The 288,358-nt window shown below is 39.5% G+C and overlaps 2 protein-coding genes and 3 long non-coding RNA genes across 37 annotated transcripts; 3 read left to right on the forward strand and 2 right to left on the reverse strand.

Annotated features, from left to right (window-relative positions):
* Window positions 1–4,183: 4,183 nt before the first annotated feature.
* Window positions 4,184–196,413, reverse strand: LOC104146108 (uncharacterized). 4 transcript variants are annotated; one of them, XR_011139090.1, is made up of 9 exons: window positions 196,276–196,413; window positions 192,824–193,027; window positions 106,187–106,458; window positions 103,354–103,536; window positions 102,880–102,999; window positions 66,885–67,084; window positions 64,710–64,744; window positions 59,315–59,380; window positions 57,657–58,707 (listed from the first exon to the last, which is right to left on the reverse strand). It is a non-coding gene; the product is annotated as an uncharacterized lncRNA (long non-coding RNA). The 4 variants fall into 4 exon arrangements; XR_694552.2 differs by lacking the exons at window positions 57,657–58,707; window positions 59,315–59,380; window positions 102,880–102,999; window positions 103,354–103,536; window positions 106,187–106,458 and adding an exon at window positions 20,030–20,458; XR_011139091.1 differs by lacking the exons at window positions 57,657–58,707; window positions 59,315–59,380; window positions 64,710–64,744; ... (2 more) ...; window positions 103,354–103,536; window positions 106,187–106,458 and adding exons at window positions 4,184–11,997; window positions 13,225–13,273.
* On the forward strand, window positions 106,343–123,623 carry LOC138065990 (uncharacterized). The gene is made up of 3 exons (XR_011139093.1): window positions 106,343–106,467; window positions 115,336–115,494; window positions 120,441–123,623. It is a non-coding gene; the product is annotated as an uncharacterized lncRNA (long non-coding RNA).
* On the forward strand, window positions 196,035–232,988 carry ECI2 (enoyl-CoA delta isomerase 2). Of its 24 annotated transcripts, none has more exons than XM_068931947.1 (12): window positions 197,017–197,149; window positions 212,652–212,774; window positions 213,470–213,524; window positions 217,570–217,738; window positions 219,013–219,111; window positions 221,062–221,253; window positions 222,101–222,170; window positions 224,073–224,175; window positions 225,820–225,940; window positions 230,168–230,257; window positions 231,408–231,551; window positions 232,382–232,988. In XM_068931947.1, the coding sequence occupies exons 3-12, from the start codon at window positions 213,514–213,516 to the stop codon at window positions 232,535–232,537; spliced, it is 1,155 nt and encodes a 384-aa protein (XP_068788048.1). In that variant the 5' UTR covers window positions 197,017–197,149; window positions 212,652–212,774; window positions 213,470–213,513; the 3' UTR covers window positions 232,538–232,988. The 24 variants fall into 24 exon arrangements, with proteins under 24 accessions (XP_009676318.2, XP_068788060.1, XP_009676321.2 ...); XM_068931957.1 differs by lacking the exon at window positions 197,017–197,149 and adding an exon at window positions 210,520–210,601 and having other exon boundaries at window positions 217,602–217,738; XM_009678026.2 differs by lacking the exons at window positions 197,017–197,149; window positions 212,652–212,774 and adding an exon at window positions 196,349–196,414.
* Window positions 232,989–238,501: 5,513 nt separating this feature from the next.
* On the forward strand, window positions 238,502–247,628 carry LOC138065991 (uncharacterized). Its single transcript, XR_011139097.1, has 3 exons — window positions 238,502–238,573; window positions 241,878–241,970; window positions 246,137–247,628. It is a non-coding gene; the product is annotated as an uncharacterized lncRNA (long non-coding RNA).
* Window positions 247,629–255,577: 7,949 nt separating this feature from the next.
* Window positions 255,578–279,364, reverse strand: PRP4K (pre-mRNA processing factor kinase PRP4K). Of its 7 annotated transcripts, none has more exons than XR_011139096.1 (17): window positions 279,218–279,363; window positions 274,039–275,232; window positions 270,816–270,989; window positions 270,422–270,577; window positions 269,578–269,659; window positions 269,128–269,338; window positions 266,763–266,836; window positions 265,241–265,331; window positions 264,443–264,590; window positions 263,063–263,200; window positions 261,717–261,870; window positions 258,989–259,103; window positions 258,329–258,480; window positions 257,776–257,862; window positions 256,815–257,092; window positions 256,342–256,476; window positions 255,784–255,829 (listed from the first exon to the last, which is right to left on the reverse strand). XR_011139096.1 is itself a non-coding variant. In XM_068931965.1 (15 exons), exons 1-15 carry the CDS (start codon window positions 279,253–279,255, stop codon window positions 256,889–256,891), a joined length of 3,018 nt encoding a protein of 1,005 aa, XP_068788066.1. In that variant the 5' UTR covers window positions 279,256–279,364; the 3' UTR covers window positions 255,578–256,888. The 7 variants fall into 7 exon arrangements, 2 of the variants coding, with proteins under 2 accessions (XP_068788066.1, XP_009676324.1); XR_011139094.1 differs by lacking the exon at window positions 279,218–279,363 and adding an exon at window positions 278,190–278,296; XR_694556.2 differs by lacking the exon at window positions 279,218–279,363 and adding an exon at window positions 278,190–278,296 and having other exon boundaries at window positions 255,578–256,476.
* Between the last annotated feature and the right edge of the window lie 8,994 nt (window positions 279,365–288,358).

The raw sequence follows: 288,358 nt of genomic DNA on the forward strand, positions 1-288,358 counted from the left end.
AATTTCATATAGATACGAAATATAAAATAAATTTGCCTCATATTTTCATTCCTCTTTTGCTCCTACCCTCATCTGTCTTCTTCTTAACTCCTATGATTTGGCTCATCCTTGTACTCCGAAATTTCCCCACCTCCTCCTTTCCCCACCTCTTCTTCCTCTCCCTCTCTTGTCTGCTAAATAGCCTGAGCTGCTTCAGTTAAAAGGAACAAACAAAAAAGGCTAGAAAAAAGCTCTTCTTGCAAGCTGTATCTGTACTTTCAATGCAGAATTGAGAATTATGTTTCTCAGTTTGTAGTGGGGGCAGTTTAAACAGAGGTCATTTCAGGGAGAAAGAGGGTTTTGGTCCTGTGACACATTGAGGAGAAAGGGATCACCTGAAGGAATGACCATTAAACATGACTCTTAAAATGAAAGTCTAGAAGAAAGAGCCTCCTTATTCTCTAAACAAAGACATGAATGACTTTTGCTGGTCTCCAAAACATTGACTTCTGGAGACCAGCTTGACTGACTGATCAAGACAGTAACATAATCAGATTTAAATAACTGAAGAAAAGAATGATAATCACACTTACATGTTCTTGGTAATTTTTGTTCACTGACACCACTATATCTTGCTCTTTATAAATAAGAACATAACTTCTTTCCCCAAAATTCTTACTTCCAAAGAATGCTAATGTTGCATACTCTATAACAACATTATATATTTCTTTTTTTCCCTTCCAGGACCACTGTTTCTAATTGATAGTGCTTACTGAACTTTTTTTTAATCTTCCTCCTCATGTAGAAGGAACCCTAATTGCACACCAAGCAAATACTCCACTTTCTGTTTCCTTGTTTCACTTTCAACTATGATGTTAATGTAATTAAATGGGGGGGGGGTGGTTTACATGCATTTTGCTTCACAATCTCTCCATGAAATGAATTTGTATCTATTGTTTGTACACACATGGAGCTAAGACATGAGATTAAAGTCAAAACTATCCACTGATTTCTGGTGGATCACCTTGTGATCGTCTTGTGGAATCACATTACTTTCCCTCACAGCTCACCTACTGATAACCAGCAGAGTCTAGATGCTTGCATCCACATCAGAGATAAATAGCTTTAGCTACTTCCTGATCTCCTTTGATCTATTCAAACTATTGGTGCTCTCTTACCACCGGCATGTAGCTTCCCTTGTGTTGGTGAGGATGAGATCTGGTTTATAAAACATCTAAGAACACAAAATACTAGCTTAAGAGTTGGGTTGGGATGGGAGCATGGAGTGAAACTGAAGGATAATTTTATTCTTGCAAAGCACTTTAAATGACTGATCAACCATAAGTTTGTTCATTCTCATAGTCACTGTCATGATCATTATGAAGAATGCCTTACCTGAAAATTAAATTAAGGAACGTCCTCTTAAATATTTTAAAGGAGATATCATGAGCTAAGAAAGTAGTAGACTGAGAACTGATGTTTGCAGGTTCTGTGTCTGAAAGATCACCATTCTTTGCTTTCCTGTGGAATCTGTAATTTACCTTCTCATGACTAACTACAGCTTAAGAGTTAGTACCTATGTGGAGAACAGAGACAGCTAAAACTGTATGCTGTCATAGAGAACAGTGAGAGGCCTATAGATTTTTCATGAAGCAGGTATTCCAATCTAACTCACGTAGAACATACTGATATTTGTTCATAGAGAACATTCTTTCTAGTTATGAGTATGATACTTACAGGTTGACTTTTCTGGAGTTTAAAAATCTCCAGGAATTTTTCTCAGCATGACATATCAAGCATTTTCAAAATCCTATTACCAGTGCTGTCAAGTGAAGAGAGTAGTAATCTGGGTGGTAAAACCTTGAGAAAGAACGGGGATAATTGTAGAAAGCCTAAGAACAATTGTTTTTTCCATTCAGGTGGGAACCTGAATTAAAAAGTTTGACTGTCTTTTTTTTAAAATAACCGAATAAGAGAAAACCAAAAAATGCAGAGAAATGCTATCTTCTAGAGAATAGAAATGCATCATTAAGAAAAAAGAATTTAAACTTTTTGATCTAACAGTTGAGTTTCTGCAGATCTGAAATGGGTCAAAGACCTATGTCGTTCTTTCGGTTTCAAGATTTAACCCTGTATTTTCCTGTGACTGGACAGTAATTTTAGTCTAACAGAATATCAAATACTGTTGCGATGTCTCGTCCACAGTTGCTGACAGCATGTTACAGATTAAGATCCTTTCTTTCCTCCAATTCAGATCCATGGGATCGTCTGCTTAGGTTTAATCACCTGGTTCAGCGCCTGACTCTTGAAATTCAACAGGTCCTTCAGCTTCCCTTTAGTACTGGGGATATAGATCTAGATATGTGAGACCAGTGCTTGATTTCCCTTGAGTATCTAGAGGAAGATTTTTTACATAGTGGATGAAATTCAGACTTTCTGCTGTCATCCTAAAGTATGATTATCTTGTCCATTGTCATGTAAGACTAGTTCTACCAGTGCGTCCTGTCAAAAGTTACACTCTTACTTCTAAGAATATTAAGATAATCAGTTAGGCTTGGTGCTTGAAACACTGTTTTTGTGAAAACTGTGCAAACTGTTCACAGTTCCCCTTCTATGTTTCAGCATAGGAAGGGGAAAGTAAAGTGTCAAGTTAATCCTGACTTGATTCAGCATTAGACTGCAAATTTGACTGTACATTCAATATAGTCTGAATGAAGACAGTGTTAACTTCTGTAAAGGCAGGGGTGCAGAGGGTAAAGAACCTTTCATGGGGGAATTAATGTATTTTCTTGGAGGTGGTTCCTAAACCTTTTCTGGGAGAAGTGTGTTCCTGTCAGTATATAGCTTACTAAAAGTGTGACAAAACGGAAGAGGAAGTGGTCTGAATGCCTTTCATTTCATTTCCTTATCTTTCTCTGAAGTTGTCCATAGGGTATACTGATCTGACTGCTGGTCCATAGATGAATTAAAGCTGTGAACAAGAGTTTTTGAAATAATTGTGGCTATAGTAGAGATCAAAGTTATGTTATGGCTTCTTAAGATTTATTCAGCATTACCATTGGAAATAAAACTTACTTCCTGAGGACAGACCATGAAAATATGACCTCTTAGTAGGAAAGCTTAATTCAACATGACCATTCCTGTTAGGTGAGGTTACAGATGGATGTTTTGCAGGTTTTAATCGACCTAAAATTGCAGATTCATCCAATTTTCATCTTTTCAGGTAGCTCCCTCTAACAAAAGCTGGCACATGCAGTCAATAGCCTTGTTGTCTAGCCTGGCAGCACTGGAACAAAAGGCCTTGTTCCAGAAGTTTGTATTAGGATAGGCTGAATTCTAATGGATTTGCTCTGTTAATTTGTATCAGCTGGTAGCTGGAGATCTTTTGGTATCATTATTCAAGCTTTGCCGTCAGTAGACAAGGGAAATTCACTAGTAAACACTTTACTAGGTTTTTCCAACTAGCCTCTATGTCATCTTGGACTGTATTCATTGGGTTGACGTAAGAAGATTGTGTATTAGTAGGACATGGATATATTTCTGTCAGTCTTTCTACAGCAATGCAATGGAGAATGACTTTTCCTCTAGAAGGTCAAGCATTAATATAGACACAATGCATATCTTTTATCTTGGTATTAGTAATCTTATGTTGCAGCATAATATTCATTATTCTTGAAAGCAAAATAAAAATTTAATAAAACAAAATGGCCTAAAATCATGTCTAATCAAACTGACAAAATAAGCACCAACCACATTGATGAATTTATATCAGTCTGGCTCACTGAAATTCTAAAACTGATCACTACCGTAGTTTGGAAGCAACTCCTGGAATTAAGTTCCCTACATCTACCTTTTCTAGTCTTACCTTTAGATCACTGTGAAGGAAAATAAGTGAGTATGAGAATACATATGAGAATGCTCCAGTGAGTAATTCCTCAAGGAGTCAAGCTGTTGTCAAGCTGTACTGTTGACACATCCCAAGAATAAGAAGCTACCAAAGCTATTCAAAGACGAACATATTTCCCCATATGTTCGGGGGGGGGCGGGGGGAGAAGAATCTTTTTAGGTGAAATATTCATTCAAAGAATTAATCCAGAGGCATATATCAAGCCTGAAAAATTGTAGTCCAAATGATTTAAGCTTAGTAAAGATAACAATATAAAAGTGTCTTATTCCAGAAAGTGTCAAGGAACATTAACTGTAAGCATTAACTACTATTACAGTTAATTATATTAACTATTATTATAGTTAATAACTAATGCTTATTAACTATAAGCATTACTATCTGTATTGCCTATAATAAAAATACTACAACATAGCATGTAAATGCACTCCTCAGAGATACAATCTCAGATCAGCACAGGCATGCATGAACACTACATTGTATAAAGATTTTTATAACATGAATATGGGATGATTCCATTACTCACAAATAGCAAATTTACAAGTCAGTTATACAGGTTATCCTGAATGAGTACAGAAGACATCTTTATAAATCACATCACGGCATTACGTGTTTTCAGTATAATATATGTACCAGAGAGGAACTATTTAAGAATATTTTTGAAAATTTGAAAAACATTATTTCAATTGTGTATCTCCTTTGCACTTATAAAGACTTGCCTAATTAACTAAAGTACAACAGTTCAAGGTTCAGCAGAGATGCAGATTTAAGAGTAATATATGTAAAAGACCTCAGAACTATGGAAAATTATTCCTGTGTATGGTAGCAGTATTAAAGTGCAGTAAAGGATTCTCTACAGCTACAAAGGCTGTAACATTGACAGTTTGCAAGAGAATAAACTTCTCACTCAAAGCTCTGCAGAATGGCAAGGAAAAAAAAACTGTCAGCCATCAAAAATATAACACAAAATATATCACAAATCAGTTACATTTGTATTAAAAATATCTAAGTTCAGAGTAGAGAATGGTGATTCTGCATCTTCTTGGCTCTATGCAGAAAATCTGTCATGTGGAACATGTCAAGGAAACTGCAGATGACGTCACAGAAGAAACTTTGCTGCTTCTGAATGAAACAGGAGAATGCTGAAAGCTTAGGGCCTGCTCCAAAACACAGTCTTTACATTGATTGTTCTTAAGTACATTTGAAGCATACCAAAGGAAATCATTAACAACTTTTATATAATAACACTAAACACATGTTTTGGTTTCAGAGCAGAAACAATGTACTGTATTTATGGATGAAATCTTCACGCCTCCGAAGTCAAGTGATAAAAATCTCATTGACTTAAAAGTGTCAAAGTTTTATGAAGCAGCTTATAAAAGTCAGCAGATAATTTTACTAAAGAAAAGTATTAATTCTTGGGCAGAGAATGTACATGTACTGAAGGGGTAATAAACTCAAAAGAATTATTTTTTTCAGAGAGTTTAACAGTGGACACTGGAATCAGTATCATCTTTTACCAGAATTCTGACATGCTTTTTTCAGTGTTACAGGACTGACTTCACCTCTGGCCCCTCTCTGACTTGTTTGATCCTGGGCTTGTGCTTGTGCGGAATCTTGCTCTTCTTTTATTTTTAGTTAGGAGGCAAGCGCTATCTTGTATATACTAACGCTTATCATCTTGCAGAACTGACTGGTTTCAGGCACCTGTTTCTCTTTCGATTATTGATAAACAGCCTTCTTAAAAGGAGGCATCTTTATTTAGCAGTTGGAATAAAGCATGAGAGAAAAGGGGATTTTAAAAACACCAAAGAGGCTACATACATATTTAGTTTATTTTTGGTTAAGGTCCAGCTGGAACCAGTCCACTTCATAGGGATATGCAGGAATAACAGTCGTGCTGATAGTCATCAAATGGCTTCTCACAATTCCCCCCACCCCTTCTCCAAGGGCAGGCAACCTCTAATAACTGACACAATCAACTCAAAGAGTATCTATCTCAGCTCGGAGACCCTGACTTACATGAGTGAGTTTAAAAAACAGTGGAGATATTAATGAAAGTAGAGTTCTGTTGTGGGAATACTCTTATCTACAGAAGGTTAATCCAGGTGTTCAGATGTATGTGTCAGTCACCAGGCTGAACGGGGCAGTGAAGATGTACTTCAAGACTTGAAGTCAAATGTGTCCACTTCGTTGTATGTAGTACAGAAACATCATATTAATGACAGATCTAAGTACAGCATGAACAATTATTCAAAGGCACACCCACATTTGTCACAGTCACATTCCTATTACATTGTGTAAGAAGAAAACAATATCTGGCAAAAATAAAATAAACAGAGGCACATGAATGAAACAGAAAATCGGTTACAATACTTTCAGATTTATCTGATATTCCAAGGCCTGTTAAAATATGTATTCAGTGTTATCAAGAAATGTCACATCAGGAAATACAATACTAATTTACTTACAGATAGTTGAAGAGGAAAATGGCTGCAAGTATATGTCCTCAACAGAGATGAAACAATGTAATAGTTTCTGAAGATAAATACATATATTTCCAAAGTCCTCTTTCTACCACCTTGTTTATTTTGTTACACAGAAGTCTTTGCTAGCTTTCATCATGGATACTTTTTCAGTAACATGAAAGACAATTACATTCCTGATGATGAAAATGTAGCAAGGGATAAGGCAGTTAAGGTTTATTTTCTCTCCAACTGGTTGCGGAGAGTTTTCAAACATGTCAGCTAATTTGGAATCTCAGGGGATGTAGGGAATTTATGCAGGTGAAGGTTAATGACCATCCTCTATGCTGCTCCTGACACACTGAAAAATATTTAAAACAGTGGTTGCATATCTGTAAGGATTCTTGGGTTTTGAAGAGCTGCCCAGTGAAGTAAGAATTTCATTTCCAATTTTTAGGGTATTAAGAAAAGAGTTTTTATTTTCAGCAGCAGAACATAAACTTTCAGTTAGAACAAGACACCTCTGCACAAACACAGATTTTTCCTACTTTTCCCCTCCACTATAAATAGTCTTCAACTTGTAAACTAATGCCTTGCTGATTCAGTCTTGCTCAAAAAAAATGCAATTTATATTTAAATATTGATAGGTAATTAGAAATGTTTTTTGAGAAATAAAAACAAAAATAAAAAGTCACTACATGGATATTATTCCAGAAAACAAACCCATTCCTGAAGAGAAGGATAACAATTCTATTCCTTTGGGGAATTTTTAGTTCTGGCTGTTAAATGTCCACTGAGGTAAAGATTGGTAATGTATTAAAATCTTTGGTTTACCATTAATTGGTAATCAAGTAACAACAAGATTTATCTCCGAGAATTCAAGTTATGCAAAATCTGAAAGATCAGCAACTTTGCTTGATGATAATTCTTGTCACTTCCTGGGGTGTTCATTTTTGCTTTTCTTTCTCACTTTGTCTTCCTTAGTACTAATCCTGAGTTCCTGCCATTTGCAAAACAAATCCCATAAACTAGATTTATCATCTTTGTTCAAATTTGTTCTTGTCTCTTTCTCCTACATGTTACAGGATCAAGTGAATGGATCCCTACAGTTTTTCAGGTATTGCTTCCTTGCCTGTTGTCAGAAGTAATTAGAGGATATTTTAAAAGACTGAGATTGGTCAGCTTTGACAGTGACTTCTGTTTAGGGACAGGCAGTCCCAGTCAAATTTCATTGTGAATAGAGTTTTCAGGAGCTTCTGAATTTTGAGGACCTAGCCGATCCCTTAAGACTTCGTTCTTGTTAGCTAGCTTTTGCAACTGGCTTTTAGTTTCCTTTAAATGGCATGAAATTCACTTTATCTTTTCAGTACAAAGTGAAATTCCTATTTTTTGATTCTACACATAACAAAGCCTATCTTCTTCCAACTTGGATTTGATAGATAATAATTCTAGATAGTTTCTTCCTATTCACTCCAGACAGTGATATCTTAGATAAGAGGTGACAACGGTTTTGGTCTCAGGAACATAATCCATTAAATTCCAGAGCAACTCAGTTACTCTTCAGGATTCACTATCTATGCCTTGGAAGCACACACTGCTAGTGCATTAGATGATTTTGCTCAGAAAGCTTATTTTAATTTAATTTATTTTATAACTGCGTAGGTCAGGGGACACATCTGCTGTTCTTTTCACAGACCTGAAGAATTCATTGTTAAAAATCTCATTCAAGTGCAGTCCGGCAGTCTAGGATAGACCAACTGTTACTAAGATTCCTTTCGCATTGGCTCTTATATATTTCTGCTATCTATACATTGAGAAATATATAGTAGAGATTTCTATCACTGTCCATACTACCAAGATGCTATATATTTAGGCCAAATAGCCCTGGCATTTCTGATTCTCAAAGCATGAATAATGTCAAATTTTCTCTTCAGAAACTTTCTGTTGATCTTTCTTTTCCCTTTAGACACCACCTACAAGTGAAGGTGACTGGGTGACACATTTCTTGACATGTTCAAGCTATTTCACCACGTAATACAAAGCATTCACAGAAAATAATGTCACTAGGCAAAAACATCTGTATAATTTTCTCTGATACTTTCCCTGAAACCTTTGCTAACACATTCCGTGATACCAGAGATATAAGAGTAACCACAGAATGTGCTCTTGAATTAGAGTTCAAAAAGCTTTTCAAGTGTGTCAGTCAAGTTTTTTTTTCTTCTAATTACATGAACACACTGTCTTGGAGTGACTGCTCTAGAGGTAGAAACCATCTTCTAAAACTTACTAACATTCACAGTTATTTTCACTATCATTTCAGTGGACCTCAGTGGACCTGTCAGTGTGTGTGTGCATCCTCTTCCTTTTACAGATAAGCCTACCTCTTGCCCAAGCACTTCACAACTTCTGCAAAATTATTGCAGTTGTGTTCTTATTATAAGCTTCTGTAATGACAATCTAGAGGATGTTCTTGTGATCAATATATATTCAGTTGTTGTGATCCTCTAATGTGTACTCTCCCACAAAATAAACATACTAAGCTTATATCATATATGTTTTCCAAACAACAAGAAAATGAGTATCCTTGCCAATTAATGCACTAGCTAGCACTGGCATCTAGCAGAAGAGGTATATCTCAGGACTTGGCCAGTATTTTGGGTTAGCATCCATTTCAATCGGAGCTAGATGCCAGCGCTAGCAACAAGGGCTAATCTAGGTCAATCCCATTGTTCTATCTTTAAACTGAAATAGAACTAAGGGCTAAAGCTTCCCAGTTCCAGTTCATCCCCTTAATTTTTGTGTCTGGAAATTGAAATTGAAATTAAACATTCTTAGCAATCACTACCAATTACTTTTCACTAAGATCCTCTGAGAACATGAATACAAGTATCTTTTATTTGGAGTAAAGTGGGAAAAGAAAAAAAGGAAATCATATGCATACGTAAATGAATAGCTAAAAACATTCCATCAGCATATCATAAACCTCGCAACTTGAAAGAGAAATGATCCTACTCATCAATCTGCTTAGCGTTGGTGGTATCACGAGCAGCAATGGAAAAGTCTCCTGTGACCTGTTCCTGTCCACAGAAAATCACTTATATTGGGACCCACTTATTTATGCAACTAGTTGGTCCAGTTTTCTCATATAAGCCAGCCTGTGACCAACCTGACAGTCCTGCCATCATCTATCAAGACTCCTGGTGAAAGCAAATCCTCTCTACCATGCTACCAGTTTAACGAGGTAATTCTCAGAAGTCAGCGCTACAAGTGCTACTGCTAGTTTGCTCCAGCCACTTGCTGAAAATTCACTTTATGCAGGTGAACAAAATCTCCAGGTAGATATGCCTGAACAAAGGAAATTTTTCCTCTTTGAATTTGTTGATTTTCAACGTAATTTCCAAACCAAAGTTCACTTCCCACAAAGCCAGAGTGATTTGCTGACTCAGGCTCATCTTTTGCCTGAGTCTTTCTCATTTTACCCAGTCAAGCATTGAAAATTTATTAACTTTAATACCATTGGAACAAATTCCAAGCAAAGCTACACAACCTGTGTACGTGGAAAATCAGGTAATTAATATTATAGTTATTTAAAGAAGGTGGTTAGTACCAACTTTTCCCCTTAGACCTCATAGTGAGAAAGAAAGTACTATCACATTATGCATAGTGGGACACAGACATTATAACTAATACAATACAAAGAGTTCTTTTTGCTTTGCAGGTGCCAATAAGCAACCTCAAGGGAATATTAAAGAATCCTTGGCATCTTTAGAGTTTTACTGCAGAAAACTGCATAATATAAGTGCTTTTATTTCACTCTATTTCAGCTATGGTGCTTTCAGTTGGCCTGCTTCTACATATAAAACACACGTCTCCTCTTTTCTCAGCTTTTCCTAAAATATTTAATGCAGAGGTTCAAAAAAGCCTATATACTACTACACATGCACAGAAAACATTAAAAGAACATTAAAAAAGTTGTGAGGTCAAGCACTCAAAGTTGCCTTAACTGAACTCTGCTTTCATAGGCATTATGATACTGCCTTTAATTATACAACGACATACAGTTTTTTTTCCAAAGACCAATTTTAATTCTAGTATTTCTTCATCTCAGAATGCTTATTTTACAGGTTTAACAATCTTTTAACATAAATTTTTTCATTTTCAGTTTTTTAGAGAATTAAACAGGCAAACAAAACTCAAAGATCTTTTTGTGTGCCATCATATAGATCACAGCATTATAGCTCATTAGCACAGTTAGAACTTCTAGTTGCAGAATGGAGGTTTCTGCCATATTAGTTAGTGAGTAATAGATAGTATTAGTAAGCTATTCACCTCCGTATGATCGACCAGTAGAAGGGAAAGAGGGCACTATTTCAGGGTTGGTGTAAGTGGATTTAAGACCAAAGAGACAAAAAAAAACTGGGGGGGGGGGGGGAGGGGAGAGAAGGTCATGTGTCCCCTGCATTCCGATTTGTCTCTACTCCAAATTCCACCCCTTTAAATTTTCTTGGCTTGAGTAATCTGTAGCAACACAACAAATTAGACTAGCTTGCTAATCTTACTGAAAACTAACTCTGCAAAACAGTGTTTCGTCATATCTGTGAACTGCATCAATTCTTACTGTGGGCACATAATCCTTAGTGCTGAAGCAAGCAAAAGGATAGGAACAGGCAGCCACAGGCAAGAGAGAATGTGCGTTCCTCCTTTTCAATGGCAGTATCTGCTTAAACCAAATGTAAAACAACATACTGATATCCACACGACTGACCTTCACAAGTACTTGCTGACAGCAGAAGAACATTAACAGTGGAAAAACTTGGGTTCAGATCCAAGTTCTGCCAGGGCATGCTCTACTGCATCTTCTGTTCACCACAGCTGGATATTTTCTGTGCCCACCCACTCAAATCTGCCTTTCTTGCAGGTCTTCTTTCTTTTCTTTATAATCTTAGTATATGTCTCTCTATCACTGACTTCGTGCCTAACCATTACTTATCTTCAGTTTCAGGATTCTTCTCACAGCTCCATCCCCCCATCTCCCATACTCTACTTCCATTCTAAGTTTTCTGCTGTGGTCCCTAACCAGTTTCTTGCTCCAGTCAGCACGTTAGCCATCCCAGGCTCCCCTCACTCCTCATTCCCTGTTCTGTTTCACTCTCCTCATACATATGCCGGATCATAGCCTCTTTTCACAGACCCACCATCAGTTTCCACAAGCTTTTGGTCCATTTCCTTGTCATGTCACTTCCCATCTCAAGGTCTTTCATTGCTCCAACCCAGACTTCTTGCTTTAGTTTCTTCATTTAGTCAGTCCTAGGATCCCCTTCAACTTTCTCTTCAGTTTCAGCCTTCCTGTTCCCTAGCTAGCTTAGTCCCTAATCTCCCCTTTCTGAAGCTGAGTTTGTCAATAACAATAACCAGTTCCCTCCACCCTCAAGTCCAAGCTTTTGCTATATTTTGCACTTCAGATAGATTGTTTTCCCTTTTTTTTCTGATTTTCAGACAGATTCTTTTTCCAAGGCTCACTTGGCAGAATAAGAAGAACACTGAGACCATAGAGGAGGGTCTTCCCGTTTTCAGCTTTGATGTTTGTTCTTACAGTGGTACACAGCAACCTGGAGCAGCAGCTGCAGGGCATTGTCCAGCTTAGCACCTCTGTGTAGAAAGACTCTTTAAGAGACTGTAGCTGTCAAATTATAACCAGGCATTGCTGAGCATGTGCAAAAAGTAGTTTTCATGAAAGACTTATCATGATGGCAGTTCATCGGAGAGATTACGAAAGGCTCATCCCTGATACAGAGGCTATTTTGCTGCCTAATTTCAAGTCTCTCATCCACATCATAAATGCATATTAGCTTCTCAAGAACATAATTTTAGTATTTTAAGCAGACTCACAACAATTTAAAATAAATGCATTGAAAAGAAGGCATCACTTAACAAATTGTAATCTACTTATAAGGTACCTCTGAGCAAAGTTAAAAAAGGAATACACAATATTATTTTTCCAGTGAGCTTAAGAAAAAGCTTCATTTCATCTAACATTTGTCACTGTAACGGTGAAAGGGAGACTTTCCGTTAGTCCCTAATAAACAGTTATTTTACTTTTCAAATATTCTGTAACCATTTGTCACAACAGTTTCAGTTCTATTTTAAAACAGTTAAATGATAACTTATTTTATTTATATTTGCATAGCTAGTAATATAAAGATTTTCAGTTACTGCATTTTACCTGAGACAGGGCTTCTTCAGAAGCATGCTGGCTCCTTAAGAGCTTGTTGACTTGAGATTACCTGATTGTATCTTAAGAGTTTGTCTACTTGTGAAAAAATTACCATTTAAAACAATTTAGTTGTGTTCTTATTAGTTGTATAGGTATATAATATGAGTTACCCTTATAAGGAGATTCCTTATTTTGGAAATAAAAGAGTGATTATTTTTGGTAGCCTGGTAACTTACAGCTTATGTGATATCTTCTATTAGAGTCTCTCTTATGATCTTACATACCTGTTAACTAATTTCAGAAAAGATTTGACAGAAGGACAGAGGTCCCAAAGGTTCTTAAAACGTAGTGGAAATCAGCAGCAAGGTATCTAATCCCACGCTTTTAACACTGAAGGAAAAGCATGTTACTGTGGTGTGGATTTCTAGGGATGCAGGACTGAAACTCACAGAGAACCTGGCTTCCTTAGCACCCCTTGTTCATGAAAGAATTCATTTCCATACAGCTTAACCTCCATCTCAAGCTACGCAAACTAAATTAAAAAGTCATTTTTGTTACAGGCAGCCTTGATATTGGCATGTCATATTCCATTATCAGTTTGTTTTTATTTGCTTGTTACTTTGAAAAACTTAAAAACCATCTGCACTCAAATTTAGACTTACCCTTTTCCAGAAGGTCTGTTTCAGTTCAAGCTTCTGCAGGAAGTTTCATCTGAAACAAAATTAAAAGCCTTTTTTTTTTTTTTTTCCTATGTTAGAATAAAACTGACTGACTAGCTCTAACACTTGGGTGTAAAGACTTAAAACTTAACAAGGGTGTTACTCTTCTTTGGAAAATTCACCCGGTAATTATTAGGCCAAAAGGCACTCTTTGGAAAAGCCCAGAGACAATTGTTAGCTAAATATGATAAAGACTCTGTCTGTGCTGAACAATCTTCCTGTGTTTCGCAGCTCCTTTGCGTGACTGTACATTCAAAGTAGTTTTGCATAGTCCTGCCCAAAGTTATAGGAAACTCTAAATACAATTTCTGCTGAAAGTCCTGCTCCTTGTCGTGGTACTACCTTATATTATCTCTACATACAAAAATATTGATAGCAGGAAAATAATCTCTCTTTTGCTATCAATGTTCCCCTAGCATTAACTAAAGTCTGTATTTTTTCTCCCTCCAAATTTAAGTTTTTTTTTTTTAACTCTTGTTTTGCAGAGGTTTTAAGTGCGTGTGCATCTTGCATTCAGGAAGAATATGCAGCACCACTGTTTAAGCTGAACTTTACATAACTAAGTTTTGTGGCAAATACTTTCTCTTCTTTTTAATTAAGTGTTGTTAGTGAGGATGTACAACAGGGAGTTAATCGTGGGATGTCAGAAGGAAGCTTTCTTGTAGGTAGTGTATGGGTGAGGCTGGTTTCTAAGACCATCCAAAACATTAACATCTGAGTCAGACAGCTTTGTCTGTGTGATTAGTAGACTTTTTTATATGTGATAACTTTTCCATCTCAGCAGTTGTTCCAAGACAGTTGCCCCAATGAAAATTGGATATCATAACATTAGTTTTACTTATACATCTGCTATACTGCTGGTATTTACATGATGCCAATCAATTTTCACGCAGTTTAAAATACATACCTATTTTATTGCAGTTAAAAAAAAAATTTTAACTATGGAGCTGAGGAATGAAGAGGAAAAGAATAAGATGCCTATAAATATACATCTAATTAAGAAAAGGGTAATGTATAACTCTAGAAACTTCGGAAGACTTAATGAGCCAGCACAATATCACTTCAGGACATCAGTTCAGGTTCTGCTGCTCAGATCTCCAATAATTTTTCAGCTCTACTTGCTGCCAGAAGCTTGAATTAAGGTAAAATACCATAGATTCTTTTTTAACCTTTGATCATTTTGCTGGTCCTGGTTATAACACAGTCTGATAGAGAGTCATCTTAGCACAACTGAACAGGGCAGGAAGCTCCTACACAGAGGCAGGAACAACGGCTCAGGGCAGAGGAGAATAAAAACATTTTAAGCTGGTTTTGCCACCAGGAGAAAGGATTATATACGAATGCCTAAAGGGGACTATTGGAAGGAGCAGAGTAACTGATGGGTCATGAGATGAACATCCCCTAATCAATGTAGTAAGAGAACTGTATGGGAGAGACCTAGATGCTTTACTTGATTTTCAAGGATAGTAACTGAGAAAGGGACCTTAGGCCCTTTGCAATAAGTATGAAATAGCTCATACATACCAATAGGAGATGCACTGAGAAAAGTCAGCAGAAAAGAATACAGATTTTTACATTTGTTCTCAAGGGTTGAACTGACCTGTCCAACTTGTGTGTTCCCCTGCCGTCCCTCAAAATCTAGCAGTTTTCCAAGTAACTTCACTATCAACATGGTATTTAAAGCACTCTGAATATTAAAACCAGCTATTTTCTGAGGAGAGCTACACCTGGGGAATGCCTTGATCCTATGTCTCTTAATTTGTCAAGGCACACTGCTATCCAGGATGTACATACACTTCAGAGCACATTTAAAGTTGAAAGGTGTTGTATTGTGGGCACTGAATATTGGAAATGCTTTAATCAAATGATCTGAAATTTTTACCACTAATTCTGCTTCAGACCCTTCTATTGTGTACTGTTTTCAGGACAATGTATTTAGGTATGTAGGTCAAGCATCTTCATTATGAAAATAAGTCCCACTGAGCAGAAAGGCAACTGAAGCAAATTATCTTAAACTTGCACTTTAAATTCTTCCCTTCCACAGGCATGTCAATTTTAAGAATAATCTGGATATGCACACTGATTATAAAGCATTTTGAAATATAGGCTCTTAAACCTGAATCATTTGCTTTCAGGGCAAATATTCTTGAAGGAGTTCCTATATGTAGAATGCAAACAACATGCATAAAAAATTCTTTAATATGGCAGAACTCAGATTCACATTGTCCAGGTGCTATTTTTGTTTGATGGCTTCAGCATGTTACCATAACCCACATATTTATTCTGGTGCAAGCCTGTCTGCAAACAGTTTGCCTTGTTACTGAACTCCAGTCCCATTGCACAGGTACAAATTATTTCGTCTGGGTCATCACCTGGACTCACTTCACTTTTATTTCTCATTCTCAGTATCTTTTAACACACTGCTTCTCTTATGGAATTTGGAGTGCTGTGGCCAGATTTGAAACATATGAATCACAGAATCACAAAATGGTTGAGGTTGGAAGGGACCTCTGGAGATCATCTAGTCCAACCTCCCTGCTCAAGCAGGGTCCTCTAGAGCACGATGCCCAGGATCACATCCAGATAGGTTTTGACTATCTCCAGCGAAGGAGACTCCACTACCTCTCTGGGCAACCTGTGCCAGTGCTCGGTCACCCTCACAGTCAAGAAGTTTTGCCTCAGGTTCAGATGGAACTGCCTGTGGTTCAGTTTGTGCCCGTTGCCTCTTGTCCTGTCACTGGGCACCATGGAGAAGAGAATGGCCCCATCCTCTCGACATCCCCCCTTCAGATACTTGTACACATTGAGGAGATCACCTCTCAGTCTTCTCTTCTCCAGGCTAAACAGGCCCAGCCCTCTCAGCCTTTCCTCACAGGAGAGATGCTCCAGTCCCCTCATCATCTCTGCAGCCCTCCCCTGGACTCTCTCCAGTACTGCCAGCTCTCTCTTGTGCTGGGGAGCCCAGAAGTGGACACAGGACTCCAGGTGAGGCCTCCCCAGGGCTGAGGAGAGGGGAAGCATCACCTCCCTCCACCTGCTGGCAACACTCTGCCTCATGCACCCCAGGAGACCACTGGCCTTCTTGGCCACAAGGGCACACTGCTGCCTCATGCTTAACTCGTTGTCCACCAGCACTCCCAGGTCCTTCTCGGCAGAGCTGCTTTCCAGCAGGTCAACCCCCAGCCTGTCCTGGTGCAGGGGGCTATTCCTCCCGCGGTGCAGGACCCTGGCACTTGCCTTTGTTGAACTTCAGGAGGTTCCTCTCCGCCCAGCTCTCCAGCCTGTCCACGTCCCTCTGAAGGGCAGCACAGCCCCCTGGTGTGTCAGCCACTCCCCCCAGTTTAGTCTCATCAGCACACTTGCTGAGGGTGCACTCTGTGCCTTCCTCCAGGTCACTGATGAATACGTTGAACAAGACTGGACCCAGGACTGACCCCTGGGGGACACCACTAGCTAGCTACAGGCCTCCAACTAGACTCCGCACCACTGACCACAACCCTCGGAGCTCTGCTATCCAGCCAGTTCTCAATCCACCTCACCGTCCTCTCATCCAACACACACTTCCTGAGTTTCCCTAGGAGGATGTGATGGGAGACAGCATCCAAAGCCTTGCTGAAGTCCAGGGAGACAACATCCCCACTGCTCTACCCTCATCGACCCAGCCAGTCATTCCATCAGAGAAGGCTATCAGATGGGTCAAGCATGATTTCCCTTTGGTGAATCCATGCTGGCTACTCCGGATCACCTTCTTGTCCTCCACATGCTTAGTGAGGACCTCCAGGATGAGCCGTTCCATCACCTTTCCAGGGGTGGAGGGGAGGCTGACAGCCCTGTACTTTCCTGGCTCCTCCTTCTTGCCCTTTTGGAAGACTGGGGTGACATTGCCTTTCTTCTAGTCCTCAGGCACCTCTCCTGATCTCCAGGACCTTTCCAAGATGACGGAGAGTGGCCTAGCAATAAGATTCGCCAGCTCCCTCACCACTCGTGCGTGCACCCCATCAGGGCCCATGCATTTGTGGGTGTCAGGTTTGCCTACATGATCTCTAACCCGATCCTCCTCAACCAAGGGAGAGTCTTCCTTTCTCCAGACTTCCTCTCTTGTCCCCAGGGTCTGGAATTCCCAAGGACTGGCCTTAGCAGTGAAGACTGAAGCAAAGAAGGCATTCAGCAACTCTGCCTTCTCTGTATCCTTCGTTACCAGGGCACCCGCCCCATTCAGTAGGGGGCCCACGTTTTCCCTAGTCTTCCTTTTGCTACTGATGTATCTGAAGAAGCCCTTCTTGTTGTCCTTGACATCCCTTGACAGATTTAATTCCAACTGGGCCTTAGCCTTTCTTGTCGCATCCCTGCAGACTCTGACAATGTCCCTCTATTCCTCCCAAGTGGCCTGTCCCCTTGTCCACATTCTGTGTACTTCCTTCTTCTGCTGGAGTTTTGCCAGGAGTTCCTTGCTCATCCATGCAGGTCTCCTGCCCGCTTTGCTGGATTTCTTCCTCAGAGGGATGCACCCATCTTGAGCCTGGAGGAGGTGATGCTTGAATATTAACCAGCTTTCTTGGGCCCCCTCTTCCTTCTAGGGCCCTGTCCCATGAGATTCCCCTAAGTAGGTCCCTGAAGAGGCCAAAGTTAGCTCTCCTGAAGTCCAGGGTTGAAATCCTACTTATTGCCCTGCTCCCTCCTCGTAGGATCCTGAACTCCACCATCTCATGGTCACTGCAGCCAAGGCAGCCCCCAACCTTCACATCTCCAACTAGACTTTCTTTCTTTGTTAGTACAAGGTCTAGCGTTGCACCTCTCCTCGTTGGCGTCTCCACCACCCGGGCCAAGAAATTATCAGCAATGCTTTGCAGGAACCTCTTATGTCTGTTTGTGCCTAGCTGTGCTGTCTTCCCAGCAGATGTCAGGGTGGTTGAAGTCTCCCATGAGAACCAGGGCCCGTGATCGTGAGGCTACTTCCAGCTGTCTGTAGAAGGCCTCATCGATGACTTCCTCCTGTAGTAAACCCCCACAACAGTGTCACCCATGTTACCCTGCTCTTTAATCCTTACCCATAGGCTCTCAACTTGCTCTTCATCCACCCCGAGGCAGAGCTGCACGCGTTCTAGTTGCTCCCTCACATAAAGGGCAACTCCACCACCTCGCCTTCCTGGCCTGTCTTTCCTAAAAAGAACATAGCCATCCAGGACAGCATCCCAGTCATGTGAGCTATCCCACCATGTCTCTGTCACCGCAATGAGATCATGGTCCTGTGACTGCACACAGACCTCTGACTTCCTGTTTATTCCCCATGCTGCATGCATTGGTATACAGGCATTTCAGAGAGCCAGTCAAGCATGTTGAGCTTCCCAGGAGAGGTGCAAGAGGATCCTCCATAGCCGTGTCCCATGCTGTCTCCCCTGGCTGCGTGCACCCGCTGGAGGCATCCTGACCTGAGCGGTGTTTTACTGACTCCCCTGCCACTATACCACTCCCCTTCCCCCATCTTGCCTAGTTTAAAGCCCTCCTTACCAGGCTGGCCAACCTGTTGACAAAGACGCGTGTGCCCCGCTTGGTAAGGTGGATGCCATCTCTCCCCATCAGCTGTTGGTCTTCAAACAGGGTCCCATGGTCATAGAAACCAAAGCCCTGCTGCCAACACCAGTGGCGCAGCCAGTTGTTAATTTGGAAAACTCGTCTACTCCTCCTCCCGTCCTTTCCCCTCACAGGCAAGATTGAGGAGAAAATGACCTGGGCTCCCAGACCCTTAACCACCATTCCCAGAGCTCTGAAGTCCCGTTTGATGGTTTCCAATTTGCCTTTCGTGCCTTTAGTGCCCACATGGAAGAGCAGCAGAGGGTAGTAGTCTGATGCATGGACAAGTCTCAGCTTCTATAGCCTTTGATGTAGGTCTGCGTATCTTAGGTTGTTATGTAAGTCATCCACAGAGCCCAGGACTATGGGTAGCATGCAATTAAATGGAAAACTCCCTTATTCCCATGCTAAAAAATATGTACTATTAGGACGTTGACCAGTTCATTACATATCATAGGGAGATCTCTAGAAACAAACAGATAACGTAAGAAGTTGGAGTGTATTGACTTACCTCCGTAGCTTAATTATAACCTTCTGAGGCAATCCAGAGGCCATGATTTGAAGTGCAGCCATGACCCTGGAAGCACTGAGGAAGCATGGCTCCTTTACATCATGGTCATGATGTCATCACTTAGCAAAACAACAGGTTTGCAATCAAGCCAGGACTGAGTGAGTGTATATCCATGTGTTCAAATTTGTTCTGACATGCTGCAGAAGCTACCTCTGTAATCTCTTTTTCTTCCCATCTCCTCCTATTCTCCAGGCTCCTCTATCTTTCTCACTTTTTAAATCACAGAATCTACACATCTTCTTCTCCACAGTCTCTTTACTCCCTTTGCTGCCAATAAATATCCTCTCCCATGCCCTGTCCTATCTTACATCCTTTGCCCCACTTACTTACTACCCACGCATTCCTAATATTCAAGTTTTAGAAGAATAATTGTTTCAGTAACACAGTCACTTTTCCTTGACACGTTAACCTAATGACTTATTTATATAATAAATACAATATATATAATAAATGTATATTTTAGATAATTTACATACAATATATTATGTATATTATATATGTGCATTATATATATTATATATTTTTAATATATAAAATTTATATAATGAATAAGTCATTTGTCCTTACATGCAAGTTACTTTAGTAAATGGTTTGGTGAAGTTTCTGGTCAAATAAAATACAACCTATTTTTTCTGAAAGTAAATGAGGAAATTACAGTAATCTTTAATTCATTGCAATAGCGATTTCCTGATTTCATTTAGCAATAATACATGAAGTTTAAGGAGGGAGTAGAAGTCTTCCGACCCGTCAAACGAGTGACACAACTGTTTAGCTCCTTTGGCACCTGGTTCAACTAAGGGAATAATACCATTTATTCCTCCCTCTTTCCCTTCTTCAGAGAAAAAATCAGAGGAGGGAGGGAAGGTAGAGAACCATGCAGAAGCAATGTATTAAGTCCTGGATAGATCCTGCCTCCTTCATAAGTCCACATGGCTCTTGGATACATATCAGTTTAGGGGTCCCTAACCTATTTGGTAGGGAGTGAGTCCAGAAATAAATTCAGGTTATTCTCAGTAGTGGTCAGTATTCTGTTCACTATATGGGGGAAAAGAGAGAAACAGGGTGAGAACTTGGCAGTAAGTAGTCTTCATTGACTAAATAGAGCTTTGTTTCTTATGATCTACTTGCTAGGCAGCTTGCTCTTAGTCATAGAGTTTTAAAGATTACTGCTCTAAAGCTCTAATTTTGTAAACTCATCTGAGTAGGTCGACTCTTGATAACTCATGAAGCCATCAAGGGGATATTGTGAAGGTGTAAGATTTCCCCTCAGAGAATCAGCCCAGTAGTCATCAGCAAAGCTGATCGTTGAAACAAATTATTTTTCAGTAACCAAGTATGTAATTATCTTACACACAATAAAAATGTCTGTACATTCTTTGGAGAATTCTGATCCATTCCCTGGAACATGTTGATTTCTGAAGCCAGTTGTAAAATCTAAAACACTGATATCACAAGCAATTATAGAGATGAACTGAAATACAGATGTAAAAAAAGCTAATGGGTCATGAGTGTGCCATTTCAATAGTGCTGGTAGGTAGAATGTGTTTGTACTGTTTCAATCTTTAATTCTGGGGAATACAATTTTCTGAGAGTTAGATTCATTGTGGGTATTGAATTCTATTCACAGTCTTTTCACTTTCCAAAGGGCGTGGAGACTGCTTTTGAAAATGGATAGGCGCCTCCACCCCTCCCCCCGGCTTACTCATTTTCTCTGACTTTGCAGAACTGTGACTTATGCAAAGTCATAGGGAGCCAACGTCAGATCTGCAAATAGTTCTTCCATTCCCCTGTTCTGACTATTAGATCAGTGTTCTAATAGTGCACTGGATCAAATGTAGGTGTATTTTGAGGAGCTTTTCCTTATCAGGCATTTAATCCCTTTTAATATTGCGTTGCAACTGAGTTGGCATGCTCATAGATTAAGATTCCTTTGAGAAAGCTCTAACTAACAAGCCAAGAGGGAGTTACTTATTGTAATTACACTAAAAGTATCACAAGCAATTCTCTTATCATTCTCTAATAATTTAGATAAAGGATGCTTTAGTTAAAGATCAGATCAAATGTTTTAAAAATTCCCAAAGTTGTTTATTCTGAAAATAGGATTTAAGTTTCATGCAAAATGATTGTACTCTCCATTTTCTGTCTCATCTAAACTGACTCAAGATACTTGTCAGATAGGTAGCTCAGTTAAATTTTAGTTACATTTCCTAAAATAAATGCAATGAATTGATAAGTCTATGCAGATTTCCCTAACATCCAGATGGCCATTGTAATTTGATCTCTCACATACTAACAAAATGGTTTTATCATAACTGCCATAGCCCAGTAGTGATTACAACCAACAAATACTACATTAGCAAGACAAAATTTGATCTGGCTTCCTTTCATCTCACTTTGGTCATCTGAAAGTTAGTTATTGAATTCAATGTAGTCATATAGGTCTGTCTCCCTTATAGACAGAGTTAGGAACTTCAGTGAAAGACTGATCTGACATCTGCAAAATATTTTTTTGTACATTTGGATTAATCATTCTTGGGAAGTGCCAGTCTCTCTCTGTTGGCTATAGAGGGAACCTTGACAACCAACTTAGACAGGCAGAGTCTGGCTTTTAGAAGATTAATATTAGTGAGATGAATCCCACCCTTACAGAGATCAGAAAGACAGCAAACTATTGCTTCTTAATGCTATATTTTCTAATCCTTTTATGGGTGTCACATCAGCATATTATTCCAGCTGTGTTCATGTCTGTAATTTTTCAAAACAAAAATAGCATAAAAGTATCCATAACTAGAAACCTTGCTGCTTTCACAGGTGTGTTTTGTAAGACAAATAACCAAAATCCTTATCCTGTTTGTTTTAGTCCTTAATATTCTCAGTCCTCTCCAGTTAATTCTGAACTTTTTAAAAGAGCTTTCATAAGGATATCAAATGATGGAGATGATTCCAATTTCCCTTTCAACAGCTATTATTACAGAATATTAACTGTGCATGTGGACAATATATAGAACAGCCTATGTCAAATCTCTGCGAATATTGGCTGTGACTCTATGCTGCTTAGCTGTTGTGTACATGTGAAAACTATCAAACACAGCTCACCTACTCATCTCAAAAAACAGTGGCACAGTGATGCCTAAACTTTGGTCTGCCAAGGGGCACATTATTCTTAAATGTGTTTATATATCAAAAAATGTTTGGAATACTAATATATTAAGTGTCCACTGTACTACTACATTGTGCTTGAACCTAGGCAGTTAGAGCAAGAGATCTGAGTTGTGTCAGTAATGTCTCTATAAAAAAACAAATGGAAGCAGGAGTAGATTTGTCTGACCAGAAGTAGGTGTCAACAATGTCTATATTTGAGGGTTTTTTTCTAGACTTCCTTTATAATCAGTGGGAGAGAAAATGGCATTCATAGGCATGATTTACTTAAGCATAAGGTAGATATCTAAAATAGGTCAGATGAATCATTCCCTATAAATCCCCTTTCTCTTTTTGGTGACAGTGAACCCAGAATGACTAGTTCGTGTATAAAAGCTTATATTGTAGAATTAGGTGAGATTGATCAGAAGCTTTGCTCAAGCATTAGAGTTTCGTCATCAAAGGTGGGATTTTCAGAGAAGCTGGTGCAAGTTAAGGCAATAGAATAAACATTAAGTCTTGTTAACCAAAAAAGCTAAACTGATCATTCAGAGATGGAGGATGGACTTCCTGGAACATAGAACAAGTGTTTGAATATTCTGATGGGATGCTGACATGTAGGAGGGCAAGATATATGAATGGCAAAACATCTGCCAATGTGTTTGCTCTGTTCATTTACTGTGTATATGCTTGTATATTATCTATCTTTCATATTCTCTATTTGCTTCTCTATATACTTTAAAAGGACTATCAGTTACTGATATGCTAATGAAGAAGCAGCCTATCAAACACTGGACGATAACAGTGATTTATGAAGCAGAGAAAAGTCAAAGTCAGGCATGGAAGCACTGGTCAATCAAGACTGACAGCTTCAAAATAATTCACATCTTCTATAGCTAATACACTAACTGAGAGAACTTTCTTGAAGTATCACTACAATTAAAAGTACTTAATAATAGCAAAAGAGTAACTTGAAGTGTATTTAGTCCATCTTTGACCGGCAATTAGAACTTTTTTTTACATTGTGTTAAAATCTGGACATGTATGAAATCATCAGGACTAATTCCTGTGTTATTAAAATTATTTTGATAAAACACTGAACACAATACAAGCTAATGAAGATCTGTCTTCATCTTCTTTGTCTGATTTTGCCTTCTTAACTAAGCATCCCTATTAGTATAAATGTTCCTTCAAAAATTAAGGAGTAGAACCAGTGTGTTCTAGAGCTGATAAACATATGATTTACATAAAGTTATATTTTATTTACGACATTAACTGAAGGGTTTCACTATTGTAAAAACAGATGCCTAGAGGCTCTCTAGATTCTGGAATAGGAAGAGTGGGGAATCATCAGTTGCATTGTACATTTCTGAAAATCTTTTGGCTTGAAAGTCTCTACCTCCTTTCTTCCAAATTTTGTAAGACAAGAAATGACCATTCCAATGATCTAATCTTTAATTTTGCGTAACACAAACTAAAAAATCTTATCTTCTAATCTCTTCACCAAGACCTTAACTTCTCTTTGAAACTTATCAAATTTAAAGACATCCAATTTTAATTTAGGCTGCAAGTGACAAAGAATCCAACACATCCTGTAAGAAGTTATTCTGGTGAACAACTTACTGTCAATTTCCAGTCAGTGAAAAAACTAAAAAGAATGTCTCATTTCCTGCCTGAATTTATCTAGCTTCAACTTCGAACATTAAATTTCATTATAGCTGTTTCTGCAAACTTTGATATTCACTTCCTTATACATCCAAGAACTGTATTTGCCTGCCTAGCTGAAGCATCACATGGTAAGCACTTATTTATTTAGTTATTTGTCATGACTCCTAAATCCTCTTCCTGGTCATTTGTTCCAGAATATAGTCCTCCATTTTAGCCATTCAGCTTACAGTTTTGTTTCTAAGAAGAGAAGATTTAACATATTATTGCTGTTTACAATTACGTGATGGGAGGTTGTAGAGAAGACGAAGCTATACACTTCTTGGAGGTACACAGTGGAAGGACAAGAGACAACAGACACAACCTGAAGCACAGGAAATTCTGACTCCATATAAGGAAATGCGTTTGTACTGTGAAGGTAATCAGACAGAGGAGCAGGTACTCAGAGAAGCTGTAGAATCTCCACCTTGGAGATATTCAAAACCTGCCTGGACAAGGCCCTGGGCAACGTGCTCTGCCTGGATCTGCTTTGCACAGGGGGTTCGCTACAGACAGCTGGAGGTCCCTTCCAGCCTCTGTGATCTATGATTTTATGATGCTAGATATGTGATCTTGATTTGGCAGGTTAAAATTCACGTTGTGCAAATTAATCATTGCTATTTACATTCCTGTAGCACCAAGGACTCCTATACCTGGCATATCCACTAGGGCAGGTGTGGTGGTCATTTGTACAGAGATCCTTTCAAGCTTGTGAAGCACTATGAAGAAATATCATGTAGGTCATTATATTTAACAGTTATTTAAAAAAAAGTTTGTAATAATTGACCAATTGCAGGTAGGAGCTGACATACTGAGAGTGAATGGAAATGGCTTGAAAAGTGGAAATATGCCTGCAAGGTCCTTTTCTCTAAAAAACAATTTTATTCTTCAAGTGATAGCAAAGAAGGATCAAGTGGAGATAGTCGAAAAGAAAAATGATCTTTGCAGCTGTATTATGAATATTGTTTCAGTTAAGAGCAAAAAAGAGTTGTAATATTTGATAGGTTAAGATTAATTTGGACAAGAGCATTAACTTTGTGAATACCTACAGACTTGAAGAAATAATATGCAAGATGGAAACATAATCTGATTTTCAGTACCTAAAAAGCTATCTGCATCACCTGACTGCCAGACAAGCCTGGTGATCACATCATCCACAGAAATTCTGAAAGAAGGCAATTTTAAGGACTGGACAAGGGAAGAGAGAAGGGGGTGAGATGCTTTAGTCATGTTGCATTTTAGCTGATAAACTATCGGAAGATATTGAAGTTGAGAGACAAGCCAAGATGAAGTAGAGGCATAAATCTGTATGTCAGCACAGAGATGGTAGCTAAACTTTTGCTTGTGGATAAGATTACCAAGACAAGGTAGACAAGAAGAAGAGAAAGAGGCCAAAGTCAGAACTCCATCCAGTTATCTGTGAAAGTAGAGGATCCATGAAAGGACATACTAGCTGAGCGACTGGTAAAAGAACCCAGAAAGGATAAAGTCACTGAAGTCACTGAAACTAAGGAAGGAAAAGAATTTAGAAAGGGAGTGTGGCTATTGTGTCAAGGGCAACAAACAAGAGATGACGATGATGAAAGGGTACGGATTTTGAGCCTTAAGCAGATGTAGGTCAGTGGAGTCATAATGACTGTAACTTCAATAAAATGAAAAGGTTGGCAACTAAACTGAAAGGAGGATGGAATGAGGGACAAGGCTCCTGGGAGCAATTGCAGACAGTATGACCTTAGAGAGTGCAAAGAGTGGATTTTTCTTTTTTAATGGGAGAAAATAAAACAGTTACAATGTGAAAGGAAAGATCAAGGAGATGGAGAAATTAAGAGAAGAGTAGGGAGGTAATAAAGCAGCTAATCATGTTTACAACACTTCTTCAACTATAAGCACTGACTGTCAGCCAACAGCAAATCAAGGAAGGGCATCTAACCCATTAATTGACAACCATGAACAGTTTGTTATAGTTCTTATTTGTTATAATTTGTTATAGCTGGAGAAACCACAGTGGCTGATTCTGCTCATTCAAATACCTATTTTAAGATTTGCTTCTTCCATGAAAACCAAAGAATTGAGACAATAATTAAAAAAAAAAAAGCTTTTAATTGAGTTATCAAGTTCTTTCCGTACCTGAACAGAATAACTAGGTGGCATTATTGCTATAAACCTTGATCCACATCTTTGCTGTTCTATTTATCACACTTCCTTGATGTAGCTGGAACGTAAGGTATTGGTTCAGCAGACTACCTGAATGATCAATTGCAAGGATGGACTCTTACATTAGAAACATCAGGACATTGGTATAGGATCTGGTCACCAGAAAATGTAAACAAGTGTAATTTCACTGACTGCTATTTATTTGTTATCTTCCTCTCACCACAATATATGCTGTGTCATCAGCTGGATTCTGAATCCTTCCTGCAAAATCAGGAATTATTAAAGGTTCATAAAGCCACTGTCAAATATTCTGAACTGATCTTCATACATTCTAGTCATTGTTTAGTCCCATAAATTTTCCCTCACTGAGTAATGTTTGGAGAAATTTTTCATTTAGCCTCTTTTGTGTGTTCCTCCAGCTGCTCAGTGACAAGTATGCTAAGGCACATGCTTTGGCTTCATTCTTAACACATCCCCCAAATATTTCTATTTTCCTTTCTAGATAACTTTGGAAAGATGGGTCTGCTAAACTTTCTGACAAATGTTGGCATGTAATACCTATTACTTTATTCAGGCATTTGGGTTTGAAGAGATGTAGACATTTGTTTTCTCCCCTGTTAGCTTTCTAGCTGTCACATACAGATATTGCAGTGGAATAAGTTTTGAACTGGAAACTGAACAATAGCCCTAGCTACTGGTTTGTAATAACCAGATCTTATTTAAGCTTGTAAATACAGGTGATATATTTTTAGAATTTATGACTTCAAGTCCTTTTGGACATTTTCTTGGCTTTCATGGGGATGTTAGCTCAATGCTTAATAAGAACCAAAAAAGCAAATCAAATGTTATGAATTGTTAGGGAAGTAACAGAGAACCAAACAGAGAACATCATTAAGTAAGTTGTTGCAGACCTCCATGGTGAACCTGTATCTAAAATACTGTGTGCGGACCTGACCACCCCTCTCTCCAGTATCACATGCCAGAAAGGGAAGAGTAAAACTGGAAAAGGTTTAGAGAAGGGCAAAAAGAATTTTCTAAGGCGTGGGAACAGCTTCTATACAAGCGGCAAATAGGTAGGCTAGTACTTTTCATCCTGGAAAAGAGGTGTTTGAGAGGCGAAAAGACAGAAGTTGATACAACCCTGAGGGGAATGGAGAAGGTGGGAAATGATCAATTATTTAGTGTCTCTTCTGATATACGAATTAGAAGGCACCCAATGAAGGTGGCAGATTCAAACCAAGGAGGAGGAAGTGGTTCTTCACACATTATGTAGGCAAGCTACAGAGCTGTGTAGCAGTAAGGATTACTATCTGCACGGAAACCACCTCTGACTCAAAGCTGCAAATTAGAAACACAGAATCATGTAGGTTGGAAGAGACCTCCAGCAGTCTCTAGCCAACCCCTTGATCAAAGCAGGTCCACGTAGAGCAGGTTGGTCAGGACCTTGTCCAGTCAGGTTTTGAATATCTCCAAAGTATCTCTGTTCCACAGCCTCTCTGGTCACCTGCTCCATTGTCTGACCACCGTCAGAGTAAGAATTCTTTTCCCACACAGTACTGAATCAGAATACGTGAAACCTTTTTTCAGGCTGGGTCTATTGCCTCTTGTTTTTCCACTGTGCACCTCCAAGAACAGTGTAGCTTCATCTTCTCCACCACCTCCCATCAAGTAATTGTAAGCAGCAATAAGATGTTCAGCCTTCTCTTCTTGGGTCAAACAAATCCAGTTTTCTCAGCCTCTCCTCACAGGTCATTTGCTCCAGCCTCCATGACTATCTTGGTAGAATTCCCCTGGACTCATTATATATGCCAATGTCTGTCTTGTGGGGAGCCTAAAACTGGACACAGTACTCAAGATGCAGTCTCACAAGTGTAGAGAAGAATGAAAGAATAACTTCCTTCAGCCTGGTGGCTGCACTCTTGCAGGCACAGCCCAGTATGCCATTGGCCTTCTTTGCTACAAAGGCATGCAGCTGTACTCATGTTCAATTTGTTGCCCACCAGGACCCACAGGTCACTTCCGACAAAGCTACTGTCAGGTTCCTCAGGGCACTAATAGGGTGTAATAGCCCTGACCAGCCTTACCTGGGGCCTCCACTCACACTCCTCCCCAGGAGCTTGGGGCTCCATTTATGCTTAGGCCTGGGCCTTCAGTCTCTGCCTGAACTATGTTGTAGGTGTGCTCCAGCTGTGTCACAGGCATGCCTGTGCATGGCCATGGGCCCTGTTGATCCAGACCGTGACGTGTGGACTGACTTCCCAGCTTGTCATTGGAACTGGCTCATCGCCACAAACTTATCTAGCGATTTGGACTCAGCTGACCCTGTTGTCTCAGCTGCCATTACTGGGCCTGCCTGGCTTGCTTCACTCAGGGACTGTGGGACAAAGCTCTGGCTGGTAAGGGCCTGGCCCAGCCAGCTGTGTTACTCCCATTGGCTCCTCGCTGCCCATCTTTTAAGGAGTAGCTGGCCCTTGCTGCCTACTGACAACTGCTTTCTAGCCAGTCAGACCCCGGCCTGTACTGCTGCATGGAGTTAGTCCATCCTAGGTGCAGGACTTGGAATTTGCCTTTGTTGAACTTCACGAGATTCCGCTCAGACCATTTTTCTAGCTTGGCTAGCAAAAAGAATACACAGGAGGGTGGGGCTTTTACTCACATGTATCAACTGCTCCCAGTTTGGTATCATCTGCAAACTTACTGAGAGCATGCTCTATCCCATCGTCCACGTTCTTAATAAAGCAGTTGAACAGTATTGCTCCCACTGCTGACCCCTGAGAAAGAACCATTAGTAACTGACTGCCTGTCAGACTTTATACTGCTTTGTACTGCACCCTTTGAGGCCAACAGTCCAGCCAATTTTCTACTCACTTTATAATGCACTTACCCAGTCCATATCTTACTAACTTGCTATAAGGATACTACAGGAGACCATGTCAAAGGCCTGCTATAAAGTCAAGGCTTACAACATCCACTGCTCTCCTACTATCCACACAGCCAATCATCGCATCATAAAAGGCAATAAGTTAATCAGGTACGATTTGCCTTTGGTAAACACATTCTGGCTTTTCCCAGTCACCATGTTCTCATTCATGTCCCTCTCATGAAAGAGCTCTCAGGAGGATTTGCTCCATGACCTTCCCAGGGACTGAGGTAAGGCTGACCAGTCTGTAGTTCCCATATCCTTCCTCTTGCCCTTCTTGAAGATGGGTGTGACATTTGCCTTTTCTCAGTACCCTTGAACGCATCTGATATAGTGCCAGAGACTTGGATACGCCCATCTGGCTTACGTGTTTCCTAGTGTACCTTCCTTTACATGCCCATTGACTCAGCTAGTGAGCTCTGGGAACTGGGAAGTCAGAGGGCAGACCTAAACAGTGAAAACCAAGGCAAAAAAAGCACTGAGTATCAGTATCTTCTACATTCTCTGTCATTAGGTTCCCTCTATTTATCACTAGGCTCATGTTTTCTTTAGCCTTCCTTTTGCTGCCAGTACAGTGATGGAAGCACTTTTTTTTTGTCCTTCACATTCCTCACTAGTTTCAACACCAGCTGAGCTTTCCTAATTCCTTCCTTTATACTCAAGCAATGTTTCTACAGTCCTCCTGGGTAAGCTTCCTTCTGTATACTTTCTTTTTGCATTTGAGCTCAATTAGAGTTCTCCGATCACCCATGCTGCCTTCTGCCACCCTTCCTCAATTTTCTGCTTATTGGAATGGATTTCTTGTGCTTTGAGGAAGTTGTCCTCAAAATCAACTAGCCTCCTTCATGGCCTTCCTTTTCTTGCTAGGGCAGTCTCCCGTGGGATCCTATGAAGATCTCTGAATAACTCCTTGTTCTTGTGAAGTCGAGGGTTTTGATTCCACTATTTGTCTTACTTCGCTCGGGGCTTTTAACTCCATGATCTCCTGGTCACTGCACCCAACACTGCCCTTGACTGTTACATCTCTAATTTGTTTGTGAGTATGAGATCCAGCAGAGCATCTCCCCTAAACAGCTTACTGATCACCTGTGTCAAGAAGTTGTCCTGGACAGGTTCCAAAAACCTCCGGTGTTGCTCGCCCTCAACCCTATTGTCCTCCCAGCAGATATTAGGATGGCTGAATGCCCAGGTGGCTATGCAATCATGAGGGGCTTGTGGCTCTCTAAAGAAGGCTTCATCTATTTCCTCTCCTTGATCAGGTGGTCTGTAGTAGGTACTTACCACAACATCACCTCTTTTGGTCTGTCTTCTGGCTTTTACTCATAAGCTCTCAGCTGGCTCTTCACCTACTCCAAGGCAAAGCTCCACGCACTCCAGCCACTCCTTTGCATAGAGTGCAACCCCTCCTCCTTGCCTTCTCAGCCTGTGTTTCCTGAAAAGCCTGTATCTATTCACTGTAGCACTTCAGTCATGCAAGCTATCCCATCATGTGTCTGTAATCCCAGTGAGGTCACAGCTCTCCAACTGCATGGACTTCTAATTCCTCTCGTTTGCTCCCAGGCTGTGTGCATTTAAGATGGGCCCCTAGTTGTGCTGTTTCCGCAACAGGAGTGTGAGACCCTCCATGATCATGTTGTCTCCCAGATGCTGCCTCAAAATGTCAGCTGCTGGGAGAGTATTTGGAAAGTATCATTATATGTTTGTCTCATTTTCATACTCTTCTCCAGACATCTGATTTTGGTCACTGCCCTTGATGTTTACCTGAAGAGCTGCTGCAAGTGGGAAGAGTCATCTGTTAAGTTCTGATGTTAGCAATATGACATGAACCCAAGTCTCCACAAGAAAGTCAGAAGATATGCCACAGAGAAACTTCTAGCTTTGAGCCTAGTATCTCCACCCCCACTTGGCAACCACCAGAAACAGGATAGTGGGTTACACAGACCCAGTACAACCATGCTCATATTCTTGGGCTGCTGCCCAGAGCAGATATGCAAACTGAATTACTTCTTTTGTTCCTTTTCCTTTTTAGGTAATACTTGATTTGCAACTGCTGCATCTTTTGCTCGGCTTTTTTCGTAATTGTTTTTTAGCTCCATCTTTTTGATGCAGAGTAGTCCTTCAATCTTTGCTTGCATGCTAATTTAGCTATCCCCTAGAAAAAGTATGTTGTCAGCAAAATCCAAATCTTCTAAGTGCTGTTATTGAAGTAGGCGATGCATGTGTTACAGCAATCCGTATCTTTTTTCGTAAGGAATGAGTGACTATACCAACAGAAAACGTGAAAGAATACTGACTTATTTGATAGAGTCTGTATTAAACCTTCAACGTATATGTTTACCTGGATTACTTGGATTCTACCTTAAGCTGAACCTTATATGAAGACTTATTGATACTAATTTTTTTTGACATACATAAGACTTAGATATGTTCCAGAATGATTCATAGTGATGCTGTCAAATAGTTTCTGGAAATTTATGATGTTTATAACTTTTTTTTCCCCATGCTCTATGCTCAATTTAATGACTGCTTTTAGGCTGTAAAATCTGGTTAACACATGATTTTGTGAATCAAGTCTTGACTGATCATTCTTTAGCTTCTGTCCTTCCATCCAAGATGAGATTGCAGAAGATACTGTATCACTGACAAAAGCATAATACTGCATCAAATGTTGCAAAAGCATAGATTACCTTTTGTATTACCTTGATTATCATGCTATTTTCTTATTGTTCTGCAAAAACAGTAAGGTTGCTGAAGCAAAGCAAAAGCAAGTGTCAGAAGCTCTCCAAATAGGTGCTGATTAAAAAAACTCTCGGATGAAATTGCTAACAGCCTGTCATAATGCACAGGTTTGTAATTGCTTACTAGTGCTAGTAAAAAACAACAGAAAAGATTGGATGTATTTTTAAATGTTTATGGTTAAGATGTATGGATTCTGGTTGTCAAAGCGATGTTTTCTGGAGATGGTCCAAAGGTCTATGTTATTAATAGAAAATATCCACAGGTCCATCTCATTAGATCTTACCCTTTCTAGCATTCTTGTAGGCATGGAATCTGAACTGCAGATCCATCCAGTTTATCAGCTGACAAATGGGTCCTCCTGAAGCTTCTGCTCACAGCAACAAAATAAAGAATCTTTTTATTCCTAAACTTCAAATTGTTGAACTATAAGCGCAGGACTCTGCAGAAAGGATGGCAGAAACACCCCATCTGATAATGAAGAAGCTGCCCTCAGCACAGCATGCCTAGGCAGGCCTCTCTAGCAGTTATAGACAATCAATGGAATGAAGAAGTCTGCAGAAATGGGTACACAAATATCACAGCTATACCATCCTGTTCACATCATGAACTATAAACCCTGAAAGGGGTACAATGTAGATACTGGGTTCTCAGCTCTAACTCTTTCACTCTACATGTCTGCTCCTCTTGGTCCACGTTATTTGCTGATGTAGACATAGTCTCAGTATCCTCCTTTTCACATATCCTGGCCCATCTCCCATCTCTTTAAATTGGCAGCTCCATGTAATCTGCTTCTTCCTCTATGTGACTGAGAAAGCTATACTTGAAAACATCTGCTGTACTTGAAAACATTTTTTCTCATCTCCCAGATCATGAGTTTGAGAGCATCTTAAAATTCAAACTTTGTATTTAAGGATCATTTTAAAACAGTTAAATGGAATAAAGTCTGAGTCCTATATAAATAGGAGAAATCTGGAGAGGAGAAAAAAGCCAGTGCATTAAAAGCTAGAAAAATATTAAAGCAAAATAGTTTTAATTAATAATAAAAATTTAAGATAACACTGTGAAAATCAGAAGTCACTTGTTTCTGAAAGATATACAAGTCAAGATAAACTAATAAAACAAATAAAAAACATATATCCAGTGGGTAAGTCATGAACTAAGTAGAGGAGGAATACTTTGACCTAAGTATTTTGCAGCTCACTAGCTGATTGAGACTCCTCCAGTGAGTATTCCTCTGCTGCAGATTTTGTTTGTACAGTGAGGACAATGCCTGAATAGAAATATTTCAGTTTCAGTCCTTTCTTCCAGTTTCCAGTCTCTTGACAAACACAAATTCCACAGTTTTTCTGTGCAGGGAGAATACTGCACGAAGAATTGTGACCTGATTATTTATCTACTGTTTATTTAACTTTTAATTCTTTCACCTATGAGAATCAAACAGGTTGATATTCCTCAGAGTCTAGGAAATTGATTTTTAATTAGCTACCCAGAGAATGGCTCTACATGATGGATGTGAAGGTGATTTTAGTATTCTGTGTGACTCTCAGCCAATGGGGTTTGCACTGTCTTTTAAACTAGGGCTTGAGCTCAGGCTTTTGATACAGACAGCCTACCGGACACTTGCTGCTGTGTCTACAGTCTGGCACTGGTCTCTGCAGGGCAGAAGACAAGGACAGGTGAGGAAAGTGGAGACACTAGCATCCATTAATCCAGTTAGGTGACATGGGAGCTCTTTCGAGGACTTCTCCTCTTTTTTCTTTTTGGGTGGCAAACAACTGGATCCAGTGCCCCTACCCAGTTAGCACTGGGAAATTTCTTCCGCAACAGAGAGGGATGGAGAACACCGGAACTATACAAAGTTCTCCTTTATTCAGTTGCTACTCTTCCTGGCAGATAAGCAGCACTAACTGCAAACATTGCTAGGGTGATACTGGAAAGAAGTATAGGGAGAGGGAGAAGAACTGCATGTGGCTCTCAAGAGCTCTTCCTCCCCACCTTTCCTGGAGAGGCAAAACCCTGGAATCAGCAGACAGCACTGTCACTCAGCTGATACAGAAAGCTGGTAGGAAGAAAAGAGAAGTCCATTTGGTTCTAGAAATCTTTTGCTTCCATCCCTTTCCAAAAGATATGTATTTATTACAAATAAGCCTGAATCCTAACTCATCTCACTGAATGGCCTTATAAGGGCTGGCAGGTTTTGAGCTGAGCTAAAGGACAGTCAAGCTTGGATTTAGATTCAAAAAATGTGAATGCAAATTTGGTTAGATTTTGAACCTAGAGAACAGATCCAAAAAGTAAAATGTAATGAAAGCATGCTCAGTGAACTGATGCTCACCTAAACTAAAGGAAGAGACTCCTCTTAATCGCATTGGGATAAGTCTGCACAAGTCTTGCTTACAGCCTGAGCTAACCAGCTATGAGTTTGAGGTTGTGTAGCCATGGTTAAAGGCTTGATTTAAAATGTTCTGCTGAAAAGTAGGATATACCACATTAGGTTTAGCACTAGGCTTACAGAGGTAAATAGTATCTCCAGCCTAAAGGATAAGTATATGAGGTATATGTATCTGAAAAATACCATGAGGGTATATCATTAGTCCAACAACCTTAAGCAGGTCAGGAGAAGAAACACTGAGGAATAATGGCTAGAAAAAGAATAAGAACAACAGAAACCAAGACTGCTCAATTCTACCTTTATAAGAACAAAGCCAAGGACTATTAGATCTCTTAGGCCATTTAACATCGACAGCGATGTTTTGGAGAAAAAATATGTAGTATTAACATTTGTAAATAATGACGTGGAAGATGGTGCAAATGTAGGCAAGAACAAAGAAATATTACAAATGGACCATGAGAGAAGGAGAAAGGAAGAGGAAAGGATTTAGAAACACTGATTCCTTCATATGCTTATCTGAGAGGAAACTTTGCCTAAGAACGGACAGCAAATCAGTGAAGAGTTTGTACTGAGAAGTACAGTCCCAGGAAGAAGTTATTAGTGCAGAAACAGTAGTATAAAATGTTTCTTTTATGGTGTGTTAATTTCCAGAGTACATTCTTCTGCTGTGTAGTAAACATGAGGTAGTCTGTGGTACAGTGAAGTGAGGCAAGCTACACTGCTTAATGATATATAATGTATATATACAGCAATGATATGCAAGTGGGCAATTTTCACCCTATCTTACCTTGTGGTAACTTGTTCACGTAACAAAACTGAAAAACACTAAAGTACACTATTGGAATTTGGGTTATATGTGTTGAGACATTTCCAAAATGCGAAGGAAGTATTTTTTCTTGAAAATATTGGCAATTCTAGACTATTTAGGTTATTACATTGTGCCAATCACACTCAGAGCACTTCATTCTGGGTTTTTCATTGCCAAATAGATGAAGAGAAACTGAACCCTTGACTGTTGCTTGATATTTTAACGCTTATACATTATTCTTCACTTTTAATCCTTTTGCCTGTAAAGCTAAGGGCCTCATTGCCATGTGTCAGGCTGTACACACAGCAAAAAGAAAGAAACATTTCTGTGACTGGCTAAAATGTTTTAATTTTAAAGGTGGAGCAGCCTTATTGATTTCAATTTTATTATTTCTGTATTACACCAGCAAAAGTGAGATCAAATTTTGTGACAGCACATCTTTAAACCACTAAAAATGACCCAAAATAACTTTTTTTGATAGAACCTGTATGTATTACTCTTAAAGGGATACCTCTCTTTAGAGTTAACATTAGTATGTCCTTTCTTCTCAGTCTAAATCATCTATTCCTCAGCAAGCTAGCTGGAAATATTTTTCCAGAGAAGCATACAGTCTGGCTTTGTGAATGATAAACCTCATGGGGTAGCTACTTACTGGTTAAAAGGTTTATGAAGTATTAAATCTGAGTATCTGAACATAAGGGAGAGATATAGGAACTATAAAATCAATTTTCATTTGAAGCTTCTATCTTCTGTCTGCTTGAAGGGGGCATGTTTTCAGAAAGCAGGAGGCATTGGCTCTTTGAAAACTGAAGCTGTTTTAAGATATCACAGTTAGGATAGTGAAGATCAATGGTCATGAAAAAAACCTAAACACACTGTTGACAGGTATATTTAAAAATATTTCTGGACCTCAGACACATTCTCTTTAAAAATTGAATTTAATATTGCACATCTTACTTCAGTACATTAAACTAAAAACAAATAGCTTTCAAATAATAACATATTATGGAGCAGTCAGTTTATCTGTTTTTAGAGGAAGGAAAGACAGAGGAGATGATAAATAAATAATTTTGTGGAACTTGACCTACTTATTAGATCTTTCTATACAGGCATTATGAATGTTTGCTCCAAGAAATTGCAGCTCTCTCTAGCAACTCAAGTTTTTTGTTTTTTGTTTTTTTTTTAATTATGTGTCACATCCTGCATGCAAAATATAATACGGAGAACTCATTAGCACACAACTATGTTAAAATATCTGTCCTCAGTACTCTGACGAGAAAATAGTTGAGGGCAGAACATTGTGGGTGTGGATTTTTGGCTTGTAATTTAGCACGTCTCCCCGTTTGATTCAAAATGTCCCTCATGGCCAACAGCACTAGAGTGAGTGCTACTCCTACTCCTGTTCAGATTAATCAATATTAAGACTCATTAAATTGTATAAACATACACTTTTAGGCAAGCATATTTTGATTCTGAGAGTTAACTCATTCAGAATGGTACAGAATAATTTCTGTTCATTTAATAAACCTGAACATTAAAAATATTCTGAAAATCATCTGTGGATCATGCATTTAAAGGACAGTTAACGTTGACTAGACAGCATAAGCAGACATATCCATATCTTTGAGCTTATTGAAAGAATTCAGGCATAGGACCTATGCAGTAAAACAGGATTTTCAAAACTGGCAAAGAAATAGAGATTCCACGTGTGACTGGCTACTGTGTTGCTTACTTCACTTTCTATCTGACACATTGATACACTTGCTTTGTTTGCCTTTATTCATAAGTCTACCTCTTGAGGCTTGCTTAGTTTTTGCCCCACAGCCTGGAATGCCAGAAATTCTCCTGCAAGGCTATACCTTTGACTCTGTGTCCCTCAGCGGGCACAAGAACAGAATCTCCTCCTTTGTGCAGAAGCAACTATGTTAGCAGTTCATCAGTCTATCTAAGGCCAATGCCTGCCATGAAAAAAAATATACTGGGATTTTTAATAATAAAACATAATTAGGAATTCTTTCTTTTTCGGCATCACCTGCAGCTCAGTGCCATTGCTGTCAGACTAATCCATAAAGTCATTGCTGCCATAAGGGAGAAACTGCCACTCATGCAAGAGAGAAGCATCGTTCCTTATTTTGCTTAGACTAGTACCGTCCTAGATGGACTCTGCTAACTCTGAAAGAGCTGATGAGATCCCAGACCTAAGTGGCGTGGCCACAGGCCATAGAGTAAAAAATAAAAGAAAAATAATAAAAAAGAAAACACAAATTGGGGTTTTGTGTTTGCAACTATAATGCTTTAAGCAGAAGCACTAAGCTGCACTTACCCTATTTGAATTATGCTTTTCCAGTCTCTCCTAATAAGAATCACCCGTATGAGCTAAGTATTTCCCTCAGTAGCCATCTCTGTATTATTAATAACCAACTCAATTTTGCTTGCTAGAATAAGAGCTCTCCTTTAATATGTAAGACTAGGTTCAAGTAACAGCTTTCATGAATGCATATATTATCAGTCTTTTCCACTAATTGGTCTCAAAGTATGTCATCAATCTTATCACTAAGTCCACATGGTTTGGAAGTTGTTCTCCAACTCATATGCTAACATTCAGCTAAGGACCTGAACAGTCAAGCTGCAGGAAAAGCTGAGGCAAATGAATTGTATGCTAGCCAAGGTCCACAGCAAAAAAGCTCATAGAAGAATGAGCATATACTACATGTAAGAGAATACTGGAAATGAAAGTTAATGATGGAAACCCATGACTCTGGACCTTATTCTTTCAATTCTTAACCTAGCTTGATGCAAAGGTCTACCACTGGAGCTAATCTCTGAAGGACATGTGTTTACTTTAAACAGTCCTGCTAAATTGTTAGATTATCCAAAAAATAGGTAAGTAGGGCACAGAATTAAGTATTTCTGATTATAAGAGGAACAATTTGGTAGATAGGACTGTAGCAAGCCTACATTTTTTTTTCTTTCAATAGAACTTAGTTCGATACTTGGCATCTCTAAAGAAAAACCGCTTATAGTCAATGATAGAATAGAATGCAAAAAGTTTCTAATTACCTTTGGCTGAAGTAAGAGTTATTCATCTTGATTCTTACTCACTCCCTGCGTTGTGACCCATGTTGAAGCTGCAACTCTAAATAAAAGTATTGGCGCTGATAGATTTTTTTCTGCTTGACAAATTTTTTTTTATGATGTCAAAATTAGTCTCAATTCTGACGGACACCATTATGGAAGTCATTCTACTATTAAGCTTTGGTTAGCCAGTTGTGTCAAAGAAATCTCCTTTTCATAAAACTCATTATCCTCACTGGATAAATGAAACATCTACTCTGCCAGGGGGAGAAAATGGATCGGCACTCTCTTGGAACAGAGTTTACATTCAGTAGCACAAATGTTCTACTAAAGGCTTTAGCATATATTATCTGTTTTCTACAAGTGACTGACGTTACCAGTTAACACTTCCTCATTGACGAGAAAATGGTTGTCTATTGCTCTTATTCGAGATGAAACAACGGTTAACACCTATATTGAATGCCTTTTCTTGCACCAAGAACTGCATTTGCTCTGCACACATTTGCTCTGGTTTTACCAAAAGCAGAAGCACCTGGTAGGTGCATTGGGCTGGTACAAAGTTGCTCTGCTCAGAGATGGGTATTTCTTGCATTTAAAGTGTCAGCCAGATCTCCTGCTGCTGAGTTGAGTCGGACTATTGAATTGTGAGCGTTACATCTCCACATCCTGCAGGAACCAGATCCTTCTGTGAAAACACACACTGCTGGACCTCACAGGCAGATCCAGGGACCCAGTTCCTTAGGCACACTGAGATTTCCAGGCAGCCAGATTTAATTCATTAGCCTTGAAGACTCACACCAGCAGCTGAAGTGTACAAGGCAGTGGCCTAAAACCCCGTGCCAGCCTCACGTCGCCTAGCTTTGAGGAAGACTAATTGCCCCCCTAATCACCTGTAAGCCCTGTTTGCCATGGCGGGGCAGAAGACAGGAAAGCTGGTGCGGGAGGCGCGGAGGACACCATGTCAGCTCCCGGTGGCTGTGGGAGGGAGCCGGGTGGGGGGGCTGCACCTGGGAAATGGCGGGGGCAGGGGTGGGGCGGGGCGGGGCGGCCAACTGCCGCTTCCCTCCGGAAGGTTCTGGGGGCTGCGCACACAGGTGTCTCGGCGGCACAAGCAGCGACATGTGAGGGCGCAGCTTGAGGAATTTCGTTTTCAGCTGACTAACCTTCTTCCTTGGCAAGAGGCAACATTTCCTTGTATTAAAAAAAAAAAAAAAGAGAGAGAGAGAGCGAGAAAGAGAGAGCGAGCGCAGGCACACACATGAGAGAGTTATTTCTTCTCAGCCTCTCTTCTGGAGCCTGGGAGAATGTTTTAAAAACTATACGTATGCATAATGGTCTGTTCAGATGAGAGTATTTTCTCTTCTGATGGAATCAAGGCACTTCAGCCTTTTTATCGGGCACTTAAGCAGTGAGGGTTTCACCGCGTATTAACTGCTTTTCTGTAGGAAATGCATGACTAGGATGTCCATCCTACCCCTTCCTCCCTGCTTCTCATAGTTCATCTTCAATTTCCGAGAAACATTTAGACTAACGGTCTCAAAGAGTGTTCCCTTTCATTTACCTATCTAGGATGATCAGTCTCAGCTTAGTTTAAAACCTCAGGATTTAAGATCCTTTTTCAGCAAGTCAGAGGCATTTTGCAAATTGTGTCCTCCCACATCCTCAGTCCTCTGAGTCTTCTCTTTCACCTAATGTGAGAAGGATTTTACTGGTTTTCCACTCTCTCTTAACAAAACATATAGAACAAGTTTAATGCTGCCTCTCAGAGAGTTAAATTAGATTTGTCCAGATGGACACTGTTACAGGCCTCCTTTATGGGTGGGATTAATTTTATTAAAATATAATCTTCCCATGCTTACATTATCCCCTTCAGACATTCTCTTTTAATCTTTTGCAAAGTAGCATTAAAACAGTTTCTGGCATTCATTAAGAATTACATTAAAATGCGGACACACCTTTTTAGGCTACAACTGCTGAGAAAAAGCAAACCTGGGATTTCCTTTTCTTGGAGTCACGCTCTAAGCCAATCAGATACGAACGAGCAAGACTAGTTACTTCGACGCTATTGCTATAGGGGCATGAAGCAGTCTCGTGACCGCTGAACTGCTTTCCGCCTCTTCTAGAGACATCATTGCCTCCCGGTCTTGGAAATAATCATGTGTTGTTCAATAGCCTTGCTTTGAAGGAAGGCCTAGAGAGGCTTCTGTGATTTTCCATTTCACCCCCATGCAGTGCAAGGCCTATCCAACACTTAAATCCCAATCAAAATAGGGCTTAGGTAATACCCTTGGCAGAAGGGTGAGTTCCACCCACATTCCTTTGTGCTCATCTGGGCTAAAGAAACTGGAAGGGAGAGGGTTTTTTTTTTTTTTTTAATGACTTCAAATAAATACGTAGCGTGCACCTATTTCAGGTTTGTTTCTGACCAGGCTTTCTGTGAAGCCAAAAACTACCAGAGTAAAAACCGTTTGTGTTATAAATTTAGAATTCTGTGATAGAGCTGGGGAAAAAAAAAAAGAAAAAGAATAAAAATGAGAAATCTTAGTCATTCATTAATCTCGTACTGGGAATAAGTAGAGAGAGACTTCTCAATTACATTATTAGTCTCAGAAGAGATTCTCAAGTTTCCAAAATTCTGTCAGCCAGTTATGAAACATACGCGTGTTGCAAAAAAGTAAATAAATCTCTTCTGATTTGTCTCCTGATTTCTCGCAGAGCCTTACACAATACATACTTCACTATTAATGATAGCATGTAAAAGTCCACATATAAGTGAGAAATCAAGGAAAGCTAAATATATGCAGTATGAAAAAAAAGGGAAAAAGCCTGCTGAAAAGGCAAATAGAGCAAAGAGAAAAGCAGTGTGTTTGGAATGATTTCATTTTTATCTGAAACACAAACCTTGGTAATTTTATTATACATTTCAACAGACAGTGTACCCTGCAGAAAATAACATCATTGATCTTTTTTTAAAAAAACCTTATTGCCTAATGCCATAGCAACACTGATACTGAGGCACCTCAAATAATTTGTGGGAAACAGAAGCACATATCTGAAATAAGTTGTCAGGTAGCCATGAAATGAAACCCCACCCAGCCTCAGCTAAAAGGATAGCAACAAGTGACAAGGAGATCTGAGGAAGAGCTGGAAAAATAGACATTGGAAAGAGGACTTGTAAGAAAGGAGACGGTGCAGCAGATACGCTTGAACACAGTGACAGAACAACAGGCACTGGTTTTTTGTCCTGTCACTGATACAACCTAGTTTTTAAACTTGTGTAATGTAGTATTATGTGTGCAATGAACCCATAGTAGTTATCACCTAGTTTTTAAAACATTACTTTATACTTTGTGATAGTTGCTTAACAGATCAGTTCTGAAACTGGAAATTTCTTCAACTAATTCACTTTCTTAAATCTTTCTTTTTTTTGGGGGGGGGGGGAATTGATAAGGGTATCCCATCCACCAATATTTGCTCTCCTGCTTTTAGCTGTCCTATGTCAGCTCAGTCTCAGGTCTTGATATGCTATAGGCAACGCATTAGCAGTTTTGGTCTTGAATGGGCTAACGTTGGAGATAAATATCTGCTCTACCTTCCCTCCATAGTAAACACTACCTGTGTAAAATAAGCGGGAAGTGGGCCACGCTTCTTGATTGAGGCATAAACGTATTCCTTCTCTTTACTATCAGCTATAGATCTGAAAGGATCTGTCTAGCCACCTGCTCATTCTTCACCAAAGATCATCAAGATGAAACCTACTACTGCATTGGATCAACGTGCCCACGTTTCACTTACACCATATAACATGGCTGCAGCCATATGGCTATGGAGCCGCATTCTGAGGAGCACTACACAAATCCGATAGGGACATTACATGATATCGTAGTGTCCTGACAGGAGGGACCTCAGCTTCCCCAGTATGCCCAGCACCTGTAGTCATCTGTATCTTAGATTGCCACAGCTACACTGTCACCAGAAACCCATTTAAAGCCAGCCGTAGAATTTCCCAACTCTTTTGCTCTATGCTTCACATTCTAGAAATAATAGCATATCAGTAATATGGCAAAAAGGATATTCAAGCTGCCTATATAATTTCCTCTGTACTGGTCGGGGTGCATCTACAGTCGTTCACGGAGTTCCCTGTGCACTGCTATTCTCATTTGCTACCATATGAGTAGACCTGTATATCTCTGCAAGGACTAAGTTGTGCCTTGTTCCGAGCTATAGGGTTAACAACTGGAGGGCAAGTATTTCCAGGTCAGATGGTGCGTCTAAGCTTTTGCAGATGGGCTATCTCAAATCTCTGTCTGCCTACTTCCATCTCTCTCCTGGAAGTTGCTCTACCTATGGAAGCAGCAGCAGCATGGGATAAGGGAGGGCCACTGCATTTCAGCATTTTAGCACCAAATTTAAGTTGGTGGTCCTTTGTTACTTATCAACTCTCTTGTTTTTGTTGTTGATTCAAGAATACTGAACAAATTTCTCATAATGCACACTAATCCATATCATCACAGTGTAGAAAGAGATCACCTTTAGTTCCAGCAAATGCAAATGCTAAAAATCTGGGTTACCCTGATGGCAAAATCAGCTTTATCTTATTGCCTTATGAAAAGATATACCAGTTTGCTTTATAATGTCACCTGTTTTTATTGCGAGATCACCATCATTATATGAAACATATATTTCAATTGTGATATATAGGTATACACACACACACACACACATACACATATACGTTCCTTTCAAACCATGTATCTAAATATAGTGAGCTGAAAACACTATACAAAAAAGCCGAATAGACATAGACCAAAGGAAAATTCTGTCTTATGTTACTTTACGATCGCACTGCTAAAACTCCACAGCCCATAAACCCCCAGCAATACCTTCCATTTGTCCTACACAGTTCCCTTCCATATAGCACTTATATGAGTACTAATCTACCAGCTTGGCAAGGTGCAGAATATGGTGTGGTGAATTCTAAGCTGTGCACATGGTGACTGTCAAATATTATTGACTTTGGCCAACAAGTTCTAAAGTTACTGGGGGGAGAAAGGGATGAAAAAATGAGGACTGACAGATGACTCAATTACACATGTTTCACCTCCCAGAAAACAAGGCTAAAAGCAATGCTAGGGAAATGAAATATATACTATTTGAGGAAAGATGTTGGGGAGCAGTAATAGAATACATTTAAGATACGGAAGGCCAATCACCAAAGATATCAGGACAAACAATAAGAAGTTAAACATTATCAGAAATGGAGAGCTTTTACTGCAGGTTAATCTGAAGGTGTTTAACTCTTGGCTGGCTCTTTCTCTCCATCTTTTCCTCTTCTTCTGTACGATGGTGAGTTGTACTGAGATTGAGGAGATTGTACCGGCATCTAGGGAAGGGGATATATTTCCTGTGGGAACGGAGCCTTGCTGGCTAAAGGCAGCTAAAGGGCTGCACTGTTAGAAGTTGGGCTGAAAGATAGAAATATGATTTTCTCAGAGCATCTCTACAGAGGTGGAGCACTAAGGAGGAGTATGGATGGGATGCATCAGGAAATAATTGGAAAGCAAACATTTTCAGTGGGCTCAGCTAAGAGGATAGAGAACTGGCTAAGCAGCAGGGGAATGAAAGGGTCTTTTGCTGGAAGCTGAGATGCAGGATTTGAGGGAAGAGATTGCACTGGGTAGTTTGTTTTACTGGAGGCTGAGATGCAAGTGCTTTTTTTAAGAAAGGGAAGTAGGTAGCATAGATTTTAGGCTGCAAAACAGCTTCAAGAGTGGCCTGAAAGACAGTGCTGATCTAAAAAGTTCCACAGCTGATTGTTTGAACAGCCATTTCCTCAGTGAAGACAAAAGGTGGTTTGATTGATTCATTCTTAATATCAGAGTCCAAATGCAGGCAAGAAAAGAGGCAGAGTTTGAACTATGGGACTAGCCTACAATGTGAGTGATTTGGCTTCAACTCACTTTCATTAACCAGTTTCAATCTTTCATATAGGTCTGCCACAACCTGCACATGATCTAGGATAAATTTGTTTAATTTCTCTTAATTCCTAATGCAACAGAACAATAAGATTTCCTAACTTATAAGGCTACTGTGAAAATAACTGGTTTATTCATGGTGTGGGGTGTTGAGATAAACCAATAAAACAAGCCATGTAAATATCAAAGAAGTTGATTGATTGACATGAAATCATATAAACTTCTACATAGCCAGGAAAGGTTATGTTACAGCAAGTAATGGGAAAAGAACAGAAAGGGAAAGAAAACAAAATAGCTTCATTTATTCATTTATGATTGGCCTGGTGCTGAATATTCACTGGCTCACAAAAATAAATTTATAAAAAATTAATGCACTAGTCACATCACAATTGCTATATTCAGTTATTACTGCATTATAATACGACTTGAAAGATATCTTTGTTAGAGAATGCAATTGTAATATTATTTCACTGCCATCAGATTAAGACGTAGTTGAACTATCTTGGGTTAACAATTATCGCTTGGATTCCTGCCGAAATATAAAGAAACGTGCTTCCAGCTTGAACTTGTTAGATTCTCTCCCCGCTTTTTTTTTTTTTTTTAATATTTCCAGGGCATTTTAAAATAATCTCCAACAGTCAAAGATTATCTGTAAAATCTTAAAAGTATTATTGGGTAATAAAAAAGGCTATAAAAACAGAAAGAGCCAGGAATTTTAAAAACAGAAACAGGCTTAGAAAAAACACAATTAGGAAAATGAGAGGTATCACTACTAAAATAATATCCCCCCCAGCTAACACACAGACTGAGCCATAACAATTTGTTTCTTCAGCATTGGTATCGCTTTGGTATCCCATCTCTTCTTTAAAGATTGCAAAATACCTCCTTAGTTACTTCATCACCATCTCATTTTTCAAGAGGGACAAATTCGGGCACAGTACTTTGTCCTTCTAGTTTACACGCTAGAAAATTCTAAATATCTGTGTGCATTAGAAATCTCCACTGTTTAGCTCAAGTCAGTTTAAAACCAACTTCACTGAGTGCAAACTCTTCTAGGGACACTTTATTTCATCTGCTATACGCCAATTACATATGATTTAAGATAAATTGAAATAAAAGGAGATTAAACTAGTATTTACACAAATGTTGCATCACCTTAATTTAAATTGGAGTCACTTTCTTGGCAAGTTATCCCTAAAACTTTGTTTTTTTCTCAGGGTAAGCCAGACTATATTAAGGAATAGAAAGAGTATACTAAGTAATAGAACTACGTGACTTAATGAATTACCACTCTTCAATTAGAGGTTACTGCCTCTTTAGTTGAAATATGGTAACTGGAGTGAACGCTCTACTGCAAACATGAAATAAAAAAATTAGATGAAAACACCTTCTTGAAGGGGGCATAACTTCTACCTGAAGGCTTTCATTCAATCCCACTATATAAGAACAAAGGGACATAAAGAAATTGATTTCGAATTTAAAGCTCTTGGTAGATCATGACCAATTAATAGCAATAAGCTACTCCATAAGCAGAGAAACCTATGAAGCCTGTTCTTTTTTTATGGGACGGCATCCTATGTCCCTGTTAAGAAGGACGGACAAATATTCCAGCTCCCTTGTGTGGATCTTCTAATTTTTCCCCCTGCATCCAACAGTGCCCACAGCTTTCTCTTGTATCCCTTTACAAGCTGAGAAGAAACAGCATATGCAGTGGTTGAGTTGTAGCTCCATGTGTATAGATGGATTAGGTGTGATGCACCTAATGACTGCCAGTCAGAAGGACAAACAGAACAGGTAACTGTTGGGCTTATGCTACAGTGTTTCCCCAAAGCGGCAGTGAGGAGAAAATGGGAGTGCCAGTTTGGATCTCCTTCTGCTCCCTCTGCTTATTTGACAATTTTCAGGAAATTTTAGTAACTTAATAAATACTCATGCCCTTATTCTCTGTCAAATTTAAAGTTGCTGACTGAGCAAAAAAGAAGAAGAGTGAAATAACAGACATCTCAGCCATGCAACCTTTATTTCCTTAGGTGCAGAAATGGTTTGCATTGATACGTCCATCGGTTTCAAATATAATGTGAAACATTAAGCTTCTTGCCAACTACTGCTCACTTAGCTAATGGCAGGCCTGTGAGGAGAAAACGTGTACTTTCACTCCCAGTCTTGTACTCTAACCACTGGATAATGCTGTTTGGCACTCAATTCCATAGAGAAATCAATGAGCTCACTTTCACTGGGGAGATGGAAAAACTGGCTATAGTAGCTTCCTTGTATTTTTATTCTGGTAAGCAACTTAACATGACGAATGGGTTTCCAATTTCCAGTTGTCTAAGCTGCAGCAACAATGGATGTACTGACCCAAGGATAAAATGTCAACAAAATGCCCAGTCACAGAACAAGGCCCTTCTGGGAGACCAAACTTTACATCAATATTAGACTTTATCAGAAGCTGAAAACCTGCTTTTACCAGAAATTTCAAAACGTTTATGTTGTCAGTTTGGAAATATTTGAAATATTTTGCATTGTGCAGTTGTTCAAGCACTTTCAATTAGAAATAATGGAAAGACATATGAAAAGCTTTCAAGTCTTGTAAACTCCAATGAACTATTATGTTTCAAAAATGATTTTGGAGCTAAATTAAAAATGCCTCTGTGAGAAACTGATTTGTTTTGCCAGTATCGATAAGTGGAGCTTGAAAGGCAAATTTTCACAAATCTTTTCATTATTTTGTTAGATGGTCTAACAAGCATCTTTATGTAAAGAGAACCACGCAAAGACTTTTCTACTATTGTCATTTACTCAGAATTGTCAGGCTAATAAAACTCAACAAGTTTGCTGCTCTCCATACCATGGATGAGGAGGAGGCTTCACGGACCTGGCTCTGAGACAGCACAGGGAGGAATGATTATGCCTTAGGATGGCTCAGATCTTTCCTGGCAGATCTGCAACTACTCCTTTTACTCCTGACCTTTCACCATCCCTATTCAAGGGCACTTCAACCAGACCTCTGGGAAAGAATGTGCTGAATGAGCTACAACGCCAGCAATATGCCGACAGCACCCAGCTCTGCGCCTCCAGGCTGGCTTGTTCCCAGCTGTTCTACTGTCTGTAGGAAATTGGAAGCTTGCTGAATGAAAGGCAGATGGTGTGATGGACAACCTCTGATCCCTATCGGCAAGTTACACAAGGTAGATTGGTAGATCTTTTCAGTACACGACAAAATTAATTGTGTTTTCAGTGTCACCAAATTAATTTTTGTTTTCAGCACTTACAGACCATCGGAACTGAAGGTGGTTTGCTAGTTCTGTCTGAAATACTGGAAAAGAGTCTTGCTGTCAGTCTAATTTTACACCTCTTCCTTCATTTTTGCATAACATAACATTAGCTCAAGGAAAATAGGCTCTAGAAAGTAAAATACAGCATATACAGCGATTTATTTTCAGACTCTAACATTAGGTTAGAGATATATATATAAATAGGAAAGGAAAACTGAAATGAACTTTAAAAATAAAACCAAAATAAAATTTCTAAAAATACGAACACAAAAATATATTAAACTGTAAACAGAATAAAAATAAATAATTTATGAAATAAAACAAACCCAGAATCATTGCCTGTGAAATTAATAGAATTACAGGCAAAGATTCTAGTTATTCTGAATGGTATGACCAAAACCTGTCCCTGTATTCATAAAGTAGTTTATCTTCTACCCCAAATAATAGTCTTGGTGACGTGAAGAAGCCTTAGCATCAAATCTATTGACTGTTCTTCAATTCACTCTACGGAAAGAAGAGTTGCATCTTTAATCTGTACTTTAGTACGCTCTCTAGATGAGCCTAAGACTTTGCTTTATTACATGAAAATTTCATTACATGAAGATTTCTTTACTTTATATTTCCTGTGTGAGAATTTCTAGAACCTCCATCCTCTGTGTTTGCACATGCAGAAAATAAATAAAGTGCCTAGTGATTAGAACTTGTGCTTGATGATACATGTGAGTAGGACTGAGGTGTTTTTAATAGGGAGATGGAGGGAATACACGTCTCCTCTCCCACGAAAACTGCCTAATGAGATGCCTGTTGCCTGGTCTTCAATTACCAATGTCAAAGTTGCATACAACCTAGATTTTAGACACACCACAAACAGGGTGCATTTTTACAGACACGTGCTTGAAGTGAGACAAGGTTGTAGTTAATAGGCTCAGTTCATACTGTAATGGGAAGCACGAGCTGCCCTGTGGACACGAAGGCAGACTGTTTCTCATCAGCATGGAGAGCTTACGTCATTTTTCAGAGTTACAGAGGCTGTGATGGCATTTGTTTACCTAACTGATTCCTGTGCCAGGTATAGTGCTGCTGGCAGGAAACGGGAGCTGAATGGGATTGCTTCTTTCAGGCTTTTACTCAGGGTCCAGTGCTGGGTGTTTCTAGTTTCCGGATGGGGTGTGCCTTCAACTGCTGTTTCTCTGGTTGCCAGGAGGGACACGGAAGATAAATGACATGGCAGAGCATTTCAAGCTCTCATTCAGGCTATGGTTGCTAGGTGGTTTTGGTTCCCAGTCTGGGTGTGTCCTCTGCTTCTGTGGCTTCCAGCAGGCACAGTGAAGATAGATAGACAGATGATATAGCAAGCGCTTTATAGCTTTTGTTCAGGCTCAAGTGTCTTCCTCATTCTTGTACAAGATCACCAGTATCTGTGAAAGGGAGGAAGGTGCCTGCGTGTGTCAAACATCTGTGTATTTAAGAAGATGCTACGGTAAGATGTCTGTCCAATATTCTTCTTTGCATATGAAGAGACAAGCTTGCATGTCATCAGCCACCTAGAGATGGTCTCAGAATACTAATTGTTATTTAGATACGGGGTGCAAGTACCTGTCATCACTGTCTTTCCCCAGAGTAAAGCAGAGGAGAATTAACCTAGAAAGGAGTGGTTTAGTGGCTAAGAACATTTCAGCTCTGCTATGCCAAGCTGAGGAGGGATGTGAGGGCAGCAAGCCAGGTGGTGCAGAGGAAACCTACTGAGAGGCAGCAGTGGGAGCAGCAAGCCTAAGATGGGGAGGGAGAGCTGTTGCTACCGGAAGACATCACCACGCTAACTACTCCCAGGACATCCTGATCTTCTTGCAACAACTACAGACAACTTGACTTTCCACAGGAGCCTGACCATAGGCAGAGCAGGCATGGCCACGGCTGCAGCCTTCGGGAACAGGCTGTTTTGCTTATGCCTAGAGTCGGCTGCAGGCCAGACAAAGAAGCAATGCTTTAAATTTCTCCATGCTCCTTTTTTCCTATTTCTGGTATAAGACGCCCAAGGGCACTAGGAAACTGTAGAGCGTGGCTGTTGAAGCCTTCCTTGCATTTTAGCCTTTTAAAGTGATCAGCAGAGAGCAGCTAACAGCTAAGAATTAGATTGCTCCTGGTTACAGAGAGAAGTATTTCTTGGTGTATGCACATATATGTGTGTATACAGACATACGCATGTGCTGCGGCAGTAATACTAACTCATTTCATCATGTTCTAACCCTCTTTTACACTTGTAAGAAATTCTTACATCTAATTATCAGTTTTTAACTAAAGATACAGTGAGATAAAGTCTGAGATGTTCTGTTCTAAATTGCAAGTAGGTACTATTAGCGGATGGTTTGACAATAATTTTTTACAGTCACAGCAGTAGCCTATGCAGTGCCTGCTCCCGCCTGCTCCCTTGCACTGCTCCCTCAGCTTGTGCTGGTACCACTCTTAGTGGGGCCACACGATGGACCAGAGCAGAGAACTAGTCTGAACGAAATGCCACCTGGCAAAAAAATGTAGGGGAGGAGAGAAGGTTATACTTAATTGGGGTAAATTCGCAGTCTTGATCACCTTGTAGGTCCAGAAACAGTTACACCTGCACAACTGAGAAGGAGATAGGGGCTGCTTAAGATGGCTCAGTGGCCCCAAAAAACACAGTGCACAGCATAGCATAGCCTTTGCTGTGCTGAAGTGGGAGAGGATGTTCACACTGTTTAACTTTTAGGTCTTAGTTTTACAAGCACTTTTATCAGTGACGGTTCTGAAGAAGAGGAATGAGTGGCCAGGAGGGAGGCTTCCCCATTTTGGCAGTGGTAGTCACTGCATTGACTCAAGAAGTATTGTGAAACTTGCCCTTGAATGTTAGAGATTGGGTAAAGGGAATTCTTTCTGTCAGGGCAGGGATTATCTTTTTTATGTGTTTGTAAAATACCTGACAGAGGAAGGGTGGGGTCTTCCTCTGATAGAAATAGCAAGAAGAATAGAGCACTTCAGGAAATCTCACACTCAGCAAGAAGAGCTTAATCTCATTAAAGGGACATGAGGATGATACAATGTATAAGCTGATTAACATTTGCGTAGAGAACACTACCACTTTTGAGAGATTTTGAAAAAGGATGCCTATTTATAGTGTGAGGAAACTGAAAAAATACCAAATAACATTTATAAAAAGAACAAAACAATCATAGGTGTAACAAAAACTTTGTTCATGCTACTGCAAAACAGTTCTCCAATAATTCAAAATAGAATTCCCTGTTTGTCTTCGCATGCTGAATTTTTCTTTCCACGCGGTTCTCATAGGTGGAGTAATAGAGTAGTAAACAAAAAAATAAGCAGTGAAATGACTTCAGACACATACTTAATTGATACTTAATTTAATGCTTCTGAAAGGCACTGGATTAGCAACATCGGAAACTGAATTATTCATCCACAGAACAAGAACTTTCTGTGCGGTAGCAATGATGCCTTTTCATTTGGTCCCATGAACAGGCCTCCACAAGGCACAACAGAAAAATATGGCTTTTTGCTTCTCTGATATAATATCAACTGGTACTAATAGGATAATGGATTTTTTGTTTATTTATTTGGGGCGGAAGGGAAGCAGCTCATGCTGGTGGTAATACCTACCTACTAGGAACCAAACTGAAATGACTATTTTATTTCACATTGGGTTACAGAAAATCATCAGATCAACTGAAGTTTCTAAGAGCTGCTGTTACTGACTTAGGATGGGCTTCTGTCACTGACCCATAATTCAAAGGTCCTAGTTCCCATTACCAGTTCTCTTAGCAGTTTGCAGGCCGTTTTTTTGCCTAACTAGCATTTGTTTCTGATTTATAAAACTATTCACCACTGAGATACCCCTGTAATTTTAGAGATGAAATCAGCTATTTTCTCACACAAATGTGTAATATAATCAACCCAACTCAGTTTTTAGAAGTATCTTCAAAGACTTTTTTAGTGGGCAGCCCTGGCTCTTCTTAGGTTACCTGTGCACTTCAAAAAGGGGGAGGTAGGGCTTGGTCAGACAAGCTCTGGCAAATCTCACTTTTGCAGTTTAAGAAATTACTGCCCTCAGCTCTCTGTTCAGCCTCTCTCCTGGAAGTTACCAACCCCACACCAGATTTTGTAGGGAACTGCCTGAGACACGCAAGCCCACGCACTTTTGCTGACTTCATTCGGCGCGCACCTACCTCCAACAGAGGACTGGTACAACTTAAACCAATGCTACCATTTCTGTTGTGAACACAGAGGAAGGTTAAGTTTGGCCGCTGTAAACTATTGGGCATCCAGGGAAAGGCAAAGCAATTAGGCCACAACGGGAACAGGGGAAACTTTTGTCAGCATGGGCAAAGGTCATGTCTCCACCGATTTCTGCATTTGCCCTCCTTTTGCCATAATGACCTATGCCGGTAGGACATTTCATTTATTTCATTTATTGTTGATGGTAGATTCTCTGGTTAGAGAAGACAGCCTGCAGTTCACATCCTTTAGCTATTTCTGTCAGCAGGGTGTCCTTGTAGCTGGCACTTGCAGCCCTTCTAACTCTAGGCCATACACACAGATCACCTCGGACAGTGTCCTGCTATGGCAAAACCCAAAGGCTGGAGTTGATGCCACCTTCATAAACTTGGGTGTGGGGGTGGGTGGGTGGGTGCGTGTGTGTGTGTGTGTATATGAGAATAATTGGACATACATTCACAGAGCATGCACATATATATTAACATCTGTGCTCAGATGATTGTATTGGCTTCTTATTCACCTCAAGTGGCAGTTAGTTCACGATAATTTAAGGAGGAATGAATGGTTGAGAACCAAACAGCTGAGATGGTAACACTTACCTTACTGTGACTTTATATCACAATGTGATTATTTCTGTCCGTAACAATTTTGCTTAGAGGTCCTAGGAAAAACATCCAAGCAATAAGGATCTCTAAATAAAAAACAAACCACAGCAATCTAAATTGAGAAATTAGAGACAAACTCAGAGCTTATTTCCTAATTTATGGTCAGAGATAATTTGTATCTAAATGACTAGGCTTTTGTTTATAAAGAATTTGATGCATAGCACATGATCTAAGCCAGGTGGACAGGTAAAAAAAAGTCTGCAAGTATGAGATCTGTCACTCAGCCTACTGAAGCACACTAACAATTTAGATAGGTAATTAAATTGTTTACCTTAATCAGGAAAAGGCTTGTGAAGCATTGAGAATCTCCTTCTATTTTGTAGTCAAGATATAAAATGTTCTCTAATGGGAGGGAAGTTTATGAGGGGGAAAAATATTTCCTCTGTGTAAGGATATTTGTGAGAGGAATTTCAATTGAAGGTAATTCATTAACAACAGAATCTCTAAGCATCCTTTCCTATTGTGTTTTATCATGTATGAAGCTACTCTTAAATGAAAACAACTTAAAATATTAATAGGTACGTATGATAAATTTGCTGAAATACACAGGTGAAACCTCAGATATGCTTTACACTCATGCTGCAAGCTTGCCTGCTTTCAAATGTTCCATAGAGTCAAATTAACTACTGTGGTTTGCTGTCAATGGCTGGCAGCAGGCATATTGCTCAGTACATCCAAATCTGACATTTCAAATTGTTATTTAATCCATAAGGAAAGGAGTGATTGTCACATCTTGATATATTTAGTATTGGGAGATTGATATAGGTTCACTCTGCAGCTCTTAGAAATAACAGAATGTTATTGAATCAAGTGAGGCTCATGCAGGGTGTGCTACTGCAGCTGTAAATTAGAATTACAACTCATACGGTGACAGGTCCTTGGTGGAATTGTATCTCTAATCTCAGGTTGCCTTTACTAAACTGCTTGCCTGAAAATGTATGCATTTTATGAAATATTTTTGTTCCTTACACTTAATATATGGGTGAATTATATGCTAGTGCTCTCCGGGAGGCTCTGAGATCCATAATGGTGTAAAATATATTTTGAATTGTAGTTTTACTAGATTGGTCAACATAGTTTGAATAACAATTTTAAAAACTGTAATCATCTTTACTTTTCCAATTTGGGCATTTTAGTGTAATTTCAAATTTCCCATTCTTTCAGCAAAACTGGAGAATTAACAGTGTGAGACTTTTTCTTCTTTTTCTACAAAAATATGTCCCATGCTATTACAGTTTCTCTCTCAGTACGTATGTGTGGACAAGTGCTCCTTTGTCTATTAGTGTCCTATAATAACTTAGATCCTCTGGCCAATTTCAACAAAATTTGGCAGGGAAGGAGGTTTCAAGGATATTAAGTTCCTACAGATTTTAGAAGAAGATTCAGCCAAGTAGAAAAGAGAGACCCTTGTGATAGGGACCCTTATAAAGCCCTCCCTTGAAGTAAGGGTGCAGTGTGAGCTCAAACCTTATTAGACTTGAGAGAAGTCACATGCAAGATCAGTCTTGAGATATAAATCCAGAGAAAGCCTCATTGGTCTCTGCTGTTTGTAGCTACCTGTTAGTTTATTAGCTTTTACTCTCCCTCTTCCCACTAAATCTCTCCCACTTTCATAGTACCTCAAATTAAACAGTCCAGTAATGTGGCTTAGCAGACCCAGTGGTTCACTGTCACTACAAGGGGCTGCCCCATGCCCTGCTCCTCCCTTCCCCTGCCCCTGCTTCTGGCCATCCTGACAGGTCCCTTTCCTTGTGCTGAGCTCACTAGCCTCAGAGAAAATTGCTTGTGTTTTTGATGTTTTTTTTCTGACGGGTTAATGAGTGGAATTAGTTCAATGTGGGTCTTGTGAGTGCCAGAGTTCACACAAGGGAGGTGGCAGGAGTGCATTAACAGGACCAGGGCAGCAACAGTGAGCTGTTAGATTGACTCAGACCGAAGCTGAATTTTATTTTAAGGCCATTTACGTCTGCCAGAGATTACCCACACAAGAATCTTGTAAGGTTTAACTTGTGTGCATTAATGTTGTACCTTTAGTTAATTTTAATTAAGAATCCCTGTTTGGATAAGAGATTTCTGTGGTTAACATAACAGCAGGCCTAGAAAACACAGGCTCAGTCTATATAGAAGAGGGAACACTGGAAATTTGAGAGGCAAGGTGAAATATTGTATCACAGCCACTTGCTAAAGGCTTTCGCAGAGAAGGGATCTGGCGCATTTAGCCACGCCAGAGGGGTAACCAATGTCATCTCTCCTACCTACCCACTCCACGCCCCACTGCCAGAAATTACTGTGATGGTGCTGCTTCAGAAAGGGACATGCGTCTGTCCCTTCGCTAACCCCACTGACAGTTAGTATCTTAATGCAAGCCAAACCTCAACCCTGATTAAGCCAAGTGAACTGGCATGACCAGACATCCTGCCTTGCCCCTCTCTTTGAGGGCAGCAGCCTCTGGAATAAGCTGGGGATGATAGCGTGAGTGTTGCAGTCATATGTGCCAGAGCTGTAAGGCAGAACCTCTGCCAATTGTTACTAAGGTTCATGACTTAGGCAGATGATTAGATCCAAGACTTCTATGAGAAAGTTATTATCCAATAGATGAGACAATTTCAGTTCTGGAAAGGATTCTATTATGAATGGGAAGCTTGGAATACTATTAATGGAAAGAAATTTCTTAGAAATTGAAAGAAAAGGATAAATGAGAATGAAAGACCCTCCCACAGTTATACATACAGTAATCACAATTGCAAAGGCATAATTAAAAAGCCATGGAGTTCTAGTTAATATTTAAACTGATGACAACAGCTGAAAACGATAAAATTGCTTCTACAGGAAAATTAAATTAATATTTTCAGTACTGGTATGAAACACTTCAGGCATTGACATATTAGACATACCGACTTTATGCTGGATATTTAGTTAATGCTTAGTTTTGATTTGAATAAAATACTGACAGCAGTCATTTGCTATCTTGAATAAACTGGACCTACAGTAGTTCTGGGGTTCATTAGTATTGTTAGCCTCGTTTCTCAAGGAAAGAGGTTCACTGACCATGCAGTCATGGTATGTGTGTATTAGGCATGCCTGTGTGTGTGCTTCTTTTCCTTTCCATGTACGTTTTGAGTCTGTTGACTAATTTCAACCAAAGTTGTCAGAAGGATGATGATCTCACAGAAATGAAGACCTTATTTTCATGAAAACAGGCAAATAGAAGAAAACACTTGCTGGGCAAAAGGAGACAACATGAGCTCAGTCATTATTAGATCCCTATCCAGAATCCACATATGGACAGAAACAGGATTACTTCACCCTTAGGTAATTAGAGGTCAAACCTTCTTAGACTCCAGCGAATCCAACCATGAGACACAAATCTATACAAAATAAGGCCTCTGCTGCTCACAGAATTACTTGCTATATTGTTACATAAACAGTAAATAATCTAGATTTTATGTTTTCATGCAATGGCTTCTGCTATATTTGGGTATAACTGTACCAATAATATTTTGTTTTGAATTTAGTAGTGAAAAAGGCCATTCTTATTCATTCTTTCTTCACTGACTGTCTAAGTGAAGAAGCATCCAGACAGCCACACTGTACTGCAGAAGAGCATATGAATGTAAGTAAGTGCCCCATAAAAACATAACTCATACAGAACAAAGGAACCTCTCCAGGCTACAAAGCGTGATGTGCAAGTCAGGACTGCATTAGCTTCCTTAGGATTTCAGGAACTGCAGACTGTCTAATCTGCACATTGCAATAAAACACCGAGATACCAAGCTAGTGTTAAAGAAGATACCTTGAAAGCCAGAAGCAAGCAAACTGTAGCAGCACAGAGCCCATGAAGGCTATATTTCTCTGCTAAGAAGCAGTGTAAATTGACCTGGCTGTGTCTTCTGCTCCTAAGACCTTATTCAAACTTGCTAATTTAACTCTAGTTTGGGTAGTCTGAGCTCTAATAAACAAAGTTAATATGGGAATAAGATCTATTTCAGATATCACCCCAGTATATATAACTGTGCTTTATATATATGTGCAGTATACACACCTATGTGCAGTGCTTTGCATAGGCTGGCTCAGAAGAGAAATCTAGGTAAAGACCTCTGATATCTGGCAAATCATGAATTGTCAATGTGTCATGAAACACTGGGAAAAGGATACGATTATGTTGATTTCAAAATGTAAGACTCCTCTTTTCACTGAAATTTTCCTGCAAGAAATCATTTCAAAGCAAAACAAAATTTTAGCTCATCAAAATGTCCCATTGTGTATGCTTTGAAAAATGTAGATCCTCTGATTGTTTTTTGGGTTTAGAAAACTTAGAGGTATCTAAAAATGATCTTTTTTTTTCTTTACTGCTCATGACTAACCCTTAATATATGCAAAACTTCCAAACTGCAGACTTATGCACATACATATATTGATGATGTCTACTATAAAGAGCATGTATTGAATTTAATATTGCCTCAATTAAGTATTTGCATTTCCTACATAACTTTTCATTTACACTAACGCATTTGTCAATGAAAGTATTTTGCTGTGGATATACAAAGCAATTTAAAGCATTTTCCTGTAATGAACGCAACATAAAATGTATTTAGCAGCATTTAGGATTTACAGGACACAGGACAGTATAGCAAACCCAGGTTTATAAACTTACCAAATTCCCTGTTGGGAACCAACATTGTCCAACACTCCCTAATACCTAAATCTTGCTTGAAGCCCAGCCCTTCCACACAGCTGACAGAGGGTTCACATCTCATTTCTGCCTCATCAGGAAAAGCGTCTAGTCCTGCTGGGAACTTGCATCAGTTTAGTTCATTCTAACGAATCATTACTGGCACAGAAGAAAAAATATCCCAGAGGTTAGCATGGCAGCCACAGGCTACTTTTGTGATCTCGAGCCGTCGCTTAGAGGCAAAATTGTTAAAGAATACAGGAAGTACTCAGAAAGTACTCAGCTGGATTTCCAGGGACACTTAGGGGCTATTTGCCATACAGAACAATATGAATTAGGCACCTGATGTTTTCAAAAATCCCTTCTAGGAGCCTTGGCCATACCTAGACTGCAGAGCAGTTGCACTCCAGGGCGCTCTGTCTTGCCTTCACAGACTTCCTTCCCATGGAAACTCAGGGGCGGGGTGCAGAAAGGGGGATGCTCCACTCAAGAGAGCACACTTTGACACAGCTGAAGCCCTAGGAAGCACGTCTGGGTCCTGCAGCCTTCCTCTATCTTTAAGAATCTAAACAGTTTTAAGATTCTAAACAAAGTGTCAAAGAAGTAGCTTAAAAATCAAGCCCTTTATTGCTTTGGGACTTGTTTACCCATCAGTAAGATAGAGATAATAATTCTCTTCTCACTTGGCCATTATAAAGAAAAATACATCATCAAGTGTGCAGAGCTCAAAAGCTATATAAACATCAACCACGAAGCACAGGAGAAACAGGACACTTAGTCTATGCAGGGGCCATATTACCAGGAGGGGAGGAAAGGTTAAGGTAGTACCAGTCTTCCCATTAACACAGCTTTGTGCAGCGTGTACCTCTCCATTCACGCTGCAGTAATATTGCTCCCTGAGATGTCAGCAGAAGACACAATCCTCGCAGAGTGAAATGGAGTCACTAACAGGCTGCCTTTGCAAGTCTTTTCCCTCTCTAATGACTATATAAATTCTCACTGACAACTGCTAATAACCATCTGATCTACCTTGGATCTCCATTTCACCAAAATACTGTCCAACTTACGCACAGTAAGTTCTATGGCTAAGCTCCACTTTTGCACTGAACTGTGGGAGTTATTTATAGCTATAAATGAGGATGATTTTTCAGAATACTGTCTCTATAGAAACTGGTGGTGGACTAGACCAAAGAGGTTTCTTAGAGGAAATTCCCCTGCTCTTTTTCCTTCTGTAGATGATGCCAGAAAGAACTTGAACTCCTTGTTGGCTGGTAGAGAGGATGCATTTGGCATATAAATCTTTTATTCATTTCATGAGTAAAAATGTAAACACTTACAATTGACAGTATTTACTTAAATAAAAGTCTTTCTTCAACTGCACTTCGGCTGGGTCCATGTGTTCACTTCACTTAGCATTCCAAAAAGCCAAGGGAAATTCCAGCACACACACACAAAATTGCATTAAGATGGTGTTAAGGTTGCTGACTCTTGTTCCTAAATAACACAAAAACTAAAAGTACAGGAAATCCTGATTTAAGGCTCTTTCACAAACTTTAGACATAATTTCCTTTTTCATACATAATACTTCCTCCAGTGCTGGTGGAATCAATTTGTGGCTGGCTGTTCTGGCACTGGGACAGTGATGTGGCAGTGGAATACAGCAAATCTGCACGGACCCATTTCATTTCCACTTATACACGCGGCACTACCAGAAGGCCAAAGCTTTTAAAAGCAAGTAGTGATTTTGAGAGCTTCAAGCTGAGATGTCTTAAGTGCTCAAATTTTTGGAGATTGCTGCCAGGAGGTATACTGAAAATCATTTAAAAAATTCTGAAAATCCTAACAGCCGGCAGGAATCTGGATAAGAGGTGCACATTCAGGTAATTGCCAGCCATGGTCAAGCTGCTGACTGTATAGTTCACATATTTTAACGTCTTTCTGATCCCTAATAATTCACTTTTCTCAAGGCATCTCATGAAATCCAACTATTACAACAAACATCAGTCTTCCCCTGAGGGGAACTTCTGCTGTGAAAGATTATAGTAAGTTGCATTAGCACGTTTCCTGCACCAAAGTGTCTGCATTGTGGGTGCAATCATTAAAAGCCCTTCACCTACCGAGGCGCTATCAGTCTCAGGGGTGAGTTCCACACTTCGAGGCCTGCCAGTGAATTGCACTTGCTGCTGGGAAAGGAAGCAATTAATGTTTAGATGCTGATAGCAACATTCACCTCTATTTTGGAATAGGAAGTTAAAAAGCAATATGCAGCTGAAACAGCAAGGGATGTTGCACTAGTCAGACTGAACCTGGTTAATGCTTGGAACCTGCCCAGTGCTGCAAGGGCAATGCTGCAACTCACTGAGAACCACCATCCTTACTCTGAACTGTGTTTTTTTATTCTCATTTGACCAAAAGAGCATATCCACTACTCTAGCACCGCATAACCCAATAGCAAAGCTATAAATCAGAGCTATCACTTTGGCATCTGAAGATGTTTTATAACATAAACATCTGAATCTTCCATCCTTAAATGGTATCAGGTAAATTACTTTTTAAGACCTTCCCTGACAATACAAATTCATTTATAGAATGGCAAAACCAAACCTGATTAATTAGACACTAACAGACAACCAAATACATTAAAAGCCTTCTGTTCACACAGAGCAGTAACTGCCTTGATGAACAGTCCATACCACAGTCATTTCCATTTGACATTGCTGCTAAGATGATGCAGCTGAAGGGGTGAAGGAAGTCTTGTACCCGTGTCAGTCTGTAGCCACTTGCTCCCTCTGCTTCCTGTTTATCATACCTAATGACAGTGTAGTTGCAATGTGAGTCAGTTCAACTGGTTGATCCAGTGGAAAACTAACCCTGAGGAAAAAAAAAAAGTACAGCTTCCCATTGGTCAGCCTGGTGCATCAAGTCACATTGAGGCATGACTCAGATTTGGTAACTGCTCGAGGAGAGGAGAAAAGCAGAGCAAGATCATGCTTTCTGGCAGTAGCTGTCAATAGCTGCTGTACCATTAGCTATAGCATGAAAATTCACTGGCAGACTAACTGCAAAAGATGGTGCAATTTAGTGTAAGAACAGCTGACATCTGCCTCCACGTGTACCAATGAAAGCAGTGGACCAGTAGGCAATGAGAATAAAGGGCTGCACACCCTTACCTGGCACACTAAAAAAGAGCCAAAATAGACTGCTGAGAAGTGCTAGTCTTGGGGTGGGGGTGGGGGGGGGGAAAGGTGGGCTAATTAAGTCAGCAGTAGGACATAACTACAGTAAGGTCCTAAACAGTTGAAGGATTTAAAAATAGACATTGGCACTTTGCACTGGCACAAGAAGTACGCTTCAAATCATGATGGAATTCAGAAAAGCAGCGTCACGAGCTTGCAGTATCCATCCCACTCAGAAGCTGAGTAACTGCATTTTGCAGAAGCTCCCAAATGCCCATCTAATGTAGTTCTAAATGTCAGAAAACATCTCAGCAGTTTGGCTTATATGTGACAAAGAGACCTCCAATACTACCCACCCTAGAAGAGAAAGAGGAAGCCATTTCACCTAACTATGTCATCTCAGATTAGCTACTTATCCTAGACAGCCATTATAGGCAATAGCAAGAAATATTCACCTCCAGAGTGTGATTCTTCTGCCTGATTTCAGACATCTACATTAGATGAAATGCATTGTGCTCCACAAGGTTCTTTCTTCATTCCCTTGACAGTAAAGGGAACTTAAGAGTGATTAGCTCAGATGCAGCTGTCTATGTTTCACTCATCTAAAAATAAGTGAGACGCATCTCACCTGAGAAGCTGTCACCTTCTGTCCAGCAATAGATGATGAAATACATTGTGCTATGATCCAAATATTCAGGAATAAATGTGGTGACATTCAGAATTACTTGGTTTTACAACCTCTGTCACCCCACTCCCTCAGAGGCTTTCCCTAAGTAGCTAACCTCATACGAATCTTAATGTGTCAGGATAAAACCACGGGCACTTCATGTCTACCTTAATTAAACACCGTAAAAAAAAAAAAAAAGAGTGCAAATTCTGGATTTCAATAACAGAATGTTTGGAATTAGAGATTAAAGCAGCTCAGTTCAGTCACCTCTCTGTAACTGCTCTGTATATTACTTTGTTCAATTTAGTTCCAGAAATACCAAGAAATCAAATCTCTACTGGTTTCCTAGGCATCTTTGGGAATCTCATCATCAGGAAAATTTTGTTCCAACACTTACATTTAATATTCTCTCATTTCATTTAAATCAGGAAATTCTAGTTATAGTTTCCTTTACAGCAGTAAACCTCTCCCCCTTCTCGATACTCAGATGCTCAAACACTTTATGCCATCACTATACAATGCTTTCTACTTGATGATTCAGGCATATCTGTTTGAATCTTTTAACCTTTGCTTGTAAGCCAAGCTAACCTTCCCCAAGATCACTATTTTGAAAAAGGTCTGCTAAAAAACAGCTGAAATTAATCTAGTTCAAAACAACCACCTTTTGCTCAGTTATGATCACAGATCTCCTCTTCGACCTGTATGAAGTTCATTAGCTACTTTTGCAGCTTTTACAGTCTGTCTGGGTTTAGAATCCTTTCTTGATACCAGCCACTGATATAGAGTTTCTGCCAAAGAAGAGATGCTCAGACGTTGTTTCCGATTTGTTTCAGTTACAGACATATTTCAAGTACTTCTTTCAGCCCCTGTGCTGAGCCTTCAAGGTGCTGCTTTCATTCTCAGGTGGTATACAATATCCACTGACAATTCTTTTAAAGCAATATGAAAAATGCAGGATTCAAACCTAAATGTTAAGTCAACAGAAAAACAGGGCTGAAATACACCAGGGACTTGCCACGTCTTAACAAGCAGGGGCAGGCTGTGCATCAGCTGAGCACTCGGTATCCAGGCTCTTAGTCCATAGTAAATGCAAAGAAAAATGTACTAGCAATTACATAGGCCTCTGAGTCCACAGTCTTGAAAACTGCTGGTATATTTGGTATTTGTCTTAACGTTTTTGCTCCTAGTATAACTTCATTACATGGATAATATGTAAATGAAGGTTTCTTGCCTTCCCAGTTACGGAAAAGTACTTGATTACAAAACCTCCAGAGCACAGAACCTGGAAGAGAAATCAGCACCTTCCCCCGACCCTCTTCTAATCTCATAAATTTTGAATCAGTCTTGATTGTGTACGACCTGATTCAGGATTTCTGTATGGCTGCAGTGGCAATAATTGCAGATGAGGCATCATAAATATGAAAATGAGAACAAAGCTTTCTAAGTAACTTCCTTGCACCCTCCTACAGTAGCTGTGGTATGAAACTTGCAATGTGGTGACAACAAAGCCATGAGATGAGTTTTTCTCTGATGACTGTGAGAAGACTTGTTGCTCCAAATTTTAATGGACATTACATTATAGACAGGCCTGGATGCGCAAATGCCTAGCAAGGTTGTCCAACATTTCCCATGATGAGACTCTGTTTTCAGTTATTTGTAACTTGGCCAAAGTTTAATTATTTGCACTGAAATTTTCCACACTGAGCATCTGCCTCAGGCTGAATTTGGGTTTTTTTTTTTTTTTTGGAAACAAAAGCTCAGCCACTTCTGAGATCAAGGCTAAGGGAAAACACATCATTTTATTCATATAAAAACAGAGTTCTGGTGAATTTTGGCAGGGGGAGAGGAATAATAAGACTACCATGATTTGTAGAATGGGCTTAACATTTGGCAGAGGATTGCCTTTATTCCAGGGACGTGTCTCTCTCAATCTTTTAAGAAAATCTGTCATACTTGGCAATGTTCTAATCCTTTGAAAAAACGCAGTTCACACATGCTCAGTACAGAAATCTCAGGTGTCAGTAGTTGCATTTCTCAAAGACTCTGTAATTATAGAACATGTTCCAGAGCGAGGCTGAGCAGGATTTTCCTTGCAACTAGAGCTCTACGTCATACTGGGCTACCATCCAAGACTGAGTGCAGAAACTCTATTTCTCCTGCCTTCTCCAAACAGGAAGTGAGAAGGAGGAAGCTACATAATTTAAAAGCAGACTGTGCAAAAAAGCTAATCTGCCTCGAGATGAGGAGCAGACAAGAACCAGGATGTTAGGACACTGAGATAGAGTGAGAGAAGAGGGAACTGGGACAATTATGATGGTAGAGACAGTGAACTGCACACAGAAAAGGAGGTGAAGAGACTGGGAGCCAGCAGGAAACAAAAAAATTAAGAGTAGATAATGAAATGTTGGCAACTGTGAGAAAGACTGAAGGAACCACTCAGACTGGGCGAGGGATTGGTGCTGGAAGCCAGTCTACACAGAGATCTATGGTGGAGAAGGAAAAGGGGCCAGGAGAAGAAACAGAACAGACTAAAAGCTAGAAAGAAAAGGAACTAGTGGAAGGAATCAAGACTTGTAGAGCAATGAAAATTGAGCTGGAAAGAGGAGCAAGGTCAAGTGGAAAATAAGCCTGAGGCAGTGACTGTTGGAGCCAGAAGTGGCTAGGCTTTGCAGGAAGAATACAAGCATCTATGTCCTCTGGATGTGTCCATCTGGAGCTTGCAGCAGAGCCTAAGAACCTTGACTCCAACAATCCAACTGTCTTCATAAAATACATTGGAAACTGTCCATTAAAATGTTCTATTACCTTGCGTTTGTCCATATAGGGGATGGCAAATATTAGTCCTAGTTATTCTGCTAGCTTGAATGTCAGGAAACCATGTCATGCGTCTACATTTTCCATTTTGCTTTTTTGATAAAAGATGAACGTAATGCTAAGGCATAACTTTTTTTTTTAGTTTGGATCAAGAAAAGGGAAACTTAACCTACTCGTAAAAAAATTATGTTGGAACATTTTTAAGACTGCAAACCAAGTACTCAGAAATCAGGAAATGGAAAAACCAAAGCTATCTATACAATCATAGAGACTGTATATTGGCTCCTTTGTGTTGAAATGGACACAATTATTAATTGCATGATTATATACATGCCTCGTTTATTTTACAGTGAAACTGTATCCCTACACCTGTCTCAAAATCCTGTGTAATTCTTAGCAAGTCATCTACATTAAAAATTTTTTATATGTAGTACCACTTTTTCTGGGTGCCTCACCTAAGATTCTGTTAACTGGCTTACAGAAACATTGCACACTCAGAGATATCACAGAAGTCAACGGGAATTACAACTTGAGTAAATAAATTGCCACACTAAGGCTCAAGATCTTCACCTTGAACTGAGCACCCCAAATTACAGGATAGGTTTAATCATATCTCTGCATAAAGCAGGGGCAGCAATAGCACTTTAACTGATAGAGGTATATCATAAAATTAAGCGCATTTTTACTTGTGAAGCACTCAGATAGTACAGTGATGAGCAGCATTGAGAAAATCAAGAGGAAATTAAACATTCTGTTGTCAGAGCAGGTTTTGAATACTACGCAACAAACAAGGCTGAGGGACTCACATTGAACAAGGAAAAGAAAACAAAACATCAAATATAATTTTAAAAGTACCTGTCACCCTTGAGTGCTGACTGAGGCTGGAACTTCTAGAAAAAAAAAACATACGTGGATATGTAACGAAAGGCATTTGTGCAGGGAAGATGAGTAAAGCTGCAGACAAACTGACTTCTGGCATTTCCTACCTTTTGATTGCTTTACTTTGCATCTCTAATGACATTCTTAAAGCTTACATTTTAATATGTTTTATATACACATACAGAGCCTTAGCAATCCTGCATATTATGTATATGTAATTGCCAATATCACCAAAACCCCAAGATGGCATTATAGTTTTGTTTTACAAAGCTATTTGAAAACAAACACGCTTTTGTTTTTAATGCTATATGTAGTTCAAGGGTTTTTAAAACTCTTCTTTCTCTCTTTTCTCTTTCTGTTCTCATTTCTCTCCTTCATTCTTCACAAATGCCCTCTTTCTTCAAAAACTGCAGGACTAGCTCTGGCTCAAACAGCTGCAGAAACAGCTTGGCTTCAGACATTTACCACAGCAGATTTGCTTAATCAAACAACCATCAGAGCAGCTTTGTTCCAAGCAGTTGCCAAAAGCTTGTCATGCTACAACTTCAAAAAGCTGCTCCAGCAGCTTTGCTGCGCACCAGAGATGTTCATCATGTGTGCAGGTGACATCATACATTTCTAAGTGGGAAATCTGATGATATTAATGTTCTGCATATTTCTGTGGTACAGTTTTAGCTATCTAATTAAAGTGTTTGTAGTAATGAATGCTATACTTCAGCGTCCATGGCTACTTTATCTGGTTTGTATCTTTTACAAGAAAAGATTGTCCTAGATTCTTTCCACAGTTGGCTCCTGTCCAGACAGGATTTATTTTAGAAAGTTTGAAGAAAACTCTTTCAACAATTTTGAATATGTAACTTAAACCCAAAACCAACATAGAGCCATAAGAACAAAACACTAGAAAGCACACCGTGAGGTCATCAACTTCCAGTCATTAACTACTACCGCATTTTTGATAGATGTTTGTTTAACCTCTACTTAAAGCCTTCAGTGACAGGGATTCTATCATCTCCTGAGGCAAACCTGTTGCAGAGTTGCATTGCTTCCTCATCCCTACCTTTAGCAAGTTTTTCCCAACATCTAACCTCATTCTTTCTTCCTACAGTTTAAGCCCATTATTTCTTGTTGCACACTGCTACCATCATGGGAAACAAAGCACTCCCTTTTCTCCAAAAGTCTATTACCAACGTGAAGGCTGTTACCATGTCTTCTCTCCTTTAGGCTACACAACAACAGTTCTTTCATTCTTGCCTCACTGGACATGTTTCCTTGACTTGCACTCATTTTCAGCGCTATCCTTTGGATTATTTTCAGTAGTCCATTTCTTCCTTGATGAGCAGTGCCCAGAACTGGACATAGCAATCCAGCTAAGGCCTTGCTAACTGTGAGTAGAGCGGAAAGATTACTTAGCATGATTTGTAGGCTGTGCTCTTCTTAAGAGAACTCTACACACAGATAATGCCAAAGAGTATTTTAAGTATTGTGTCCTAAACGTCACCATGTTTACATCTCACTTGGGAATACTCAACAGGTATGAAGGAAATAGATTAATTAATAAGATTAGATGTTGAATGTACAAAAAATTTTGGTAAGATTAAATATTTGTATCTGTAAAAAATCCACACCAATTTTGCATAGTGACATAAGTAGTTTAAAAGTGAAAAAGTAATCTGCTCCTGTGAATCTACATTATAAGGAAGTTTGGAAACAATGGCTGCACTAATAGCAGTTAAATGTTCATGTCTAATTCAAACAGATCTGTGCTAACTTTGCCAAATCTCTCGTGATTTCTCAGCACTTTCTTTGCTGCGCTTTCCGCACATTTCATACATTAGATGCCTTATCTTTCATGGCAGGCTTCATGCTCGGGCATATCCAAGCGTGCTAGGCTTTTTCTCTCACAAGTCTCTCCTCTAGGCAGTCTTTACTGCGTGTACCTAGCTGTTTCAACACATGCTTTGAAATATAGGATACAATATCACTATCCAGTTATTATATCCAGTGTAAGAAGCAATTTCGTATTTATAGCATCAGTAATTTTTCCCTTGAAAGCCATGGAGCTTTTTCTACTGGTCATCCAACTAGAACAACTCTCCAAAGCTCTTTTGGTATTACCGCATCATGAGTATCGAGTACAAAATACTTACTTACCTTCAGAAATGGAGAGCACTTCTCTTCTGTTTATTTCAAACTTTTCTTCTAACTGCTCCTTCCTTTCACTATTCAGCATATGTTCTCCGCAGAAAAATCTCTCTTCATGTATCTGGTTTTCACTTACGGTATGGATGGTCACATTCCTGTGTCTATTTTGTGTTTTCCTTGGAACTCGAACCACTTTGGGATGACAGATGCTACATAAATGTAAAGGATTGATACAGTATTGTTCTAATCAGAGTTGCACATTAATAACTGTAATGCAAATCTATTCCTTACTTGTTGCTGTATATTTGTAGCCTTATCTATTAAGTGGTGTTAAGTATTTTTCTGATCTCTAGTTACAATGCTCTTTATCCAAGCAGGATAGAACAAACAGTAAGATTTCACAGTGAATCATGCTGACAGTGGAAAACACAAAATCCACACCTTATCATTATTACTTATGTATTACAGTAGCAATCAGGGTCCCACTGTGTTAAGAACTGTACAAGCACACAGTAAAAGGCAAACCTTATTCTGAAGAATAATAGTGTAGTTGGACAGTCTTTCTTTCTTTCTAGCTGTCATTATTTCCATTTTACCGAAAAAGGAAGTCACAACACAGAAGTGAATTACTTGCGGATCAGAGAATATGTGAAAGGAGCAGAGACTGAACCCTGAACCACTGAGTCAAGTCCAGTTCTTTAACTGGGATTCACTAGTGCCAGTACAGCATCAGTAAAACAAAATTAGAAAACCTCAGATCCTCAGTTTTGACAATTGTATAAATACCCTATCAAAGATCATCCTTAAACTAAGGTAATAAGTAAAGAGTAAAGATAGAGTAAGAGTAGGGTAAAATATGTTCCAATTATAATAAAGCCCTACCAGTCCACCCAGAACTGGGAAACTTCTTTTCTCAAAACAATGACTTATGAGCAAGGCACCGAATCCATGGATAAATAAACCTTCCTAAAGGGACTGAACCAACAGAAACCGTGTTTAGTGTCTGTGCCTGGTAACCTTCATATTGGGAGCTCTGAGTAATTTGAACAGAAATAGACAAGTCAACATCTTTTCAAACATAGCCTAACGGTGAAATAACTGCAGAAAATAAATTGTACAGCAGTAGGCTATAATATGAAACTTAATGAAAAACACCAGGTATTGATACATAAGTACAACTACTACAGAGTAGTCAAGCAGCTAGGAGTCTGCCCTGTCTGCAGTTCATGGTTCATTGGCCTGAGCCCACACTGTCAGCCTAAGTCACTGTTTTGATCTTCTGCAGTTTTTCCACAGTGATTTAATTCTCAGAAGACATCTTCCTTGCCAAAATATCACACTTGGCATTCAGTCAGTTATGAAAGAGCTACTTCAAGTTGACATCTGAGAATACTTATGGTGGATTTCCTTGGGGAAAAGTGCCTCCTTTTAACAAGATGCCTTTTAGCTGCCTCTTGGTCCCTATGAATTTGAAGATTAGTCTTTAGATGGTTTTGGTTCTCCTGAGAAAAAACTCAAGCCTGCTGCCTTTTTTCTCAGTGGGGTTCATCTCTTTGTGGAGATAGCATCTGCTTTCAAAATCCTAGTGATCCATCTGCCCCAGAAGAGAGATGATCCCAAGATCTGCCTCTTTCTGTAAGTCCACTCATGCTGCCTCCAGCTCCCTGACCTAGCCAGTATCATTGTGGTTCCTGGGGATCAGCTGCTGGATCACTGATTTCTTTGCTAGCTGTATGACAGACTGCACTAGTTTAGAGCAGTTCAGGATGTCTGTAAGCTGCTTGCAGGTCTCAGAGTGCCATCAGTTGGGGACTACATGAGAATGGTAAGCACTGGACACATCAGATGGGAAAGCAACGGAGGTTTGTGCGCATGTGCCAGAGCTGCCTTGCCAGTCAGCTCCTCTCTCTCAGTAAAATAACTGTCAACTGAGACAATCCTGTGGATTTTCAGGCACTAAGGGACAGAAGCAAGAGAATTATCCTGAACAATTGGTTCCATGGTTCTGTTTCCTCCCGGTTTTATTTGCCCATTTAATACTGCCTGTCCTGAACACACACGGCCCTTATGTTTCCTTTCTGGTTTTTTTTGAGGGAGAGTGGAGATTATGGGCTGGATCTCTGATAGACAGAGGCAGTCACATATTGTTATGTTGCAGTATCTGACTTTAAGGTGTCACATCCCAGCCCTGAGTCAGGGGCCCACAATTCAGGGATTAAAGACCCAGAGCATTCTGAACAGGAAAAAAACTATGCTAACAAAAAATAGCAAGAGTATGGAGACAAGCTCTCTTAAGGACTTAACTGCTTAATCTCAGGCTATACCAAGAAACTCCTTTTCTCTGGGCATTTCCTGCCTTGAACACATGGTTGGGCTCATATACTCCAGTGAGGGTAATAGGCAGAAGCTCAGTTTTCTTCAAGAGCTCAGTGGTTAGCTTCAGGACAGAAAAAAGAGTCACAGTTCCTCTTGTTGAAGCTGCTTTACTTCACTGGGAATAATTAAATATTCATTAAGTGAGAGACAGAGAGCAATACTTTATTGCCTAGCATTCCAGGCACTCAGGTACAAGAGGAGAGGCCTCAGTGCCTGCGCAGATGAAATTTTAAGTATCCTGTATTAAGTAATCATGAGAGCAGGGGTTGGGATTAAGGGCTCTCTTTCCTTAGGTGAGAGTGCTAACCACTGGGCTATATTATCACACTAGTTTTCATACACCTTCTCCTCTTTCCCTGCTCTTGCTCAGCTACAACAAATATTTTGCTACTCTATGCAAACTAGAACAACCTAGAAGGAATGGATGTTGAACACCTCCAGTCTGGAAAGTAGACTATGCCTAAGGTTATCACGTGATAATGGAGGGTGGGAAACACCTGTTCAAAAGACTGAGGAATGAACAAAAGGAACTGGGTCTCCCATGTCTCAGCTGACTTCTTTAGCTGAGGAATAACAGAACAGGCAAGAGCAATGAGAACTCCCCAGCCACATTTCCTATATGGCCCCACCCAACACGTCCGAACTCAGAGTGTCTTCTGGCTGGATTTTAGATGTCCCCCTAAGGGAGGGGACATGTTCCTTGAGAAAGCCAAGGCTCAGGCATCAACTCTCCCAAGATCATTCGTTTAGCCACTTAGTAAATATCACTGATGAAAATCTAGGCACCTAGAGATTTATAGGCCTCCAGGTAAAGAGCCTCCTAAGTGGCTTTGAATATCTGTGTTTGGGTCTCCACACCTAAATATTCTCGGAGATCAACTATATACCCAATATTTGACTATAAACGCCTACCAGATACCCATGAGAGTTTTTTTTTTCATTGGATTTCAATATAGTTTATGTTTTAAAGCTATTCATTTTCTGTCAGACTGTTTCTGGGAGCTGAAGACTAGGTAGCTGTTTTTTAATTCAGTGATTAGCAAGAAAATAGCTTGTGGAAAATGACACCTTGTCCCGCTTAGCACTTGGAAAGTTGACTTCAATAACAATCATGTTATTTGATATATTGTTCTTCTTTTGACATTCTCTCCCAAGCCTTAGGAATATATCTATATTGTCTTCTATAACGGTTTCCCATCCTCTGAATTTTGAGTTGTCGCAGTACTGTATTCTGTAAAAAAGGAGGTGTTTTTAACCTGTACGGGGGAGACTGTAAAAGGTTGGAAGCACTACAAGGCTGGAAAATCAGTCTACTTCTAGTTTCATCAGCCTCTTTGCACTTTGAAAAAATTGATGTTTTATTTTAAGAATGAGTTAGCACACTTCTAGTGCGTCTGCACCCTGGCTCTATTTTGATTAGAAATAGATTTGGACAGTGTATAGGACTATCATTGGACTGTCCTCGGTTTTGCACCAGTCAGCTCAGTTCTCATACAAAGGATCCATCATTTCAGAGAGAAAATAGGTCAGCAGGGAAATTTACAGATACAAAATAAGCCGAAATAACCAGTTTTACACTAATATAAAGATCTGCCTACATGGTAAGTGCAACCAAAATAACAAAATGGCTCACATATTACACTTACAGTTATGGTAGCTGAGCTCTTCATGAATGCTATAATTTTAGAACAACAGTCCTCAATTGTGAAATAACATAGATTTTAAAAGTACATTATTTAGAAATAGGGCAACCTTATTCTAAATAAAAGCATCCGCAGACAGTCAAAAGCCTGCATTTACACAAGGCCAAATTCCTCTCTTGGATATTTGGCATTAGTTGTTTATAGGACGTTTAACAGCCATATTGAGTACAGTAATCAAAAAAGGCTGCTCCTGAAAGCCTGAAGGCAGTCCTTTTGCCATGGAACTGTCATTTTCTATACTCTGAGGTCTAAACTGTTTTTCAGCTGCAGTATCTGGGAATTGAAATGGACCTAAGAAGAAAGTTCAGGTAACAGTAAAAAATATCACTCACCAAAAAGTGGGAAAATCTAAGCAGGTCTTTAATAACTGCATACGATTCGTTGATAGGTAACTTGGAAGAGAGAAAACCTATTTGTGCCATTTTTCATCTCTTTATGAAATAAAAGCTTTACAAGTATCTGTATTTTAAAAACTATTTATCTCTGCTTGATGTGTACTTAGAGATCTAAAATAAATCCTTTCGGTTTTTGAAAGACTTCTTGGATGGCTTAGATGAATGGGTGTGGATAGGAAGATTCTAGCTATTAATCACAGGGCTCAAATTTTCACCAGAACATCTTTTCATACAAATATTTGAGCCGAGTAAGCATTTGAAGCAAACAGAATTTGAAGCAGACTAAAATCATTTCCTCTTTCAATGGAGTACATTTCACTTGCCTGGTTGCTTCTAATACAAATGAATCACAATTTTTTTTAGGGCAATCAAAATAAGACTTTCTCCTTTAAAAAAAGTAACCAATAAATACCCAAAACATTCCTCTTACAAAATGTCTCCTTTTTGTAAGAAAACCTGCATCCTGTATATGCCACAAAGCAGCAACAGAGATACACGACCTCTTTTCCAGCCTCAGAGAACACCTTCTTGCCTAAGCTTGCACCTGCAGCCATATCAAATTACACTTTGAGATTTTCAGGAAAGTGCATGCCTAACTTTAAGAGTGTGCATATTTTTCACTGCCTTCTGCAGAGCTTCAGCATATGTTAATGAGTTTTCTTGCACAGGGATGATTTCCTGAAATGGGACCAAAGTCTGTTATCAGATATTACAAGTTCCACAGGTTCTAACATTCCACAACCTCCAATATGAAAATGTTGCAAGGGACACCTGTGGCAATCCATAGGCAGCACTTTCCCTTCTGAATCAGATACACCCCACAGTGCAGAAAAGTGAGAAAACTCTGCAGCCAGAAGAAATACCTTCTGAAGGGGGGAAGGGGGCTGGTTACTTCAGATAATTCAAGGTATGACAGCAGTTTTCATAAAAATAGCATGGTTAATTCAATACGAATTGTCTAATTCCAGTGCAGTTGATTAGAAGTATTATGGACTATTTAAGACTCAATCGATAATTCGTTTTGTGCTTGTTTTTAGATGTATTTGTCTGATCTTCTGTATTAAGCTGGGACAGTCTTACTTAGAGCAATGAGTGCTTTTAATCATTCAGGACCAAATTCTGATTTTATTTGTAGTAAACTTAGTAAGGAATATCTCCAAGGAAACAATGGCTTTGCTCCCTATTTACACAGTATAGCTTAGAGCTGGACCTGTCTGGCAGCTGATAAAGGATATTGCAAGCATCAGCTGTAGAGAGGGATGAGGACATCTGTTCTGCTAAATGTAACAGCTCAAGAGAATCTTGATGTTTTTGGGCTGCACTTCCAGGTGTGGATGAGACCAGGAACAACCCATTTGGTACTTTTTAAGTAACTCTAATTACATACTTGACAAAAGTCCTATGTGCTGAAAAGTCAGAGTGATCGTTTGACTTTTAGTGTAATGAACAAAAAAACTCTCTCTGCAGTAAGCTGTAAGGATTTGCCTGTAGATTTGGAGAGGATGAAGCACTTGAACCCCTTCTCACCTTTCTAATACATGGTGCAAGAACCTGACTGAGGCATTTGTATGGGCTCTGTGGGCAGAGATACTGTTCAGCCTGCTGATCTGATAGGGAGCTTTAGTCCTAAATTAAAACCTAAAATATTTTATCACAGACAAAATCCCTACACAGAGCCTAGTATCGGAAAGGAGTATGCAGAAATATCACTGAACTTACTTATGTGGTTGCTTCCATTGCAAGTATTGAATAATCTTTTTTTAACTGTGTTTCTTTTTACTAATGAATATCTTCCCTTTTGCTTTGCAGTTTACATTTTAAAACTGTAAATAAACTCTACGCTAAGTTTTGAGTTCAGGTGACTTCTTGCAAACTACTGTTATTCGTTAGCTTGGAATTTTCTTTTTTTTAATCATATATTGATATAAGTCTTCATTCTTAATCTTTATAATGTCATTCTAATTTTCATTTCGGAGAGTTGAAAGTTGTGGTTCATAGTAACTTTCTGGCACTTCCAATTACATTTTCAGATACAACCAGGCCTGGGGGGCATCTCAGGAAGAGGCATGTTTAAAAGCCCTCTCCTTTTCACCCCATCACATTGTGATAATTTTGATTAAAAAAAAAAAAAGACCTAAATATATCTAATATACTGGAGAACTAAGTAACATTAAGTGCTGGCAGCTGAGATACTCGAGTATAAAAGTGATTTGGGACTCTAGGCCCTAAGCCAGTGGATGCTAAAAAGGTTTGCAGATGTGATGTGGTCATTCTCTGGTGACGTTGGTGGTCATGCTGTTATCACAGCACTGCTCTCACAGCTGTCATTGGAGTGATGTTGGCAGAGTCTCTGTTGGGAGACATCTGCCTTGCTCTTCTAACTGGAGTTGAAATGTTATGATGACAGCTGCACAGAAAGTGAAGAAAAAGGGAAGACAATAGAAATCTGAAAGAAATATTGAAGATATAAATGGAAGCAACTATGCTAACCACTGTCAAGATTCAGATCAGAATTTCACAGAAGTTAGAAAACCCAGCTACAAGGGGCCTCAGTTTATTTCAGTTACAGTGCTGTTCATCTGGGACTAGGTTAAGTGATTCTATCTTTACCCCAATATTGATGAAATCGGAATCTGCTTTAGATCACTAAAGTAACTTTAATTCACCTCCCTTGTTTATTTATGCAGCAGTGGCTGCTTCACAGCAGCACATTATGATCACACAACATACATAAGACATTTTATAGCAATGCTGTAAGAGAAGTTGAGCTCTCAGTGTAACAGCTTGCAGTCATGTTACTTCTCTGGAAGTTGAGAGAAGAGAGGTTGTTTTCAGTGTACTCTGGTGTATTGTTTTTCACTAGAAGGATAGCAGTCATGTATCAACTTTTATCTCTAAGCAACATTCACTGTTCTGGCAGTTAAAAAACTATTACAACACACAGAAAACGGTATTTTTGTTGCAAACACTATGTATATTTTTTTCCGTTGTTCTGTATATTAAGCCTTGCCCCCCACTTATGTATTACATAGTCCCAGTGGAAAAGCTACTGTAACTGGTATGAATTTATTTATAGGGACTTAGAACATAACAAATACTTAAAAAACACATACATAAACTAGATAACAGAGAAACGTAGATCATTCCCCTATGCTGCGTAAATCCATTGGGTTAAAAACCAACATGAACGAGCTAAAGTATTGTTCAAATATGAAAATCAAACACCTCATATATTAAATTGAAAAAAAGCACACTACTTTTCAGGTGCAAGAGATTAAACTGTGCTCAAAACCTGGCTCTCTCCTGTAAGCGAATTAGTCTCAGTGCAAAAATCCCCACCTGACTCCACTGCACTTATAGCCCAAGCATTGCAAGTATTGTACTTAGAGCCCAAGAACCCACACACTGGGGCAGCCTTGCTTTGTGTTTGCTGCAGGCTGTTGGAAAAGTGGACTTTTGAGGGACATACAACTTGAATCTGCATGACTTAGAACAGATGGAAGAGAAGAACAGCCTGCTGTGCATGTGACACTACCTTACCCAACTGTATGTGGCAACATGCCAAATGTGTGGGTGTCCTGGCTCTCAAGTACATGTGGAGAATGAATCTTAACTTTTATAGGCATAATACCTTGCTGCACTTTTATGTAACTAAAGCCTTTAGATAGGGTTTCCCTCCTTTTTCAGGATTGAGCCTTGGAAACATACACAATGGCATATGTGCCATAGCAGCAGCATTTCTCCACAAGTTGCAATTCTTCTCTAGGATGCCAAAGTACCTGTGGCTGAATACTTGCACATAATAAGCCTATTTAGTCACAAAATGGACAAATGTGACAATATGCAAAAGCACAGAGGAGACAATGAAAGAGACTTCCCTCTGCTAAAAAAGTATTGAGAGAGATTTCCTTCAACAAACATAACTAATAAATAAATAAAATAGTGAAAGAAAATAATAAAACTGTCTATAATCATATACACATTACCAAATTACGCAATAGTCAGTACTTATGGTTATCCCATTTTGAGGTAAACATCTGTTAATGGATCTTTTTTCTCTTTCTGAGCATCCATGTCTTCCCACTGAGATATGGCTTAGATTATTTCCAAAAGTTCCTTTATAGTTTCTGTTCCCTAAATGTAGTAGCTTTGTTGTGGTGGTGTTCTCTGTTTTGTGAGGGTTAAGAGGACCATGTCTGTGTTTTCTGTCCCAATTTCTCTCCTCAGAGCCAAGAGTTCCCTCCAAAGAGCTGGGATAACCAAAGTCAGGTCTAGGTTTCCTAGCTACGAAAGTTCTTGCTGTTCTCTGGCTTCTTTCAACAAACAGATCTAGTCTTCTGTGTCAGGAAATGCAAGAATGAAGATACCATAATTTTCTCATCCTCAGGATAATTTAACTTGCTTTGGTGCCTTAAATGCAGATTATGCTCCTTTCAGAGCACAGTTGTGCACAGGATTTGTGCACAACTTCCTGCAATAACTGCTTCACATTCCCCTACACGTTCCCCAGGGACAGAGCCCCTAGACTGCAGAACAGGCCTTCCATCAGCTCATGTCCACCTTCAGCTCATTTATCACCATGGAATGACGATGACAACATCAGACAAGAAAAAAAACGTCCACGGTAAAGGTGAGACGTCTCGGCAGTATGAACTGAAACAGGAAAATGAAACAATAACTTCTGTAGAACCTTGATTATAGCAATGACTCATTCAATACCCTTGAATGCAATGACAGAGGTGTTATGGGACTCCACAAGTGCAGGGTCAGGCTGCATACAGAAGACAGGGAACTGGGGTGTTAACTTGAGAGCAAAATGCTCGCAAGCAATGAGACCCTTCCTGTTGCAAAGGAAAATGCCATGTCTTCCTGTCTGGTTGGCCTGCTGTAGCAGATAGATACACTCTTTGAGTACAGCATGTACAGTGCATAAGTAATTATTGGCATGCGTGGTTGCCTTCCAAATCAGCAGTGCTTAAAAATACAAAGTGCAAATTTGGCTCTCTCTTCTATTTTGGGTTTCATTATTGTTGCTATTGCTGTTCTTGTTGTTGCTTTGAAACAGTATTTGCTCACTTTTTAAAAGAAGGGCCTCATTTTAACTCTGTGGATGTATTTCTCCTTTGTTCGACCAGAATGATCTTCCTTTCCTTCTGATGTCCGTGGCAGACAGCTGTTAGTTTCCTGTAAAGAAATAATGCTATAGTAGACATCAGGGGCCAGCACTTCTCCTAAAGACTGCAAATCTCAGACCACCTCCAGAGCGTATCCCGAAGGATACATCTCCCCTAGTACAAATGCAGCAACTGTTCTGCCCAGATACTGGAGGTTCTGCATGAAACTTGCTCTAGAAAATATAATTAAACTGGGTGACAACCAAGGATGAGCCTGAGAATTTCAGATTATCATGGGCAATCATCTCTCGTAATTAGTAAAATATCTACTGTTGTTCATGCTCCCTTCCCAAATCAACGTATCTTACTGGAATTAAAAGACATGTCACTGGTTTTGGCTTTTATTATCTCAAAATATGCACATGCTGGTGATGGAATCAGATACTCAAGACAGAAAGCACTGAAAACCTTCACTATCAATGAAGATGATCACTAATCAGAGCCAAGCAGCAGCTCAGTATGTCCTCAGTAATGGAAAACGCTAACAATATGGAAACTTTCTAGAATGAATTGGTCAGAGCAGCTGTGCATGAGTGAGGAAATTACTCTCCCCAGGGCTGTGGAGGGAAAAATACACAGGGATAGGACGATAGTAGGGAGTAAAGCTCCAGGGAGTGACTTTTTCACAGGAGAATGAAAAGAGACAACTTAGATTTTCTTCTTTCTCTCTTAGGAAATGTACATGCTGTAATCACTTTTCTGACTGGAATTAGTAAAGAAATTGGGCTGCTCGAAACTAGCCACCATGACTACTATGGCTGGTACAGTTTTGTAAAGTGCTCTAAGTTCCTTGATGCCATGATGAAAATACTAGCAGGATAACTAATTCAAAACTAGCTTCTCCACGTAGCTGTAATTTCCTACGCCAAGATATTCACATATACCGAGGCTGTGGTTTAGGTATGCTGTTAAGATATATATAACCAAACGAGGAGGGAGACCATGCTTTTTCAACCCTTATTCCTATGTATATGTATAAATATGTCTCCATATAGTAACATTTCAGTACTCAGATTGCTTTAATTATTCAAGTATTCAGAAAGAGCTGCAGGAGAAATGAAACAAGTGTAAGAAAACAAAGCAATATATCAGGAGAAGATGTGTGTGCCAACTATCCAGGTTTTGCCTCATGGGCGCATCAAAAAAAGTTTGCTGCTATGGTCTCCTATAAGCAACAAAGACAAAAAAATCGACAGCCTGAGTTATTTCTTTAGGCCTGCCTCCATTTCATTTCACAGCACCCCTCCAACAACACTGTCTCTCAACCACTCATTCTTGCAGAGTTGACCTCTTGATAGTAAAACTGACCAAACCGTGGAAACTAAACCATGCTATTATCTTTCCGTAGGCAATTAAGTGTAGAGAATGATCTCATAGAACTCCTCTGCTTTGTCATAAAGCTTTAGAAGAACAAAAATTGTAGGACTCATTGGTACAGACCATTGACAATGAGCTAGCTCATACCAGCCTCGTCCTCGCTTCAGTGAGACCAGTGAAGACTTGCCACTGAAATACCGACCAAGCCCTCTTTGGTTTGGGAAAATGCATTACATTAGGAAATGTGTCAAACAGTTTTGCTTTTACTTTGGAAAGAACAGTCATGTTTAATACTGCGCCTGCTGAGTAGACTTAATTCAGGGATTTTCTGAAAAAAACCCACCAACAAAAGTACTGTTCCCCTTTCTGTTCCTCCTTGAAACTTCACTGCAACATGGTTAAAAACACATATGGTGGAAGAGCATAAAATACCTCATGCCTAAAACGTTCAGACAAGAGTCTATTGTCTATTCCCTACCTATTAGTTGTTTGACTCTAATAAGGTTGTTATTAAAATAACCACCTTCATGTCTATTACGTTGTATTGAATCCATGTAAAAGACTGCTCGTATAAATAATCTTTGAGCCATGGGAAACTTGTAGGATATTTTGTCAAAGTCCTCAAAGTGTTTGTCTCAGGTATTGTAAAGACATTTGAAGAACATAAGAAGTGCAAAATAGAATGTAAATTCATGAAAACACACATTGCAATAATTTTTTTCAGGTTTTTTTTTGCACTTCTGACTGTATTTAAACACACTTCACCCGTTCCCAGCTTTCACCAGAGATCTTTTGTTCTTGGATCACCTATAATTTCTTCAGTTTTCCAGTCTTCACAGCTCTACCCACCAGAGATTTCCAATTTTCTTCAGAATTGCTCTTTCCTGTCCAAAGTCCTTGCTGAAAGCCCCCAACAAATCAAATCTTGACAGCACCTTCTTTTATCTTCAGTTTAAAAACCTGTCATCTATGTTTCTGTAGAACAATCTTTTAAACTAGTCTACCAGAGTGATTTATAAGCTGAGAGACTGCTTTATTTGACCTCTTCACCTTGAAAGGACACGTAAAAGGAAACAGAGATTCATCTTCTCCCACTCCATGAGTTCCGAAGCTCCTTTTCTTTGAGAATGGGACATGATCATTTATCTTGAGTAAAATATTACAGGTTACGCACTCTCTACTATCTCTATAATATACTGTGTTTTAACTTACATTTTTCTCACAATGTATTAATGCTAAATGCAGTAACAACACGTAAAAATCTCCAGTGTCTTCATTTCTTCCTTCATCAGTGGCTTGCGAAAGCATTAATACTTGCTTCTGCCTTCATGACATTTTATTTTACCACTCACATGGGCAAATAAACTAGAAATAGGAGAATCTGGATTTTCCTTTCTACTTGATAACCTGGATGGAAATTATGCTGTGATGCAGAGGAGGTTCAGAAGCTTTGACAACTGTATCTTTAATAAAGTGTGGCTTTAATAGCAACAGTGGTCAGACATAAGCAGTCATGTTGTGTTAGTTTCAATGGAATAAGTGAGAATGCAGTCATAGGTGTTAATATGATCTTACCAATGTGAAGTGTTAAACTGTTTAACATAGTTTGTGGTTTTAAGTGCTGAGAGCTTGGCCTACTCAGTCACATGGCAGCTGCACTAGAAATTCATGCCAGAGCTGGGAAGTTTACTAATTAGCATGTACAAAAAAAAAAAGCATAAAGCATTTGGAAATTGAAATCAAGCGGTTAAGCAGACTAACTTGATCAAAATCTGTCAGAGTGCCTTCGCTAGACACAGGTTATTCATTTAGAATTCAGTCTTCTATCCAGAAGTTCTTCTTAGCAACAAGAAAGTTTTAATTCTCTTACTCATCTTTGGGTTGATGTCTGTAGGAGTAAAGATTGATTTCCTGCTTTTGACAATAAAGATAGATAGGGAAAGGAGAAAGGATAGGAGAGCAGAACGCCGGGGAGGTACAGCTGCTGCTGAGCTTTCCAGGATACAAGACAACTGAGTAGTCCTGGATAATACTTTGGATTAGCCAGTCACCCATGATAACTGCTAGCTTGGAACCCAATTCCCTTACCTGATATGGGATATCACCGGCCTGGCCTAGCCCAGTCTCCTTCCTTCCACTCATCATTCTGAGTACGGTAGACTCAGAGTACAGCTAAAAGCAGAGTGACAAAAAGAGAGAGACCAAAGAAGATAACAAGGGGAAAGAAAGAGACTCAGAAAACATAGAAATGCAAGGCAAGATCTCATTTTTGGCAGGCTGTTGATTTGGTGGGAACAGCCAGGTACTCTCTCATGTTTGATGGCCTGGGTTTGGTAGAAGCTCTCCCGTGGAGGAAAGAATCAACGAGTGGACCTTCCTCAGGAGAATTCCCTTTTATCATATTGATCTCCACTTTTTTTCTTTTTAAAGGTCCAAGTGGTGATGTTAGATCAAACACACCATTCCCTCTTTATTTCATGCACAAATTTTGGTTCGTTCATTTCTCATTGCATCCTTTCCTTGTCTGTTACGTGTCATCCTCATACCACTCTTGATCATATCAGGAAGACCTCTTTGAATGAAAGATTGTTGTCTCCATTTCTTAACACTTCTGTCATCATTAACTGTTACAGCAAATTGCAGCACTTTATGAACTCTTACCTATTTTTCAGTGTTGATTTCACAATTAGAATAAACACACAGTCTCCAATTATCAGAAAGGTAAAGAGAAGTCAACAAGTAAGTAACAAATTACACTTCACTGCAGCCAAGGATGCTTAAACTCGAATGTGAGGTTCCATTAGAGCACTTAAATCCCCTAATAAGGCAGGGAGGAAAGTGAAGATCCTGATCTAGCTGCCATGGCCAAATCTGTTTTATGTTCCAGGAACAGACTTCAAGATTTCCACCAACCACTATAAAGTTCAAAACAATCCCTCCAGCCTTTTAGGCTGGTGAGTCTTCCTCCATGGTAAATGTGCCCAATGTTTCACAACATATTCTCTCAGAGATGGCAGTTAGCCACCTGGCAGTCAGTTTTATGAAAGGTTTTCTTCCTTTTAATTATAAAAATATCCACACAAATACCTCCCTTGTCTGTCATGCTGTTTCCACGATACAGTTCAAAGTGATCTATGAAGATGTGTAAATTAACACATTTTTTTTTACTATGGTCGTTATAGCTATAGTTGATTGGGCAGTATCAAGTGCCATATTTTTGCAGTTTCGATACCAGAATCATTCAATTTTTGATCTGATTGACACTGACAACGTTCAGTACTGTCACTCTCATAACATAGCAACTTGTTAATATCAAATATTTCATTCTGTGAAGGCATTCTCCAAAATTTTATTTGTGATGGGTTGAAATGGCAGTTCAGACCCAAACAGTCATATTCTGGGGACACTGAACATCCTTGAAACAGGCTAACATGAATGTCTTGTATCTTGCAATTGGGCAAACTAGGACCAGTCATACAGAGAGTAATAGCTGTTCAGCTGAGCTTTGCAGATGCTCCCTTCTGCTACAACCAGCAGAATGAAATACTTGGATCCACATAACATCAAAAAATGGAAAGGATGGATCTAGAACGAAGGTTGAGTTTACCTCTTGCTTCTGTGCAGTTATACATAAACCCAGAGCAGTGTCTATTGTAGCCTATGTGAATTTTACTATTGACTTCAGCTGCTGCATGACTGGTCCTCTGTACATTAGGGGATGATTGACTAGTTATTTAATTAACTTGTTTAAGCAGCATTAACAATAATCTCAGCAGTACCCAATGGATTTTCTGCTTTAAATATACTGTGCACTTTCCTATTTATAGTAAACACCAGCAGTGGGATTCATCTGTCCAAATATAGAATCTACGTTGTAGGTGTCTGTATTTGAGTTAACTGTCTAGGCTCCCTTTATAGTCTAGGGAAGAGGCCTGCTGAGGGCATGGCTCCTCTCATGCCATTGCAGAGGTCTAAAATAGGTTAAATGAATCATCTTCATCTAGGAAATAGAATAGAAAGGCCTATTTCTATCCACTCACTAGGGAGTGAGTCTGGACAACTTGCAAGGGTATAGATGTCTACATCGTAGAGGCTACAGTGCAGACAGATATACCACACCCTAAAATACTACCTTGAAGCCTGCGGCCATCAGGAACCCCTGTGTTTCTTCAGATTAACAATTTACCACTTTGGTGCCTTTCAACAATGTTAACTTCCATCTCCTACTAGTTTCATCTGGAAGCAGGGCATGTTCCAGAAAGGTATTGCAGACCCACCCTTCTGCCTGGCTTTCACTTTTCTCCCCATAACCCCATGGAGTTTCATCTCCATGGTCTCATTTTACTCATCAAGGAGGTAACCAGCTATTGAAATGAAAGGGTGCTGCTGTGTAGCTGGTTGAGGAGATCATTGTTGAGCAATGTAACATGCTCTTATCCTTTGTCCCCAGAGGACTGAACAAACGTTTTGTGAGGCAATCCCATTTAGTGCTGATGCCAATGCCAGGAAATGAACAATCTGTGTTAGCTTTTGACTTTTAAAAACAATGGGCTGGATGCAATGCCCTCTGAAGTTACCAGAAGTTTTGTTCTTCCTTTGTTTTCAAAGGGCATGGGGTCAAGCTAAACACGAGGAGTTTATTTTGCTTTGTTTATATACTTAATGAGAAATAAAAATTAAAAGCAGGTGTAGCTATAATTATAAGCAGTTGATCTATATGGTAAAAGATGAAAGTGATTTAAAAAGTATCAACTCTCCAATTTAATATTTTTTTACTAATTACAGATGTAATTTTTTATCACACATGCCCTAGTTTAAGGATTATATAGGAGGTTGTTTGTTTTTGTGTTATAAAATTTGGACACAGGATAATTTTGTTATAAAGTTCTTATGTTTCTTAAGAGGACTTTCCTGAAGAACATGTGTATTGTTGATTATTTGTCTGCGTAGCTGTTCTTCCCTAGTATGACAGTCTTTTATATAAATATTGATATGGCTTTTATCACCAATATACCCCTTGCCTCCATTTTCCATCTTTCCCCTTGTAAGACCCTAAGGACCACGGAAGATCCAAAGTGTATATATTTTTGTATGGGGCATAACACACAGGCTTCTGATCTCACTTAGATTCCACAGAAACTACCACAGTCCAAAAATGGTTATCAATATTTCTGAAACATTAGTTACCTTCAAAATTGCTTATGTGGTACAGCAACATTATTATCCTTACTTTAGAGGTGAGAAGCTAAATCACAGAAGAAAATAACTGACACATTCATGATCACATGGACTTAGGAACATAGTATTTCCTGAGGCCATGTCCCATTTCCTTAGGCAGAGAACTACATACTACATATCCACATCATATGCACATATGTATCGATTTATGGTTATGTTCACTGATGATTTGCAGGAAGTATTGGTTTGCAGGGACTCTAATCCATAGGGACAGAATCTCTTCAGCTATTTAGATGCTCATCGCACTCTGCGGAGGGTGAGGACAATGTTGCAACTGTGCACTTTTTATGACAATGGCACAACTGCCTACTAGCACTCGGACTGTGTCTGCCACACAACTCAGTATCGCCCAACATCTTCTCCGTAGGTTATGAGCGAGTGAGTGGAAGGATATAACTGACAGTAAGTTTTTCTTCGAGAGGCTTTCTTACATATGGAAATACACATAGCATCTTTACAGTCTTATGACATCTTTATTAACACCTTTATCAATGACCTGGAGGGTGAAAAAGTATACTCTCATCAAGTCTGCAGATGACCAAATTGAGGTGACCAGTCGATGCATTTGAGGACAGGGCTGCCATCCAGGGGGACCTAGACAAGCTGGAGAAATGGCCAAATACAGCCCTATGAAATTCAACAAGGACAAACAGCCCCTGGAGAGGAATCACCCCTGACTACAGTACAGGGTGGGGGCTGCTTGGCAGGGGAGCACAGCTGCTTGGAAGGTGCTGGGGTAGTGCAAGCTGGGCATAAGCCATATGCAAGCTGGGCATAAGCCAGCAGTGCGTTCTGGCAGCCAGGAAGGGCAACAGCATCCTGGGCTGTAGTGACAGCAGCACAGCTAGCATGTTGAGGGGAGTAATTATTTCCTGTTATTTGGCCCTCATTAGGCTGCATCTGGAACACCACATTAGTTTTGGGCCATCCAATAAAAAAAGGCATTAATAAATTGGAGCAAGCTCGGCAGAGGGCCACCAAGATGGTCAGAGGGCTGGAGCACTTGCCCAGGGAGGAGAGACTGAGGGACTGGGGCTTGTTCAGCCTGGAGCAGAGATGGCTTTGGGGGGGGACCTAAAAAGCAGCCTGCCAGTGCCTACGGGAGGTTACTGAGAAGATGAAGCCAGGGTCTTCACAGTTGTGCACAGTAGGAGGATGAGCGATAGTGGGCATAAGTTGAAACAGGAGACCTTCAGATTGGTTATAAAGAAAAACATTTTCCCACAAGGAGAGACAAGCCGTGTAGCCAATTATCAGGCAGGCTCTGCAGTCTCCATCCTTGGAGTTTTTCAAGACCTGACTGGACAAATTTCTGAGTAACTTGGTCTAATCTCATCTCTAACCCTACTTTGGGCAGGAGATTGGGTAGAGACCTCCTGAGGTTCCTTCCAATCTGAATTATCCTATGATCCTATGAAAGAGAATTGCTATAATTGCTAGCAAAGGATTTTGTCTTGGAAGCAGCAAATAATACTGTCAGGTCACAAACTTCAAGAAGTGCAAACGCACACTAAAATCTTACAGTAAACACATTATACGTTCAGTGTACAGCACCTATTTGTACTGTAGCTTTTGCATTGTTCCTATTTTTAATCCCTTTATCATCAGCAATCACTACTACTACATTGAGTGACACAGAGGAAGTGTAGACTGCCATACTGCTTATGAAGGCTTTTGGATTCACTGCACAATGTGCATAAAAATTATATATATTTATAGAGAGACATTTTGACCCCAGCCTCACTACAATACCATGTCCTTTCCATGAGAAATCCTCACAGTTCTAAAGTACTTAAAGCTGCTATATTTCTATCTAATGTTTCATGATCAGAAGTGTGTGAGTGTGCACTGTGTGACACACTCACAATGAGAATGATACATTGGAGAAGGATCTGAACTACAACTGAGTTATTGTGTAAGCACATACCATCTGTGCAATAAAATGGACAGCCCAGATATGGACATTCATCCACGCTCTGCTATCTAGGCCAAAGGCCTGGAAGCCAAATGGCCATATTTCTCTTCTTCCACTTGGACAAAAAATTAGATGAATTGGCAGAAGAAAGGGGACCAGGTACATGCATCTGTAGGTTAACCCTAGAACAAATATGTACAGTTATCTCTTGACAGTCCTTGAAGTGTTAAGATGCACCTCTTTCATTTCCCATGCCAAAGAAGTGTCACTCCTTTCTTTTTCGTGGATAAATGTAAGTCACACAAATACAGCTTCCATTTTCCTCTCCTCTTCACTCCTAGCACTGTATGATGGCGAGAAGAAATAAAGTCACATTGGCAGGATGTGCCAACTTAAAATACAATTTCAGTACTTTTTCCTGCACTGGATTTATTCCCAGGTATCTTTTCCTATGTAAGAGCAGCTGTTCCTCAGGGCTGGCAGGAATGACCACTGAATGAACAATTTCCAGATCCAAAACAGATACAATATCTTATGCGTACAATGCACCCAGACCCCTCTTGACTTTCTGCACAGCTTTTCCCCACAGGCGCAATACTCTGAAAAGGGTAATGATAAAGCTGATGAGTGGTTTCCGACTTGTTTTCTTTACTCTGGCTTCTCAGGTCTTGTTTACAGTCTGTTTCCTAGAAGCCTCTGACCACTGGCAAAAGCAGTAGCCTTGTGCCATCAGAACAACCAAGGAAATAAAACTGGAGTAAAATGTCAGAGCAAGAAAAAGTTCTCAAAAATGCTTTGGGCTTGTCTACGCACAGGTTTTTGTGCTGATCTAACAAAATTGAATTGAGGTTGCACCAGTTTAATTAAATCACTGCAAAAGCTGTGCAATCCAGTCCTTTAATTTGGTTAACACCTATGCAACTCAAGCATCTGAACAATAGCTACATACAAAGCTCAAAGGCATAACAAAGACTCAAGCTCCAGCCACCACTCTCATTTTCAATTAAGGCCAAAAAAGCATGCACTTCATGCCCATATCCTTCGCTGTAAAGCAGAGAGAAACAGAGAAAGTAGGAGATGTTCCTAAATTAAAAAACCCACCCCTGGCAGGGACAGGCTAATGCAAGCCAAATATCTTTCAGATCTTCCTCCATCATAAAACTAGCTGTAAAGGCCAAAAGCATTGTATTTTCATGGCAAGTCACCTTTAAGAACAGAGGGAAAGAGTCTTCTTGACAATATCGTAAGAGTCCCTGGAGGCTTTTCTGACACTTCATTTTAGGCATCTGGAACAACTTATCAATACACAGTCATCCCTTTCAGAAATTTCCAGAGAAATTAACCCAGTATTACTCACACTGTAAATCCCTAGGGAGCAGTCCGGTTGATGCTTCTGTGTATAGTGACTCTTGCCACTCATGACAGTGCCAGACTCATGGAGACCATGAAAGCTTTCTGAATAATCAGCAAAAATGGATCACTTTCTGACTTTGCCAGTTGGCAGCTGGCAACGTCTCTAAGGCTAAGTTGACCACTCCTCCCCATGCCATTTAACTGAGTGGATGCTGAAAGGGAAACCTGTGGGAACGCAGAAGGCATTCAATTAACTGAGGCAGGGGGTTATCTGCTGATTTTTGACGGCAGCAGAAGCAGACTGCAAATTAGCATGGCTAACTCATTAGAAGTCAGCAAATGATGGCTTCTACTGCACTGCTGGGTAAACGAGGAGGGGGCTTGGGAATCTTTTCCTCTTACACTCTTAAATACCGATTAACTGGAAATCTTCTTGGTGCTCCCCTGAGAATAAAAGCAGGACTGGGAATTACAGAATCTGGGACTAGCTCCAGGAAGAATATATTCTGCGCTTCTTTAAAGTTGTGTAGCAGTTGCCTTTTCTATGCAGGCCCTGCAGGGCTTTCTGGAGGCACTCTGACTGCCTCTCCTCATTGAAAGCTGACTACTGCTGGTTGCAGACATCTTTCCTTAGCCTGTTACTGCACTCTACACCTACAAGCTAGGTTCAACACAGCCAGCAGGCTGATGAGAGAGCTTGGTACTACACTGACTAAACCCACAGTTGCTTAGCTGGCTGGGCTGTGTTTGAATATCCTCTTCTAGGCCAGCTGTGGCAGTCAGAGAGAATATTTCTCCCAGCTGCTTGTCATAGCCTCCCTGCCAAACGCCACCAACTTCTCAAGTCTGCCAGAGGGATTCAGGACAGACCTCGGGGACTTCCAAGTCCTCCTGGTGTTCTGCTAACTAAAAATGATGACACCAACCGCAATACAAATGAACTTCACAACATGCAGCATCCACTCTGATGATAACCTGGCAATCAGAGGAAATCAACATGGAATTCTTCTAAGCTTTTTTTTTTGAATCTTTATCACCATCAGATTCATTGTTCCCAAGTTTATGAAATGATTATTTTTTTCTTCTATTGTGTCCAAATTATTTGCTTGGTGAAATCTGCGATATCCTCTTAGGTATGACGGAGTTCTTACGGGGTAAGCATACTCAGAACTGGCCTCTGTTCTCAGTATTTGCTTCTGATATACATCACTTAAGAGACAGAATTTTGTATGGTTTTTCTGACCCAGGTCTCTTTTTATGGTCTTGTTTGTTATTGTTGAGACATGTATATATGCATTAAAGTATCCTTGTTTCCATCAGAATCTTTACATTTTATTCTTTTGCCAAATAAACATATCTTCAGTATATAATGCCCATAATGCTTCAGCAGCATTAATTACTTGTGCATTACAAGCACAAGCACATTTTGTTCTCTGGTGAACACATACACCCTCCCTTAGAGCCTTCTGCACATACGTGCAAGACAGCACACATACAGGCATACACTGCCTGTCCAGCGGAAAGAAATAATCTCTGTTCATAGAATTTTTCTGTGTTTACAGAACAGGCATCTTCTTTAGGCTCAGTTATTACAACGCTCCATTATTTCTTTTGTTGCAGAATGGTAGGGTTGGCAGAGACTTAGGTAAGCCTCATTAGGCAACTCTTGCAGTACGCATAATCATTGTGATGGAAGTTATAGGAGTGTTTATGAAATTCTTACATGAATTAATTAAATATGGGACTTAAAATGACTCATCACGATTTTGCAGCACTCACTTCCCACCTCTCTGACCTCGGTTCCCTGAATATAGGCATGCTGGACCTTCTTCCCACAAAAATCTGAACGTGGTATGTAACTGACAAGAGTTTAGTATGACTTCTGTTCATCACAGAATGTGAGCATGCCTTAGGGTTCAAGGTTTGTTACTTTTCTTTCAAAAACGTTCTCACAAATCTTCTCTCCAAAAGGTAGAGACTGTCTGCTCCGGAGATATTAGCGTGAGTTATTCATTGACACAGCCACTGAAAGGTTAAGTGTCTTCACAATTCATTAGCTTTATCTACTCACAGAGGAATATCTCATACAAAGCTTTATCGCTATCCTGCCCATCAGTACTTGTCTCACACACTAACCTGCACTAACTATATGCAGTTGTTACATTTGTTTGCCCCTGGATGAGCCTTGTTATGTTCTCAGCAGCTATTGTAGAAATAGTAGGATGGGCAAATGGGCAGTGCTGCCAGCTCATTATGAAAAATCAAAATCCCTCCCCCAGAGCAGGTCACTGGCCAGCAAAGAAAATGTCCCCCGGCAGCCCATGCAAATAGTATGGAGAACATTGTTTTTATTGCAGTCAATTGCAGGACCATCAATTTATTTCCTTTCACTTCACTCTCTGGAATGTGAACAGTGGTAATCCACTTGAAAGATGAATAAAGTCAGATTCAGCTGAGCAAGGACAAATTAGAACACTTTGGGCTATAACTGAGGGCTTGAAGAACTGGCAGAAATAGGTAGTTGACTGCACTTGCACAGTACAGCAGGTTCATGATGGGAAGGTCTAAAGAGACTCTGTGCTCTGCCAATGCAACACCTCTTAAACTCCTGCACTGTAATTCAAAGAGGGTTGGGAAAACATCTTAATACTCCTTATTGAAAGGGGGACAAATCTACCAAGAAATTCCATGAGAAATTTTCCATTTCTAGCAGTTCTAAGGTAGCAAAAAAAAAAAAAAAAAAAAAAAGTGTACCACACTACCGAAATGTGAATCACAGGAACAACAAAACACATCAGAAAATTTACACCACCATAGTACTGGTAGTAATTACTATCTCATTGATAATGCACAATCCTACATCCAGTAAACCACTTGCCTTATAAACCAGGTAAGAATTCAGAAAGAATAATCTACCCCTAATATAGCAAAAACAATTTATAAACAAAAGGGTTGTTTAACTTAAGTGATATTTATAGACCCCCTTCAATTCTCTATCATCATTCTGAGAGTGCATGAGTACAGCATCTTTGATGTTGCCTCCTCATATCCTGATGTTCACACTGTCCCTCTGTTCCTGCATAGTAGCAGCAGTATGGACATTACAGACCTAACTTATACTTCAGGAGAAGCAGAGAATATGCAGACTCCATGTTATTAAGAGTGAAGCCCCACATTTGACAAAAGTGCTGGCTGAAAGAACTGATCCAGCTGAAAAAATTGTGCAGAGTTTTCCAGTTGCATAAGTTCCCTTATCTGTTTTAGAGTATAGACCCCACATGCAATTGTTCCAGCATAGATGAAGGATTAGCAAGGAGGGGGTGGAAAAGAGGCCAGTGATAGAGATATGAGCGCTGTTTATACAAGCACTGCTGCTGGGAAAATTTATGTGCAACCGCAGATAAGATCAGTTTGTTTTATTTGTATATGAACTTGAGTTCTGGAACTGAAGCGGCTGCAAACTGCACATTGGACCTCTCTTCTCCCAGGAACATTAGTATAACACTAATACTTATTTCACAGATAGCAACTGCACTTTAGGACAGACAGCAACTTGGACCTTGCTCAAAAACTGAAAGGGAAAACAAGGTGACTTGAAGGTCTTATACTTCCTACACTGATTCTTACGTAAGAAAGTTAATAACAAAATGATGTATCTCAAGTCTGAATACTTACTTGCTCCCTAAGACAAAAGCGCTCTGAAAAAACATTCTCAGTGGTACCTGTTGTAGCCATCAACCAAGCAAGAAGCTGACTGCATGCTGTTATCAACATGTTGTCTGTATGGCTGCGCAGCAAATTGTTACTGCTTCCTTACTGCTGTTACTGCAGACTTCAACACTGCTTTCACGTGTATGATTAAAAATGCATTACATAGGGTCTGCAATATTAATCACCAAATTTGAATTGCAGTCAGATAACCTCTCCTAGTTTACTGTCACCCAAAGGTGCATTCTACCAGGTATTTATTTCATATATAGTTGAAGATGTCTTTCAATGTCATCTCGGAATGGTTTAGAAAAAAAATGATGAGTATGCAGGGCCACTTGGAACTGCAGTTGAGTGAAGACATTATGAATGACAGCATTTAGGCAGACATGATGCCAAGACCACTTTTCCCAAAGGAAGCAAACGTTGAAAGCATGCACTTTGCCTGGCTTCCCTATGTATAAGTCAACAACTTCCTATGATGATTCACTAAGACATCATCATCAGTGCTGTTACTTACACAGAGAGCTCTTCAGAGAAAGAATTATCTCTTACTGCACATGTGCACAGCACCTCTCATGGCTACCACATCAGAACATGCAATTGCATCAACTCTTAGTTAATATTCTTTTCCTATAAAGTATTTCTGTGCTTACATGGAAGAAACAAGGGGTAAGAGAACAGAATTCTGTTCTCTTATTCTTCTGTTATTCTTCTGTTCTCAAACAGGCTATGCAAACACATGAATTCTATCAACAGCTCTTGAGAAACCCATGAAAATTCCTCAAATGCTTCTTCAGCACACTATAATTTCTATGCACAGTTGTGCATCAGTAGGTCAGGAACCGCCCAGTCCTGAACTAGTGCCCAGCTGACTACCACTTCTGGGACCAGCCAAAGTCCATTGGGTACCTCCGTCACATCTGACAGTGATTAGTACTCTCAGTTTGGAAGTATGGTTCGATAACACAAACATCTTCTTCCTCTTCCCAAGGAAAACTTTCACTGTGCATCTCACAACTTGAAAACAATCCTGTACTTTGGACCAGGCTGGAAAGCCACAGATGTCACCATCCTACAGAATCATACAGATCAGAATATTTCTGGGCTGAGCTTATACAACCAGTATGAAGGGCTGGTCTCATCATCTGGTCCTAAGTGAGTATCTCCCAAACGCCCTACCACAGTCTGATGTTCCAGCTGCTGTTACAGAAATTCCAGCAGACACCTCTTTCCTTACCAAGCAAAGAGTAAAACCAGGGCATTCTCCCCAGTCTCCGTTAGGAGCAGAGAAGTTGGAAATGTTTGATAAAAATTTTCCTAGCAACTCAGCAGGATCTAATCTTTCCTCTCATAATTCCACAGGGCTCTGAAGGGCCCTTCAAAATCTGCTATAGCTTCAGAAATAAGTGCCCAGGGAGCAAAACGCTGCATTTCTGTGTAGCAGAATGGGAGACTCAGAACAGCAGTGAAGTGAAACAGTAAGTGTGGACATACTGCATCATTAGCACTTACACGCAAATTCCCTTGATCAGTCAATTCCACATACTAGAGAGATCAAGAGGATCATTAATTCTTCACAGCAGAATTAGAGGTCACCTGTTTCAGTGAGAGCATTTTAGTTCGTTTAGCATTTTAGTGAGAGAGGCCTAACAGCAGAAGAGCAAAATAAATAGCATATTATTAGCAGGTGCACTCCATGTTAGATTCATCAATTTAGTCATCTGCTGAAGTATTCTCCCATCCTTTGGTACTATATGTAGGCAGTAGGCACTGAGAGTTCAAATATAGATACTGAGATAGGGAGATATTGTATATAAAATACAACTTACTGGCACTGTACTTAGAGAATAATATCATACAATAAATATAGTCTAATGTACGTTAGCACTGGCAACAGAAATTTGCAACTGTGAAAAATATTCTGATTTCCCAAGTTTATGACATCTGTATACCACAGAGTAGACTACAGTACACTCTCCCATTTTATATGTTCTCGTTTTTCCTATTAAGATAGTATTATCTTTACGTAGCTTTCCTTCTACAGCAAGCTGCATAAATCTAGGTTCTAATGTCTTGCTGAGTTCACAACAGAGACACTTACATGATACCAAAGGGAATCAGAATTGCCCTATTCATCTTAATGGAGTGTTAACTTGCCTGCCTACGTCCATTATAATGTTTAATTTGCTGAAGCATTTGTCTATAGCAAGACAAAGCAGCATGTATGAACAAAGAAAACAGATATAAAATATAGTATTTCACCAGCTGCTAGATAATGTAAAATACGTATGAAAATAAAGTTGCAAATAAGAAAAGGAAACAAGCCATATTCGTGGGATACTACTGTCTCCCTTTCATTTAGGACAGTCTTTTATACGCTTAAATGTCAACACATTTTGTACCAGAGAGCCTGAGTCTGTTAAAGATGCAATGATTTTTAATGATTCATTTCTTAATACAAAGACAAATAAGTTTTCTTCTGCCATTAATAAGCATTTTAGGCATTCCCATTAGTCAATGAACAAGGTTCTGCAAGGTGATTAGAGCTTAACTATCAAGCTGGACCTAAGTTACATCAAATCAAGCCATCTGTTAATTTTTAGATTACATTTTCCTGTAATTTTTGAAAAACAGAATGCACAATTTGGAAAGAAGACAGAGAGATCTTGAGAGCTAATGGAAGATATCAGGGATAATGTAGTAACTCCAATATGAAAAACACTTCGGTGAGCAACGGAGTATATGAATAAGAACTTTACAGTCCTGGAAGATACAAGGTAAACAGCTTTAAAGAAATGTGGGAAACATAACATAAGTATGTCCAACTCAGTATTGAACAATGAAAATACATCTTTCATTCTGTCCCTATCATGAGGAGCTTGTCTCTTCCATACCATTCTTGTCATTATCCTGTACATTACAATTTCATGACTAGAACATCCATCACGCATTTCCAAGTGCTAGCTTCTGCCAACTTTACTTATTCTGGGTATTCCTGACCAGTGATCATAAAGGTGGCAGAATCTGGCCTTGTTCCAAAACACATTATTTCCAGGGGTTGGCCATTGAGCTTATTAGTAAACAAATATTTTCCAGGAAAGCTTCTCCTATGAAATGTAGAAAAGACAACCTACTGCATGGCAGAACAACATTTGCAATTGTACTATAGAATACTCTGTACCGAGAATGCAGATCTGGACTTTTTTTAAGTATCATGTTATTAGATCTTGGTTGAGGAGCCAGCCTGCAGACTTCCAAAATTATGTGCAGAACATGCAGAATGAAGTTGAAGAAAATGAATACAAGTAAAATTTTTATATATGGCAAAACTATATATGCTTATTATGATAGAAGATAGAAGATGGCATGGATAATTCATGCCAAATATCAACTTTTGGCACAGTTGGCACAGACTACTTTTTGAGTAGATTTAGTCAAAGGCTTCAGATTAATATTCATTTTTACCCATAATGTTTCAAGGATTATCCAGAAATCACAGATCATTGTTAAAAAGCACAAGTAAATTTAAATTTGATGTATTTAAGCTATTCTCATGATCTTTATTTTCTGCATACTTTCATGCAGTGGAATTTTACTGGCATAAATGTTAACAGGAAACTAGTTTCAAAGTGTTGAATATAATGTAATCTCAGGAGTGGAATTTTAAATTCATGCACAAGTATTACTGCTGAAATACTTCCATATTTAGGAAATTGAAGAATGGAAACAATGGCACGGGACTTATTTACTCAATCTGTACTCAGATATGAAAAAAATCCCTGGAGGACTGTTGGCACTCCAGTCACAGAGTCAAAGAAAGACATCTGCACAAATATTCATCAAATACTCTAGAATAATGGGAACAGCCAGTGAAATCACAAACCATTCACTGACAGCCATCAAGCAGAAAGAAAGGCTAAATTTCTTGTCATTGCTGGTGAGTGCCATGAAAACATGCTTGGGTAGCAGGGAAAAAATGCCCCATGATGCAATTGACCATGAAGAATTCAACACAAAAAGACATAGTTAAGGGTTAGAGAAGTAAAAGCAGCTGTCAGAACCTCAACTTTAGCCATAGCTTGCACCATGTTGGTATGACATTTATAGTAATGACTGAGAATAAGTGTAGCATGACCTTTATTCATCAGCCAAGAGTAGCATAATAAACGCTGCTGAGGACAGCAGAGTTATAACTCAGTTATATCTGTACTGAAAATAGGATATTCATCAGATAAAAGGTCATTTGTTTCAAAGAAAGAGCTTTGAATTACCGTATTTATTTTCTGTCCTTAATTTTTATCTTGCAATTGGAACATTGTTATTACATAATAAAAGCATGAAACTTCCATTGGATGAAGCAGTAAGGTAATTCAGCCAGAAATCTTTTTCTGTTTAATGCAGTGGCCCTTTTTATTAATTGTCCGTGGCTAATTATATTATCAATGCAAGGATTATCAAAATACTTATGAAATGTAACTGAATGTTAAAAATTCTTGTTCCATCTTAAGGCATCTGTTGCCTTTATTGCTATAACCTCTTTCTCTGCAACTTCCTTCTTCAAGAACTTGTTTATACCAATGGCTCTGCGAATACTGGAAATTGGTATCACAGAAAAATAGAACATTCTACAATGCTGTGATTTCAGTAGAGCCGCAGCAGTGTAAAACCAGAAGAGAATGAAGTATGAGCATTTGCATTTTATTTAGGTGAATTTTAAACAACTAATGCCCTTTCCTGCTGGGATCACTATGGCAGAGTTCAGAGGATGTGTGAGACAAGCACACAAATTATGCTAGAGAGTCACTGTTCTTGCACTAATATTATAGCAATGATGGATACTTTCCTCCCATGCTCACATACACTTGCAGCCTACAGGTCTGAATCTTCATTCCTTATCCCCAAAAAATGCCTGTAGAGTTTCCCTCAACAGTATGACTGTAGTGCCAAACAAACCTTTCGCTGTTCACGGTTTCTGATTTATTCTTTCACTTCTAACATTTGTTCAATGGATACTTAGGTTAATAAGAGAACAATGTAACTGACTAAAAGATTCAAAAAGAAATAGCAGGAGACAACTGTAACCATGGTATCAAACTGTTCCTTCTCTTTCTTGAAGAGAAACATTAATAAGATTGCACAGAAGAGGTGGGAGGGATAGAGTTACCAAATGTAACAATGCATTGTCTAACATCTTGAACTCAAAAGAAAGAAATTTTTTGAGAACCCAAGACAAAAAAAAATGTAACAACCTATTCCCACTTTTACTCACAAATTGCCCACAAAGCGTTAAACACATCTACTGAAAAACAAACAAACAAACAAACAAACAATTGAACAGCTAGTATAGAGTTATTCAGATTTGACCTGCAATAAAAAGTAAGGAACAAATATATTTGATTCATGAAGTCATCTATTTCCCTACCCTATTCTCAGTCTCCATGATTTCTTGCAGTACTTCAATGAGTTTATCCTGCTGTGTGTTAGCCTTAAAAAGGTATGCTCTTCTTTCAAAGACACTCATTTCATCAGAGAATCTAACTCCTGCCCTCAATCTCTTATTGGAAAAAGGGCTCTGAATAAGTCAACTTCTTAGCCTAACGTGGAAACACTTGATCACTTTCTCAGAACAAATAACAAAATTGCGAGGGAAGCGTCTAATATTGTATTCTATATTAACAGCTATTGGCTAATAGCAAGCCTTTAACAGCAAGGCTTCCGTAGCTGTAAGATATTTTAAATCTGAAAGTGCATACTTTCATATACTCCAATTTTTCCTTCTTTAGCATATACTGAATATCATCATGTATCAGAGTGCTGAATAGCATACAAATGCAGAAGTAGCTTCTTCACGTTTTACCAGTGATGTCTATCACTGTGGTATGTCAGGCAATGATCCTGCAGAAGAGTCATGTAGAGACTCCTGTAGAATCAAGTCCATAAAGAAATTGGGAAAATGACAAAAATAGAGAAAAGTGGATAATTCTGTAATGATTATCTACTCAGCATATTCAGTCTTATCCTACTTACTTGTTAGTTTTTTTCTAGTGTTTTTTATTCTACGAACTCATGAATTGTGAACATTTTGATATCTGATACTTGGAACTGATTTTGTTCTGTCCATGGCATTTTTCATGTGGCTTGACATGATAAGCACAGGCTTTATATTTAGTCAGATAGAAAACTAAGGCTTTCAAAAGTTAACATGGGAAAGTGATGAAAAAAATGGAGAGAGGAACCTCTCCCAGAATGAGGCAACAAAAAGTGTTCTCTCTTGAAAGTATTTATGGTAGCAACTGACTTCATCACCTTGGAAATTGCTTCTGGAGATGTAAATATTTGCAGGGAAAACTGATCGCAGAAAGGAAAAATTCAGATATTAAAAATGTCTAATTTCCATTTTCAATGAAGATTAGAAAAGATTTATCAGAAAAGGCTAAAGGAAATTCCAGACTAGTTCTAACTAGAGATGACCTAGCACCTCGCTTTAGTGCTCTATACATTAGAAGCTAAATCTAATTGCCCAGGCCCACCTACGGTCAGTAGCAGGTGCTAGGTCCCAATCTATCTCTACCTTGAATGTTAGGGTGGGTCAGGTTGATCTTTGAAGATACCTATCCATGGAGGGAGCTTAAATTAGTAGGTCAGACAAGATGCCTAGCTCTTAAACTGCTACAACTGGGGGAGATGGAGCTCATGTTAAGAACGCTTCAGTGGTTCTGCTGGTGGAGATCATCACTTGTTCAGCCACTGTGAGAGCCACTGTCTTGCTTGCTAAGAGACAATCCTTCCACTTAATATGGAAAATGAAAAATAATGTAGCTCTGATGATCTTTTAAAAGCGATTTAAAAATGTCATGTGTTATATGACGATTGCCTTTCAGGTTTTTCTCTCCTCATTCACTTATTTTTAAACAAACTGGCTTACTGACTGAAAATATAAACAAACAATAGCTAAAATGAAGCTAAATGTACTTAAATGGCAATTTCCCCCCATGGCAACTCAATCTGCCTAAAACTATTCATATCTTTAATTTTTAGATCAGAGCTATGTATGTCACAGGACTGTACTTTACATCAATTTACTTTTGATTTTTTCCAGAGTACTTTCTTTCGCTTCAACAATTGGAAGAGTTGTTTGTCCTGTTGGAAGATCTGTGTATACCTGATTTCCACAAATGTTTTTTGTGGTATTTTAATCATGACTCTGTTGATTTAATAATAAAAAAATAGTTTTCATTTCAATCGTTTTCAGTGCTCAAAAGGACAATTTTGAAAATGCCCTCCGTTCTCACCAGCTTCAGTGATGTAATATTTAGCATTTGTAGCTAACTGATCCTCAGTTCGCCTTAATTGTTGTCTTCACAGGCCTCTTATTTCAATGGTTCTTGGCATCATGGAAAGGTGCTGAAGTTCTCACATTCTGCCAAGTGGTTTTTCAAGTGAACTGCATACCATTTCAAAGCAAATTACTGGATCTTCTGCAGAGGAGCCATTTGTTTTCAGTGCAATGAACTGTGGTCTTTCCCTTCAAACTTACAGCAAATAAGGCCCGTATTGTCGAACTCCTACAGGTCTCCATACTTCAGGAAACAACAGAGCTGTCTTGTAGCTTCAAGATCGTGCACAACCACTGGGAATACAGCCCTGCAAAGAAGCAAAGGCTCCCTCTGACTCTCCTCAGGTTCCTGATCAGATCATTCAGACAAGCACAGAAGAGTAAAGGAACCAGCTTCTATTCTAAAAGTTTTATCAAACAATCTGTAAAAAGGCTTGACAATAGGACCACCCAAATTATGGACACTGATTCAGATCCAGACGACAAGCTAATTTTGCCTAACCTTAGTAAGGTCTTAAGGTCTCAGCCATTTGATGTCTCCAGTACTTCTGTATTTCTCAGTGTTCCTCTGATTGCTAGTGAGGCGGCTGTAGAGCGCTGCTGCAGCTTCCAACCATGAGGGAAGCACAGGGGCTTCCTGACTAGTTGCCTGGACCTCAGTAAAACTATGCAGTGGATCTTGCATGGGGGCATGGAACTGAGCAACCTTATTCTAAATGAACAGCAATCTGGTGGTCTTCGGAGAGAGAGTCTTTTAGGAAGAAGGTCTTTGTGATCAGCTGCCAAATGGCTGGATTGCCAGATGACAAATGATTGTCAGAGGACAGATGTCCATTGTCTCCCAAATTCAGACTTCTGCGTTAGGTAGTGCAGCTCTCTCCACACATCCTATTTTTATCCTATGTGGAATTCTGTCAATCTCCGTGCAGCACTTTTGGCTAAAGCACTTGCTCATTTAACGTCATCCTGCATAATCAATGCTGGTCAAGGCTCCAGGTGTGTATATAAGATTCTGTTTTATAAGATCACCCCCACTCCACTTTAAAACTTACTGTATTCTCCCTTTTCCTAGGTACAATCCCTTTATCCTCTGGGCATTTATTGTGAGTCAGAGGCAACCGCACCAATTTTCTAAGATAGCCAAGAATCTCTCATCAATCAAAGTGTGTCTGCCAATTATATAACATCAGTTGCACAAGCTAGAAAGCTTAACTCTATATCATAGAGCCTCAGACTACAGTTTACGGGCTGGATCCAGCCCATCAGAACAATTTTAATCCAACATTCATTGCCTGCTACCCACATATCTCAGGTCCCTTCAGACACAGTTCAGGAGCAAGATACAATCTAGGTGTGCTGTTTTTGCAAACTGTTACTCTCTAACCTCTTTCCTCAGGTCATGACAGTTCTTCAGAGACTGGTGTGACTGGAGTACACTTGTCACTTAGCAAAAATGCAAGCTTTTCACATCACAAAATTTGTGTGACAAGTGACAAGAGTGCACATGAATGGTGAAAATGATAGGGACTACTTTTATTACCAGTCTTGCAGCAGAAGGTATGACACACTTCAGGTGTATGGCAGAGGAGGCCTTGAGATGGTCCTCATAAGATGGCATTTTCCAGCTGAATGTTTAAACAACACTGCTCATCCAATGTTACACGCCAGATTTCATCACGGCTAGTTTTAAGAGTGATGAAAAGGAACAGCGGTTTTACGGCTTGTTCCGTTCTACCAGCCTTTGAAATGAATCAATTGCTCAACTGTCCTCCAGTTCTTATGAGACTGCAAGATTCTTTATATGTATGCTTATCGATAGTCCTATCCGATTTAGCCGCTTCCCATAATGCCTTCTCTCAAGTTGAACCTAATATCATTATAAAATCAATGGAAAAAAACTTATAAAAAAAATTTTATAAAGCAGTAAACATCATTATTACTTTTTTCCAGTCCCCTGATAAAAAATGAGTATTCAGTTAACATTTGGCTAGACCTGATGGTGCACTATTTCTCAGTTCCTATTTCCTTTAAGAGTGGCCTTAATCTGTTCACAAGTACTTTTAAAATTCTTTTTCCTGGTACTGACAATAAGTTTTACGTATATAGTTATTTGGATTAGCAAGACATTCTTTCTTCATGAAGATACTTCAAATGCAACGCATTCCAGATGCCTCTTCCACTGGCTTCTGCTACCTTAGCTTTAACATTATGTGTTTCTGCAGCTTTTGCATTTTTATTTGTCTCAGTGTCCCTTCTCTTTCTTAAGCTAATGAAGACTCAGTGCTGAGATGCATTCTTGCCCTGAGATCCATATCATCTTTCCTTTCAAGCTGTCCTGTCCCTACAACACGCCCAGAACCTATGCATCTTCTTGGCTACAAAGGCATATACGCTTTCAAAACATTCTTCTCTACGTGCAGCATCTCTTTAGGAACTGCCATGTTACTGTCAGTCATCCTAACACGAATGGTATTGACTCAGTTACTATTTAACTTCCAGGTAAATTGCTTTGCAGCTTATTGGAGGTCTTCCCTAGTTGCTGAGCTTCCTTCTCCCAAATCTTTGCTTGTGCTGTCTTTGCAATCTCTTCACTGCTTTGATCATGCTCTTGTTTTGCCAGCAGACTTGACCTGTTTATGCTTTTCTTGTAACATTCTGTTTTGTTACTTGCCCAGCTTTTCTCTGTTTGTTTACGACTTCCAATAACTTCCTCTGAAGTATTTGGTATCACTTCCTCAAATATTTCCCATATAAGCTTTCCCATATAAGATTCCTTCATCCTCTCAAAGTACTGGCCTGAAATGCACTCTCATCTTCACCGTGCACGTTTCCTTTGCCTAGCTGCCTTTGCACTTACAAAGCATCAGGGAGAAAGCGATGTCTAATCATCCTCCTTTGTTATATCTTACTCCTTCCCATAAGATAACAGTTTATGCTCACTACCACACTCTGTACCTCTACAGATATAGATAGTATCCCACAATTACTCTCTATATCTTTGACTAAAATAATGTGTTTAATGTGGTTTTTGGTCTCCCCTTTTAGTGACCATCATATAACTTTATGCATATATATGTGAGAGAGCCAAACAGACATCATGCATGACTTTCCCTTTTAATAACTGCTGTTCAGTGTTATTCATTGACTTTTCAGTTTTGATTCCAGTCTTCACATTCATACTACCAATTATCAGATTCTGGAAGCTTGTATAGAATGCTATCTCATCCATCCTTCCTTCCCTGCCTCTTCTGCTGCTTTGGCTGGTGTCTGCAACAACACATCATATCTATGCACTGTTCAGGCTACTACTGTAGGGCACCCTATGTTGATATCCTATGCCAGTCTGCATAAGTACCAGTTTCCAGTGGCTCACTGAGGAAATTGTAGCTATAGCAAGGCTGTTGACATGCTTTGATTACCCACTTGTATATCTGAAGTTGAAAAAAGTATAATTTCTTACTGTTATCTCTGCTATGTTCTGTTCTGAGAATTCCTGAATTCTCTACATTCTTTTATATACTAACATATTATTATAGTATAAAATAATATGAAACAATTGGATGCAAACATTTGCAGCTTTCCTTAAGCTTTTGACCCTCTGAAATTATTCATTTTCTCCTAAATTTCATTTTGAAAAGAATGTTCTGTTTCCACTCTGATTCACAACCAGAGCAAATTAGGAAATGTCAGAATCTCCCAAGAGAAAAGAAACTCAGGATTTTGACCAGATCTAGTAGACCAAAGTATGTCCCTGCAGTTCATAAATTTATATACAAAAAACATGCTGATGGATGAAAGCTGGGATGCTGTTGCTTACTCACTGTGATTCTGTTCTTTATGCTCAAGAAACTGAATATGTATCTAACTTTCTGCAGGGCCAGTCTGGTCCCAGCAGTCCCAGTTCTGCTAGATTAACTACCTAAAAAGTTCCATGAACTTCCAGGGGCTCACTCTCCAGTGAATGTCTGAGGAAGAATGAAAAAACCTCCTTTCGAGGGGCTACCACAAGGTCTCCGTGACAAGATAATAATTCAGATATTTAATATAATGATTTTTCTTCCTGTCTTGAAAGAAACAAAGTATATCATACTGCTACATCCAATAAAGTGCAAGCTGAACCTCACAAAAGAGTTTTTCAGCAGAAGCGCTGCTTCTCTGTCCTGGCGGAATAAGCAGATATGCTGCCTGAGTCTAGACTAAGCAGCAGAAATGCGTCAGAGACTGTGCTGGAATCCTGATCCCTTAGTTTTCCACAATGGAGACTTGGCTGAAGTATAGCACGGCTCCATTCTGGCCTGTTACAGTCAGATTTCCTTCCCATTGCCATTGGGAAGTCAGTCGTTGGAGGGGTTGGTGTTTGCTCAGACTACACTCCAGAGTGCAGCTGGGATGCAGCCAAGGCACGTACCTGGATTTTGGACCTTGGATTTGCTCCAGTTGGGACTTTTCCAAAAAAGGAAAGTGGCTGGACCATACTCCTCAATCTCAAAATGTGGAAAGACTCCCACTTACCCCAGTTCAGTTTATATCTCCCAGCACTCCTTGGAGCGCAATGTCAACACCAAGCTCTGTGTGCAAGGTACCATCAACCAAATGGGGCTCTTTGGCAAGTAAGATGTTGGGCAGTCTAAGGCAGAATCAGGCTGACAGCACGCAGTACTTGAAGAGTTATCATTTACTTAAATAACAGAGAGTCAGGAGTTATATATGAACCAGTAGAAGTTTGTATTCAGTCTTATGATTTGATTCTCCTTTTACCCCAGTGTAAGTGTAGGGAAACCACTAAGAAGACAAAGGTGTATAAACAGTGTAAGATGAAAAACAGAGCAGGAGGTATTCTCTAGTCTGTGGGCCCTGATAATCAAATTCACAGTGTTATAGCATGGCAACTCCATTCATTTTAGCAGATCAGCATGAATAACGCAGCAGAGAGCCAGACGCAGTAACAAGCAGACAGTGACCCTAGAAACATTCAGAATCAAACTGTGTTCTCATTCACGGTAGTGTAAATCAAGCAGAACTGCATGGATTTCAGAACAGAACTTGGCCATAAATCACAAACACAAGAACTAAGAGGTAGTGAGTCATTCTTGCACTCCAGATGCCATTCCCCATGTGGAGAAACAGCACATGTGCTGGAGCTGTTCTTGCTGAAAAAAGGACACAGTAGCTCTAGGTACCGAGATGTAACAATAGTTTCTCTGGCTCTGACATGTTCAGCAGTACTAATATGATGAGAAAATGGAGCTGCTTTCTTCCGGGAAAGGCCAAAATCTTTTTATTTAAATCCAGACAAAATGAATGAGAAGTGATGAAAAAAAGTGACAGATGAAAAGCGTATTTTTTCAAAAATTAGAATGAGCTCAGCCACTTGCACTCCTCAAAACTACAGCTATTTCATGTCCTCTGTATCACACATTTGCATACTACAGGTTTGTTATACTGGGCCAAAGAAACTGGATGAAAATCACTTTAAATAAACTTACCAAAGAATCCAAAATGATGTATCTGGGCCAGGGCTAGAAGGGCTTTAGTGCTGCTCTTTTTGCTGCTATACTGTTGATGGGCAGAAATGCTGCCTAGAAAAATGCTCCCACTGAATATATCTGAAAGGAAGTGCAAGAAGTAAAATAATCAGGCCTCAAATGCTGCTGCTGGAGAGTTTGGCAACAAGCAGGTTTGCCCTAGACAATACCCCACTTTTCAAGTCTGTAAATAACAGGTCAGTTCTTTGCACTGTTTATCTTCAAGATAGACCTGAAAGAACTTCTTTGGAGGATAGGCCTGGAAATCCACATCATTCAGTATTATTTATTTAGATTGGAAAATAATACCATTTGAGAACTTACTCATGGTCATTGATGCCTTTGTATTGTCTGGTTTTGTAGCTGCATATTAAAACTAGAAGGCGCTTTGATAGACGACATTATAAAATGCAAGTTAGTCTACTGACCACTTACAATGGAAAAGCCTTTTATAAACAAGCATTCAGATGGCATCTTTATAGAAGAGCTTTATAGATGGGGTAATGGTATCTCGGTGATGGGGAAAAAGCAGTATAAATATGGTCCACTGCACTGGAGAGCAGCATCTGCTGTGCTTCTGTGCTTCGTTGGTATTTGTTCCATCATGAACATTTCCACCTAGGAACAGTGAGATGAAATAGTGAGTTTTGTTCGTAAGGTATAGTTGGGATGACCACGGCAGCAAGCAAATTCACCATTGTGCAAGACCACCACAATGGGGTAACAGTCAAGAAGTTCTTCTTGCTCATTGAGAGTAGCCTGGAAAGCAAGAAGCTGTGATGAGGGAGAAAGCATAGGATCTGCTCTGCTCCATCCTCAAAGAGGATTTCCAGTAACCGGTTTTTCTGAAGAGAAAATCCTGAGTTGTTGTTTTTCTTGTTTTCTTTTGAACTGTAAGTGAGCCTTGAACCAAATCACTTCATTATTTACTTATTTTACCACACGACCTACACCTTCGTTAGTATATGTTGGGAAAGGATCTTCCATACCCTATTTTACAATTGCCACTTGAAGTCTCCCTCAGCCTACTTTTCCACAGCGATAAACAACAGTTTGTCTTCAGATTCAGGACAGAGGTATTATATAATATAGCTACAGAAGGGAAAAAAATAGCTTTCGTCCTTTTTCAGGCATCCCTCCTGTGATATCTGCATGAACCACAGATTGAAAGCAGGCTCTGAATTCAGGCTGTTCTCTGTAAGTACCACATGTAGGTGAACTTATTACAATTTAATCCATTTTTCATGACATTTAAGGGACCAGAAAAGAAATAATAATTTTTTGTGGCCCTGCTACCTAAAAAAGCACTGGGGGACATTCTGTTTTATACAGAAGCATTGCCTAGTGTAGTCTCAGATAACATACCTAGAATGGACCTTTCCCTTGCCAGAATGATACATTTGTGCAAGCAAAATGGATTTTGAAAAAAAAAAAAATCACCTCAATGATAGTGTTCATCAAGTGAAGTTAATTTCACAAGAAAACGAAATTTCATCCACTGAAAGAATATCCTCTGAGATTGTTTCATCGTAAATAATCGTCCTTCCATGACCTTAGCAAATGAATGCATGACAGTGAGAATTCCTCCCCAACATTTTTATGTTTTAGGGTTCATAGGGCAGATTTTTGCAGCTAATCACATGTAATGAAATGGATGGCAAAGGCTGCACATCCAAACTATCTGATAAAAGTCAGAACAAGGAGTATAGTTTATTTATGCATTGGCCAACAACCAAAACAACTTGATTTGCAGCAGGAACAAGTAAGAAGAAACGCAGATCTCTATTTTCCGTAATTTCAGTACCTTTCTCTAATTTGATATGAAGATCTCTGCAATTCTCACAGCAAAATCAGCGACCTTTGCACCTAGAGATAACTGCTGCTTTAAGGCAAGGTAGCATTCTTGATAACTGAGAGGACTCCCAGTTGGATCCAGATTCAAGCTTTCCCTTTTTCAAAGTATTAAGATATTTATTGCTTACACTAAGCATTTACTAAATACTTACCAAAAAAAACTTGCTTCTTATATTGACTGGCCTACCTAACAGATCTGCTAGTTTCTATAGCAGGGAAAATGAATACTTGTACTGGGATATGACAGTGAAATGAATAAATTCAGAAAGGATGCATCATTCTTAAATGGATCAGTAACAGCAATTGACCTTGTAATGTATTTATATTGCCAAAAGCTTAAAAATTAAGTAATGGGGACATTTTAGCGTCAAGTGCCTTATAAATTAGTAGTAAAGCTGATCTGTATTTTCCAAGTATGTGCAAATTTAATCTTTAATAATACCATGACGTATATATTAATTATCTATGCTCTTAGTGGAGTTTTGTCTGTGGGAGGAGATGTTCCTCTGCTAGACTTCTCCACTCCTAAGCAAAAACTACTCAGCTGGAAGCTGGGAACTTGGATTTGACCCTTGGTTAACATAGCCATTTTTGACATCTTGTCTGCTCTTCTAGGCGTTTGAATTAGGACTAATCTGCATCACTTGTTAACATTTATATACAATACTGACAAAGAATTGGAATTCTTAAGCATAATATTTCTGATATATGGGGCGCTTAAGGCCTTACAGTATATGTTAATTCTTCATTTACCTATTGAAGAAGGCCACCTTATTGAAACAAATTCGTACTGAATTTTTTGTCTGTGAGTATACTGCATCTAATTGTTATTCCTTATCACAGTTATCCTTAACCTGCAGTGTTTAGAACAATATTTAAAAGACACTAGAAATGAATTGCTAAGGCGTTAACCGAGATTTTAGAGGGCTCCCTATGTGGCTTAAGGCCCAGTCACAGTTCAAGTTTTTACACTGTCCATTCCTTTTAATGCCAGTTATAATACGTTTTAATTCTGTGCAGTACTTCTTAAAAATTCCGGTGAGAAAACCGGTTTTCTTGGACTGAATTATTTCCTCGTCATATCTGCAACTCGTCCATCACAGCGACAGGCCTGCAAATCAGAAAGAAACGCGTAGTGAACCCGGGAGGAGGACGGATCCCAGCCAGCCGGCAGCCGGCGGAGGGCGGCTGGGGCTGCGGGGGGGCACCCGCCCCGCCGGCCCGCAGGTCGCCCCCAAGCTCCTCCCCCTGAGGGCACTGAGCCAGCCAATAGGAGGCAAAGCAAGGGCGGGGGCCCCACCCCTCCCCCCCCAGGGCAGGCTGCTATTGGTTGGCGGGGAATGGGGGGAGCGGGTCATCAGTCGCCTGGCAGAGGCCGGGGCTGGGCGGCTCGCCCGCCCCGGGGGGACCGCACCTTTTCATGCCGGGGTTTCGGGTCCCCCCCTTTTTTTTTCTCCCCCCGCCTCTTCTCCAAGGCACAGGGAATGCTCTGTTTCCTCGCTTCGCCACCCTCCTGATCGCTGACGTTTGCAGTGCATGCTGTCCCCTGCGCAGTTCTGTTAGCTGAGGTCACTGCCGCGTGGGAGCAGGTGATCACCGCCTTGCTCGCCGCTCTCTCCCGCCTTCGCCAGGTAGCTGCTTGCCTGCAGCTTGGAGACAAACGCTCAGCTTGCAGGAGGGAAGAGTCTGCAGTAGGTACAAGACCTCATATTATTTAAGTTTGCTAAAATAGCTGTTAAAGCAGTAGGGGCAGCTGCAGGTGAGACCTTTTTGTAAAATAGCTTTATAATCAGAAAGCAATTTCATCTTACTGCTCCGTACACGATGCCTGAGAGAAGCTGGCAACAGTCACTCTAGGATGAATCACATGAAAGAAACTACGTCCAAAGAGACAAACTATCCCGTTTAACCTAATGTATGCTTTGGAAATGGTGGAATTTCAGACATCAGTAGAAGCAAAAACTGAGTCTGTAGATATTGCTAACAGCAGGGAAAAACAATGTGTTTCTTCTGTCTCCCTGGGGAAAACGAATGCGAAGAGTATGAAGCCTGGTTGGACAGCTTCCCAGCACGATGGAGATGCTGGAAAACATGTTTGCTGAGTGTTGTAGAAGGATACGTACTTCTTACCCCCAAATCATTCAATTTCGGGGTTAAGAGGCCTTACTCACATTTTACTTCTAAAGTTTTAAAAGATTTCATTATTAAAGGAGAAAAATATATGGGATACAGGTACAATTCATTTGAGGAAACTGCTGCAAGAAACAAATCAACAACAGCCACCAGCTCAGAACAAATACTCCAGCCAAAAGAACCCAGGTAGCAGAAAGAAAATGGCTAGGACGGGAGACAATAATGCAATAGACCCATTATGGAAAGCAACACAGAAAGAAGACAGAAAGATGCCCAGGGGCAAGGATGCCATGGATGTTGAAAGCAGGATAAATTTCTCATCCCAGTGCTGCAGCTGACAAAAAAAAGAATACAAGAAGCAGCTCACACACCAAGTAAGACTGTATAGACTTTCTATAAAAAAGAGAATATCTGTAGCACAGGCTTAAGGCACCAATATTTCTTTACTGCAAACTCTGGGCATTCAGCTGCTTGGTTTGCAAGTATGTGGTGAGATCAGTGACCTGTTTGACTGTGGCAGAAACAACTTTAAAGTGGCTCTAGCAGCATTGATAAGCTGTGTCCTCAACATGTAAGAATGTGACTAGTTGTAGGTGAGGTGAGCTGACACAACGAAAGGAGAGACTTTGCAGAAATACTCAAAACAAAGGATGTAAAGCGACCAACCCAGATGATGAGTGGTGTTTCCAAAAGGAAACAATAACCTACCAGAAGGCAAAGAAGCTTCATGCCATTTATCAAGCGATGCTGAGGAATGTGAAAGTGCAGTAAAACATAGCAAAAAAAAAAAAAAAGAACTGTTGAAAGTATAAAGCAAATACCAAGAGACTCACTGCTTCTGAAGACTAACAACCCTGCAAAGCTCCTAGGTCTCCAAGGAGATCTATCATCACATTATGCAAAGACAATGCCCAAATCCCTTGCTAGTTTAACAGAGGTCTGCACGGAAAGGAGACCAGGGCCTGGCAGCCAGTATTAGCTACTTGGGGAAGACTCTACAAGAGGATGAGCTTGTACAGAGTGATCTTTCCCCTATGACATTCCCCCTACTTCGGACTGTCAGCCATTTAGGAGCTTTCTGAGCCACAGGCTGCATTCAGACCACAGTGCTGAGCGTGTTCCCTGCCCCATGATTTTATCTGATCCTTTCTGAATCCAGATCCCATGTGCTCTTTGGAATAAGACAGTTTCATCAGTTTACCTTTGTGTGTGAAGCTGATGTGCAATGCAATCTTAAGCGATTAGAAAGTATCAGGAGGAATCCATTGCTGAATGCAGCTATATAGCTCAAGATACTTAAAGTACAGGATGCTGATGTGAGGCTAAGGTAGCACTTGTCTACTGATGGTGATGGTTACAGCCAGCAATTTACTCTTCACAGTAGAGTCACATGAGAACTCATAATCAAAACTGGAGTTCAGTTTTTGTCACGAAGTCTTTTTTTCCCGGACGTGACAACAGATGAAGATAAAGTCATATCTAGGAAAAATCATTGTGTGTGTCAGATTATTTGTGTAGGGCATACTTTTCAGATTATGATAATGACAGTTGTGCATAATCAATGGTAGATTCCTCCAGTGTATCACAGTATCTTTGGATTTGTACTGCAAAGCTCCAGCCAATTCAGTGAAGTACTGACAAAGATGGGATGTCATAAGGCAGAAAAACACTTCATAATCTTTAGCAAGGAACACTGACGGAGGAGGCTGCCTTGCACTAACAGTGTGTGGTGCAATGTATTTGCAAGTTGTGATTTTATTTAAAGGAAACCAAGCATTCATCTTGGATAGTTAAGGGAGTACATCCAGTGCAGACTGGACAACTCTTAAGGACAGATTTACAAGGGTATTTAGTTGTTTAATAGTGCAAACAGACATCTAGAGTACTCTGTAGAGGAGCTTAACTACCTAAAGCCCATTGGCTTTAAGCATTTTGGGGAGGATAAATGCCTTTGTAAGTCTGGGCCAAAAAAATTGTTCACATCGCTCAGAGGGCAAACAGGAAGCCTCTACAGCAAATATCAGTAAGTTAGCTGCTCAGGCACGGTAAGTATCTGGCCACAATACTAAATGTATTTAGTAAGTATGTAAAATGTATTTGCACTAAATGTACAAAGAGGAAGCAAAACTTTAGGTGACCACAGGTAACAAAGAGGTCTTGCTCCTGAATGTGTCCTTGCAACTGCAGTATATTCTGAATGTCTAACTTTGAAATCATGACTCTTCACAAGCAGCTTTTATTTTACCTTTGGCTTCTAGTGCAGTCCCATTTTTAACCTTGGCTGTTGTTTTGAGTAGGGCTTTCTGGATGGTACCATCTGTCTGTCACCAGTTACTGCACAGTCATATGCAGTTGTGAGAATATGTCCTAGAACAGCAGAATATTCTATTCCACCTAGTTTCTAAGCTCATGCTTCATAATATTGTAATATCTGATAATCTCTTCCAGTTTTCTCTCTTTGGTAGTTAACCGTCATTTTGGCAAACTTTTGATTTAAAACTAAGATTGTAATTCTTTACCTTTAAATCATGTCTTTTTGCCCATTTTTATCTCTTCAGCTGCTACAAACAATAATGCTATTTTATCAGCATTATTTATAGTCAGTCATTTTATGTGACTGACTATATTATGAATTTTGGATCACATGGGTGGTACAATCTCAATATATACTGAGTAATAGTATACATAAATCCCCTTAATATGCCAACAGTCTTTTTCTAGTATTACCCATGGATGAACATCAGTACTTCATAAATCCTGTGTAGTCCTTTCTCCTTGCAGAAGCAAATGTGTAGTGTAATACAAATATAATAATTTTATGAAAACTACATGGTTTTAACTGCATATTGTTTTCTGTCTAGATGAACCCCAGTTAGTGCAAACTTCTTAGAGCTGTAATTTGTGAAAATTCTAGAGTCAGATTTGTTAGCCTGGTCTCCCTGCAACATATAGCATCCCATTAAGTTCAGAGGCATGGCTACGTATGCATTTCACATGTGTACTCCCTGCACAATTTTACAACATTTGTTTATAACTGCTGTTGCCCATAGATTGGATCTCAGTTGAATCACATTTTTCACTAGAGGAGTTTGCAAAAGTGTTTAGCAGAGTGAATTACTTCATGCTGTTCTACAGAAACATATAGGCCTGGACCAGTATTTCAGTATTTTACTGAGGCTTGGACCTAGATCTACATTTGGCAGCTCAGGCTGATCAATAAATGAGAGCTTTTCCATACATAAATGTTGCACTAACCAAACTGCAATCAATGTTTTAATTTAGTGCCAGTGGTTCAAAATGCTTTGGGCACATTTCTTAAGACCTAAAAGGCTGCAAGGAACTGACTTAATATTAATGAATTTAAGCCAGATTAAAATCTAATCAAGAATGTCCGCATGAGATTTTGTAAGAATTTAACTAAATTTTATATATTTGGATAAACAGATGCGACTTTGTGCATCAGTGGGCCTAATACGAAGAAATCACACTGAAGTCATTCTTAAAGTCTTTCAACTTATTTTCAAGAACTGCAGTTTTATCCTTAAACTCAGTGTAATTCAAATGAAATCCTTTTTGTTGCATGCTGATCAGCTGTTGTATCAGACACAGTAGAGGAAGGAGCACGAATAAGATTTATAACAATTTAGAATGTATCAGCCATTATGCTTTCAGTTTCTTGTAAGTTTTAATAATTAATGTCCTGCGAATAGCAGATGGCCCCAATTCTTTTTAAATTACTGCAGTTAAAAATATGTATTTTTTTAGTCTTCCAATATGGCACCAAATGTTACTGCTTCTGGCTCCAGTGCTTCCTTCTTTCTGACTTACCCTGTCTGATTTATTTCCACTCCTTTGCTTCAACTGAGAGACGGCCTGAAAGTAATTGTCACTCTAGACAGAAACACAGACATGCAATTTCTGTTTTCATCTGAAACATCTAGGAGAAGGACTTCATTTTGGATCCATATATAATCCAAGGTTTGGAAATCACACTCTTTCAAACTCCACTGAGATCTTGCCTACCCAGGAAGACTTGCCAATCTATCACTTATTTCCTGCGTATCTGTTCCTCTAGTTTGACTGTCCGTTTAAACATTCTTGTTCCCAAATCAGAGTATCTCTCAGGGACAAGAATTTAAGGGTCATCAGTTACAGTTAGCTATAACTGCAGGTAACTGTACAGTATACGTCTATTTTATGAAGTTCCTCAGTAGCAGAGCTCTTAACTACAATACATCAGGAACACTTTCCCACATCCTGTAACAGAATGTAAGATTTAGAGTAATCCACTGCTACAATGTAGTGCAGGAAAAAATCAGCACTATGCTATGCTGTTCTGCACTATGCTGATCAACACTGTGCTATGACCCTGCAATAACAGAGTAGTTCTTAAACAAAACTCCTAGATTATCTTAGAAGGCAGACCAGGGCCCTCACAATGGAGAATGGAGAGAAACCCAAAGCTAATGGTCCCTGCCTACCTGACCTAAGTCAAATGTTTTGCTTTCACCATAAATCAGACTACTGGTTTCTCTCTGAGCAACTGAGTAGAACACACCAACTTTCTGACCTCTACAGGCAACTGAGAAAGCCACAAGATGTGGAATTTTTATTGAGCCAGTATAGTGTAAACAAATTGTGATTCAGCCTCTTTCAAATCCTTCTGAAGATACCAATACTTTGGATACCCAGTGGGTCTTAATTTCCCCTCCCCAGAAATTCTCTTATTCTGTCATTCAGTCCTGCACTTAAATATTTAAAGTTTCATTTTAAAAATAGCATTAGCTTCTTGCCTTCACTATTACTCTTTGGAAGATCATTCCAACTCTCATCCTAGAAATCAGCTAGGACTTTATTTCTCATTTCTGATACAAAGTTCTGCACAGTCATCTTATAACCCTTTGATTTTTGGGATGATGTTATTCCTCAGTTTTTCTCCATTCTTGGTACCTACTTCAATCTCTTTTAATTATCTTTTGGCCATCCTTCCTCTGCAGCGATTCCACTTTAAACTTCTCTTCTTGAACACGACTGAACAGACCTGCATGCAATATTTCAAATAAGGTCTTACCAGTGCTCTGCTGAACGCTACTCCTGCATCCTCATCCCTACTAAAAACACCTCAGCTAATGCATCCCAAAATTGCATTTCACATCTGCTTCATAATGGTAGTTCACGACCATCCTCCAATAACCAAAACACTGAGATCTTTTTCTTCCTCTTGGTCCCCTGTGACAGACAGTACCTTTTATCTGTGTTTGTGCTCGTATGTTATATTCCTTTAAGAAAGAAAGGACTGAGTCTGAGTCCTTTTGGAGAAGGCTGCTCCTGCCCTAGAGCAACTTTGTCTGCCTGGAGGAGAGAAAATTTGGGACAGCAGGGTGGTGCAGGCAGAGGAAGCAGCAAAAATCCCTCAGGGCAGCTGAGGGACTGAGAGACTGGTCTAAGAGGAGCAGGGAGCAGAGCCAAGGCTAGAGCTCTACAGTGAGAGAAAAATAAGCCTCTTATGGTCCAAAAGAGGACAACTCAGACTATTCTGCAACCCGGAAAGCCATTTAGTGGATTGAAATCACCACTGCATGCAAGGATCCAGACAGAAAAGATACTGTAGGCTGGAGGAGAGTTGTTATAAATTCATTTTTATTTCTGTTCCATTTCACCTAGACACTTTTGAGTTGTCTTTGTTTAAAACATATGAACCATTCTAATTTACATGATAGTAAGACCCGGCTTTTTGAGTTTCAAAGCCTTTTTTATCTCCTTTGGGGAGCTCACAGTAAGGAAAATGTCTAGGTGGATCCACTGCAAAGTTCTGGCTGAGTTAATATTGCATGAGTGCATGACTTTGTGCTACTGAACTTGGTATCATTTCTTTCACTTGTCCTTAAGCTGAAAATAATTAAACTGAGTAGTGTCAGTCTCAAGACCATTCAGTGAGGAAGTGCCAATGAAACCCCTTCTTCATCCTGAGAACTTCTCTTTTAATACATTGCAGTCACACACTAGTCAGCACCTTATCAACCTAATCAGTTCTTGTGGTAATCCTCATCACTTCCACTTCACTAATGATTTGCCATCACGCTAAAACAAGTGCTGTTCTCACATGTCTGAAAATAGTCTACTGCATTGTCCCTGTCTAAAAGATGAATTATCTTATCCAAAAAGATTTTAGTCTGACGCTATCTACTTTTGATAAAATTGGGATTATCCCATTTTGCTTATGCCTTCAAGGCTTTAATTATTCTTTTTTTCAAATATTTTCCAAGACTTTATAAAGTGTTGCATTCAAACTAAAAGACTCAGAGTTATCTGGGTTATTTCTCTGTTCCCCTTTTCTAGAACATAAAAGTGAAAGGAGATAGAGAGTTTACTGACATGAGGACATTTATTCTGTAGATAGGGTCTGAATTTGTATTCAGTTGAAGAGAGCCATCTTTTATCAAATTTTTGGCTTCTTTCATAGGTATAATACGCTGTGATCAAGGTTTCCAAGGCTGCCAAATCTTCAGCTTTGCAAGAGCTGTCTGCCTACATGCCAGTTCGTAACAAATATAAAAGATTTCAAAAAAAGCTCATTTCAACAAAGCCGCATTTTTCAGCAAAACACTATGTGAAAAATATGAATCAGCTCTATCCATAGATTTCTTTTACTGTATAGTCTTTTCCGTCATCTCTGTGGTCTTTATGACAAGCTTAACTGGTTGAATTTATGTTCTGTTTGGGTTCTTACGCTGTGACTACAACCTTGCTGCTGGAGCTATTGCTTAACCATTTAAGTTTTGGGTGAACATTGGTTAATGTCACTGGTGCATTATATAAGTACATTTATGAGGTAGTATTTCACTAGAAGACATATATTTAGGAGTCTTTTATTGGATAAATTATCTTCATTTCAATAATATTCACAATGATTGAGGAACTGTTATATTGCCGTAATTTTTAAACTTGTTTTCAAAGCACTTTTCAAAATACTTAAGCTCACAGAGAATTAATGATAAATACTGAAAAAACAGTTACAGACCTTTTACTTTTTTAATTTCAAAGAGTAGTGGTGATGTGTTTTATCAGGAAACTCAAAATGTTTACGACATTGTGAGTAGATCTATCTACAAACAACATAGCTTCACGGATTTTAAGCCCAGAAGGGAATACTGTACTGCACAATATTGTACTAACGGCTCCCCGGACCACATAAGACCATACACCTTATAATTTATAATTCCTACTTCAAATTCGAGAGCAATCTTGCTTTAAAAATTTCCAGCAGTACATCTCTTACAATTGCTGCTTAGATGTTCCAGTGGAGATTTTTCTTATCTCAAGATATTTTAATTTTATTTCTAGCTGTGACTTTCAGCATTAGATCTTCTTATATTTTGCTTACTAGGTGTAAAAGCCTTCTTCTAGTGTATGTTGACAATATTCAAAGCAATCAAATCACCCCTCTACCTCTGCATCAGGGAGCTCTGAATGTCTGACTATAAATCAGACTTCTCTGTCTTTAATCATTCTGCTTCTCTCTCAGAGCAACAATTTAACATCTTTCTTAAGGGACTATTTTGGACAGATAGCATTTTGGTAGACAACAGCATACCAATGGTTACATCACTGCTAACTTCAGTGGTAACATAACCTCCTATCTCACTTGCTATTCCTCAAGAATCACGTTAACCACTACATCATGCTGTGGAGATTTGTTGAGTTGATTATTCCTCATAACACTTAATTCTTTCAGAGTCATTACTTTCACACTATTGTCTCACCTTCTGTAAGTATGACTTACATTCTTCAAGATGTCTGTGCTGAATTATATTTTGTTTGTTTGCAGCTGGCTTGCCAAATAATTCATGTCACTGTCTTGATGTTCTGTCTTCTTCATTACAATTCAGCACTCCCCCACGATTTGTGAAACCTGCAGATTTTATCAGTAACTGCTTGATGATGATTTGCCTTTTACAGTAAATATTTTTAAATCAGTTTGTGACCTATCCTGTTGAATTTGACTTGGGATACTTTTGCAGTTGATGATAAGCCTTGACAGTCCATGCAATGAATCAACAAGACTGATCAGGAGAGCAGCCTGTATGAAAATGTGTTTTGAGTGAACTTGTATTTCATGTAACAAAATTTGGCAGGCTGTGACCAAATCCTTCAGCAGTGCACTGCTTCTGTGTTTGAGTCAAGACTGAGTTTTTAAATTAGAGAATGAACACTATACTTTTAAAACGTATCTGCATTTTCAGAGAAATAATCACTACATTTAAAAAGTTGAGGCCATTTTCAGAACGTGAACATTTTTGCAGACACAGTAGTTACCTAAATAATACTGATTCTCCCAATAATAGAGACCAATGAATTGAAAGACCAAAACTCCGTGTTTTTGAAAATGTGTCAGCAGATAAAATCTCACCTACTGTGTTTGTGTTTCAGAGGTGCACTGAGCCTGGAATGGGTGCGGTGGAGGCATAGGAGCTGAGAGCACCAGCCCCAGGAACCAGCAGAACCGGTTCTGCTCTGTACAGCCTGGGAAATCTTGCCTTCAAAGACATGACTCGATTGCTTTTACTAGAATATCCAGCTCAAATTCAGGTAAAATTCAGACTATAAATCACTGTCTACTGGGGCCTACCTGGATGTAAGCCATTTTCGTAAGAGCACACATTTCCCTGCCATATGACAACAGAATTTGACTGGCATGTTTTGGATATTTCTCCAAGTGTGAAACCAAAGAGAGCCATGGCAATTTCTTTCCCCAAAAAACGTAGGATTCTTTTTTCCAGGGAATCAGCTCCTGCCAACATATACCTCACCCCAGTCACAATCCCATTTAAAATCTACTGTAAATGCACTGCTTACTCCAGGCCCTCCGCTAACTGCAGATGCTGGAACCTCTGGCATTTATCCCATTATTTAGGTTCTCTCCATCTGTCCTTCAGGAGAGTGATTTCACAATGTGTATGCTTTTTATAGACAATAGAAAAAATGTTCTTTTTAAAAAATCAAATCTAGTCAAATGATGCTTGGAAACAATAGCAAGCAGTACTTCATATTAAATCTGTAGCATTTAAGCATGTGGAATGCTGAATAAATCCAACTATGTGTTTTTCTTGTTTGACTGGACTACACAAACCACAGTTAGGCTCCTGTATTCATTGTTGATCAAGAAAATAGGAAAAATTGTGTCCAGCTTTGCATTTTGAGTTTTACTGACAGATCTTTTCTTTCTGCAAATCTGCATTTACAGATCAGGCTGATATTGATAACATTGCAGTCACAGCACAATTTTATTTCTGTTACATTGTGATTACTGTCTTTCCTATGTGTAATTCATAATGACAGGTCCTATTTTTAAAAAAGGTTGTGGAAAGGTGAAAAAATGGAGCATTAAGATTGAGTCCATTGGCCAAGTATAAAAGGAAGAGAAGGGAAGAGTCAGTAAGTCATTATATGTGATACATAGGCCAGGACAGACTGACCTGGACAGCTAACAACTCATTAATAATGTATTCATTCTCAAGCAGTCTTCTGATTGTTCATGGATTCTCTCCTCACGCATATATTTTTATGTTTACATATTGTTTTCATCCACAGTGGTGACAATCCTTCAAGAATCTTTTCAATTTGAAAGAGTAAACGTTTCCAGAGGAGTGAATCTACCCTAGGCAAATATCCTCAAGGGACTTCTTTAGATTGCTATGATCTTTAGAAAGGGACATTGTGTTTTAAACGATGGAGACAGTTTGTCATGGGAATTCCTAAATACTGAATGTTAAGGTAATTCACAAAAGCAATTGAATTAACCAATCTGATGTTGTATTATAAGATGGAACAATTTACTAAAAGGTTACAGCTCAGACTGTAGGAAAACTTGGCTATATTATTTAGGAACAAATAGAAAAAGAAATAATTTACTGAAGGAAAATATTCTCTACCTGAGATTAAAAAGGAGAAATAGGTCAGCTATAGACTGTTGGTTTGAAACTGATGAATACAAAAGAAATTTAGGACAAGAGGCTGTTACATCAGACAGTCAGAGGAAGGAAAGGGCAGTTGATAAGCTGAGACTCTAATTGCTCAGCAGAAGAACTAAAGACCATAAAAATTTTTCTGCTCTTTTTTCACTCATTTGCTCCATATTTATGTCTACTTTTACTTGGTGGCTGGGAGTGCAGGGATGTGAGCTTACTCTGTTCTAAATTGCCATCAGGCAAGAGATTTAAGGGATGAATGTGAGCCCTCCTTTAAGATACATGAAAAACAGACCCATTATAGCTTGATTCATATGGAACAAGTCACGAGGCTGACACCCACTCATTTCCTTTCAATCACAGTGCAGGGGAGTTTCCTGTTTAATCACTGCTCAGATGGTCATAATTTTGTTAGGTTCATCCTTTTATCTTCACGATCACCATGAATTCAGCATTAGAAAACATATGATATGCTAATTAGGAGTTGCTGTACATTGTATACAGTAAATAACTTGGCTGAATCGACAAGAAGCTGGAAAGGATAAACATACAGAAGGTGGGGTAATTAAAAAAAACCCCACCTTTATTCAGCTCATGAGCACAGAGGTTACATACATACTATAAGAAGCAGAAGACTGAGAGTAAAGAAACGCAAAAAAGTCATCAGCTGCTGTTGCTGATGAAAGAAGATATGCAGCCAATTGGGTAAACTAAAAAAATGTGTTGAAAATATCCAAAATTAGGCAATGGAGTAACAGTTTGCCCTACTGTTCCCCATAATTCAGTAGCTGTTCTGGTTCCACTTAAGGATGTAGCATTTATTTATAAACAAAAGAGATAGAAAAGAAATGTACATTTCTAGGCATGTGTAAAATGATTGATGTAAATTATCACTAAATCACGGATATGTCTAACACAGGTGGTAACATGTAGGATGACAGTTTTATCCATAATAAGGCACATCCTGTACAGGGCTCCTTACAGCACAAAATTGTTTTTCCAGACAGTTTTCTACTCCACATAGAAAATATTTTCCATGAGTCATTTTGTTCAAATGTAGAAGAAAATTAACTTTGATTGTTCTCATGTCCTTTTATGTTTGCTGTCTAAGAACATTTAGGTGATACAATGTCTGCAGAAAGTGAATTTTAAAGGTAGCCTCCTCATGTTCTATTGGATGCTGTATGTTAAACGCTCCAGTATCCTCCACGCTCACCTAGTTAGTGTGTGAACAATTAATATGATGCTTAGGAATTATGTAGAGAATGGTAATTGCAGAGCTTCAGAGCTCCCTTTTCTGCCCCCTAAAATCCAAACTCGTCAACAGTTGAATCATATATTCTTCATCCTTCACCCATCAAATACTTCTCAACAGCTCTTTCCTTTTGTATTAAGAATATTAAGGGAGTTTCTTCCTTGCCACATTCACCACAAAAAATGAGGCTGTCATTCAGTCCCTCTGTAATCAAGACAGCTGAACAAGGACCATCTGACCCTCTCTTGTTACTTCATGACAACAAATATTTTGAGGAAATATCTGAGGATGTTGCTGAGGTAAAAAGTGTTACATTAGGTGGGCATGCATGGTTGGTCATCGAGAACAACGGAAGCTGAAAATAGAACCTCCTTGTGAAAATCACCATCACAGACCTTAAATACAGCACCAGAAAGAGGACTATTAACACAAAACAAGAGATTGAGGGACGATCAGGGAGAAACAACTTAAGAATTGAGATATTCCAGAGTGGACGCAAAAAAAGGAGTACAGTGTTGTTAGCTGGTGATTAGGGAGCATTCAATAAGAACAATGATGAATCCTTAACATCACATATAATCTGACAGACAGTAGTAAAAGGAGCTAGGGAGGGAGGGCAAGAGATCTTTACTCTTCTTTCAGTCAGGCTGCTCATCAACTAATGCCACCAGCAACTAGCTTCAATCAAAATCCAAGACTGTTAGATTTCATCCTAAGCCTATTCAAGGACCAATTACTTATACTGATAGGCTTGAATGATTTGCATCTACCAGTAGTGTTTACTGACTCTTTCAGCCAGAACTTAGCATGGAAGTTGCACAATCCTGCTTGAGCACACCTAATGATTTGTTGCATGCCACTGCCCCATTTCTTGAGCTATCTCTGGCAGTCTTCTGGTCTTGTGATCAGCTGATCGAGCTAAATAAAACGAGGTAAAATGAAACCAGCAAAAGCAAAATGCAAATTCTGCTGGTTTAGGAAGTTGAATTGGTGCATGCTGCAGATAGAGGAATGTCAGAGCCAGCGCAAAGGAAGGAATAGGACATGCAACTCAGAGTGGGTCAGAAGGAAAGGCGCAAGCGGGACTGACTTGTTTTGTGACAGCCGTACTGTGAAAATTCACCTTTAGATACTGCAGGACAGCTACTCCTCCTTTGCACCACACCACTGGGTTTGGTTATAAGATTTTAAAAAACAGTACAAGAATTTAGTTCTTAAAAAAAAAAACAAAAAAAGGAGAGATTCAAATATGACATAGAAATGACAAATGGTGATTTTCCCCAATGCGCTTAAGGACTTGATGGAAAAAAGGACCAAATTCAACACATGAAAAGCCATTACTGAAGTCAGGAATTGAATTATTCTATTCTCTTTCTTTCCTGCGACTTTTAAGCTTGTAAAGAACAGAATGTTTTGTTTTATGAAAAGAAAGTTTGAAAGAAGTCCAATATTACTACAACAGAAGACCCTCCACCCACTGAAGACAGATAATGAAGACAAGATGACATGAAGTGTTTTAAAAGATGGATGACTTTTGTGTTAAATTTCAGTTTTCAGTTTATTCTTAAACTGTGATGGGTAAACCCACCATTCTATCTTCCTTTTTAACTCTTGTTTTCCTTTCTTTACGTCTCCTTGATTTTACCAGCAGAGGGAGCAGGCTGAAGAGCAAATGGGTAGGGGGAAGGAACCGACTCTGACTAAACTTTGATCTTTGCCCTTTCTCCAGACAGAGAAAACAAGGACCGGTTTCAGCAGCTGCTGTTAGTGGGTCAGAGTATCCACAACATCAATGTACTTGCTTTGCTTGAATTCTTCCTTCCTCCTCTCAGAGTTACAGTTTCTGGCAGCAGAGCTGTCTTTAAGAGCTTGACTATTCCACCAGTCCTGACTTATTTTCACTCCTGTGAACTGGCAAAATTTAGCAGAAAATTGTGGATGAATTCTCTAGTTGACATTTTTAACTTGGGCACACACTACTTCCAACCCTTCCTTTAGCCTCTTTCACGTGACTTCACTGTGTCTCAACTATTTTCATAGTATCAGGCTTTACTGTAAATCTGGAAACATCTAGCCTATTTGTGTAAAATGAATACTCATAAGGGAATTTATGTCTGAATAATGCAATGCTAGTTTTGATCTAATGGAGAAGCCTTTCAGTTCACCCACCTCTCTCATAAGTGGATTTGATATGCTAAAATCTTGTTCAAGACTAATGATTTATAAGCCATTAAATGTTTTATCTGAGATTGTTAGTGCTCTCTTAAAAACACCTGTTTTTCTTCCCCTCTCTCATTTCTGTCTATTCACAGATAGCTTCCTCTGCATCGCTCCTGAAAATGAAATGGACTCAATACCTAATAATGGAATTAAGCCAGTTACAGTCTCTGATTGTGCACCAAAGACACTGCAATTTTCTCTTTTTCAGAAAAACTCAGCACGCAGAAAGATGGAGACTAGCACTCTTTCTCTTTGAGAGAAAAGCATTTTGGCAATTTGGGATTATTTTCCTTAAAACAAATGTCACTTTATGGGACATGCAAAAACAGTTTACAAGGATTAGGCATTGTTCTGTCCTTAGTAGGGAGGCAGAGGGCCAGCAGGATCAGGTCACAGATTTAGTGAAATGCTTGATACTAGACTTCTCAGACAGACGCTCCCAGTAAAATCTTTAAAACATAATTAAACAAACATTAACATGAAGAATAGGCTTCTCAGTCCAAACTCAAGTTGCCCTTTTTTTAAGCTCAAAAAAAAGTGTAGGGTTTTCAGCAAGATAAACTTCTTCTATACGGAGCAAAGGTGAGAACCCAATAATCTGAAACTAGTGTCATTTGAACCAGAAGAAAGGCGAGTAATTACTTATCAAAAAGCGATCAGTGACCAGTTTCTGAAATTCTATCTAGCACGTTACAAAAATGATTCACCACCCAGCACAAGGGAAATGAGTGGCTTTGTAACAACTGTAGGCTCCCACAGCAGAGCTAGAGGTGTGGCTAGTCTCTCCTCAACCCAAGGAGATAAGCAAGGTTTTGAAAGAAAAGAGCAGAGCCGAAGCCCTTAGCTCTGTTGCTCAACCTGGAGAAATACACCAAATCTTCAAGAAAATGCTCAGCTTTGAGCTGGTAAGCAGTTATTTAGACAATCGAGAGAAAGATTACTGCCAACTGGAAGAAAAGTTTTAAAATTGGTCCTTCTTAAAGCAGACAAGGCTGTGCAGAACCACAATGGTTATTCACTCATCTTCCTTATAAATGCTCATATAAAACTATCTGAGGCTATATTTTGTAGGAAGCTTGATGAGGTCACGAGTGACTTTGTCCAGGCTAATCAGATTAGATTTATTTTCTAACAAGTTCAGACAACAACCAGTTGATTAGTATTATGGCATCCCATCCACATTCTAGGGTCCCTATGCAGCCATTTTGCTATAAACAGAGAAAGTGTTTGATTGACTGAACTAGCAGCTCGCTGAATGTTAGATAAATCAGTAGTCAGCAACTTTTTTCCGTTTGTGGACTCATATTTTCCAGTGGAGGTACAGATCCCTAAAGAGTGATTTATCTGACTGAAAATAGCCTTGCTTTTCTCAGTTGCCTTTCTTGGACCCCTCAGAAGTACCCTGATCATGGGCTGAAAATCACTGATATATGTGTTCACCTGTGACTCTGTGTGTGAAATAGTCTCAAGTCTAACTCCCGGATAAACACATCTTTCCCCTTGTCTCTTTATTCACCTCTTTCAAGCAACTAGTCAGGAACGTCTCTTCACCCCACTCTGATGGGAGTATACTCCTAAGGAATTCAATAGTACACATGCATGCGCTCAAGACAAAAGTTTAGAAGATAAAAATACCTTTACCTGCAGACAATATCCTCTTACTTGGTACAATCCCAGATCAATCTAGTCTGCACTGTATTCTCTTTATAAAATAAATTAGAATAAACTGAAAGGACTTACCATCTCATTAAATGGGTTTGAAGCATTCCTTTTACAAGGCCACTCAGATTGAAACAGAGGAACTTCAAACACTTTGGCATCTAGTTTCCAAAGGAAATTCACAGCCAAGGTTAACCTATGCAGTCAGTAAGTGACTTAAATAAAGGGCAAGTACTACCTCTCTCCCTATGGAGAAAAGTTAACATTTAAAATGAATACTGTCCCTGGCATCTTGTTTATTTTCAGCTCTCTCCCTATCCATATTTCTGACATTTATTTTAACAAAACTTAACATGTTGAGATCCTCCTTGTGGGTCCCTGGTAGCCAGCACAGAACTGCTCTACAAAGCCTTATAGCATGCAATAACCTCCGTTTGAACGGGTGGTCACCAAGATGGCAATGACAAAGCTGAGAATAATCGTGCCTCCTCTAAGTCATAGCCCAAGATCCTAGGTATTAGTCCATTAATATTGCATACATTAATATTCAAGAATGCACCTCAATGAGTAGATTAGAGAAAGTATACAAGGATTTGAAAGCTGCTACCTCTGCAAGGCAAGACAACTGCTGCAATGTATTGGTCTTTGCACTCCTGTCCATACTGCTAAATACGAGATGACCAGTTTGTAAGAACCAGGTAACATATATGCCACACAGGTAATTACCATGCTGTATTGCTGCTTATTGTTTGCTACAAAGAAGAATGAGAATAGCTCATTCTTCAATGGATCTTGTCAACAATATGCATCTTTCTAATTGCAGAGCTAGATGATTTTCACTGTCATTGCAGTATGTACGATTAAGTTCTTCCACTGACAGCCCACACTGAAAACTAACGAAAAAGTTAAAAAGCAACGTTGTGTTCCTTCCTCTGACTTCCACCTACAAACATGGCACGGCTCACTGATTCTCTGGTGAAACTGCCTAAAATAGTCCCTAACTATCTTACTTAAATTTAGGGCTTATTTTTTTCAACCACTGCTCAGTCTTCATGAATGGTAGTCTGAAAATCTTAACTCAAAAGACTATCTCTAAGCTCTGTACTAGTGCCAGCTCTTTCAAACATGTATGCCAATGATCTGCCTAAAATTCGAGCTTGTAAATAATCTAACTTGATGACATCTGTTTGGGCTTCAGTCTTAGGACTTTTTTGACCTTGAGAACCTCTCAATAACCAGTAATATTGTCATAATTGGCATTTGCAACTGAATGCTTCAAAACCAGTTTTGAGCTCTTCCCATCATCATAATTTCTTCTGTTGTTCAAGAATTCAGTTTCTCAATGAAATACAGTTCATATCTCGTCTAGCTCACAGTTTCTCTTGATAGATCTCTGACTAACTTACCTTGTCCATCTGATGACACTAGCGGCTCATGTCAAGACCTGCAACAACCTATTGACAAAGTTGTTGGACCTGCTGCTCACACTCTTCAAACATCTGCTATCACTTCGCTACTCAGGAGGTAATCACAGAATCACAGAATCGTTTAGGTTGGATGGGACCTCTGGAGATCTAGTCCAACCTCCATGCTCAAGCAGGGACCTCTGGAGCATATTTCCCAGGATCACATCCAGACGGGTTTTGAATATCTCCAGCGAAGGAGACTCCACTGCCTCTCTGGGCAACCTGTGCCAGTGCTCTGTCACCCTCACAGTCAAGAAGTTTTGCCTCAGGTTTCGGTGGAACTTCCTGTGGTTCAGTTTCTGCCCATTGCCTCTTGTCCTGTTGCTGGGCACCACGGAGAAGAGGCTGGCCTCATCCTCTTGACACTCCCCCTTCAGATACTTATACACGTTTATGAGATCGCCTCTCCATCTTCTCTTCTCCAGGCTGAACAGGCCCAGCTCTTGCAGTCTTTCTTCATAGGAGAGGTGCTCCAGCCCTCTAATCATCTTGGTAGCCCTCCGCTGGACTCTCTCCAGGAGTGCCATGTCTCTCTTGTCCTGGGGAGCCCAGAACTGGACACAGGACTCCAGGTGAGGCCTCCCCAGGGCTGAGTAGAGGGGCAGGATCACCTCCCTCCACCTGCTGGCAACACTCTGCCTCATGCACCCCAGGATACCATTGGCCTTCTTGGCCACAAGGGCACACTGCAGCCTCATGCTTAACTTCTTGTCCACCAGCACTCCCAGGTCCTTCTCGGCAGAGCTGCTTTCCAGCAGGTCAACCCCCAGCCTGTCTTGGTGCAGGGGGTTCTTCCTCCCCAGGGGCAGGACCCTGCACTTGCCTTTGTTGATCTTCAGGAGGTTCCTCTCCACCCAGCTCTCCAGCCTGTCCACGTCCCCCTGAAGGGCAGCACAGCCCCCTGGTGTGTCAGCCACTCCCCCCAGTTTAGTCTCATCAGCACACTTGCTGAGGGTGCACTCTGTCCCTTCCTCCAGGTCACTGATGAATACGTTGAACAAGACTGGACCCAGGACTGACCCCTGGGGGACACCGCTAGCGACAGGCCTCCAACTTGACTCTGCGCCATTCACCACAACCCTCTGAGCTCGGCCTTCCAGCCAGTTCTCAATCCACCTCACTGTCCATTCATTCAGCCCACACTTCCTGAGCTTGCCTAGGAGGATGTGATGGGAGACAGTGTCCAAAGCCTTGCTGAAGTCCAGGGAGACAACATCCCCACTGCTCTGCCCTCATCGACCCAGCCAGTCATTCCATCAGAGAAGGCTATCAGATGGGTCAAGCATGATTTCCCTTTGGTGAATCCATGCTGACTACTCCGGATCACCTTCTTGTCCTCCAGATGCTTAGTGATGACCTTCAGGATGAGCTGTTCCATCACCTTTCCCGGGGTGGAGGGGAGGCTGACAGCCCTGTACTTTCCTGGCTCCTCCTTCTTGCCCTTTTGGAAGACTGGCGTGACATTGCCTTTCTTCCAGTCCTCAGGCACCTCTCCTGATCTCCAGGACCTTTCCAAGGTGATGGAGAGTGGCTTAGCGATACCATCCGCCAGCTCCCTCAGCACTCGTGGGTGCACCCCATCAGGGCCCATGGATTTATGGATGTCAAGTTTGGACAAAAGATCTCTAACCTGATACTCCTCCACCAAGGGAGAGTCTTCCTTTCTCCAGACTTCCTCTCTTGCCTCCAAGGTCTGGCGTTCCTGAGGACTGGCCTTAGCAGTGAAGATGGAAGCAAAGAAGGCATTCAATAACTCTGCCTTCTCTGTATCCTTTGTCACCAGGGCACCCGCCCCATTCAGCAGCGGGCCCACGTTTTCCCTAGTCTTCCTTTTGCTATTGATGTATTTGAAGAAGGCCTTCTTGTTGTCCTTCACATCCCTTGCCAGATTTAATTCCAACTGGGCCTTAGCCTTCCTTGTCGCATCCCTGCATGCTCTGACAACGTCTCTGTATTCCTCCCAAGTGGCCTGTCCCCTTGTCCACATTCTGTGTACTTCCTTCTTCTGTTGGAGTTTTGCCAGGAGTTCCTTGCTCATCCATGCAGGTCTCCTGCCCGCTTTGCTGGACTTCTTCCTCAGAGGGATGCACTGATCCTGAGCCTGGAGGAAGTGACGCTTGAATATTAACCAGCTTTCTTGGACCCCTCTTCCTTCTAGGGCCCTGTCCCATGAGATTCCCCTAAGTAGGTCCCTGAAGAGGCCAAAGTTAGCTCTCCTGAAGTCCAGGGTTGCAATCCTACTCATTGCCCTGCTCCCTCCTCGTAGGATCCTGAACTCCACCATCTCATGGTCACTGCAGCCAAGGCGGCCCCCAACCTTCACCTCTCCAACTAGACCTTCTTTGTTCATTAGTACAAGGTCTAGCAGCACACCTCTCCTCGTTGGCGTCTCCACCACCTGAGTCAAGAAATTATCATCAATGCTTTGCAGGAACCTCTTTGACTGTTTGTGCCTAGCTGTGCTGTCTTCCCAACAGATGTCAGGGTTGTTGAAGTCTCCCATGAGAACCAGGGCCCGTGATCGTGAGGCTACTTCCAGCTGTCGGTAGAAGGCCTCATCGATGACTTCCTCCTGGTCAGGTGGCCTGTAGTAGACCCCCACAACAGTGTCATTGTAATGTGGTATTACAATGTTGATCTCCTCACCTCATGCTACATCGGCCAAGATACAGCTCCATATCGTCACATCTATTATTTTGGGCTACCCAGGCTGAACAACAATGCCCTACCACACACTGATTCTGAAGATACTGCAGCTGAAAGGGTCGTGAATATCAAAACCTTGCTTGACTTTGTTTAGTCCCTGTCCAACTTATCTAATGTCCAGACATTGTATATGGTCAGCTCTGTTATACTGTGCCAGTTTGACAGCAGAAAACACAGACCTTGCTGGCAGTGACCTGCTGAAAATCCTACCATTTGACAGCCATGTTTAATGAAGGGATCTTCCTAAATTACTTCCACATTGCTCAAAGCTAGAATGCTGCAACCAGACCCTGTTTGGGCATGAGGAGAATCTGAATTGCAGGTGCACGTTATGATTCACAGCGTACAATGTAACTCTCCTAACCAGTGCTAGGTGCTAAGTGCACCAAATTCTGTCTCTGAAAATGCTGTTGTTTGTGATGTGACCAGACCTGCATATACTAGTACTGCTAGTAGTATTATTTACATGAGCACTCTATCACTGATCATGAGAAACAACTGAAAGAAGCCAGGCTAAACAGATGCTTTCAAAGAGATCTAGCACATAAATAAGCCATTATGGTTTAAAAATGAAACTTACTGTCCGGTTGGTCAACATCTTGGTCTCCTTTGTCAATAGCATCCAGATTATGCATCCTGATGTCTAACTAACAGGCTGGGTATCCTGTTAGGTGGTTGCATTCTCTTACTTCATGCTTTTAGTATGTTGTCAGGTCCATAGGCATTGAGCATACCTACTTCTACAAGGAGCCTCAGAAGTCCTGTCTATTCAGGGATGTTGCTATGCAGTAAAGCTGGCATTTCAATTTACAGTGTGCTAACTACTTTATACTGTCTGTCCCATCAATGCTCATTTAAAATCAGAGGCATTAATTGCAGAGGTAGAAGGTGGCAGAAGGAGGCATCTGTACTGATACTTAATAGTATGGTGAGCTAAAACAAGAAATACACAAACCTTTTGTATGAATCATTTTGTTTTCATGTTACTGCGATACTGTTTACCATATGTATGGAAAAATAACTATAAGTTGTAATTTACCCTCAAAGGACTACAGTGGAACTGAAGATGTGCTCAAAATTACACAGATCTTTAACCTTTGCTGGACTGAGGCCAGCAGTGCCAAGAGGAAATAAGATAATGAATAAAGGCTTATTTGGTAGACTTGTCTGATCACATTAGGTATTCATATCGATGCACATGTGCATTTGCAATATTGTAGAGGGAGTGTTCACCATAGAACCAGAAACTCTAAATGTCTTCATATTTCTGCTCTTCATTACCTCCAATTATGTCATTTATATTTAGGAAGAATTTCTCTGGCGTCAGTGTTCAGCTGATAACTTCTTCCACATGAATCATGATAATGTCTGTTGCTATTTACATAGCAATAAAGATTATCAGGATGAACAGAGAATAGGAATGATCCTTTTTACTCATTAGAATGTAGTTTGTTCTGTTATTTTTTATGCCTCATCAGTAATTATTGAAGCAGATATCCATACCAAAGGAAGTAGAACGCTAAGGAATAGAGACATTTCTTGAAGTAGGGGGATTTGACTGGTCCTTCACATTATTAAAAAAGACACTAAATTATCCAAAATGATGCGCAAAAGAATCCCAGCAGCACCTATCAAAACTTCAATCAGTATGTGCTGATTAACTTTATTAACTAACTAGTTTATTTCAGAGAGGGTTTTCCAAAGTAGTTTTATTGAAGCATTTGTAATTTGGTCTGAAAATAAAGATTTGGATTTCAAAGAGGGACTTTTTTCTCTTCACATCTGCCAGAACACAATTTATTTAGGCGTAAGTTTGGCTTTTACTGAGCACATCTCTTTTACTTGAGATTTTCTACAGACTGGCAACTGTAAATACAAATTTTAAACACTTAGAACCAGATTCTTAAACTCTTATTCCATTTAAATAGCACCTTGTTCCTTAACTGACTTCACTGGAGTGAGATACAGTGTAGTCTATCAGAACTTGGCACGGAGTGGTTTGCTCATCAGTATCATTCAATTCTGCCATCAGATGCTAAACAGTTACAGGAGGTTGTTTTAAAACTGATTACAACAAAATCAAAGCAGAATCCACTGATATGATTTTGTTCACAAAGGCTGAAGTCTGATATCGTTATTCATGTGACAATTGGCTCACATTCTAGTCACAAGCCTTTCTCACAAGCCCCGAAACAGACCTGAAGACATACGAACAGTGCTCGCTTTTACTCCATTATCTGAATATTCAATTAATAAAAGGCTATACATGGCTTATTATGTGACGCTAATGGCTAAGCTGGGAATGGCGTGTGCAATTTCTGTAAGCCCACAATGAATGATTTGTGACAGGCCAGATCTATGTGTGAGGACATGGAAGAGGGGCAAAACAAATATGCTTGACTGTAATTGACTATTAAAATAATTGAAAGTCAATGGGCTTCCAGCCTGTAGGCAGAGATTGTTTTATTTCATTTTTCCCTTTTCTAAAGACAGCAAGAAACAGAAAATATGATAACAGTGAGGAGTCGACAATTCTTTGCAGGGTTCAGGAATGCTTTATCTGTGGAATGAGTTCAGTGAGCTGAGGATGTCAGCTCCTATGCAAAAGCAGATTAAATAAGGATGGCTGAAGTGGTTACCGTTCTCAGCTGTAGCTGCTCGCCCTTTGCTGGAGGCTGTTGCTCCAACAGCAAGGACAGCTTCCGTGGCTGTCTAACATCTCCCCCACCCTCATATCTTATAATGGTTTATGGGTGAAAGTCAGGATAAACTGAAATCAGAGCCACTTTCTGGCAGTGGACAGACTGTTACTTGCAGAGGTTCTTTTGCTACCTATTATTCTCTTCACCTGGCTTTGCTGTATCTGCCTCAACAGGTCCCTCTGAAGAAGGGCTGTTATAGACAAAGGGAAGTGTAACAGCTTCTGCTCTTTCAACTTAATTTGTCACCATGGGTGAATCAACATCAGTAGTGCACAAACATCCCCATAAACGATTCACCACTGCTGGCATTAGTGAACACCCTTGCTCAGAGTTTAATTTGGCTAACTCCTAAATGACCTGAGGTTTGTTAAACGCCATGTCCCAGTGAAAAAAAAAAGAAAAAGACAACCTAGAAAGAACTCCTATCTAGTATTCACTGTCTTATATCCTGGAACAGAGATGGCTTACATTCCATCCGTATGGCAGGTATGAACCACGATTTCATTTTACGTGGCCCACCACTGTATTATACATATATATGTGTGTGTATATGTGTGTGTGCGTGTGTGTGTGTGTATACATCCACATATATACATATGTGCATATATATATGCACATATATTTGCATTATTTCTGGGTAACACTAAGGTCTGTGTTAGTGGGAGGCTTGTTAAATGTGTTTGAAAGGATCTATTCAACTCTCAGCAACTAAAAATTTCCTTTCCTCTGTCCTAGAAGATTGCTTTTTTTTTTCCTTTTCCATTTAAATATTTATTCTGGATTTTGGAAGGGATAAAATCAGCTGAAAGAAGGAAAATACTGTCTGAGAAATGAAGAGTATGAGAGAGTGGTAATGGGAACAAGGTTAAGGATAGAAAGGTAGAACAGGGAATTTTTCACAAAGAACTTCTAAGTGAAAGGGTTTGTACTTCAAGACCACAATGAATCAAAACCACTGATCATACAGTACAAAGAACAAAGACCACAGGTTTCCAAATTGTCTGACTCAGAACAACATGACTGGTGGGTCAAAAGGCCACTTAGCTCAAGAGCTGTGACAGTAGCCAGTAGCAGATATTTGAGAAAGAATAAAAGAAATAGCAAACAAAGAATGATATTTCTGCTGAAATTTTCCTCCAGCTTCCACAAACCAGTAACTCGATATTGCAAATTCCTTCTGAAAGGGTCTTTTCCCACTATTTACCTCCTTTCCCAGATAATTCCAGAACCTCAGTGGTCTCAAAACGGAGGCCTGAGAGACTATTGAAAACTTCTGCCCACTCCAAACATTTACTTTTGTTTCCTATTAGTCAGTTATTAATCCACAAAAAGGCCTTCCCTTCTATCCAGTGGGAGCTTAATTTCCATAGGAGTCTTTTGGGAGAGTGACTTCTGAAAACACAATACACTTCACTGATAACCAAAGAATCTTTAAATGTGACCTCACTGACTCCTTCAGAATGTTTTGACAGATTTAGGAGACGTGACACCCCCCTAGAAAAACCCTAGTATGCATCTTTGTATCCTCTGCATAAATTCCACCAATTTGCGTGGTATGGAGGTCAGACAAACAGGTTCCTGAATCACAGTGGGAACCTTTCCCTCTCAGTGAAGGTAGGTTTCAGCAAAAGAAATATGGAAAAGCCAGAAACCATGATATCTAAATATCTTTAAATCATGTTAAGTACTTTGGGACAAGTCAGGCAATAGCATCAACAGTGAGAACACTTTTGCATCGGCAAGCAGATTGAGAGTGTGTCAAGTCAGGAATTATTGGCAGCTTGATGAAGACTCATTTTTTTTCAGCAGAAAGCTGAAAAAAGCCCAAGGAAAAATTTTGAGCAACACAAATTACAACCCTGCCAGGAATCCCTGTGGTACTGCGGCTCAGGGACAGTACCTCTTTTCCCCACCCCATCCCTCTCTGGCAGTTGCCCTGCTCTGGCCTTTCCAGGCCTCCTCCCTCAGCCAGAGGGGTAGGGACTTTCAAACCTTCAGTCAGAGCAAAGAGGAAGAGGACAGAGGAAGAGTGATGAGCTCACCCTTTCCTTGTTTCAGAAAATCAGATATCCAAGGCCAGCATTCATTCTCACTGGGGATTATTTTAAAGCTCCAAAATCATCGCTGACAAAAAGCTTTCCTAACACAGCCTAAATTTTCTTTTTTTAGCATGAGTCAGTTGCTCCTGGTTATACAATCACCTGCTCTGCAACTATGTGGAATTTCTTTCCTTTTGTATCCCCAAAATGTAAGTAGATATCGATGCTCTTCCTTTAATACCTTTGATGATGATTTAGGAAATGTAAAATTATCTACATAGAGGATATTTCAAGTCATGCCACGGTTTGATTTTGTTGTGCAAGTGCTTTAAGAGTACAAGATGGCAGAAAGAAAGGCAGATGACTGGTCTTTGTATTGGTAAGATTCAGGGGTAGTTGTTTGGTTTCAGATGTTAGTGCAGGTTTCCCTTCATATTATTATTTTATATATTTGTGGTAGCACCTAATAGATGCCTTACAGCTTGGGAATTTAGTGTGTGAGACTCAGCACACACCTTACATCGGTAGTCTTTCTCTAAGGATCTCAGTCAAGGATTTAGAGAATATTCCTTAGGTGATTAGGTAGATAAACAGTGCCATGAGAGGGCAAGGGAACAAACTAAGTCTGGCCAAAAGTGACTGCTTTAACAGTCCTTGTGACCACAATCACAAATACCCATGCTGATGTTTGCATCCTGAATTCCAAAGTCTGGATGGATACACCTGCAGAACAACCCTGCAGGGGCACACATATGCACACGCACTTGCGCACAAACACGTTTCTGACTCTCTTCATAAAACAATCCTTCCAACACCCATACGCTAATAGCTATCTTTTAAACTTTCTCCTGCTTTTCAATGAGCTATAATGTTGTTTGTGATATAAAACTTACTAGCTAGATCCAGTGAGGTGTACAAATGTAAGTCCAAAAACTCTTATGGCTTTTTATTATCACTGTACAAAGTAAGACTTTTATATTTCTTCCCCATGATTTTGAAGAGTTTATATACAGACCCTATATAACTTTGACTTGCACTCCTGTTGTACTTTGCTCAAAATTCTTATATAGGTTTTTGTCCATTATCACTATCTGTCCTTTTCTTCTATTTTGGTGCCACTGCTTATTCTTCCTTTTTCTTTCTCTCACACACACTGGATTTCATTTCATCCACATTTGCTGGTTTCTTTGTCCCAATAAATATTCAGCTCTGCAAGCAAGTCCTTTCTTTGCTAGCTTTCTTCCTATATTCTCTCCTTTCTTCCCTCTTTTTTCCCCCCAAAACTGATTAAAGGCTTTTCCTCTTTTCAAATACAATTGCTGTGGAGGGCAAAGACAACCATTCTTAGTCTATATGCATTCAGGCCAAAGGCATGTTATTTCATTAAGATGACTGCTACCGATGATGGGATGTTTTGATGGTGTTCCCCCCCATCCTTGCTTGCTGGAGTTTACAGTCAAATTGCGTGGTTTGAGGGAGGGGTGAAGGGTATTGGGAAGAGGAAGTAAGTGTCACTTATGAATTTGAGGGAGGCTGGCAATGGTAAAGAGAGCTACAACCTATTCATCCTGAGACAGAAGTACCCTGATTTACAGATTAACGTAATTTTACTATTTTTGTGACTGTCAAGAGTGTGTGACCTTAACCATAAACAAAGAGAATGGAAATAAGGTTTAAAATGGAAAGCTATGTACATGGTTCCTGTTATGTCACTCCCTCTGGCAGAAAAAGCAGGAAGACTGCTACTCAGATTTCTCCAGATATTAAACATGTGGCAGTTGTCTCAACTGTTGTTAATACAACTCTGAATATGCCTTCTGAAGAGTAACTATGCTGCCCTTTCTTTTTTGTGTTTGGAAAGTATAACTTCTCCCTTTTGCATCTTTCTCACCCAAAATGTATATAATTTGAAGACATTTTCCAGTCTCATCTTTAAAAAAAAATTATTCAAAGGAGACTGAGTATCAGCAGCGTTAAATGTATGGGGGAGCTAGACACAGTTACATATGTCAAGTTGCTTGTATGAGTAAATATTTGCTGGATCAGGTCCTGTATTTGCTAAGTTTAATATGATGGCATGAATAAAGAACATCAGAGTTTATCATAAAAATTGCAAAACTTTTCACTCTACCAAAGAACATTTTAACCTTCAACCATACTGTGCAAAGCAGTATGTCATTAAAAATTCAGAACATGGTCTACAGTATAAAAGAAGATTGTTAAAAGGTCCCACTGACTGCAACTATAAAACATGAAAATACTACTACTGTTCTAATTTCCCTTCAGTAACTATTCTTTTCCTACTTGCTGTTCAACTTCAGAGATGCTTACGTTTTCAGAACTACAATTTCTAAAACCAGTCTCCCACATCTGTTCACTGTGGTTAAATCCTGTCTTAGATAACCTGATATTATACCTTCTGTCTTTGTTTAATCAAGCAAGAGGTAAGGGCTGTTTTGAAACTGAGTTGATTTAGCAAGAGTAGCAAAAAAAAAAAGCAGGAAAAAAAGCAAGAAAGGGTTTAAATACATGTACTTCTCTGGCTTACAAGTGGCTGTCTTTCTCCCATAGAGTCCCATACATCTGTTCTAGCTCTCTTTTCTCATATCCCCGGATTATCTGTTCTGTCTCAGAGTTGTGACTCTTGGATCTGTAATGCAGTGTTTGACATCAGTTTGGCTCATGGGATATTATCTTTCCCATTATAAATTAATTCATCTTTTGAAAAAGTAGTGTCCTACTTTCAAATGAATTTTTTTTTTAAAAAAACTACACTTGTGCACTATCAGGCACATATCCTTTTGTCTGGTTTCACACAGAATAAAATCTCTGTTATCCTGAAATAATTTTAGGCAGGCATCATTTCACATTAAATCATCTGCCTCAAGAGCTGTATTAAGGACCAGCAAACTCATTTAAATAATGCAACTGTCCTAAACCTTAACATTAACATCAAAATACCACCAGACTGAAGTTTAAAGAAGTTCAACTAGCCCTTGCCTGCTTGCCTCACCCACAAATATTTTCACCTACCTCAACACATCTTGGTTTTAGAGACAACTAGAAAACTCTGAAGAAATATAAGAAATCATTGCTATTTTGTTTTGACTGAATTCAACAGGGACAAGAATTCCCTAAGGCAGCCCCATTACCATATTTTTCATCCCAGTCTCTGAAAGAGGTGAAGGTACAACTTCTAAGAAATGTCAGAAACTACAGATAATTTTCAAAAAAACAAACAGCAAAGTTCAAACTTTACCAGGTTTACCATCACTGCGTGATGGATAAGAAGACATTATCTTTCCTTTTTTTTAATTTCAGAGCCATAAGAACAAAAGAAAACAATTCAGCCAGTAGAATGAAAATGAAAAATTTGTGACTTTTTCTAGCCATATTAGAGACTATTATGTGAAAGTCCTTATGTAAAATACTTAGTGGAAATTTATGTATAATGTTATCCTCTGGCAGAATTCTTTTTTTGCCTTTCTGTGTGTAGCAGTCAGTCACAGATTATTTTACATGCTCATCTATGAACAGAAAGGGCAAATAAAGGGAGTTTCCCTGCGTGATTCTTTTTACAACTGGAAATAGATTTGCTTCTCTTCAGTTTTTGTAAGTGCTAGCATTGAGGACAGTGGGAATCTTGCCTGTATTCTCTGTCAGGACTGGGCATATCGAAATTTCTGACTGGCAAATAAAGAGCCCAACACAAAAGACTGCAAAACAGAGAAATTATATTCAGCCATAAAACCACAAAACTGACTTTGCATTTTGTCTACAAATACTAGGAAAGTATAAGATGAAAGCTTAGCAGGTTGCTTGACAGGAGACTCCTGACAACTGTAAGCATCTGTCATTAAAATGGGGGTCAAATTCCATAGTCCTTACTCAGGCAAGATGGCTACTGATGCTTATAGGACATCTGCTAAGAGCAAAGATGCAGTGCAACGTCTATTATCCCTAATCTGGCCATGTAAATCTATCTTTCATCCAAAGCTTGAGGCCTTGGATGAAAAACAGATTTACATGGTCCAGTTAGGAGTTAATAGGAGCTCTTCTATTCACTTTAAGTGCTTTGGGTATTTTGCATATGTGTTGGATATGCAGTAGTTATACAAGGAGTGCAGATAAACAGTGTACCAGGAAAAAGGGTTTAAGTGATTTGCACTAGTTGTTCTCTTGGTTTTGCCTTTTGCTTTCCAGATGATTGCTTCTAGTGACCAAGACACACATAACAGTAGCTGTCCTCCAGTATGCTTAACTGCTGGATCAGTTTTTCCTGAATCCTTCACTTCCTTCACAATATTTGACACTCCAAATGGGTCAATATTGGTCAGCCACATTGGTGCTTTCTAGAACTCACATTTCGTGAAACACGCTGGAGATTTAAACAAGGCAGAAATGATTACCCCCAAAAGTGAACAACCCCATTTACACGGAAGGCTGCTCCTGATGCTCACCTTCTGAGACTGCTTGTTTGCAAGGTGATTGATGCATCAGTTGCAATGCTCCATGTGTGTAAATGAATAACCCTGAAGAAAGGCCTTAACTCTTGATAGCCTGGCTGGATCTCTGAGAACACAGGCACCTTGCCCCATCTTGTATTCACTCATATTGTGGGAAAATGTTAGCATTATCTTCAGTCCTGAAGAGGTGCATACCTGGCTGCAGGAGCCAATAGAGCTAATAGATGCATCTTGACACGTGGACAGACTGGGATGTGGCAGGTTTCAGTATGTCTGGTTGAAAACACAAGAATTTCTTATTTGCTGAACTTCTGCAGCTGCTACTACACCTCACCTGCCAGCGCGACTGTTTTGGAGACTCTGGTTTTGATTTTTCTCTGCATCTCAGTATAGTACGCAAGCCGGCAATGCTGCAGCTCTTAAGATCGCTTTACAGCACAATGGCATATTTTAAAGATGACAGCATTATGAACTGTTCCAAAGGAGCTATTTGCCTTTTAAGATGACTGCTCTAGAAAGAATTCTGTGGCTTAACAGCACTAGGAAAAGGGCAAGGGAAATACAGATGCTGCAGTCTGGTTAAGGAAATGACAAGCTCCTGTGCTGCAGTACTTAAGCATAGTCTCCAGCCGACACCATTTATGAGCTGTTATATACAGCTGCAATCACACACAGGCTCAGTGAGGCTTTCCATAGGGCTCACATTTGTTTTCACATTCACTTTGTAAATGAGTTTGTAATGTGGTGCAAATGGTAGCAAATGGACATTAAATGAGTCTTGTATGTGGACTGATCCTTTGTAAATATATAGGCTATTATAAAAGCAAATAATAAGAAGTCAAACCAAACAACAGCAGCCCCAACAACAGAAACCAGTGAAAACCATGTTGTTTTACATATACAGCATTTTGAAATGTGGGTTTTCTGTTTAAACTGTCTTCACGCCAGCCTCAACTTCTCTCTCCATACTAAGCCTACAACATATTTTATATTGCCATGGATACTTTGGACAGAAGACAGTGTGCACTAGCAATCAATTTTTCCATAGGAAACTATTCCAAGAACCTGTCCCACACTGCAGTGCTCATGTATAGTTTTTGCTCAATAGTATACAATCTTTTTCAAAAGGGTATGACTAGCCAGTACTTCAGCTGCCCGTTTGCAAGCTTGGAATAGGCCCAAGGCTTTACCACTCTCCAGGATAATTACTGCTTACTGCATTTTGCTATCACTTACCACTGCTAGCTGTTTACACCCTCCTAAGCAGGATGAGATGGATTGCAACACGAAACCGTTTTTAGGGTATAAAGAAGAAACGTGAGTTGACAATCATTTTGAAACATCTTTAGAGGACTAAAATCTAATCCAATCACAACGACAGCCAAGCAGAACTCAGCATAGAGGAATTACACAGAGTTTAAGGTATTACAGGTTCAGGAGGGGAATAATAAGCAGCATTCCTTATGAGGTAAGCATCTCATCTAATAAAAAGCCTTAAGTTCTCAAAATAGTAAATAATTAAACAAAATGATCAGGAGCTTAGGCATACTTGATGGTGAACTTTCATTTGCCACAGAGGTCAAGAATGTGATCCGTTATTTCACAGTATCTGTTCCTCTTCTGCTTCTCCTCTAGCAATTTGATCTAATGTCTTTTGTCCCACGCAGTGCTGGACTTCCTTCAGGGCAATATACAATCATGGACTGTAATTTGAATGCTTCATAATACTGTACTCTCCCTCAAAACAATATCATAGTATTATCAAGCTTTTTGAATAAGATGTCAGTGGGGCTCCAGAGCTGGTGAGCAGTGGTCTTCTTCTCTTCTCAGTTACCCTCAGCCCCCAGGTTATCTGCTCTCAGTGAGCATAGGCTGAACTTCTGCTCAAGCTACAGAAGGGTGCAGCAACTTCCTCCTCTCTTTTCCTCCATATAGGGCACAAAATAATCCTTTCCCTGGAACAAACCCTTCCCTCATCCGCTCCCCTTCTGTTTTATACAATGTTATATAGCTGTTTGAGACCTTCCTGTTACTGTGTGCAATTCATCTATCTATGTCATTCATCTATCTATTCATCTATCATTCATCTATCTATGTCAAGTTTTAACAAATAAGGCTACAAATACTTAGTACTGTATACATACTTTTAGTACTCTAATTTCTCAGTCTGCCAAGGTCTGCACAAATTTTCATGTTACCTTTTATTAAAGATATAGATCTATATGAAGAGCAGTTATTCTGTTCTCTTCTCCTTTTACATGTTACAATTCTCCCTGCTTCCTTTCTCTTCCTTGCTTCATCACATTAAACGTCTATCAATGCTAGAGTGAAGACTCCTTTTAAAGGTCCTTTTAAAACCTTTGTGAAACTCCAACTTTAAACCATCATGACCTGCTACCTTATGTAGCTTCAGATTTTTAAAGGCATATCCACTCCTTTCTTTATAACTAAGCTCGCCAAAATGAGCCTTTATTAAGTATTGCTCATCTTGGATTCTTGACTTCTGAAGAAAGGAAGCTTTATTAACAGGGATGCCTCTTCTTTTGATCTTGCCAGCAACGTATTTTATTTTTTTAAGTGGCTTTTATTATTGTCTCCTAAATACTTCTGAAAATTCCTCCCTAGTTCTTGTATTTTCAGTTGGTCACATAATGGAACTCCCTTCAGCCTCTATGGTTATCAGCTGGTTGAATCCAAACTGCTTCTCACCAGACCTATCAGGGCGTGTTCAGACCATCTATCACTGCTATAGTAATACAGGGAAGTTGATTTAGCAGGAGCCTGGCGTCATATAGCATATATTCTCCCATTCTACCAATATTAGTTTATTCTTTTTTATTTTCAAGGTATACCTCTACTCCTCTCAGCTTCAGTGCTGCAAATAGTTATAAATCACTGAATATACAACAATAAGTATCTCATTTAAAAACTAATCTCAGTCTTTATAAAAGACATTGAAAATCTAGCTTTTTGCTATGTTTTATTAACATGTTGTGATTTCATCGTTTTGGCCCCAAAGAATTTCCTAATTTGCTAATGTCTACATCAGACTCAGACTGTATTTCTAGACTGTTTTCCAACTGCATTCAGTTCTTCAGGGATGTAATCTCTTCCTTTTTCTTTTTATGATGTGTTGCTGTCCTTAATATATAATAAGAAATTTGAAAGGAAAACTTTATATTTTATTTTTGCTGTTCTAAAGCAGGCTGTAGTATCGTTTACTTCTTCTTTTTCTCTTTGAGTAGTCAGTGGCGGATCCTGAAACATTTCTATTGTATATCCTCCATCCATAAAGTCTATAGCCTTCTTCAGAAGTTTACCCTTTTGTTTAGAAAAGTGCAATCTTCATATTCTGGTTCTATTGGCAGGGGTGCAGAGAGCTTTCTGATATTATCCAGGATGACTGCTATATTTGTTTCCAGCTGCACAAAGGAGTGAAGATATTGACTTAAGTATTTAAAAGGAACTTCCTTCTCTACACCTGCAGTTAACTTCCTTTCCTCATTCTTCTATTATTTCTTCTTTCATGTTTTTTATCTACAAACTCCTTTGGTTCTCATTCTTCATTAAATCTTAATTTATTTTGCAACTTCGTTCCTCACTGCAAGATTTCCCACCCTTTTTACTTTTTTAGGCCAACAACCCTGCCACTTAATCCTCCCGTATCAGATTTAACCCTACATAGCCTCACCTCTATGGAAGATCTTAGAGATAAGCTTTTTTTGAGATCTGGCAGGTGTTAACGCACCAAAGCTTCCTCTGGTATCTGGGCTGTTTTTTGCCATTATCCTTTTCTAGTCTCTGTGTTTTCTTTCTCCCTGCAGAGACCATCTCTGATAGTTCTCGCACTGTCTGCTGTTCTCCATTAAGATCTCCCAGTAATTTTTTGGTTTGGGGAGCAGGAGCATACCTAGGCTATCCATTCCACAAAGAGACAGGGAGCAATGATATTTGCAAATCATGTCATCTCCTCCTTAAAGCTCCTGTTTGAGCAGCCATCTGCTCCCGCATCCCCTGGTGGTCCCCTAACAAACCATTTCTAATGCATTCATGAGGTCAAAACTACTCCAGTTGAATTCAGTAGCACGCTTTAGCTATCTAGAGAATGTAAAAATGCATAATTTAGGCATTTTGTTGTGGGACTATGCAAATGGCAGTTCCAGAAGCACATGCAGAGGCAGTGACAAGCTAAATTTGAATTCTGCATAGAACAATTTGTATCACATTCGTTTCTTGTTCACAACTATTGCCCTAAAACAGCCAGAATTCCTCTGAAGTGAAGGAGCACTTAAGTGGCAACTTCCTGTTTGAAGGGCACACAGCAGGGACAAGGTGTAATTTTTTGCTCTCTGCCTATTCCAGACTTGAATATGGATTCTGCACAACTCTAACCAACTCTGGAGAACTAGGTTGCTCTCTGACTGTCTCTAATTGCCCTACATCCAGTATCAGTATCAGTATCTTTTATTAAAAGCAAAGCAATGCTTATTAATAGAGCTTGTTGGACATCTTCTGACTTCAGTTTTTCTTTTTAAAACAGTATATCTGAACATTTCCTCTGAAATCAGTTCTACTGTCCCTACTATGGCAATTGAAACCATGCTCCTGGTTTCGACAAGGATGACATTTTTGATTAACAGGAGAGACAGATTCACTTACCTTAGAGCAGCATATGGTCTAATGATTGGATTACTGGCATGGGATGGGAGATATGGAAGTTCCAAGTCTGTTACAGCTAATTTACATCAGGACCACACTCATCAAGAATATACTATTAAAGATCTCTGCCATATGACCATGGCATCTCAGTTATCGCTCTCAGTACTGAGAGATGACAAGCAGAGCAGGGAGAGACCATAAAAGGCCCAGAAGGTTATAGCAAGAACTATATATACAACTCAACAAAAAGAGGAAACCAGAGGTCAGGCTTTCCCAGGGAAACAATTTCACTTTGTTTAAGTAACTGAATATCCAGTACACCAAAAGAGAATCTTCATGTTCCTACTGGCTTTTTCATGAAAAATATCAAAAGCTCTTGTGCTTGTATGGAATGAGAAACATTTTGAAAACTCAGAAACTTAAATGAAACTGAAGATTTTTTTCTCATTCATTTTTTTTCTCTAATAAGAAGCAAAGATGAACCACTGGGCTGGCATTCAGAATGCCTGGGCTCAATTCCTGCTTCTCCTGGAGGCTTCTTAAGTAAATTCCTATTCTCCTGCATTCTTCCATTTTTAAAAATGGAAATTTTTATTTTTATTGGTTTCTATGACCATGGGACCCTGTTTGAAGATCAACAGCTGATGGGGAGAGATGGCATCCACCTTACCAAGCGGGGCACACGCGTCTTTGCCAACAGGTTGGCCAGCCTGGTAAGGAGGGCTTTAAACTAGGCAAGACGGGGGAAGGGGAGTGGTATAGTGGCAGGGGAGTCAGTAAAACACCGCTCAGGTCAGGATGCCTCCAGTGGGTGCATACAGCCAGGGGAGACAGCATGGGACACGGCTATGGAGGATCCTCTTGCACCTCTCCTGGGAAGCTCAACATGCTTGACTGGCCCTCTGAAATGCCTGTATACCAATGCATGCAGCATGGGGAATAAGCAGGAAGAGTCAGAGGTCTGTGTGCAGTCACAGGACCATGATCTCATTGCGGTGACAGAGACATGGTGGGATAGCTCACATGACCGGAATGCTGTCCTGGATGGCTACGTGCTTTTCAGGAAAGACAGGCCAGGAAGGCGAAGTGGTGGAGTTGCCCTTTATGTGAGGGAGCAACTAGAACGCGTGGAGCTCTGCCTCGGGGTGGATGAAGAGCAAGTTGAGAGCCTACGGGTAAGGATTAAAGGGCAGGGTAACATGGGTGACACTGTTGTGGGGGTTTACTACAGGCCACCTGACCAGGAGGAAGTCATCGATGAGGCCTTCTACCGACAGCTGGAAGTAGCCTCACGATCACGGGCCCTGGTTCTCATGGGAGACTTCAACCACCCTGACATCTGTTGGCAAGACAGCACAGCTAGGCACAAACAGACATAAGAGGTTCCTGCAAAGCACTGATGATAATTTCTTGGCCCGGGTGGTGGAGACACCAACGAGGAGAGGTGCAATGCTAGACCTTGTACTAACGAACAAAGAAAGTCTAGTTGGAGATGTGAAGGTTGGGGGCCGCCTTGGCTGCAGTGACCATGAGATGGTGGAGTTCAGGATCCTACGAGGAGGGAGCAGGGCAATGAGTAGGATTGCAACCCTGGACTTCAGGAGAGCTAACTTTGGCCTCTTCAGGGACCTACTTAGGGGAATCTCATGGGACAGGGCCCTAGAAGGAAGAGGGGGCCCAAGAAAGCTGGTTAATATTCAAGCATCACCTCCTCCAGGCTCAAGATGGGTGCATCCCTCTGAGGAAGAAATCCAGCAAAGCGGGCAGGAGAGCTGCCTGGATGAGCAAGGAACTCCTGGCCAAACTCCAGCAGAAGAAGGAAGTACACAGAATGTGGAAAAGGGGACAGGCCACTTGGGAGGAATAGAGGGACGTTGTCAGAGTGTGCAGGGATGCGACAAGGAAGGCTAAGGCCCATTTGGAATTGAATCTGGCAAGGGATGTCAAGGACAAGAAGGGCTTCTTCAAATACATCAGTAGCAAAAGGAAGACTAGGGAAAACGTGGGTCCGCTGCTGAATGGGGCGGGTGCCCTGGTAACGAAGGATACAGAGAAGGCAGAGTTGCTGAATGCCTTCTTTGCTTCAGTCTTCACTGCTAAGGCCAGTCCTCAGGAATTCCACACACTGGGGACAAGAGAGGAAGTCTGGAGAAAGGAAGACTCTCCCTTGGTGGAGGAGGATCGGGTTAGAGATCATGTAGGCAAACCTGACACCCACAAATGCATGGGCCCTGATGGGATGCACGCACGAGTGCTGAGGGAGCTGGCGGATGTTATCGCTAAGCCACTCTCCATCACCTTGCAAAGGTCCTGGAGATCAGGAGAGGTGCCTGAGGGCTGGAAGAAAGGCAATGTCACCCCAGTCTTCCAAAAGGGCAAGAAGGAGGAGCCAGGAAAGTACAGGCCTGTCAGCCTCCCCTCCACCCCGGGAAAGGTGATGGAACAGCTCATCCTGGAGATCATCACTAAGCATCTGGAGGACAAGAAGGTGATCAGGAGTAGTCAACACAGCTTCACCAAAGGGAAATCATGCTTGACCCATCTGATAGCCTTCTCTGATGGAATGACTGGCTGGGTCGATGAGAGCAGAGCAGTGGGGATGTTGTCTCCCTGGACTTCAGCAAGGCTTTGGACACTGTCTCCCATCACATCCTCCTAGGCAAGCTCAGGAAGTGTGGGTTGGATGAGAGGACGGTGAGGTGGATTGAGAACTGGCAGGATGGCCGAGCTCAGAGGGTTGTGGTGAATGGCGCAGAGTCAAGTTGGAGGCCTGTGGCTAGTGGTGTCCCCCAGGGGTCAGTCCTGGGTCCAGTCTTGTTCAATGTATTCGTCAATGACCTGGAGGAAGGGACAGAGTGCACCCTCAGCAAGTGTGCTGATGAGACTAAACTGGGGGGAGTGGCTGACACACCAGAAGACTGTGCTGCCCTTCAGAGGGACGTGGACAGGCTGGAGAGCTGGGTGGAGAGGAACCTCTTGAAGTTCAACAAAGGCAAGTGCAAGGTCCTGCCCCTGGGGAGGAAGAACCCCCTGCACCAGGACAGGCTGGGGGTTGACCTGCTGGAAAGCAGCTCTGCAGAGAAGGACCTGGGAGTGCTGGTGGATAACAAGTTAAACATGAGGCAGCAATGTGCCCTTGTGGTCAAGAAGGCCAATGGTCTCCTGGGGTGCATGAGGCAGAGTGTTGCCAGCAGCTCGAGGGAGGTGATGCTTCCCCTCTACTCAGCCCTGGGGAGGCCTCACCTGGAGTACTGTGTCCAGTTCTGGGCTCCCCAGTACAAGAGGGACATGGCACTCCTGGAGAGAGTCCAGCGGAGGGCTACCAAGATGATTAGAGGGCTGGAGTACCTCTCCTATGAAGAAAGACTGCAAGAGCTGGGCCTGTTCAGCCTGGAGAAGAGAAGATGGAGAGGCGATCTCATAAACGTGTATAAGTATCTGAAGGGGGAGTGTCAAGAGGATGAGGCCAATCTCTTCTCTGTGGTGCCCAGCAACAGGACAAGAGGCAATGGGCAGAAACTGAACCACAGGAAGTTCCACCGAAACCTGAGGCAAAACTTCTTGACTGTGAGGGTGACAGAGCACTGGCACAGGTTGCTCAAAGAGGCAGTGGAGTCTCCTTCGCTGGAGATATTCAAAACCCGTCTGGATGTGATCCTGGGAAATATGCTCCAGAGGTCCCTGCTTGAGCAGGGAGGTTGGACTAGATCTCCAGAGGTCCCTTCCAACCTAAACGATTCTGTGAAATGAGATTTCCTTTATCCTTCCAGGTGTCCAACTCATCTCTTAGCCTACGCAGTTCTGTCTGTGTGTTCTGGTGCCTTTTACATCGGGTCTTGAATTTGGACAAAACTTTTATCCTTTCTTAGAAGTACAGTGAGACTTTAATTAATTTTAACTAGAACTAAGAAGTAATCTGTTATGCTCAGGCTATATTTCAAACTTCATATTGGAACAGAATTATCATACAAGATCATAAATCTAGCAGATCTGCTAAACCACCTATATTTAGAAGGATACAGATCTTTTCAACTGTCTCAATTATTTTACTTTTTAAAAACTAGGAAACTTGGATCACTTAAGAAACATGCACTCCTCTCAGCTGTTCTGACTCACTGGTCACAGATGTATCAGAGAAGCCAGGGAAACCATCTTTCTGGAATAGTAAGTAATCCTGCTACAGCAAGACTTGATTCTAAACCCTGATGCAAGAAAACACTTAAGTCTGTGCTTCAGACCCCTTTTTGGAATACAGAATATGATAATAACCCATCTCATGTGAGAATGTGCTCTGAAATCAAAGCAGCACGTAGTAGTCTGATCTGCAAATGAGCTAAAAAGTATATAATATTGACTGTAAACCTAAGTATATTACAGCTTCATTTGATGTCATCTAATGATAGCTATTGATTATGGTATAGCTGCAAGCTGGGTTTCAGTTTGATTCCATCCTAACCAGCAGATCTGATATGTTACCTGGGACCACTTCATACAGTCCTCCTGGCCCAGCTGTGGGTTCCCACCCCTACGTTTACACTGTGTTCTGTAGTCACACGACTGTGAGGGGAGTTGGTTCAGCTTGTTGATCTGACAAATATCCATCAACCAAAAAACAAGAAAAGGAAGAAAAAAAAGATAAAGGTTAGTTTTTTCCTCAGACCAGAAAGCTGAATCATCTCACCCTGTGGCCACAAAGTTGCTAGATCCAGAGGAAGGAAGAGCATGGGAAGTTACAGCTATAGGTAATGGATGGGAACCGCTCCTGTTCTTAGCAGCCTGCAGTCACACTGTATTAGGCGTAAAGTGAAACTACACCCTTGGTTGCTAACAGAGATCATTGCTAGCTTTCTTTTAAATAGCACATTAGCTAAACTACTCAACAATACTAATGTACATCACACATGGGTGTTATTACAGGGGAACTCTGCCATTCAGACTTCACTAAGCTGAGCAACTGGGTTAGCTGAATGTTAACTGCTGCTTCTGCTACTTCTTTTCACTTCGCCACCACAATATTTTTGGGTTTAGTACATACCATTATAAGCAATCTTTCTTTACCTTAGGGAAAAATACTATTCTTTCAGCTAACCACCTTGAGAATATATCTGAAGGAAATCTACTTAAACGAGCAATGACCACAGTAGTATCATGGATTTTCAAAAAAATCTGAACATTGACAAGGTCCCCAAATGCAACAATTGGTGAGGTCTTGCTATTCCTATTATAGAAGTGGTAAAAAACGTTGGAATTAAGCTGAGAAAGCACATTATAACTATAAATGCTGCTTAATGTTTTTAGGTAATTTTTTTCCCGCAATCAATTATGACATGCATGGTCTCGGAGTGTGGGTACTTGTTTATAGCCAAATGACAGGGGGGGTTATCTGGTTAATCTATTTCAAGGTCAATATTTATATATTTCCTTCTTTCCAGATGCGCATTTGTTCTTGTATGTTCTTCAAATCCAATTTGGCAAGTGATTAGTCTTTAATAAAGGATATGACTTTGCAGACGCAAAATGTGGAATTTAAAACACGCTGCAATGCATTGGTTTTGTAATACTGAGATCATCATGAAAACAGAATGGAAAGTTATTTTGCTTCTTTAATTTGATGCTTAAGTCAGTTTTTGTGAAAAGTGTCCAAATGAAGAAACATTTCAGCTCACTTTGCTAAGTTAATTATAGCAGGTAACATCAGTGACCGCAGTGGTTCAGACTGCAAGGTAGTTGCCATGTTATGACACTACCTTAATATGTTCACAACTTTCTAAAAACACTCACTTCTTGAAGGGAAACTTCTCATTCTTAATTTCTGCCTGATGGTGATCTATTTTTGTAGAGCAGACCTATGAGGGCGTGTTTAAATGTGTGGAAGAATAAAGATGCAGTAAAACACAGCAGTATTTTTTGAGTTAGTCAAAAAATGTATCTAAATTTTTTTAAAAAATAATACTTGGCTTTGACCCAGAGATATGATAGCCTAAAAATCTCCTCTTGCAAAGGTAACATAGAAAACTACGGTGGATTCTCAGATAGCTTACTTACTGTTTACTACATCTGCATACGTGGTTTGCTAAAGACCTGCCTACACACAGAGGCTGTATTAATGTTAGTACACAATACTGTTATTTACATCAGTAGGGTTTATTTCTACCAAGGAAGATAATACAGTAGGATAATTTTTTCATATTAGAGGTTGGATCAATCTATTTACATTAGAGAAAGCAAACAAACCAAAATGTCTTTCCCAAACCCCACACCATTCTAAATTGATAGTCATATTGGTAAAAAAATTACATGCACAAACCAGATAGAAGCATGGAACATCTGAAAGTCCGCACTGACAATGAAGGAACATTTCTCCCACAGAAGTTACTGAGTTCTCTTCTTTAGCAGGCATAGAGCAAGGCTAATACCTAGTGCTTTGGAAAAAAATCCTTTCCTTAGCCTTCACCTGGGCCAGAAATATAAAACCTAGTAGCTGAACAGGTACCATTTTGAATCTGGAAAAAATGTCAAATGTTCATCAGTGTTTGCTGGTTTCCATGGAATCTCCTTCTCTAAGAAGCAAACTATTGATGTCATGAATAGAGTAGCACCATTTCACTTATCAACAAAATTGATTTATATTCTCTGGAAAAGTGAAAGTAACAGGACAGCTAGTTCTTCAACTTTCGGATAAAGTCCTTCTCTTTGTAAGAACATCTAATATTAAGAAGGAAAACAAAATCTGCATGCCCCACCTCCCCCACCCCATGTGGCTAGTCTATTATTAAATCCTCAATTAAATTTGCATAGTTGCAACTACAGGCAGTCTCAGGAAATGCTAAATGTCAGTGACAGGAACATCACTTAAGGTGACCACCATGAAGAGTGTCCAAATGGGAGAATATAAGCTTCTAGGAGACAAGATTCTGCACCACAGATTTTTTCTACAACCTTGGATCAGTCACTTTAGAAGGATCCTTCTCACCTAATTTAAACACATTTAAAATTTCAGTATCTAGTCTACATAAATCATCTAGGTGCTCCTTTAAAGTCAGTGAAGAGAGACCAGCACCTCCAGAAAGTTCATCCTGCCTGTCACAGGATGAGATATCTGCCTAAGCATGGTACAAGCCTAGATGACCAGCCAACAGAGACAGCCAGTTTTCAGACGGCAAGATGTTGGCAAGATGAAGTCTCCTTCTTACCCTCCTAAAGTCTCTCTGCTTCTTAGTTTTTCAACTATAAGATTATTCCTGAATACAAGGATAATAGCATCTCCCTACGTGATAGGACTGACTTAAAGATTAATGCATGTAAAAGATAGAAATAAGAAATATGTAACGATCTAGAGTAGATAGACAAATGCCAGTGCTGTATCTCAACAGAGAAAGGCCTTTCTGTATATCACTACATAGCTCCATTTAAGCAAGCAGGAAAAGCAGCTTAGGCAGTCAAGCATAAGTATTTGACTGCAGGATTAGGTCATGTCACCAGCTATTCTCTCTCTCTCCTTTGTCTTGCTTATCACTGTTGTTAAACCTGTTCCATAAGACGTATGGCCGCTGTATCATGAATTTTGTACAGGCTGCCGTTATGGGAAACTAATCTTTGCAAGTACTGACTGAATTATTTCAGCCTGAATGTTGTATTAACATAGGTCTCCCAATTTAATATAATTATGTATCTAAAGTGCACCATTCAAATTAAAGAGGTCTTAAAATACATCTTTACCACTTGGCAAATGAACCCTCTCAAACACATGGAGACTGGCCTTTTAACGTAAATCATTCCATTATTTCTAGAAGCAGATATTCAAGACAATGTACTTTGTCCAGCATTTCTACTCTTGGGAATGTTTGCCTTGACTCTTCAACGTTTAAGAAGCTGGTACATATATTATGAAAAGTCTGCACGTAAAATACAGTGAAGAAGATCATCTCAGGACACTAAAAAGCCTCCAAGACAGTGGCTGCATTGTACAAACCCCTTCTCTTTTTAGCGTATATTCAAATATGGTGATACTTTCAAACTTCCACGCAGTATTTTGTGCCTTGGAAAATATTCCTCATATTTTTGTCATATTTTGTATAAGCCAGTGCAGATGTACCTGTTTAACACATTGCAGGACAATGAACAATAGTGATCTACTAGAAACATTTGGGATATGTAGTGAAATAATCCACTACATCAAAGTTTCTCCATTGAAACTCCAGATTTACAAAAAGCATTGTTATTCAAGAGTTAACGCCAAATTTCAAAATATGGATCTTTAAGTTAGTGGCTTAAGTTCAGTTAGCAGCTAAATAAAAAAGGCCTGATTTTTAGACATGAAATCAATAGAAACTCCAGATACTTTACATCATAGGTCTGTAAATCAGTCCCAAGTGTTTAGATAGCTAAAGACAGTCACCAATTCCCAGAAGAGCTAACTGGTCTCAATTAGAAATAAACATAGTTACTATCTCTGGAAAGTAGGCCCTGTTGTTCTAAAATATTGATCTATCCCTTTATATTTGCTGTCTTTTAATTATTTAGGGTAAAAAGATACAAAAAAATTTCTTTCTTCAGCAGAACAGACCTAGCCAGCACAGACCGGGTTTATCTAAACAGAGCTGAAACACATCCTTTTGTGTATTGCTATGATGCTGGACTAGCTTTGCTGAAGTTAATAAAATAACTTACATTTTTTTGCAGAAAAGCACTTCCACGTTGATAGGTAAATACACTGTATTTAATTTTCAATTCAAATGTAAATATATAGTTCTGGAAACAGGACTGTGGCAACTTTTACAAAACTCAAAATGAAGAGAAGAGATTGCAACAGGGAATGAATGCATCAGCTGGAGTGTGAGAAGTTAAGAACTTCCGCTGCAACATTTCTAAAAATAGTTCTCATAATAAGGGGGCCAACTTGATTTTTACAGGCACCAAGTCCTTTCATACCATTACCAAGAAGTTCATACAGGAAATAAGGCTAATGAAATTTCACTCTCCATTAAAAAGAATAGCAGCGGAAGAGGAAGTTCCACCTAACTGATTATTAAATTCAGAAGAACACAACAGTTTATTGGTTCTCAGTATAGGTGGCAGATTTAGTAAAAGCTTAAAAAAAATCCCACTCTTCATGCAACATACTGTACTTTCTCCATTTGTCCTACAAAGCAGAAACGTGATGCAATCTTGTTGATAAGTGAAATGGTGCTACTCTGTTCAGGACACCAATAGTTTTGCTTCTTAGAGAAAGACATTCCATGGAAACCAATGAACTGTGACTGACATTTGATAGCCATCCATTTTTATTCCTAGCTAAAGTCTACACACCGTAAATATTCTGTGTCGCTTTTTTAGAAATTGGTTTCCTTAATTTTTCAAATAAAAGGTGGAATTTCTAATTTATCAAATGGAATTTCTCTGCAAGTGTTAACAACGGCTAAACAAAGATCTTAAAAATATTAACAACAATAATTTGGCATAGAGATCTGGGCCTTCTTTCATTACTGCACAACATTGGACTACTGGTAGAACTATATAAATAAGTAACAGTAAACCTTGCCATTAAAATTTGAAAATACATCCTCAGAAACAACAGCATCTTGGATCACAGGCTATCTCAGTGAAATTAGTGGTTCACCCCAACATTAAAAGTTGAATTACTTCTAATTTCAGGAATATAGCATTTACCTACTTCTCACTCCCCTGCTGGGGATGCCAAAGAGGTTGGTTTACCTTCTTTTCTACTAAGCATTTTATCTCTGTACAGAGGAGAATAATAGCTGTAGGTACGTCATGTTGCAATCCCATGGCCAGCATAGAAATCCTGCTCTGCATTGGACCTACACAAAATAATGGGCAATCTTCCCCTGAAAAGTTAGCAGATCAAATAGGCAGGCATAGAGAAGGAAAAAGGAAATCTCATATTCTTACAGCCATGTAAAAAAGTGTGGCTGAGGCACAGAGATGAAGTGATCTCAGTAACTGATAACAGAAATTTAATGAATATAATGAAAAGCTTATTTTTCTTCCAAGCCTCAAAGTCTCTTAAAATCCTAATCCAGTGACCAGTGAAGACAATGAGAATCTTTCCATTTACTTGAAAACACTCTAGTTTCAACCAGTGTATCTTGCATGCCTGCTGACACAGAGCTAAAAAAATATCAGGGATATTTTGTATTTTAGATAAAGCTTAGGCTGGTTTCCATTTTTATTACTAAATTAAAACATGGTGATACAGAAGTCTTCAGTCTCAGACTAGTTTTCAGAATTATCTGTCTTTCACATAGGCAATACAACTACCGGACGTAGGAGAGGTTCATCCTCTTTAATGTAGCCTATACTAAGTAATTAACATCAAAGGTTTCCATGCTTATCAAACTAAACCAGATCTTTATTAAAAGAACTATTTATAGAGCCATCACAGGTGCATTTATTTTATGTACATTTCCTCCATGTGCATAAAACTTACTTCATGGTGCCCCCTCCAAGTTATTCCCCTGTGCAACCCGTGCTCCTCCCCTGGAGTTCTGTGCAGACTTCAACTTGTTTGTGCTGTTCCAGGAAACAAGGGGTTGTGATCCTTTGTGGATGCAGAGCTGAAGGCTTTGCTTTATTTTTTTTAAATTAAAGCATGTTTAAAACATTGCATTATTTTAACTCAGTTAAATCATGGTGGCATAGGGGTGGTTGGCTATATCTTTTTCTCACTGTTGTCTTGGTCTAATATCATATTCATGCCATTTGTTTACAATATTGAATTTTGTTTCTCAGATCTGAAATTCTTCAGGTCGCATATGTTTTTTCTCCAGGGGAACGCACTTCTGTATGTACATACAATCTCTAGCCCAGTATGTAGTATTTGTGCTTCTGTAATGCAGTAACAAACTGAAAGCAGTCTAACCTATTTCTAAAGCACTGACAAATGAATATCCACATACCTTTGTAACTGTTTAGCAGCCATGACATTTGAGAGATTTTTTGCAATACATTTATTCATCATCATTTATATATGTTCTTAAGTAACTACGATATTCTTCATACAAGTTTGTAAACCTCTGCATACAAATTCTATGCAAGACATGACCTATCTTAGATATACCTCTCCTTCTGTTCAGTTAATTGACTAATGCCTTGATAAAAAATAAGAGATCACTCTACCTCAAAGATACATTAGATGATACATTTTTGCAATAGAATGAACAAGGTGGCAGTAGAGAGGTTTCACTCTTTTGCATCCAGTAGCATATATTATTAAAGCAGCAACTCATATCTGTCAAATGAAGTCATATATCTTTTAAATAAATTAAATAACCTCAGCTAGTGTTATCGTGCCATGGCTTTTAGGAAAAGATTTGTCAAGAAAGAGACATTTTTGACTATTTACTTAACAAAGGAGTAATACTGTTATATTCCTGATAGTTTTGGGACAGGGGAACGAAACAAGCCTCCCTCTTTTAAATCATACTTGTATCTCCAGTAAAGCCCAAATTCTCTTCGGGCAGCTCCAGGGCTCAAACAACACAGTTTTGAAAGAGCAGAGGAAGCATTCTGCATATTGAAATGTAAATATTCACTACAGTGTACTGTACATCGGAATTCTGAAGGCAAGCAGGATGTTGAGCATATTTATTCATCCATCATTACCCAGAATGTTCTTTCTGCTATTTCACAGAAATGCTTTTCAGTTGCTTTGAGCTCTGGAAGAAACAGAGCTTGGGCATTGCTATGGACTAGTCAAAGTTCTTTTCTTGGCACTACAGGGCACTAAAACTGATTTGAAGGTTTGACTCAAGAACAGATGAGTCAGTACCTCTATTAACAGGTTTTAGGCCTTTATACAAAAGCTGCACCAATGTCAGGTTTGGGTTTACTGGGAGAAGTAACAAGGCTGTGGGCCCATTCCCTCCTCCTTCCCATTAGCACAGTCTCACATGGTTCAGCTGTGGTTGTGCAGAGGATTTAAATCACTTCCATTTGTTTGTTCAGGCAATGCATTAGAGTGAAGATGAAAGATAGGTATGCAAGTGCCGGACATTGAACACTGCTAATATCTGGAGGAAGAAAAATCACTGATCTATACAAGACGCCCATATTAATTGATAGGGTGGCCATTTTGCATGACACTGGCAATTCAAACAGTAGAACTTTGCCAACAGCTTATTTTTTCATTTCTTTGGTACTTTTGAAAAGCAAAAACACATACAAAAATCTGAGAATTTAACTATGAGTTAGCCTGAAATGATTTTTAAAACATCTCATTCAGTCAAAAAGTAAAAGATTCCTTTGGGACAAAAAATATTCTGTTTCAGCATTGAGCATTTTTTTTAAATTGAAGGAAGTTTTCAAAAATTTATTTGAATTTCAAGAGAAAAATTACAACATTGTTTCAACGGTGTTGAAATAAAACACTGCCTTACTTCTAATTAACAGTTTGGCAAATTTGTGCAATGCTGATGTTACACCTACTACCTTCTCTGAAGGGAGTCTTAGCTACTGTAATTCACTCAGTTCTAGTTGAAGAGGCTTTAAAGTCATGTAGTTAACAATCTTTTAATTGCTCTGGCAAAGGAAGACAAATGTAAATAGAATAATATTTCAATTACTCTTACTTGCAAGAACAAGCCATTCTTCCTTCTTTACAAAGTGTTTAAGAAACATAAATACCTGTGAAATAGAAAGGGTATCTTAACAGATCAACAGAGCACTTGAATTGAGAAAATTATGGTCATGTTATCTACTATTATAAAACCAAGATAAAACTGACTATTTCAAAAACACTGAAGCAGGTGACACTTCTTTCTCTGAACTTGACTTGTTTTTTTGCTTTGAAAATGATGGCAGGTTATCTTTCTGAGTAAATTCCACATAAATGCCTTCTTTTTTAATAGACTGGCCACTTCAATGTACTCAGAATCCATTTACTGACTTTAACGACAAAAAAGTTTCTACTGTTTCTACCAGTTAAGCCTCTACATCTAATACAGATAACAGAGCTCAAGTGAACCGAATTCCTTCTTCTGAATCATCACCATAACTTCTTACAAAAGTCAAGATAGAGAACAGGTCAGCAGAAGTAAGAAGCAGTTGTTTTTGACCTTCAGGTCCCAGTAGGGACAGCATTAAAAGCCATCTGTCTACTTTTAAACTATAGACAATTCACCTTCTGGTGCTGCTCTTTTAGGTAGAATCTGTACCTCTGTGAGTCAAGTGCAAAGAGGCAGTGGTAAAATAAACAAAGCCAGTGGAAAAATAAATGATCTGTACTGCAGCTATGCATCTTTTATACTTCTCGGTCCAGAGTCCAGAATTCAGTCGAGTGAACGGCAAAAGAGAAGAGTGGGATTCTGCAGAGCATATGGGAAAATAAAATGTAGAAGAATGGGGATAGACTGAGGTAAAAAAAAAATTATGAATCTGGAAGGCAGCAAAAAAAAAAAAAGTCAGTGTAAAAACTGCAAGAATTTTAAAAAATAATTCCTGCTCTAAAGGGAGGGTTACGTGTTGACTTTTCACATGGCATTAAAAGCTGGTACTGTATCTAAAAACAAATCCAGAAATTCTACCTGATACCCTGAGATTTCAGAAGAGTTGATGGTGGACTTAGAGATATTACGGTGTTCTGGGATATACATGCACATCACAAGCATAGTAAAAAGGAAAGTCAGATAATAATTACAAAGCAAAAAGGAACTACCAAACCTGTCATTTAAAATGACAAAAAAATTAGGATTATATCCCTTACTTCTGTGAAAATAATATATGGTGACTTATGAAGAGGAGGTTAACCCAGCTGTAAGCTTTAATGTTCAAAAGAATTAAATCCTCAACTTTGGATAACATTCACAGTAAATTAAACCCACAGTTATGCAATGCCTGGAGTACAAAGTAACCACCCCATGATTACCATAGCCAGCCAAACCCTCTCCCTGAGCAGGCAAAACTCCTAACTGGGATCAAGGTTTTTATCCAATGCTTAGTCTCCTCTGACCTAATTTATTTCACCAACCTTACTTTGGAAGGAAGAGGAAAGATTTGTTGCAGTGAAAGTCAGTGCAGATATCTGGGCCAAAATTAAGCCTGATGTAACTCCAGCGGTGTTACACCATGGATGGATTTGGCTCAGAGTGCCTGGGGACATTTATGCTCTTCCCTAAACTAGAGGTCAGTGCTAACTTAAGTTTGTTCTCTAGCTTTACTGCAACTGCAGGTCTGGCTCAAAGTAGCATGCGCCTAGATAACCTAGTTGCTGTAAAGAGTGGAGTGTGAGTTTTCCGCTGCTGGGCCAACAGCACTTTTTGTACCACTATATAAATGTCTTTACAAATGTGATAAAAGCTTTCCTACCAGCCATTCTCTTTTAGGTCCCTTCTGCTCCAGGCATTGCCAATGGAGCCCTCTTGTCGAGGCATTTCAAGCTAGCAGGAGCTACATCAGTTCACAAAGTCCATGTCAACATTTTCTTGGTAATGGTTGCTGCTATATCTACTGCGCCAATCATCTGTACAGAAACAGGGCTGTTGTATGCTCTTTTAAACACTGGATTCTGCTCTCTCATTGCTATTCACAAGATGGAAATGGTATGACACCATTATAACTAAGAGTAGAATTTAGACTGTCTGGCCAGGAGTGCGTGCCTACCGCATTTCAAACGTTCATTGTCTGAGCACGCATCCCACTTGAATAGTAGCTCCACGCACATACAAGATGAGCAATAATGACTTGCTCATTTAATGCCTTGTTTCTCCAAGACATCTATTAATGTTGAAAAGAATTGGATATTAACTGCAAGTTTGACAGATAAATTACAGGTGAACTACAGAGAGTCTGGACTGCCCGATGGCCATGCTGCCACACCTTGCAAGAAAGCTCAGGCAGTAGCATTATGTGACTCATTTGTAAGGCAGATAGAGGAAGCTGCTGAGTGCAGGAAACGCTCATCTCTATGGTCCTTCCAAATGAAAATAAAAGGGCATTGACAAATCTGCAGGAGGAAAACTTTGGTCCTTCCCTGGCACAGAGCACCCCTCCCCCAGAACAGAACTCACTAGGGCAGAAAAGGAAAACAAAGATGGCTTTATGTTGCCTTTACACTTCCACTGCTCTGGCCTGGTTGATGAATTGCTTTATCCTGAGGCAAAGATAAAACATGACTTCCTCTATGCCTGCTGCCTCTGTATCAGCGAGGGGTGTTTTAGGCATGCTGCTATTTGTTGTCTACTTTCATGAACCAACCCGCTATGTGGTTCCCTTGTACTGGAGGACTTTTAAGGAGGCTAGAAGAGAGGTAATGATGTGACTTATACCCCAGTGAAGGAAGTCCTACTTTGTGATCACTTTATGATGGCATCTCTGCACTCATCTCTGCAGCAATGAATCACAATGAATGTGTCTCATGTTGCTTTTAGCCTGGGAAATGATTGGGAGAAAGCCCCATTTTGAGTTTGGAAGAGGATATCAGTTTAGCTCAGAAATCCCATCAGTACTGATAAATCCAAATCACTAGAATCCTGTCTGGTATTTAAATAATATTTAAATAAAATGGCTAATTGCTTAAGCTTCCAGTCAGCTGTAAAGTGTCTGAGCTTTGTTTTGTTTGTCACTGAAGAATTTCCCAACTCTTGTTCACAGTGTCAGACAAACCATCAATACACCTACCCTTGCTTTTCCAATACCACAGGCCCTGTATTCTACTCGGTCCCTGCCCAGCATCACCATATAAAACACTGTGACCAAACCAGTTTCTTTTAATTCCAAGTGAGACAAAAGAACCTGCAGCTCTTCCGTTCCTGTCTCCAACTCCACAACCAATTTGGTTTTTTTCCATATTCCCTACCATCAAGTGGAACTCCTGGGCTCCAATGACATTAATTTCATCTGCTTTTCCCACGAATGCCTTTCTTAATCTGCAATATCCCTCATTCCACGATGCCACCTTCCCTGGGGGGGAAAAGGTGTGTGGGGGGGTGTTGCTTCAGCCACGAAGGAAAGGGCTAAAGCCACAAAAAGCATACTGATGTTTTCTTCCTATGTTAGAATAAGTTTATTTTGTCTTTAGGTGGTACAGATCATGGGAAGCCTTCTTTTTCCTTCCTCTGTGAATATTTCTTATAAATTTTCACCTCAATCCTAACCATTAGTCAAAGGAATAAACAGAAAGTTGAGAATTAAAGAATCACAGAATGGCCAAGGTTGGAAGGGACCTCTGGAGATCATCTAGTCCAACCTCCCTGCTCAAGCAGGGTCCTCTAGAGCATATTTCCCAGGATTGCATCCAGGCCGGTTTTGAATATCTCCAGTGAAGGAGACTCCACTACTTCTCTGGGCAACCTGTGCCACTGCTCGGTCACCCTCACAGTCAAGAAGTTTTTCGTCAGGTTTAGATGGAAATTCCCGTGTTTCAGTTTGTGCCCGTTGCCTCTTGTCCTGTCACTGGGCACCACGGAGAAGAGTCTGGCCCCATCCTCCTGACACACCCCCTTCAGATACTTGTACACATTGATGAGATTGCCTCTCAGTCTTCTCTTCTCCCAGGTCCTTCTCTGCAGAGCTGCTTTCCAGCAGGTCAACCCCCAGCCTGTCTTGGTGCAGGGGATCATTCCTGCCTAGGTTCAGGACCTTGCACTTGCCTTTGTTGAACTTCAGGAGGTTCCTCTCCACCCAGCTCTCCAGCCTGTCCACGTCCCTCTGAAGGGCAGCACAGTCTTCTGGTGTGTCAGCCACTCCCCCCAGTTTAGTCTCATCAGCACACTTGCTGAGGGTGCACTCTGTCCCTTCCTCCAGGTCATTGACGAATACGTTGAACAAGACTGGACCCAGGACTGACCCCTGGGGGACACCACTAGCCACAGGCCTCCAACTAGACTCTGCGCCATTCACCACAACCCTCTGAGCTCGGCCATCCTGCCAGTTCTCAATCCACCTCACCGTCCTCTCATCCAACCCACACTTCCTGAGCTTGCCTAGGAGGATGTGATGGGAGACAGCGTCCAAAGCCTTGCTGAAGTCCAGGGAGACAACATCCCCATTGCTCTGCTCTCATCGACCCAGCCAGTCATTCCATCAGAGAAGGCTATCAGATGGGTCAAGCATGATTTCCCTTTGGTGAAGCCGTGTTGACTACTCCTGATCACCTTCTTGTCCTCCAGATGCTTAGTGATGATCTCCAGGATGAGCTGTTCCATCACCTTTCCCGGGGTGGAGGGGAGGCTGACAGGCCTGTACTTTCCTGGCTCCTCCTTCTTGCCCTTTTGGAAGACTGGGGTGACATTGCCTTTCTTCCAGCCCTCAGGCACCTCTCCTGATCTCCAGGACCTTTGCAAGGTGATGGAGAGTGGCTTAGCGATAACATCCGCCAGCTCCCTCAGCACTCGTGCGTGCATCCCATCAGGGCCCATGCATTTGTGGGTGTCAGGTTTGCCTACATGATCTCTAACCTGATCCTCCTCCACCAAGGGAGAGTCTTCCTTTCTCCAGACTTCCTCTCTTGCCTCCAAGGTCTGGAATTCCTGAGGACTGGCCTTAGCAGTGAAGACTGAAGCAAAGAAGGCATTCAGCAACTCTGCCTTCTCTGTATCCTTCGTTACCAGGGCACCTGCCCCATTCAGCAGGGGGCCCACATTTTCCCTAGTCTTCCTTTTGCTACTGATGTATTTGAAGAAGCCCTTCTTGTTGTCCTTGACATCCCTTGCCAGATTTAATTCCAACTGGGCCTTAGCCTTCCTTGTCGCATCCCTGCAGACTCTGACAATGTCCCTCTATTCCTCCCAAGTGGCCTGTCCCCTTGTCCACATTCTGTGTACTTCCTTCTTCTGCTGGAGTTTTGTCAGGAGTTCCTTGCTCATCCAGGCAGCTCTCCTGCCCGCTTTGCTGGATTTCTTCCTCAGAGGGATGCACCCATCTTGAGCCTGGAGGAGGTGATGCTTGAATATTAACCAGCTTTCTTGGGCCCCCTCTTCCTTCTAGGGCCCTGTCCCATGAGATTCCCCTAAGTAGGTCCCTGAAGAGGCCAAAGTCAGCTCTCCTGAAGTCCAGCGTTGCAATCCTACTCATTGCCCTGCTCCCTCCTCGTAGGATCCTGAACTCCACCATCTCATGGTCACTGCAGCCAAGGCTGCCCCCAACCTTCACATCTCCAACTAGACTTTCTTTGTTCGTTAGTACAAGGTCTAGCATTGCACCTCTCCTTGTTGGCATCTCTACCACCTGGGCCAAGAAATTATCATCAATGCTTTGCAGGAACCTCTTTGACTGTTTGTGCCTAGCTGTGCTAGACACAGAATTACCTGGAAGGGAGTGAAAAATATATAGAAAACAGTTTTATGCTACCATATGAATCTGTAGTGCACCCATAACCTGAATACTGAATGTACTTCTGGTCATTCTAACTCATAAATATTATAGTGGAATTAGAAAAGGAACAGAAAAGAGCACAAAGGATGATCAAGATAATGGAAGATTTCTGGCTAAATAAAGAGACTAAAGCCCTTCAGTCTGGAGAAAATGCAACTCAGGGAGATTATTAAAGATATCTAAAACACAGAGAGTAGCAAGCAGAACAGTTATTCACTGTTTCTCAGAAAACAAGGAACCAGGAGCCCCCGAGGGAAATTATCAAGCCTCAGGTTTAAAAAAGGCAAACAGAAGTGCTTTTCCACACGCTGCAGAATGAAACAGTGGAACACATTGACACAGGATGTTGTGGAGGTCAAAAGTATAACTGAATAAAAAAAAGACAAGATAAATTCATAGAAGAAAGGTCTACGGCACACTGTTAAACGTGTTAGTCTAGATGTGAGCCACAACTTTAAAAGTCCCTCACTGCCTATTGTTAGAAGACGGAAAGCTACACCATAGGAAGAATATACTTGCCCTATTTATTATGTTTCCCTAAACATTCATTACTGGCCACTGTAAGAGGCAGGAAGTTGGCCCTCTGGTCTTATCCAGCACAGCCATCTTTGTGTTTTGTGTTTCTTTCTCCCAGTAAAACTGGAAGACGTGACAGAAGTTTTCCATCTCCTTTATCGAGCCTCCCAGAAGAAGGAACCCAAATGGGACACTTTGCACCAGACCCGTTGTTCTTAGATGCCAGCAAATGCTCTGACTCTTTACATGCATATGATGAATCCCAGAATATATAGGTCACTGTCTGAGCTTTGCCCTTGGCCTGCTACTTGCCTTGCTCACTGATTATCCTGAAGCTTAGTACATTCTGTGCAACAGAGATTTACAGAGGAAAAAAAACATATATGTTACCAAGAGAATACAACTTCTCCTATCATGGCTGTCAGTACCTTGGGGGAGAGAGGCAGAGAAAAGTAATCCACCAGTGAGGGCAATAGCTAGTCATAGACTTTTTTTGTGACTTTGGATTCACCCTTTCTGTGCTTCTGTTCTCCACCTAGAACATGACAACAGTAGGGGTTTTGTATCTTGCAAGGTTTTTATGTGGCTAAATTATGTGGTTAAATGTGGGCTTGAAGGTAAGTCCAGCTCTGATATTTCCAAATTTCTTTTGTTCTCCTCAATTTAAAGTGCATAGTCTTTTTATAAAGGAAAGGAAAATCTAGCATGGTTCACTGAGAGTACTTCTTCAGAAGCTACAGGGTGGATTTGCCCCACTTTGTATCAAATTGTTCATACCAGATGGTTACAATGTCAATTTAAGGACAAAGCTAATGTAGATTTTAGAAAATAGCAATGTTGTGGAAAAACTGCTCCCTCTGGTTATTTTGCTGGAGAATTAATTGCCTACAGCCCATGAGAAGTAGGGCAGAGGGCAGCTGGGTTTACCTGCATTGTTTTTATTGTACAGTCAAGACGACAGTTGTTTGTCAAATGCACATTTATGCTTTCCCCCCCAACGAGGACACACATTCCTGACACACTGCATTAGTCTTCTAAAGAGGTGACAGCTCTTTCTCAGAGGCAGTGCATTTTCTGGGTGCAATAGGGGATGAAAGAACACACTTTTGTATCACAGTATGCCGGTCATTTCTTTTACCTGCTATGCCAGCCATGTTGTTACAAACAGAAACCCAAAATGACAGACGTGACTGAGGCAGCTGCTGGAGCTAACACAGCTTCCTTCAAAACCCCCCCTGATCTTACACAACAACAGTGCAGCGTGCTGGTAGTCCTGGAGGATTACAGCATCGCTGCTGACTTTCTATTAACCCTTTTGAGCCCACAGCAACCCCAAAAAACTGCAAAACAATGTAATAAGCTGCTAGTTGAAAAATAATTATAGCATCCAGCACTCAGAGACAAAGTGTCTCTCCAGAGATAATACCTTAAATAACAATACATTTATATGGCATCTGTTGCTACTTTGGCATAGTCAATTCTAACTGCCTGAAAACAGTAACAAAAAATAAAACTGTCTGTCTTCCAAAATTTTGCAAATGGAAAGAAAAAAACCCAAACAGGTCATGCCAGGACATTGAGCAGAGATAACAGAGCAGTAACTTCAAGAAGTATTACTTCAGGAGGGAGCAAGTGCCAATCATTTGTGTATCTACAAGGGGAAGATTCTGGGCAGTGTCATTTAGGCTGAGTTAGCATACACAAAAAATTCAAATGCAGTATGTTTACTTACTGAGAAGAGATATTCAGAGACTATCAATTGCTGTGTTAAAAAAAAAAGTAGTAATGCCTGAGAGCAGTGCTGAACTGAAAACCTCAGAGAGCAAGTACCCCCGTATAATCTCAAAATACATCCTTGTGACAGTGGGTTGGCACGACTGCTTTGGAGGGGCCCACCAATTCTAATTTTAGTCTACTTTACGTATCAATAGCAGAGAAGTTCTGTCATCTTAAGTAATGCTGTTCAGGACCGTGATTATTCATTTTGAGTGTCCAACTGTGTCATGAGTCCATGGTGCTCCACTGAGATAGAGGAAAACTAATGGGTAATGTTATGATACCCAGTTCACGGCAATCACACCTCTGATTGCAATAGATTTGCACTCAAGAGCAAAGACAGAATGGCAGCACTATATTTATATTTTGCATTGGGTTAAAACCCTTCCCTGTAGTGACCGCTTGTTACAGGAATACTGTACTGATACTTTGAGGAAGGACCAGTAAGATTAACTTTTGCCCTTACCAATCCAGAGCTTCTTTTGACCTTGACAATATAGGTCAGTTTTGTTTTAATACATGTTAATCATAAGATCCCTTATGTTAGGTAATGCAACAGACGAATCACGAACTTTTGTTACAGGCTCTACCTATAACAACGTCCAATTCATGATCAGGAATAAATGGCTAGTTTTTGTGACAATAACTTCTGAAGGGTTTACAGCCAACAAAAGTGAAAAGTCAAAACTACCCTAAAATAGGATCAGGCCTAAAATCTGCTTGGTTTCAAAATGCAGCAATGATATGTTCCAAAGTATGTATGACTTAACTGATGCCTTTATTCTTGCTTATTTTGTTCTTTATACTCTTTTTTCTCTCCCTCAGCACCTTATACGTCCATCTATCAGCAGGACATTTTAAATCTCAGTCATTCAGCGTGTTACCCCTCCTTTCCCTTCCCTGGGAAATAGACTCTTCTTCCCTTTTTATAGGGACAAGAATACAATTCATTCTCCATGCCAACTCCTTCTTTTGCCTCTCTTCTGAAACTATCAGTAAGGATGACATAAGTAATGGAGACTTCTACTAGTTGGACAACAGTATGCTAGGAATTAGTCATACACCAGCTAACATCCAACCCTCTTTTACTCTTCGCTTTTGTCTTACATTTTACTTTGAAGAAAAAGACCTTCTCCCTAAACTCCCAAATGCACTAATCCATAAAGCATTCCAACAATAAGGAAATTAATATTTAATTACTTTAATTCTACTATGTTACTGAAAGCACAATTTCAAGCAAGTTCATTTTACATGTAGAGATATTAAGGCAGTCAGCTTCAGTCCCCAGGTCTCATCACAACTGCTGAAGCCATGAATAGATCTGGATATATGCTATATTGTTTCAGCGCATTGAAATTCTGGGTGTGTGTCTAGTTAGTATTGTTCATTATAAGTGAAAACTAAAGCCCCTCCTGTCCCTCCCAATTTGCAGAAGAAGGCTCTGCACCTCTTTGTTCCAAATAAACTACATTGGAGCACTCACACAACACAGCTTCTGATTTTATATTTTGTCCCACCAAAAAAGTTCAGTTAGGAAGCACTCCAAAGTTGCACAGAAGTTGGCACTTCTGATTATTCTGGCTGAACGGTTCCTGTGGGCCAGTTGTCAAACACAATTTGCAAAGGCTCCTGGCACTCTGACCAAGGGGGAATTCCCCAATGTACGTTATAACACAGAGAGAAGCAGTAACATTTTAATCAGACTGTGGAGCCTGCTGGGAAGCTCTGTTACAAAGCATTGTTATCCCCAAAAGGACTGCAGTCTGGTATAGCCTGGGAGTCTGCAATGGGCTGCATTTTCATACTGCAGCCACTGTAGATACCCCTGCAAAATTAAACAAAAGATACTTCCCATTTACCTTGGCTTTTACACACTACAATGAGCGAGGTAAATCACTCACTCTGCATAACAGTATAAGCTATTTTAAGAGCTATCTGAGAATGAGTGACGTTAGGTCAGGGAATACCTATATGTTAACAAGGGAAGTCTCAAATAGGAACTAGAGACAGAGGTCTTAATCTGGAAGACTCTCTAAACATGGTTGAAAGATGTATGGGACAGCTCACTTAACGGTGATTGAATACATGTTAAGCATGAGTACTTCATCAGTTCTAAAGTTCTACAATATGTTAGTGAACACATTTTTACAATCAGGCCTTTAAAATCAGAAATAGAATTTCTGACTTGCTTTTATCTTCAAACTGTTCAATCTTTTAAAGACATGACGAATAGAAGGGCAATAATATAAGCCTGCATCTCATTCTATAGCTGAAGAGACCTTAGTATAAAACCACCAATATTTCTAGGAGAAGGGATGAGGAACAAGAAAAAGAAAATTAAAACTACGAATTCAGTAGGAAAAAAAAAAGAAATGTATTAAAAAAAGTTCAAATTGGATACGAAATACATACAAATTTTTATCCTTTAAGTACAATAGTTCCTAGGTTCATGTTTTAAATACATGAATTAGAGCCTTTCTTAAAGCAATTACAGTATTCCTAATTAAATTGTGGTTCTTGTACAATAATATCAATTAGCTCTTTAAAACACATTATTAATTTACCAGGGAGACAACTCGATAACACAGAGAAGGCTATAAAATAGATCAGCCTTTAATGCCCATTGCTAGAGGGAATTCATTCAGAATTACATGGTCAGTGAAATCTCCACTAAATTCTGTAGAACTGCACTGATTCACCCCTCTCACGGATCTGCCTTACTAACATTAAAACTTTGTTATTTAAGTGCTCTTTTGCTTCTTTTCTTTATACACAGCCATATAACCATGACAGGATCTGTAGTGCAGTTGTGGTATAATGAGATGTCTTGGTTGTAAAAATGCATGTTAGTGTGAGGGGAGAGAAGATAAGGGCAAAGAAATAATTTTGGAGGGAGAATGAAAAATGAAATTAAAAAGAAAACAAAACTTGTGCATTGAGAAGCAATTTAGCTACTGCTAATGAAGTTTCCAGATGAACCAGGAAAAGAAAGGAGGAGGATTGGGAAGTACCTCTGGAAGCTGTTTCTGAACAGCAGACAGATGGTTGGGATGGCTTGACAGCAGCCACTCTGTGGAGTAACAAAAAAACCCAGACAACTAGCTGATCTGCTAGTGATTTTGGGTGGCAGAGAACTGTCTGCAATCTAAATGGCACTACTTGAAAGGAAGGAAAATGCAGAAATTGCCAAAAAAAGAAAAATACAAACAACAAACTACAGAGGGAGAGGTAGGACACACTTTCCCCACAGGAATACAAGTATGTGTGCTCCTAACAAGAGCATTATAGGAAAAGACGCCCTTTGTAGCTCCTGGTTTATTGGGCTATTACTGTACTGAGGTGTGTGCATATACACACACACACACACACACACACACACACATATAAACATACGTATACAAATATACACATATATATACATACACAGATATGTGTATTGTATGTACATTGTGTGTGTGTGTGTGTGTGTGTGTGCGCGCGCGCGCGCGCGTGTGTGTGTGTGTGTGTGTATAAAACATTTGGTAAGTATTTCTCTCAGTTCTGTTACATCTCTTTGATCTCATCTACTTCATCATTCCCTTCTGTTTCTTCTTTTGGCCGTATTTCTAGCACTGTTTCCTTCAAGCATTCTTCTAGAGACAATTTCTTCGGCAGGGCCTCACAAATACATTCCTGTTTTGCAGAGGCATTGTCTTTATTTACACACACGTTTGTGGGTCCAAAAAATAAGCTCCAAAACTTTAACTTTAACATTTGCTTGCATTAAGTTGGAGATGTCGACATAGATCCACACTGGGCCATGCAGATAAAGCATAACATACAGCTCCACCTGCTGCTGGAGGTGCCTTCAGCACCACACTCCTTCCTGTAAGTACATTTAGGGAGGATACAAAGTTTGTAATACTTAATAGTATTAGGGAATTTTATGTAGTCTGCCAGTCATACAGGCTTCCAGATCAGCCTATATGCTTTACTGCTACATTTGGTTATGGGGCTAGCTGTCAGCGTTGAATCTAAACTATTAGCAAACATCAAGCTCCAAAGCCGTTTTGTGCATGCTTGAGACAGTCTGTGGAGGGCTTCTTGCAATTCCCTCCACTGGGAAACCAGAAACAGGGAGGAAGTATCTTTTTCAAAAACGCTAAAATATGCTTTTTAAACTGGAATAGAGTCTCTTGCAGCTGCTCTATAGAACTGGAAATACTAGCACAGAAATGACCATGAAGGTCAATTTCAACTTAGGGAAACTGTTTATAAATATTTGTAGAAAAAAAGAGAAATATTGATTTCTACCAGTCGTATAAAAAGACATTTTCTTCTTAGGAAAAGGGAAGGAGAAGAAAAAAAAGACAAAGAATGAGAAGGTGGAACAAAGAAATGTTTCTTTTTAGGTGAAAGATGTCATATATTTACAGCTTGACATCGTAACAGGGATCTGCTCCACAAGAAGTCCGGAAGAGAGCTGCTATTAACCCCAGACACACCGTTCAGGCTGCCCTGCAGCTCACTGCAGCAGCCGGAGTCCTCCAGCCAAGCTGGGTCCTCGGCCTGGCAGCGTCCCAGCGGAAGTGCTCCCAGCTCACTCCCCAACAGCAAAGGCTGCCTGGCTCCTCCTGTGCCTAGCTCCAGGGGCTGGGCCCAGGGCTTCTGAGTCTGTAAGCTCTGAATTTCTGTCCTCGTTGCATAGTCAGTTAAAATCCTGTCATGGATACATCAAAAATCTGCTTGACAAACCCAAGCTCTGCCACATTAAGTGTTTGGAGTCACAGAATTACCATTCTCTGGGGAAAAAAAAAGTGGCACTGGAAAACCTCTGATTCATTTTAATGAAAAATCATGGGGAGGAGGGTTTGGTGACAGTGAAGAAACCTGAATCCTCAGCATTGTGAAGCAGGAAAACATTTCCCAGTCTTCTGAATTTATTTGAAAAAAAGTAGCTATGCAAGTAAAAGCTAAGCTGGTAACTAGGAAATTAGAGACCTATATAGTGTTTCAGTAGGAGAATGAACACTATTGCAAGATCAAGTCAGCCACAAACTTCAAGTATAATTTTCTTTTGTTAAAAAAAGTCTTCTGGGGAAAGTGGTTTTCTTTGTAACAAATCAGCTGCCTGACAAGACTATCTGTAACATTGTGTTACAGATATGTAAAATAAAATAAAATTAAGCCATGACAGTTAAGAGTGCAGATAGGGCCGCAAGGTTTTGGTGGTCTAACTGGTCAAGGCCACATTATTGTGAGAAGTAGATAAAACTTTTCAGGGAGGAGTGGCTATTTGCAAGGCTCATAAGAACTGTAGTTTCTAAATAAAGGTAATAATAAAGATACACACCATGCCAAGGTATAAACTTGTTTTCCTGCTGTAAATGTAGAGTTGATCACAATACGGCACAAAGATTTCAGTAAGCTTAAAGCAATCTCACTGTTTTCCCGTGACAGCATTCAAAGTAATCAGATAAACTTAAAATGCAAGAATAAATTCAGGTTTGGATGAAACCCAACATCTTTGCCGGGTTTGAACCGATGCAAAATGTACACAACTCTGCACCTTCAGCTCCTGTGTTCAAAAAATATATGTTTAATCTATCTCATTTTGTGGTTAAGTCCCAAACCTCACTGCTCACATGACAGAATCAGCAGGCAATACAGTTGTGAAAGACCTCTTGTCTAGAACACAAACTATCACTATCCCAATGCAGGGCTGTGCAATGGAAAGTTCTGCAATATGCCAAAGAGAAGCACAGAAAAAGAGGAGAAATATACTAAGCTGAAACGAATGGGGTAAGTACTGTAAACCAAATGCTCAGGGCCAAGCAAGTTTGACCAGACCTAGGAAAGATGGAAACAATTTTACAAATGGCAAAGCTCCAGGACAGTGAGGCCTTACAGAAGGTTCAGGGAATGTTTCCTTTGAAGATAAAAGGTATCCAAGTGTGAAAGCTGTGATCAAAACAGGAACCAGAATGAAAAAGCGAATCAGCCACAAGGAGTTTCTGATTGCATGTTAATTCCACAGGTAATAGGCAGTACCCAGGGAGAAGACCAAAGACTGTATGCACTTTAAATTAACTGCATGCAAAATATACAAAGTGTTCATGCTTGATAATACAGGTTTCCTTTATCAGTCAGGGATATCCTTGATTTGCATTTTCTTTTTATTCTCTGAAACCTTGAAAGAATGAGATTTTATAACATGAAGTAAGTCTGCTCTCGTTTGCTAAGGAGTATTGCAGACCTTTTTAGAAACGTTCAGAAGCTTTGTGTAGCTATAAATATTTGCTCTTGGAGCATCTAGCAACTTCAGGAAGTATCATCAGCAACTAGAAGAATGCATTAAATTTGGAATCAGATGGGATAAAATCTTGCACTACTCCCACTGAAATAATGTGGGGTGAAATATTAGCTATGTGAGTTCAAGAAGGCCTGACTCCCACTTATAGAAATAAGCCAGTTAGGGAGAGCCTAGCAGATTGAAACAGCTTAAAACTAATTTTCCCACTGCTATGTCTTTCAGAAATGAAATATTCCTAACCAGTGCCTTCCTTAGGTGGACATAAGGAACAAAGCCTGGGTTCAAAGACCATCCTTTCTCAAAATCTGGCAAATGTTGGTTGCTCGGTTTTCTGATTTGTTTGCTGGATGATGAAAATGTGATACAAAATTAGATACGAGAATACGATGTTTTTGTTAATGCCTGTTTTGCTGCCAGTTAAACATGGAAACGGAATGCTTCCACACACAAAAGGTCTCAACTGAACACATATGTAATAACCTGTTGAATTTTAAGCTTGTGAACAGTCCTGTAGACTTTAATAAGACTACAGTCTTCCTTATTGTTTAACTCCTTTATTGTTTAAGTAGTGTCTCCTAACAAGAAAGAGTGCAGCAGAACAGCTGATATTCAAGGACAATCTCAAAGCACAGACAACAGTCCATTGTGACGTGTGGCAAGTTGAGCAAGCAGGAGGCTGTTTTGGCCGAATGGGGCACGCCTGGCCGAGCTCAAACACAAACAAAAGGAGTCAGAGGATGGAAGCAGGAATGTGTGACTTGAGAGGAATATGGAGACATTGCCTGGGTATGGAGAGACATAATTTGGAAAGCCAAAGCTCGACTGGCATTAAAACCAGGCTTCTGTAAGTACATTGGCAGCAAAAGGAAGACTGAGGAAACTGAGTTCACTGCTAAATGGGATAGGGAAGCTATGGACAAAAAGACAGAAAAGGCTGAGGTATTCAGTGCTGCCTTTGCCTCGCTTTTACTTGATAAGGTTTGCCTCCAGGCCTCTCAGGTCCCTTAGTGGAAGAGCAGAGCCTCACAGAGTGAACTGGCAGTTGGAGAAACTCAAGGACATAATATGCAAGTCAGTGCAATCAGACGGCAGGTCTTCAAACATGCTGAGGGAGCTGGCTGATGTCATTGCAAGGCTGCCCTCTATCATCCTGGAAAGGTTATGGCAATCAAGGGAGACCCTGATGACTGGAAAAAGGAAAACATCGCTCTCATTCTAAGGAGGACCTGGGGAACTACAGACTGGTCAGCCTCATCTGAAACCCTGACAAGATTATGGAGCAAATTTTCCTGAAGGTCATTTCTGGGCACATGAAGGAAAAGAAGGTGATAGGGAATAGTCAACATGGTAAATCATGCCTGACCAACTCAATCTCCCTCTATGAAGAGATGTCTGTTTTGGTAAACAAGGAGAGATCAGTAGGTGTCACTTACCTTTAGTAAGACTTTCATCACAGTCTCCCAGAGTGTCTTTTTAGCCTAGCTAGGAAGGTATGGCTTGCATGGATGGACACTTGCACGAACTGAAGTGTTTCCAAAAACAAGCCCCACCAAAATACTTCACACTGCCTGCTAGTCTCTGAAATGGCTGAATAGAAGGCAACTGCAAGAGAGATTCCTGCATGAAAGAGAATGTTGGGCATACCTCTTGGCACAATGCAAGTTCTTCAGTCTTTGTCCACTGTAAGAGACCTGGACATAAAGGGGCTTGTAGTTTATTATTTTGTGTAGGCCTGTTTGATGGTAACGGAGCAATGCAAGTTTTGGTCATTCATTTTCTGTCTGCCCTAGCCCTTCACAAAAAAACATGCTCTGTGCATCAGGTTAGCCTCCTCTATATCATATGCATCCAGCAAGCCATAACTCTTCCTTAAACTCTCCATTAGGCCAAATACTGTCACCTATAATAACACGTACAGCAAATGCCTTTTGCTGATGTGACTCTGATGGAAGACTACTGTGAAGGCAGCATTCTTTTCCGCTTTTAGGTCTGCTTGCCTGCTTTTTATCTCAGGTAAGCACTTACGCTTTTATTGATACAAAAATCCTTGGACACAAAACACTGCCTGACTGAAAACATCTGCTTGTGCATAAGGAATCTACAGGATTCTAGTTTCCTTCACCTCTAAAATAACATCCCTCCTAATTCTCCTGTTCTGTTTTTTAATTTGAATCACTGAACTCACTCATTCAGGAAGACATTGCCTCTGATTACAGCAAATGCAAATAAAAGGCTCCTGCAGCTTACCACTGATAGTAAAAAGAAAAGGATACTAAAATGTCCAGAAAAAGCAATGTTACCAGTTTTGTGGTGCACTAATACATATACTGTGAATTACAGAATTACAAACTCGTGTGATGAACTTTAAAATCTAATCAAAGGACTGTCAAAAGCAATTGCTGATCTTACTGAAGTCCGCTGATTTCAAGTGTAATCAGAACAAAACTTAGCATGCCTTAAAAAAAGAGTTTACTTTGTCTAACAGCAGCATGACTAGGTCAAGACTGGAAGCAATGCACTGGCCTTTAGTTCTAATCCAAAGAAAAAAGTGTAACTTGCTACTCCTTTGCTCTTTTACAAATAAATATAAGGTATGTATAAATACACATTAAACAGCACATATGACAACAACACAGTAGTTTCCAAGACTCTCCACTTAAAATGTTACTATATATTTTTATCCATGTAAACAATATCTTACCATCAACCTTACTAATTAAAGTGGGATTCCATCAAAAACACCTAAACTTTAGCAAAGTAAAATTTCCAATAAAACTGAGGAGCATAGACTTTTGGATCTTATACAAGTCTATCCATTTAGTTTGCAAAATACTCAAGGGACCAAAGATGCCTCCTTACTACTAAGCATCCGGTTTTGTAATTACAGGTAGAAGATTTGCTCCCCCTTGTGAAGTTTGTTTTTAGAACAATGCCTTCTCAAACTAGTTCTGTACTTTACAAAACATTAGTACACTTGACTTTTAGCAGCTGAAGTTCATGACGTTTTTGCTGAAGGCATTCACTGCACTCATGGTTGGGGAGACGAAATAACAGGCATTTGAAAAAATAATCAAGTATAACTGAAATTTACTTAAGGGAAGGCACAAATAGCTTAACATTTTCAATATTCTGCTTCTTACCTGCTCAAAAAGGATGAAAGGATAAAAAATGGTCTATTATTTGTTCACAAAATTATTCATATAGAATACAGTTATTACATATTCCAATATCTGAACTGAGTATAAGCCAAGTTCTATTCAGTTTTATTTATGTAATGCTTCTGCAATTACCTGGGCAAGTCAAAGAGCGGGGCCTTAAATTTATCCAAAATATTAATACTCCTGGAAAGCTAAACAAGAAAGCCACCAGATTGAAACTATGGAACCATTTGTAATAAAGTCTGTGGGCTATTGAGATCATGGCACTGATTCTATTTTTACCAGCACCAGTGATACGTAATTCAACTGCAGGCAGTGTAAAATGAGTAAGCGAGACCACAATCATGCCTTGAGTCCACTATCAACCTCTTCACAATTTTGATTTTAAAAAAAGTTTTTTCCCCTTTACTCTTATTACAATTTTCTTCCTAGAAATCCTGGCAGAATAACAGTCTGTTTTCTTTCTCTCTCTGTTTTACTCTTTTTCCTCAGAGGTACATAGAAATTACGCAGCACTTAAAGAAGCTGCCAAGGACAGCTCAGCTGTAACTGTTGTAAGAGGTATCACATTTCACATGTTTCTTAGCCAGCTTTGATGTAATGCAGGAAAGATCAGATGATCCTTGGCATGTGTAGTGGAGGAGAGAAGAATCCACCAGGTCTAAGCTACAGCAGAAGGAAGCCGGTGTGAATGCAAGGAGTTCTACTTCCTTGGAAACTTTCCAACCTTGAGAGTCATGGAAAGCCCTTCAGAAGAGCCTCAAAGCTAGAAAACTAACTAGGAAGCTGACTACTTACATCTCTTGCATCTCCTGAATCTGAGGGCATTTACTGCCAAACTTGCAGTGACTGGGTTACTAGGTGTCAGACTGACTTCCCCTCTCTGCCTCTCACCTTCTCGTGCATGTCCTGTGGACTGAAACAAAGGGATTCTAGGAACCGGTAGGCCGATGAAAAGTACAAGTCTCTTAAAGGCCAGGCTGCTGGGGATTTGAGCAGGGACAACACAGAACCATGGTCAGTAACAAAAGGAAAAGAGGGAAACATCTCTGACTTCTGGCATAATGTATAGCACCTTCAGCCTCCTTAATGCTATGTTATTAACAGCCAGTAGCTGAGGATCTAGTGGAATCACACACACACACCCCAGCACACTGCCTTGAAGGACTAACTTATTTTGGAACAAAATCTCCCACTGATGTAAAATCTGAGCAACTCTGTAGCAGGCTCTGGGAAGATTTATAGAACCTGACTCAGTGACTTTGTAGGAGGTCTATCTTAGGGAGCAGATATATTAGAAAGGATTTCATTTGAGATTATGACACCTCAATTAAGGGAAAGAAATTCTCTGAAATGCAGTCTTTGAAACTCATCTTTTGGTAGTCTTCAGATGAAAATTATTCATAAACTGTCATGAAAAGGACCGCTCAAAGTTCCATCTTCAGAAAAACGCATGTAGCATCAAAGAGCACTCTGATGAAACTACAAAACAGCTGAGCCCAGTCTCACGGCTCATCACCACTACGGTGCTGGTCTAGATCCCTTACCCCATCACCTCCTTTGTGCCAGTCATAGGGCTCATCTGACCCCTTGGCAAGTACTTCCAGGGAACTGAAAGCAAACCAGAACCTACAGAACAGCAAATAGTTTTCTGACAGTTTAGCTCCCCAGCCTGGCTCATCAAGAGGTCAGATGAGCAACAGTGTGACGGAAGAGATGGGAACGAGCAGCAAGGAGTAGCAAACAGCAATTACTCCTATGGGCAGCAGCTAGTTATCAGCTCAGCGTAGCTCCATTGTCAAATTGTACCTGCAGTAAAAGTGGCTGAGTCCCACTTATTACGTATAGTACCAGATCAACGATGCTGTTTTTGTGAGAGTTTGTTGTTTTAGGAAGTGGCAATTGCTGCTCCTGTGAGAAAGACCTCAACAAGTTTGCAGAAAATTTAGAGTGGATGATAAAGAATGACAGTGAAAGATAAAATAAGAAAAGACATTTTTAAACTTTGCTCCCAAAGAGCCTGAACCAAAGTCACCTGAATATAGCAAAAATCCCTAGTACAAGCCTCTACCAATGCAGCTATATTTTTCCAGACCTCAGCTAGTATCTGTGTACTTCACTGAGCTATAGCCCATAGACACAGTGCTCAGGAAAACAGCCTGGAGATTGCTGCATTGTTGTCTGAGATACGAGCAAGGTATGGGCATCGTTCTGAGTCAGCTACAGATGGATTTCTGAGAAAGCATTTGTACCATTACAGTTGTGGCAAACTGGCAAGAGTAACTATTTCAAGGAAAATTTATGAGAATGCAAAGTAAGATAGTAACGTCCCTAGATTAATCTTTGTGCTTCACAAGTCCCACAGCTTTTTTAGAAAAAGGATCTGTACCTCCTGGTACAGATCTTAATCATTCATTTATCTAGGCTACATCTCAGGCTCCTATACAGGCTTTTGAGCTCTTCACTCTTGTAATTTTAAAACTTTTTCAGGAAAAATAAGCTCTTCTCGGGGTCCTGCTACGTGGAATGAGATTTTAAAGTACTACAAGTCCCACAAATCTTATTTAAATAAAAGGTTGAGTCACTCACAATGAGTTAAGAGACAGACAGTTTCTGTTGTTACTTACTCCTTAGCACAGCAGTTGGAATAGACTGAGAGAGAAAGGACAAGCTATTACCACATCAGCTGAAGCACAAGAGCAGCTCTGGGGCATGTAGAAGGGAGGGAGGGAAATGAGGAATGGGGAATACTACTCAAGACAGGAAGAGGACAGCAATCTCACCTCCTTTAGCAAAGAAGCACAGATCTAGAAGGAACATTATACGTCAGTGTACTCAAGCACCCTGTGGCATTCCTTCCAAGTTCAAGATTATTTTATTCACAACAAATCTATATCCGTTATTTCTTGGAATAAGACTAGGAAAAGCTACAGCTTTTTCCCTCATGTAAAACACACTGCTTGCTAGTTGATAATAAAGGCAAATAATACAGGATGTTTGTTTCATTCTTGTTTAAATAACCCTTTTAGCTGATTAAAACCAATTCCTGTATTTCCTTGCTTCCTCTGCCCCCTTCCCCAATAATCTTACGATGAATCCAAAATAGTCAAGACCTTTTTTTCACTTTTACTTTATTAAACGGGTTTTAAAAAAAAAAAGTCTAAGTTTTTCTTCAAATGTCATTAAACCTAAAAATAGGAAGGTATCAGAAAAGGCTTTTATAGTGCAGTCATAACGGTACGACATCATTGTTGAGCACCACAATTAAAATGATACATTATGACAGTGATGTGATTCATCTCTGCACTTGGTCTTTCAGGATGCACCAAAAAATTAGTACAATTTTTATTCTGGCTGCCTACCAGTTTTTTTCAAATGGGGTATTCATATACTATAAGATGGCAAAGTACTCTTCCTTTATATGCTGTGATATGGGTATTTTTTAAACACGTTTTTCAGGTATTAAAGTAACATTCTTGTATAGCCTCTGACTCTGCTAAGACAAGAAAAGGAAGGCTAAGCAAAACTCTGGAAAATGTAATATTTTTAGCTGGACCCAAGAGCCACTGTTTGTTTGGAAGACTGTAGCCAGGATAGTTATGTTGTCTTTTGCAAATTAGGTAAGAGCTGAAGGTGTGAAATTACTTCTGATATTTAGATAATTAAATTAATCTAGGAGGCAAATTCTTGCTGACATTTGTGAATGTGGATGTTGATACAGTTCAGATGGAAACTGAAATGTGAAAAGCCCTTAAAGCTGAAGCCATTTACCGAGGCATTTGCGACATATGAATGCCCTGTTTTCTTTACAGTGAAGGACAATCACAAGAGAACTGTTTTCTTCAGAAACCAATCCTGTTCTACACTGTCTTCTGCTCTACAATGTATACATGATTCTAAGTGTCTATGGCATACTAAAAATACAAATAAGTCAATCTAAATTTATAACCAACCTGACTAAGATATTTGTGAATATTTTGTTCCTTTACGCTATGTGAATTAAGATCAAGGGAAATTTTAAAGTGAAATGAAGTTTCAGATACATTTATTGAAGTGGATAAAAGGCAAAAAATTTGCCACTGTACAAATTCTTGAAGATGCAGTGAATTGCCACACTGATAACAAAGGTAACTTCAAGCACTCCTATGTATTTGCAGTATGCTGTTAAAAATTAGTGAGAACCCCCAGTGGCCAGCTCAGTTCAGATCCATGCTCATAAAGTTCCCCTCCAAGCTGACTTGGCCATGGAATTATCTGTTTGAGATATGAACACAATTTAATCCAGGATATTCTATTGATACTTCTTTGAAGACAGGACTTTCGGAAACTGTAGGTGTTGCTTCTTATGGAAGATCTCAGAGGAGAAAGGAAAAACGAAACACTATTTTGAACTTGCTATGCAAAAGTATTTTAAGATAGAATTGCATTTGGCCATACTGTTGTTATTTTCAACAGCAAGAAGCAGAAATCCACACTAACTACTCTCAGAATGGAAGAACCTTTGACTTTTAAGAGCTGCTGAAAACAAGAAACACAATCAAAAGCACAGAAAAATTTACCACAGGCTGAGAAAAGAGAGGTCACATCTGACCTAGAAAAGTTTTCTCAGGGTCAGATCTACGAAGAAGCGGCAGATTTATTGTAAAAACAGATCTCTCTGTTTAGCCATTCTGATTAGCCACTCAGAATGGAAAAGATACGCGTAGCAATGAGGAAAACAAATTCAGGCTAGTTTATTAGTCAGTGAAAGCTGGAGGCTCTACAGTCCAGCACATGAAACAAAGATTTAACAGTACTTTACCACTGGCCATATTTCTTCTATCTTTGATCTTTTTTTCATTAATTAAACCTCCCTCAGATTTTTTTAGAGAAGTTTCTGATCTTTCAAAATGCAGGATGAAAATCTATACAGATGACATTCAACTTGCATATATCACGATGAATGTGGTTAAGTCCAGGATCGATAAATCAACACAGCAATTGGTAACTCAACAATAAAAGTGATGCTGAAACTAGAGGGCAATTCAGAGAAGAGCATACTACCAATGTGATAAAAGTGCTGTATGAACTAACACTGAGAAGATCCAAAGAATACAATAATGACACAGAACTCAGAGAAAAGGCAATGAGGAAAAACTGCAAAAAATTTAGAGGGTAGTTACCTTAAAGCGGGGGTGGAAGAAAGATTTATATGTTGCTAGCTAGGGTGCAGTAAGTTATTTCATATCATGACATCTAAAAAATAACATTCACAGAAAAAATTTTTCCTGATGTTAATTGTGATCACAGGAACAACTGGAATATGGGACTTTGTAAGCATCATTAGTAGATGGTGCACTACTGGAAACACTCAAAAGTCAACTAAAGAAATAAACTGATACTATTGGAAATATTACTGCAATCTCTAAAGGGTAGATTGGAATGCCACTTATTTGCTGCTTGCCACCTGCATTCTCTGCTGAGGACGGAGCTAACAAAAAAAATTAGCTTATTTTAAATGGAGCATCAGGGCCACTACCTACTGTTACCCTCTCTGTAAAGGAAAGCCACCTCACATGCAACATAGTGGAAGCTCTTACTGATGTTGCTGGTATCTGCTAGTCCACACCCAGTCCTAGCATTAAATATCTGTTAGTTTGATTTGATCAAGAAGGTGCACTGTTCACACTCTGCATTACGCTTATTTATGTACACCGGCTTCTTCAGCAAATATCCTGGAGGTAGAAGGGGAAGAGAGATATTACACCCCAGATAATTTCTGAGCTTTGCCACATGGTGAGAAGCATCTGAATATCTTGCTTTGAGGAAAGTGAGTGCTAGGGAAGCGCCCTTCTACCCATAGCTGTTAGAATTATGCACGCTGGAGGGATTTTTGGAGGTCTCTAGTTCAACTCCCTGCTCAAACCAGGATCAAACACTGACTTCAGACTGGGATGCTCAGAGCTCTGTACTGTTGGCTCTAGCAGATCCCCAAGAAAGAAGTTGCCACAACCTCTCTGGGCAACCTGTTCCACTGCTCAACCATCACTGTGAATTTTTTTTTTCCTTTTATCCAGTCTGAACTTCCCCTATTTCAATTAGAGACTACTGTCTCTCATTCCCTCCCTCTGCACTTCAATGAAAAGCCTGACTCTGCCTTCTCGATAACCTCCTTGTAGGTACCATTAGGTTGCTATTAGGTCTCCCCAAAGCCACCTCTTCTCCAGGCTGAACAAGCCCAGTTTCCTCACAGGGCAAGGGTTATAGCACCCAAACATCCTGGAGGACTTGCTGGACTTGTTTCAGTTCATCAACATCCTTTTTGTTCTGTGGAACCCAGAACTGGACAACACAACTTTCCAGATGTGATCTAACAAGTACTGAATAAGGAAGACAATTGTTTCCCTCTGTTTACCCACTATACTGCTGTTGGTACGGTCCAGGACGCTGGTAGGCTTCATCAATGCCTGAGCATATTGCTTGCTCATGTTTAACCTACTGTCCAACAGGATCGCCAGGTTGTTTTCAGCCAGGCCCCAGCCTCTACCATTGCAGAGGGTTTCTCTGTCTCAGGTGCAGCACTTGTCATTTTTCCTTGTTGAACTTCCAGATATTCCTGCTGGTCCATTCCTCTGGCCTGCTCAGATCTCTCTGAATGGCAGTTATGCCCTTGAGTGCATCAACAGCATGCCCAAGTTTGATATCATCTGCAGTCTTGGTCAGGGTGCACTCCACGTCCTCCTCCAGGTCACTGATAAAGAGAACATGTTCAAGGACTGACATCGAGGAACCCCAGTTGTAACAGTCTCCATACAGAGTATGAACCATTAACCATTACCCTTTGAGCCCAACATTCCAGACACCTTTTCACTCATCTCGACTGTACCACCACCCCAACCCAGACAGAAGGATACTGTGGGAGACCTTGTAGCCTTGCTTAGTCTAGATAGACAGCACCCACTGCTCCCCCCTTATCCGCAGAGTTAGCCATTTCATCATAGATCAGGTTGGTCAAGCATATTATCCTTGGCAAATCCATGCTGGCTGTTCTCAGTGACTTTCTTCTCCTCCCCGTGCTCAGAAATGGCTTCCAAGAGGACTTACTCCATGAGTTTCCTAGGGACAGAACTGAGGTTGACCCCTGAACTCGCAGGGGCTGAGATTTGTCAAGAGATCCCTGCTTTGATACTCTTCCACAACTGGTAGTTCCTCTTCTATTTAAACCTATCTTTAGGCACAGAGGCCTGTGAGACCTTCTTGGTAAAGACACAGGCAAAAAGCATTGAGTGCCTCAGCCTTAGTTCTATCTGTTGTCACTAATTCATTCAGCCCATTCAGCCGTGGGCTCACATTTTCCTCATTTGTTCTTTTACTGCTAATGTAGAGGTGACTGCTCCTCTTGGTGCCCTTGATGTTTACTGCCAGTTTTCAACTCTAGCTTTTACTTTCCTAACATCATCCCTGCATGCCTGGGTAACTCTTATATTCTTCCGTTGGAGCCTGTCCCTACTTCTGCCTCTTATATATGTCCTTTCACCACTGGGGCTCAGTCACGAGGTCCCTGTTAAGCCAAGCCAGTCTTCTGGTATGTGTACTCATTTTTCTGAGTACTGGCATGGACCACTCTTTCCTCGTTAAGAAAGTAATCTCTTTTGAGTGTGTCAGCTCTCTTGAGCTCCTTTGCCCTTCAGAGCTGCCTCCTACAGGATCCCATCTACCAGTTCCCTGAATAATCCAATCTGCTCTCTTGCAGTTCAGAGTCTGTTCCCTGTTCCTTGCCTTCCTCACTCCTTTCAAGGAACTTGAGCTCCACTTTTTCATGGTCATTACAGACAAGGCTGCTACTGACATCATCAACAGACTACACTGTCTCAGAATAGAGTTTTCTAAGGGCGGAGGTACTCAGCTGTACACCTCACAGAGCAGAGAGCGCTGCTGTAAGGCTGAAGTCCCAGGGCTCAAACACTTACAGTGGAAGGCTCATCGTATAAGAGAAAACACATTTATTTTATTTTCTATCTTAAAAAAAACTAAGAAATAGAAAAGGCTGCACTGCATGCATGCATGTACTTCATTCTTTAGGAGAATTTATATCAGGTTTTATGAGATACACTTATCAATCCAGATATGTCAAATAAATACATTTATTCTTTATAGAGTAGGGCAGCGAGGGATCTTGAAACAGCGCTCTCAACTTTCTTTTAAATGCCCAGCAATGAGAACTGTACCAGTCTCCTACGAATTCAGAGGCAGCTGTTTATTTCTTTATGCTTCACTGTCTTTCTCCACCCTCTTGTCTCTTAAATCGTAAGCTTTGTGGCAGAAAAGTCTTTTGTTCATTGTTTCTTTTGGACAGTACAGAGCACAATGGGGAATTAAGTTCCTAAGCTTTACCATAATACTAAGCAACATATGCTCATCCATTTTTTATTTTTATACCAATATACATGACATTTTAGACTCCTTTTACCCAACACAGCCAAAATCCAGACAGTGCTCCATACGCATCTTCCCAAAGATAATGGATGCGGCTACAATGAGCAGCATATTGCTCCAAAATACTTTTACTTTTATGTTATCGTAACAGGAAACCAGACTTGCCTCCCCACTTTCACTCCATCTTCAAATATGTGTAATATAAACATTACCCAACATGTAATCTACAGATATAATCAGCTTTCTGAAGATAGACAGAGAAATAAAGAGGTGATCAAGTTATGGACTGCTACTGTGAGAGGGAGCAAAACTATTTTCATCAAAATGTTGGTCCACAAGTTTTTATCCAAAAACATTATAAAGTCAATCCAGGAAAACTATGACATTGTTCTTTGTGGGGTAGGAAGAGGGTTCTTACTAACTGCCACAAAAGAATTGGCATATTTGTAACTAAGTTTTTATACTAAGTTTTTATATTATGCACTTATGCCCAGAAAAAAGGCTTAATTTTTATGTCTAAAAGCTTTGGATCAGGACACTGTTTTGTTGTCAACCTTTCAATGATAAAAAGTCACGCAGAATCAGCTTCACCTTGAAATGAAACTAGACAGCCCCAAACAAGCATAGGTGCACGTTTCATGGAGAGTGAAGAATTCAGAAAAAGAGTCTGTCTCTAAAGGCTTCATTTTCTCATTCTATCTGTCTTCCTTTGCATGGCTCCGTACATTGCCCCTTCTACAATCCACTGATAAGCTGAGTTCCTTTCAAAGCTTAATCAATACTACCTAAAATGCCATCACTTGTTGGCACGGAACAACAAATTATGCTGTCTTGCCTCTGGAGATGATGTTACTCAGGTCAACACAGAGGTAGTCCAGAGAGGTAGTCTCTCCTTTCAGCCATGCGAATAAATCCCCTAGCAATTTTAAGCAACTGCAAAGCAAAAATCAACCTTTCTTTGAGCCTGGCTTATATGCTATCTTGTATTTTGTGTGTATTGTTCTTCTTGAGCGACTCTTACATGCTCTGAAACCTGGGTTTATGCCACATGGTTCTGTTAACATTTCAGCTTTTTAGGCTGTAAACCATTTGTATTAAAACCCAAATATGTTTTGTAATAAACTCCTGAAGCAAATTCACTGCATTCATTTTACATCATGCAATACTATCAAAGACTGAAGAACTAAGGAACCAGCATTAGGTTTGATGAGTAACTGTAAAGCTCTTCCAGCCTGCCTGCGCAACACATTTGAGGTCTGTCTCTCAGGCTTCCTCTTACTATTTAATAATTTGATTCCTAGTCTGCTAGATTTTCTAAGATGCTCATAATGACTACTTTACTTTTAGACACGAGCTCCTTTTACTTACTGCATCTGAAAAACTTAAAGAGCTAGATAATGAGCCCACTTTTAAGTGATCCTGCAAACAGTAAAGGATTCTTGTGCATCTTTTTACAAGGTTGACTTTTCTTCTTTGTTTTACATTGAGAATAGAACCATTCCCCTAGCTCTACTAGCTTGTAGTATTCTACATATAACTGAGGACTCACAAGGGGAAAGACTAATGAAGTGACTCCCTGAAGTATCCTACTTCTCTCCATCAGTATTGGCCACACCAGAACACTGTGTGACAGCAAGACCATGCTGCCTCTTCCCAGTCATCATCTAGTCCCTCAGAGGGATAAATCCAGTGAATCATCAGTGGAGTCAAGTCTCTTCATATGGATTAACAGAGTCTTTTAGTATATGGGGTATTTGCCTTTCCACATAAGCAGCTTTTCCAAGAGGGTCACTCAAAATCAACACTGAGTGCTGCAATCTCAGTGTTGTTCCTGTACCTACTGCAGGATGACAGCACTGATTTCCATGATACTGGTAAGTAATTTATGTTGCTCCCAATAATTCTGAATACATTTTTGAAGGGTACGTCCCAAAGGTATGGAAGTAAGTTATGAAGGAGGACCTAGTGCATGCCCTTCTAAATGAGAACACATTACATAAAATTCACACAACTTCAGAAGAGCCAAGTGTCCACCTCGTGTTACTTCAAAGCATTAATTCATGGAATTCTCTCCCCTCAGAGCTCTCCAAAGTATCAATCATATTGTAAATCCACGTGTCACCAAAATACCTGAGCTAGACTGAAATACAACGAAGTCAGTATCACTGGAAAGGCTGCACTCTGTCTCAGTGAAAAAGTGTTTGGATATTATCGTGCCAAAAGAGCAAGGCAGCAGTAATTCCAACTAGGAAGACACTTCTCAGAAGTGATAAATGAATTTCAAGTGAAACAACAATACAGAGGCAGACTCTATCTCCTATCAGACGAGAAACAAACGCTTGAAGGGACAAGAGAGTCATGAAGGATAATAACACTGCTTATACCGCCCATTTGAAGCTGGCACTTCAACCTGTCAGCAGTACTTGTGATGATATTTACCAAGAAAAAATTTAATACCATTTTTCAGAGTTACTGCTTTTCAAAAAATCATATATTTATTGAAGCATCCTTTGCTTACCCATGAGATGGCAGTAAGAAAAGATTAACAGCATTCTGGATGTTTTTCCTCAGTATAATGCCATCATATACTCATGAGTAGGGGCATCTAATAAAGGGAACTGGATGCTACTACTCTGACTCCTGACCCCTTGGTCAGGGAATCATGGCACAGAGAGCCAGACAAGCTGAACTATCCATGATACTTGTTGATCTACTCTGCCCGTACAAGGCCTTTGTCAGCTAGCCATCCAGTTGCCTGTATGCATATTGAAATAGAGGATTTTTGTGTAGATCATATTTCAAAACCCTTTTGATAGTATTCCCATAGATCAGGCGGCAAATAAGATTTCTCAGACTTGTGGGGTGGCAGGGGGAAATAAAAGAAACAAGTTTTATACAAGAGCTAGGTATCACAGAACTGCTGAGCACCAAAGTACTTGCATACAGACATTTGATAAACATCATGCAGTTGAATTATTCATCTGAATTCATGCAGATGACTAGGGCCTGGGATTCAAGAACATGTTGAGTTCTGCTCAAAATACTCAAGAACAACTGGACAGATCCAGCAAGCGGTGATCAGGTAGATGTCAGCCCGTGAAACTAATCTTGCCATATGTTCCTTACGAGCAGAGAAAAGATAGCTTCCAGAAAAACTGCCTTGAAAAAAGAAATGTGTTGGTCATATACCTAGTCACATGTTTACATGTTTTTGGATCTCATCTGAAAGAAAAGGATGCAGAGGTCTCAGGAAAAGCCATCTCAAGACAAAGGCTTATCTGGATCTGTGCTAACTGTTGCTCTAACATCCAGTTCTTTGTTCTGAGAAGAGAACCCTGCCACAATAGGTTCAATTTCAATAGATCATGATTTGGGGGGGGGAGGAGGGGGGGGCGGGGAGGAAAGGCAACTTTAGGAAAATGAGTAGCATAGAATGCAAGTCCTGCTAAAATGAACCCCAGGCCAGGGCAGTATTTTTGCTAGCAGAAGTCTGAGCCAAAGAATGAACAGTGCTAATAGTGATTTGCAAAGTTTGTGGAAAATGCCTGGTTATTAGCAATGCAAAAAGGTGCAAAATACTGGAATTGATGCTGTGATCAACACATATTGGGGCACAGCAATAAATTTTGCTGACAGATACAACACAGACTAACAAAAATGTTTCCTGAACACACCTGCAGATCACAATATGACAAAGGAATACATTATTGCATAGCTTCATCAATAAATTGCATTTTATCAAATATTTGACCAAAGAACAGGAGAAAAGATATTGCAAGTTATAAGCATGACAAAGTTATCTATAATAGGTGTTAATTCCTCTGCTTCAAGCTAGCCAAAGACCACTGCGAGGAAACCTAACTCCTCAAATTATCTGTAGAGGAGAGAGGTACTCCGGTTATTTTCTCTCAATAGGTAAAAATAAATCAGTAATTTCTGAAATCACAGATATCCCTGTACTGCACCCAGAGTTCAGCAATGAAATCTTCCATATTGTGCCAAAAGGGAGGGGTGGGGAGGATACCAAACCAAAGCGTTAATAAGAGAGTATGCTCCCTTGTGATTGATGTATGCAAAGCAGTGACTGGCCTTTGCAGGATGCCGTTTACAACATGCATCAACAACGTAAGGGAAATATAAACACCACAGTTTTTCCAAAGGGGTGAATTTATCAGTAGACCTCTTCAGAGCTTGAGTAAGTCTGGAGTTTTCCCAGCTCTGTTTCAGAATTTGCAGGAATTCACATGCCACCTATATGTTCCTAAAACTGCAGCAACTGCTACCAGTGAAAGCTATTAGTAATTCTGCTCCAAAAAGCTACTGTTTTAGTTCAGACAGCGCCTGCTGTGAAAAAGCTACCTACTCCAGCTTACACTCTATGCAAAAATGATTTTGGAGATTTCTGCAGCCTTGACCTACTGTTATCAGTTTCAAACAACCAACTGACGGCTTGCTCCGTATGACCTAGAATACAGAGCTGGCTAAGCTACAAACTTATATTGTTCATAAGAACAGCGAAGTAAAGGGTGCTAAAGATCATTTTGATGAGGATAGGTGGGAGGAGAACAAGTAGGCTGTCTCAAGTTTACATTTAATTAACTGCTGTAATTAATACATTGACTACATTTAATTAATACTGTAATTAACTTACAGTACATCTAGCAGCTTTTCTTCAAGGAGAAAGATACTGTGTTTATTTCTGAAACGATGAGTATATGTTATATTTCTTAGATTGCATTAAGAATCTCTTTTTAATCACTAAATAAGTAAGACTGAGCATTACAATTTGTGTTTACCAGTAGGTTGGAGGGTCATGTCATTAAGAATCAATGCTTCTATGTCATAGTTTACCAAAGGTGACCAGACCCTGAACACAGGCTGACCTTTTCAGAAAGCATCATTGGTATTTACGCTTCAGATGTTACCAATCGCTAATGTTTTTGATCCTACCTCATTTACTCATTGAGGCTGCACCCAGTCCAATATTTTCCATACAATCACCTTTCTGTTCTTTGCAGATTGATATCTGGAAGCTATCCTACTAGATGAAAAGAAGGCAAGTACAATATTCTTACTTCTCCATACTTTAAGATACTTTAAGAATTTGACCGATTATGAATCATTTGATTAGCTTTTCTATATTGTATTTTGTTATCTGTACTGCTCCAGTAAAAGGGATAGACATCGTCCCTTTCCTCATTTTGCAATGGTTTACCACCAGGAGGAGCTATCAGGTGCCTTGTAACAAGACAGAAAACTCCCAGATAATTTCTCTTTGAATAAACACCTAGCAAATATTTGTTCCAGGCTCAGTCACTACCGGAAATAAGTATTTTAGCCAACTGCTTACATTAACATTTATAATCAGGTACTTAGCATGGCTGAAAATCAAAGCATACATTAGACTCCTGACTCATAAAGTTATCCCATGCAATTTCTACTGTTTTAAAAAACACTTTCAAAGTTACCAATGACAAGAGATACTTATTATTCCTGGCTTTGACTTCTTCCCCTTATGCAGGAGGAGGGGATTCAGCTATTAGCACTGGCATTCACACATAGTTACCTGTGTGTGTGTGTGTATGCAGAGGTCCCTTCTGTATGAGAGCTTTTTCTCAAGCAGGCAAGTTTGGGACAAACCGAAGCCTATACTAAACTGGCTGAGTTGTCTCTAGAGAGGTAGGGAAAATGGATTAGCATACATTACATTCTAATGTCTTTTAAAAGCTTAGCGTAGGCATTATTTTTAAATCCTAGAGGAGAAATTAGTCAAGAATTCTGTCTGAAGCTTGTGGAGTTTTATGTTATTTTCTCTTCTCTTTTACAGAAGCTTTACTATTTAGTTACATAGATGTAAAGCACCAATAGCATACTGTGAACACCTTATTCAAAGCAACAGTCATAACCAATATTTTACAAGCCAATCATACTTTGAAGTCTTCTAACTTTTTTCCTAACTCAGATGAATGACACATTTCCTGATGAAATCAAGAAAAGGATGAGAAACTTACCACAAATATTTCACCAAGGAACAGGAAATAAGAATATAAATGAATTAATATCATTACATCCTTCTCTTTATCATCCTATTTTCTGTCTTTCAGCATCTAGTCTTCTCTATCCTGAATCACATACTTCATTGGTTTGTTGAAATTTCCTCCATCTCAACCTTCTCTTTCCCCAAGAGTATCAGTAGTAGAAATTAGGCCATTCTTCACATATATCCATCCTTTTGGTTCTCTGCTGTGATCATCAGCAGGCATGACAACTAGTGCTACTGACTGTTACGATTCGGACACCTATTTGCTAAGAATTAGAAGCAAGCTGCATCTAATTTCATCATATGCCTCGCTAGCACTGCATTTTACTCTGCAAAATAAATCTGTATTTCCAGACTTGACATGTTGTTCAAATGCATTATCCTAGGACACTGGGTCAATAATGAAGTTTGCTTCTAACTGTAGGAACTTTACAATTTTGCCTTCAGTGATATAATATATGGGATAATTTGGAGCACTGAGATGTTTTACTAATAGCATTCACCATTTACGCCTAGGGGCTCTAGGCCCTCATATGAATTGGGGCTCCACATAAAAATGCTGCTGTCATGAATATAACTCCATATACCACGTACTCTTAAAATAAACTAACATCCCATTGTCCTTGTGTATTGCCAAAACAAATTCAAACTCTACAACAGATATACTTAGGGCCTCCAAAGATAAATCAACTTAAATCTTCTGAGAGGAATATTACACCTCTGCCCCTTACAACAAAAGCACATTTTAGAGCTGGACAATGAAAGGATATCCACTGTACATTGGAGAGAGAATGCCATGATACTTTCCTAAACAAAGCATTACCATGGTGTCAGAGAGAGCAAAATTCTATTGACTTATTACAGCAGCGCCTTTTCAGGCTTAGCTTGCCCCTTTAAGAATGAGGCAATGGCTTACAGTTCACTGTGTTTACAGCACTGGTGGGATGCACAGAGTGAGTGCATATGTGCATGAAGTAGGCATTGTACTTTTCAGCAAACTTAACTCAGTTTATGAGAAAGACATACTTATTGGAACAAAACTAGTGACATTAGGACTTGACTGGATCTCAAGATGTAATTTAATCCAACATTTTGCCATTTTTAAAGCTGATCTCCCAAACAGTTGCCGACCACCTTCTGTTACCCAACAAGCCACAATGTAGCCCAGAGACCACTGACAGAGATACTGACTTATTCCACTCCCAGCTACGCCACATCCATTTCATGTAGCTTGGGTTTCCCGCTTGAGCAGAAGCAGTCTTGCCTTTCATTTCACCTATAACTCAAGCCATTGACAAGAGATGCTCACGTTCTTTCAGTGAGAAGCACAGTGCCCCAGGATTGCCCCAGTCCATTCTATAACCAACCAAGAGCCCAAGTTCTCACCTCATATATGCGCAATCCCTCTTGATTTCATTAGTGGCGCACTCAGGCAATGGAAAAGAAGGTAGCAACACGGAGTGCTAAATCATTGCCAAATGGACAAATAGGGTTAAAAGCCTCTGTTTCCACTACAACTACTTCATGATTTAAAGGTTTTCTCCACCATCTTAGCAGGCAAAGATCTGCATCCAAAACAAATGTTTCTAAAACATAATTGAGGAAAGGCCTTTACATAAACATTCCCCTCTAAGAAAAGCATCATACATCACACAGTTGGCAGCAAGCTCGTGCTGGCCTGGAGCCTGCAAGGTCATCTAAACCCACTGCTGTGGGAGGAAGCGAATTAGCAAGAGCCAGTCTCCAAATCACACTGGGTCCTAGCTGAATGTTCTGCCCCACTCACCTTCAACCCACTGTGCACCGATAATATCATTGTCATATTCCACCTGTGAATTACTGCTGAAATTCCTCCTTCCCCTAGGTTGCTGAGACACCTATCTTCTAGCTCTTAGCTATGAGAAGATTTTGATACATGGCTGTAGTCATGGGAAGACCAACTACCCCTATGCTAGAAGGTGATTCTGATACTGTTGGATAAACATATAAAAATGTAGATCTTAATATAAACAATGTCAATGAGAGAACATGACTGCAAAACAGCACTTAGATAAATCTGTACCAAGGCTGCTAGGCTGCCAGCACACGTGTATTTTATGTTGTTCAGCTGAACTGTCCCACTGAGATCAGCAAGAATAGAAAGCATATTAGAGTTCCATACTTTACAGAATTGATGGCTTAGGAAAATTAACCAGCTGGAGCTTTTGAGCACAGCTATAACCAAAGGGAAAAATTGGTGTCTCCCAATGAAAAAGGCTTAACTAAGATCTACTGAGGGTTGTTTGTTTTTTTTTTTTTCAAATGAACATCAAAATCCTTCCCTGGAAGAAAGGCAAGTATTAGCTGTCCTCTTTTGAGTGTATATCACAGGCCAAGACTGAACCAGCTATTACTGCCTCACAACTTGTTGCCATGGCCTCCAGCCAGCCCAGCTGTGGCTAATTTAATTTGTCACAGGTGCAGCAGTAACCACCCAGCAAGAGCCAGGGCTGCAGCCACGGGCATCCTGCAGAAACTAGCCACCTACTGCAGGCAGGGAGCTTTAGAATGTCAAGGCCAGGAGGACTGCTCAAAACACATCTGCAGCTCCCTAAAGAAATGAAGTTGCCCAGTTCTCTTTTCCGTCTGGCCTATGCTAACTTTGTTGCCATTAAAATCAATACAAGAGGGCAGCCTATACCTGACTGAAGTGCTGAGGAAAGAGCAGAACTACACTAGAACAATACTTAAATAAATTCAACACAATTTGTAGGAGCTGTGCGCTTGAACCCAAGTCTCTCAAGGCCTAGCTGCATGCTTTCACCTTTAGGCAATATGTAAAAGATGGGAAATACCTACTTTTCCTTCTCCATCTCTTTCCCTCTTATTTCCTCCAACGTCTGGAGAAACAAAGTTAGGTACGTACCCTTAGAAGAACCTTATGGACCCTGTTCGGAGGGTAGTCCTGTCTGGAGCACTGTGTGAGCTCTAAAGAGGAAGGGAACTGAAGGCATTCCCCTAAACTTCATATTTCATATGAGTGAGCTTTAGGTGGCTCCCCAAACAGTGGATGGATTTTCATGTCGTCTTTCTGAGGCTCTTTTCTCTTGCACAAGTACATGGAAAATTAGAAGTTGGGCAAAACTAGGAGACACCTCAATCCTTTTTTAGATCTAGATCTCTGACATAAAATTAAAGCAAGTTATATCCACTTTTGGAATGCTGATCCTATCAGCAACTGCATAGACTCCTATGCCAACGTGACTTTGATTATAGATGCTTCTACCCTGAGAATGCTTTAGAGGATCAGGGCCTGGAATGTATTTTGTTTTTTTTCCTTCTGGTTAAAAAATGGTGATAGTTCATGCATATCCACCACCACCTCCTCAGAGCCATTGTTTTACCAACCTTTCCTAATAACTTCACTGGCACGTCTCAGAATCAATCCAATTCCCAACGTTAAACAAATTGAAGCCACAAAACTTGAGAAAATATAAGCATTTTAATACTCTTTTTTGTGGTGACGCTTACAAAACCTGACAAATATGAAGCAGCTGATAGGCTGCGACCACTGCCTCCTATTTTGACCAGTGTGGTCACTGCTGTGTTCACTCATGCATATGTCTGTTGCCTCTTGATTTACAGTCTTATATTACACTGTAAACCTCGCTCTTTGTGATGTAGACTGTCTTCTTGCTTTGTGTCTGTTCAAAAGCTATCAGGCCTATGGCTAGTACTACCACAAGACAAGTGTTAAACAACAAAGAAACAAAACTTAGGCTTGACAACCCTCTGCAGAACAGGTAAATGCTACACATGGTCCCCTTGAGAAACTCAGAGCTGTTCTGTGCAAAATGCAGACTAAAGCGTATTAACTGTACAGGACGATTTACGTGTGGCCTTGTCACATCGAATAGTGCCCCGTATCAATTCCATTGTAAATAACAGAAGAAAAACATGGCAATGAAACCCAATGCACTGCCAGAAAGGAAATACCAAAAAATCAGGAACCCTATATTAAATCTGAAATGAAAAGACCCATTTCGGCTGTGGCATAAATATACAATACTATGATGTGATTTAAGTTTGTGACTGCTGATACGGAAACTTGTCTTCTGAATCAAGTAAAAAAATTGGCTGAATTCCAATAAGTTGCACTGCTGTGAGTGAATGCAAGAGATTATGACAAAAATTCTTTCTGAAAAAAATTCAAAATAATTCACAGGTTTTTCACAGACATTATCTGTAGTTATTTTGGTGGTCTGGTTTAACCCAAAAGCAGGAGAGATGCCATACAGGAGGATGAATGATAGATGATATTCTGGTCTGGACAAAAACAGAGAGAGTCCTTTAAGAGTTGTAGAGATGCAATACAGCAAACAACAAATAAATCATAGGAATATAGTAGGAAACCTGTTTATTGAAGTGACATTATTTTATAGCTTATAGTGGGAAAAAAAATTAAAATAAACTCTCTGTCTGAATGTATTATTCTAGCCTTATGGCAGGAAAAGTGAGAAACTGTGGGAAAGCATCATAACAGGTCCAGATGAGCAATTGCCTCTCCAGTTCCGGGGGAGAATAGGGGATAGAGATATAGACTAAAGGTCAAAGCAGCACAGAGGCTTTGCTAGACTCCAAACGAACAGCTTGAAAGAACACCAACAGTTAAACTTTTTTAGGAGACAATGTAATTATGTATGACCTACTAAAAGACAAAAGCTAATACAGAAAGAGATTGAAAGGGGTCTGCTCTCCCCGAAATGAGGAGCAGGAGGAGGAGGTTGTTATCTTAAAGACATCCAAGTGGGAAATTCTGAGGTGAATTTTGCCTTTACTGGAAGAGAATTGCCCCAGATGAAGAGGATATCTAACAGATCACAAATCCTCCCTTAGCAAGAGGATATATTAAGTACACGCTGAAATATTTTGGGAACATGCAGACAAAAAACATATTGAATTGCTAGCAATATAACTGAGGCCATCCTGAAAATCTTCTACCCTTGATGAGTAAACCAGTCCTGCACAACAGGCAGCCTGCAAAGCAAATTACGCACTGAGGCTGCCAAGAGGCAGTACATCCTACAGTCTGGGTGCTCATTTGGCCAAACAAACTGGAACTGGTGAAGTGTTGGAGTTGCAGGAGGTGCAGTCCAACACTGGTAAATCCAAGTCTTAAACGGTTTAACTCCTCTGAGTTTATGCTCTCCTTAACTCAGCAGCTCGCCAGGAGTCATGATATAACAGCTAACTTTGTCACAAATAATGTCACATTAATCATATCAGTTAGAGATCTACTCCAGGTAGACTGTGATCACACGTATGGGAAGTGAGATATACTAACCTAGTGAATGAACTAAGTTTTACCAGACGTAAGGATACAGTTCAAAGAGAAACGTTTCAGCAGCAGAGCCATCTTAAACAGTCACTGTCTTCCAAGCTGTGCAAGCTCCACTACTTTTGTAGTTACAGCAAACCAATTTGGGAATTTGGTCTAGCTGATGGATTTTCTTAGGGGGGTTATTTTTTAACTGGATCAGTTATCTGATCTGATTCACTGCATGCCCACACAAATCCTAGTGTCAGCACAGCACAAACAGCTATGCAATGATGGACACAAACGAGCAGAGGTAGAGATTGCTGTCACTGAGATATATCAAGGCCCGAGAGAATCCCACATATGAGAAATGTTCACTGGGACAACTGCTTGATGAGGTTGAAGCTCATGCTGCAGACTCTCTTGTTTACAGGGAGCATTAATAGTTTCACTTCTTTCTGTCAGCCAAAAAAACTTGTAGGGACTTAATATCTTTCCTTCCCCTACGTCTCTTTCAACTTCAGTTGTAACTGCTTAAGAGATGGAACATGTAACCATGGGTTTAAAACTCCCTTTCTAAAGGGACAAGCTAACATTTATGCTTACTTTAAGACACTTTCTGTGATATGAGAGTAAAATGTTTTATCAATATAAACAGACCAAGACAGAAAGCAAACTAAATCTCTTAGAGACTATGCTTTAATACGTCAGTGTCATAAGCTGATGTAACTCAGCACTGCTGCTGAAGAAGCAATCCTACTCCTTTCAGACTCCTGTGCGTCTCCCTCCCTTGCACTGATATAAGTGTGCGTTCTGTTATGTAATGAAACAAATCAAGGACTTGATCTGGGTTTTAACTAACCTGTATTTATTTACTTACTTGGTTCCGCCTGGTTAATTTTAACTCGATCAGTTCCCTGAACGGGTTCAATGCTTGGCCATGAACGCATCAGCAGAAGGCATGGGAGTGGACGGGAGGAAAACAGACAGACTGCTTCTTTCAGTGGCAATGTTTACTTACACCGGCTTAAAGTTTAAACTATAAAATGATGGCCCAAAATACTTTTTTGAAAAAGTGGAAGAAGCACAAAAAGTTCGAGTAGCAGTTCTTTGATAAAACGATTTGACAAGCTCACAGCCAACACCTGCATCATTTAATGATTCAGGAAACTATAAGGAACTCCAGCCTAGGAAGATTTAAATAAGACTCCTGTAACCACATCTCCTGATTGAACTTCTGCCAATGATGTTTCTTTCCCAGGTGTTCTTAGTGTGAAACACTGATGCAACACAACATAACACTTTAGATGCATTCAAAAATACTTTGTCATTTCCTGCATTTCACAGATTTTTTTTTAAGTGTGTATCTTAACTTTCCTGGAAAAGAGGATATGGCAGATAACCTTTCACAAATAACTGTAGTACTTCAGAAAAGCAGGCCAAGTACATACAAACGTCATAGATTGTTAATAGGAGCTGCAGGTCCATAAAACATTTAAAAACATATAGATCTTTTAAAAGCTAAATGTATAGATTTACTGGTTACCAGATGAACCTCTATAAAATCCCTTTGTGGTTGTTTTATATGGTATTTTCTCACAAAAAACCCATCATTTCTAACTGCACTTTTGTTTCTATTCTGATTAAATATCTCAAGGATAATATTCCTATACAGTCTAATAGTTTATTTAATACATTAGACTGCCTGCTGAGGAAGGTGTAGCAATTTCTGAACACCAACATACTAGTTACACAGAGAAGTCTGAAAATAGGATTACCAGATAGTTTATTTAAAGATGCAACAGCGATTTTTAAGAGCAGCTAAGTACTGATGATAAGAAGTAGAACAGTTAGTATGACTACAAAGCAGAGCCTTCTCCTGTGTCTGAATGCTGGAAGCCAGTGGTGAATGATCGAAGTAAACAGGAACCTGCCCATGTTCTAGTTAATGGAAATGTTGCTGATCTTACACAACACAGAAATCTCCTGTAGTTGTATTCGTAGGGAATTAGAAGGATATTTGGGGTTATCAGTGGATGCAAGGAAGCTTCCAGCTGAACTATTAAACCGTACATGTACTGCAAAGTGTGAAAAGACAAAGATAGCTCAAGGCATGTACCAGTTGGTCAGTGGAGGTGATTAATGAGAATTGTGAACTAAGAACCTGGTATTTTAGATCTGCACTGAGGAGAATGCTACAAAGAGAAGATTCCTCCACAAACACTGATTGCCTGAGAATAAACCAGAAATCCAGGCAAGAAAAGTGGAGTAGGGCACTGTACGATTTAGTCATCTGCTAATTCAGATCTTGTGTTTATAATTCTCTGTCAATAAAAATCTCTGCTTAAATAAATGGGTTGAAGTCTAATTTCTCCTTCGGAGCTGGGAACTGAGTATACCTTTCATTTTGTGATAGGAAGGTGGCTCACATCTTGCAAAACCAGGCTTACAATGATGGCAGTGATTTTTTTTTGGCTAACTTTGCTAACACGCTGCAGTTTTCTACACTATAGCAGCAAAACTGTGAAAATCCCTCTCCCACATTTCTAAATTAGCTTGTCATCATCAATGCAAAAAGCATGATAATATCACCATACAAGTAAGTCATGCAGGATTTATTGGACTGGTTTTCAATGGGGAGGTGAACAAATCAACAGGATAACATTCTGTTAAATATGTATTAAAGTTCCCTGTAGTGATAATGCAAATCTATTTGCCATGGAAATCAATTTCTGAATAATAAAGTACTCAACACATCTGCTTCCTGGATAAACAATTTCTGTCCAAGAGAGAACAGCTGCCTTATCATGGTAAAGGACGATGAGCATTCAACTCCTCAATCCTGAGTTCAGTTCAGTGACATTACAGAAAGTATATTTCAGAAAATCTGTGGGAAAAAACGGCAAGCACCCAATATAAAGATGACAGAACTGACTGCAAAGATGCAGAACTTACCATTACAGCAAATAAGATGCTTGTGCTGGTCAGATTGCAGGGTCTGTTCTGCAATCTTGAAGAAAACAGCGATGCCGCTGATGATACAGTGATCACCTCGATGTATCAGAATCAGCTCCCATGATGTCAGCAACGTTCCTCCCATCAGCCATGAAGTTACATGAAACACTTTTTGCTCAGGCTTGTATCAGCATGCCAAAGAATCTGCAATTATTTTGAAACATACAGGACATAGGTATAGGTTAGAGCAGCCAGACCACTCCACTCCTTCTGCAACCGTAACATCAGGATCTAGTGCTCTGAAAGTTTACTGAATGATTTTGCCTTGTATTCAAGAAAGCGCATCATAATAAGGGCATGGTAGTTTCTCTAGCATACATATAGCTTGTATATTATGATAAGACATATGTGGCAATTTTCACTCATGCACTTATATAGGACAACAGTCACATTTAAGCCACATTTAAATCCATGCTGTGAGGTATGTGACTTCTCTCTCCCCAAATCCCACTTCCACAATAATAAGAATACATTGCGAACACAAAACAGTTAAAAGCATGCTAAGAAAATAAGTAATATCATATGTGTAAGGAAAAGGTAGCAACACTAAGAGAATATGAAGATATTTATGTAACGTTATTTACAAATTTTTTTTTTTAATTTTACCTCACCTGAGCAGACAGATGAAATTAAGCAGCTAAGTAGTAGTAAAAAGGAAGATGAGAGAAGAAAAAAAAAAAGAGACGAAACAAGGAATGAGAATAACTAGAGATGTAGGTTTCTAGAGAAAGAAACAAACAGTAAGTTATACTTTTGCAGGCAAAACGTATAGACTGTGATACGCATCTTACAGAACTACTGGGAAGAAGTCACTGGGGTTACTGTTTCTCTCTGCCTCACTCTGATGAGCACTGAATAGTGCTGATGCCCTTTTTTCATTCCTACAGCACACAATCCATCTTTGACTGAACCCAAAGATGACATTTTGCTATCTTGAGGTTAGACTGGGAAACGGTCTTTCATTCCTGGAAATTCCAGTGGGATTGTTTTTAAAAAGCAAGCCTATTTAGACCTACATACATTCAATAGAATGCATTTAAGAAAAAAAATACAAGATATTTAAACTCTTTAAGTGAATGGTACTGGGTGAGAAAGAACCTTCCAAATAAAGCACAGCTGCTGTGTTTTGTGTAAAGCTGCATAAAGTCACTAGAAAACATATTGCAAGAGACAATTTTGCCTTGGAATTGAAATGGATGAGTTGATCAAATAAGGTCTCTTTCATTACTGTTAGTTATCTTTGACTAGGCAAATACATCAAGGGCTTTTATATTTTTAAAAGGGTAGAAGCATTTAGAAGCAAAGAGAATTAGGAAAAATGAAAATTTGCTTTTTTTCTCATGTAGGTTCTAGACAGTAGAACAACATGTGAAGCTGTACCATTTCAAATTAAACGAAAGAATGTAAGGAACTTATACAGGCATAAAAATAGGGCTAGGAAAACCCTTCAGTCTTACCATTAACAACAAAATGCTAGAGAGGGCATTGTCTTTAGGGACTTGTTTGTCAAACAGTAAATCTGAAGCAACTTACCAAATGAGTTCTCTAGGGAGTCCTCTCTAGCTTCATTACATTAGTGCTAACAATACGGCCGCAGTAAACTTCGAATTGGTGTTCATTATGTTACACTTCTGACATGATTTTTCTGGCCTTTGCAAACTATGCAAGACCAGAACAATGTGTGTTCAGTTGAAAAAAAAAAAAAAAAGCATTACTATTTGACAAGACAAATGCTGGTATTTTAGAGACAAATTTTCCTCTTTCGCATTCACCAAAAGCCTCATTCCTACATTCCAGAACAAAATTTAGCCCACGGTTTTGTTTCATGCATTCAAAAATGTGTTTCAGCCTAGCAAGGCACATACTTCAAGCCAGGAGTTTTGTGTGAATAAGGGCTAAGTAAGGATATAGACCAATGACACCATTTACTACAACACCTTCTAGTGAGTACTCTTGAAGTATTTTACAAATGTGAATTAATTTCACCTCACTGTCCTGTGCAGCAGACAGGGAAAGTCAGCTATGTGTGATTTGACGTGGGGCACACCATACGCCCATGGCAGTATGAGGGGGGAAAAAAAGTGATCTCCCGTTTTCTTGTCCTGTTTGTTAACATCCTAGATAAATGATCTAATGGTTATATACACTTTTGGGAAACTAGAATCAAACATTCAAGAAAAGAAAACCCTAGGGTTCATTAATGGCTTTGAAACATTTCTCCTTGAGGGAGAACTCAAAGTCTTTTCATTTACTTTTTAGGAAAAAAAAAAAGGTAAGACAAAAGATGATTTTACTGGACGGGTTTTGAAAGCAGATTGACAGAGTTGAATCTCCACATTGTGAAGATTTTGCAGGACCTGACAAAACACAGAAACATCTTCCACAGAGCAGATATACTGGTACAGGAAAGTTAAATACACCATCAGGAGCTGAAGCTGAAAGAACAAAAGCTTAGCATTTAATATTAATGTCTTTCCTCTTTAAGTTATTTGGGGCTGCCACTATCATTTAGTCCACTTTTATGCAACATCAATCATACTGAGGCATTGATGGCGGACTGAGCTTGTAAGCATCACTGTAATACAAGGAATTAGACAGATACAAGGTTGTTAAGCAATCTGCTCGATGATTCTTCTGGAAGAACAACATAAATGTTTTTAAGATATACCTAGGTGAGTATGCAAAGTAAAAATGAATTCAAGTCATGGCCTTGTTAAATAATGCGATCTATGTTATCTATGTTAAATAATGCGATCTATTTTTGACAGATTCGAGTCCATGACTTTTGTCCATCATGGAATTCTGTTTTTTACATTCATAATTGTTTAGTAAATCATTCCTAAGTTTTTTGCATCTCCTCCAGTGTTAGAAATAAGACAGCTGACAGGATGCATGCCAGTTACCACAGCGCTACACTTTAATCTTTTACCACATGAATTTTTCATGGGGGCCTGTTTCAATCTTTCTCAAAAGTACATTTTCTACACTCACCATTGGTACAGCCGCAGAGTCTTACAAAACAGCTCTGCAGAGCTGGAAACGCGTAAGTAAAAACTATGGTGCTGTGCTAGCATCATAGCTATGGTGCTGTGCTAGCTTGGGGGACTGACAGGAAGGGGAAGGATGTTCCCTAATTGCAGAAGTCACCTTTAGCCACACTCAGCTACCAAGACGCAGGGAAGAGCAGCTCGCGCTCGGTCACTCATCTCACGTGAAGCGGCGGAGGCCAGGGAAGGCTTTCCTTCTCTTAAAATTATTTCACTGTGAGCACATGGCTTAAAGGTGGAAAGTGATTTGAACACTGCTGCTGCTATTCATTTAGACGCGTTACTGCAAGAGAGGAAAGCGTATTAGAACACAGACAACTTACAAAACACATCTAATGATATTACCGATTTCAGCGGTGTCTTGCTCAGGCAGAGGCAGCAGCAAGTGCATTATACATTGGCCCACGGTACGCAGACACCTCAGGGAAGTGACAGTCGGCCCCGGAGCTCTGCGGAGCACCAGTCTCTTTCAACGCCCGTTAAGGTGAGCCAGGTGTCTTGTTTGTTTGTTTGTTTGTTTGTTTTTGTCCCGACGGCAGAGCGAATTTGCTGTCTGCACCCGCCAGCACCGACGGCCCGGCCGCGGCCCTGCCTCACCGCCGCCGGCCTCCAGCCAGGCCGCGCGCGGCCGCGGCCGTTTAACGGCTCTCTGGCGGGAGGGCGGGTGGCTGGGGGAGGCAGGCGAGGGCCAGCCACGCTCGTCCCCCGCAATGCTTGGTGCTACACGACGGAGGGGAGGGGGGGCGGGAACTGTTTCCTTCCAGGTCTAGGAGCTTCTTTCCTTTCCGCCCCGGACATCCGCGTCGTGCGGAGGCTCCGCCGGTGGCGAGAACCGCGGGGGCGAAGAGGGGCGCGGCTGATCGCGCCCGGCCGCCATGAAGCGAGGCAGAGGCTAACGGGCGCCCCCAAGGGCAGCGCCGCCCGCCGCGCAGGCAGGCAAGCAGGCAGGCGGCGGGCGGGCCAGCGCCGCGGCTGCGGCCGGGCGGGGCGGGGTTAGCCGGCGCCGCCCGCCCAGCCGCGGTGGCGCGGTTGTGATGGCGACAGCGGCCCTGACCTTCGCCCGGAGCCTGTGCGCCCGGCGGCTCTGCGACATAAGGTGAGACCCGAGGCCGGGCGCCGCCTTGGCCTGCCCTGCCCTGCCCTGCTCCCACAGGGGACCCGCTTCGACAGCGCCAGGCGGGAGCCTCTGCCTCGCCCCGAGAGGTGCTTTCGGCCCGCGGTGCGCGGCTGGTGACAGGCCCTCGGCAGCATCCCCACGGGGCGGCCCGCCTTGCCCCGGCTCCGGGCCCTGCCGGGTCAGCAGGGCCGGGGAGGAGGAAGGGGAGGAGGCCGGGGGCAGTGGGGAGGTGCCGGGGGGGCTGCGGCCCGGGTGCGAGCTGCGGCTGCTGGTGCCTGAGAGCAGCCTGGTGCGGCCATGCCGCTGTGGGCGACGGCCGCCCCGTGGGTAACGCTCCTGCGTGCCTGTCAAATCAGTGCCCGCTTCTTGCCTGCAACACCAGCCAGCCAGCCCCTTGTGCTTCCCAAAACACCTGTTGGTGGTGGTGTGGGGTTTTTTTCGTTTTTTTCCCCATCTACTCATTCTGTATAACCCTGCTCTGCTGGCTAAGTTGATTTTATTTGCTGAGAAGTCAGTCTGAAGTGTAAACATTTCTGCTGAACATGAAGGTATCCAGAGACTTGAAAGATGTTGCTGTACAAACCATCTATCAGTTTCTGTTTCCTTTTTTTTGTATTCCCAAAGGTAAAAGGAAGCGACTTCTCAGGACACAGCTGTGCATGTTTTCTGTGCAGTGATGAGGTTATTTACCAGTGATAAAGCAGAAAAAGGAGACATCTCACAGACTTCTTAAACTGGAAATGAATGCGTTAATGCTTGTCTCTATTTGTGTGCTTTAGCTTGAAAGCAGGGATAATCTATCTGAGGTGATAACTTTCTTGTTATGATTTGGAGATGCATTAATATTCCTAGGACTTGCAGATATATAAATCTCTTATTCAGATAGGAGCTAAACTTCCCTGTAAAGAGCCTGCGATTGCAAGAACCTGCCTCGGTGAAAGAAGCTTGTGACAGCCTTGAGCAAGACTAGCAAGTCTTGTTTTCATCTGAGACGAAAACTCTGCCAGTCAATACTAAAAATCAAATGTGCTCGTGTTGGTAAAGAGAATTTGTTTTATAAAAACAAATGGCATATGTTATAATCCAAAAGTGTTTTTTAAAATCCTGGTAAAAACATTAGATGGTACTAAGTAAGAATTGCAAAGTCAGCATGCTTTTATAAATTGTAAGACTTTCACGAGAGCTATAGTGTATTTCAGAATTTTCTAAGCTGAGTAACTCACTGGGTTAAACGCTTGTGTTCTTGAAAAGGCAATTTTAACACCATGACAAGAAGCAATTAAGAAAGCTGCTTTCCTCCAAAATACGGTTTATGTAGGCCTATAGACCAATCCTACCCCATTATTAGTGCCAAAATTTCTAGACTCATTTACAAGTGTTGCTTCTGTAATGAACAGTACATTAAGAAATAGGTACAGACAGAGGCTGCCGTGAACATATCTTGACCGACATTCCTGTAGAAATCTTGTAGAAAGTTCTCTTTGTCTTATTTTGGATATCAAAGCTAACTGGGAAGTTTGAAAGTAGGTTTGAAGTTTGCACCACTTATGTGCCTGACAGTAGATCCAGTAGTTACTGGGATGCTTCATCCTTAGACATGCTTACAACGTGAAAGTCTCCCTTAAATATTCGCGTACAAATCTAGCTATGGTAGCTGTAGATGCCCGCTTTTCAAAAACAAAACGCTGTTTAACACCAAAGTACAGTACTGTTGCAGTTGTGGGAGCTTGTTATCTGGCAGCTTGTCAGAAGATGTGAACTTTGGCTGTTTGTCACCTTTGACATAATCCGTTAGAGTTACAACACATCTTTGCTGGTAGTGCAAAAGGAGTGTCATGCTTATAGAGCACGACAGCTGCAGAAGTGGTAAGAAATCCAGACTCACCTTCTTTGGATCTTGTAGGAAGATTTGAGAGTTGATTAAACTAGAACTGCATGTACCTATGCATTGCTTACATTCGGTTGTGATAATGTGTTCTCTGTAACACTGAATCATCAGAGCACTCCTATGTCCTTCCTAACAATATTAATAATAATTTTATTCATTTATTTATTTTTTAGAACAAATTATCTCTCGGTGTTTATCCTCAGATCTGTCATGAAGCTCTCAGAGATGAGGCAACTTACCCTTTGAATTCCTTGGAATAGGAGATATTGGAGCTGGAATTTCTGAGGGAGGAAGTTCACTGTTTCAGTGGTTGTTTCTCCTTTGCTCATTTCTTATATGCTTTTCTTGTAAACTGCTTTGCTTTCCTAAGTATCTGTCTGCATATCAAAATATAGAAGTTAACTTTTGCCTCCGTTTAACTTTTTGAGGGTAGGAACAACACCTATCCTCACCCCTGGACACATACCTGGGTATTTTTGATCCAGATTTCTAATGTACAAATGCTAGGCTCAAACACAAAAGCAACAACACATGTACTTATTCCACCGAGAAAATTTGAATCAACTTAGGAAATACTTCATAAAAAGCATACGTCATGTTTCGCTGTATGTCTGGTGTTCTGTTAGAGCAGGGGTCTTTTTCATTTCCGCTTTATCCTTTCAGAAGTTGCTTCTTGTCAAGTTTGGTGCTGTCTCTTAGGTATGTTAGTTTAAAAAAAAAAAGCGTCAAGTGCCAATTATTGAGCAGCTGTGTTTTGCCAGACTTCTACTTTCAGAACAGAAGGGAGCGAAGGCTCTGAGAAATTGCCGAGTCTCTAGTGCAGGCAGTGTCAGTGAGCAATGCATGTGTAAACCACATGCAATATTTGCTTTAGTGAAGCTGAGAAAATAGTCATGACTCTTACCACAACTCAAGAAGAATTCTTTTATTCTTTTAGTTATTAATGTTTAAGGCGCAAATACCTTCAAACCAGAACAGGATTATGTAATTATATAATAAAGTTTTCTACAACTGTAAATAATTGTATAAAATATTCAGTACTATTTCCTAACAAATATAATATCGCAGTGCCAGAGAGGTTATGGAACCTCCAGGCTCAGGGGTGTTTAGAGCTCAGCGGAACGAGACCCTGAGCAACCTCATCTAATGTCAAAGCTGCCCTTGCTTTGAGCAGGGGAATGGAGTAGGTGACCTCCTGAGGTCCTTTCCCGTCTACATTAACCTATGATTCTGTGTCAGTTTCTGGGCTGAGAGGCTGAGTTGCATCTTCACCAACAGCAGAGCATTTTTATGAGAGGCAGCCAATAAAATTTTGATGAGGGGGTTGGTGTAAGTGTATGTGCTTTATATAGCCAGGTTGAAGGAGCAAGAGGAGGTCAAATTAAAAAAACCTGCTTTTGGATTTCCACTTCAGATTCTTCAAATATTGTAAACTGCAGTTAATAAAATGCTTAGGCACTCCAAAAGAGGTCTTAAACAGATGAGGGTGCATAAATCCAAATTTGTGATCTAGATGCCGGTATTAAACTGCTGTATACGCATGGAGGAGCCCAAACTCAAAGTACCTCCCATGATTGTTTGGAAGCTTAGTGAGTTGTCTCTTCAAAAGCCTGTATTTGCCCCAGTTCTGAGTGGTCTGATCCATCTCTCCTGCCAAGCCCGGGTATGGAAGCTAGGTACTCTGCCTGTGACACTTTTTTTCCCTCTCTCAGCCGCATGAAAAGGAGCATAATTCTGTGCCTTCTTAGATAAAGATTCTGTCTTAGACTGCAGGTATCTTAAAATGGCAATTCACAAATCACAGACCGTGCCCAGAATATAGGTGCCTAATTCTGGGTATGGAATCAACTTTGACCTGACATCATAAAATCAAGAGCATGCAGCTGCTTAACGTGTGGGTGCTGAAGTCCTTTTCTGATTTATTTCCTTATAAATATCTAAGTATTTTAATTAGGAATCAGTGCATCTTGACCAGGAGACTTTGGTGATTTATGCAATTTGACCATTGATTTGTAATATTGTTCTCCAAAAGCTTTGTGAGAAATTATTTGAAGTAGGTACATTTTAAGAAACTGGGAAAAACAAAGAGAATGCAAATTGTGAGATCAGCATGACTTCTGCTTTCATTTTAGAAGAGAACTCTCTAGGCAAGCTTTCTACAGATAAACAATATTAACTTACTGTCACTAAGTTAAAATGAGAAGGAGGGAAGGTGGCTCTCAATCGGAAAGCACATAGAAGACTGGACTACTGGACATCATTAGGCTAGTGGAGTTGTACAGAGTCGTGCCGTTTCAAACATATGTCTCTGAAATAACGTCATGTCATTAAACATAATGGATTAATGTTTTAGTATGTAATTAGATATATTGCACCATTTATCTGTGTTATATCTGGGCTGAAATACCAGAAAGGTAGGCTTTATTTTCTGTATCAGCAGCATACTGGCAGATTTATATCAAAAACACTGGCAGCCTTGCTGCCCACTGAACTTAGGAAGGTGGGGGGGGGGGTTATTTGTTTTTTTTTACGTCTAAACTAGAAAAAAAAGCATATCCTTGGAGCACTGGGAGAGGAAGTTTCTTACAATCTTAAGGGCAGAATGCAAGTGTTGGTCTTGCATTTTTTTTTTATACGCAAGACATTCGTAATTCTTTGAAATTTGGAGTTGTAAGTTCTACTGGCTCTTCTCCCAAGTGCCCACTTGTCTTCCTCCATTGTTACACATAATTATTCCACGTCTGAATTTGTCTAGGGAGGGCAGAAACTAATGCAGATGCACATCTAGAGTAGTCTTACTGAGTATGTGCTCATTCCACCATCTTCAGATTCTATTTGCTCCAGGTGGGAGGCTGCACTACTCTACTGCTGTGCCTCTAGCTGTACTCTGCCTTAGCAAATCAGGCCAGACCAGTAGGAGCAGAACATTTGTGGGTGGTAACCCTGCTTCACGCTATCCTTGTTTTGAGGTTTTACTTCAGACTAGTTGTAGCCTGATTAGTCTGATCCCAAGACCGAATGCCTGTTAGCAGCTGGAGCACATCTTCTAATTTGGTTTCATCCAGAAGGAAACTAACTCACGAGTGCTGAGACAGTTCTGCAACACAAAGCAGGAGAATGGAATCAGGAACAACTTAAGAGATTCACTTCGAAAGCACTCTCCCGATCCAAACTAAGACAGTAGCATACACATAGCACACCCTAACTTTCTAGTTTGTTTCTTGGTATGGTTCCCTTAGCAACTTCAAAGAAGATCAGATCCTATTGAATACTAGTCTTTCTAGGAGCTACTCTTAATGTTTCCCAGCAGCACTGAAGAGCCTTTTTCAAAGATGCCATTGCAAAAAGTAATGGTATTTGAACAAAGTGGATTGAAAAATAGTTAACTTTCTCTTAAGCTATTGATTTGTCCCTGCTTAAGGAGCCTTGCTAATCTTTGTCCAGGCCCAGAACACTTCCTGCTTACAATAAATGGGTCTTTACTACAGTTTCTGTTCTTCAGCTTGGAGGTAGCATTCTTAAGGTTTGGAATTCCCTTTGATCTTGGCTCTTGAACAGTGTCACAAATCTCTAATTCCCTTCCCGGCATCATCTCCTGACAAGACATCGGCATGTTTAAAGCCCACCTGCACAGCTGGAAGCTCAAGTGCTATCACATCATAGTACGATATACATCTGTCCTCATTGACTCTCTGCAGGCTATTTCCACTTCTGAGGGGTGGGAAATAACTGAACTTGTTTACTGAGTTGCTCAGCCTCGATTTGATAGCCCAATTCCAGTTCTTGATCATGATGTCCACTGCCCTCTGATAGATACATTTATGGCAAAGCAGATCATTACAACCCGGAAAAGCTATGCTTTCACCTGTGGCATAAGTGGCATCTCTTCCTTTTCCCATCTCTGACTGCACACCTTATAGCTCTTTCCTGTCCTCTCTCCCATCCTGTTAACTAAGCCATTCAGATGCAAGGTCCTAGAATAATCAGGTACAGCTGACTCCTCATTAGATTGGTGATCGCAAATCTATTTTACCACAGATAAAATGAACTACTTAAGCTTAGACAAAGATAAGTAGAGGAAAAGTCATTTTCCTATTTACATTTTTTCCCCTTCATAAACTCTTTCCTCTTTGGGCTCTTTTAAGAACCCTTTAACCCTATTGCCAAGAGAAGTGACCCCTCAAAGGCAAACCTGCAGAGGGCAATGCTGTAACACCAACCCCTTCCCTTTTGAAGCTCAACCGTTGAATTCCTTTTCCCCTCAATAGAGCATATCAGTTCGTATCTCAAACCTCACTCAGTGTGCATGTTCCCAGTTGTCATAAACCGTGAAGATGATTCCCTTTGCACCATGTAGTCTATGTTTATGTTTGCAGTGTCTTGTAACCTAAAACCTGTGGTGTGTGCTTGAAACCTGTTCTTGGCAGATTCCCCTATCTCTCTGAGAGAGGGTGAGGGCAGTGCTGAAACTCCATTCTGCAAGGCTTCTGCTACCCTCATTGCAGTTTGGTGTGTTGTTCTCACTTGGATGCTTATTCCCAGTGACTCCTAAAGTTGGGTTAAATGGAGAGTGTGCTGCAAAGCTGGATTCAACCCAGGAGTTAACTCTGGAGCTACAACGCTTGGCAAGGGAAGGGCTAAGGGCTTTCCTATCACTAGCCTAACTTCTTTAGGGTTTTGGCTTTACCCTGAAGCTGTCCATATTATGAGGAAACTCTTCCCCTGAGGACGGAGGAAGAACGCATTTTGCTCTTCCTGCTAAGAGAGATGCTCTTCTTGGCTTCTTCATCAAATGGGGTCTCTCTCATTGAAAAGAGGCCTGGTATGCCATGTCATTCTCTGAAAACACTCCTCTGTTACTGTTAATGGTCCATTGATTGCTTTACACTTCTCTGATTCTTTTTTTGTTATTAATATCTGAGGAGGATGGAAACAATTCTCCACTGCTACAGGCTATGCGATTAAGTTTCTTACATTTTTGGGCTAATTGCAAACATCAGCACACTCAGAGGGCAGGTGAGCCGCACCTTGGGGAAAATCTCTCTGAAGCTTTTGTCATCTTGGACAGGACCCATAAATTTGGTGATATCCCTTGTTCCTTGTATCTTTCCTTTGGTTTTGGCCACAGAGGGAGCTCAGAGGGAGTCTGCCTTGTATCACTGTAGTGTCCCATTCTCCCCGCCCCCCAAGGAAATGGGCAATTTCCAGCCCTTTTTGCCAATCCCGTTCAGATAGCTGTGGCTAGATACAGACATACAAAGTTTAACAGCTTTGTTCTTATATTTTCGTGTAGATGGAGCAAAAAGGATACTATTGCCTATTCACTTCTCACCCACTTTCCTACTGCCAAGCCCTACTTCTGTTTTGCAGCTGCTGTTTTCATTTTCTGTCTTGTCCACTGTCATTGCCTGATCCAATCCTCTTCACTTTTACAAGGAGGAGGACTAGATTTTTTGAGTGTTGCTTTCAAGTAATACATCAGAAACAATATATTCTCAAAAACCCAGTTTTCTAGCACTCCTGGCCCTTCTTTGAGTCCATGCCAACATCTCTGCTGCTGGCAGTAAAAGCTGCTTTTATGCCTGAAAATTTTTGACCAGATGTCAGTCCTTGTCTGTGTTTGATGTGGTTTCCCTCTAGATCTTTTGAAAGTAGCATGGACAGCAGGTGTCCTGAAGTCTCCTGGATGTCTCTCCACGAACTTTCACGCCTACTAGCAGTTGGATGGGAATGCATCATGATATATTGGCATGGGAGATGTGCCCAGGTACAGGGTTGGCTCTATTTTTTCCGCGGAGTGAAATGCATTCCTTGATCTTAGCGACTCCCTGTGGAGTTGGCTTTTTGTGGGGTGTCCCCAATGGCTGTGTTATATGGGCTCTGTATTTTGGTTTCTCTCTTAAGTTGGGGCTTTCAGTGCTGTGTTTCATGCTGTACTAGCCTGCTCCGCTGTCTTCTAATCCCTGTCAGCCAGCCAACAACTTTTCTGTGACAGATTTCTGTTTTTCAGCTTTCCTTGGCTTATGCTGGATCCTGGAGGTCTCAAATACTCTGCTCGGCTCTTCTTGCTCTAGATAGCTGTTTATCTTTTCAAACTTTCTTTAGGGAAGTCAGGCTTCTAGTTATTCTAAGTGATGCTTGTGAGCCAAATTGTCTTGCCTAGCCTTTGACTGACTGTTGACCACTGATCCTTGCCTGATTATCAGAAGAGCAAGGCAGATCAAGTAACTGCCTAGATTTTAAGTCTTTGTACAAGCTTAGCCTTTTCTGGCTTGGTGCAGATCTATAAGCCTCTTTTTAGAGAGCTTGTTGTATTTCCCTCCAATGATTTTCTTTTTGTCTACATACAAATCTAATCTGCTTTCCTTTCTTGGCAAACTTGCTTAATTTTACTGCTGGGGTAACTTTTTGCAAAATAATGTTACGGTCAGCATCCCCTAACGTCATGGGAAGCTCTATCTATAGAGCTCACTGTAAGGTAACCTTTGGAGTGTTTCAGAAAGGGTCCTCATTCTACTGATAAATCTTCAACTTCTGTTTTTCTTAAAGGGTCTGGATTCTGAAACATGACCCTTGGAGAAGACTCCTCCACTGTCTTTTGAATACTGAGCCTAATGAGTCAGTGCACAAGTCCATCCCCCAATGGGAAACTTTATGTGCAAATACTAAGGTTAATTTTATGAATTACTATGTCCTGTTTGCACTACTGGTTTACAAATATGGCTTAAAAGGCAAAAGGTAGTGGGGAAATGAATGAACAGTTGTTAACAAACTTAAGTCCTTTTCTAAGCAGCCTTTTAAACTGCTTTATATGGAAATATGCTCAGCAGTTAAAATCAACAGAACAAAATTCAGAGCAGCAAGCTCACTAACGCTGTATGTAATTGAGCCAGATTTTATAGTTCATGGTTAATACAAGACAAAGTGTCTCTTACAGAAGATGGATAGGATTGGAGCACAGCTTTCTGTTGTAGTTGATTTGCTTTGAAGCAGCTGTTCATTGAAGTCAGTATGACCTTGTCAGTGTTGTCTGTTTAGGCAATGATCACTAGGTGGTTCTGTAGCAGCTTTGCTCAATTCAAAGGAAGCTGGTAATGTCAATGCAAAGGAGGTGGCAGTTAGCTACATGTTTTGTTGTTGTTGTATTTTTGTAGGCTTCTATGATCATTCTCTCTAAGGTGGGCTCAAGTAGCTCCCATCTGACAGGAGGAACCACAGTTTCTTTCTACCCTTGCTTTTTAAGATTTCCATCCCTATCACAGCATAGCTGTGACACTCTTGAGGGGAATGTGAATTAAATTTCAAGTGAATGATTTTTTAATAGGGTGTTCGGCATTCATTTTGAGCTTTTGGTAGGATAGAAAATACTGTCATTGAATAGCACCATTTTGAGAAGCTACTTCTCTCTTCACTTCTTCTTCTCCCTCTATGCAAAATGTGTTCTGTCTTCATCTGGGATCTACCAGAGAGAGCCCAAGCAGTACTGCAAGCAGTACTTCATTCTTGCATAGCAGTCCTCATTAGCATGGTAATTGGTCTGTTTATTTCTAGCGAAATTGTTGGAACATTGCACATATTAAGAAATGAAAAATACTTGAATATCAAGAATTCAGAATGTCACAGTGCAAAATATGACACTCTAGCTGCGCTGAATGTGTAGACTTAATGCACTGTAACAAACCTTGTTTATAACTACCTCCCTTTATAACAATGCCAAAGTAAAAACCAGATGTTTCACTGGCAGCTGTCGTTGTTATAGTGAATGCGTACAGAAGATTGACCTGGTTATGTCAGTGTCTCTCATCTCTCTTTTTTTTTCCCCCCATACTTTATTGTTGTATTCTGCCTGTGAATCTTTAGGGGTTTTTTCCTATTTCTGGACTGTTCTATTTTAAAAGAAGCATTTAAATATTGATTTTATGAAGTAATTTCCCTAAAAGTACTGTATGTTGATATTCAGTTCAGACTGGATGTTTCTTCATTATTCTGATGTAGTAAATGATTGAGCCCTTCTATTTTGATGAGTACGCTGATTACAGTGCGCATTTTTTAGGTTCCCTGTGAGTTCATTATAATAAGATTTAGACTGTAATCAGTAAACTCCAGCAAAAACTCTGGACTAAGATTTTAAAGGTGTTATTGAACTATCCTGTATTTCAGGGAGAAACAGAAATCATTGCCAAGTAATTCAGTATTAGATGCTTCCAAACCTGCTTGCTTTCTGAATAGGGTAGTGTCCTTTTAATCTACTCGCCCTCTAGAGTGTCGCCCTCTTCTGACATCTGCCTCACCAGAAGGAAAGCATTCCCCCTACCCCCCGCCTTTTTTTTTAAATCTTGTTGCTCTGTAGAAAGTAAGCTTAGATTGGGGAAGGAAGCCATACAGAAACAGTGAGTTGTCCCTTGTAGGTCCTGATCTAATTCGTGATATTTCAAATAGTTTGTATATAGCTAGGATAGCTTGCAGATAAACCTCTTTCCTGAGAGCGTGCCTGTCCTCCTCCAATCCTACCCTCTTCTCTGATTGTCTGAAAAAGGCAGGCAAGAGAGCTTTGCCTTTAGCAAGTAGTATGATTTCATGGAGTTCACAGGGCATTTTGCTCTGTAAAAGATCTTTACTAATTTAGGCAGTTGGTGGTTTCAGATTTTTTTGTTTGCAGTCATGATCCTGCCAATTGATCCATGTGAATGGAACATCTTAGCTGCAAAGACTGGATATATACATTCATTCCACTACTATTTTAATCCTTGAATGTATATTGATTTGCTCAGTGAGCCTGCTGGTTGAGAATTTAAGAGTCGCAGTGTAGTCTTCCTAATTTCTGAGTATCCTAGAGTAGAACATTCTGATTCCTCTCCTGAAACAGAGTCTGGAGGCTTCTGCATGAAGACTAGAAAAGCTAACTTCAAAATATATTCTAGAGATGAACTGTTAATGGGTCAGGCTGTGTACTGCTTCAGTAGAGCTAGCAGGTTAAATGTGTTTGTTTTTCCATTCTTAACTGGGAGTAGAAAGGATTTCTTAGGATTAGATTGACTGTGAGTCGGGAATTCTTCACTGACTCTTTAATACTCCAAAGAAGTGGCTACTGTTTTTGCACTTCGGTGCTGTGATAATTATTCTGAAATACGGTCTGAGAGATTTATGACTTGTGAAATGCACAGTCATGCTTAAAGAATTTGAGCCTTAGAAGCTAGCCATTAACAAAAAATTTATTTCAGGCATGCTATCATTTTATACTCTGATGAATGTGCTTATAAAATGCTTATTGCTTCAAACACATCAGTGTAGCAACCCTGTCCCTGAAACAAAAGAATCTTGCTGGGTTTTTGTTTGCTTGTTTTTTAACTCATGGTAAGATGCCAGATGAAACACTAAGAGAGTGGTGCGAGACCACTCTCACTCCCTTTTGGTTGTCAGCCACTTCCCCAGACCAATAGGTTTTCATGATCTCCGTAATGATAGCGTAAGCCAGGGTGATTCTGTCTGTCGTATGTCTCCACCAATTACTGCCAAGATCCAGCTTGGAGTTCTGACCTCTATCTTGGGAGCTGCTACTGTTGGTTCAACGTTTTTAATGCTATGCTGTAAGCTTTTGAAAATCTTTTAGCGGAACACTAATTGAACTCATTTGGCATGTATAAAATTTTCATCTTGCTTAGTTTTAAAGAGGATATCTAAAGAGAAAAGTGTCAGTCAGAAACTGATAAGACTTTTCAATAACATTGTTATTCACAGAGCAGCTGTAAATTCATTTTTCACAAAAATATATGTGCACGTCTCTGCATTGCTAAGGTTATGCAGAATTACATATTTGAGAGAATTTTCTGATTCCAAGGCACCACTGGATTTTTATTGTGTAAATTGGTTTGAGTCTTCACAGGACACTTATCAGTTTGTCCGGTGTTGAGGAATGAATATGCTGAATACTAGAAGCAGTGCCGAAACCAAGAGCCATGCACTACTATGTGTTTAGGTCTAATTTGTTTAATTCTAATCATCTGAAAGCATTCTGAATTCAAACAGGATAAGCCATTGACAAATACTGACCATTATTGTTTTATATAGTTTGTCCAGTCTTTGTCCATCCCTATTGTATCTGGGTGTTAGAGAGATGTAAGCTTCAGACAAAGCGTTCATCTCTGTTTCCTTTCAGCTGAACTAGCAGTAGTGTCAGTGGGTTTCCTAATGCAGATGGGGCTCCAGAGACTGTCTGTGTCCTTGTGAGAAACCTAGCTACTTTGGCCAAAAGCCAGTAACACCAGTGGGTACACTTTCTTGCTCTGCACCGTCAGCAAGATCTGTCCCTGGATGCCAAATAAAAATGGCTTTTCCTCTCTCCGTTAGCAACAAAGTTATTTTGAGTGTTTGTTCAAGAGCACCTTGGATGAGGTTGTGTAAAGAACCTATTTAAGTTTGTGACTCTCCAGATACACGATAGAACTTTGATGAGTGATTCTCACCAAGTGTCCCATGTATGAGCATCACCGCATTATATTATTGTACTGGCATTCATGTTTATAACTTTCAAATGTGTTTCAGAGACTATCCGTCTGTAAATCTTTCTGCTTGCAGAGACGTCTTATATGCACTGAGCATGCACAAGAAATTCTCTCATGTTTTAATCATTCATCACGTTCCAGTTAAGTTTGAATTCTGCTGGAGAGAGCTCTTGTAGAGACCTCAGGAGATGATTCCAATTTCCCTCCCAACAGCTGTGATGAAAGAATATTAACTGTGCACGTATAGAGCATAAAGAACAGCCCATTTCAGATCTCAGTGAATGGTAATCTAGATCTTTGATTCTTAGCTATTCTTTAAGATTGAGAAAAACTATCAAGCACAGCTGAGCCACTTATACTGAACAACAGTGATTCAGCACTTCGATTTCCCAATAAACACATCATTCTTTGTATGTCAAAACAGTGTAGGAGTATAAAATATTAAAAGCTGATCAGGATTTGTACACCAAACTTGTGTTTAGAACAACTATTAAAAATCATCTAACGTAAAGGAGGAAATAATTTGACTTTCATTTTGTGCTGTTTATTAAAACAGCAATAAATGAATTGGTTATACAGTATGTGCACCAATCTTTTCTGCCAGCTAGATATATTGGTAATACCAGAACACTAGCAATATTTCCACTTTCTGATAGCAATACATTTTAGTTATTCCACACTAGCTACACTATAATGATTGTACTTGTAGAACAGGGAGGGATAGTCATCAATACCTCCATACCCTCCCTAATAATCCTGTGGTTAATAATACCCTGTATTTTTGGTTTCCAAGTAAACCAAATGTATTGATTGCTAGAGAATAAGCCATTTCTGCTGCATTCTGGCAACATGCCTTGATGTTGATGATAAGACTTTCTCAGGCTTTCTCAGGTTTTTGGTGTAAGAGGTGATGAGTTTGTACCAATAGATCTCAGCAGGATCCCTGTGAATAGCAGCATTCCTTTACCTAACAGGCCTGCACATTGGTTTTTGCTGCAGGAAAACGGCTCAGGCTGCTCATCTGCTGTGACCTGCTAACCTGCAGTACTACTAACCTACAGCTGTGGTGCATGTTAGCAGGTCATAGCAACGCGTGGTGTCACCTGAGGGTCACAAGGGGAGCCTGTGAACTTACCTGGAGAAATACAGACTCTGCATGTGGAGGTTAGTGCAAGTTAGTTTCTTTAGTTTTGTGAGCAAAATTTTTAAACAAGTATTTGTCATGAAAGGTGCGTTTGTTTCTTAACTCAAAGTACCAAACTCAGTTAACTATATTTCCTCCTTTTGTAGTTGCTAGAGGTTAGAAAATGTAGCAGTTAAGGAAATGTGAATGGGATTGTTAAAGGCAATCTGTGCTTCTCCATCTTCCGAATGAAGACTTATTTTCATGGGTCTTTCTTGCAGGCTATGTTCTGAAATGTTTTTATTTTAATTAATAACAAAATCTTGAAAGAGATTGACACACAAATGAGGGGAAGTGGAAGTTTTCAGATGAGATAGTTGGAAGCAAATGCAGGCTTTTTAAAGATGGCAGGAGTTGCAAAGGAAGATATTCATGTGTCAGATATGGTTACTCCACATTTCCTAGTGTAAGACACGAAACTTGAAAGGAGAGGACCAGAAAATAACAGCTGAAGCAGTGTGACTTGATTAGTGTAAAAACTGTCAAGCTGAGGTTTCTTTGGTATGACACCATGACTGTCTAGTACAGAACTCCTACTTGTAGGAACGTCTCTCTGTACAACTGAAAAGGCATACAGCTTTCCACCCTGACCCAGTCTGACAAGATTGTATAGCAGACATGGTATTCATTTGATAGAAGCTCTTATCATGAGATATATACATTTAGAAATAAAATAATTCTGCAGAAAAAAGAAAAAAAACCCTAGAAGGAGTATATGACAAGAAATAGTGTGCCTAGCCAAATGATCTGAAGTTCTTTAGGAGAAGCCTATAAGAGGATGGCATAAAGAAAAAGGGGGTTGCTTTGCTTCTACAACTAGAAGAACCTCCACCCACAACTCCTGCATTTGTTAACCAACCATCCATCCTCAGACACAGCACCCCTTTTTCCTCCAGCAGCAAAGGCGGCATGAGTGCCCCCACCGTGCCACAGGCCTCTCCTTTTGGTTTGGCACTATCATGGGCCGCTGCTTTTCCCAGCTCAATTCTAGGCAGGTTGTGTTGAGAGAGTGCTTAGAGGACTGGGAAATATAACAGAAATTTGGGATTAGCCCTGTCCACCTTCAGCTGTATGGGCAAAGAAAGCCACTGCTGTGAAAGAGCTGAGGCTATGTTGAAATTTATCAGTCCTAAATGCTACATTATTGTGTAGATAAGTATCCTTTTTGAATTGTTAGTAATAAGTAACCGATGGCATGATGAATGGTGGTTTGGAAAACCTTCAAATTTAAATTTGTAATAATTTTTATGTTAGAAACATAGACAGTAGCTTCCTCTTGCTCAGCAAAATAAAATGGCGTACAGTTTTAAATTTATTGCATGCAGAAAATACTGTAAATGAATATGGAGAGCAGTAGCATTATTTCCTAGTTACCAAGAAAGCTACAAAATAGTGATCAAGAAAGCTACAAAATAGTGATAAGGTTGATATTTTGCTTGTTGTCATTATGTAGGTATCAGCCTTTCTTTTTGTGTTTTTTTTTTAATGTTCTTTTTAGAGATTCAGATGAAGCCTTTGGGGAAAAATACAAAAGAAGTCAGTGTCTCAGACTGAATTTCTTTCTTTCTCCACATGGGCCACTTGTTTTATTACTGTTACAGTTTAAATACTGGTTTCTACTCCCATCACATGCCTCAGTTCCTAACAGGTGCTGCAGGTGGGCAGCCCTCCCAATAACCTTTCCCACCGACTCCGTGCTCTTGCATCTGTTAATGTAACTGAACTAATGATGGAAGGTTGCTATTTCTTCTCCACGTCCCTTTCTTTCACCTTCTCCTTACGCAGGATAATTTTGAGGGAGGGTCAGAGAGAAATGCTACTGAAAGCAGAGAAATTGAAGTCTGAGACTCTGCTTGGAGCTGGAATATTTCATTCCTAGGCACCAGCAAGCACAGATTTACCTCTGGTTGCTCTGCAGAGTCGAGCTCGTGGTTCCCACACTGTTGATGTGTGGGGTCCTGTCCTAACGGCAGGAGAACACTGAGCGTGGAAGTCTAACACAGATAATTGCTCCCTTTTTTGACTTCACAGCAGCTTCTCAGAGCAGCAGTCGCTCATGCTGCAGCAGACCTTTTTGAACACGCTCAGGATGAGTTTCAGACTCCTGAACCTTTCAGAACAATTGTGGCTTTGGTCAGCACTGGAGAAACAGTGGTGAGCTGGAGAATGTATGCTGTTTCCTCTTTGCAGGGACTCTGGAGAGACATGTAATCAGAAGCTCATTTTAGGTCATAACCAAACACTAATGCCTTGGGGGGTTGTGGGACTTGATTCTTTGATTCTATCCTAAGTAATAAAAAAAAAAAAATCTCACTGCAGTAGCAGCATCAAAACAGTATTTTGTTCAATGTTTACTACACACGGGAAGAAAAATTAACAGAAATATTGGCATTTTATGATGATGTAATACAAGGTGCATGTGAAACGGCGAGGAGCAGTTACTGTATTCTCAAGGCTAGATCTCTCTTCACTGCTCTGGATGAGGAGTGTGTGTAAAGAGGAATGTAAAAGATCACAGCACTCTGTGGCATTAATCATGGCAAAGCAGAGATAGCTTGTCATACACGTTATCTGAAGTATTATACATAATGTACTAAAGATATCCATATCTTATATTAAACATTTGTTCTAGGAGTCATCCAAGTGACAGCTTAATGTACTGCTTACTGCTATGTGATAACACTTCCTATTCTTTTTGTTCCTTCACTCTCTAAAGCTGGTAATAATAATGCAAAATGAACATTTCCAGTTCTGTCAAGAGTTTTAAACCCATGCGTTTCTAGCACCACCCACTACTTTTAATCCTAATAGGATTTTTAACTGTTTTTGTCTGTGCTTTTTTTCCCCAGGACTACTAAATTTTAAAAGAAAATCTTTCTTAAGTAAATGGAAGATGGAGTTCAGGTATATCCGTCCGTTTCTTTGTTGAACATACCTGGTATCTCCTATGCCAAGTGCTCTTTTTGCTTCTGTTTGGTGTCTTGAGCAAACTGCTAAGTTGCTTTAAAAGTTAGAAAGTGAGCAGCCAATATTTTACAAAAAGTTGTCATTTTTAACTTTATAAAAGTCCTTTACAGAAGTGACAGAATTACATTGTAATGAGGCGCTCTTTCTGAAAAAGCTTTTGCAGTTTCTGATAGTCCTTTCATGCCATAAATAATTTGCTAATCATTTAAACAGTGAGAAACTACTTTCAGTGGAGTTGGCTTTTGAAATCTTAATTAAGGGCTTTTTGTTTGAACGTTTGTGAGGATAAGAGACATTTACATGAGTAGGTACAGTGAATAGGACAAATGGCAGGCTTGCAGGATGTCGTGAATGACTGAATGGGAATGAACAGATGTCCAAGGCAAGAAAATAAATATGAAGTGATTGTCAGCCTGGATGTTTCAGGTTCTAGCAGTGATGCCCCAGGTTTTGCTTCTTTTTTCAGGGTATACAGCTGGCAAAGTACCGACTGAATGGCGTTGCAGAAGTGCACAGGCATTTGTAGTGAACTTTGTAGCTGCTGTGCCGGGTTGTGACTCCCCTAGTTTCTTTCTAGAGGGAGCTAGCTTGTTTGCCCGGCAGTGGGGAGGGTGCCTGGCCCTCACCACTCTTCCATGAGCGCCAGCCCAAGGACGGTAGCTTGTAGCAACAGGGGCAGCAACAGCTAATTGCCTGCAAGGTGCAGGGTTTGACACCAGTAATTTGTAAGTCAAGTTTCAGGCTCTCAGCCTTCCTTGTGTGGTTTCAGTGGAACCTCTAAGACAAGGCACGGATTTGCTCACTGAGTGAGTAAGAGGGATTTAGTGCCACCGCTGGGAAGCAGCAGATAAAGGGAGTAAGTTCTCCCCATAGCGTGCTAGAGCAGCCTCTCCCAGCCCTCTGCCTTTGAGATTAAGGCAGGGCCTCACCCTGCAGTCCCAGAGACAGCAGCACTGTTGGGTGCTGACAGGTGGTGAGTGATCTCCTCTTCACTCTTCGCGTGATATATTTGGGGACAAGGAGCTCTGTCCCTGCTATTCATGTATCCCTCTGAAGAGGGAGGTTCTGCCCACGATGAGCAAATGAGGGGGGAGAGGTGTAAAATGACTTGATTTTTTCCTTTGCTTTTTCATCCTCATTGTTTTAGTAGAGAAATAGTAATAGTCAGTTTAGCCTTAGCATCTTGAGAACTGGTAATCATCACTGATGTGTAGTAAATGCCTTCTGAGAACAGAAGGCATAGACAAGGGAGTGAATCATAGATTTCCTACTGAGAACTGAGCTACAAGCAGTAAGAAAGAACTGAAAGAAAAGAGGGTTCTTTTATAAACAGACTTTAATAAACCACTAAGTTTTGCAATCTCCTATAACAGGGAGAAAAAGAAGAAACAAAAAGAAAATTGTAAGATGGGCTAGTTGAGCTAGATAGATGACATATTTCTTAGCTGCAGGTCTGGACTTACTGAAAGATCATTCCACTTCTCCTCCGCCAAATATTTTTATTCGCCTAGTTGGGTTCTCTTCCTCTTCCAACTTGTCCACGTCGCATCCTTAGTAAGGAAGAGAGCTACTGACCTGCTAAATCGGATATTCTCTCTATGCACATATATGTGCACATACTTTTAGACTAGCTTTTATGCTTCTCCCCGCCATGTTCAAGTTTTGTTCATTTATGATCCCAGCTATCAAACTATATAAAAAACAGACCTGTAATCTTAAAGCCTATTTATACTATTTAAAGCATTGTGTGACCATAGTCAAGCTGTAGTCAAATCAGGGTTCTCAAACATGTTGTAAACCCAAATCTCCTTTTTTAAACTTCGAATCGAACTTTAGTATAGTCACTGCCTACTCCGTCAACAAAAATTCTGCCAGATAGATACACTGATCCTTTTGGGAACAGTGACATTCAAGTTCCTCTAAACATGGTTATCACAACGAAAAAAATCAGGCCTTGTTCCTTCACTCTCATTGGCACTTTAAAAACATGCTTGGGGATAGGCTCCAGGGCAAACTGAGCTAACAAATTCAGTACTTTTCAAAAACTTAATATCTGTACTGCTAGGGCCCACTTTTTCCTATTAAAACGCTGTAATTGATGGCTGGGTATGAAGTCCACAAGCCTTAACTGTGAGGTAAGTAGTGACTTGTTAAACTCTGACGCAGTCTTCTGAAGGCCTCAGTTTGCCTGAATGTTAGTTAAAGTGGCAGATAATTAACTCATGGTTTTTTTGAGTTCACTGCTACATTAATAAGGGCTTACAGCTGATCAGTTTATGTAAAGAGACTTTCTGTTCCTACTGCCTTACTTTAAGATAAGAACTTTCTGCTTTTCTGATAGCCTATTCCATTTTGTATTTTTCAGGTAGTTTTTTATCTAATAACATAGGATTTTGAAGCAGATTGTGGGATTCTTTCTCTTTAATCACTACTGGCATGGTTTTTATATTGTTGTTTTCTGTATATAACCGAATATATTATTTTCTTCCCTATATTTCAAACTCAGTGGGCCCAAAAAGTAAATACCAGGAACTTAGATTTCATTAATGCAGAAGGGCCGTAACAGGACATAAAACATAATAGGACATAAAACCAATAGATTTTACAAACATTTTTGCAAGGCAACTAAAACCTTGTGTCTGGATGGTTTTAAAAAGTAATAAAATTCATTGTACACTGTTTTCATTTTTTACTCTTATTGCCTGTAATTTTTAGGCTTACAATAGAAAATAAATTTTATTTAAGAAATAAGGATGAGGTTGTTTCTGAAACAGGCAGCATTTTCTTATTTCTCTAAAATTCTGACTAGGTGTGTAAAAAGGCAGTATTTTCATGATAGACATGAGTTAAAAATTATGGTTCTGTAACTCAAATGTTATCAGAGTAAATTAGTGATTAAGAATTAATGCTGGTCTGCATTTCAGATAATCTTTTTTTTTTAAACATGACTAGTGAACTATATTGTGCATGATATTCTTACATGGCAGCTGTGCCTCTGTGCAAATTAGAATGGGAAAAAGTCTTTTTTTCCCCAAAAGTCCAGAAGGAACATATTGAAACATAAAATGTTCACATATTAAAAATAGTAAGTATTCTTAAATATATTGGAATTTAAATGAAGAAAGTTGAAACAACATGCTTTTGCCCTATTGAAACAAGTCAAAACTATTAGGCTTCTTTTGGATTCCAAACTTTGGTGAAATAGGCCTGCTTTTACAAAGTGTTACCAGAGTTAGGCTTGTTGGTTTGTTTGATGGAATTACTTCTTTTCTGGTGGAAAGTTCTTTTCCCAGAATATTCTGACCAACTGTTATTTGAAGTATCTACAGGCTGTTTTACAGCCAGTCCTTTTCTTACCCCAAAGCAGATGTTGAAAGTAGTCTTATTTATGCTGCCCTGATAGCAGAACCAGGCCTCTAGGTTAAGATGCTTGGAATTAGAAGCACACAAAACTTGCAAAGATTCCGCAAACCAGACAGGCTACTACTCTGTTTAATTCATAGGCATATAAAGCTGTTAATATTGTATACACAGACGAAAACTTTTTTCTGTATTTGTTTGTCATGGATGGAACCTGTAGGACTATGATCTATTCTAGAAACAGTGAGACATTAGTTTACCACTACTGCCATTTAGTGGTCTGTAGATGATCAGCTGGTATATTACTGTGTAGTTTCTCCTCTATCATTTTACAGCACTCTAGCTAGTGCTTCGCTCCAGCATTGAATCCAGCATTTTACATGCTAGAGAGAGCTAACGTCATATTCTCCAAAGGTTAATTATGTTACTGCTGAACCCAACTTCTAAAGCAACTTTTGTGTAATTTCTTATATTTTGCTTTGCTATTGTTGTTTTGATCTGTGCAGGTACAGATATTTAAGGTTTTGCATTTTTGCTTCAGGTATCTTAAAAACAGCATATTTGTTTCTCCTCTAGTCTTCAAAAAAAAAAGCAATTAATGGCTTTTTTTTTCCCACTGTAGTAATAGGCGACGGCAAACTCTTTGCATTCCAGCAATTCATCTGCGCATGACTGCAGCCACCATGCAAGTCAGCCAGCAGGACTTTGAAAAGGCTCAAGAGCAGCTGAAGCTTTTGAAAAAGGATCCTGGGAATGAAGTTAAGTTGAAGCTCTACGCTTTGTTTAAGCAGGTGGGCTTGACTCGTTTTGTTTTTTAAGGGGCAATCATAATGTGAAGGGGTGGACCCATAAAGTATATATTTAAAACACGGGCTGTTCCAACATATTGTGTCCTAACAAGACTTTTCATTTCAAGTGGACCAATTCTGTTTTTGAAATGCCAGCCCCTCAAACTGCCTGAGTTCAGAAGGAAGCCAGACAGTTTCATTTTGTAAACTGTCCTTTGAATAGAAACCTTTATTCAAAGGAAGAGAGCCAAAATACCTCCGCTGTGTGACGCCTTCCATATAATATGCCGTATATTGATGCAGCACAGGAAAATTGTGCCCAGGAAAAAAAAAGAGAATGCCACATGCTTTCTCTTAACCTTGTTGTATCTGCAGACAGTCAGCTGGTCCTATAATCTAGCACTATTGACATTTGAAGGTTGACTTTGTAGGTGGGGGGGGGGTGTTTTTTTTTTGGTTTGTTTTTTGGTTTTTTTGAATTCAAGGAACTGTTCCTCCACACTTACTCTGAGGGAAGGTTATTCTTTACTATAGCGTGGAAAGAGACTATGTGGATACAGCTGCAAGTCCTTAGGGGATTTGTACTGGTATTTGGGGAAGTATTTGTGGATCAAGATTGTCCTACAGGGTCAGTGCAAGCTGTGGCTTATTACAGTGAAGAAGGCAGTCAATCATTCTTTAAATAAAACTTCTTAAAGACAATAGAATGTTTCAGGTAATTTCAGTAACTAACAATAATGAGCTCATACTTTTCTTTTTTTATCTGCCAACTCAAATATTTATATGATAGTGTACCTTTCTTCAGGAAAAATTGATCACAGAGTACTTTAGGATAGCTGGGACCTTTGCAGGTCATCTCGTCCAACCACCTTGCCCAAAGGAGGGCCATCTTGAAGTTATTTCCCACTTACTAGATCTTATGCCATGATTTATTTGTTCAAACAACTTACACTTTTTAAATTTTCTTTTTAAATATAAAGCTTTCACAATTTTGAGATAGGTTGCTGAGAACATGTATGCATGTGTTTTTTGAAATTGATGTCTCTTACTGGTTAGGCGTGTCTGAAAGCCCGGGATCAGCCATTAGGAAATGGCAGACAGAGGTTTCACGGTGTGCAGACTGTCTGAATATAGCCCAACAATTAGGTTTTCCTCCCCTTGGAACTGAATTTTGTATTCTGATCACATAAATCTTCTGAATGGTTGTTTTTCTTTTCTACCAAGGCACCTGAACTTTAATCAAGAGTTTAAAAAAGTTTGTTTCACTTTCTTCCCAGGCTACTGAGGGTCCCTGCAATTCTCCAAAACCAGGTATGCTGGACTTTGTCAAGAAGGCCAAATGGGATGCATGGAATTCTCTTGGCAATTTGTCTCAGGTGACAGTATCTAAAGTTTCACTTAGCTACTTTGTAAATTACTGTAGCGTCAAGTGTCTGGTTTGTAAATGAATGATGTCTAAGCATATTATGTGCCAGTTGAGCACCTCTGCTTCAGACACCAAAATGTTGTGTGCTGTATTTTCATATTTGTTTCGATACTTTAATATTTGGAGGTTTTTTTTTCTGAGTAAGCTTAGTTTTAAATTATTACTAACAGCTTGTACCAGTGTAAGAGATCTTATGTATGTGGTGACTTACAATAAAACTACAGTTTTTAACATTACATCATATTTTACTCTTTCCTTTAAAAGAGGTAGATTGAGCCTCACTCTTCTTACAGGTGTGTTCCTTGACCTGTGATCCTTCTCTCTGTTGTTCTCACAGATGCTACTATTATATGCCGGTAGATTTAAACCTCTGGATCGGGAGGGGGAGAAAACCTTCCATCTGTAGCAAGTCCTATGAGTCATTAAGGAAAGCAAAATTAGTCTTATACATTCTTTCTGTCAAATACCGAAGAACAGGAATTAGATGCCCTTGGAGGGAAGTTAAATAGTGACGATTCATACACCATTTTGCTTTAGCCAAAATGAAAATTATACCTTGAGAGCAGAAGTATGCCTCTCTTGTGATTCCACATACTATTAAACCTTGTCTGTCTGTCTCTTTCTCTCTCTCCCTATTTAGACAAAGAACAAATCCGTGAATCTAGCATGATATTGATAACTTTGTCACCTTAAAAAGTTGATCTCTAACTAAAGACTAGAAAAAAGTGGCAATATAAGAACGGTGTGTTGAGAGCCTCTTTTCATTCTTGCTCAGTTGATCTTGAGATCTTTTTTACCTTTTACAACCTTTTGAGAAGTCTTTACCTCAAGTGAAGTGAGCAGGCAGAATATAGAGTCAAAGGTACATAAGTATTCTATTTTCATGCAGTTTGTCATAAGTCTGACATTACACAGAGCTGTTACACAGAGCACAGTTTCCTCTGCTGGTAGTAAATGAAGGAAACATAAGCTTCACAAACCAGCTGTGTCACTAATGCATTAGGCCTGCTATTTGGGAATGGTTTTCGAAGTTAGTCTTAGATACTACTTAACACAATTTTTTTTTAATGTGCTTTAGGTTTTTTCATTTAACTAAGATACGTGTGCTGAAAGGAACTCTGAGATCAGGATGTCACTGTGAGGGAGCTCAGATGGCACTGTGCATCTTTTAGGAGTAGCCAAGAAACACTCAAGGAGAAGAATCTACTCTTGAAGTTATAGTGGAGAAGGAATAAATATTTTCATGTACTAGAGATTGTAGAAATTCTTGAAGTATAACATCATTTCGAGAAAATAGATTGCAACAACCTAGCATTTACAATTATTTTTAATCACTACTTACCCTGCCCCCCTTCTTCTACAGTATTTTAGGCCTTCACATGTCATGTTTGTGCTAAATGATAAGTAGTATCTGTAAGCAATTTTTAAATGCCATGGACCCATTTCAGTATTCTTGTTTCTAGTAAAACATATATTCTGAAATAACTTTTTTTTTTTGCTGTTGTTGGAGAAATGTCCAAGTGGAAAGCAGCAATAAAGGATCCATGAATTGAAGCTATGATTGTGACAGAGGGCTTTCGAGGACTCTCAGATATGGATGGAGGCATTTCTCCAAAAAAAAAAAAAAAAAGTTATTATCATCCCAGCATTTATTCGCTATATCTTGTGGATCTTTTGTTGCTGTTTTCCAGCTGGATTTAATCATGATCTGCAGTCAGTGTTTAAATACAGTATCTTCCTATTTTCACCTTAATTAGGATACTTTCTAATCGAGAGATTTTTTTCTTTTGTCCTGAGGGCACACTCCCCTTCTTTTTATGGCTTCCCATTTTGAGAATAGCAGAACAAACTGGTTTGGATTTCAGCATTTAATAATTCTGTGTGATTTTTCTCTTTGCAGGATAATGCCCAACAGAAATACACCGAGCTTGTCTCAAGTCTGGTCTCTGCAGAATCTTCTAGCCAGGTGAAGGATGCTGCTCCAGAAGAGAGCAGACATGATGGCTATGAAACAATAATAGTTACTATCAAAAACAACATCACAAAAATAATGTTTAACCGACCTGAAAGGAAGAATGCCATCAACCATAAGGTAAAGAAAATGACTTGGGAGGTTTAACCATTTTTTTTTCATGGGTAAATTACTTAAGCTTTTAAAGGAACATTGCTACAGGTTTAGCAGAACTAACTGTAGCATAGGGGTCTGAAGCTTATGAAGGTTTAGCGTCTTGACTCCAGTGACAACGTAAGGTATAGGGATGCAGTACAAAATCAAACACTTTGCTAAGATTTTACAGGCGTTTAAAAGGTTAGGGTTTTCTGTGTCTTTTTTTTTTTTTTAAACTTAGTATAGCAGTATGGTCAGCACTAAACTAAAACAGCAATGTGCAGGAAGACCAGTTTGCTTTTTGGAGACAAGATTTAACTGTAGACTTGCTTATTACAAAGAATGTGGACAGCCTGCTTTGGCTCAGCAGTATTGTATGTATGTCTAGATAGTTGTCCTGTTCCTATAGCTGTCTTCATAAGGAAATCCATCTTGTTGGAGAAGCCACCTAATCATCCTGTTACACTGCTGCAAAAATGCCAGAGCTGGGACTCCCCCTGCCCAGCGCTAATTCTTTAATATATTATTTTGCCCACTTGTCATACTACTTTTCAGGTTTTAAAATAAGCTATTTCCAGTTCATGTTTATTTCCCAAAGGACCTGATTTTAATCTTTAGATTTGCTTTGGAAGTCTGAATGTTGCAAGCTTGTGTCTTTGTGGTCAGAAATACCTCATGCAATACTTAACTTTCTGTGAGTGCACATTTTCTACATATTTAAAAGCACCATACTTAAACTATCTCTAAAAGTTCCTTGTTGTCAGTGTGGATCTCCTTTTTATGATCTCTTACAGCATCACAGTTGTTCTTTCTTGGTTTTCCTCTTGTGCAGATGTACAGAGAACTTATCAAAGCGCTTGAAGAAGCTGCCAAAGATGATTCTACCATAGCGGTTATTACTGGTACTGCATTTCCTAAGACTCTCTTACATTCATTTTATTTTATGCCCAAGTGCAGTCCTAACATGAGCTATCTACCTGTATTTAGGCTAAGACAGAATTGCGTATAAGTGAAGAAATTGCTTCCTTTAGAACAGACCAAAGATTTTCCAAAGTGTTTTGGCAAAATTCTGTTAAGACGATGTTTGAAATTCTTCGGCAGACTTGCTGTTATATCAAAACATCTTTCTGAGATGCTGAGATGGACATGGGATACTCTAAAGGCTATATTACTTTTAAGTAGCTGGTCCGTCTGCTCCACAGCTTCTTCGCTGTAGCTTTTGGAGTTCATTTGGATGGCTTTAGTCAATTTTGTCTACCTCTGTCATACATCAGAACATATTAAAAACAAACCAACCCCTCAAATCCTGTGCTGGAATGCCCGACAGAAGTTTATAGTGCATCTTTACTTATGATCTTATGAAAAACTGATACTTGATTTTGATTTTTCTGTGGCTGTCATGGAAAAGGGTTGTCCAGACAAGCTGCAATCTGGCCCACCTATATACATCCCAGTCACCAGATACATGATGTGTACAACTGGATGACTGCAGCTATAGTGCTAAAGGGCAGCCCAAATTCATGCTGTCTGTGAAGTCGCGCTGCTCTGGTGACATCGCATATGAATTCTAGAGGGCACTCTTTGGTCTGTTCCTGTCTGATACTAACTGAACAATATTGTGGCACGGACAGATGAGAGGGACAGAATGGCTGCAGCAGGCGCTGCCTGTCTGGCTCATCCTCATTGCAGGTAGGTGTGCTCTTGGGCATGCATTTAGAAAATTAGTCAAAGCTTGCGGCTTGCAGCTAAGTAGTATGGACACAAGGTGATTTTGGGCTTGAGCCAGTTTACCCTTCGTCACTTCTGAGGTAGTTGTGTGCGTATTCATCTCTACTATCTTCTTTCCCAGGACACTGAATTTCCTTTCATTAGCAATGACTGGGCACAGCAATCCTTACAGCATGAGAAAGGCTTTTCACACAGCTGGAATGTGTAGCAAGTGTATAGCTAGGAGTAAACTGCAAACTCTTCTGCATAAACCTTTCTCTTCCATTTTAAATAGTTGGTAAGAGCACCAGGGCATGAAGTAATACATATGCTAAACAGAAAAAGGCCTGATCCAGTAAATGTCCTCCTGGAACAGAGGATGATTTGGAGAATTAAATCACGCAGTCATCCTCTCTAGCTTTTAAATACTCCCTGCTTTTTTTTACTGTGCCTCAAACTCTCTTACACCTTTGCCAACAGGTTATCTGCTTCTTACTGAAAAAATACATCGCTCAGTACAATGATTTCAATGTAGTGCTGCCATCTTCTCCCTAGGATGCTATGCCATTTTCCCAATAGGACATAATAAAAGTGAAACTTGCACCACATTTATGATAGGTTATTCTGTCTGCTTCTGATTCCTGTGTCAATTTGAAGGGGAGTGAAGACAGATGCATAAACACTTATATGTATATATTATATATAAAATACACATTATATATTTTTTATATAGTATATTTCTGTTTTTAAAAATGTTTCTTCTTGCTGTGTGAATGATTGTGAACTGACAGAAGAAAACTGAGCAAGTACTCAGGGAAAGAAATTCCATTCATCTGACAGTATTACGGAAAAAAGTAAATGAGTATTTCCCCCTTAAATCTTCCAAATGTAATACCCTTTGTTTCTTAACCCATTGTTTTTACAATGAAGTGTCAGTCAAATCTTATTTTAACTGTAGATATCCGTTAAGTTACTGTTTATGCTTTGAGACAAGTCCTCTAATTACTTAATATTGTTAGAATGAAATTCTTTTGTAAATGTAATGAATTCTGTCTACTCGGAAAACATTGGTGCATTTATTTATATGTTCTCTGCAGGAAATGGAGAGTACTATTGTAGTGGAAATGATCTGAATAATTTTACTAATATCCAAGCCAATGAAATGGAGAAGATGGCAAAAGATGGAGCAGTACTACTCAAGTAGATCATCTTGGTTTCATATATGCATAAATGTAATGGGTAGTGGGTAAAACATGATTTGCAGACGTTGTTAGAAAACATGACAGTAGGGACTGAGTTATACTAAGTACAATACATCCGGTTAGATGACTGTGTCCAAGAGCTGACGGTGTACATATACACAAGGGCTATGTGGGAGAAGTAGTAATCACATCACATAAGGGAGGAGATGAGACGCGTATTAGAAATTGTTTTCTAAGTACAATGATGCTAGAGATTTGGTTTTATTTTTCAAAGTATGTGCATATGTAATGCTAAAAACATGATTTTTGTCTGTATCATTTGTAAACTACAATGGAAAAAATGTTCTTTTTTTTTGGTTATCAAACAATGTCTCTGCTAGCAGGACGTGCTAAGATACCTTCACTGGCATGTTGCTTTCAGTAGAGACTAGGTGTAATGGGCTTGCCCAAAGTGGCCCAGGAAGTCTGATTATGTTAGTTCCATCCTTGAGTCTCAATCTATCTGTTAAGTTAGTTTGTCTTCTAAGGTCGAGGAGATCAGGGACATCATCTGAGATAGTGGCTGAAATGGTTCTTGGGACAAACAAAAGTCTCTCGTTCTTTCCTACTCAGTTTTAAGCAGATTTTGTCTTCCTTTTACGTCTATATGTGATGATTTCGTTTGAGAGATACTTGCAAGTTTGGGTTCTTACCTCAAGCGCTTGCAATTGATGAAAAATCTGAAATAGGCAGAAAAGCAAATGGTGTCTTTGATTTTTGTTTTAAAGATGAACTGAAAGTACTCAGTTTTGTGGCTTTTACTTAGGCAAGCTATCAGTAGATCACAGTTGCCTCTGCAAAGTGATAATGACACAGTCCTAAACTGTTACAAAAATGTTATTCAGCAGTATCTGATAAATGTTCCAGCCAGCAGTGCTTTGTAGGGTATTCATCACAATACGCAATCTCACATGGATATTTTACGGTCTTTCACCTTGCTCTTGTGAGAAGATTGTATTTGTTATGCTGTTAATATTGCACAAGTGCAGTGCTTCATTGCAGCTGATGCACAGAGATGCCAGAGAAGTGGAGTCTTTACAGCTGTTCACTTTTGAAAAAAATATATTTTGAGAGTATATTTTGCACTCTTTGGATGGTGAAGTAGCTGTCAAATATAACAAAACACTTTTTCAAACCTGTGCAGAAGAGCACGAGGGAAATCTGTGTTGTGGTAGCAGCACAGTTCTGGTGCCTGTTGGGGCTTCACTGCAGGTCAGAATCTCTGAAGCAAAAGGGTATGCCAAGAATGGAATCGGGATGGATAGATAGGTAGGCAGGTAGGTAGATAGACAGGGCAAAAGATTGTTCTCGTTAGTTAGCTGTAGTCAATAACTGTAGCTGAAGAAGAGAGCACTTTTGTAACTTGACTGCAGTATCTAATAAAACTGGGCAGACATGCACATATTTAGTTCTTAGTTGGTCAGGAGATAAAAGTACTTCAGATAGTGCTTATTTTCTTTGTCAGTATTCATTTGGGAAAGGGTCGAAAACATATGCTACCTAGGATATAGCCCACATGTTTTGTTTTATATTATCTAATCATGTGTGATAAAAAAGACTAGGATGCCTCTTACTCTCACACTCTGTTTTTCCTTCTCTCCAGAGAGTTTGTGGCCCATTTTATTGATTTCCCTAAACCACTGATTGCAGTGGTGAATGGCCCAGCCATTGGAATCCCTGTAACAATCCTTGGATTGTGTGACCTTGTCTATGCTTCTGACATGGTAAGTACGTTACATAGCTGATCCCAAGACAATATTTTAAGGCCTTTCCGTAGCAAGTATTATTTGGTCCAGAATAATCTGGCAGAAAAGAACGCACCAGTGTAAGCACTCCCTTTGTCACGTTGAGGAACACCTGTATTAATTAGCAACTTTGGGTCGTGCATCAGCTGATGCTTAACATGCGTGGAATTTCTCTGCTGTAGTTACATTGTCGAGGTACTGAGCTGCAGTTTAGAAACTCTTTACTGTATCCTTTATTGTACCAAAGGGTACAGTAGCTGATGGAAGATAATAACTCTAAAGCCACTTGGAGCAGGGTGGGAGGGGAGAGCAAAAGATTATTATGGAATGGAATTATTATGGAATGACACTGTCTCCCATCACATCCTCCAAGGTAAGCTCAGGAAGTGTGGGCTAGACGAGTGGACAGTGAGGTGGATTGAGAACTGGCTGGATGGCCGAGCTCGGAGGGTTGTGGTGAATGGCGCAGAGTCAAGTTGGAGGCCTGTGGCTAGTGGTGTCCCCCAGGGGTCAGTCCTGGGTCCAATCTTGTTCAACGTATTCATCAGTGACCTGGAGGAAGGGGCAGAGTGCACCCTCAGCAAGTGTGCTGATGAGACTAAACTGGGGGGAGTGGCTGACACACCAGAAGGCTGTGCTGCCATTCAGAGGGACGTGGACAGGCTGGAGAGCTGGGCGGAGAGGAACCTCCTGAAGTTCAACAAAGGCAAGTGCGAGGTCCTGCACCTCAGGAGGAATAGCCCCCTGCCCCAGGACAGGCTGGGGGTTGACCTGCTGGAAAGCAGCTCTGCCGAGAAGGACCAGGTAGTCCTGGTGGACAAGAAGCTGACCACGAGCCAGAAGTGTGCCCTTGTGGCAAGAAGGCCAGTGGTCTCCTGGGGTGCATGAGGCAGAGTGTTGCCAGCAGGTGGAGGGAGGTGATGCTTCCCCTCTCCTCAGCCCTGGTGAGGCCTCACCTGGAGTCCTGTGTCCAGTTCTGGGCTCCCCAGCACAAGAGAGACATGGCACTCCTGGAGAGAGTCCAGCGGAGGGCTACCAAGATGATTAGAGGGCTGGAGCACCTCTCCTATGAAGAAAGACTGCAAGAGCTGGGCCTGTTCAGCCTGGAGAAGAGAAGATGGAGAGGCGATCTCATCAACGTGTACAAGTATCTGAAGGGGGAGTGTCAAGAGGATGAGGCCAGCCTCTTCTCCGTGGTGCCCAGCAACGGGACAAGAGGCAATGGGCAGAAACTGAACCACAGGAAGTTCCATCTGAACCTGAGGCAAAACTTCTTGACTGTGAGGGTGACAGAGCACTGGAACAGGTTGCCCAGAGAAGGAGTGGAGTCTCCTTCGCTGGAGATATTCAAAACCCATCTGGATGTGATCCTGGGCAATATGCTCTAGGTGACCCTGCTTGAGCAGGGAGGTTGGACTAGATGATCTCCAGAGGTCCCATCCAACCTAAACGATTCTGTGGGAGTGCAGTAACTAGCATTTTATCAAATCTATGTTTAAAGACAACTTGAAAAGCTTTGGTTTATCCAGCTCAGGATTCTTTTTAAGAAAACTTGCCAAATGTACTGAAAAAGCTATATTAAAGCATAGCAGAGAATCCCATTATATATCTTATTTTTTGGGCTCTCTGTTGTTCATTTGTGTCAGGTTAGTAAACAAATACAGAACTTAACCCTAGGTGTTAATTCATTTTAGGCAAGCTGTTGCTTCCTGATCTGGAAGTGTCTGTAATGAGTGGTACTTTTAGCCTCTTTCTTCAGCAACTGTGTTGTTTTTTTCCTCAAAATCCTTGCTGGTTTGGTGGTTTATCACTATGAGACTTAGGAAGTTGGAGCTGCAAGGGACCAAGTCCTCCTGTTTGCCCCAAGACAGGATCAACTAGGACCATGTCACTTCTGGTATATGGTTGTGTAATGTACTCAGTTTAGTTAGTCTATGCCAGTTCTTGAGTCTCTTTTTTGTTAGAAGCTTGTTGAGTTTTCCTTCTCTCTCTCCCCTGCCCCCCGCCATCTGATCTTTCTGGCTGCAGGCTGAACCTGTTGTGATTTCTTGTTTGTGGATTTAAAGAGACTTTTCATTCTCCCTTGCAAGAGCCTCCAGTGTACTTAAAGACTATTACGTATATCTCCAGTTTACATCCACTCTTTCTGCCATTTCTTTTTGGAGGTAAACAAGTACAATTCATTCAGTTGTTCCTGATGTGCTTTCTTAGACCTGTGACCATGCAACTCCTATGGACTCCTTTCCGTCATTCCATGTCTTTCTTTAAGCATAATGATACAAACTGGACACATCACTCCACCTTGTGTCTTCTTGATGCAAAGTAGAGCAGAAGAATTTCTCCATGTTTTGCAGGCTGTGTTCCTGCATTCCAGAATGGCATTGATTTGCCTACAACTTCTGAACTGCTATAACCCCTGGATCCCTTACTGTAGAACTGCCAGTGAAACAGTTATTCCTATCCTATATTGTATTATCAGTTATTCCTGCCAAACTTTACACTTGTCCATATTAAATGGTATCTTCGTATTCATATTTATCCAGTTTATTGAAACTATTTTGAATGCTAATCACTTCCTCAGCAGGCTATCCCCTGCCGCCATAACTTAGCATAGGCTTAGTTGAAGAGCAATCAAAAAAAAAAGATATGTTTTGTTGTTTTGGTATCCTGTCAGTAGCATCCTTCTTGCTTGAGTAGCAGACTCATTTGGATTTCCTTTTACTACTTGTGTACACAGTCACTGGTAGTTGAATCTTATTTTGTGCCTCGTATTTCTAATTTTTTTTAATCTCTGCGTGTTCATACTACTCTCATCCTTAGTCATCTGATCTAGTTTTCACTTCCTGTGTACTTGTGTTTAAAGTCGGTGAAGAGCTTATGATTTATCTGGGACAATCTATTAGGATCTTCCTATCTGCACTAGGACAGCTTTGGCTTGTGCTCTTTGAACAGTTCTTTGAGGAATTCTCTAGGGTCTAACTGAGCCCTTCGCCTAGTCTTCCGTAAGAGCTTTCCTATTGTCTTTGAGTTTATTGAAGTCTTCTTAAAGGTGATTGTTCTCTCTTCTTCCCCTCGCAGGATTATGAACTCTCAGGCAGTAATGTCATTCTCACTAAATTACCTTTTACTTTTACATTCTCCACCAGTTTAGCTGGAGTGCCTTAGGCGCTGGCTGCCTATTCCAGAAGTGGCCAACTTCAGCATGTTCAGGATCTGCTTTTATTCACAGCTAGGTATTCACAAAGCAGATTATTGCCAACCATATTTATGAGCCACTGCACAGCCCGGTCTGACAACAGTTCAGCATTCTTGGGAATCAGGATCTGGCTCTATTTCCTTGGGAACCAGTGTGCATCGCTGGTATAGTTCATCTCCCCTTCCTATAGCAGGACCAGTTATACCAACTTGTATCCTGGCAGATATCGTCTAATATTTTTCTCATGTACTTCCAGTTATGTGTGTGTTACATTCTTGTTTAGGAAGGCTATTGATCTGTCTTACTATAAGGCTATCTGCAGTGCAGTAAGACATGCTTCATTTCTATTACAGTGCATTGGCAACTCGTGCACTCATTGTGTATCAGTTCATATTTTTAAATGGAAATAAAATGGAGCATTTTGTCTTCCTTGCTGGATGTTGATGTAAGCTGTCAAAAATATAGTTCAGCAGTTCAGTTTTAATTTGCAGTTAGAGTACTGTTCTGTATGATCCCAAGATGCATTTCTCCCACAGATTCTTTTTAAATTTGCATAAAATTTGAGGAAAAAAAGATTCACAATGACTTAAATTTGTCAGCAGTGGAACAAACTCAGAATGTGCCTTCAGGCAGCAAGGTGCTTCTTAGCTATAAATTATTTGGCTATGTACTTAATAACTTTTAGGGCAGATGTGTCTGAACATCCTTTCTGTAAAGATTTTGCACGTGCAAGTTAGTTTTTCTAAGTACTCCACTCAGATAAGGTAACTTCATCAATGGGATTATTGAGATATGGAAATCGCATTGTATAAACAAGTCAGTTCTTGTGTGCACTGAGAGGATGAAGCTGTGTTACTGGATAATATTTAAAGCCTATTATGATAAAGGTTCAGATATATCTCTGGTGAACTCTGTTACAGCAGAAGCTTTCAAATGAAAAATAAATCCTACGGCTTTAGTCCTGTGAACTGATTCTGAGGTTTGCTTTGTTTTGTTCTTATTTTTACCAGGCTACATTTCAGACCCCATTTAGTCAGCTTGGACAGAGTCCAGAAGGATGCTCCTCTTACCTGTTTCCAAAAATCATGGGCTTAGCCAAGGTAAGAATGTTGGTACTATACATGGGACCTTTTGACCTTTATGTGTTGGTATCTTCCAAGTGTAAGAGCAAGTGGGGTCACAGCAAGAGTCCTCAAAGAAAGCTCCTCTTGGCATCTCTTGATGCCAAAGATCAAGAAATGTAATGAAAGCTCCTCTCGGCATCCCTTGAACCAAAGATCAAGAAATGTAATGACAGTATCAGCACAAGCACCATAACAGAGTACTGAACGCTTCTAAATCCATACTGGGATGTTGATGAAAGCTTTCTCCTGGATTCCCCCACCTTCTTGAGACAAATTCTATAAGCTCTAAGGTGACAGCTTGGATCTTCTTCTAGCAGTATGGGAGAATGATGTAAAGAAGGATTGAAAAAAGAAGATAAAGCGCTATTAAGCACTGTCTTGGTAGGCCGCCTTTATCCAGCAAGGGAGCAAGTGCTGCAGGTGTTTCCATGAACTCTCTAGGGAACTGGTGCATTCAGCCTTTCTTCCGAGCGTCAATGTGAAGCAATCCATTTATGTATTTACTTCCAGACCTATTATTGATTTTGTTCTAATATATATTGCTCCTCTATCCATCTGCTTACTTTCTCTCTCTACTTTAGAAACTGAATAATAGTAATAATAGTAGTAGTAATTAAAAAAGTAGAAACAACAAAACGTACATTTTCTTTTATTAGAACTGCATAACTTCCTTCACTATTTGTTTTCATATCCCACATAGAAAGAATTCAGATAGTTTCAAATACTTATCTGATATTACTGCCTGTGTTCATATAATTAATCAATTTTTGGTGCGCCAGATTTAAATCTGTAAGCAGTAGAGCAAGTACTTTATAAACATCAAAATATCAAGGACAGTCTATACAGTGAGGTACAGCCTATGAATCCCTGTTCCAGAAGTCTTGGAGTCACTGTAGGATGTGAACAAAAAAATTTGTGAAAAAGTAACTTCAGGTGACATCCTTGGAGCTCTGCTCGAAAGGACATGTAGACTCTTGGTGAACGGTAGGAGCCATGTTCTTTTCGGAGAGCAGACATTAACAAGCAAGAGACTAAAGTGATGTGAATTGGAAGCTTGCACCTTTCCTGTCTGATTCCTCAAGTCTTGTGTCTCATCTAATCACACTTTCTGCTTTTCTTTATTTAGGCAAATGAGATGTTGCTTTTCAACAAAAAGCTGACTGCAGCAGAAGCCTGTGCCCAGGGACTAGTGACTGAAGTTTTCCCCGACAGGACTTTTCAGAAGGAAGTTTGGGCAAGACTAAAAGCTTACGCGAGCCTCCCCAAAAACGTCAGTACTTTCAAACTTTCTCCAACTTGTAAGCCTGTAATATTCCCAGTCTTTCTGCTAGACTTACTCTGTTCTTTGGTTTCACTTCATTCTTAACTGAAATACCAGCTCAATTCAGACACAGGTCCCTCTGCTGCTGAGAGATACCTCTCCTCTACTCTGGCTGAATCTAATTACAGTGCACTTGTCACTGTGACGCAATGGCAGAATGCCTTAAAGATTAGCTACTTAATCCACTTGCAGTCTAGATGCACTTGTCTTGGATTCATTTTCTTAGATTTTTATTTTGGCAGTAATTTAGGTTTAAGAGCCTTACTGCTGATTCTACAATATTAGTTATACTATGTGTGTTTTGGGTGCCCAGGATAAGGCTGGGTGGGTGGCTTTACTTTTTCCTGAATTCACTCATCCTGCTCGCTTCTCTTCTAATGGGTCAGGTTTTGCAAAACTACTTGAGTCACAATGGTACTATGATGCACTGGACAAGAACTTAAGACAGTCATACTAACTGTTTATAACGCGAGCTACATTTGGCGCTCCAGAGAGTAGAACAGATCTCACTCTTTATGCCCGTCTACTTTGATTATGAGTACTGAGTGGACTGATGTTTTGCCTCCCCATGAGCTCCCACCTTATTAGCACTTGTAGTAATTAAATGCAATAGCTAACTTGTAGGTAAAAGACTGTCTTAAAATACAATGTTACTGCCACTTAGTTTGAGTTCAACCATGTGTTTATTGTGCTATTTCTACGACGTTAAATTAAGATATCAAGAAACATAACTTCCTCATTCATGTTCCTCAAGTATTTTTTCTCTCTTTCTCCTCCAGTCCTTGGCAGTGTCAAAGCAACTGTTACGAGGTGTGGAAAAGGAGAAGCTCCATGCAGTTAACAGTCAAGAGTGTGAAGTCCTCAAGGAGAGGTGGTTGTCTGATGAATGTCTAAATGCTATTGTCAGCTTCTTTCAGAAGAAATCAAAGCTCTAATCTGTACCAGTAGAATAATCTATCTTCTGACAATAGCCTTACCCATCCTTATCCTTAATAAACTTCCTCTTTAAATAATAATTCTTACCCCTTTTGATGTGGTATATTTCTAAGTACTGTGTTAGAACTGTTTCATAAATTTAAAACAATGTTGTGTGCCTTGCATCCATTATGGATATTCAGGAGATACCTCTCCATACGTTATTGATGCCAAGTACACTGGATCCTTCCATTTGTGCTGTTAGGAGTAAAAAAAAACTCACTACTGTTTAGGCAGCAATGACAATTCTGAGTAATAGCTAGAGCTGATTGTCTTCCAAAAGAAACAACGGATTCAATCGTACCATATTTTGATAGCTCTTCAATAACTGACCTATGGGTGGTTCTTTTTATCCCTCTGTGGGGCGGGAAATATTGTAGTAATGTAAAATAAATATAGCTATTTAATTAGCGTCTTGCTGGTTCTTGCTACTTCTGTAAAGCGTCCTCAGTGAGGGGGGAGGAATCTTTTAAAAGTTATTCCTGGAGTTGTATTAATGTTGCTCTTATAGAAAGTATTCACTTCAGAGGCCATGAAATAAACTGTTTACCTGGCAGGGATTATGGGCATCTTCTTAAGTTCCTTGTTTATAATACTAAAAATAATTCCTTGCCTTAGACAAGGGCAGTGTTTCTTACTCTTTAATAGTACTTTGAAGGAAATGGATCAAAGCAGTTAAACTAGTATATTTAAATATTAAAAGTGCTATAATAGTAAGTTTATAAGGCTTCTTGGCATCCCCACAACGAAATTAACATCTCACTGTGGTAGCCACTGAACAAAACGGTAAGTACAAACTACTCTTTCACCAGAAGAGTAAATAAATCTGCTAGGGTAAATTCATTCAGATATAAGCTTGTCAAAATTATTTGTATGCATATGTGTGCACGTGCGCACACACATGCACACACACACATGTGCATACATATATAAAACCCAGTTACTGGAGGACTTACTGTAAATCAGACTCCATGAACAAATAGGACGCTGTCTGTAATCTCAGTCACTAATGAAATATTTCCACAAAGCACTGGATTTGGAACATTAGGAAGAAAAAGATGTGAATTGGCAGCAAAAAGGAAAAAAAATAAGATCTTCCCAAGTCACGTGTCTGGCTTGATGATTTTGAGTCCTTGGTTGCTCTCCTGCCTGATTAGGGATCAAGTGCACATATATTGCATTTGTGCTTAAGTTCAGCACTTGCAAATAATCAGTTTTCCTCTGTACGTTCATAACCTATGATATATTTTCATCCATTCTTCTTACTTTGCAAACAACTTCCTCTGCTTCAAAACATCCTGACGCATAAGCTGTTACTAATGGGTTATTGTCCTGGGTCGCTTACCTATCCAGTTCCTTGCTCTAGGTCCCATCAGTCTACTAGTTGAGAGATTTGATGTATATAAGCACATTTGACAAACCTGTAGGAGCTCTTGAAATGCTCAGAATGGTTTGACTGATGTGCTAATACACCTAATAAAATCTGTACTCTTCAGGAGTAATAATTTAGAGTGTTTGAATAGCAGAGCTCTCTGCCTTCTTAGATCATGATTATCTTTCCAGTTTCCATGCGCTGCTCCTGGACGCAAGGAAGCAAAGGCTAAAAATTTTCTCCTAAACAAGAACAAGTACACTATTAAGTCTCAGAATTTATCCATTTACCCATCAAGGCTGCAGCTTGTGTTGCTTTCACTGGTAGCCCAACTACTTACTCTTCCTTCAGCGTACTTATTCTTTCAACCTTTTGCTGGGCTTACAATTTTCTATTTCACTGACCAGCTCACCTACACCTAAGGTTCTCTGCACTCCTAACATCCTTCTCTCACGCTCTTTAGAGGCCAGCTTTTGTGCTAATCCCATATTCTATTTTTCTCTTCTTCAAATTTTTTCCTAACAGTTCTCACACCAGGAAAACCCTGCTCCTTTTATTTCCTATCATTCCTTCTTAACATGATTTAGTGCAGCCTGGAATTCCTATGGTATTTTTGCAACATTTCTCAGGATCCATTGCACTATGGGGGATTAATTTGCACTGTTTTAACTAATGTAAGAGAAATTTCTTAGTAACACAAAACAATCTCTCATGCTTTTATAAACAAAACTTTTTGACTTTGCAGGAAACAAATAATCTTCAGGAAAAAATAAAAAAAAATTCACAGAAACACTCATATAAACCTAAGGCTTGAGTGCAGATTGTGAAACCCATAACTGAATGATTTTTGACTAGAGTTTGTGTTCCTGTAAAGCAACATTTTGGCTGTTAGTTGCTGATACATCTTGCAGCAAGTAAACTCTTAAATTTTTGTGTTTTATTTCTTGCATTATGCATTTGGGCCAATTCTGCTTTTACGTGACATATTATTCAACAAAGACCAAAACCACCAGACTCTTCAGAATGGGCACAATTGAGTGGGAAATAAATACTGTAATCTGAAATATGGCATTTATTTATCCAATCAAGTAATAATATGAACTATGATTAAGAGTGGGAGAGAAACTGAACAGTTACACACTGAGTGCAGAACAATGGCTAATCTTCACTGAACGCTTCTCTCATGACTGACATTACATATATATATATATATATATATATATGTGTGCAGGTAGCAGGCTGTGGTACAGAGCAGGGCCTATACCTCTTTGAAAGCACATGCATGCGCGCGCGCACGCACGCACACACACACACGCACACACACGCACACACACATATGTATGCATATATATTTATTGTAATGCAGGCAAGGAATAGTAATAGTATCTGCAGAAATGCATGTCATCTGTGAAATTTACGTGCAACTTTTTCAAATAATGCAGTCTGTAATAGATACTGGAGTTAGGTATTTACTTATTTACTGTCATTTCAGTCTGAACAATGAGCAACACCAGTAAAATGTAAGCTGTCTGCAGTGCACCTTGACTCAAATCCTACACATTCCAAATCCTCTTCATATCTTTTGGTTGGGTCATAGTGTCTTCGTGATGGGTAGTGTATGTTACATTCTGAAAGCAGAGTACCAATAAGGAGTAAGACCTTAGATGATACACTTAGTGGAGCACTGTTACCTTATTTGGGAGTATAATTTATTATTTGCTACTCCCATCAGGAAGCAAATTGCGAGACTTAAATTTTACTAGTAACCATTTTCGTTTCTTTATTGGCTCCAAACAAAGGCTTTTCACTGACGGTGTCATTCTACAACAGTAGTTAGGCTTTCAGGAGACAGAATTCATCAGCACACAAAGAGAGAAGACGGCTTTTTAAAATGTCCTCTGAGCACAGCCAGCTGGTAATGTCTCAATTTAGGGTGACAGAACTGGGAAATTTCACGGAACTGATCGCTGCCAGTGCTGTAGTACAAAGAAGAAATGTTTCAAGTTTGCTAAAATCATGGACTTTAAAATAAAGCCAGGAACTGATAAACAATTAAAGAAAGTGGAACTTGACAGTACCACGTATCTGAAGAGAAGGTAGTGCCTTTACATGAGTTTTCATAGTTGAAGATAAAAAGTGAATATGCAGCCTAAGTGGATCAGCAAGGCTTAGCAACAAATAGAAAGTGAAGAAGAATATTGAACAAAATAAATGGAAGCAAATAGTTTCAGAGAAAGAACATCTTCCAAAATTAGCTGGTGGAACTACTTGTTTGCTATTTACATAAATTATAGTTGCATGAAAACAAGCTTCATGATATAGAAATGTAATCATAAAAAGAGCTGTAATCCTGTAAGAAATTCTGAAAGTAGTTGGACCATACGTGGAAAAAAAATGATAAAAAATAACGCTGTAAAGTGAACTATTGAAAAGTTGAGAAAAATGAATTATGTTCTTATTCCAGAAACAGAGAAAGGGAGACCGAAGTGAAGAAAGCAAACAGGATATCTGAATTGGTAAATTAAAGCATAAATTGAGGCAGACCAGAATGTTTTCTCTGTATTGGGTCTCATCCAGAACACTAGATATTGTGTTTTCACCTAGTTAAAAATAAATAAACCATAATAGATAAGTGTATCAGGAAGCAGTTTGGACAAGCTAACAGAAATGATTGTGCCTACAAGGAGGAGGTTCTATATCTAGAAAAAACACACAGGGTCTCACATGAAAAGAGAAGGTAGTTTGCCTTCTTGAGCACCACAGCTCTAGAGCCAATGGAACAAACATAATTTCAGTCATCTGTATGCATACTCTGATTTGACTGGGATGATGAAGCAAATTTCAAATTCTAGCTCTGTATCTTAAGGATGTTAAGTCTTATTTTGATGAACTTGAACCAGGCCTGCCTTTTACATCTTAATTATTTATTACACAAGCATCAGTGCTACTGTGGCATCAGAGAGCTGTCCTGACTTGGGAAAGCTTGACTGAGAGCTTCCTAATTGGAAGTAACTTTTGTTTCTTCCTCCAGAACACATGCAAACATTTTTGTTGTGAACTTTATGGTTCCAACGTTAAATTTATTTTTCCATTAATAGGTTGGTAGTTCCCTTTTTTCTGTGAAAAGTCCAGTCAAGGATAGTATGTTTTTTTACTTGAACCGTTCGAGAGTTAAATAACCAAACCAATTTTTTTCAAGAGAAAATTTCTCTGCTGTTCACACATGTCTTTTATCATCCACAGAAAACAGTGGTAGAGAGTTTACCAGGAACAGGACAGGGTCAGGCTGCTGAAGCTAGGTAGGAATTTAGCTCATGTTACTGAAAGGAAATTGTGGAGATGCATCAAGAAAAGACTCCCATTGACGAGCTGATAGTTTTGAAAATCTTCAATTTTACTACTCGAGACTCTGGTCTCAAGAGAGCTATCTTTAATCATAAAATCCAGATAAAATGGATAAAAAGTGATAAACCCAGAAGACGGCTTTCTGTTTGTGGCCCAGTGTGGTTAGATATGTGCATACGTAAAAGCCCTGGTGCAGTGAGGATCTGCAGAAAGTGTAGGGAGCGAACACCCTTCCCAAGCAGACGTTGAGATGTAGATGGAGGTGTCTTTTCTCAGAGCTAGTACCAGAGCATCAGAGGCAACAGCACTGGAGTCAGATCTGCTGAAGCACAACGGCCAGCGACCAAAAATGAACGGTTTTGGGTGCTGCCAAGCCCTGCATGCTGCGCAGCTGACACCAGCACGCCTGCTCCCAGGCAGAGAAGACATTTAGCCTAGGCATTATGTACAGGCATAGCTGCCTCGCAAGGTGAACAGGTTTTAAAATCCAGACACCTCGTCTCCATCATGGTATGCTGGTATTGCGATTTATGGAAAAAAAAAAAAAAAGAAAGATGGGGGAAACAGGAAAGAAAAAGTGTGGGCATGTATTACTCAGCTGTGGTACAGCAGTTAAACTGGATGCTAAGAAGTATTACATAGATTTAGTGTCTGCCTTAACCCTCTGTGAGAATCAGTGCAGGCCACAGGAGATGATCAGCAAGAACATGGCCTCCAGTCACACACACGAAGGTGCAAAGTTGGACCAACAAAAAACAAAAGGAGAATAAAGAGGTGGAGATGTAAAGGGGAGGGTGAAACTGCCCGAGAGACTGCAGGACCGTGGACCTCACTGGCCAGGAAAGAGAGGAAAGGAACCAAAGTAACTTCCTGCTATTATGAAATAATAATTTGGAACAAGCCCGAGGAGGACACGTTTCATGTAGACGTGAAACCGCAATAGCCGCAGCTGAGTTTTCTGCGGGCGGGCCGCGGCAGCTCCGCTCCGCGAGGGGCTGAGCGGGGCAGAGCAGCGCCAGGCCGCGGCGGCGATGAGACGGCGGGAGACGGAGGCGCCGGGCAGAGAAAACGAGGGAAGAGGCCGAGGCGGGGCCGCGCGGCGGGAAGGCGCCGAGCCGCCGCGGCACCGCCCTCCTCCCTCCGCCCCGGCGGCGGCGCGGCGCGGGCGGCCGTTGGGCCGCGCTGTGTGGAGGGGGGGGGGGGGGGGGGAGGCGGCGGAGGCGCGAGGCGCTGCGGCTCGGGCACAAAATGGCGCCGCGTCTGCAGGCGGTGGGAGCGGGTGAGTGAGGGGTCTGCGAGGCGTTGCTCTGGTCCACAGCAGCCGCCTGTGTTTGGAGGTGGTGCAGGCTGCAGCGGTGGCTGTCAGGCTGTGGGATAAAACGTGGCTCTGTGGTAAACTTGGGTGTGCTGAAGGAGCGCTGTGATTACACGGTATATGGCATGAGCGTGATGGCCTACCTCGTGTTTGGGGTGTTTTTTCTGTTCTTGTTTTGCTTAGGCAAAAACTTGAGGTGTTTTTTACTGTGTCTGTCATAGCTTTTTGCTTTGTGTATCTGCTATATTAACTGCTCTGAGTGATACCAAGTAACTACAATGTGCCTTAGAGACATCACAAACTTCAACGCTTAGTACCTAGAACTGCCCTCTCCTACACTGTGGTTTCCTTTTTTTGGTTCATACTTTTTTCTTTATCGCCTCGAATGTGAAAGCACCCATCCTTTAGAGCCTATTTCAGCAGTAATAGGGTCACATAGGCTAAAATCATAACTTTCTTATACCATGATGAGCGTGTGGCCTTTTGGATTTTTGCAGATGCAATTTTACCTTGCCTTCTTAACAACTTCATGTTGTGTTCAGAAGCAGAATGGCAGGGCAGTGTAGCCAAGGCTATTGTCACTGTGATTTTTTTTTTTAATGGCTTTTTTGCACCTCCATTTGATAAGATATTCAAGATATCAAGATAAGATATCTCCAGGACACTCAAAAGAGAATTTGGAAGTCAAGTGTGACACTGTTTATGGGATTGTGATTTTGTGCTGTACTTTGGAGACTAAGGGCTGCCAGCGGTTGCTTTGGAGGGCAGCTCTGCCAGTACGCTATGCCTGTGCTCTTTGGGTCAGAGAAATACTTTTGATTGTTTTTTTTTATGGGTACCTGGTGCTATGGTGGTGGTATATGCAACTTTGACCTTGTTGATGTAGCCAAAGATAAACAGTTTTTCTGCTTTTGAAAGCTCTCTTTTAGCAGCAGCGTTTATTAGGTCTAGCAGTGCGTGAGCTACGTCACCAAATAGGCTTGGTGTGCTTATGATATATTTGTTTGCCCAGAGGAAAGATGCAAATGTTAATAACTGATTAATGGATGAAATAGCAGAAATAGGGTTTTCTTAATCAGTGAATGCTAGTATATCATTTACAGTAATGGAAGATGAACTCTCATTTTCTAATGAATTAGGTCTGCTGAAATATGTTTTCTGTTGTGACTAGCAATCAATAACGAGAATAAATCAACATTGCTTCTAGAGTACTACTTTGGTGTTTTTAGTGAACTTTTGGGGAAATCAGATCAGAGCTAACAGTTCCTATAGATTGTCCCGGATAATGGCTCACTTTAACTTTTGTTATTTGCAAAAAAATTGTTTCTGCCTAGCAGCATTGGCGTTTTAACCCTTTTTAAAGGTGTCTGGTATTAAAAACTACAAAACATGTCTGCTGAATCTCTTCAGACTGTTTCCGTATACTCCATGTAACAAATTAACAAGGAAACATTTCAGAGAATGTCTTCTGAAATACAGTAATTTTTTAATGGCATTTATTATAAATAATCGGATTGTAGAAATGGCATGAAATGTTACTTTCACAGTGCATTCCCTTTGGAGTGTTACATTTGGGTATGTATGTGTTCCTAACGCAGAAGATGCAAAATACAGCAGAATTCAGGTCACACTTGGCACGGTTATACACGTGCTTAATAGTCTGTATTTTTGTTAGTATAGAATTATGAGTAAGCAGTCAAATACATCACAGAGAATTGCAGTGGCAAGACATACAAACATAATTTTGGAAAAATATTAATCAATTCTCCATTCAAAATAATCAGGATGTGCACAGTTGCCAGTAGTTCATATATAGCTTTTAACATTATATTCCTTCATATATTCCTTCATTAATTTGTTGCAATGAAACAGTCATGTGATAGCAATTCAGCAGCTTCTCACTGGGGAGTTTCCACTGCACAGATAGAACAGTTATAACTGGCAACAAAGCATGCAAAACTTTGCAAGGCAATTAGTTTGGAGTTTTCAGAGGGCTGGAAAAAAAAGTCTAAGATTGCTATGGTCACACTGTTCGTAGCTTTGCAGTTAGAATATAGATCAGTATGACTGAAAATTCAGTAGTATCCTGTCAGGGTAATAGCTGTTCTCAGGATCGAACTTTCTTCTCTCGCACAGAAAACAGTCAGACTTTCTGCCTCTCATTGCCATCCAAAGGTCAGGCTGAGAGCTGGTAGCACAGTGAGTGAGCAAGTTAGTGGTGCGCTGCAGGTAGCGGTGAGAAGTAGCATTTGAGGGAGCGCCAAGCTATGTTTGTAGCCTGAGACCAACGCCACTGCTGCTGAGGAGTGGCAGCTCTGTCAGCTGGCGCGCATCTCTACAGGAGTCCTTCTGCTGTCCCAGGGGTGCTCAGTGCACTGCTGACCTGACTGAGGTGCGTTAACAAATGGAGCAGGTATGGCAACAAGAGTTGGGCTGTGGCCAAAGCCGGTCCAGGCCAGACTCTTCACAGTGGTGCTCAGTGACAGGACGAAAGGCAATGGACACACACTGAAACACAAGATGTTCTTGAACTTGAACATATGAAAAAGCTCCTTTACGGTGAAGGTGGTTGAACACTGGAGCAGGTTCCCCAGAGAGGCTATGGAGTCTCCCACCTTGGAGATACTCAAAGTCCAACTGTACATGGTTCTGTGCAACCTACTCTAGCTGTGCATGCTCGAGCAGAGGGATTGGACCAGATGATCTCCAGAGGTCCCTTCCAACCCCAACTCTTCTGTGATCTGTGAAGCAATATTAGCCTTGTCGCCAATACACAAGTAGGTTTTTTTCTGAACGGAGCTGTCCAAATGGGGTTTTTCTGTTATGGGCCTTACAAACCTCACAAACTAGTACTTTTCATGAGTACTAAATTTACATAAGCCTATGTTATGCTAGAGACGTAATGTGCTAAGAATATAAACAAGCAAGCTTGTAGAAAGAGGCAGTATCCTTGGTTGTAGCGGTTAGTATAATAGAAACAGTAGAAAACCTTTCTGGCAAGTAGGTCTTTCTTATGTTCTCTTTTTTTCCAGCTATGGTAGTTACTTAATAGAAGACATTTTTCCCTACCTAAAACCCTCATCTTACTCTAGTGTGGACACAACTTTTTAAGTATTTTATAGAAAGTCAAGTTCAGCTCACTGAAACTAACAGAGATTGTAACAGGTAAAAGAACTTCCAAACTAAAAGATCCAGGAAGAGTAAGTGATGATCCCTGAAAAGTGTTTTCACGTGCATTTAATCCTGAGATTGATTTGTTCTTTTACAGGATTCTTACAGACTTCTGGTGGAACTACTGTCAGATTTGAGTCATCCAGAAATAAGACTGGTGCAAGAGTGGTTTGTTGGCCAAATAAATTAGGTATTCTGTTTTATTTCATATTCCTTGTGCTCATTCTGAAGAATATATCACTGATATTTAAACAAAACTGTTAAGATATCTAAGTATACAATCAATTAACTCCATTATTAGCATAATTTCTTCCATAGATTCTCTCTTCTCTATCTGCCCTCGTTTTTCCTTATTAAAGGAGTAGTGCAGATATATAAAGAGGAAAAGGAGGTTTTTGATTAGTTGTTATTTTTTTAAGTACTGGTCTTTCTTTTCCAGTGTAGTTGAGACCTTAGAGTGTCAGAAGTTCCATTGTGCCTGTTTGCATGCAGCCTCTTCTGTACCTTAGATTACAACTAACATTTCTTTACTTGTGCACTATGTGTTCTAATGTACAGGAAATGTCTATGCAGACTGAACACTCGACTAATGCAAGTACAGTGTTTTCCCTAAATGTACATGTAAATAAACTGATGCTGTTTGTATCCCTCATGATATTATATGTTCATCCTAAATTAAGCTTTTATGACATGTATTATTTTATATTTTTCAGCCATTGTCCCTTCTATATATTTTTTTACCTGATGTAGTAGATAGAAGTAATATATTTAATCTTACAGATGTAAAATTCTCAGGTTTTTTACTTATTGATTTGAAGATTAATTAAAGCTGAAAAGGATTTGCATACTTTAGGAGTTAGTAATCAAACCACTTACAGAAATTACATGCTGTTTGTAACAACATGTAAATTTTTTTTTAAAGTAAATTGTTACAACTTGCATTGATGAAAGGAATATTTTTGCTGTCCCACAGGGTTGCTGAATATTGTTCTATGCGAGGAACACTTTTAAACTTTTTAAGCAAATGAATATTTGAGCAACTAAAGGGCAGAAACTAAGCTCTGTTCGTACTGCTCTATTAGCCCTGATCCTCTAAATATGTGCAATTTTTCCTTTCTGATGTGAGGCAAGGACAGAATCTTACATGTTCAAGGTTTTGTATCAGAGCCTGCTATTGTACAAGGAGATGTAGCAGAAAGTACATTAGGTACATCAAGTTAGTGCAGAGAGTTTCTTGGAAATTCCCTCCGTATTCTGTAATAATAAAACAGAACAAAACAATTTGTATTTGTAAAGGACAAACAATATCGAACAGATCTAATTTCTTTCATTAGTGTGACTGGCTTGGTATGTAAGTAAGTGAACTGTGGTAAATGTAATTTAAAATTTAGTAAGGTTTTTGTGCTGCCCTGCTATGCAGCTGCCATAAACTAATCCAGGAAATGTGAGCTAGATTAAATCACAATTGTAAAGTTGTATATTTAGCTGAAAAACTCTGCTAAGCAGTAGCAGAGGTTATCAAAGCGAGAGGGCACGGTTTGGGATCTGAGAGGAGTTTATGTTGCTGTTGCTTTGGTCAGTATTTTCATGAGTGAGTTGGATATCGGAAGAGAATGACTTGTTATAAAATAGGTGGCTAACACCAGGTCTCAAAATCAAGTCTCAAAATCAGTGAATTATTCAGAATCCACAGGATGAATTTCAATAAAGCACTCAAGCTACTACTACTGAATTTTCTTCTGTTGCTTCTACCGATGATTAGATTATTCTCCTGTGATGCTGAAATTAGATACCCCAAGAACTCACGTAATTGCTCTAAAATGGTTACCTCAGAAATGTTTTAATCGCAATTACCTTATTTTAGCAAAACCTCAGGTATGTTAGTTTGAATTTTAGTTCCATTAATCTGTCCATCAAGGGCGAACAAGTTCTGCTATATGGGTAAGAACCCCAAATATGTGCAAAGAACACCTTTATGAAGCAATTCCCTTTCCTTAAGGCCTTCACTTTCTTCATATTTAATAATGTCTGAAAATCTGTTCATCTTCTGTGCTTGTTGGAAAGCTTACAGCCAGGTGAGTCTAATAGGGGAGAGTAGGAAATTGTCCTGAGTTGCGCTACTCTGATCTGTAGCTGGCAGACAGAACGCAAATAATAGGTTTTAGAAGGGCTTTTCAAAAGCTTTTACAAGTGTTTTGTGAGCTATACTTTTCAAGAGAGTGAGGAAAAATCTCCTTGAGATGGCACCTCCCATTGCAGGGCATTCCTGTAGCAGCTACTCCATCTACCTCTATAGAAAATTAGGAAAACAGTTAAAATATGCAGGACTGTCTTTAGTGGAAGGAGACTGGGAACTAGGAGAACCACAATGAATGCTTCTTGTCCACCTGTTTCCCTACCCAGAGGAACATTATGGAAGTCTGGTGGCTTAAGCAGCACTCAGTAAAGGTAGATAATATGTTATTTCTATGATGGATGGTAGGCCAAGAAACAACTTAAACTTTTCTTAACTCCTTTCATCTGCATTTGGTGCAAAAACAGTTTAAAACAAAGCATGGTTTTCCTTGTGCCTTTCAGAATTCATTTACTTTTCCCTTTTCTGTTGTAGCTAAACACCTTGCAAATCGCTTTCACTTCTTCTGAGCAGATGCTGCCACGGGTATTCATCACGGGTTGTAATGGGCTTCTCCTGGTTATTGGGACAAAGGAGATTGGGCTAGAATACACTTTCTAAAAATAAAATCAGACTGCCTTGGGTTTTGTTATTTTTGCCCAGTGTCTTGCTGCATTATGGCACTTGATGGTTTTTAGTTCAAAACTTTGCAGTACATACTTTGAACAAGGCTGTGCTTTGCTATGGTAAATTTCTTTTTATGGGGTGTCAACTGCAAAGAAGCAGGGAAGCCCAGAATGCAATACACAGTTGCAGTAGCTTGTTACCTGTGTTTTGATATCCAAATGTATGCTAGTGTTTGCTTTGTTTTATGGTCTATTAGAAAAGCAAAAACATGTACTGTGTTGTGATTCCACTAGGAGCAGTACAACAAAGATCCCTTCCCCCACTTTTTTGTGGCCATGGGAACATAACAAGCTAAACTGGATGTGCGTCTTCTGGAGGAGTCTTGAAATAACTTGGAAGTCTGTCACACAGGGTTGGTTCAGTCTTTTGGAGCTGAACATGGTTCATGTAGACTAAGAGAACAAACATTCTTTTTGGGAACACCCCCTTTTCACGTAGAAGATAAAGAACACAGGATAAGAATTTTTTTTTTTTTAAATAAAATTCACATTACGTTTTTATTACAATAGAATGGATGAGTCACAACTTGAACATGTAAAGAGAAATAGAGAAACTGAAGAGAAATAGAAGAAAGGTAATGGAACAGGACATTTAGCTTTGGATATATTTAAATATAAAAGCAAGATTGCTATTTTTTTTTATATGAGAGAAGCAGAGTTGACTTTTACTTTCATGTAGGCATTGAAAACCAGTCTGAGCAGGTAGTTCACAGCTGCTATTTGATTAAATCAAAATAGCAGCAAATTCAAAATAAATGGAGTGTCTCTTTCTTCCTTATGACATGAAATGCTAACAGCTGCCCCCTCAGCTTACATAATATAATCAAGATCCTTATTTAATTCTGCATGGCCACTATTTCACCTTTAATACATTTTATTCCTCTAAATGGAATCTCTAGTTTACTACTTCTTTTTTTTTTTTTTTCTTTCTTTCTTCAGTAGACACACTAGTATCCCTCCAGTGGAAACTCCTTCCAACACACACAATAATTCTTAAGCGTCTTTGCTGTTAATCATGCTGTGGGCAGTCATGTGAACAAATATTAAACAGCACCTTACACTGACGTTCAGCAGACACCATTAGTAATCTGCCGGACAAAAGGAGACAGGGATTTTTTTCAGTAATAGAGCTGAAGCTATTTTTTCTAATTTTGATTCTGCTACTGAATGTAGTAGTGAAGATACCCTCTCAGATTCCAATACAGTTTGGGGTTACAAAATGCTAACACAGAGGACAGCCTTTTAAATTAAGGAAGTAATGCATCTGAGAATGAAAAGATAAGCAATGATTATTAATAATTTGGGGGATGGCAAACCAATGTTATTATTAATTAACATTAATTATTTAATAATAGTTAATATCCTAAATATTTCAAAAACATGGATTTGAACTTAAAAAAAACCCAGAGGCTGTAGAAAAGAACTGAGAAACCAATCTCCAGACATGAAAATGTTTCCATACTCTGATTTTCTCTCCCCCCCTCATTCAGTAGTCTTTACAAAAGGTAGCTGTTTCAAAATAGGATAACCGCAAGTTAGGCTTTGATCTGTCCCCAGATGGCTCTGATGTAAAACTGTTCTCTCATCTACTGGAAATGGAAAGAAAGCAGCATCTGACTTCATTCAGTAAGAAGACCAAGACCAGACAGTGTCTGCCCTGATGGCAGTCAGCCATTGACCTGTTCCTTCAGAGTCCGCACATCAGTCAAAACGCTCAGCTCTATCTGATTCTCCCTGTCCTCAGACAGCTTTTAGTCAAAAGAAGAAGGAAGTATAACCATTCCTGCTGCTGTACACGTGAGCTGAACTGTTCAAAAAGTGTTTGCTGATGCTGTCAGGGAGGCAGGTGGTGTACTGGAATACCTACCACAGGGAGTTCATCTGCGAGGAGAGAAGTTGGAGCAATTCTCCAAAGAGCTCTAAGACACCCACAATTTTTAACTTATACCATATGCTCTTGGGGAGATTTTCTTCTTGCTCTGTTGCAGAACCAACACACCTTTACCATACCAACAGAGTTACTGCCACCAAGTACAACTGCCACCTACCCTTTCTCTGAAAAAGACAGCATTGTACATTAACAATCTAGAACCAAAACAAACTCTTCAGAAAGAGCTCAGTGACGAGTAAGCCTTTGTATTGTCAAAAAAGCTAAAATTTCTCTCTTGCCGTGCCAAAGAAGAAACGTACTAATAGTGAAAAACGTTATTTTCTTTAATTCCTATTTGTTATGGGTGAGATTTGTTCAGAACTGCTGGTTCACGATGGTTTATAGTTAGGTCACTAAGTGTTTTTTAGTGTTTAGAAGTAGTGGTAAATAGCTCATGGGAATTGAATATGACTGTTATTTAAAAAAAAAAAATCAAGTTTCATGCACTTTATGTGCCAGCGTCCCTGAGACATTTTGTAAGATCTCTATAAAATGAGCTAGCACATAACTGCCTGCAAAGTGCTTATCCTTACTACAATTACAGTTTTTTTGAAATGTTTGTAAAGCAATAATAAAATGTAGCATATAGACTGCTTGTTAATTGGAATTGTATTAGTTAACACACTTATATCAAACATTACGTAAAACTAGTGGAATGAACAGATGATGCAGTCTCTGAATCACATTCCAACTTCCTAAAACTTGGTGTGGGCTGAATGCTTTTCAGACTCCAGTAGAATAAGCTGTATTTTCATTGGTATAAATAGAATCATCTGTAGTATAACTTACTGATAGCTCTGACTCTTGGCCAAGACCAAATAATGATAGCCTAGTAAATCAAATGCGTACGTAAAGACGTTTTACCCCTCTCGGAATCTAGAACATCTACCTGTTGATTTGTGGATTTTGGAGGACTGTGATGACTCTTCCAAGAAAAGCTCCTTAAATTTTTATAAGTAAATTACATACTTGATTTCATCTTTTTGTCTATAAGAGTGTTGTTTCCATTAAGTATCTCTTAAGCCAGTATTCAGTTCTCTATGTTTGTGTACAAGAGCTTCCCAAACACATGAATCTTGCTAGTTTTTGTCATGTTAAAATTTAGCTCTTGGTTGAGGTATGCAGGTCTTCAGTGAGCTGTTTTAAATTGCTCTTAATTGCATGTATGTAATTATTGTATATTTAACACCTGGTAACGGAATTTGTAGATATTTTTTAAAGAAGAAAAACCTTAAGAAAAAGCAGGTTGATCTAGGCCTTATTTGGGATTCTAATGTAGTCGTGGATATTTTTTTTAACCATTATGAACAGAAATGGATTATTTACTTGCAAATAAAAATTGACTTGATATGTTAGTGTTAATGAGCTAGCTGACCATTTCAGTTCGTGAAACCACCTGCTTCTTAGCCTGTCAGGGTTCCTGAATATTTTTTAAGAAAGGCAAGGAACTCTACACCTAAATTTACTCCACCAGTTCTTTGGAAACAAAGATTTATTTAATTTATTTGAGGCCTCCTAGAAGAAAATGGGTAGGACTTAAGAGTGTTTCAGAGTTAACTTAGAAACTCCCAGTAAGTAAGAGGGACTAAGCTGCCATTTCCTTAGAGTACTAGGCCATTCAAAGGAAAAGTGTTGTAGGCAGTCCTCTCATTCAGATATGATAAGAAATCTTCATTAAGAGACCGAATGGGTTGGTGGCTTTACTAGATTAAGCATGTCTGGATATCAAGAACAGCATAAATTTTGGGAAAATGTGCATGGAATTCCATGTGCTACTTATATGGATGTCTATTAGCTACACAAGTGAGACATGGTATAAAGGTCAGCTTGGCTTTAATTGAGTGGAACTTTGTTCCCTCTAGCAGAAAGATTGTAATCCAAATACAGGGCTCTTCTAATCAGAGTGTAATTCATCTGGAAAATGTGTTTTGGGACAAGCTTTATTTTTAACATAGGAGATAGATAGACAGATTTGTAGACTATCTGAACTCTAAGCCTATTCAGATAAAAGTAGAGCTCCTTCTAAACGTAGCACGTGAAGTTTAGCTTCCTCATTTGAGAGCATTTAAGAGCAGAAAGACTACAGATGAATTCACAGATTGGCACTTGTAAATGTTTGAGCTATTATTTGGAGAGAAAACTTAACTTTGTCAGAATTCCTAAATATTAGTTCTGCTGTTGCTGCTCGTAGTATGTTCATGACTGCTCTTACTAGTTGCAAGAGTTCAGTTTGAAATCAACAAATGGAATGAAGAATATTCTCCTATTTATTCTAATCGAAGTTCTGTGTATTGGGTGAGAATTAAGATAAGTGAGATACAGGACTTCTTACTTATGAAAGGATGAAGCTCAAACGTTTTTATTATTTTAAAACCAAAACCTTACTTGTTGCAAGGAACTTACTTAATGGAAAAAATCATGCTGCTAATAAACGAACCTTTACCAATGACAGCAAAACCCGAAATCGTAGGGAGTATGGATTGGAAAGGACTGCTCTTGGTCATCAGGTCTTGCCCCATATTCAAAGCAGAGCCAACTGCAAAGGTAAATTAGGTTGCTTGGAATTGTATCTTGTTCAATTTTCTCCGAATCTCCAAGGACTGAAATTTCACAGCCTCTTTGAGCAACCTGTTCCAATATGAATTGCTGGTCCCATTACATCACATCATTTTCAACAGCTTGGAAGAGAGAGTGCCTTTCCTCTGCAACAGCATTTTCTTCCCATTGTTGTCTGAAGAAGAAAATGCAGCAAGGCATTTTTAGACGTTCTGCTCCAGTCGGGATGTGGGGACTAAAGTGCCTGTATTTCCAGCTTGTACTAACTGAGGACAACGTAGCCAGGGAGTTTTGCAAGTAGCAGATGCCTGTTACGAGAAGGAATGGAACTGCTAGGAGAGTGGATATGCAGCATGTCTAAAATAGACTGTGAAGGTTCTTCTACCGAGACTTCTGGTGACTTAAAGTGGTAGTTGTTTTTCCCAATAGAAATTCACTTTCATCTTGTCTTAAGAATTTGTTCCTCTGCATGTTGAGGTATCATATTCTATGATAAACTTATCTGTCCAAAAAGACAGGATATTCCTTGAGGTTTATTACAGCTGCTGGTCTAAACAGGCTTTCAAATAGTTGTAGAACATGCCAAAAAGATAGTTTAACTAATCGTCTATGGAAAGATCCATTTCCTATAACAATAAAGGATAAGGATTTTTTTTTGACATGCCACTGGAAATCAGAGTCCTTTCTTTTCTGAAGAATAAGGGAGGTTTGCCTATGCTGAATGCAGTAAGGTGGCTTGTGTGGAGGTAACACAAACTTCAGGTTCTCATACGCTTCCCTTGCTCTTAACATGAAGAGTCTAACAGCCTTTTGAGGAACTGGCCCTCCAAAAAAGGCAGGCACCTTGCATATGCAGCTGATGGCAGGATAGAAGAGCCAAAGGAGCATTTAATTGCATTTTGACATGACTGCAGCTTACTGAAAGATGCCTCCTTGTGCCCAATAGCCTCCTTTATCCTCTCCACATTTCATTTTAAAGCTGGCTTGCTTCGCTCATTCTTAATGGCAGTAACAATCATCAGCCCTATTCTTTCAATAGGGTGTACCTTAGCATTCCTCACAAGGGCTCTAGGGGGGTTTATATTTTGTTGCCCCCTTCTAGCTTCTTTTAACAAACTTCCTCATTCTATGCAGTTTTTCCTTTTTGAAGTTGAATATAGTTGTAGTGGCATTTTTGGATCTTGTTGTTCCTGCCAGGAACACAGCCTCTATGTTTTGCTTGCTGTAAGACTTTGAACAAAATTCTGTGCAGTACTCAGGACAGGATGAGGGCTGCTGGTCCTCTTTGTAGGACTCCCTAACCACCTGCTCTTTGAAATGAATCTAAAAGTATTTGGTCTTGGCCTCCGAGCCTATTGGGCAAATGTTACAACCTGCATGGAAGTAACAAATCTCTCTTTCAATTCACTCCCTGGCGAGTAATTCTACCTAGCATACCAAGCTTCAGTGTTATCTGTGATAACTGAACAGTACCATAAAACCAAACACTTTGATAGAAAGTCACAGCTGCAAAATGCAATTTGAAGCTGAGATTTAGATTTGTTTTATGCATCTCCAAGATCTGAAATTGAATCCTTTGATAGTGAGCCCCAGAGACCTTTCTGTGGTAGAATAGTTAAAATCAGACTAAAAGATGTACTGAAAAAAAAAAGACAGCCAAATTCATCTTCGTGGGACTACAGCATTTCAGCCATTCTCAAATTGTTCCTAAAACAGAAGTTGATATATGTCTGTATTCAGACACTACAGGATATCTGTATCTTGTACAAGTAAAATGCTAAGAATCTCAGTGGCAGAAGTGAGGAATATAAAATAAAATCCTAATTTACAGAACACCTCACAGTTGTTGCCTTCTCACTTGAAAAGCAGCACTGATGAGTGAACCGTCAACAGTTCCAACGTAACCATGATTATTATCAATAACTACCTGCACTCTTAACTGCATTTCTGGAGTGTCAATTTTCTCTTGACTTACAAAGTCTAGATACTAAGGGCTTTTAATATATCCTGCTATGGCAAAAGGATTGGAAACTACCTTGAATAAACAAATACCTTTATATGTACTCTTTCAGAGGCCTGAAAAAAACTTAGGAGAATTTTGATAGTTTTAGGAAATTGCATTCATGTTGTGTTGCTACAAAGACCTGTTTTGCCTGTGATCACAGTTGATGAGAACTCTAAATTAAAAAAAAAAATGCAAGAGGAAAAATGAAAAGACTGCTTGTTCTACTGGAAGTAGATTATATCATGTATATTACATACTTTATATTTTATATATATATATATATATATATATATTACATACTGCACAGAAGCAAACAAGTATGGTCAAGGATACGTAGTACAGAGAAGTTAACTATCTTGATGCGTACCAATCATTTTTTGCTGTATTCCAAGAATTTACTTCTACCTGTCCCTAGGTAGCTTTAGAGTATTCATTTTAAGTTGACAAAAAAAGTGGTTGCAGAATTGTCTTGATGTGGTTTCACTCTTTTATGAACAGTTAGCTCACACCTACTTCATAGAAAAATCTAGGCCACAATCAAAATCAATGTTTGTGAAGAAATAGTTAAGGCAATGAAGAACTCCAGATGTGTATTATGCAAGGAGGGACCAAGTTCTGCAATTTAGAGAAAGTAATCATTAGTCATAAGTTTAAACTAAGCTTTATTTATTTAAATATGTGGATGCATAAAACTAAGATGTGAAAGTCTAGGAGAAACCTGTGACTTGAATTCACCTACACAGAAAACAGCTTGAGTGGGAAGACACAGTATTGACTAATGAAGAGAGATGCATTTGAAGAGTTCAGTTTTGCATGATACAAAGTACGTGGGAGTTATGTAACAGATCTTCTAGGCACTTAATGTTTTCTGAGAATTTTTTTTTTTTAAGGCATCGCTTATTTGAAATTAGTATCCGTTCCGCATACTCTTACTATTTTAGGGCACATACTAAAACACCATCCCTAAAATCAAGGGACAACCAGACACTCATGCAGAAAAGGTTAGAGGCAATGTTTAAATCTGTGTCTCAAAAGCTGCACCCTCAAAAATGCTGCAGCTTGTTTTCAACCAACACTCCCATGGGAAAGAGATGTTTAACTCTGAAAATACACTCAGTCCCATTTCTTCAAGCTGCCCCTCCCATTTGCCTAGCCTCATTTCTTTCTCATCAGGGTTGTGTATAGGTATACCTTCAGCATTTACATAGTTTGCCTCACAGTAATAGTGTAATTCTTTCATTCCATAACCCATACAGGCTACTCTCTCTCAGAAAAAAAAGGTGGGGGGGCAAAAGGGGGAAGGAAGAAAGCAAGCAAGCAAGCATAGGGAAATCAAAGTGAAATCCACAAAAATTCTTTGTCTCTGGCAGGACTTCAAACAAGCAGGAGGTGGACAACTGTTAACAAATGAAAACTGCTCCATTTAACACGCACATATATGTGGGCTTATACATGGAACATATCTCATATTCTGTGTTGTTCCTATACATATAGTTATACAGGAAGACACTTTCATACAAGTGGAATGTTTTCAAGAAAGAGATCACTGGAACACTCCAAGTAGGTGTTCTGTGGATTGCCTGAAAAGGTATTCTTGTATCCTTCATTTCAGATTTTTCAGACTTGCACATAGAGGCTATGGAAGAAGTTTCTCATCTTCCTTAATAGATGAATTTAGGACCATGTGACAGCCTTCTTCATAGAGGCCAGCTATGTCATCAACAAAGGAGATTATTAGTAATCTCTATCAAAGAGTACATTCTGTTCTTCTGTAAATTAATAGCTGTATCAATGCATCTCCAAGATCTTTAACACCTCTGATACCTAAGCAGACAACTCCATTCAAAGAACTATGCTTCATTTTTAGTAATTTCAAAATTTTTCAAATATTTAGAAGTTTTGGAATATCACATTTGCGAGCACAACAGAAAACAAGATACAAATACGTTTCAAGCTTCCTTTATTAACTTCAAGCAAGTGCCACTTCGCAACATTTTCTACTCTGAGTTACAATTTGACACATACAGTAGAAGATTGCTCTATCTCCAGTAGTCTCAGAAACTGGTTTGCCTTCTGTTTATGGATCAGTATATATAAAGGTTCTTCAGAGGTATAATGCCACTTACCCTATGTATGGAGATAAAGTATTGTTAAAAAGGTTTTAAAAGAATTATTATATTCTATTACCAATTGCTCTTAAACATAATTTTTTAATTAAAAGTAGCATAGACTGTGGTAATATATAGAAAAAGAGATTCTAACTGCCTATATCTCTGACTCAGCACTAAAAAAGGCAGGGCATTTCATTTCTGTCCTTAGGAATCTGGGTTAAAAAGTGCAAGGGGCACGTAGCTTGGTTTTTCTGGATGCTGGGCAAACCAAAAATGTTTAACATGTGAAGCTTGTCACCGTTAGAGTGAAGGGAACAGAAATTAGCACAGTAGATTTAACCAAGCTTTCTATAGGCAGGACCAAGTGAAGATACAAATTATATTTTTATATATAGGAGGAACAGATAAATTATCCTCCTTCTAGATTAGCTGAAAAATAGTTCAGCAAGAAAAACCTGTTGGAACAAGTAGAACAGCTGTGCAAACTGCAAGCATTGGAATTCAGCTAACTGCAGTGACACTAGCAACTTCTCTGCTAGCCTCAGAAACCACAGGCTACAAGGAGCAGGTATTGCCTGTCACTGAAGAGGTTCCTTGGTCAAGAAGTCTTCTATTCTAGAGGCTTTTGAAGTCAGAATTAAAGACTCTCTGTTGTTGCCAGCAGAAAAAGCTGAAGCTGAAACAGGGCAGAGGACTGAAATCCACTTCTTTTTGAACAATTCCCTATCAGCCAGTCTCGTTTAACAATAAAGTTTGACAGAATTAAAATAAATAAGGAACCTGCTGAAATTCAAGAAAAAAGTACAGTCTGCTTATATATTTACTAGTTAAAAAAAATGTATTTTAACCAAACATAGTGTTAAGACTTTCCTAAATGACAGGTTTTGTACTGACCATTTTATCATAAAAAAAAAACTCATTAAATGCTAATATTTACCTACATTTAATCACAATTAAAAAAAAAATTCCACCAGAACAGAAACAAGCACATCTATGTAACAAATACTAATACAGTAAGTATATTCTAAGAAGAATACAGCAGCAGTGTTAATTCTAAATTGGAATGCTGGAAATCAAAAGATTAGACAGAACTACATGAAGAGTATTTTTCATATCTTTTATAGGACAGAAACCTTTGCTCATGTCTTCTGGTAGTCATCGTCTTCTTTTGAGCTGCACCTACAACACAAAGAACAAGTAAACGAGCAACTTTATGTTTCTTCAGATTAGCTTAAGACAGTTCTGTAGGCATTAAGGTGCATTGTTTCTATTGCATTGTTTCTGTATCACCAACTCATTTCATTGTTTTATATTCCTATGTTAAGAATAAAATACAAAGCAACAGAAAGAATAGGCTCTTACTATATCTGTGTAAAATTGCCATCAGAAGTGCTGCCTATGTTGTGCAAGGGCAAGTTACTTTCTGTATTTAACTAGCAAGCAACTAATATTTCATTAAATGTGAAAGCTGCATTTTCTATTTCCTGTATGAACGAGATACCTTAGTATGTGGAAATAAGAACAGATTACTTTTTAATACAATTATTGGAATATAAATTGAGAAGAGACAGGTTGAAAGTTCCAAACAGCATATAAAACCACCCATCTCCTGCCTGTGTTTGTAGTTCGTTCATTACATCTCCTTGGTGGGGTATCCCCCACCAGCAGAATGACTGCTTTGCCTCATTTTTCCATTCTTGAGAGCACTAAGAGTGCCTGATTGTTGCCATTATGTACCTAGATGGATACAAAAACCCTCCTTAGTTTAAAGTATTATAAAATATGTGAAACTAGTGGGTTTTGCACACCTTTTCAGGCTATATCAATAAAAATGAAAAGATGAACTTCTTAATACTGTACAATAGAATTATTAAACAGCAGTATGGACCTGAAAAGTTTGATTTTGCTTTCCTCATGTTGCATAACCAACTCACAAATGTTTCAAGCTGTTTTTAACTTGTTGCTAAATGTTTATCTACACATGCTGTCAGAAATAACCTTGTTAGGAAGGTGAAGTTGGTGTCTCAGCAAATCAGACCCATGGAGTAGGCGTTGAGTGGCCTGTGACTCGCTTTCCTTTTTCTCTTTCAGCACCATCAAAAGGAAAAGTGAGAAAAACAGCACAAACATTAGTTAAATCCTGAACTTAATCCCACGTTCCTACAGGAATAATTTCATTACAATGAAAGCAGACAGACAGTATCTGTAGGGTTTTTTGTTTTCTTTAAGCAGTGATAATTATATATCTAATTAACATAGCCTATAGCACTCCCAAAGATCATAATTTTTAATAAATCCTTCAATTAAATGATTAATAGAAAATGCAGGGGTGGTTCTTACAAATTACCTGATTTACCATCACTGAAGACAGATTCTTTTAAAAATGGCTACAAATGCCTTGTTCACAAAAGACTTTATTATCTAATGATGCATACTGAAAACATACAGAAATCTGCATGGTCCACTTTACATGCAGCAGAACAATCTTCACTTTACAATAAGTAAGTGTCAACTGTTTTATGCAAGAGACAACACTTTAAAGTCACATTTCTTAAAGAAAAGCTTCATTTACAAAAGAAATAAAAGGTAAAGAAGCAATTACCGCTTTTAAAAAGCAGCTGCTTTGTTCAAGAGTGGAAGGTTTATGCCTGTATTGAAAGACAACATGATCACAAATAATGAAAACAATGAACAAATGAAACACTTTTAGCATAAAGCAGTACACTTTCAAAATGACATACAAATAGTTAAAAATTTCATTATGTTGTCTATCTATCCTTTAGATATAAGGTCTTTTGAATGAGATTCCAACGTATGCAATTACTAAATGAAAACTCTTCTGTAAGTATTGGTTCTATGTCATAGTGAACTGTATTTAACAAAATGTATACAAAGTCTATAGCAAGTTGATTAAAAAATTAAAGTAATAAGAAACAGTACACTGAAGGCGCTCTATCCATCAAGTGCGCGCTCTCAAAATTTTAAATGTGATGAACAGAACGGAAGTTTTAACTATGCCACGGTTGCAATGCCAGAAAATAAAACAAGATCATTTATCAAACATGCAGGGAATTCTGCCACAATGCTATTGTCTCTCATTTGTCAGTTGTTCCAGTAAAATAACAGCTTAAACACCGGTGATGTTGATGGGTTAGCTTACCTTCAGTGTACTGAAAGTTGTACACAACCTGCTTTAAAAGAGGAGACCATCCCTGCGGGCAGGCTCAAGAAGGAACAGACCCCCTTCGGCACTGACTACACCAAGGGCATGCTGCTGTGGCCTGCACACACACACCTAGGAAAATGTGAATATAAACAGCATTTATGCTGGCCATTTTTTAAAGACAAAAATGAAGCCAAGTCTGCTAAAAACAAATCAACCACCCAGTATTACTGCTCTTTTTATAACAGATGCTTTTTCTTTTTTATAATATATACGAACTGCAACGATATACATTAGCATTGTACTTCTGTGCAGTCTTGGCAATTAAAACAGTTCTACAGTGAAAATTTTCACATAAGACACAAAACAGAATTACTCTAACATTTCTAAAAGAAATATCAGCCTTGATGTTAATTCAAATGTATCATTTCTTCCTCAACTTTGCAGGGGAAATATTTATGTTTATATACATTAATAACTGCTGTGAAATTTCTTCAGTCTTTGTATCTTAATTACTCAAACCCTTTGAACTTCTTCATCTGGTTTAAATTTTTTCCTGGATGAAGGCGTGCTGAAGAGCCTGGTTGATGCTAATCCGTTTAGCTGGGTCTAACATTAGAATCTGGTCCAACAAGTCCTTCAGCTGGTGTACTTTTTTACGCTGGTCTTCAGGGAGTCGTTGGCACCCAATCAAGTCTGCTAACAGGTCCTTGGTTGGATTAATGGTGCTCATAACAGTAACTTTCTCCTACGAATACAAAAAATGGTAACCTTGTTGTAGAACTGAAGTAGTGCACAAAACCCCTTCTGTTTTACAAGGCTTAAGAAATAACTTCTTTGCAGGGTTATATCTGATCAGTTCCCCCGTGCAGTTCATCACAGGGCCTCATAAATCCTCACACAGGCAAAGGGAAGATGTGGAAACAAGCAGTCAGGGGTAGGCCAGACTACTTTTCATCAAGAGTAGGTGTACATGAACCTAAAGCCTCAGTTAATTGAGATCATCATCAAAAGTCCACACAGACAGTGTCCCACATCTGATCATTAATTCTGGTATACCTGACGTACTTCCAGTGTTAAAACTGCACAGAAAATAACAGCGACCTCCTACAACAAGGTCATACTTAAGTTGGACATTCTTCTCTAAAAGGAGGGCAGAATATTTTTTATCAGTAATTTCAGGACAGTTTATATGAAGACACCTTCTATACCTAAAAAGAAGCAGCTCATATTTCTCTTAAAGACCAAGTTATCCAATTACAGGAAAAATGTTTATTGCCAGATTATAACCATATACTCTATACACGCTGCCTCCAGAGGACATTCTAATAACTTCCAAAATATTATTTTTAATTAAGATGTGTTGGAAACACCATTGCAGTAGAAAAGCCTGGAAAAAAGTAATAGCTTAGTTGAACACTAAGGACTTACCCTTTCTGTCACTTTATCTACTTCTATATACATAAAGTTGAGATTTTGATCAAAGTGCTGATCTTTGAACACCCCTTTTCGAATCATCTGGAAAATAAGAGAGGCAAGAGTTTTAGGTTAAGTTCTCTAAGACTTACAAATTCCACAATTAACATCAACATCTACTAACTGATTGCAACATGAATAATTTAATAAAAAATATGTCCGAAGGACAGTGCGAAACGACTAGAGGTTCAATGAAAAAGATACAGTTCAGTATTACCAGTTGAAAAAGGACACAGTATCTTCCATTGACTTACGTATTTTTTCAGGTCAGTGCTTAGAAGGTTTCTGCTTTCACTTTATACTTAGTCTATGAAAAAGAAGCTGTACACTTTCACTTCATAAGATTTTAAATCAATATAAATTATACAGTCAGAGGGATGTCTGATATTTACTGGCTGTTAAGAGAAGATGTATACGATAAGAAACAGAATTAAAGGAGAAAAAAGAAAGTATGTTCAATTCACTAGTTTCAGATGTCAATGGAAATTATATACTTCTTTTTCCTTACCTTGTTTGGCATCTTTCCTTTGAGATCCATGGCTAGTTTCAGCATATGGTTATTGGTTTTGCCAGGAAAGAGTATTTTTCCTGTATAAAGTTCATATAATGTGCAGCCTACAGACCACATATCTATACCATAGTCATAGATTTTTCCTATAACTGAAACAGAGCAAACCAAGTTAATTCCATAAAGGCAGCCTTACAGATATACTATCGTAAAAGCAAACAGATGAAAAAAGCTCTGTTTTGGAAACTTATGTTGGTGCTCCTACTCTTAGGAATAACGAGGTACCATCAAAGAAGGAAGCAATCCTCCTCACTTTTACAGGATGCCTCTTCTAGAAAGGGAGGGTTTTACCTAACACTGAAACAGATTACCACAAATTAAGCTTTTAATAAACACAAAGTCAGAACAATATCTCTGAATTAAAACAGAAACTATAACCAATCAGAAGGACTTCTCCCTGCCCTCGCTGAGCTGCCAACCAACATGCATGAGGACTCACACACAGACTTCCAAAGTCTGAACTTTTGACTGCCATAAATTTCCAAAGTGACATTATTCTGGGACTGAACAGAGGATAAACTCAAGGCAAATTCTCATTTGCTCATAGTGGTATATCCTGCTACTGCTTAAGATGAGCGTGGCCAATACAAATTTACTTACTGATTTCAGGAGCTCGGTAAAATCTACTAACAAGGTATGGTGTAATATCATTATCTGCAACATGGGAAGCTGATCCAAAGTCACACAGCTTTAATATAGTTTTAGATTCATTCACCTGCAAGTTAAAAAAAAAATATATATAAGCACTATTTGTAGACAGGATTGCCAATAACACTGTGAAATTAACACCACCTTCATGTCAGGGACAAGAAGAACATCCAGCTGTTAAATTTCAAGTTCTTCCCATGTTTCAATCCTTCCTCTCTGTATTCTGAACAAACGGTAAAGCCTTCTTAATTAAAGTTATAGTTAATGTCTTCAGATCATATGAAATACTGAAAAGGTGACTTTCATGTACTTTTCCCTTATCCACCTTACTATTTTTTTTCAGTTGTGTTATTTCATTATTTCTGCATTTAAAGTAGGGGGAAAAAAACTTGGAATGTTATAAAACTGCTTCTGTCAAGATATCAAAAATTAAACACAAAACGTGCCAAAAATATGCATTTTTTATTTTAAGGTTTCTCTAGCATACATAGTAATAGTGACACCTGCTGAGAAAGTCAGAAACGTACTTCCATAGCTTCTGAAATTCATGGCATGACAGTCAAAGAGACACACAGGGTTATTAAGTGAACATAGTTTATATTAGAGTTCCCACCTCTTTCAAAATGAATACAAACATGCCAAAAAAAAAAAAAAATCACACATACATACTTCAAATAACTTTTTGAACAGATATATACGATATAAATATTGAGCAGGGCTCAGATAACTCTTCCATGGCATTAGGGCACTGACTTTGCTTTGCCTCATCTGGCTTGGTGCAAAGTTAGTAATCCCTTATGCATCCCCTAAATATTACCTGCATCTCTGCAGAATTAAAGTTAGCAACTTCCAATAGGCAGACCATACTACTATTGTATTACTTAAAGACCAGTCCAGAATGTGATCAAAGGTATATCAAACATCACTTGGGAAACAAGTGAGTCACCTTTAAAGTGTAATTGAGACCAAACATCCTATGTCAAGAACAACCAAAAGCTACTTTTAAACCTAAACACACCTCATCACAGCACCAGTAAGCTGACACTTTAATGAATTGGCATTGATTTATCAACATCCTGTAGCAGTGGGAGAAAAGTTATGATCATAATTAGTTATTAACTGATCTGTCCTTGGTCATTCAAATCATCTTCCAGTAACGAATCTCGCAAGAAAAACAACGCTGCAATGATGTTACCTTATCATTAGAAACTGGTATCTAACATGCACATGAAATAAATTACATAGAAAAAAAAAATCTGACAAAGCCTCTAGTCGTTAAAGAGCAAATTATCTGACTTAAATTACATTTCTTTAAATTAAATATTTATACATACTCATTTTTCTGGGCAACTCCATGTTAAGGATTTAAGTAATAAGAAATGTATAAGTCAATTATTTAGGTTATCTAAAAATAGTTTTACTATAGTCAGCTTCATAAACTGGTTAGTTGTATGACATGAAGCAACACAGTTTCATAATCTACGTGAATGCAAGCATGCTGGGTGTCACAGCGCTTCAAAGTTTAGGCTTGAGAAGGAAGCGTATGACAGGAACCTCTTTCCTCCACAGATTCTTTTCTAATACCATAAAAAAGCAACTTCAGAACTTCCTAATATAAATTACAGAAGTGCAATAAAGTGAAAGAAATATGCAAGACTTTGGAACAAAACGCAGAAATTTGCAAGACATGGAGAGAACTCTGAATAAACTGAACATTTCATAGTAGGAAACACAACAATTTTTATATCTAAAATTGTCAAAGACCAACACGTACACAGGTAGGTAGAATTGTTTTCAGTAATACTGGTTACACGAAAGACTTACTAGAACTACCCTTTTACATTCCTGCTTAATCATTATTTAAAAATATCTCCTTGGTAAAGACTACTCCTGTATGTTTGTTATTGAATCTGTTACAGACTATTTCAACCAGTGAAGAGTATAAAAAAAACCTTCTGGAAAAGACTACAGTGACTGGAAAGACGACCGCAAATGATTTCCAGTTCTCTAGATATGGAAGAATATTCTTGCTGGACTTTCATCCTAGATCCTGACATTATATCTGTTTAGAGCTCCAGTATCCAGAATGCCACTCATAAAACAGCATTTAGATGGCAAATTTTAGAGCTGCAATGGCAAGAAGTCAACATTTTGAGTAAAATAAAAAACTGAATGCATCACTGGGACGACCGCAAGAAAAATCAAAGTTAATCCATGTTTGATTTTGAGTGTTGGGCACTTTTCCTCATCATGTCATTCAAATAAACAGAATCTCCATCCTCAATCTATTTAATTAAACTTTGCAGAAAGCAAGAGCATTTTTCAACTGCTGATGGAAAAAATGCTGAGACTACAGAAGATTTGCTTTATAAAAAGCTGCAAGTGGATAAGTGGATATAGGTTAGTTTGAGAAAGACTGTACTAGATAAAAGATTTGGAAGCTTAGTTGCAATTTAAGTATTTAATTGTATTGTATTTCTTATTTACTATTTATACCATGATAGCATTTTATTTCAAAACATGAACTCTAAAATTTTTCAGGGAAAAGAAACAAATTTTTGATTTCATGTAAATTCACAGAATTCAGAGAAATGGTATTCATCTCAAATATTTGATTTTTCACATATTTTATTTTACACTATAGACTGTGCAAAATAAGTTTAAATTATTTATTACTTACCAAAATATTATCTGGTTTAATGTCTGCATGTAGGATATTGCATCTTTTAAGAAGTTTTAATGCCAGGAACAACTGCTGGCTGTAGGAACGCACAGCTTTAATATGGAGACCAACATCTTTTCCGTACTTTTTCAGCACTTCTCGTAAATTCATGCTATTAAAGAGAGAGAACAGAAGATAGCTTAATGAAAAAAAAAGCATTTTGCCCTCTAAACTGTAAGACAAATATGAAGAAACTAGTTAGCTTTAGGCTTTTGGGAAAAGCAGCATTCAACTTAAGATATATTCTTATTAGGTTCAGCAATGAAGCAGAACGGTTGGTCAATCAGATCTACTATATACCATGCAGTTATGAGTAGACTGACTTATCAGTTCAGAACATGTTTTTAATCAAGATTAATTTGACAGGATTAATCTGCACATGAACTGCATTTTCTTAACAACTATACTGTCTTTGCACTCTTTTTTTTGTTGTTGTTAAGAAGTACAAAAGAGAGAAAGAGGTTGAGGAGGCCACATTTTGATGACTTGAAAAGCAGACAGATAAAAAGAGCAATGAATCCATCACAAGATATAATAATGTACAAGTGTGTTATAAAAAGTGCAGCTCAGGAAAGTAATTGGTCTTATTGCTTATTAAGCAAAATATAATGGCCATTTTGTAAAACTTGCACTGCTTCAGCAAAAAATTTATCTTCATCTCAAAAGATCGTGCCAAAAATTAAAATATGACATACACAGAAAACTTAGAATATGAACAACAGTATGTCTCCATCTAAGTAGAAATGGGAACTAAGGCATAGAATATATCCAGATCTATCATAAAACACACTGCCTGCAAATACCCTGTTAGAGGAATCTGACTATTTAAAGCAAAAGCAAGTAAAGTATTTAACAATTTTCTTCCTTAGAGCACTGTTACATATGTAGTCTTCAAATAACATACAGCATTTGTTGAACTTCTCTGGGAATGCAGTCTGAATCCAAAACCATAAAATAAAGAATTATGAAAGCCAAGAAGAACATGGTGACCAAAAAAATCATCAAGAATAACGTCAGTAAGATGAATCATCTTTAATAATGTTTTTTTTGTTCGTTTGTTTCAAATATTGACCAGGCAGCAAGTTCATAATGATGCTTCAGGTAAATCTGAAATAGTTCAGTAGTCTGTGGACTTGTGCTTCCCTTTTTTTTTTTTTTTTTTAAATAAAATTCCTTGCATTCTTGAATGTTGGCAATGGAACAAGAAAGATGCCACGACTAAAACAACAGTCAAGAACAGAATGTTCAAGATGACTTAACTGAACTTTATTTTTATAGAGAGCCCCATACATTTGTCATCTTACCTGAGCGGCTCAAATACAAGACAGAGATGCTGTTTGTGGTAGAAATGTCTGAACAATCGTAGACAATGAAACTTGTCATCAGGATCTGCATCATTGAGCTTCTTCAAAAATTCCAGTTCTTTTAGACCAGTTTTTTGCCTGAAAACAAAGAAATACAGTTAGAAAACAAAATGTTTAAAATTCTAGTACCTTCTTTTAATCTAGACATTCACTTGACTGGTTATAATTATCAGGAAACAAGAAGTGTTCTGTGGTTTCTTAATGTAGCACTGGTTAAAAAAAAAAGTAATCTGTAGTTTACTTTCAGTGTCTGCACAGTAGGTAAGTTTATTCCATTTTTTGAGCAGCATCTGTGACTTTGTAACCTACTTGTACTTTCCTCCTCCCTCCTGGTTGCATTCAAAGCTGAAATTGGATTTCCTCCTGTAATATGGCACGGTTGAGTTTTACAGAACACTTACTTCAATTTCAGAAGTTTACTTTTTTAAAAGTACTTAACCACGTATATTATTAAGTCATTTTAAGCTGAACTGACTACAGAGTGAAGTACACACCCAAACTGAACAACTATCTACACAAAATACCAAACTGAAATAATTTATTGCCAGTTTATTTTTATCATTTCTAATGGCCTATTCATATAAACCAAAATAACCCAGTTGTATATACAATGCCAGTTTTAAAACTTTCCTGGTAAAACGCATGGAAAAGATTTTCTTGAGTTGTCTTTAATGGCAGAAGACATAATACAGGATACCAGCAACGCTGCAGCAGATGCTGAAAACGCGTTACAGATGAATCCTGATACAGCATAACACAGTTTAATGCAACATTGCACTAATTAATGTTCACTTAATCTGAAAGCCCTCCAGTAATTTTTTCTCTATAGGCACAGTCCCATCCCTTGCCTATACGCACAGGCATGCGCATGCCTGTGCACACACACAGAATATATTAAAAAAGAAAAGCTGCTGGTGACCGATTAGGATCCAATTTATAGCCTGCCAAATGGATTTGGTCCATCAAAACAAAATTATACAGTCCACAGCTAGCACTCTTCTGTTCTCCCATCTCAAAAATGTTAGACTTGGGCAGGCCATATAATTGACTGTAAGGTTGTTCTTTGCCACCACTGTTCCCTGCAGTTTTGCAAATGAGAAAGTGCCTGACAAAAATGCAAGTACCCTTCTGTGATAGCTGTAAAGAAGTGTGGATTCAGAGTGCTCAAGCGCTTCCAATTATATGTCTCATATTAGCAGAAAAGCAGGAATCACAGCTGTAATCTGTGATTTTGCTTAAGATAAAGCGAGATTCAAATCACACAATGAAAAACTTCTAAATGTTACATTTGTTTTATTATTAGGCAAAAACATTACTTACATAAGTTCGTTGTTCCTGATGATTTTAACAGCTACTTCTTGGTTTGCTCTTGCCATATCCCTGGCTCGCACTACGTTACTAAAGACTCCCTGGCCAGTATAACCATAGACATTGTAACGTTTATCTAGAACTTCGCCTATGTTAACACCTGAAGGATAAAATCAAGCAGTTTACAGTAAAAATTATGAGTGACAAACAAAATATTTTATGAAAAAAACAATACTGTATAATTCAGAAAGGAGGAAAAGGGATAGTCACTTAAAAACTTCACGGCATACAACATTTTATACCTAGCTGTGTGAAAATTGCGTGGAACTGAAATTGTGATTCTGTAAGCCTGCGGTCTTTTCGTAACTGAGGTTAAAAGCTGCATGCCCACTTCATCCATTACAGCAGTATTTCTTCTGCCCTTTACTACTGCAAATGATTTGAACACTGAGTAGTCAAGTGAACTACGTTCACTTGGTATCTCCATGCTAAGTACTAGATGACAACTAGCATGACTGGCATCTATGTTCTCTTGAACACTGTTTTGGTTTCAGATCCCGGCCAGTTCCCACTTCCTCTGTGAGGGTGATCTCATGGCTGTAAATGACTATGGAGGGTTTTTAGTTTTACTCCGACTGAAATTTTGTGATATATGTAGCAGCAGTTTGACACTACACAAATGTGTCAAACTAAGCAAGGGTCCTAGAGTGTGATTACTTTAGGCTAATGTTTCAGTGCTTTTAAACGAGGATGTTCTCCATTTAGCATCCTCATTTCAAGTTTAAGTGCAAATCGACATATAGAACTTACGATAATAGCCTTCTGCATCGGTCCAGTTATCCCTGAGATTTGGGTTTTCTTTAAAATCTTTTCCAAACCCAGCAGCCCTTAGACGAGCACTCTGAAATTAAAAGGACAAAAACAACAGCTTTACTTGTGCGCTCCAAATACGTGCTTTTTTCTGTGATGTTTACTTACGAAACCCAAAAGCCCACATGATTAGGCACTTTTTTGCACTGAAACACTGTTCCTCTCCACAGTGCAAACACACTTATCTTTTAGCAGAGATAAGGTACTGAACACAAAATGCTATTTAAACATCAGTATTTGCAAACTGTTTCAGGGGAAGAAGGTAGAAACAATCAATAAAACTATTACTAAATATTAGAAAAAGGCAGAGAGTTTCAATTATTACTACAAGGAATTTGAACAAGTTAAATCAGAATACAAATTCTAGACCATATGAATAACACTTTTACCGACATTTGCAGAAATAAAATTTAGCACTTTGGGGGGTAAACACACTTTTTTAAGGCTTGAGTTTTTGTTCATTCTGTGCTACTGCACAAAATTCATACCATTATACTTATGATCATAAAATTATTGCAATTGTTGCTAACATCTCTTGACAGATGTGGCAATATATTATTCAAATTCAAATCTAAGTAGTTAAGAGTATCTTCAGTTGGACAGTAGGTTCCTGGAAGGGAGAACTACTCATAACCCATTTAAGTCCCTGTCTGTCATTTTCAAACTTTTAAAAAACACAAGTATTAATTTTTTTTTCCGGGTCAAAGGATTTTTTTTCCTTTTTATGGTGTTAGTAGAATGACACTGCAGTAGCCTTTTGTCACCAATACTTCCATCATAACTAATGGATTATGTCAGCCATAAAACAAAATTACCTGGAGAATTTCTGTGCTCAGAAAGTTGTTGTCTTGACCTATCTCTCAATGGTTGCGTATCAGCAATAACTAAGTAGGTATACAGAGAACCGCGTGTAAAGTCTCAAAATAATTAATTGAACTGCCGAGGTTTGCAGACTAGGGCAGCATATTTAAAGAAAAGCTGCTGGAACAGCGCAAAAGTAAAAATAGGAAACGCACCTCAATCTAAAAAGAAGCCACCAGATTAGTCCTATGCAGCATCATCAGCAAATGAAAATACTTCATACACACACACTTTTAAGTAACCATGCATGACCCTCTGAAGAGGGTATGTATTTAGAGAAGTGCAGATGGTAACATGAACATAAGAGCTTAATATACAAAGAACCTTGTTACTGTATGCCATCACACATCCTATTCAAACAGCAGGTGAAACCTGCAAGCAATTCAGTCAGGCAAAATTCCCACTACTTTCAGTAAATTTTACTTCGGTGAAATATTAAGAACTACTTTGTCTGCCTCAGCCAATCTAACGATTCAGACTATATTGCCACCCAGTTACACATGCTTCTATAATCCGAATTCCCACAAAACTCAAGTGACAGTAACTCCTTAACAAAAAGGCAAGTGGAAATCCATATATTTCATCTCCAAGAATTACCTACATCAAAGTACGCAGCAAACATATCATCTGATTCTGTGAACATATCAGGAGCTAGCAGCTTCTTCTGAGCTGAACCTTAAAAGGAAATTTAGATTATTCAACATGAAAATGAGGACAAGCTAACAATAACTATCGCACTAGTATAATTTGTGTCTTGATATCTTTGCAATATAATTTAAGATCAATATGGTGGTAAAGAAGTGGCTCTAGTACTCCTTTTGGCAAATGCCATTTTATATAATTAAAAACTCTACAAATGAAAAGCTCAGATTGGTTAATTTTTTCAGTGCACTCAAAATATGTATACTTCTTGAAAAATTAAGCACAATAGATTTCAAATAATTCATATAGAAAGAAAAAAAAATCTCATAATTTACATGATCCCTACTGATAGCGAATACATATGTATTCAATATACAAATTTAGCGTTTTCTGCTGAACATAAGGTATTTTACTAAAAAAACAAAGTTGTAAAGCCCAAAAGTTGCTTGTTTAGGCAGTGTTCTCTTCAACTTTTTTTCCTATCAAAAAGGAGCTTGCGTGTAACTTATAATCAAAGATGAAGTTATTATGTTTAAAAGAGAAACATTCTTAATGCAGGCAAGATTATCCCTTTCTCACCTTTTAATCATCTTTAAAGTCCCAAAGACATTTTATTTGGTTGATAAGACAAAAACAAAGAAATATAAATTAAGTACATATGTTAGTGAAAGCAATTAAACTTCAAACTATTTCATAACGTATCTTGGTAGCATTCCATCATGACCATAATAAATTACAAACATTCCCTTAACGGTATTAAGCAGTGGAGAAAATAAACGGTTAACCCCAGAATTCTCCAGTTTTCACAATGCACATAGCCAACCACTTTCATATAAAAAGATAATTGAACTGAAATTTTCTCAAACCATTGAAAACTGTCAATAACGCTGACACCACGGTTTCAAGATACTGCCATTTCTGGCATCCTCTTGAGATTTTCTTTAGTTCACGTTACTCACACTTTCATCAGGCTACAATGAGTACAACTTATTACCTCGCCTTTGTGTGAGGTCAGGCTACAAAAAAACCCATGATCCTGTCACTGTTTTCCATCTGTTGCGATAGCCACCCCGACCCAGAATTCTACCAATATATGACAATTTCAGGATTTGATAAGAGTGCAACTCATCTACTTTTTAAAACCTTTTCCACAGCTTAAGAAACGTCTTTGTAGTTGACAAGTTATATTTTCATAGACTTCAGTGGACAAAATTTGAAAGCGGTGCGTACCTCTGACAAAGAAAATACGTTAAACGTAAAAAAAGACTTGGTTTTCATAGTATGCAAATAGAGAAAAAGTACATTAAAAAAAAGCTCTTTCCACCTACATTGCAAAACAATATGAAAACAGACTGCTAAGGGGAGCAGAAGGACGGATTCCAGCACAATACAGCAGTCTCAAAGAGAAGTAGCATTACTTCAAAGAGAAGCATCCACTGCAACACGCTGTATTTAGTCCCCAAGGATACATGTAGAGCTTGACACTAAATACAAGCTAATCGTCCAACTATTTACTGGGAGATGGGAAGGTTTCACAGCCCTAGTTGAACAGTGTGCTGTTGCAATTAAACTGTAAAGAGTAACTGTAATAGTTAAAACTACCCCAACTATGTCTGCACACGGGCTAAAGGCACACCTTTGACTGCTGAGAAGATGTACAATAATCTAGCTCCAGTAATCCAAAAGAGAAAAGAAGCGAGCTTTCAACACTACAGGGTGCTCTGGGAGATCGTCTATGCTCCTTTTGCTGCACCAGGCACAATGCAGGCTTTATGTGATGACATATTTCAACATTTTTGTCCATAATTACGCATGGGGAAGAAGAAGAGTAAAGAACTCTTCCCTCACCAACAGTTACTCTGATTAGGATGACTCTCAAAAGTGCTAAGAAGTCCATTTTGGCAATCTAAATGACTACAGATCCATGTACATTCTTCATAAACAGTGGCTTCGAAAAAAAAAAAAAAAAAAGAGACTGAAAAGAAAAACTGTAACGTTAAAAAGGGTGATTCTTAACTATAAACACAGGCATCCATATGTGTTTCTCCAAATTTATAGCACTAACTGCATTAAGAGTTATGAGAAACTCGGAAAACACGTTCTACTCGTATAATGCTCCCTACCGAAAAAAGGTTTATTTTAATGGTATGTTTTAAGTACTATAATATTCAGGTAAGCACTCTCAAAATCTGTCTGGAAAGTTACTATACTTCCAAGACTGGAAGTGTATCAGGAAATTAAATAAAATGTCTCTTTTTACAATGATCTGCTTATGAGTTAAGCTTTCGCAAATGGCATTACATAGTGAGATTTCAGATTCTTACCGTTGTTCTGTTCAACTGTCATGAGGTTGTGTTTGGCTTTTACTGATGCCTCAAACGTGTCAACGTTTTCCCGCTCATACTCTTTAACATCAGCAGCTACTCGTTCTAGGATGTCATCTGGTGAATTTGAGCGACTACGTGTACTACTTTGAGGACTGCTTGGCTCAGATGGTACAGACATATTACTATCTTCTGTCTGGCCTTTGTATTTCTAAAAGGAAATTTTATCATTAATCTCAGCATCACACCTTCAATCTCAGAAGCAATGTTGCTGCAACGGAAGCATGAACTTTAGCCAAGACTAACATTTACAATAATTTAATGAGGGCAACTGTGAATCAGTAATAGGCTAATAGCCTTGCCTTAGTAATGAAAGTAGAGATCACAACTTTTTGCCCTAAGAGTATATAACGTGATTCTGTAAACCCACATGATACTATAAGCACGTACCTGAACAATTGCTTGCCGTTGTAACCTTCTTTGTCTTATTTCTGCTTCTTCGTCCTCTTCTTCCAAATCAAAGTCTTCAAGACTACAAAGAGATCGTTACTTTTTAAGTATCACTACAAGCATGTATGATCATGTACTGAATTCTAGCAAATGTGGTTCCTTGGTCTAGAAGGCATACAATCTAATACTGAAGAGTAACTGCTCAACTGACTCAGAAAGCAAAGGCACATTAAATCCCCGTGTATATATTTATATTTTCTCACTGGGAAAACATAGCTTTTGATATGTCTTTTGGATTTTGACTACTTCATTTTTAACTGTAAACAATTAACAACAACCACTTCTAAAAAGGGGGAAAAAAAACCCAAAACTTTTTAATTTTCATCCTTGCATTATTTTTCCTTGAAAATGTGATTGTTAGGAATAGATATTCCTGCACAGTTGGGTTAAGTAGCTATTCAGCAAACATAAAAACAACAAAAAACAACATACAGATAGCAATTCATCCTTTCGGCTATTGTAGTTTTTCAAGTGAATATATAGAACTATGCACAGACTAAACAATTTTCACATGATACGGATCAAGCTGCATTTAGGAACAAAACCACATACCGTTCCCCAAGCCTGCCTACTAGACAAGAGGTCTCGATTGTTCCTGCGTACACCAAAGTTTTTCAGATTATACACAGATCACACCACGGCAGTTTGACAATATCACCATGGTAAAGTTTTAGACCACAACCCAAAAAGCTGTCTACCATATGAAGATAAATGTCAGTTAATTCTCCATATTAGCGAATCTGTATTTTTAGACAACGAACAGAAGCTAGAAGTAAATGCTTACTTTTCATCTGACGAGGACTCCTGCTCAGCCTTCATACCCTCAGAAAGACTACCTTTAAATTTGTCTTCTTTAACTTTGCTTCTGCTCCTACGTCTATGGCCACCCCGTGATCTGGATCTCCTTCGAAGGCGAGATCTACTTCTTCTGCCTCTATCTCTGATGAACAGAAGAGTATTTTAAGAAAAGGAGAAAAATCTGTTCATTACAACATGCATATACTTAATGACTCAAAGTACTAAAACAAATGAATTCATGGATGACAAAATGAATTGGACTGTGCTAGCATACACAATTCTGGACTAAAACAGAAATGAATGAACATTTTATACATAAACTATTGATGTCAGTTTATTTTATTCATATTTTACAAAACAGAAGTAGCGTGTGTCCTTACCTCCTCCGAGGAGACCTACTCCGCCTTCTTGGAGATCGGCTCCGTCGAAGGGGTGAACGAGACCTTCTTCTAATGGGGGACCGAGACCTCCTTCTGGAGGGGGACCATCTACTAGGTGGGCTGACATCTTTTGATCTTTCACGTCTAGAGAGAATATCATCTCTTGTCCGTGTTCTTAAAATAAAGAAAGAGAATGGCAGTAAAGCAAGAGTAAGCAGGGAAAAAAAAAAAAACACAATTCCCTCTAAAAGCTCACTTTAAAACCTTAGTGCAAGAGAGGGTCCACCAGATGGGCTTCTGAGGCAGGGATGGAGAGGTATGTTGCAGAGCTGGTTGCCCTCCTTGTGTCGCCCCTCCCCAGGAAATATGTACCCATACATAGGTCTAGCTCAGAACAACTCTGGAAACAGAGCTTGTTAATTACTATCACAAGGCTGAGAGAGATTTAAAACAAAGCCTGTGTTTATATCTTATATAAATAGTGGCTGGTTTTCAAGTATATCAAAAACAGTATTAATAAATAAAATATGAAAAAAATAATTATTGAGAATTTTCTCCAAAGCTTTGTTATAACAGAGAGCTGAAATTTAGGACTGAACTTTTCCACAACAATGACTGTAATGTCTATTTCAGTCAGGAGACTAGATCCTGACAGCTTCAACATTTAAAACATTTTAGTACAACAGCTACAAATTACAATTCTTAATTAACATGTAAATTAGCCCCATCAAATTAAAAAAAATTGGATTTTGACACTGTGCATTATTCAACATTTGTTCGTTCTTATCTATAGATTCACAATTATGTAAGAAAAAAATCCTTAATGGGCCACCAGCTGCATTAAAAAGCATAACTGTACTCCGTGACAGAAGACTTCAATCCAAAATTGTAAAGCAGAAAGGTTAAAAATATTTGGCAACTATTCTAATGAGTCTGCAATAGAAATTCTTGAAAAATATTTCCACAACACTGTTCAAAGTAAATGAGGATAGTTGCTACTTTATCTTTTTTTTTTTTGTAATTGAATTGGAACAAGTTATTTCAGGCGCTCTATCTCAAAAATGAACAAAATCTCTTGGATCTGAAAGATGAATTTCAGCCATTCTGTAGCGATACTTTTAACGACTGTTAAATCAGGTTCAATTACCTCAGCTATGTATCATGAACATGCATACAGAACTAATGCGTAATAGTAAACAATGGGATGGAAAGAAAACTTATGCACAGGCAGAAGTAGTACCACTTTCTGTGGCTATTACTGTAGACTCAAATGCTGGAGCAGGCTGATCTTTTTAACCCATTTAATTTAGATTATGTTCTTTGGAACAATATTAAAAACAAAAATACAAGACAAACTGACAGTTTCATGCTTTTTGGTTAAGAAAGTGGTTGTACTGCCAAAAGTCAACCAAAATACCTGTAAAAAAAAAAAAAATCAGTTCAGGGATCACAGGTATGCCATAAAAAGAAGTTGACATTTATAGCAATTTTTTATAATAATTAGCTTCAGTTAAAGAAGTTAGAAGTATTTAACATGATTAGAACGCTGGAAGTGTAAACAGAAAAAATAAAGCTATTTCAATTTATTTGTAGTTAAAACTGTTCATTAAAGCTCTTGAAATTCTCTGGCAGCCTAAGGTAGTTACAGGTGGTTAAGACTCCAACTAAGAAAATCATTTCAAGCTGTCCCCCGAGGAACGATAATTCCTACTGGCTGGCTAACATTTCCAGCAGAAATTATTTCTTAGCAGTCCCCCACTGGTGCTGCTCACCACAGTATAACAGAATACTGCATTGCCAAAGTTAATTCAGTATGAACTTGAACATCATTTGAAATGATGTTTAGATAACTAATTCAAACTGGCTGCAATACAAGCTGTCATGAGAAACGAAAACTGAAAGATGCAAAATGCTAAGAAAAAAGTCAAATATGTCATAAAATAAACTTTTAATAGTGCACCGTTACCTTCCTGAGTCACCAGGAAGCAGCTAGGTAAACTGCTAGCATTTACAATACTTGATTAATCTGGTCATCACCATTGGGACCATCCTCCAAAGTACCTGCAGTATTGCTAAAATGTAATACAGACAAATAAAGCTGACAATTACACCTATAGAATCTATCCCATACTTGGAACAGGAGTAACCTTCAGTGGTCCAGGCAGAAACACTTCCACGTTTTGTAGGCACTTATTTGCCAAGTTAGATATTGGTGGTTCTAGAAGAAAGTTTTAAATTGGTGTTTTTGTTCTTAATTATTGAAATGTGCAAAGTTAAAACCCCATGATAAAAAGTTAGTAAAAACTTAGTAATTTTAATAAGTTATTACAATTACTAAGTTAAAATTATTACAGTTAATGAATTAACTTCAAAAAAATAATACACTTATATTGCTCTCTGATTGGGAACTTACTACCCATATCTTACCCGTTTCAGAGAAAAGAGATGCTAGTAACTATTTTCTGATGATTTATACTACAATCTCTAGGTAACTGTCTTCATAGTGTAAACTGCCTTTAAAAAAAAGTGCTAAGATTTATTTAATATATTTTTAAGGTATTTTCAAAGATTTCAGTCTCATTCAGGTGTATGCAAAATATGGTAATGATACCATTAATCCCACCACCAAGACCGACCTATAATAAAACAGTACAATAATACTACCATACTTCTAGCAAATGGAAACAGTTTTGTTTTTTGTTTGTTTTGGTTTGTTTTGGTTTTTTTAAAGAAAAAATGACTGAGAAGGGCATCTTGATATTAAAGATCTGTGTACATTTCTACATGTGATTGTATCCTAAGACATTTCTGGGTTTTAATTATCCACTGTTAGCCAACGCTGACATGCAAGAGTGCAGGAGACTCCAGCTTTACAAAAATTCCTGAAAATAGAACAATTAACTAAAAAATAAAGTAGAGACCAAAATCTGAATCAAACAGCTTAAGACAAGAAGACCTGAACTACAAATCTTGTCCCAATAATAGTGTTACCACAAAAAATAACCCAGCCCAACTTTAATAACCCAAGCCAAGTATGCATGTCTGACAGCTGGAGGAATGTTTCTGAAAACTGTATACATACAAAGGAAGCTCATAACTGTGAGCAATTTGACTACCTTTTTTAATAGCTACTTTCAGAATAAAACAAAGACATAAACACTAAACTAGAAGACAGGTAATCCTATAATGTATTTTTTCACGGTTCTTGACATCTTTAAGTTACCTGGGTGAAGACAGACGCCTCCTTTCCGATTCTCTTCTTTTCCTTTCTGCAGATCTACTCCTTGCTCTTCTGCCTGGAGACTGGGTTCGAGAGGGGGATTTACTCTGTTTAGATCTACGATCATTAAAGAGAGGGGATCTGCTTCTTCTCGACTTCTCACGTTGTTTTGGAGATAAGCTTCTTCCTTTCGGGCTCCGGCCAGGTCTTCTGGGAGACCTGTTTTCTTTCCCTGAAGAAGCATCTTTAGAAGGAGATTTAATTGGCTTTTTTTCTCTGTCAGTCTCTGATCTCCTAGGTTTTCTCTCTTTGGACCGTGATCGTCTATCTTTGGACTTGCTTCTTAGTTCTATTGGAGATTTGGATTTTCTGCCACGATCTCGACTTTTGCTTTCATTTACAGCTGGAGACTTTCTGCGATCTCTTGATTTATTTTTATCATCAGCCTTATTTCTATCCTCTGGGGGAGATTTAGACTTTCTATTTTTCTCCTGAGATCGCCTTTTAAGCATTGGAGATCTTGATTTCCTTGTCTGATCTTGAGATTTACTTCTTTTATAAGGACTTTTGGATTTTCTCCTCTCTTTTGACTTGCTTCTTGTTGTTTTCTCTTTGATTCCATCAATGCCTGCCTTGTTTTTCTTTTTGTCAGATCTGTGCCTAGTTCTTTCTTTTGATTCACTCTTGCTTCCTTTCTTGGAACTAGTTTTATTGTCCACAGGTTCTAATTTCCCCTTAGTGTTGGATTTAGCTGCAGGTCTATTTCCATTTCGCACTTTTTCATTAATCTCCCCCTCTTCTTCAGAGCCTGACTCGTAACCTTGCAATATTAATCCCATTCCAGATTGGACCTTTCCTTCCATTAATTCATTTTCAAGTTCAGCTTTCAATAACGCTCTTTGTTTCTCCAAGTCTTCCAGAGGAGCTAAAAAATCAATTTTAGTTCTTTTAGCTGGTCCATCTTCTTTGTCAGAGGTATCAACTACTTCTTTCCGTTTATGCTTCTTATGTTTGTGTCTGTGTTTATGTTTTTTGTCCTTATCTTCTTCTGAAGAATGTTTATGTTTCTTGTGTTTACTTCGATGTTTGTGTTTCTTTTTTTTGTGTCGGCTGTGCTTGTTCTGAGGTTGGTCTCCCTCTGATATTTCCCCATTTTCTTCATTTACACTTTTCTCAGACATATCAGCCTCCTCAGCTCTGCGAAAACAAAAACTACAGATCAGCATGATCAACTCACTGCAGTGCTTAAATCTGTGTTAAGTTGACAGACTCTTTATGACAGTTCTTGTTGTTTTTATTTTGGAAACTAACCAGTATTTAATTACCTAGTTTTGGCAGAACTAAAATTGTACAACTCACATAACTAAGCTATAATACCACATAAAATCCCCCATGAACAAATACTTGTGACTTGGGGGGGGGGAGGGAGGAGGGAGGGACTGAAGAGTGCTACAGAAAGACAAGTCAGTAAACGCACTAACAAAACAAAATACATAGGTGAAATCTATTTTATGCTTTTAGGTTCAATATTGATAATATATGTTAATAATGCACAACTGTGCTGCATATTTATGTATCCTATTAGTCTATCATCTTTCTTAGCTGCTGTTCTAAAAAGCATAGTTTGGCTTAGGCATAGGAGTAGGAGTGTTTTCAAAACTTATAACATACAGCTGTACTATGAAGGACAAAATAATTATTTTTGAGGATTATTCTGACCACATAATTAAATAATCCTGCACAATTTCATGCAAAGCAGATCAATTATTTTAACTGTTTTTTTTTTTCTGCAAGCGTACACACCTGTTAGTATAAATGAGTTATAAAAAGGTTTGTTTTTTTTTTCATTTATGTGATACAGGGAACGGTATTAAAGAATAGGATAAATTAAGGAAGCCCATAATTTCAGAGAGCTTTCTCATAATATATAACAGACCGTCAGCTTCCCGGGGCGGGGGCCGTAATCTTGGGCCTGTAAAACAGCACTGGGCAAAATAGCTGAAAGTAAGTATATAGCGGGTTATTAACATAATCATCTAGATCTTTTCTATCAAAAACATCTCCTTTCAATTAGCCAGTCAGAGTAACAAGCAATGTAATTAGTATATTTAATGGCATCAAAAATAATAAAATTCAGTCCTGACATGTTAGGCATTCTCCTATTTTATCTTCCTTAGAAGCTGAAACTGACTTACCAATCGATTTTTTAAAGTTATTCAGCAAATACATCCCCATCTCCCTCAGAATATCAATTAAGTAACTGTCCACGGATATCTATCTTTTGAAACCTGTCTGCTAAATCACATTATAGGTGTCAGAGTTAACATGTCTACAAACTTGTCCAATCTATACTGCAGCTTTAGAATTTACTAGCCAGCACTTTAATAACTGAAATAAAGCACTTTCTGTATTCCAAGTCTCACTTATAGCAATGAAATTGCCTAAGCACGAAAGTCAGGAGTGGTGGTGGGGAAGTACCCACCCAATTGTTGAGATTTTGTCCAAAGTCTGCTAGTTTCTGAAGACAGAAGTCCAATAGTATAAATATATCGGAAGCCTTCTAAGCTAGGTCTAAACGATGGCCCCCAACACAAATTCTATTACTATCTCTCTTATTAATAGAATCTTTAACAAGCACACAGTTACTGCTTCTTTCCTGTTTGAGTTAATGTAAAATCAAATCCTGGGAAACAATCCACAGACTTCTCTGCAACATATACTAAAATAATTTGCTAAAGCTATTTACACATCATTACTCTGAAATGAGAAAATTTGCAAAAGGACAGTCTGGTTGAGTGAAAAATATGCAACATTCAGAAACTTAAGTCAGAATGTCTTAAAAAAAAAAAAAAACAGAACAAAAGAAACAAAAAACCCACACATTTGCCATTACTACTGGTTACTCAATCACAGCATATAGAAAGAAAGGCATTTTCCCTCAACTGCTCCTTCCTGATGCTGGATATCATTATGACAACATATAGCAGTAGATATCTCAGGAGAAAGAGGAGAAACTGCTGAATGAGTTTGCTTTCTCTTACATTTGGTACAAAAGAAAAAGAAGGAAAAAGTATTAAATTGTTTTTAAATTTGGATTTGCAATCCAGAGCAAATATTGCCAGTGACATAAATTGGCTAAAGGGCAGAGAAATGTTGCATGGGGAATTTTAGGGGGCTGTGTGCCTTTTTCGGAAGCTGTGTGAGTTCCCCATTACTGCATGAATGGTACTTCATAACATTATGAAAATATTACAGGCAATCAAAATCCAGTCTATTCAAGCTGCGCTGGACAAGTCTTTCTTCTCGTAATACCAGAAAGCGATACTGAGAGTTAAACGGACGTTATTCTGTAATTTAATCTATTTTAGTGTTATGTAATAATCTCACCTTACACTCTCTAAAAGTGAACTGGTAATAAAGGCTCCAGATAAGATGCATCATCACAGCAGTATCTTAGAAAACTGCTAATATGACTGCTAGTTTTCTGTTTATTTCTACTTCAAATACAAAATTATAATTAACATTAAATACTTCAGAGTTTCTTCATGCACTGGAATCCAGACATTCAATTTATTTCAAGTAATCCCTCCAAATTATTGGTAAGCTTTTACTTCATTTAAATGCTTCACTGCTTTATTTGCATGGGTCAGCAAACTTTTAAAGAAGACTTCAGAAGCTGACGAGGCAGATATCTGCATGTTTAGGAAGCTAACGGTTTTAGAGAGAGGAATTATGACATATCCCTGTTATAGCCCCACTTTCCCTTATTTTCTGAATTCACAGACAAAGACCTACAAAGAGATTCCATCTAGTTTTTTTTTCCTGCATTCAGGCTTTCAATTACCAGTTTTCACTTCATTACTCTTAGTTATATTTCTCTACACACGCTAAGCCCTCTTATCGTTGTATCCACCTTCTACATGGTTTTACATTTACACTGATTTTCCTCCTCTTTTTTTACTTCTACGATTAAGCGAAGAAAAATAAACCTCAAAGGGCTACTTGTTAAATTAAGGGAGCAAAAATATAGGGAGCAGTTTATACGGCCACAAACATTCATGTAGTGAAGAGGAGCAATAAAGTAGCGATTAGGCTGTCAACTCCAGGCAAAACTTCCAAAGAAAGCGTTCACGAGCTCGTGAGTTTCGACAAACCTAAATCTTGCGATATTAAGCACGATGCCAGGAAAATACACCATCCGAGCCCCGTTTCGGCAGGGAGACGGCAGCTGGGTTTTCACTTCCCAACGGGAGCCGGGAGTTGCCAGTCATTTTGAGGGCAGGAAGGAGGGGCTGGCGGCAACAAATCGCTTTTTGCTTCCACCAGCACAGGCACTTTTTTATAACGCGAGAGAGCCCGGGACTCGGGGGAGGTGGGCTCGCCGCAGGGCGGGCAGCGGCTTCGCGGGCGACTGAGGCGCCGGCGGAGGAAGAAGAGGCCCGGAGGCACCCGCTGGCCCGGCTCCCCTTGCCTCCCCTCCCCGCGCGTCCGGAGAGGCCTCGCTCAGGCGAGGAGCCGCGGCCCGCAGGGGGAGGGACCTGCGGAGCGCCGGCCCGACTTCACCTCAGGGATGCCCGAACTCCTCGCCTCGCCGGGCCTCCGCCTGGCCCAGGGCGGCAGCGGCCTGGCTACCACGCGGAGAGCGAAGATTTGCCTCCCAGCAGCAAACACGTTCCCCTAGGGGAGGGGCACGACGTGCCGGAGAGAGAGAGAGAGAGAGCGGGGAAGGGCAGCGGCGGAGCCTCCCCCCCCCCCCCCCCAACGGCGGCGCCGCTGCCGAGGCGGGAAGGCGGGCAGGAAGGAGCACGCGGGACTGAGGACACGCGCCCGCAGGTCCCGGCGCCGCTTCCCCTCCCCCCCTCCCCCAACGGGCCGGCTCGCGCGCGCCCAACGAGCGGGCCTCCCGCGCCCTCCTTCTCCCCCTCTTCTCTTCCCCCCCCCCCCGGCTCGCGAGAGGCGCCTCGCGGCGGGGCGGCCGGCGAACAGCTCCTAGCAACCGCTCTCGCACCGCTCTGCCCCGGAGCGGCCGCCTTCCCCCCATCTCCCTCCTCCCTCGCCACCTCCACCCCGGCCGCTTCTCTTCCACTCCCCCCCCCCGCCCCTCTCGGCCTCGCCCGCTCTTCTCCTCCGCCTCCTCCTCCCCGAGGCGCCATCGCCAGGAGCCTCCCAGCCGGTCTCTTACTCGGGCGCTCGTAGCTCAGGCTCCGCCGCGGCGGCCATTTTGAACTTCCAAACTCCTTCGCTGCCGCTGGGGAGACGCGGGGCCGCGGCGCACGCGCACTGAGGCGCGGGTTGGCGGGGGGGGGGAAGGGTTGAGGCGGGGGCAGCCGGCCGCCGGAAGTGAACCCCGCGTGCTGAGGCAGGGAGGGGGGCGGCGGCGAAGGGGCGGCGCCCTGGCAGCGCGCCGGAGGGGGCGGGGCGGGGCGGGCGCCGGGGAGGGTTAGTGGGTGCGGTGTTGTCCGGCCCGGCCCGGCGCTGTGTGGTGGGGCGGAACCTCCTCGGGAAGAGCTGGGGCACCGCTTCCAGCTGACGGAGCTTAAAAGCGGTTTGGCGACGGGGAAGCCGCCGCCTGCGGGAGGAGTCGGCGACCAGGGCGCCTGCGGCTTCACAGACCCTTAGAGACAAGCTCTTTACAGTTGCTTTTTTTTTTTTTTTTAAATAAGGTTTTGCTTCTCTTATTTATTTTTTTCTTCCTCCGGCTGCACCAAGCTGTATAGAAAGAACCGGCGTGCCGTTAATGATGGCTCACCTTGCCGTATTTACGGTACACTTGTAAAGGATTGTGGTCCGGAGGCTTTGGTGTGCTAGTAGTGTGGTTTTCTTGCCAGCATTTTTCGCTGTGAGATTTATCATGCATGTTTCCTGGCACGGAATGTTACGAATTTGCACAAAATTGCCTTAATGTTGTTAACTTGTAGTTCGTTCTTTACTACAGCAAGTGACTTGATTAATCCTTTTATGTTTTTGTTTCTCCCATAGCTAAATCCACTCTCTCTTTGAATAGTTTAAGATCTGCTGCTGTCTCTGAGATCATCAAGCAAATTTTAACTGTTTATAGTTTTTTTTTTTTTTAGTATATTTACTTACCAGCACCTACTGAAGATGAGTGAATTTAAATGCAAATACCAATGTGTTCCATCAACAAACCTGCACTTCCCTGAGGAAATCACAATATCCTAGTTGTATGCTGCTGTTGCTGAGGATTTTGAAGCCCGGATTGCTGGCCTGGTGGAAATGTTTCTAGTGGAGGCATACAGGTGCAAACTTTGTCAGTTCACAAGCAGCATCAAAAGTAAGGTCAGGACCCAGCTGGCTACCATGCATGAGACAGATGCAGCATGTCAGGTTTCAGACTCTGTTAAAACAGAGCCAGACCAAAATGAAAAGGAGTCATATAGCATAGGGGATGAAAATCTCATGCCTCTCACTCCTGTGAACACCTTGTTTGGAGAAGAAACAGGTCACTTTCAGATCGAGGAGCGCTGTTCTGCAGTGTCTAGTTCTCTTTCATATTCCATGGACTCCAGTGAGTCTAAAAAGAGCAAAGATGAGGAAGAAGCCCAGTCTGAACATCTTCTTTCTCTTGGTCTGTGTTGCGTTTGCAGTATTAAAACTCTAACTGTAGTTGGAGAAGTAAAAGCCTCTCCAACTGATGAAGCCTCTTCAATGCTGAAGTGAGACATGAAATTTATAAAAATTAGAAGAAAACTAAGCTTAACAATAATGGGTTATCTCATCCTTTGAAAGACACTTACACCTTAAAGCCAGGTTCTGAGCGGATGCAGTGTTTATGCAACATACGCAACTTAGCACTGAAGTCAAAAGATGCTCATGAAATCCATGACAAGTGTCATGATGCAGATTGTGGCTTTAAATGTGTTGATTGCGGTTGTCACATGACTGAGTGAGACTTAATGGAAAATCATTTAAAAACACAAGCAGGTAAAAGGAACCGACCGGTGCCTATGAAAGTGTTTTTATGTCACAAAGTGCCTGGAAAATGCCTCAGGGAAGGCCTGGCCTCATGTCTTTCAGTGCACAAAGTGTTCATCATCTTTTGAAACTGAGCAGATAAGAAATCTCCATACAGCTTGCCATTATCAGGATATGTTTAAATGTATGCACTGTGATTTTTACCAGTAAGTTGAATGCATATTTTTTTATTCTTATACAACTGCCTCAGCTATAAACTTGTCTGTGCACTTAACTTTATTTGTTCAGTGCAAAGATTTAGTTTGACAGTTTTGGCATGAGGTGCAGATGCTGTCGTGAGAAGTTACAGCAAACTGTCTTAACAGTGGTTTAAAAAAAGAAGAAACGTGAATTGCAAAAGTTGAAAGAAGTGTCACAAGTGTTCCCCCTTTGATGTTCCTATGTGTCACAAAATCCTGGCTCGTTTTATGTTGTGGATGCTGAATATTTCTAGGAGTTGACCTTCGTATTCCATTAGTCTAGTTAATCTTAGTAGTTTTTTAGTGGCTCTGTAAAATATTACTGTAAACGTATCTCTATCAAGATTAATGCTTTTTATCTTTGCGTGAAGCGATTAATAGCTAAATACTCTCTTTGTGTATAAATGGAGGACTTTGGCAAAGTAACTTCATGCGTGTCTCTCAAGTTTTTAGCAAAGTTCCTATGGCTGCTACTGTTCATACCAGACCGAACTCTTGCTGTCTGGGTTGAACTGCTGGTTTGGTTCTGATTGACCAATGAGCCCAGTACAGAAGTAGATAATCCTTGTGAAATAAGGAGATGGCTTACAGGAGTGCTCTGGAGTTTGTGGCAGTGGCCAGGTAATGGAATAGTCAATGTTAGGAGCAGGATAGTTATGGGTAATGTGGAATAAACAGGGATTTCTGTGATCATAGTTGGGCTGGACATTGCGTGTTGTGTTGCAGTATAGATTTTGAAGGGTTTGGTAATAACAGACCGTGGGTGGTGCAGTCTAAGGCTAACATCTTCCTGTTTGTCTTTGGAGTAGGTAGGGTTGGTAGGGTTGTTCTGAGATTTAACTATTTAAAATGGCTGGAAGTAGAATTTTTGTAGTGGATACTTGCAGAATTTCTGCAGGAGAAGTGACTAAAAAAAAAGTCATTTTCAGAACTAAAAGCAAAACTTGAGTGTTTTTCTTATTTTCTTCACAACAGCGTACATCATCTCCACTTAATCGTAAAGAACGGTAAGTAGGCAGTGAGCCTGCTGTTCAGTGTCTTTCTCTAAGAGGTTGGGAAGGAGAGCTTGTAGAAAGAGAACTGAAAGTGTTACAGCCCCTCTCACAATATTTCAAAACATGAATGACTACAACAGTGGCAAGATTTATGAATGCCTATGTGAACAATATGTTTCCTTAAGTGAAAGGAGAACTGCTTTGTATTGACAGATTTTAATTTCTGTCTTTAATGGATAGCTTCCCTCCAGTTTGTCTGAAAGGAGAAAAAAAAAAAAATCAATTGTCCCTTATAACTGTAGTGAGAAAACATCCCGGAGTTAGATTTGCTGGGATACGTTCATGCAATTCCCATTGCATTCCATGGGCCAATGAATTTTCAAGGTTATAACTTATCCTTAACTGTTAAGAAAACTTTCTGCATATTTTGCATGCTTCTAACTTCCTGTTGAAAGCTTGGTATATAAACAATTCAAGTTTTAAATTATTGGTAGTCTTATTCAATTGACTGAGTCATTATTTTGTAAATATTTTAGATGCTTGTTTTGTATATTTGCATTTCTGTGATAAATGTGAACAAAGGAAGCCCTTTTAAAATATATATTTAATACTGTGCTGATTTCTGTACGTGGTGAGGTGGAGAAACTGTGAGAGTCGTCTTCATATTGCTAATATTTTTCAGTCATTTAATTCCATTAAAGATAAGGGAGTTTTACCATAACATTACAAAGAATTTTTTTTCTGCTATTTTATTATGCTGTGGAGCTGATAAAACGAGCATGTGAGTTTTCCTGCTTGCTACAGTAGTAGTGTTTGAAATGAGTTTTCACTGTAGTGAAGTTTCTTAGTACTAAACTGATGTTCAGCTTCTTGGCTCTTAGCGTCAAGTTTTAGCTACAGCTGCTAACCTTGTTTGGTGCAGTTTGCTTGCTCTAACTTTTAACCTACGTGAAAGCTTAATTGGTTAGTGGCAAAATGTATAAATTGATAACATATTTCGGTGGTTTCTCCCTGAATATTTGTTTAGGTCAAAACTATCAGTTTGCTAAGCTGAGGACTTCTTCTTGTATGCTGTTACCTGGATGTTACTTGTTGTTTGTCTAAATTAAAATAATTGTTGATATTTATATAGGCTGTATAGTGACAGTTTACCATCTACATCAGTGATAAAGAGGCAAAAACCTGAAAGGCTAATCATGCTCTCTGTCGTAGTCTTTGGCCTCTGAATCTTAATCTTAGAAAAGAGTCCAAAAGTTGCTATGAAGTTCAGAGATTTGATATTAAAACCTTTGTGTGAAAGAGTTAGTGGTCTTGTGTTTCCCATTAAACAGAAATTCTCTATGCAAAACCCACAACATCCAGCCAACACTTCCTCCAGCCCAAATTTAGACTGTCAGCACGTATGCTTAGAACAAAATGGATGTGGAAAGGATATTGTGTCTCACCGCTAAAAACGGTCCCTTTTAGCTTGGGTATTATGCTTGTTTCCTAAGTATCTGTAGGCTCCATAATTAGAATCAAAATAACTGCACTGCAAGTATGTATTTTACTAACTCGTTTTAAACTGTGGTTTGAAACCTTTGAGAACTGCTTATTAACCTTTTTTTTTAGTTTGATGTTTGGGGAGAGGAGCCAGCTCAGTGTTCTATAACCTTTTTTTGGAAGCGGTAGTAAAATGAGGAGTTAGTGCTGAGCTAACCTTGCTTGGGCCACCAGAGCCCTGTGAACAAACTGTATCTTCCTAATTAACAATTGCTCTTTCCTTTGAAGTACAGCATATTTGAGCCAAATTCGGCCTCATGTAGCGTAAAAGACTTTGTAAAACTACGCAGGAGTTGAATGTGAACCTTTAAGTTAACTGTTTAATGTGGAGAAGTATATATTTTTTTTTTTGTTTTAAGTTACTGCAATTAATCTGATCACAACCTTTTAACAAACTGTGGTTTTTAATACAGATAAGCAATGGAGCAAGGTCTACAAGCACCTGCACAGCCATGGTTACTATTCCAAACTGCCTCCATATACTGAATGTGAGACGTTTCTTAGGAATGTAGGTGGATCTTTTTTTTTTTTTCCTTCCCTCCAATACTTCTTCTTTTTCCTTTTTTTTTTTTAACTGCTTAGTTTGTAAAGAGCACCAAATGCTTTATACATACTATATAAAAATGTACTGGATTTTTAATGAAATGCTTTAGTTTTATCTGCTTTTATAGAGAGGAGGTGAGTTTCCCAGTGCTAAATATATACTTGAAGCAAGTGTATATATAAAAGTAAATTTGTTTTAGTTAGCGGAAGAAGGCTTTACACTTCCTTGAACATCACCTACTGCTGCTGGATGAAAATGTAGATGAAAACTGTGGTTTTGGGAATGGGAGAAGGAAGGATTAGGGACTTTTCACAAATCTCTTGAAGGCACTAAACAAGAATCCCCATCTTCAAATGTTGTTGGTAGTAATGGATTTAACAGCTGCATTCATCTCCCTACGGAGCCCGCTGTCTATTAGGTAGAGGAGAAAAGAAGACAGTGCAGTGAGATGTGGGGAATCTAGATGCAGGGCACCATGAGACATTTGGCTTTTTGCTTTTTTTTTAATGTTGATTTCAGCTCCTGAGTTGTCTTATTTTGGCAGTTACCAAAACTATTGGTTCTGGCAAAGCTAGGCAAGTTAAAGGAAGTTAACGGCAGGGTGAATCTAACAAGGATACGTGTAGCAGCCTATCGGCCAGTATGCACTGTAGTCTCATCAAATGAGCAAGTAGTTAAGTACAAAATTTCTTAAATAATAAAACGATTTTCTGAGGAGTCTATACAGCTTTATCTCTTGCAGCTTGAACAAAGGAGTGAAGCACACTTTTGCAGAATCCTGCACCATCAAATTTAACTTTTTAATTTTTTTTAAATAGTGGGAAAGGCTATATGTGTCCAGGAACAGTAGTTCTTCTTGCTGGTAAATAAATGGGGTGACCATCTTTCCTAGGATAATCTTGAATCAGATTCATCTTTCTCAGAAAATAGGATTGAAATGCATTCATGACATCTGCCTGTATCTGTTACACGTGTTATATTTTTCTAAGTGCTTACTGCATATTTTATGTTATGTAAAAGCACACTGCATTTTTACACTGCTCTGGATGCTCTGCTTTGTTACTGAGGTTACCTTTTATTTAAAAGGTCCTGTTCTCACTTGCTGTCTTGTCTTTCCCCCTCCTTCCCCCCCCTTTTTTAAATTGTTTTCAGCTGTATTGGTTGAAATTTTCATGTTGATTCTTGACCTCCAATTGATAGTTTTTATTTAAAAAGAGATCAACCAAAATGGTTCAACCAATTTTCTAGAATGCATGTATTCATTATAAAGTTTTTAAAAAATGGAAACAATCGGAAGAGTGGGGATACCTTTCATTTAAAAAGGCCTAATGATCCATGGTTTGCAGCAAGACCTGAGCATTTGTCAGGTGGTGTCTTCCGTTAGAACAGCAAAAAGGCACAGTCCTGATGCAGAAGTCTACCGAGATTTGGCTTCTTCACAGCCTCTGAAAAATGGAGTGAAAGGTGAAGTTACCTAACTGCAGGAAGCTAACTGTGGCAGACTCCTTTAAGGAAGCAGGGACAAGAACTAAGAAAACCCAGTTTTCCTTTGATCCCTGGCCTCAAAGGTTTTGAATTCTTGCATAGAGAGCTTTAAAAACAGTTGGATACTAAGGACCAGTGGGGCTGGGAAACCTGTGAGGAGTTGCTGGAGGTCATGAGGAGATGACCTGGCACAGAATTTGGCACGTTAGAGAAACTGCTGCTGGAACTGGGCAGAGTGGGCAGGAAATGAAATAAACTGGGATGTCTCAGAGAATAAAACTTATGTGACAGAGTAGCCTGAAGTGGAGGAGAAGGACTTTGAGTCTCAAATAAGTGAACCAGCACCATATAATGGGATACGTGGTCACCCCTATTTACTATTACAGTTACTACTCAAGCTGCAATTAGGTCAAGCAGCTGAGGTTTCTAGTGGATTTAAAGGTTTTGGCAGTGCCAATGGCTCGTATATAGTTCTCTACTGGGAAATTTGGACTCTTAGTTTTTTAACTTCTTTTGTATTTTGTTTTGAATAATAAAACTTCAAACATTTTTAACAACAACAACAGAACAGCTGCAGTCAAGCACCCATCATCTGTGTGGATGGATATGCTTGCATAATCTTGAGTTAATACAGTTGAAGTACCACACAATTTTTTTTTCCTTATGTGTTGCCTCCCAAATTCAGTGCATAGACTGGAGAGTGCTTTGTTAATCTTGGTTTATTGTTTAGTGAGCACTGACTATATACACAAAAACCAGTGAATTTGAGGTTATCAATGTAACTTTAATTTTGGCAATTCCTGATTTTGTTTGTTTGTTTGTTTTTTTGTTTCTTGGCTTAGCATCCTTAATGAGCTTGGGTTTTGTTTATTTTATTTATTTTAATCCGTGGAAGAAGGCTTTACAGTTCATTGAATGTCATCTACTGCTGCTGTATAAGAAAAGGGAAAAAGGGATTTTTTGGTAATTTATATTAGCATATTAAGGTAAAATACCAAAATCTTCCATCAACTTTAGCAGTGTGTGGTGAATGCTCTTTGTTACCAGGTTGTTAGACCATCCAGCACAGTGTTATTTAAAAATTTACGTATTTCTTCCTTAGGTCCTGGGACATCTAGACCCTCTTGGATCACTGGCTTCAGCTCCATCGTGACATCCCAAAACATACTACGGTGGTAATGTTGTATTGACCACCGAACCCCGCTGAAGCATGGAGCTGGCCTTCACTGAGTGGAGGGTCAGGTAAGTGTTTGTTTATTCATAATGCTGTCTCGAGTATCCTATCTCAAAGAAAGCATAAGATACTTTTTTTTTTTTTAATCTGTGTGTAGCCATAACAGTGACAACTTCTCCCCTCCTTCCCCTGCCACTGTATAAGCTCCATAATCCTGCAGGATTTGTAATATGGTTGCTTGCTGTCCCATTAAATTAAAAGGAATTGGTAAGATAACTAAGACTGGATGACAGTGGGTGAGGAAACATCATTTTTTCCTCCTTTTAACAGTAGTGTGCTGAAGTGTCTTTCATTACCAAGGCCTGGGGGGGTGTTGATACCTACTGCTGAAGTTGATGGATCTTTACAATTTACCTTCAGAGTTGATACAACTGTTTGAGGATTGATCCATTTATATAACAACTAACATCACCTTTTCTGTTTTATCTTGTTTGTATACTACTGGGAAAAGAGAGAATTTTTGATACTTTGTTCTAAAATAAGCGGCTCATCCAAAAGCAATAAAACACAAACTATGCCAAAAGCAATTCTGTGCCAAATTATGTTTTTCATGGATAAAAGTATTCTTTGTCAGAGGTATAATGCTTCTGTCTTTACAGTGACATGAGTACATCAACTTATTCTGCTGAAACAAATGGTGGTTGTCTTCTCAATCATGTAACAGGCTTATCTTTTTCCAAGTTTTACAAAATACACTGTGTATTTAAATGTATATGCAGCACAGTTTTAAATTCATATTTTGGATTGTAAATGGCTGTCACTTCACTTGATCTCGATGTTAATCTTTACAATGTAATTAGAATGTTGTGTTACCCTGACAACAGTATAAAAAAGGAAATTTAATACTTGGATATTCCTAACTCAATAAAAATAAACAGCTCAGAATAAATTAATTCCTTACAGCTTATATTGTTCCTTACATAATATAACTATGTTGTCTGTTCTTTATCTACCTATATGATGACCTTTGGAAATTAAACTGAGGCAAGTTAGAAAAGAAGACTTTCAAAACTCTACATTGTTAGTTAAGGCTTTTGCAATATGGTAAAAACACTTAATTCTGATAGATCCAGTAGATTCAGGTCAAATGAGATTCCTGAAAACCATGCATGGTTCTCCTTGCTGCTTTCTCATTCTTAAAACGCAGGGATATTTGTTGTGATCCCAAGTCTGCCATCCAAGTAGTGACTTTCCAAACGTTATTTATATCATTATCATTTATGCTTGTTTTGCTTCCTTCTTCTCTTTGTGCTGAGCAGCACTGTGACAATTAATGAAACTGTGCATCCGAGAATGGTTGTCTGTACTTTTAGGCTGCATCTGTGAATGGCAAGCAAACATTGTAGTTAAG

Source organism: Struthio camelus, chromosome 2 (genome assembly GCF_040807025.1).
Source record: "Struthio camelus isolate bStrCam1 chromosome 2, bStrCam1.hap1, whole genome shotgun sequence".
Classification (NCBI taxonomy): domain Eukaryota; kingdom Metazoa; phylum Chordata; class Aves; order Struthioniformes; family Struthionidae; genus Struthio; species Struthio camelus.

Coding starts and splice junctions, on each gene's coding strand:
- ECI2 (XM_009678023.2), top strand. CDS start 196,266: ATGATATTACCGATTTCAGCGGTGTCTTGCTCAGGCAGAGGCAGCAGC. Junction 219,112..221,061: donor CTCTTGGCAATTTGTCTCAG/GTGACAGTATCT, acceptor TTCTCTTTGCAG/GATAATGCCCAACAGAAATA. Junction 221,254..222,100: donor AGAATGCCATCAACCATAAG/GTAAAGAAAATG, acceptor CCTCTTGTGCAG/ATGTACAGAGAACTTATCAA.
- PRP4K (XM_009678029.2), bottom strand. CDS start 278,233: ATGGTGTATTTTCCTGGCATCGTGCTTAATATCGCAAGATTTAG. Junction 257,863..258,328: donor AAGGAAAGATGCCAAACAAG/GTAAGGAAAAAG, acceptor CTTATTTTCCAG/ATGATTCGAAAAGGGGTGTT. Junction 257,093..257,775: donor TAGATAAAGTGACAGAAAGG/GTAAGTCCTTAG, acceptor TTGTATTCGTAG/GAGAAAGTTACTGTTATGAG.